At 46.6% G+C, this 277,474-nt stretch overlaps 26 protein-coding genes across 27 annotated transcripts; 15 read left to right on the top strand and 11 right to left on the bottom strand.

Annotated features, from left to right (window-relative positions):
* The first annotated feature begins 58,774 nt into the window (after positions 1-58,774).
* LOC128714883 (uncharacterized) lies at positions 58,775-67,256 on the top strand. The gene is made up of 3 exons (XM_053809768.1): positions 58,775-64,623; positions 65,267-66,437; positions 66,618-67,256. Exons 1-3 carry the CDS (start codon positions 58,844-58,846, stop codon positions 67,254-67,256), a joined length of 7,590 nt encoding a protein of 2,529 aa, XP_053665743.1. The 5' UTR covers positions 58,775-58,843.
* Positions 67,257-72,155: 4,899 nt separating this feature from the next.
* On the top strand, positions 72,156-76,273 carry LOC128709386 (actin-related protein 2). Its single transcript, XM_053804387.1, has 6 exons — positions 72,156-72,203; positions 72,341-72,451; positions 72,741-72,755; positions 74,866-75,441; positions 75,753-76,086; positions 76,155-76,273. Exons 1-6 carry the CDS (start codon positions 72,156-72,158, stop codon positions 76,271-76,273), a joined length of 1,203 nt encoding a protein of 400 aa, XP_053660362.1.
* A 1,466-nt stretch (positions 76,274-77,739) lies between these two features.
* Positions 77,740-81,257, bottom strand: LOC128709397 (protein obstructor-E-like). Its single transcript, XM_053804398.1, has 2 exons — positions 81,197-81,257; positions 77,740-78,371 (listed from the first exon to the last, which is right to left on the bottom strand). Exons 1-2 carry the CDS (start codon positions 81,255-81,257, stop codon positions 77,740-77,742), a joined length of 693 nt encoding a protein of 230 aa, XP_053660373.1.
* Positions 81,258-84,585: 3,328 nt separating this feature from the next.
* Positions 84,586-85,662, bottom strand: LOC128714367 (protein obstructor-E-like). The gene is made up of 5 exons (XM_053809244.1): positions 85,605-85,662; positions 85,255-85,473; positions 84,984-85,190; positions 84,701-84,917; positions 84,586-84,628 (listed from the first exon to the last, which is right to left on the bottom strand). The coding sequence occupies exons 1-5, from the start codon at positions 85,660-85,662 to the stop codon at positions 84,586-84,588; spliced, it is 744 nt and encodes a 247-aa protein (XP_053665219.1).
* A 3,191-nt stretch (positions 85,663-88,853) lies between these two features.
* On the bottom strand, positions 88,854-89,863 carry LOC128718759 (protein obstructor-E-like). The gene is made up of 5 exons (XM_053812381.1): positions 89,803-89,863; positions 89,545-89,739; positions 89,268-89,477; positions 88,981-89,194; positions 88,854-88,893 (listed from the first exon to the last, which is right to left on the bottom strand). Exons 1-5 carry the CDS (start codon positions 89,861-89,863, stop codon positions 88,854-88,856), a joined length of 720 nt encoding a protein of 239 aa, XP_053668356.1.
* Positions 89,864-94,219: 4,356 nt separating this feature from the next.
* Positions 94,220-97,717, bottom strand: LOC128714378 (protein obstructor-E-like). Its single transcript, XM_053809255.1, has 5 exons — positions 97,672-97,717; positions 94,892-95,089; positions 94,614-94,820; positions 94,339-94,552; positions 94,220-94,259 (listed from the first exon to the last, which is right to left on the bottom strand). The coding sequence occupies exons 1-5, from the start codon at positions 97,715-97,717 to the stop codon at positions 94,220-94,222; spliced, it is 705 nt and encodes a 234-aa protein (XP_053665230.1).
* Positions 97,718-100,375: 2,658 nt separating this feature from the next.
* Positions 100,376-105,206, bottom strand: LOC128712329 (dynein axonemal intermediate chain 3). Its single transcript, XM_053807228.1, has 3 exons — positions 105,040-105,206; positions 102,730-104,978; positions 100,376-101,457 (listed from the first exon to the last, which is right to left on the bottom strand). Exons 1-3 carry the CDS (start codon positions 105,204-105,206, stop codon positions 100,376-100,378), a joined length of 3,498 nt encoding a protein of 1,165 aa, XP_053663203.1.
* Positions 105,207-107,640: 2,434 nt separating this feature from the next.
* On the top strand, positions 107,641-117,709 carry LOC128715651 (cytoplasmic dynein 1 intermediate chain). The gene is made up of 10 exons (XM_053810597.1): positions 107,641-107,786; positions 107,855-108,001; positions 108,074-108,198; positions 108,665-108,727; positions 109,415-109,435; positions 112,812-112,859; positions 116,003-116,152; positions 116,220-116,376; positions 116,436-116,808; positions 116,888-117,709. The coding sequence occupies exons 1-10, from the start codon at positions 107,641-107,643 to the stop codon at positions 117,707-117,709; spliced, it is 2,052 nt and encodes a 683-aa protein (XP_053666572.1).
* An 8,016-nt stretch (positions 117,710-125,725) lies between these two features.
* LOC128718205 (uncharacterized) lies at positions 125,726-130,603 on the top strand. Its single transcript, XM_053811876.1, has 8 exons — positions 125,726-126,017; positions 126,116-126,319; positions 126,388-126,507; positions 126,718-126,912; positions 127,762-127,870; positions 127,949-128,208; positions 128,500-128,565; positions 129,714-130,603. The coding sequence occupies exons 1-8, from the start codon at positions 125,726-125,728 to the stop codon at positions 130,601-130,603; spliced, it is 2,136 nt and encodes a 711-aa protein (XP_053667851.1).
* Positions 130,604-132,460: 1,857 nt separating this feature from the next.
* Positions 132,461-134,818, bottom strand: LOC128712107 (trithorax group protein osa-like). The gene is made up of 3 exons (XM_053807006.1): positions 134,795-134,818; positions 134,448-134,699; positions 132,461-134,383 (listed from the first exon to the last, which is right to left on the bottom strand). The coding sequence occupies exons 1-3, from the start codon at positions 134,816-134,818 to the stop codon at positions 132,461-132,463; spliced, it is 2,199 nt and encodes a 732-aa protein (XP_053662981.1).
* Positions 134,819-136,400: 1,582 nt separating this feature from the next.
* On the top strand, positions 136,401-137,562 carry LOC128708340 (NECAP-like protein CG9132). Its single transcript, XM_053803317.1, has 3 exons — positions 136,401-136,889; positions 137,147-137,349; positions 137,490-137,562. Exons 1-3 carry the CDS (start codon positions 136,401-136,403, stop codon positions 137,560-137,562), a joined length of 765 nt encoding a protein of 254 aa, XP_053659292.1.
* Positions 137,563-141,604: 4,042 nt separating this feature from the next.
* Positions 141,605-143,024, top strand: LOC128708182 (uncharacterized protein C6orf136 homolog). Its single transcript, XM_053803146.1, has 6 exons — positions 141,605-141,733; positions 141,900-142,070; positions 142,147-142,307; positions 142,404-142,625; positions 142,754-142,823; positions 142,908-143,024. Exons 1-6 carry the CDS (start codon positions 141,605-141,607, stop codon positions 143,022-143,024), a joined length of 870 nt encoding a protein of 289 aa, XP_053659121.1.
* A 3,789-nt stretch (positions 143,025-146,813) lies between these two features.
* LOC128718748 (stromal interaction molecule homolog) lies at positions 146,814-161,062 on the top strand. Its single transcript, XM_053812370.1, has 9 exons — positions 146,814-147,303; positions 150,641-150,825; positions 150,898-151,246; positions 151,324-151,496; positions 151,568-152,135; positions 152,392-152,439; positions 157,807-158,215; positions 158,649-158,825; positions 160,588-161,062. The coding sequence occupies exons 1-9, from the start codon at positions 146,814-146,816 to the stop codon at positions 161,060-161,062; spliced, it is 2,874 nt and encodes a 957-aa protein (XP_053668345.1).
* Positions 161,063-165,385: 4,323 nt separating this feature from the next.
* Positions 165,386-170,257, bottom strand: LOC128711987 (uncharacterized). The gene is made up of 7 exons (XM_053806883.1): positions 169,871-170,257; positions 169,610-169,804; positions 169,441-169,538; positions 168,916-169,290; positions 166,434-166,811; positions 165,916-166,369; positions 165,386-165,850 (listed from the first exon to the last, which is right to left on the bottom strand). Exons 1-7 carry the CDS (start codon positions 170,255-170,257, stop codon positions 165,386-165,388), a joined length of 2,352 nt encoding a protein of 783 aa, XP_053662858.1.
* Positions 170,258-177,757: 7,500 nt separating this feature from the next.
* Positions 177,758-178,607, top strand: LOC128708999 (pro-resilin-like). The gene is made up of 3 exons (XM_053803985.1): positions 177,758-177,850; positions 178,341-178,421; positions 178,479-178,607. The coding sequence occupies exons 1-3, from the start codon at positions 177,758-177,760 to the stop codon at positions 178,605-178,607; spliced, it is 303 nt and encodes a 100-aa protein (XP_053659960.1).
* An 876-nt stretch (positions 178,608-179,483) lies between these two features.
* Positions 179,484-184,214, bottom strand: LOC128718737 (splicing factor 3B subunit 1-like). Its single transcript, XM_053812361.1, has 7 exons — positions 184,206-184,214; positions 183,957-183,990; positions 183,271-183,545; positions 183,074-183,197; positions 182,929-183,008; positions 182,677-182,847; positions 179,484-182,603 (listed from the first exon to the last, which is right to left on the bottom strand). Exons 1-7 carry the CDS (start codon positions 184,212-184,214, stop codon positions 179,484-179,486), a joined length of 3,813 nt encoding a protein of 1,270 aa, XP_053668336.1.
* A 603-nt stretch (positions 184,215-184,817) lies between these two features.
* Positions 184,818-186,655, bottom strand: LOC128719363 (amidophosphoribosyltransferase-like). Its single transcript, XM_053812990.1, has 3 exons — positions 185,821-186,655; positions 185,388-185,743; positions 184,818-185,312 (listed from the first exon to the last, which is right to left on the bottom strand). Exons 1-3 carry the CDS (start codon positions 186,653-186,655, stop codon positions 184,818-184,820), a joined length of 1,686 nt encoding a protein of 561 aa, XP_053668965.1.
* A 4,799-nt stretch (positions 186,656-191,454) lies between these two features.
* Positions 191,455-192,941, top strand: LOC128707217 (bifunctional phosphoribosylaminoimidazole carboxylase/phosphoribosylaminoimidazole succinocarboxamide synthetase). The gene is made up of 3 exons (XM_053802205.1): positions 191,455-191,473; positions 191,599-192,060; positions 192,139-192,941. Exons 1-3 carry the CDS (start codon positions 191,455-191,457, stop codon positions 192,939-192,941), a joined length of 1,284 nt encoding a protein of 427 aa, XP_053658180.1.
* Positions 192,942-195,586: 2,645 nt separating this feature from the next.
* LOC128710028 (solute carrier family 52, riboflavin transporter, member 3-B) lies at positions 195,587-196,972 on the top strand. The gene is made up of 2 exons (XM_053805072.1): positions 195,587-196,717; positions 196,778-196,972. Exons 1-2 carry the CDS (start codon positions 195,587-195,589, stop codon positions 196,970-196,972), a joined length of 1,326 nt encoding a protein of 441 aa, XP_053661047.1.
* A 1,280-nt stretch (positions 196,973-198,252) lies between these two features.
* On the bottom strand, positions 198,253-199,924 carry LOC128713151 (phenoloxidase-activating enzyme-like). Its single transcript, XM_053808015.1, has 3 exons — positions 199,867-199,924; positions 198,631-199,595; positions 198,253-198,348 (listed from the first exon to the last, which is right to left on the bottom strand). Exons 1-3 carry the CDS (start codon positions 199,922-199,924, stop codon positions 198,253-198,255), a joined length of 1,119 nt encoding a protein of 372 aa, XP_053663990.1.
* A 928-nt stretch (positions 199,925-200,852) lies between these two features.
* Positions 200,853-201,726, top strand: LOC128718715 (uncharacterized). Its single transcript, XM_053812339.1, has 3 exons — positions 200,853-200,982; positions 201,076-201,182; positions 201,502-201,726. Exons 1-3 carry the CDS (start codon positions 200,853-200,855, stop codon positions 201,724-201,726), a joined length of 462 nt encoding a protein of 153 aa, XP_053668314.1.
* A 2,435-nt stretch (positions 201,727-204,161) lies between these two features.
* LOC128710278 (NADP-dependent malic enzyme) lies at positions 204,162-210,659 on the top strand. 2 transcript variants are annotated; one of them, XM_053805327.1, is made up of 3 exons: positions 204,162-204,202; positions 206,028-206,403; positions 209,046-210,659. In XM_053805327.1, exons 1-3 carry the CDS (start codon positions 204,162-204,164, stop codon positions 210,657-210,659), a joined length of 2,031 nt encoding a protein of 676 aa, XP_053661302.1. The 2 variants fall into 2 exon arrangements, with proteins under 2 accessions (XP_053661302.1, XP_053661312.1); XM_053805337.1 differs by lacking the exon at positions 204,162-204,202 and having other exon boundaries at positions 206,387-206,407.
* A 9,465-nt stretch (positions 210,660-220,124) lies between these two features.
* On the bottom strand, positions 220,125-228,656 carry LOC128709239 (uncharacterized). Its single transcript, XM_053804230.1, has 9 exons — positions 228,509-228,656; positions 227,531-227,551; positions 226,063-226,241; positions 225,221-225,869; positions 223,732-224,793; positions 221,680-222,118; positions 221,087-221,605; positions 220,764-221,015; positions 220,125-220,686 (listed from the first exon to the last, which is right to left on the bottom strand). The coding sequence occupies exons 1-9, from the start codon at positions 228,654-228,656 to the stop codon at positions 220,125-220,127; spliced, it is 3,831 nt and encodes a 1,276-aa protein (XP_053660205.1).
* Positions 228,657-231,042: 2,386 nt separating this feature from the next.
* Positions 231,043-235,247, top strand: LOC128709250 (kinesin-associated protein 3). The gene is made up of 8 exons (XM_053804241.1): positions 231,043-231,188; positions 231,557-231,674; positions 231,840-232,209; positions 232,278-233,644; positions 233,710-233,875; positions 233,943-234,286; positions 234,374-234,612; positions 235,208-235,247. The coding sequence occupies exons 1-8, from the start codon at positions 231,043-231,045 to the stop codon at positions 235,245-235,247; spliced, it is 2,790 nt and encodes a 929-aa protein (XP_053660216.1).
* A 6,878-nt stretch (positions 235,248-242,125) lies between these two features.
* Positions 242,126-244,422, top strand: LOC128719175 (uridine phosphorylase 1). Its single transcript, XM_053812801.1, has 6 exons — positions 242,126-242,250; positions 242,529-242,652; positions 242,722-242,859; positions 242,939-243,148; positions 243,836-243,974; positions 244,046-244,422. The coding sequence occupies exons 1-6, from the start codon at positions 242,126-242,128 to the stop codon at positions 244,420-244,422; spliced, it is 1,113 nt and encodes a 370-aa protein (XP_053668776.1).
* Positions 244,423-246,699: 2,277 nt separating this feature from the next.
* Positions 246,700-251,592, top strand: LOC128708537 (transcription initiation factor TFIID subunit 3). Its single transcript, XM_053803518.1, has one exon. The coding sequence runs from the start codon at positions 246,700-246,702 to the stop codon at positions 251,590-251,592; it is 4,893 nt and encodes a 1,630-aa protein (XP_053659493.1).
* The last annotated feature ends 25,882 nt before the right edge of the window (positions 251,593-277,474 follow it).

Here is a 277,474-nt window from a genome sequence, read left to right as displayed (position 1 = left end):
TATATCGCTTTCACCTTGCATCAACTTCGCCAATATAAACGAAAAAAAAAACCCCCCATTACCAGACAGGAAGTCCTGCTGACCCTTATGTCGCACTGGCACCGGTTACCGGAGGGTGGCTAGTGGTGAAACCCTCACCCCGATCGAGCTCGATCAAGTTGCACACCGCAGTACCCCGGGTGCCATCCAGGCACCACCGGCAAATGGGGGAAAGTTCAATGTCCTTGCCAAAGGTGTAGGGTCTGCTAGGTAGGATACGGCCATAGCAACGCTGCGAACTAAAAAAAAGGGAAAATCAACACGCAACCACACCCGCAACTCGAGAATAAACCCTAACGCCAGCGCAGGGAGAGCAGGAAAGCGTGCGGAACAAGGTAGGGCAGGATAGAAACGGAAGAACAAACCAGGAACAGGACCGGAACCGCTAGGGGCAACTCACACGCATGCAGGGTAGAGCCAAAATAAAACAGGGAATGAATCACCTTGCGGCCGATAACGGCAACGTTGAGGTTGAGGCCCATCGCCTTGGTGACCGGTGTCAGGTAACATCAACAGCACTGTTGCGACTGGCGGACTCCTGAACCTCGGGGGGATCCCCGCGCTGGATGCAATATGTCGTGAATACTGCTGGATGTTCTTCCTGCCGGTTCTGTTCATCATTAATTGTTGATTAATTGCAGGGTTGTTTGCCGTGTTAGACGTAGCGACGTTCCTATAGCAACGCGCTTTTAAAACAAAACATCACAAAGCCCAATCCATCCCTGGAGCAACGAGCATCAGAAATCTGTACGCAAGCGTGTTCGGGCCGAGCCGAACGAATGGAGGACATTGAGGATTACGAAATTGGGGAGACTTGGTGCTGTGGCGTACGGAAAGGAAGGGCTAGTCTGGGGGGATGTTTTCCAATGCTGGACTATTGTGGATGCCTACATCTGCACCATCTGCTACCAGCTATATTGAGTGGTTCCAAATACCTCCCAAACGTGACATCTTCAAGGATTTGGTCTAATGTAATGAATTAATGTCGCCAGGGATATGATTTCAATGTGGGTTAGAGTATTGATTAAATTTCTTTCCAGAGCTCACAACTCCACTTCCCGGATGGGATGTCCTGCGTGTACTTGCCGTTCGCACACCAACGAAGGGTGCGGCTTCTGAGATCCAGAGGCAGATCGATTGCGCTAGTGGCGGATAAATGGGGAGTCACTGTGCTGCCAGATAGCCTGTTCCGTTGCGTGTGTTTGATCTAGATGACAAACAGCAATCCACCACCATCCCCTCGGTTTCGGCCCGCCTGTATTATCCTGTATCCAGATCGAACCGTGGCCGAGAGTCGTCTCCCGTTTCGTCTCACCGACGCCACTCCGGTGCGCTGCGTGCCGGTCTGACATTCAAGGTGTGGCCCGTCCGTGGCACGCCACTACTCTCGCGCGCAAATCATAATGATAGGTAGGGTGGAGGGAGGGGAGGGGGGTGGGTTTTCCTCCCCCTTTCTTCCTATATTTTACATTTCCCGAAGAGGTTTCTCTCTGGAGAATAGTTTGTCCTTTTACCACTCCGGTGTGGTGCGGCAACGCGGAAACGGTACGGAATCAAGTAGACGGAGTGGTTACACCATCGCTAGAAAATTGCTTCCACGTAAGGCGAAACCGTTGAAGACGCCACGAGGCCGCTAGGGACGGTGGCTAGTGCAGATCAATACCGCAACGCCCATGAGATGATGCGCGTTTCTAGCGTTCCCTTTCTTTTTCCACCGGCATCGATAGTCACGGTCCGTAAGTGGAATGTAAAATCGCGTCAACATTTACCTTCCCTCGCGGTCGCGTCATCATCTCACCGCAGGCAAACCAACGGTAACGACATTAAACTGGGGATTGAACGTGTACATCCGCTCGAACGCTCTTTATTTGCCTTGGGACGGGTTGTGTGTCGGCTGTTGTGCAGCGGGGAAGGACGGACGGGCGAAAGGAATGCATTAGGAGTGTGGCAGCTGAGTTTTTTAGATAAGAACATTGGTCGCAAAATGGGAGCGCTACAGATCGATCCACTCTCCTGCCTTTGCACAATCTTTTCATACCATTTGCCTTACCATTCGTCGTTTTTTTTTTCAATTCTCCGCACTGTTCTGCTTTTTCATATCTCTTATCTCGTTTTTTTTCTGCTCTTCTGTTTCACCCTCCGAGCCATTTCTCCGTGCGGTGTTGCGGTAACGTCATCTCGTGCGCTATCTGCACTGTTTACTTGTTTGTTTATTTTATTTGATCAGTCGATAATACCGGTACGGTTTTGTAGCCGTTTCCACATCTTCCCAGGAACCGCTCCCAAATTGATTTGAGCTTAACGTTGTGTGGAACACTTTGAGATGAATCCAACTGTGCAGATCGAAGAACACTTTTAGCTGCTCGGAGTGATTCGGATGGTCACGGGGCTGATCAGTCGTAAGTGTCGTACGGATCTTTCAAATATATCTCGAAAGACACTCGCTTCTATTACTGACGGATTTATGACCCAACAGAGTGATACAAAAAAACACACACACTCACACAACTCAGCCACACATTCCTGTCACACGGTAAACATCTCTAAAACCTCACTATCGCACACACCAAGGTACGTGTAGAGATAAAATCGATCCAATGCGTCAATGGTGTTCCAAACTCGGAAGCATCCTCCTGCCGCGACACCGCAGCGACCCAACTGACATCCATCTGCGCTCCACTCTCTCTCTCGCTCTCTCTCACTCTCTATCTCTCGCTCCCAAATCCCGCTCTCGCGCACGGCCTCGCATCGTTATCTTCCGGGCGTCGGGCTGCTAGTCCAAGCGATAAAAGGCACTCTTCTCACCTGCGGGTTAAGTCACGCATCTACGAAGGGTACCGGAGTGTTAATGTTTGTTCGGCTACAAGTCACCCACCGGAACTGGGCGGTACGGGGGGGGGGGGGAAAAAACATACAGCCTCAACCGGGGTTTGTGCTGATTCACTTCCGAATTCTGCTGATGTTTGGTCGCCGAAGCTGTCACGCTGGTGACGGGCCGCACGTTAGTACGCTGATGACTGTGGGCCGATAATTGTACGCGGTAATTTCGGTAGCAGAATGTGCAGAATTGGTATTGATCAGTTATCAGACATACCGTTTTTTTTTTTTTCCTGTCCCACTAATATATTTCCTTCTCCCATTTGCTATTCCCTCGTAAACAGCAAACGTTTTTAACCAACTTCCTGTACCCAAAACATGCTTCCCTTGTATTTGCTCTCTATCTGCGCCGGCTCTTCCCTTCCGCCAACACCTTCCCGCCGTACATCAGCAGATGACCGTGCAGCACCGGGAAGCACCGGATGACTAATCACATCCGAAGGCTTCAAATGTCGCTCCATTATCCAAAAACTGTGCAGGAACAGGCGGAACCAAATAACAACCTAACCAAAAAATAAATAAAATAAACACACACACCAACAAGAAACACTACGTACCACTTCCTTTACATCTTCCTTTCCTGCTAAAAAGCAGTTTGCATTCAATGTATCTCGGGCACGGACCATCAGTCCATCAGGCACACCTTACTGCGGGAGTTGTGACGTGACTTTTTCTCTTTATCTCTCTCTCTCTCTCTCGCTCTATCTGTTCACCTCAACTGTCGGAGATGTGCCGAGTGCGACCTTCTAAAGTTAATCAGTGAATCAACCCACCAGAACGTCCTCGGAACAGTGGAAAAGGTGCGTAAATTGTTCTTCCAGTAAAACACCCCACAAGAATCAACGGGAGAGAGTGGAGGGGGGGGGGGTGGTTGTCGAAAAATTTTCTTGGGTGCGGTTCGAATGTTTGCGAGGAAAACCGTCATCCGCCTGCGGGTGGAAACACATCGGCGCCGTAAGGTAACCTTTCGGATTTTGCTCTGGCGGGTGTTTACACGCAAGGACACACCCGCACATCCCTAAAATCATCGATTACCGGGGGTAACAACAACAAAAAAAAAAAAACCGGTCCATTGCGCATCCTCCTCACGCGTGAAGTTGGCGTGAAGGATGACTTTCCCTTTTGTTTTCCCCCCCTCTTTCCCCCTGCTGGGTTGGATTTACATTGAGCGACTGGTGGTGGGCAACAGATTAGAGGGTCGCTGTGAAAGGTCGGATTCGCCCAAGATAGCACCCAAATGTAGCACCGACCGGCGGGTTCCGGGGCAGAACGTCCACGACAAATTACCGGATATTACGGTGGTAAGTGACTCCTCTCGCTAATGCGACTACATCAGCGGGCACGGGTTCGCTTATTCGCCGTAGTGGGCGCTTCCAGTGGGGTGTGCGCATTGATCTTTGATGCCGTTCCGGTGAGGTGCGAGATGAAGGAGGATGTTATTATCACACCCTGTTTTTTTGTGTTCGCTCCCCCTAAAAGTCAAACCCCATAAAACAGCACACCCGTGGGAATTGGGAAAGGTTAGGCTGCAGAAAGAGCTGAGATGTATTAAATTTTGCGTATCATAGTCCTATCAGGCAAGCCATGGTTGGTTTTGCACCCCATCTAGAAACAAACAAAACAACCCCCGTACATGCTGAATCAGTAGCATCGGCAAGAGGTACGCGCCGGTGTGGCCGCAGCGCACTAGCCATTATCATTTATGACCCCAACAGCCCCGTCCAATAGCTCCCACGGCACGGGACGGACTCGGCCCGATCACATCGCGCCCGAAAGCGAGTCAAGAACACGCCCGTGTCCCGGCTGCCATGGAAGGAGCAAAACTCGTCTCCGGCTGTCATTAACAGAGCTTAACGAATAACCCCGAAAGGTGAGGAGCACGCATGCATATGTGCGAGTGTCAAATGTCAAACTGTGGCTTCCCGCAGCGCGTTTAGCGCACGATTGGTAGCGTGAGCGGGCGAGAGAGAGAGAGAGAGAGAGAGAGAGAGAGAGAGAGAGAGAGAGAGACACAGGTACAGTTTCCCCACACAACTCGAAGCAGCCGAGTCTCATTGCACGCGTCACATTTGCAACATCCTTCATGCATATGCAAAACAGGCCACCGGATGGGAAATTAAAGAGCAAACGTTGACAGTAAAAATGAGCACGATAAAGAAGAAGAAGAAGAAGAGGAAGACTGAAAGGTGGAGGTGGTGAGGGAAGAGTGCAGTCCAGTCGAATCATTACGGGCTCCGGTAAATAAAAAAAACCTCATCAGAATTGTACCACGTTTTGGTTCACTTTTTGGAAGACATTTTCACCCATCCTACCTCAGTATCTCCCCAGAACCTCTGACTCAGAGCCTCTGTTAAGCTTGTGACCGTGCTGGAACTGGATCAAATACGTGCGACTGGCTTTCGAGCTGGAACGGACCACGCGGGTACGGCTACACACCATCTTTACCGCGTTAGACAAACGCCAGTTGCCGGCCAATCGCCGCTGCAAGTGTCAAAGTTCGTCCGTTCGATCGCACAAGACGTGCATTCATTTAAATGAGAAATGAGATCAGACAGAGCGACGGAGGACACGGGCACGGTACGCGGCAGCCAAGCACGCAGTAGCGGAACAGCGTTACGTGATAAAGCACCGTCGAACGTCTATTTGTGAGTGTAATGCTGAAGATACCCGGTGTCTAACGAGTGCGCATTATGGTGCAATGGATGGACACTGCGCAGTGACACACGGAAAGCACAAGTTAGCCACACCTCGCCAAGATAACTGGGCCGGGGGTCATACTCCATTTAGAACCCGGCAGTGTTCTTGTTCTTAATGCAGCGACCCTCTAGGTCATGCATACTCGAAGTCCTCAATACGGGAGCGCAGCCTAGATGAGATATAATGAAGATCAGGTCGTGCAGACAGTTTCCATTGCCATTTACAAAACGCACACACAGACTCCTCTCCTCTTAGTCAGTTCGTCAGCTCCACAATGTCTGTAAAGGAAAGGACTCTTAGATAACACTACACCTGTCTATTGCATATTCAAGAATCAAGGGGTCCTCAATGTTTGACTCACTACTCTTTCGGTAATTTAGATCTGGTCGTAAGAGTATGTTAATATTATCTGACTTCTCTACGTCTTCATCCGCAGAAGAACCTCAAGAGGTCTAGGAGGCCTGCCATGGCTGGTTTTCTTTGACTTTATTTCTACCTGTAGTTGGATAGTCAGTCGGTAGTCGCAGGCGTACGGCCTGCGCAGACCAAAGCATCTTTATTCTGAATGACCTTCTTCCAGAAGTACCTCTGCGATATACAAAGTATCAGTAATACTACGTTTTAGCAGTAGTAGTAAAACTCTTACCGGATAAAAGGTACTTCAAGAGTATTGAGTGACCAGTTTCCTTCAATATCGTAATTGTACAGTTGTATTAAAAAAATAAAACTTCTAAGAAAATTGATTGTCTGATCGGTAATTCTTGAGGACTCTTGAAGACTTGATCCTAACAGCATCCTTTCCCGGTTTACCATCCATCCAAACGCCCGTTTACCTGCACTCTGAAAGGGAGTTGACAGTCTCACAACGCAGCATTTGCCACGCCGGACGGAAAGCCCTGCAACGAAGCAATTAAAAGCCGGGGAGGGCGCAAAACCAACCGAAGTCGTGGATGGACGCGACGGCAAAGACAATAGGTGGCACGGCATCCGGGCAGGACGTCCACGGATCGAGAACCATCTGTGACGATAGCGGTGGGTGATTCTCTTGCCCATCCAACCGACGGAAGGAAGTTCCGTACGTCTTGCACGGTATCGCGAGCACGCGTCTCCTTTGCCGAAAGGTCGCGCCCCAAAGATGAAGGTGCTTGCGGCAGGAAGAGATGAAGGCGATAAAAGAAGAACACACACACACACACACACAGCCTCATGTCTGGCGTGGAAGCATCCAGTTCCACCTACGAACCAACCGTTGCAGTGAGCGCGAACTTTCTAAAGGACGCGCGGCCCCGCATAAAGAAAAAGGGCGCGAAAAGCGCAAGAAAGTGAACGCAAGATAAACGAAGCGTTATAAGGAACCATCGACCCTAACCTTTTTTTTCTTTCCTTTTCTTTATTTCATTACCTATCTGATCTACACTAATTTTACATCTCATCTTCTGCAGCAGCAGGCGCGAAAGACGATCGGGACTTCCTATCCTTCGTTCCGTTGCCTCTCGGGGTCTTTCTCGCACTGTAGCTTACCTTTCTTCTGATCGTTTGTTTTTATTCCCCCTCTGTTTTATTTATTTTTTTTTTATGTTGTGTTACTCTACTGTGGACATGTGTATGCCTGTTTTTTTTTTGGAGTGCTCTTGCCCTATCGTACCTTCTTCGCCTGACCGGAGATCGTGGTGGACGATGCGCGTCGTTAGGCAACGGTCCTTTTTTTTGACCGCGCAGGGAAGCGTGAAGGGGCAGGCGGGAAAGGGTGCGGCGCACATGTGGTCTTGACCTCCGGTGCGTCACTGGTTCGCGAGCAACAGGACGTGGACGAACGCTCAATTGCGTTGGTACGGTTTTTTGGAAAACATATGGCGAAAGCAGGCCGACTTCTGATGGAGTGACGCATCTCCCGCACTATCACGGTAGTTGCGGTAGTAGAATTTCCCACCAATTACCGATGCTTTTAAGGTGCGTGACGTCCAACAGTGACAGAGGACACACCAAACTCGCCTCATCCAAAGTCATCCGATCCGCATCTCGCTATTGCGGGCTCTGCCGTGTAACAGCTGCCCGCGCGTATCTCTCCTGGCGAGTTGCAAACCAACACCAAGACGTCCAGCTGTTTACCTAGGCCGGGAACTTTATCGACTCGATGATTGTAAATTGCGTTGACGGTTCGTTGTTTGGTTTCTGTTTTTTTTCCCCCTTTTTATTGCTGTTATCATTCACACGGGTCCATCAATACGGTCCGGAGATGAGCGAATCGCAGCGTACAAGATAAAGTTCTAGCAAGGCAGGGGAGGCAGCGTGTATTTCTCCACACTTCTTGAGCGCAAGTTGAGTCGACTGTAAACATCACATCGTCCGCTAAACAAACCGTGCCGCGTTTTATACGGATCAGAAGGCTAAAACTGGTTGCCCCCTTGAGAGCTGCCTCCCGGTTTGAGGGTGATAAAAGTCTTGGGTAGTCATGCCGTTCCCATGCCCGGCCACGGGCCCGGTACAAATATTGACACCCGACCCCTGGGCTAGGCATCCCGTGCGCGTTGATAATGTGCTGTCGCTTCCTTGTCGAAGATGACCGTGGACGGAAGATTTCGATCTCCGGCGCAAACAATCACGACTCCGCCACCCGGTATAACCCGCAGCACTCGACCGGCCGGGAGATGGCGCGGAAGATAGGTGCAGGGTAGTATCTTGACGCAGAAAACACGCCACTTCTCGCTGTCTGATAAGCCCCGAGCCTGATGCAAGCAGCGGGCAGTGGAGATTGCTTGGACGTTCCTCGGGAGGACTTCTCGGTGGACACCAACTCTCCGCACGTCAGGATGCCTAACGATTGGACTATCCGACTACGTGATATGAAGAAGTCGCGAGCCTCTACTCGACCATTAAGTCATTCCGCCCAACAAACGGAAGACATTTTGTGCTCGCATTTTCGAACTTCGTCTTCCGTTTTATTGCCCCAGGCGACGATACCGGTGTGTCCGGGGTGTGACTAATCGGTATTTGTGCTCTGCTCTCGTTGTTTGTTCTGCTCTTGCGTCAACGTCAACAAGACGCGCACACACACACAGTTTCCTCCATTAGTGCCTTTTTTTTTTGGACATCATTGGGACATTTTTACTTTCCTTGCTGCGGCAGAGGAAGTTCGCCGGATAAGCGGAGTGCGGTTGGTGGGAAGGTGATCTCCCGAAAAAAAACCAATCTAGAGTGAAGATACCGGTATCCATCCGTCCTGCCGGGCCCTTTTCCGGTCCAATGCACAGCGCCCAATGCATTCGTCGTCTTATCGGGTGGGTTTTTTTACTTTGGGTACGGAAGAACACCGCATGTTTGCCAAATAGTCGTCGCTGCTCGGTGATCACCTCTCCATTTGCCGTTCCGAAACCGAATGTCTTCCCTTGGACATCTTTCTTTCCCTTTTTTGGTCCGGTGGAATGCGCAAAGATATATGACCTTCAGTGTCTCGAAGAGCTAGCAGAAAGTTTACATCTTGGTGTATGTGTGTGCGGTGATGCAAACTGGACGGGGAGGAGTTTGATAAGCGGCGGGAAAACCTTGCACCGTTTCCGTTGGATGACTCCAGTGAAGTACCTCCGGACATTGAAAAAATGCTGCACCCAATGTTTGCCTTTTGGCAGATTCTAAGCACCTCCACTTGGTGGCGCGTAGACACAATACTGGTGAGGTGCTCAGCGGAAGGCCATTTGAGCCTTCTGTTCGGTGCTTAGGCTTCAGGCAGGCAGGTTCAGGGACGGCGAGCTGGCAGCCACCGGGCATTGGTGTTTGGTCCGTGCCGTCGCAGCAGTAAACGGTCGCTTGTTGTGATAATATGCGCCACACCAGACCGGCGATTCTGATGCTCCAAACATCGTGACTGCGACCTTACACCCGGGCGGTGGATGCCGTTCCTGCCGTTTGGGCTTGGGACACCAACAACGAAAAAAAGATGCCATCCAAAGATGGTGACATGCGCGAACGGAGGACGAACCCGCTGGAGGTTCTTGTCATCCAACGTCCGGATGGGCGCACTTTCCGGTCTGTGACTTCGGGACGTGCCTAACAGCAGTGTTCCCCGTGCGCCGCCCGTCGGCGTTCTCATTCTGGATGCGTTGCGCAAAACGAAGAAGGCTGCGCGTAACAACAACGCGCGCGAATTGTTTTGCCAAAACAAGCGGCGGAATGGAATGGTGTGCTGGCTGGGAGATGTTGCTTGTTTTTTCGCTTAACGTGCCTGATCCGCACCGTTTCTTGGGGATCGCAGCGACATCAGAAGGTCTTCGCACGCAGGCTGGCACGGTTGCGCTTGCCCAAACGCTGTGGCAGGTGCCATGGTGGTGATGATGGGCAGTGTTGCCAACTTGCAACCTCCCGGGAATGTTATTTCGTGTTGGTGTCTCTCTCTCTCTCCCACACACACACACGCGCAATTCTTCACTAAAAACTCGTGAGTCAACTCCACCTACACCTGTACAGGTTGCGGGTGCGTTACATCAGCCCGTACGCGACATTGCGACGTGCAGTGTTGGGAGAAATGGTGATGATGATGATGACATCCGCCCTTTCATACCGGCGATCCGATCCTATAGGAGCCGGAGTCCTATACGCCCCAGTCTGCGCATGATTTCTCTCGTCCCCTGTGCCGTAGCCCGAAGCAACCCCGGGGCCGGGCTGGCGTGGAGTTCATTTTATGCAGCAGGCATCACATCAAACGGTCGTTTTCGATCGTGCCATATCGTAAAAGTACGCCCGCTCACACCCGGGTTCGCGCAACTGCGCTGAAACGTGGTCCATTGGGCAGGGACCGATCGACGACGTCCATTTTCGGAGACTGCTTACGGTGTTTTCTTCACACAGCGCGGGGTTTGCCGACACCGACCCAAAACCCGGCAACGACCACGGGGTGAAGGAAGCTGAGGAACGACTCCACGAGGGGTTTTGCCTTTCCGGCAGTGTAGTACACGCACCTGCGTGCCGGCAGCCCCCCGCACTTCCCTCGCTCCGCTTGCCCGGGCCGGCGGACGAGGCGGAATCTCGTCGCCGTCGCACGGATTCATCCTCATCCGCCGCAGATCAGGGCCCGGTGACGGCAGGCGTGAGCGAGAAAGTCGCACCAGCCGGCCGACTTCATTGTGTAAGCGGCTCACGTGTCCCCAGCCTTTTCTGGGCTTCTGGGCCGCCATCATCGCCATCATCATCATCGCACCACAGTTTGGGGAAGCGCAACCCGGCCGCCTTTTTATGTCTTTAGTGCAGCCGATTTCCCTTCGATCGAACAACGAAGCCGACCAAACGACACGGTCAGGATACAGGGTGAAGCAGGGTGGGGAAGAGCCCTGGGGTGGGGTAGGTGGATGGACAGAAATGTACAAAGGGTGTATCGATTTGTGGCTGTGGTGTATTCCTTTTAGCCAAAATCGTTCCCCTACTAAGGGTGAACCTGTTAATGGAAAACAATTCCATCCAGCCAAAGACACAACATTTTTAGCTGATCGATAATCTTATCCAAGACGATCAATTTTCACCTAAACCACACAAAAGAGGAGTTCCAATCAAGTGTTCAAGCAAAAGAAAAGATAAATTTTGATGAACATAAGAATTTCACGTAAAAGTTTTCTATTCTTCAAGGTCTTTTGAGTTGTACAGATCTCGTAGTAGGAGGGTAACACTTACTTTACTTCCATAAACAGCTCTAAGCAATTGGATATTTGACTGTCCAAGTCGAATATCCAGAGATGTCCAAAGTAAATTCATTGGACATACCTCATTTCTTCCTTTATAAACCTTGGTATTATTTCTTTACAGCTTAATAATCATATAGAACAGTTCGGGTTTGATATTAAATTTATCAATATTTGAAAAAAAAAACCTTTAAAAGTTCGGATTAGGAGTGACAGTTCTGTTGAGATTTGTCAAAGTCGAATATGCGAAGTAAATCCAAAGTAAATTCATTTCATTTCTTCTCTTATACACCTTGATTTTATTTCTTTATAGCTTAAAAATAATGTAGAATAGTTTGGGGTTTATTAAATTAAATTAAATTTACCAATATTTGAAAAATGCCTTATAGGTTCTGATGAGATTTGAACTGCGGATGGGACGTGTTGTAGAACAATGCATTACCGACAGCACTATTTCACCGGTAATCACCTGTACCGCTATAACTCAATCAGTTTATTTACCTCACCATCCAAACTTTCTTCTAGCATCAATATGCAAGCAACTCAGCATCATGCAACTCCACTGTACAGTATACATTAAAACATAAAACAATGGAAAGGGCAGGAAAAAGAAAACCGAGCATGAGGTAATCGATCAGCTTCGTGCGGTAGTGACAGTAAAACAATTGAAAGAAGACACACACAAAAACCAAACTCTGGCGTAGATGTGAGCTGTCAATGACCTGATCAAATGCAAGATTGACTCAGGACGCTGCTGCAGACGTCTGGATGTCATTCGTCACCAGCCTGGATCAGCAGCGGGGTGTACGCGGGAAGTGCCCGGGGGAAGGTTTCCGTGCAGGGAATAAAATACGTACGCAGCCGAAGGCAAGTGCCACCGGGCGGCATACTCATTAACTGCCATATCCTTCCGCTGTGTGCCGGTGTGCTTGACGGTCTTCCCGGCCGGACCCGAAGATGCCCGGTGTTACCACCGTCGTTCCAGTGGCTTCCCATTCGCCTTACCTGCATGAAATGATAAACGGACGGTAGGAAGCGAACGAGTGAGAGAAAGTTTCGGTAAGCCACTGGAGGTGATGCCCGGGCCCGGATCCAGGAACGGGCTCCCATGCATCGCTTTCGTGCTGGCGAACACTGCGTGGGACGCGCGGGGAAATTGGTGACGGACCCTGGCCGGAGCACGATGTTGCAGTTTCCGGTGGAAGACGCAACGGAAGAAATGAAGCAGCACTACGACAATGGGACAGTGCCAGCACCTATGCGAGTGAGCGTTCCTCTCGTATACGAATGCTAGAAGAATGTTGTACGGCTTCAGCACTCTCTGGCGGTGTTCTGGGTCTCGGTTGCTTTCAATGCGACTCCGCGTGCGTACGAAGGCTGGAACAGGAAAAAGGAAGCTAGAAGCTGATACCACCATCCCTTCTGTCACTACCCTCCGTATCACCACCAACAAAATAGGGGGTGGAAGGTGTAATAAGGTAGAAGTCATTGCGTCAGGAACTTAGGGGGCCCCCTTCATGAAATGTGCATCCCATACCGAATTTCCTTCAGTGTGTGTGTGTTTTATTTCTGGCCATCTTCACGAGAGACTCGTAACGAAAGGAGAAGTTTATTGACTTTCTTCACGGAACAATTGATTTGGGCTGGTGGTTGGTGTTTCGCCATCTTTTTTTTTTTTGCTGTTGCTAGGTTGTTGATGATCAGTTGCTCATTTTTTTTTAATGCAGCGTGATGAATACACACAGTGTTCATCCCTTTCGCCATCCCTCATATCCCTCCCTCTGGCCCCCTTCCTTGCGGCTAAAGTTATGCTCGGCTTCTCAATATGGTCGATCGATGATTAGGCCGAGTTAAATGCACTTTTAACGCGCCCAAATGTGCATCGACGGCGACGGGTCGGAGGTGCAACAACAACAATAACAAAAAGCGGTTCATCGGCCGTCGAGCAGGGGTGGGTGGGAGGCAACCCTTCCCCGTACAATTTGCACGTGACGATCACGCCAAGAAGCGCTGGTATGAATGAGGAGAGGAAAGGGCCCCGTGTATGGTCGAGGGGAGGGTAGAGATGAAGGTAGTGCAGATTTGCGAAAGAGGCGAAGTTATGCATGCCTGCCTGCATACCTTGAAGGATTCGTGAATGGACGCGAAGGTATAACCACGGGGAGTTAACTAATTGTCTAGTGGACGTAAAACGAGAGCACGGTGCAGGTGCACATCCTCTACGTGCATGCAGTGAAGGGGGTTGCACGGATGGGGAGGGGACGCATTTGAGCAAACTAGGAAGGGTTTGATTGAAGGTGTTAGAAGGTGGGCACGCAAGAGTGAGCGTGAGAGAGGGAGTGAGCGAGGGAGCGCGTGATACCAGAAGACACAAAACAACAGCAACCGAATGCCGAATGGTGCGGATTTTGTGCGAATTATGCCTACCGTCGACTAACCGAAGCGATTGCACCGAGCAAAGCCCGGGTTGGATGCCGCTAGAAGCGTTACTAAATGGGCGCGGGGCGGGAGGGTGGTGGTTTGGTGGGTCGTATACCGTGCATTCGTGCATCGTTGCACGAGCACCCCGTCAGCTTCCCGGGGAGCCAGCAGTTGCAGCATTAGGCAAACGTCCTCTTCCCTTTCGCTCGTCGCGCGTGGACGGCTTTTGCGTGATGCCGCGCGCGCTCTGCAGCAAAAATTGGCCGACGTCGATGCCGGCCGCAAGCAGCCCGCGGACGAGCGAGACCGCTAGATTGATCGAGCAGGGGAAGCAGAAGCACAACAAGAAACAAAAAAAAAAAAGGAAACGTTTTGGCAGGCGTCCGCGTATCCGCGAAGGCCGTCGCCGGGGCCGATTGCCTGGTTGGGCAAATCTTTTGGGCTAGAAATGCGGGGGTGATAGAGGGGAAGGGGTGGAGGGGGAGGGGGGGGGTGAGGGGGGAAGAGACTCGCGGGAGTGGCCAGCACCCCGGAGCAACCGGAGCAGCGAAAGAAGTTTGCCCGTGCTCGCTAACAACTCGAGCGTGCAATATGCGCCCGAAAGCGAAATGCGAATTCACTTTCACTTCGCGGTACAAGACGATATGTGTGTGTGCATTTATTTTTTTTTTTCGTGAGCCCACCGCAGCATTCCGCATTCGCCCCGTACAGCGGTGGGGCACGCATCCGCAAAGCACTGCTATCTGCAGCGCGAATTGCAAAAGTGCATCATCCGATCCGATTCACCGATCGACGGATCGATCACCCGCCTTTTTTTTCTCTCTTTGCAAAAAAAACCCTCCATCTCTTACACCGCTACCACCCGCTTCAACAGAAGCAAAAAAAAACAAGTAAAAGGAAAAGCGAACGCAACAACACGAAACCAGCGCACCGAACATCGAACTGTTGTTAAGGTGGCTAACGATATTAAACGCACACACGCACCCGGTCACACCAGAGCTTTGCGGGTCTCAAGAAAAAAAAACACGATGCAGGCAACAACAGCGAAAATGGCGCGTGATTTCCAACCGATCCGCGAATGCTCCCATCTACCAAGAAGAAGATCTACCTGGTAATTGGAGGATGCTCTTGAGTTGCGTCCATACGCATTGGACTCCACCCGAAACTGTCATCCGGTGGGGAATCTTGCTGACGAGCAGATTTACGGCAGTGTACGGCTGCACACCACCAGTACCATTTAACCTACACAATCAACTGATAGAGTAGCTGTAAGAAGACTAGCAATCTATGCTAAAATCTTCGAAATACTACCTGACAGAGAGCGGGCTAATCGTTTAAGCTAGGGATGGGAAAATTAATTCTTTTTAAGGATTTAAATCCGAGTTAAAGAGTTCGTTTGAAGATGGAACCCTTAAACTCACTCTTCAAGGTTTCAACAATTTCAAAAAAGGAACGGGAGAGGTGGAAGGGGCCAGCTGCGGCCTTCATTTCACAATTTGAATCGTGAGTTAAAGGTAGTCGTGAAGTATTAATTCGGGAGTTTTCTTCGCGAATAATTAATTGGCAAAGAGTTATAAACACTCTTATTGGAGTTTTGAATTAACTCACTTAATAGAAAGATTTAAATTATTCCATCATTCTGAATCATTGTGCACATCACTAGTCCAATCATTCCAATCGGCGTTCGTTAGCAATATCTTCTTGCGGTTTGTTTGTGTGTGTGTGGACCTCAGTTGCACTCGGGCGACCTGTCAACCAAATTTGCTGACGCTCGGACGTTAGTATCGGTTGTGTTAAGTAGGCAGTTTATCGTACTCCTGTTACCACACCTTCGCTATACCACCACACCATACGGGCATCCTCCACACTACCGCACAGTTTCCCAGCAACGCGCGGCAAATGCACACACGTACAAGGCAGGCAGGTAACTTAACGCGCCGTACCTGACGGCGTGTAGTTTCCGGCGCTGGTGATGAGTTTACAGGCGTAGATCTTGAACCTTGGCTGGAATTTAATCACATCATCCAGTTTTTAGTGTGGTGTGGTGGCGACGACCCGGGTTGTGCAAGCCGTGCGTCCTGGTGGTGGTATTGACGATGCATACGTTTTTTTTTTTTGCGCCAAGACAACCGTTTTACACGACCTCCAGAACGCAATGCTTGAGTTGTTGTTTGCTCACCTGCTTCTTATTCTTGTTCCGCCACTGGGTGTTCTTACCGTGCGTCCAATAAAGCGTCTCGCTTACCATTAGCAAATGGAAGAGGCCAGAGTCAGAGGTAATGAATTTTCAATTTCTGTTCGATCAGGCTTGGATTGGAACGGGAAAGGCTGTTTCTAAAGACAGTGAGAGAGTGAGAGGGAAGCACACACACGTATGTGCAGGCTTATTAAATTCAGATCGACCATATCGGTGGTGGTGATGGTCACAACGGTCGCCACTAGGCAACACTCTATCGCGCAGACCTTGCCCCTTTGTGTGGATGTGTGGTGCGCTTCGGGGGCTTTCTGCTCTACGATCTCTGACTTCTTCTCTGACCGGACTTGCCCGCACGTTCGAAGCATCTATGATGAAGTGAACCGTAACGATGCGAGGGTGATCTATGAAGCGTTCGGATGTCCGTTCACCTGCCCGCCGACCATCTGCTATCGGGCGCGGTGTAACCTCGAGACAGACTCCAACACCAAATTCGGTTCACTTCTTGGCAAACAAAAAAGAAGAGCAAAGCCAAATTTGAACGTGCCGTTCAATGGATAGCAACAGCAGACGATTGTTACACCGCCGGTAAAGACCGGTAGCGTCCATACATGGGGCACTCAACACCGGGAGCCGATTACTCTGCGGGAATTGGGCAGCAGACGATAAACGAACCACCACCGGTGACTACGTGACACTGATCCGGCCTGATGCTCGAGCGCAAATCATGCCGAAATGAATTCTTAAATTCCATTCACCACCGCCATGCGTCACCTGCAAACAGGCCACTGTCTCCTCCATGAAGGGGAGTGGAGGGGGGAAGGAAAATCACCACCGGGACAGGATGATGGTGATGGCCGTAGATTTAATGGGCAGCGAATGGGAGGGCGATACCATCCGAACTAATGCGAGATGTGAACCCGTCCGCACGGGATACCGGGTATGCGTATTGTCCCTCCCGCCCCCGAGAAAAACAAAAACAAAACAGAAAACATCCACCCGGTTCCCTACTCTTCTGGTGAATCAGGGTGTTTGTGCATGCCGGTCACGCCCGCACGCTGCCCGCTTTCATGCCATGCCCGGTGTACCTGGTCCGGTGGTCGCGCCATACGGCGTGAAAGTACACCGTGGCCAGGAAACGGCCAGCATAAAGCTAACCTCAAATACGTACCATCCAGCCGTGTCCCCAGCGACCACCCCCTCCACAAGGGGCCTCGCTGGTGTGGAAGAAGGGTGAGGAGGTTGCGCTGAGGACACATAAAACAAGCGAACTTGAAGAAAGCATCAGAAAGACACGGTTTGGAGCGGTGTTCGGTTGGAAGATCACGATCGCGCATCATGGGAAGCGACCGATGATCTGGCCGGTTTCGTATCGTGGGAAGACGTCCACCACCTGCAGGGCGGGAAGAGAAAGGCAGGTGTACAGCGGGAAGGCGGGGTAGGTTCGTCGAAATGCAAGTCGAATCGCATCCGGAGCAGAATTTTTATTTCCAATTCCAAATTCCTTGAACCGAACCGTCCGCAGATAGCGCACCACTGCAGCACATCTTAACGGTCGTCAACCACCGCCATTTTGTGCCGGCCAGCGTAACGACCTAACCCGTTCGATTCCAGCCGGCCAGTGGTCATTTTGCATCTGCAGCGTGCGGCAGGCGGAAGGCATCAACATAATCATATAAAATAGGGCAAAGACACAACCGGGCGCGCAACGCACTTGGAAGAGATATCCCTCAACCCCTTTTCTCATCACAGCGCACACTAGCCCAAGAACAGGACCCGAAACTAGCTGGCTTCCTTTAAATGACGCAAAGGATGCTCTGCTCGCGGCATCTCGAACAGGGGTCGCCCTGCGGAAAAGGTCGTACGCCGATGCCTGCCTTACGCAGGTATAGCTTTCCGGTGATTTGTACACAACAACAACCAAAAAAGTCCCCCGGAATTGGGCCAAAGATCCTGCGCAGGTAGCGCGGACTCGCGCAACCTTTGCCTGCCGTCTTAAAGGCGACCAGTTACCGCTTCCTTCTAATTCTAATTGCGATATAAATAATTGCCGCGTCCCGGCAACCGCGCGCTACGGCCGTTTTCCGGCTGACCCCTGGTCAAGCAATTCGGGGCCTGACCCCTTTTCAGCTTCCTTCCGCTTAATCCGCTGTTCGGTGCCCGGTCCGCGAATGGTCAGAACCCTCGCTGCGTTAAAGTACCGACGGGACGAACTTTGGGAAGCAGTCCACACACACACACACACCCAAAAAAAAAGATACACGGGATTAGATTAGATCACGGAGCACGGACAAGGGACCTGAACGGACCCAGTCCCCAGGGTCAGCCGGAGGTCACCGGTGTCCGTAGTCGGTAGAGTTGTCCGTGGTGATTGAGTGCTGTAAACGACCAAGTTTAAGTACGTGCGTAGCAGACACCCGGGGTCCCGGGGTTGGAAAAGCTGGGAAACAAACTGGAGCAACGGAACTGGCAGGCATCCGCAATGCGATGTCCGAAAATTCAGCGAAAGGTCCGCAAGGTCCGGTCAGGCAATCGCAAGTTTTCCGACCCCTTTTTTTCATAGGGTTGCTGGGTTCCTGAGCGCATTACCATTTGCCGGTACCCAGGGCAGGGCATGTGAAAGTATTTTGTTACGGATGGCTCGAGAAGTTCAAATTAATTTAAATTTTGATTGAATGATCTGTTGCTTGTTCGTCCCCTGTTCTTTTGTTTTGGTTTTTTTTGGAACCCACCCTTTCCCGTTTCCTTTTTTTTTGCAAAGGCGGATCGCCAGCCTGGTAATGGTTGTGGATGTGTTTTAGATGTTGCGGGACGAACGTACGAACTCATCGGGACGCGCGTCCTGGAGAAGAATTTTCAAACGGGAAGACTTCCAGTATTTAGACCATCTCTGCAAGATTGTCCGATCGCGACACCAAGAATTCTGTGAACTCCTCATTGAAGAATTGGAACTCCTCATTGCGCGTCACCGGGCAGCGGTTCGTCGTTCGAAAATGTCTAACTAGATCGAAAGGGGGTTCTTTCACTACCTGCCCGCGTCACTACCTGGCCCGGGACGTTATGCAAATATGCATTTCTTCGCGTACATTAAGACCATTCTTCGATCCCTCGGCTATCTGCAAGGGAACGTCAGGGTGAAGATGAATTTCTCGCTCGGTTCCAAAGGTACCTCGGTTAGGCATAACGAAGGTCTAACGCCCGGACAACAGCTCCTCCGGTCAGCTTGTGCTGGACCTTCAACACGGCTGACCAATCGGAACCAACGCAACTCGGCCAACACACCAAGGCCGGTACCGGTGGTGGATGAGTACGTGTCGGTTTGGAAACGGAACTCCGCATTGGGATTCTGCTACCTGGCGCGAGTTTTCCAAAGTGTAAGCGCGCGCGGAAAAAAGCGGAACCGCACCAAGAGAGAAGAAAAAAAACGTAGGCAAACAGAAGCGTAAAGGAGACATCGACACGGACAACACCAGCGACCGATGGTCAGCAAAACGGGGAAAGCCTGGGAAACAGCTACTCCTCACCGGTACCGTCCACAGCAATCAGCTGATGTCGGGTGGCGCGAAAGAAAAGGGCAAACCGTTGAAAAGGTTGAGAGACCCAACGGAGAATACAAAAAAAAAGGAATGAACAATTGTAAGACAAGAACTGGACCATCGGTGGCGTAACGACGACCAGACCGCCGGTCAGCACTGACGATGGGACGGAGGAGGAAACACCCGGGAAAGGCAAAAACCTCACAGCCGTTACACTTTTTGGCCGTTATTTTATGGATAAATTTAATCTAGAACAGGAGCAGCGCTGACCCCGAGCCTCCCCGGGCATGCCCGTTTGCCGCACCGTGCCGTTGCCCCGGGTGCGTGATGAAGTCGTCCGGACAACGGACTCTTGGTATCAATCAGGAGTTGGGTGTGCGTTGAAGGTACTGACCGGTACTGGCAAGCCGTAAAGACAACAGCTGAAGTTGTTGATGATGGTAATTCGTTTCGCGCGCAATTCCTTGTCGTCACTTTTACTTTCATGGAAGTGCAACTAGAACGGTTGCTCTTTTTTGGTGTTGTTGTCCGGAATTCTATATTTTTTAGTTGCTTAGGTAAAGAAAATGGCGGTATTATTGAGCTGATCTGATTGCGGAGCAAGATGACTCGCTGTGTAGACATTGTTCCGGTGGGTAACGGTCCAAGATATTCAATGTCCCTTTGTTACTCAACCCCACTGGGGGATTCTGAGAAATATCAGCCTGCTGGATGACTACATCTCGATCGAACATGAAGCCTTGATTTTGAGCAGCACAACAGGATCACTAACGCCATTGCCTGTGTGTGCAAACGTTGCACATCCGGAGAACATGAGCTCCCGCTCATGTTCTCCAACACATCCAGAGCTGATAGCGATTGAGTCATTCGGACACGTTTATGCGTCGCTGCAGGCGACAGACGCGACAGCAGTGTCGAGTTTTTGCTGCCACGACTCGTTTGACTCGTTTGCCCGAAAATAAACCCATTCGGGGTGAATCATGTCGCCTCGCAACGGCGCATTAACTGCTCCGGGACAATCTAGAACGGAAACCGCAGTACCCGTTGTGCAAAATGTTTTTTTTTTGGGGAGGGAGGCTTGTGATGAGTTACGCTCGGTCTGTGGACACCTCCAATGTGGACCAGGGATAACTGATACTGGAATGAGCTGTGCGTTGCCGTTCGTTACCCAACCGACTGTTAATCACTTTTTTTTTCGCTGTCGTCTTTTCTCTTTGACAGTTCGGAACACTCCTCCAAGCAGGCGGTATCGGGAACGCAACCGGGGTACTCCTCGGCAGTGGAGTGTTGTCCCTGGTGGGGATCTTTGCCAGTCTGCATCTTGCCCTTGCTCCCCTCCCTTCGCTCGGAAGAGACAGGTTTGGGGAGCTTATACCAACCAGCCACCGGAACAGACAGATATCAAGAATTCGAAACAGAGCCGTTCACGTTATCAGCGATTCTCCCACGGGAAGAGTGCTGGTACGGTCCCACCTACGCCACCTCTCCAGGGCTGTAAATGGGGATCGGGTGCAGAAGAGGACAGGACGAATGTATCGATAGGCGGTTGAATGAGTTACACTAGACAGAGGGTAGAAATAATATGTAACCTCCCCCGGCGCGTCTTGGTCCAATTCGTTGCGATGGCCTAAAAACAGCTGAAGTTCTTGACAGGGGGGAGTCACTGGCTGGTGACAGCGGATAGCAGCGGGTGGGAACAAAAGGAACCCGGGTGGGTTAGAGTGGGCTTATCAAAGCAAATGTTTGCATATAATAAGACATACACCTTCACCTTAATATAGAGCAAGTGTGGAAAGTGCCGGAAAGCACAAGAACGCAGTAAGAAGAGTGCCGAACGAGCGAGAAAAAAAAAACAAGGAATGTAACACAACTTATCTGCGCCGTGTGTGCCTGCGTTGGGACGTCTTCTCTTCTGACGCCTTTGCGCTCTAGGGGGGAAAAAATACCACCACCTGTGTGACGCTCTCCGGCACCGGGGTGCGGTGACATATTGGGTCAACTTCGCAAGTGCAAGAAAGCCGCTCGCAAAGCGACACTTTATCAATTCTAATTCTGTTCCGAACCAGGTGACATTACTCCGGGGGTACAGCCACATTACTGCGGTGGACGGCGTAACGAATGCGGGCGTATGTGAGCGAAGATGGGGCCCTTCCCCAATCAGAACATTGGCTGCATCTAATTAAAGCAGGCAGTAGCAGCACGGTGCCCGGTTCTTGTGCGCTCTTGCGCCCGAGAAGTTTCGCAATGAAAGCGATGATGTGCACGGGGACCGTATCGGTACCGAGCTGTCGTAAACGTCTTGGTGAACGCTCTGGCAGTAACGTACAGGAGGTGTAATCAAAACGAAAGCAGGTCTCCGTGCGCAAAAAGTAGTCTCCGCCGGTAGTGACTCCAACTGTCACTTATCACACATCGCCCCCCACCCACCCCTTTTGCCAGGTAGTTAGCCTCGGTGGGAAACTGTGGGAAGTGTTCTGGCCTTTTTTTCCAATTAGACACACGGTGCGCTTTATCGCAAACAGGTTATTCGGCGACGAGCGTACCACTGCCAAACCGAACGGGTTGGATGGGGTTCTGCCAAGTAAAATGGTAACCTTCTCATTGTGTGCACCTTGTGCTACAAAAAAAGAACCCTATCCATGGATATCGCCTTCTGGGGACACATGCTAGATGAATTCTGACTATATCTTCTTCTTTATCGACACAACAACCTCAAGTGGTCTAAGCCTGCCATTTCTGTAACTTTATTTACCCGTAGCCGGATAGTCCGGCGTACGGAGGTTTGGTCCGGATGGGATTTTGGTCCGGTCCGTTCGTGTGAAGACCGGTGCCGCTACCATAATGCCACCAAGCCGCCCCTGTTTCTGGCTTTATACTGAGTCTAATATGTGAGTCACATACAGTCAAGTCTCTCTACGGTAGTATCTCTCAAAGATAGCAAGACTCCCTAAGATCTTTTGACAGTCCCTTCATTTACAATACCTTTTTTGTCTCCCCAACATCACTTTCTCTAAGCTGCAAATGATATCAGTACACCAATGTCTCTCTAAGGAGGCCTTGTTTTGGGGTTGTCCATTTTTTTTATTCATTTTATAGAGGCTTTGGACCTTCTGGCTGACATTCGCCTCTTTACTTTAACGTATATTACATTTGAGATTAGATTGGTACAATCGTTACCCTAATTATATTTCTTTGTACAAATTTATAGTTTTTAAGAATAGCAAAACATTTCGTTCTTTTTCTTCCTTATTCGCTAAGATTTCTTCGATATTATTTTCTATTTTGTGAATTAGTCTTTCTTCATTGTAGCCTTCACAGTCTGCTAGGATATTCCTCTTGGGGGTTGTCCAATGACAGCTCGTGATGGTTGCGTTTACAGAGTACAGGTTGAAGTCTTTTGCCATACAGAAATAGTGTACCATCCAAAGGTTTTTGTTTCCCAAAGCTGCAAGTCTCTCTAAGCTAGCGGTCCCTTCAGCTTGCAGGTTAGAGAGACTTGACTGTGTATGAGTCTCACATCTATATAAAGTCTCATAGTCTCATATGGCCAGTTGCGGATTGTGGCATCCCTTTTAGAAGGCGTCGTTTGCATGTTGCACGGATCGCGATCACGAGGAAACAAGTTCGGTGACCTAAACGGCTAACATGCACCACTTGTTGTTTCCAGCCGTTGGACTTACCGCGCCGTGCAGCGTAATGTATGCCGTTGATTGCCACCCTGCGTTTGCGGCGCCCTACACAGGGGGAGGCCCTTGGATGTGGTAGCTTTCGGTTTCAACACCAAACGCGAACCGTCGACGGTTTGTAAGGCAGTGGACTCCCTATGCCACCCACCGTTCCCCTCCCCCCTGTGGGCGATCGGCTCAGAAAACTGCGTGCTAAGATTTGCCTTCCACATATCATCCATATTTTCTACATGCATTTATCGCCGCTCGGGGACTCGGAGGATTTTGAAGGGCCGGTGGACCTGGGAGGGAGTTACTTTCGTTTTCTAAAACCCGCTCAACATTCAACGGCCCCTCGCGGTTGGTGCAGTCCACCCTTAGTCTATCGGCCCCACAACAACCAATATGGTCCGTTACCGTTTGCCTTCCTTTGATTGTTTGCGCATGGTAATTAATTTTATTACTTTGCTGCTCACCATCTTTCTCACCACTCCGGTTAGAGTTTCGTGCAGGTGGTAGGCGGTTTTTGAAGGGGGAGGGAGAGGTGCACCCACCAACAATTCATGCTTGATCACGGTGGGCATCCTGGTGCGGGGTGCTGAGCAGCCCAATCGCACAACAAGATGGCCGCGATGGAGGCTTGAAAACTGCCACCTCCAGCAGCCGGCCAGCTCCACAAACCACCGAAACGGTGGTGGGGTCACCTAACGCGAGCAGAAACTGCATGCCATTGCACACTCCGCGGAGGAAGGACTCAACCAAACAAACCTCCCCTCCAATTAAAAAGGGTGATCGGCTTTCGAGAAGTTACCGCCTCTACCAGCGGGCCAGGGCGCACCGCTTTTGGAAAGGCTGCACGTCCTCCTCCCCCACTCCCGAAGCGATCTTCATGCCATGCTCCCGGTCACGGCACCGATTATGATAGATGTGATGGCTGACCATTTGCAAAGGCGAATGAGCGCGATTTACCACGAAACTGCTATGTGCACCGACAAAACAAAAAAGAAAGAAGGTTCATAATAAGGGCATGATAGCGATGGGAGGTGTGCTGGTGGTGAAATACCCGCGCAAATGGGCGAGCCGGGAGTAGCGAGAGCAGCGGAGATTGAGAAATACGAATCGGAGCCTTACGAAGCGAGCAAGGCAGAAGGAAAACAGCTTACCTTTACCAAACGTCACGGGGCATCAGGATGGGAATGTGGGGAGGGTTATTGGTGAGTGGAAAGGGAAAGGGGAAGGAGGAAGCCTACATCGAGAGGCAAAAAAAAAGGTACAGCACAAAAAATCGCGCAAATCAACGCAAAAATTAAAACCGTCGATCGCCCGCCGATCGTGAGGGTGCGAGTGGTGTTGCCCCACCATAGTGCGCCGCACACTCGAAGATGTTGAAGTGGCGCAACAACATAACAACGGTGCCGGGTACAGCAGTGACTGACCGCCAGGAAATGCCACAGTCAGCGCGATGCGAAACGAAATCGAGAGCGGACTCCCCTCCGCTGTCTTCCGCCCCCTGTATCACTATTCCCCGGTATCACTAACACTGGCAGGGTGGCTGGGATTGGAACAAATACGGTTTTTTTTTTTAGGCAAAAGGTCTCCAGGTGCGATTGGCAGCTTCAACACAACACAACACCGGCCTGTTCCAGGCTTGTCATCGAACGGTGATAAAAATGATCCCGAAAACCGCACTGACAGTTGACAGATTGAGGGAGATGGAGCTTGTGTCAATACGCCGCGATGATAGTGGTGTCACCGGCGGGACCGGCCGAGCAGGTGCAGGTGGAACAAGACGAACGAGAAGTTCTCACCGCTCTCGCTTGTCAGTGTGTTCGTTATCGCTTACCTGGGATCGATAGCAGTGATGAGTTCATGTGATGTGATGTGATGTGCGTTCTCTGGCAGCGCAGGGAGAACATTTCCAAGAAGGGGGGGGGTTCTTTTTATCAAATGATTTCATCATGTTTGACGTTCGCCGAAGCCCGGACCGGCGGTCCTTCCACCCGTCCCAAAATTTGCTCCGCATTAGAAGGTGCGGTGAGATACTCGGAATCAGACGAGAGGGGTTGGAATGGGACAGTGCGTGACATATTCACTCATGCCGCATCTAAACGGCCGGTGATTAGAAGATAATGGCATCGATTGGGAGCAAAGCGTTTGAGCACACTGCGTCCCACCTGCCTTTAGCCACCAACGAGCTCCAGGGTGTGCCGGTCGATGTTTATAGCAGTGCATGTATTTGCTCTTCCCTTCATGGCTCCATCTCTGCGCAAGCATCTTTGACGGCTTGAACCTTATCACCCGGTGGGACGCGTACGTGAGGGGCGGTCGCGTCAGTGCGGACCAGAACGCAGTATCGCAACCGAAATCATTACCCACCGCGCCCGTCCGACCCTTTGCTTTGCCACATCCACGTTCCAGGCTCTCCAGAGCGATCCGTCTTTCTCATCATTTCGATACGTTACGCCAGATAAGAAGCTGATGGTGGTCACCGCGCTTACACAGAGCTTGCCAAAGGGGTTACAAACAAGCTTTTGCCGATATCGCACGAGATCGATGGGATGTCCATCACCCGTAAACGCTCATTGGTGTTTGAAACCAACACCCCCCTTCCTCTTCCTCCTTTCTCGTCTTCCACCCCTCTCTTCACCAGTCGCTCTATCTCAGCGTTCCGCCGTGGCATAGTTGACACATTCTCAGGTCCCCTCGAGCATCCCATCATCGGCGATAATGACAGCACCGCATGCGGCGCGTCCATTACACGACGGTTTTCGCCTAGATCCACCACTTCCGGTTGCGTGGCAAACGGTGTCGCGGCACGAAATCTGTGCGATAACGTCGATAAGGTGTGTGACACTGATGACAGCTCCACCTGATGGGTGACGGAATAGGATGAAACCATCACGCGCGACCGATGGATGAATTGATTGCGGATGAGTTTCAAACACGTCCGAGTTTGTTATCATCCCTTCGAGGGTTTCGAAGTCGCTGAGTGCTGTACTTTGCGCCGTGGGAGCTTGCAGGAGTCCTCTCAGTCGCTTAGACGGTCGAGCTCCTTCCAATCTGCCAATCTTCCAGCCTTTCTGACGGACGCCATCAACGCCATCATTCCATCTCAATTTCGGCCAACCACGGCTCCTCTGTTAATGTGGAGGAGCTAAAAGAACTCTACGGGTTGGGTAGTCCTTTGTCATTCTCATGACGTGACCAGCCCACTGGAGTCTGCCGAGTCTAAACCGCAGTCTCTTCAGACAAATACGGGGTTAAAAATCCTTCTGTCAGTGTCAGTCAGTGTCCATGTCTTAAAGTCCATGTCTCAAAGTCCATATCTCAGAGATGTATGTGGGTACTGGACCTATATAGGTTCTATATGGTCCCAGCTTCGTTCGTCGTGGCAGGTGTTTTGAGTGGAGAAGTTCCTCAGTAGCACGACCGGTTGAAGTCTTTATTGAAGAGATTCGTTGGACAACTCAGAATACGTTGTGAAGGATTTCAATATCCACCTAAAATCCCCCGAGAAGTCCAGATCAATTTGTTTTTTCGTTTATTTATAGAGACTTTGAGCATCTGAAAGTACTGAATTCGCCTCTAGTCCACATCAACGACTCCCGGGGTGTAATGATCTGCAGTAAAGATGCTGCACTTGCTGCCATCCGGTGGATGAGCTTGCCCACAATCCTTTATTGCTTCTCTACCTCATCCATTGAACGGATTCTCCCAATTTTTTTTTATGTGGAGGAGCTAAAAAAACTCTACGGGTTGGGTAGTCCGGTGTCATTCTCATGACGTGACCAGCCCACTGGAGTCTGCCGAGTCTAAACCGCAGTCTCTTCAGACAAATACGGGGTTAAAAATCCTTCTGTCAGTGTCAGTCAGTGTCCATGTCTTAAAGTCCATGTCTCAAAGTCCATATCTCAGAGATGTATGTGGGTACTGGACCTATATAGGTTCTATATGGTCCCAGCTTCGTTCGTCGTGGCAGGTGTTTTGAGTGGAGAAGTTCCTCAGTAGCACGACCGGTTGGAGTCTTTATTGAAGGGGTTCGTTGGACAACTCAGAATACGTTGTGAAGGATTTCAATATCCACCTAAAATCCCCCGAGAAGTCCAGATCAATTTGTTTTTTCGTTTATTTATAGAGACTTTGAGCATCTGAAAGTACTGAATTCGCCTCTAGTCCAGATCAACGACTCCCGGGGTGTAATGATCTGCAGTAAAGATGCTGCACTTGCTGCCATCCGGTGGATGAGCCTGCCCACAATCCTTTATTGCTTCTCTACCTCATCCATTGAACGGATTCCTCCAATTTTTTGCTGTTGTCAGCTGAGCACCCGAATTGATTAGGAAGCGAAACGAAAAGCAATAGCACAAGAAGGGAATACCCGAAAGGGGAAAAAAAAAAGACACACAGACGGCAGCTAAAGAGTAAAAGCTGGGGCTTCCTGGCTCGGCTAAGGCTTCCTTTTTCTTTTTTTCGTTAATGTCTCGATGACGTGCGAAGGTGGTGGTAAAAATTAAGGTATTCTTGAAAATAGAAGGTGCATGGGCTGGCGTGTCTGTCTGTGTGTGTGTTGATTCCAGACAGACGGACAGACAGACAGCGCGGCAAAGGCAGGTTAAAAGGTGCTTCCCGTGTGCTTCCTTGCCTCGGTGCCGATCCATCCTGTTCTCTGCCTTTCCTTCGCCCTTCTTCTCCGCTCGCATCCTGCTGCTCTCGTGCAAACGTCAAACACATCGTACGAACCGTACGCATTCGATCAACGCCACCGGTTGTCCGTTCGATTTCCGCTCCGTTTTCGAGTCGGGTGCAACGCGTTTGCCCCCTTTTCGAGCAGCATCGTGCCTTGACCTTGCTTCCCGTTCGGCTATGCCGTGTGTTGTTTCTTGCCTTGCCTTTGCTCTCGATGCGTTCTTCCGCCGCCGTCTGCCCGCTGCCGACGGCGCTGTTGGGAAGCGGATATTAAGGATATCAGTTACGGTGTCAGTTTCCCGTCCCGTCCAGGCCGTACGGATACACACAAAAAAAAAAACCCGGGAACACCATTGCGGTCCACAGGATGTGCATCTTTGTGCAGGTCGCACCGAACGGTACGGTGCAATCTCCGCATGCGTGTGCACAGTCTGCTGCCGTTGTGACGTACAGCCCCGGCCCATTATCTCCCATTAGGGCCGTGGCAGACCGTTGCCGCTCATCAGCATTCGTTAATGACCGACATCGCCCCGGAGACGCTGGCGAGCAAACGGTATCACCGGCCAGGTACTGCCGCCCATTAGCACGCCCAAATGGTGTCGCGCCAGGCGGCCGGATGCTTACGGCACACCGGGGATGTTTCCCGATGTTGACCTCCGTTGGGCAACTGGCCCCATAACGCTAGACCACCTTCCCGCCGCGTTCGTCCGAGCGAATGGCCAGCTGACCGGGCAGCGGCGACTCGGTCACGCGGCAACACCGGACACCGGGTTCTCACGCAGTGGCGCACTCCAGCACGGTGCGAGTTGCGCGTTACGCAAGCGCTGCGCACAACGGTGGCCGGTGGCGTATGTTCCTGGAAGTGCGTAGCATCCATTAACCCGCGGGAAGGAGGGCGAAGAACGGGAACGGTACGGAATGGCCACTTGGGAATGCGGATAGGACCACGAAGGCGCTCCTAGGACCCGCAGCAAGAAGCAATAAACGAAAGGGGAACAGAACGGCCCGTTAACAAGCAGCGTTGCGGCGAAAAGTCAATCTTCATACAAGAACAGGAACGCTAACTCGCTTCTCCCGGTGCTCTCTTCTTCGCCTCGTGGCAGGCGATCGCCAAAAGGAAAGGTGAAACGGAAACAGCTTCGTGCGACGAGATGCAGACAAAAGACTCTGCCTCACATATGTGAACATGCCCGAGTGCGGCGGTAATATACGCCTGACATCAAGCTGACCTTTTTCCTTGGGGGGAGGGGACGAGGGGGAGGGGGGGGGGGGAGTTAGCAGATCTGGAGGCAAAATTCTCCAACATCCAGGAAAGATCTCCAGCAGCCTTGAGGCTGCGTGCGGTTGCTGATTCGGGCTATCAAAAAAACCCGAGTGCAGCGTGTCGTTTTTTGGGGGGTGTGGGGGGGCAATTGCTGGAAGCGTCATCTAGAACGTAAGCGATGTTAACCGGCAGATAAATGGACCCGCTTACACCAAGGGGAAAGAAGCGAGATGGTGCCAACGATAGCGAGATGAAAGGCGGATGATCGAGTGTCACAGGCATACGCCAGAAAAGAGGCGAAATAATGGGGGTTGGGGGGGGGGGGGGGTGACTATTTTGTGTCATAAAAAAAGGTAAATATGAAACACTCGGACGGCCACGGTAGGATGGTGTATCTTGAGATGAACCACCGGTGTGCGGTATGGGGAATTGCAGCTCATCACTATCGGAATAACAAAAGAATTCACACACACACAAACACACACACACACACACTAGTGGCAATAAAACACAAAAAAAAAAAAACAAAACCAGAGCAGCGAAGAAAACAAAAAAGCGCATGTCTCGACAAACCACCCCCCACCAACCCCCCTTTCCCACCCCTTAACCCCCAGATGACCTCAGCAGTGGCCGGTTGGAGCATCGTTCTCTCCACCACGGGGGAACATACGGTAGTTAGTTTGGCGTATGTTGTTTAGTGTCCGGTTACATTTTCCCATAAACCGACCGCACCGAACCGCCGTCGTCCGGTATCTGGCGTGTATGGGGCCCGGGACGTGGAATGCGCCCTGGTATCGGATGCACCCATACGCAGCGGATCCGGCAACGCGACCGGTGCAACCTGCCGTCTCTGCACGGTGTCGGTGATACGATCCACCGCCGCCCGTAATCAGCTGCCCGCCGGCATGTCGAAGAATGCTGGCAATGTTTCGATAGCAGCATGAACGATTGTTGTGTGTTTGTGTGAGGACGAAAATGAAAAACAAAAAAAAAAACACGACACACAACGTCATAACATTACGATGCAACGGATGCTAAGGTCGGTGGGTTTGGTTCTTGCTGTGTTTTTCTTCCGACGGTTCCTTTCCTCCGGGAGCTCGCTGGATCTTTCTTATCTTTCATCGCCGTGCGCATCTATGCCCAGGTCCTTGTGCAGGTGGTTCAAACAAAAAAAAACAAAAAAGTCGACGCTACTTGGAAGGATTCCACTGAACACAAACTGCTGATGGAATTGAATTATTCAATTCCACGCTCTTGCGACGCGGCCGTACGGCGACAATGCCGGAAGTGAGGTTATGTCATCACGTACCAATCTTTCCTACCGCCGGGGCGCGTAGAAGAGGTCGGTACGATCGGTCGGATGCGCTTAGAATTGATGAGAACGTTTGCCCGTCCACACCGTGCGTACCGTGCCGGACCCCCATTCCGGGTCCCTAGGCGGGCATAGTGTGCCACCCACGGTACCACCAGGTACGCCCAGCCGTTTGCACTTTCGGCAGCAAAAACCGTCGATAACCGCCGAGACGGGTCCTGAACCATCCGAGACCCACCAGTCGCCAAGGGTCGACGGCCGGGTGGGTGATGATGTAATTATGATCCCGTAAACGCTTTTGCTCTCCGCACGGGTCCCGGAGGTTCATCCGAAATTCATTCTCGCAGGGATCGATCGCAAATCGAATTCGAGGTGGCGCTCGTTAGAAACGGCAGCACTGGCAGGTGCAGTATTTATGGGTTAATGTGTGGCAAATATTTTACTTCATTACCGTGCCTAAGGGATGAAGGAGGCGACACGAGTCGCCCAGTGCGCTATGGATCTGCCATGCCATGGGCTGAAGAAATCAATCCGAAACGGAGCGCTTGTCTCGTCTGGCCGAGAGAGCCGATCGGTTTACATGGGCTGGCATCAATAAAATAAAATGTTGTTTATAAAGACTTGGAGTCTTCCGAGTGTCTTCGTCTCTGACTGTGAAAAAGCCTCTCGCTAGAGGTCAGTTTCTTGGCGGAATTCTAATAGATTAGTTAGAGAAGTAGAACAAACTGTATGTAATTCGATAGATTGCGGTTGGTAATAAATTGGAATCAAAATGGGGAACTTTTGGAGACTTTTTGTGAAAGAATACTGGCTACTCCCACGATCATTTCAGCTTCCAGCCACATCTGGCGGTTTTTCTTATCCATCTAGACACTCAGTAGACGCTAATAATGTAGAGTCTTTACCCAAACAAACGTTAAAAGTCGAGCTCCTGAGCAATGTTGTAGATTGGTTTCTTATGGGTAGACGTATTAGATTAGTCGAGCGACGGTCAGCATCTTCGATGCATCTTGCTCGCCACTCAATTATCCCTTCGTCTACCCCGGTGCGCCGTCTGTGGATTAGAGAAGGCCGCCTGTCTCCGCATCCCGCACCGTCCCGACGCAACTGCCGCTGTTCATTAGCGTTTTGGATGGAACCGCAAATAGCCACACAAACGGAAAGTCTGAGCTATCTCTCGGAGGACCTTGCAGAATATTGGTGCGTTAACGCGCTTTAGCGTTAAAACACTTTTTAAAGTGTCCCGTTGGCAATAAGCATCATCAGCACCGCTTGGGTATCCTGCGTCCGTTGCCCAAACCATTCACTCGGGCAGACGAGACGAATGAACCCGCGCGGATGAATCACCGAGCCGTGAACAGGCACGATTGGGCACTCGCTCACACTCGATCACTCGCTCTCGCTCCCGTCCGCCGGTTTGCCGCTCGTGCAGCGCAACGAGAGCACGAACGCGGCAAACCGTGTGCGTGCGAGCGGGACGCGTGCAGCCGAACGGTGGCTCGCTCTCCCGACGCGTGCATGCGAGCGCTAGGGCGCAACACATACTCGCAGCGGGCAGCAGCGTTTCGGTGGGCCCCGTCATAACCGTGCAGTCAGTCGTCGAGGCTACAACGAGCTGGACCGAGTGCAGGCGCAACCTCCCGGACGTTGCATCTTGGATGTGATCGTGCGTGTCCTTGGCGAAAGTGCACCGCCAGCGAAGTGGCGTAAACACGTAAGATCAACGACGGTTCGTCGGTGTGGGTTTTTGTGACAGTGTGCGGTGCAAAGGATAATGATAGTTAACGAGTGCGAAAACTGACACGGAAAGCAAGCAATTTGTGGCAGATTCGAAACAATCATGTTGAGTGACATCGTGCCTGTACGGAAATTGTTGCCGGGATTATTTCGTCCACTACCCAGCCAGGCGGTTCACAATCATCCTTCAACGTCAACAACTGCTATCAACCTTGTTCGCTTTTTAATGCTCTCTTCCATTACAAAATTGCACACTTGTGGGCAATTTAACAATGGAAGAATATATCATATGACGCAGAAATATTCCATTCCAAACTGATCGCTTCATTGAAACGATCCTGCTAGTGTGTGTGTGCGTGTGTGTGTGTGTATAGTCGCGCGTGTTTCGGTGTGTAGTAAGCGCAACTGGAAGTATACTACGCACCTAGGCTTAAACCATCAGTGGGAGGACCTCAACAATCAACCCCATTCTTCTCTACCCAACGCACCCCCCCCACATCCACCTATTATTTTACCGTTGTCTTGCGTTCTCAGAAAATTCTCGACCGGAAATCGGTGCGCTAAAAGCGGAAATGCGCTATCGCGTAAGGGCAATAAAATCGTCGATCGCCGTTGATGACGAATCGGCGAGCAATGCACGAATTGTTGGGACCAGATCAGGCACGTGTCATATGCCTGTTTAGCTTTGTTTGCGGGAGTCCAACCAGTTTCCCACTTGTGCGCGCAGACCGCGGACGACGCTGTTCGGTGCTCTCGTCGTGGTGCAGAAAAGGACGAAACCCGGTGCCGTTGTGTGTGTGTTTTTGACGGTGACGGGAAGGAGGTGTGGCTGCGCTACTGCAGCAGATAAAAAAAAGGGTTCGCCGAAGATAGCGGTGAAGTACTGTTCGGGTGCATTTGCAACCGTTGTTCGCCGAAGGTGGACAGCAGCGGCGGCGAGATACGTGAACTTGTGGGCTGGACAACAGCGGCCGGTGTTAGTGGGGTGTGCTTCCGTTAGAAATTCTCCAACATTAGAACCACAGTTTCAATTGTTTTTTTTTTTTCGTATTCTCAATTCCTTCTCTTTTCGGTGTATTTTTTTTTAGATAAAAGCGAATATACGTCAGTGTGCCAGTTGCGAGTTGAAAATGTGCTACGAAAAAGAAACAAAACTGAGAATGTTTAAATGAGTGTTTTTTTGTTGTTGTGTTGTTAAAGCAAGTGTTTTACCTACTACCCAACTTGCCAATAGTAGCACGCGCGCTACCAAACAAAAAAAAAGGTGTCTTGTGGTGGTTTGTGCAAAAGCAAAGCAATTAAACATTCGCGACGTCTGCGACGTCCCTGGTAATCGATAGTTCAGTCCATCCTTTCGCTCTCTCTCTCTTTCTCTCTCTCTCTCCTACTCACTGTCGCTCTCTTTCCTGCCCATTCTCTCCTTTTTCCACGATTCACCAACTCCAGTCCCATTATCTAAGAGTGTTACTAACGGGTCGGGCGGGTAAAGCCGGGGGGATAACTTTAAGCAGAGTGCGCGCCTCAGAAAACATCAACTTGAGATTCGCGACCCCCCCCACCCCCCCCTTAGTGTTTCATGTGTGTGTGTGTGTATGTGTGTTAATAAATCGTTGTTCCGTGGATAGAATATAAGTGTGAAACCGTCGCAACTCCAATCAAACTCATAAAAACTAAACAAAAAAACAAAAAACACTTCACAAGCGTGTGTGTAGCGATTGTTGCGAAAGTGTTTAGGGACAGCACCACATCCACAGGCCCCCCCACCCCCCTCGATGTGGTAATGCGGGAATTCGCCAGATCATCGGCTGCGCAAACAAGAGGTAGGTGGACATTGTACGCTGTTACGATTACACGATACCGTTCGAGCCCCGGAAGGTCGAACTGTCGACAAAATTCCGCGAAAACCTGCAAAACCCGCAAGCGTGTGTGACATATGGGAGTCGTTCCGAGAGATGCACGCTGGCGGAACACTTGCGGTGTTGCTGCCCTGTTTTGCTGTTCCACACAGCGAGCACAAAGGGAATCGATCCGATTGGGGTTGGAAGGGGTGATTTTGGGTTGTAAATACCTCATTAAAAGCACCCTCCTGGTGCACCCCCAGCCAATGTGTGAATTTGATTTGCGTGACTTTGCGGCCCGTTTCTCAATCGTAAAGCATTTTTATTAATCTGATGCAATTAGCGCCGATAAAGACACACACTAGACCGAAACTATGCAACCGTGTGCCGGACAATGCAATCGATTATTGTTAAACTATTTGTATCGCCCCACACCCCCTCCCTCCCCTCCCTTCTTCGCAGCCGGGTATTGGTTGTTGTTTGACCTGTTCACCTTACGATTAGTCATACACGTGTACGTGCCGCTGGCATTAGTCGGCCCTGTTGACGTAGAACCATCCGACGACACTTTCGCGGTACGGGTTTAGAAGTGGACCCACCCCTCCCTCCCCCTCGCCCCACAGCCAAACGCAAGTGTGGCTATTTCTGCTGCATCCGTGAAACTAGGCTCCAGGAGATCAAGATAGATTTCCGTGCTTTGGGGGGGGGGCAGACGACCAACATAGTTCTGTCCATGTGGGGGGGTGGAGGGCGATGAGTCCTTATTTCTGTGGAATATGCGCAGAAATGGTGCGAAGTTACGAGGGGGTTGGGGTGAAAACCTTGCCATTGACACTGTGGAGACACATCCCCCAACGGCCGAGTTCTGCGGAGAGAATTTTCTGATCTCACACACACTCCCTCTCCCTTTCTCTCTCTCGCTTTCTCTTAATCTTCCGAAGTGTTCCGCGATATGCTGCGAGTGTCTATCGCGCACTCTCTCTTGGCTCTCGTGCGGCTTCGTTGCCCGTTCGAACGCTTCACTTGGATGGAGGCGAAAAACACACATCTGCTCTCCCGCTGGATTTCGCTAAGCGCCACCCTTTTCCCAAGTCCTGTAGCCGGTCCTGTTTGCAGCATAATTCGCCTTTGCCGTTGGGCCTTTCGATCTCTCGCATTTGAGGGTTTTACTTGCTGCTTAGCATGGCGAATCGCTGGGGAAAAAGAGTTCGCCGACGAATCATTCTGCTACGGCCACTTGTGTTGCGGGGAACACAATGCTATGTTGAGCGTGCGCAAGGACATGTTGGATTGAGGACAACATTTGAGGAAATAATAAACCTGAGGATAATATTGCTATGATTGAATCTTCACCAACCCGTGAGGGTCTTAACTAGCGATGGGAAATTTAATTCTTTTTCAGGATTTAGAACCAAGATAGAAAGAGAAGAAATGAAGATTTAACTTTTAAACTCACTCTTGAAGATTTCAATACTTCAAGTACGGTCCGCTTCTACCTTCATCAATATGCTGATGTTCTTTGCTTATCTGTTTGGGGTTCTCCTGTGAACGGCGTTGATCGATATTTCGATGACGACGCCAATCTCGTCGTGTTTGATTCGCAAACCTGAGAAAAAAAGGCGTAGAACGCGGAAAGGCATTGTTTAGACTGGAGTGTTCTCTCGTGGTCAAAAGAAAGTTTGTCCACCACCACCCTTAAATCGCGCAGAGTTGCCACACGAGTGAAGCGTTTGTTTTGGAGCAGCCAGAAAATATAGGTTAGACGTTTTTTTTATTTTTAAATTTGTTTTGTTTATTGTTTCGCCAGATTTCTCCTCTCTATCAGGGGGCCATCTTTCACATTTCATTGATCATTCATTGGCAGTACGTCACGAAACGCTGTCAAATGGCATAATCAAGGTGTCATCTCCTCCCCCACCCCCCCATGCTCGATGCAATGCGGCGTAATAGTTGATCCCCTCCCCCCACCCCACCCCTTCTTTCTACCCAAAACAAAAAGTTCGACCAAAATCGGTGTAGTAAGCGGAATGAACAATAAAACCACGGATTATCGAAACGAAAGGTTTCGCTCAACAGACACACTGGAGCGGTAGGGAACAGACATTCCACGCATGCAATTAGGCAATGGCGACGGAAAGAGCGAGCGAGCCCCCCGAGCGCGGTGAGCAAGAGAAGTGCGCTTGATCTTAGCAGGCACCGTAAAGCAGCGCTTAATAAGCGCTTGTTTGTTAGTTGGTGTGCGGGGAGGAGAAAACGCAGGGCTGACCATCGTGTTGTGCCTGCATTGGCTGCTGTGTGGCAGTGAAAGGGGGGGGAGTATGTTGATAAGCAGGGGGAAGTTGGAAGAGGCACCTCGTTGCAAGTACCTTCGCTTCTGCTACCGTTCCGCGTGCATTGGAAATCGAAGCTCACCTTCTTGGCCCCTTTTTCCCTCCAGCTGGCCACGGTTACGGTTTAAATTGCCCATTTCGATGCTCTTACCTTGGCTTCTCTTGTTGGTGGATGGGCGTGAGTGGCAGGGAGCAGAGGGGTCCGGATGCAACCGAATGGTGACAACAGGGAAGCCAGCAGTTCATGTACGGTGCGGGGCGGTCACGTTCTTCACGATTGACAACTTTGCGTGACATTTATTTTCCACACCTCCCTTCATCCCGCACATTACCCGTCATCCACCCGCGTGAGAGTGCCTGGTCGCATGCGAAACGGAAGATGAACGCACAATTACTGACCGTCTCCCGTACATGTAATCAATTGGATTGGTGGGAGATGATGATGATGATGATGGCAGAAATTGACAACAGCGGCGCGGGGGGGTCCCGATCGATCGTATCGATCAGGTAAAAGCAAAGCCTTTCGGTTGCTCTGCTAACGCAACGTGAATAGAGCGGGAGTGAGAGAGCGAGAGAACGAGCGCGTAATAGTAGTGAAGGCGATCGAACGAGCTCCATAAAACCACTACAGCGTCACGCATAGAAATGTCATATCAGCGCAACTTGACAACCTGATGCGAAGTTCAGCATCTTTTGAGGTCTGTTCATGCAGAAACGTCCAACATTGAGGCGAGAAACCTTTGTGCATTGTAATATATTGCAGTCTCATCTTTATAACCTCAAACTTCTAGTTTCAAAATGGTTCCTTTCAATATGGAGATCTAGCATCAAACAAACCAGAGGTGTAGCACTCCTGCGACCATCTTTGTTTGTACGAAGCCGTTCAGCTATCTCCTTCCCGCATGAAACTTTTCAACACTTTCGAAGCTTGGACAATTCCTTTTGATCGGGCATTCTTTGCTCGCGAGCCTTTGAGTACATCGTGTTTCTGGCTGCGGAGTTGTTATTTATTCTGCAGACGAATTCTGATGCGCGAACAGACACCTTCGGCTTCGTAGAAACCAAAGACTCCTTCGCCTGAGATCAGAACGATTGGTCGCGGACGAAGAGATGTGGTAGGCCCTGCGCGCGGGGGCGCAAGGCGTCGCCCAGAGCCGGTGGAGATCGTGGCGGAATTGGATCTTCTTTTCCCCTGAAGTCGTCAAACATCTTCATTCCTCTTTCTCATCGTGTGGGTGTGTGCAAATCGCTTGTTCCATCGCGTCTTTCTGCCACATTCTTTTCGGAGGCTCCACCGTTGTCAGTTGGAGTTGATTGATTTCTTCTCCTTTGTCCTTGTCTCTTCGTTCGGTGCGGCTCGTAAGATATACCTCAAGCGTGCGGGGTCGAAAAACAAGGGCAAGAGGGGCGCAACGATGGGCGGTGTCGCTGTGTGCGCAAATCCGCGTTGATCGTGATTGTTTCCCATTTTGCCCGGCTTTATTCTCCGACGCTTCTTGTGCAGTTCGCATATCCATATCCTTCCCTTCTGTCCCTCCTGTGCGAGACCCCTAGGTTATATCACGCTACGGGACGCTATCTTCATTCTCAGCAGTGGCGCGTAAACAGCAACAACATCCAGCGGGCTTCTCTCGAGATGACTATGAAGTTGTTCCGATCGTTCTTCTTTGCATACGAAGAACGTCTACATTGCCGTGTTAATTGATTTCGATGTATTTGAGCTTTTTCCCTGGATCAATTGTGCTATAAGCAAGGTTCTGGAGCATTTACGTGGATATAAATCTGTGATCTTATAATGGTTTAAAGAAACCAAGTAGTTAATGCGGATTCTGTGAAACAATCAAGTAGATATCGAGCAATTCATGCAAAATCAGGATATTCAAAAAGAATTATCATGACCTCTGAGAACGTTACCAAACCTTGGTAATCAATTTCGAAGAATTATTGAAGAATTTAAGCATTCTTGAAGAATTTATGAACTCTTGAAGAATTCAAGAATTCTTGAAGAATTTAAAAATTCATGAGGAATTGAAGAATTCTTGAAGAATTGAAGAATTCTTGATTAATTGAAGAATTCTTGAGGAATTGAAGAATTCTTGAAGAATTGTAGAATACTAACTCTCAGTTTTAACTTTTGAGGAGCAAGAATTGAACTTCCACATCTATCTCCATCTCGCTATCATATCTCAAATTTGAAGCATAGCTAGTTGAGGTTTTAGCCTCCAAACGCCAAAACTCATGCAACAAAGAGCATATCTTAAAGAGATAGCATCCACAATTCTCGTAATAAAGTCCTTCAAGTTGGGATTTTAGTTTCCAACGGATTCCTTGAGCTTTCATGGACACTCCGTGGCTATGGTACATTCAAAATATTTCCATTGAGATACTTACTATAAGAAATGCAGTGTTTTGGGTCATGTTTTGACACATTCTGGTGGACCTGGGGGGCGATACAGTTCGTCTCGCTTCTCGGTGTGCGTGTTGGCACACCCGGTCCATCAAAAAAAAAAAAAACATCTGGCTCTGTGCGGTCTTTCTCCCCCTTTATCTGGCCTTTCGAGCGTTCTTCCCCCGGCGTGAAAAAGATGTTCACTCACCTTGAGAGATGTATCTTCTCCGTTCGGGACGCAGCCGTTACACGAAGCAAGCGAAAAAGCTCAACCGACAAAGAAGCGAACCTTCGCTGCTGTGTGTGTGTGTTGACTCCACTGTTCAGCTCAAACGGTTGCTCCCGCGATGCGTAAAGCGGGTGATTAATAATAATGATGGAAATTTATTTTATTCCTCTTCCGCGCGGGATATTGCTCTCCCCAGATCGACCCAAGTAGCGACCACGATGTCGTTTTTGGATCGCTTCTTAATGCTATTTCGCCTGCACGTTGTTGTTTCCCCTCCGTCCCTTCACTCCTAGTGGCTAGGGGTCGCTTTCCACATCGCCGCACTCTTCGCATTCGGCGGTTGGCAAAAACAAAAGCGAAAAGAGATGCTTCATTTGTGAGTTCTAGGGTCTCCTGAGGGGCGGTGAAGACGATAGTCGTTGCACATTGATATCGATCGCTCGCAATGTGAGAGGAGTCCTAGTTAGATCTTTGAAATTTTCATGCGCTGGAATGACTTCCCCTGCAGAATAGAATAGGGGGGGGGGGGGGGGGGCTTTGTTTGGGCGGGCGGAGACCAAACTACACTTCAAGTTAGGTAGCATTTCCCTGAGACATACACCAACAGTCCGGGTGATCTGAAGAATTGTGGCCGAAAGGTGTGTGAATGCCTGTGTGTTCTTGACACATCTTCTCGGCCGCCAGTTTATCGTGTCTACTCGATCACCTGCACCCGGTTCCTTCTGCCATGGTACACCTCTCCCCACAATCAACCATCTCTTGCGACAAGGAGAGCTGCCGCAGCAGTGGCCCATCTCTTTATCCCGCGAGGGGCTCCACGGTCCAGTGGGTTTTGCTCGCAGAGCCCTCAAACTCCTTGGTGTTCGGGTTTGTGGAAACAAAAAGGGCGCGCAACTGGAGGTCTTCCCCCGGAGCAATCCAAGGCGAGGGAGGGATGCTCTCGTACATACCAGCATTGAAGACTAGCGAAGAAGAAGAACAAAAACAATAACAACAACAACGTACTAATGGTGAGCAGGCGACGAACGTAATTGAGTGAAAATTCAGGAACCGCGCGCGGCGGTTGCGCGGCTGTACAAGGCGTCAGGCGGTGTTGGGGCAGATGGCTGTTACATTAACGTTGCCTTGCAAACTCATTCCCTGCTCTTTTCCCCATTTTGCTTTCTGTGCTCGGTTCGAGTTTATCGTTGTTTTTTTTTTTGCACACCTTCACATCGTTGGAAAACGATGTAAAAAGGGGCATTCAGGTGGAAAAAAAGCGCCGCCCATCCACACCCACCCCGCGCGCGCTGGCCCGACAAGCTGTAGGAAAATATGATGCACATTTTCCACGTGTTGGGGGGGTAGGTGGAAAAGCGAGAATGAAACTGAAACTGAAAATAGCCGAAGGATGAAAATGAAAACAAAATGCACAAATGAAAATGAAATTTACAACAACAAAAACAAAAGTGGAAAAACAAAACAAACAAAATGAAAAGAAAATGCAACACCTTAACTAGAAAATGACAGTTAAGGGTATGTAAACGCATTATTGGAAATGAAAAGCGTAAAGCGCTGCTTTTAATGATGAAACGTCGAGAGGAAAAAAAAAGAAGTTGGTAACAGAACAAGATAAACATTGAATTATTTTTTTTTTCCGACGGTCGGCCATCACGAATCCGCTGCCTGTAAGAACATCACCCGAGTGTGTGTGTGTTTTTATTTTATTTTCGTAATTTAAATTCTATGTTTCGCCAATTCTCATCACGTCCATATCACCCTTTACCACTCGCCCTCTGCGGCTGCGGCCCTGTAAACATGCTGTTTTGGATGGCAATTGTTGTCGATTTGTGGTTCGACGGCTGATCTCGTTTGCTCGTCTTTTTTGTTGCTCGCCTGGAATCTGTTCTCGCGCATTTTTTGGCCCATTGGAAGTGCCTCCTCCTGCCCATGTCGCACCCCCGGGGAACCGATTTTTTTGTTGTTAGTTGTAGGCTTTTCTTCCCCCCCCCCAAAAGGAAGATGGTAGCGCAGGCAGCGCACACACACGCGCTTCGGTTGACTGAATTTTTCCGTTCGCGTCTTCTTCTCGCGCGCGCTTGTGTGTGTGTGTGTGTGTGCTCCATCAGTCAAACGTGTCCCGTCTCGGTAGGTGCTTCTCTCCCGTAGGAGCAACACACACATTCCCAGTGTTTCATCTCAGGGTAGAAGCTTTTAGAAGCGCCGAGGGGGGGTTGGAGGGGGTGGTGGTGATCGTCCCGGACAGTGATCAGGATCAGGGGCCCCCGATACATAGCGCGACGGAAGCAAGCAGACAAAGGCGAACCAAAAGGTGGTTTGGCGGTTCTTGAGATGGACGGTGCGTCGTTGATCGGGGGTGTGGGGTTGGGTAGAGGCTATTAGAGGGAGGTAGATAAAAAGAGGAAGATGTGCTTGGATGTGTGTGTGCGCGTTTGATTGTCTCGAGTGAGAGCAGATGGGGAAGAAGCCGAGAACGATAATCATGCTGCTGAAGATCAGACAATAATCTTGTCTCTGATTGCTCCGTCTTGTAGTCTGCACATGTGTGTCTGCCTTACCTGCGGTATATTAGGGGTGGGGGTTGGGGGTTGGTTTTTACACACACTCGAAGAGACCATTTTCGAGTGAATCTTCTGATCTCCGCAGACGGAAGAAGGCGGTTGAAAGCGGAAAAGCAATGAAGAGGCGACACGGTTGGCTGCTGACTCTGACTCTGGAAATTAACGCATTCAAGAGGTGAATCTTCAAACCGAGCAAGCTCCCAGAAGTGGGGCGCACCGTTGCGGATGGGGGAAAGGTGGAGGGGGGAATTGATCTGCTGCTGGGTTCACTCGAGGTACATCAATTTGGTTGGCTATTTTTTTTTGTTTGTTTCTTCTTTTCCGTCCATCATCTCTTTGTTCTTTGGAAAATTTTATTCTTCTCCGCCCCCGGTCTGTGTGTGTGTGGTGGCGTTCTCGTCCCAACAGAGGGGGGGCCCTCGTTCAGGTTCAGCTGCTGTTGGGCTACATCAAAGTGGTACTGTTCGGATGAGGAGATATTGCGCTTTTTTTTCCCCTATGTCTCGTGTATGTCCTGCACCGACGCTTGACGACACAAAGGTTTATAAATGGGGAGAGAAAGTTCGTAACCAAACTTACACCCGTGATTGGTGCGTTGTTGTGGCTATTTTTGGACGATTATTTCATTTCCATATCGAAGGAATCGTTGCAGCTTAGCTTCCCTTGCTTTTGCGTCCCGGAGTTGTCTACTGCCGGGGCAATGTGCCGCACACCTGTCAACTCTCTGTGTGTCGCTTCGCTCGGTGGACGCTTCTTTGCGATCAAGCCGGAGAACCGATGGTCTCTCTCTCTCTCTCGCGCGCGCACCGTGCGGCGTCAAGCATCGCCAGACACAACAGCAACGGACAGGTGCAGCATTTTATCTTTCCTGGTGTAAGTTTTGTCGTTCGGAAGAGAAGCGCGAATGATTCTGAAGATGTAGACTTTAGAGTTCCAGGGAATATCTTCATCATCTCCAGTATCAATGAACGCTTCATAAGGTTAGAATGCAGACAAATGAGCTTTGAGAGTGGAGTTCCAAAACTCACGGACATTCTCGGACATCCTCCGGACACCAGCGCTCTCCAGCAGGAGAAGTCATGTTGATTACTTTACATCGTCAATAATATGTTAAGCTGCAGGGCCACGACTGCGTCTCAAACCTCCTCAGTCACTCATTTACCTCAAAAAGTCACTCAAACCCAAAGTTGCCTCTTGAGGTTTCCCTCAATTTCAGTCCAGTGACGACCTTACCGGATTTGACGTTGGCAACACACAGTGTGTGACGAGTAAAATGTTTTTCATGTATTTTTACTTCTTATTTCTACTGTATTTTTGTTTAAATTTTATGGAAAATAAGGTCAACAAAAATTGTGGTTTGTTGTTTAAAAACTAAATCATAATTTTCTTGATCACAGGAGCCATTACAGGAGTATCAATTCAATTATAAAACATGTTGACAACTTTTGTCACACAGTGTTCCAAGAGGTACGTTGCGGAGACATAACAACATCTTACCGTACGCCAAAACATTGTGCTTGAACAATCATAATTACGCATAAAGCATTATTCTTTCGCCATACCATCGGCCAGATACAACAGGGTTTGTTCACATTTAGAGCCTGCTAACTGGTGGGATCTGTCAAAAAAGTCTCCAAAATTTTGGAGACTTTTGTAGATGAGCCAGAAAACTCAATTCACTCAATGTTTAGAGTTTTGAGGGGGAATCCTCATCGCTCGTGGCCGCCCCGCAGCTTGAGAGTGGTGTTCCAAAAACTCACGGACATTCTCGGACATCCTCCGGACATTAGCGCTCTCCAGCAGGAGAAGTCATGTTGATGACTTAATATCGTCAACAATGTGTTAGATTGCCTCATCGTATATAGCAGCTAGAATTGCTCGAGGCAATTCCAACTGGGAGCCGCCCCTATTTTGGGTATCTTCCAGCAGGTGTAGAGCTTCACACCGGAACACACATCTCTGTCTTGTACCGAATGTGACGAAAGTGCTCTTGTGTGTGTCGGGTGGAGCGTCAAAGTCGTGGAATCGGGAGGATGCATTGGAGACATCGACAATCGACGAGCAATTCTTATTACGCTTGCCTTTTTTTTTCTCTCACCTGCCGTCATCAGCGTCGTGACTAGCTGCCGCTCGTCTAAACGATCACGAAGAAAAGAAGAAGACGGAACAAAGGTGTTGTGTACCTCGCCGGTTTCTCCACCGTTTGTCCACCAAATTCTCCACCTAAAACCATATTCGGTACATCATTTCGCGCATCGTTACCTTCTGTGCCCGCCCGCTACCCCGCACCTGCCAGCGCCGCGAGTACCCAATGGATGTTGATGTGATAATGTTTTGACGCCATTTTTGTTTTCTTTGTTGTGTTATTAATTTGGGTGGGTGGGTGATTTCCATACCATTCGGTAGGTACGGGATGATGGGCGAAGGTGTTAAAAACAACCGCGCTCATTTAACGGCTGCTGGATGTGCTAATGTGCGTGTGTGTGTGTCACGACGTGGAGACCACCCTTAATGCGGTGCCGTGTGTCATCTGTCAGAAATACGAAGCCAAAATGCTGCATTTTTTGAAGCACACGCGCGTCGCGTTTGTTCCGGCGCAGCGCGTGACGTGGGGAAGAGTGTCTCGTTGGGATAAGACGAAACATACACGCATCCGCCATTTTGATTCCTGTGCTCCAATTGCGCACACCGAGAGAGGGTGCCTTCTCGCCTCCCCGCACATTTGCCTGCCGTTCCTCGCATCGTCAAATCAGGACGCTATTCCTATGGCTTCTCTGCGCTGCTGTGTGGGTGTGCCTGTAGATGAGAAGCAAAAAGCCATACAAAAGAGGATGAAACGCGTGTGTGTGTTGTGCTCGACAGGGAGAGAAAGTCTCATGCGGCGTGGAAAAAAAAAACCTGTTTTCTTCGCCGATCGATTTTTGTTGTCGCTTCCCATCCATCTCACCATCCAATCTTCCAGCCCCCCCCCCCCCCCCCCCACCGGGGAGGAGTGGGTGAGGCCTTGCTATAGACGGTGCTTTTGCAGCCCAAGAGACGCTTGGAGATGAAGCGTCCTCTCCAATCAAAATGTGTGTGTGTGTTCCCCTGCCCGGCAGTGGGAAAAAAGGAGTTACGAGGTGGTCTTCCCCGGTGCAGAAGCGTCTCTTCTACAGTGATCGATTGACGACTCATATATGTGTTGCGGCAGGGGCCGATGGACCAATCTCAGGCCGCGTGCCGAAGTTAGCTGGCGAATATGCGTGCCCAGAGGGGGCGGGTGTTTGCAAGATGCGTACCGACCGATAAAGATGGCCGGCCTCTCTCGGCGGCGCGCTGATGGCGGACGCTGCGCGAGTGCAACGCCCTCCGTTTTGCCGATGGCGCCCGCCGGGGTGTGTGTGGTTTTTTTTAGAACCTTTTGCTCGGGCTGTTGTTTACGCGCTCAGATTTATCAAACGATATTTCCTGTCCATTTTCCCCCCCGGGTGCGCGCTGATGTTGTGGACGAAACCGAAGCCAATTACTTGAACGGCTCTGCGTTTCATCCACCATTTTCTTTTATTTTTTTCGGCAGTTTTGGTGGTTCGTTTTTTTTTGCGCGCCCGCTCTCCTCCCACTGGAGCTCTTCTGCTGCTGGTAGCGTACCAGGCCTCGCGGCTGCCTCGGCTGCCCGGGTGTTATCGATCCGCGCTTTATGTGTGATGCTTTGTGTGTGGAATAGGCAGCGCTTTTCAGAGCGAGCGCTGCTGCCTCACACACAAGCCCCCCCCCCCCCCCCCCCCCCCTCCGCATCCATCTCGGAGAGGCTTTTGCGAAAAAGCGTGCCCGCTTTCATTCACCCCCCACCACACCCCTTCTAGAAGCGATGTTTTTTTGAAGCAGGAGCAGAGAACAGACCGAAAAAAGAGGCACAAACACACGGCGACGCTCGTCCGGACCCCGGAATGATGATGCGCTCTTTTTTAATGACCTGCGCACAACCGAGCCTTTTCCGGAGCCCTTTTCCGCCCTTGCCCCTTTCCCTTCTCCGCTCGCTATTGTAGGGAATTTGATGGAGGAGGATGGGGGTGGGGGGAGGAGGAGGGATGTTGGGGATGGAGGAAATGTGACGTGCAGAAGATGGAAAGATAGTTGTGTGTTGCCCGGGGAGGGGGGAAAAGGAAGTAGCAAACCATACAGCGCAAGGCACATTTCTCTGTCACCCACCGCGCGCTGGCCCACCTTTACCCACCGCGCCACCGGGAACGCTCCAATCTTTCAGCCCGTAGCGCGTGGATATGTTCTGTGGAGGAGCAACGTCTTCTTTTTTTTCCGTTTTGGTCTTGTACGCCTGTTCGGCCATATTGATCCCTTTTTTTCCCTCCAAACCCCCCCTCTCCCCAGGGTGTGCACAAAGAGCCTCCCGAAGATGGCACGCATTTTCAAATCAATTTCGTGATTTCATTAGCTAAAAGCAGCTTCTTATCGGGGACGGTGGAAACAAATCCATCCAACTCCCCACGACACTGGAAGAAGGTCTATTGGTTGAAAGAAATGTGTCAAAGAAGATAAACAGTGCCGTTTTGTGTCGGTTTTGTGTAAAAAAGTTTAAATCTTTAGCTAGAATGTTCTTACATTAATCTACAAAGCCTTAAAGTTAAGTTGATTTACTTACAGCTTGATGAATGGATGCTTTTGACAGCTGTCAAATATGTGAAGGAAGATAAACAGTTCCATTGGATGTCGGTTTTGTGTGAAAAAGTTTAAATCTTTAGCTAGAATGTTCTTACATTAATCTACAAAGCCTTAAAGTTAAGTTGACTTACTTACAGCTTGATGAATGGATGCTTTTGACAGCTGTCAAATATGTGAAGGAAGATAAACAGTTCCATTGGGTGTCGGTTTTGTGTAAAAAAGTTTAAATCTTTAGCTAGAATGTTCTTACATTAAGCTACAAAGCCTTAAAGTTAAGTTGACTTACTTACAGCTTGATGAATGGATGCTTTTGACAGCTGTCAAAATAATGTTCCAATCCTACCAGTAAAATACAAATATCCCCGTTTTTGTATGTGCAGGGATGCTATAATGCCCCCCCCCCCCCCCCCTCTCATGGTACCACCCGCGGAAACCTTTTTCCACAAGGCAAGACCACCTCACCCCAACATCAACACAGCGCATCACCAAGGATTCCGGTGCTGGGTCGAACTCGGTGTAGAGAAGGCCTCGAGAATTGGGTGGCGATGGTCGACGGTTTTCGAGCGCTCCGGACCTCGGGGGCAGAAGGGTGAAGAACCGAAGCTCAGAACATTGTTGGATGCAGAACGGCCACCCCCCGGCAGGACAGAACGAGACAGAAGCAACGCAAACGTGGCAGGGATATAAATTCTCCGCTGTTGGAGGAAATTCCTCGCATTTCTTGGGTTGTTCTTCCCCAGACCCCGCAGTATCGCTTGTTCCACCTCCACCGGTTGTTTTGTGGGGAGTGAGAAGACTGTCAGGCCCGCGAGAAGAGTTATGGCAAGCAGGAGGGCAGCAACACCGTGCTGTCCCGCTCACACGCTCGCAACTACACTGCCGTGTTTGGGGGGTTCCTTGCATCCTGCGGCAGCCATTTAGTTGTGTGCACGCTGATGCCGCTGCCTGGCAACGGCCGGAGGTTGAGTAGGTGTCCCTCCCCCCCCTACCGCACTCCACCCCTCCCCTTCCGCCATACCGCTTCGGGTTGGGTCAAGTTCGCTTGCTAAGCGTGGTTCGGTGGCAGTTCAGGTCGAGAGCCCTGGAGTTTGGGAGGTTGAGAGAGGGAACAGCAGGTGGAATCGATTTCTCTCCCAGGGGTCTCTGCGGAGCGCTTTTTCATCTGAACGTTCCATCCAACACACAGTGGTGTGAGGGGGGTGATGTAGGTGGGCAAACGGGGGCACGGCAAAGAAGGCCCGGGCGTGGGGAAGCTTCTATAGCGGTTTAATGCTGCCCCCTGGTGCCTTTTGGGAGGGGAAGGGGAAGGAGGATGAACGTGTAAAGGAGAGAGCCACCGTGCTCCGGGTTTTCCGGTGCACAAGGAAACACAAAATGAAGCCCCCCCCCCCTCGCCTTCGTTTTGGGTGGAAGATTTCTGGCACAGAAAATGTGGCCTGTTTCGACCGAAGCGGGGGATAACTCATGACTCACGACTGCACACGCGAACCAAACGGTCCCGAAGCGACGGCTTTATGGGGGTGGTGGGATGAATTATAGATGAAGCGGAAGCCGGAAGAAGGAAGCAGAGGGATACTCCATAATACAGTGTGTGCGGTGTGTTTGGTTGGTGCGCTTGGGAGGTTTTATTTTTGGTACCACGGGAACACTCGTGAGGGAGATCTATTTTCCGAGGGTCGTGAGTCCTGAGTGTCCCCCTCGCTGTTGTGGCAACAGTGGTAAAAACCTGCAGGGATGCAATGTCATCCCCTCTTTCTACATCAACAGTACTTGTGGGCGGGCGGGGTAGGGTAAAGGGGGCCGACAGACATCATGGTCTCCCTTCCAGTGTGTGCGTTATGAGCAGATTGCCGTCGCCATCTTGTTTTCGTTGTGTCGGCGCCACCTGCCGTCGGTTGCTGCTGCTGCTACCAACAACAGGACAGAGCCTCTTTTGCATCTCTTAGCTTGATGATATAATGGGGGGGGGAGGGTGGAGGGTGGAGGGCAAGCGTTAGCAAAGGGAGACTCCCTCACGCCAATCATCGGCCGGAAATGAAGCTCTCCTGCTCTCGCTCCATCGTGTTCTCTCGCTCTCTCTCTCTCTCAATCGCTTCCGGCAGCCTTACGAGCGATTTCTTTTCTGTTAGGGTGAAATTTCCCTACACCCTCCGCCTCCTCACCCCCCCTCACCCACGCACAGTTCCAGGATCAAACCGAACGAGCACGAGGGGGGAGGTGTCTTTGCGTTCTGTTTCTTTGTTCTGTGAAAGTAATTTTCCGGGAAATCTCATGGCGGTCGATGGCGTCGCTACAGTAGAAACACGCACCACACATACATACATGCCCCCCCCTACACGGTTATTGATCGTCTCTCGGGCACCAGGGAAGTCCTCGGGTGGAAGCGAATTTCGCGTGGTGCCATGTAGAATTACTGCTGCGGCCGGTGCGGTGGGAAATCACCTTTACACAACAAGATTTCGTAACGCGAGCACCTGGAATATACGGGATCTTATCCGACGAGCTCAGCAAGGTAGAATTGGTAGGTTTTTTTTTTTTGGGGAGTTATCCAAGTTCTTCGGAAGAGTTCATTAAGGAGGGCAAATATGGAACGGGAGATGGAGCGATCCTAAGACCACCATCAGAGAGTCATCAATATGTTTGTTGGGAGCGAACTCCTGAGTGGGATGTTACTTTGAAAAGTAGCCCAGACACTTAGACATCAATGTTGGGTGTTGGGTGTCATCAAAGATGTTTGTTGGGAGCGAACTCCTGAGCGGGATGTTACTTAGAGGAGTAGCCCAGACACTTAGACATCAATGTTGGGTGTTGTTACATCACAGCCGAGATCCGGCAATAACAGCAAGACAGGATTTTGGAGACTATTTCCAATTCTTGGATGAAGATTTGTGTACATCCCTCAAGAGAATAGCCTTAGCTAGCTAAGATACGGATAACTAGTGGAGAGATCTCATTCTTGTACGTGGAGATATAAGGCTCTTTAGTCTAAACATCAAATCTAAAAAGCCTGCAACAATAGTGGCAAGAAGAGGTTGTAGTATCGTTTGAAGCGAACTCCATCTGCTCGTACTGCAAACATACAAAGACATCCAGGGCACGAGTCGCCTGCACGATATGTGACTGGTTTATTTATTTTGGGCTTCCCAATGTCACTGCTCCACAGTCCTCCCGCTCCAGGTTGAGATACGAGAACGGTTTGTGACTGTTATCCACGTCTTCACCCTCCCCAAACATCAGCTCTGGTATCTGTGTGTGTGCGGTTTTTTGTTGTTGTTGTTACTTCACCTTCAGGAGAGAGAGTTTTACCGTGCCGCGGGTTGGCAATGTAGCACCGAGCGGCATCTAAAATCAATATCGCCCCCAGTGTTGTACTCTGCACGGGGGGGGTTTGTGTGTGTGTGTGGCACCTCTCACGGAGCTGTGCACGCGGTTCATCTTTCCGCCGTATGAGAAGAGTTCGGACAAGCGTGTGACAGCAGCACATTGGGGCCGGTGGGGGGGGGGGGGTTGATGGGAGCGTGGGTGGACGAACTAATCGCATAATTTGATTAGAGTGCACACACACACACACACACACCGTCTGAGAAACGTCGGGATTCCAGGTCTTCTCTCAAGGGGCCGGCAGTTGGGCCCCATAATCGTGCCGACGGGTGGTCACTGCACCGTGGCAGTTGGATGGAAGATGGGCAGCGCCAGAGTCCGTCCTCCGTGCAACATCTACGGGGAAAACAGATCGATAGCGCAGTTGGTAAAGAGGTATCTGTATACAGTGCTATCTTCCATTCTCTTCCGCTCCAACCCATCTTCGCCGGGAAGGACATTCGCTTTAATGGCCTAATGCATAATGTACAGTGGAGTGGATGAATGTATTTTGAACTGCAAGTAAAGACTCTCTGCTCTTATTCTCTTCCTTTTGTCTGATTTCGCCCGTTGGTACGCGCTTGCCGTTCTGTACGTGAAGGTTGTGACTGGGTTAAAGATCCACCGAACCGAACGAAGACTTCACGAGAGGTGTGCGTCTTACCGTGCGGTGGGATGCTACGAGGGTCAGTCGATAATAATAAAAAAAAGTAACTACCAACCAACTGCCGTCTACTGTGATATCTGCCACAGCAGCAACAAAAAGCCATTAAAAAAAAACATCTATAATATATGTGAAACAGAGCGAGAGCGAGAGATAGATATAATAATAGAGAGAGAGAGTGAGAGAGATAACGCGAAGGCAACAAACATCCTTGCCGAGTGGAAAAAGGACAACGAAAATGATTGGGGGATGATGATGATGTGGACGGGGGGTTGGTAAGGGTTTTGGTTGTGTGTGTGTGTGTGTGTGGTGTGAGGGGGTAGTAAAATCCGCCATTTTACGAGAGCGGGGGAGAGATACGGAGATCTGTTTTGCGCAGGACTTGCGACCGTTTGCGAAGTCGGTACAGCACACACAGCAACTCAAACGAGAAAACGTTACGAACCGGGGGAAGGGGGGGAAGGAAGGAGGGGAAGATTTGTCTTCGATTTGCCATTCGAAAAAAGCATGAGAGAGGAGGAGGCTACGTATGGTGCAATGAAAATGCATGAGAAGACCCCGAGTTTATCGCGTTTTTGAATGTCGATATTTTGTGTGCGGTGTGTTTATGGGTTTTGCCCCCAGATGGCGTTGTTTAAGTGTAGCGTAAACAGTAGCGAATGTCTTGGAAAGGATGCAAATGCTCATGTCAAACTTCATCCTAATGTATTGGAGATCTCGTCTTACAAGAGTCGGTTCCACTAACCGATGGTAAATTGGTCCTCTTGGTCTCTCCTCTGACCGATGGTCCTCTTATAGCAACTTCCAAAATAACGATCTGAATGTCTAAATTATTCCTTTCCGAAAAGGAACTATAGAAGCAGCCAAACCTCAATTCGCAGATCGTATCGACACTCTTGAGCGAACCGCCCCGGGCCGTTTCGGGTGCGCCTTTCCCATCCTCACGATCACACCCGATCTTTCGTTCGCTCATCATCTGCTCCCCTGCCCGCCGCACCTTCTGCCCGGGGGGCGACCTTCAGCGTGTGTGTGCCGCTCGTCGGACATGACGTTCCGCCTTTCGCAGGAAGCACCTGGGCTGGTTCAATAATGCGCGAAAGGAAGGAAGTGCGGCGACGGCGCATATAAAATCGTTTGCTTTGGCGCGAGCAACCACCCCCCCCCACCCCCTCCGGGGGTATTCGATGTGTGACGGAACACCTTCGCGGTCCCCCAAAAAGCAGACGTCAAAGGAAAGGTGGGTGGGTGGGGGGAGGGGGAAGCCTGCTATCAACATTCGATGCTGACACGAAAAACACTCAAGGTCTCTCCTCTCGATTCGGCGATCTTTGTCCGTGGTGTTGTCCACGGCAAACCACTCACCCGCGGGGTGGGGACCGGTGACTCATATCGCGTAATTCGAGCTGTACGGCCTCCAATTACTCCAAGGACTGGCTCTCCTTCAGGTCGGAGCAATTCCCCAGGAATTCCATGCTTCATCTCATACAGCCCGCTTTCGTCCGCCGGCAGTGCCAGTGCCAGGCAGGTTTGGAGGTGTATTATAATATGGATCTGGGCATATAATGCTGGGTTCTGTGTCTGTGTGGGTGTGGATTGGTGCATGCAAATGAGGCCGTCTGTCTCTCTGCCCGAGGACTCCAACCGGGTTTGAGGCTATTTGCGCCTGTGGAAGATGAACGAATCAACGACACACGCACACATAGATCCACAGCGAAACATCGCCCTTCTCTCAACCCCCCCCCCCTCTCCTCTTTCCTCCCCCTCCTCAACCACCACCTTTCTCTGTTGGTGGGACGCCAAGCGAAGCACGGGGATTTCGGTTTTCTGTGGTGGTCCCGGACCGTTTCCTTGGTAACGAATCAATAAGATTTCGCCTCGTTGTTGGGCCAGCCGTGCCACGCCGTTTGCTGGCAGGCGCACAAGAGACAGAAGCGAAGCAAAGGAAGGAACAAACAACAACAGAAAAAGCCAGCAGAGAACCCCAAAGCCTTGCCTCTGTGGGGGAAGAGCAACCGACAGAACGTGTAGAGCAAATTGTGGGGATGATTGTTGTGGGCTCTGCTCCTCGCCCTTCACACCCCCCCCCCTCGCCCACTCGCCCCCCGGTCTTTCGGTTTCGATCGAATCCTGCCTCCTATAATTCTCAATCTGTTGTTGAGATGGCTCTCTTTCTCTCCCGTCCACGGCTGTTTATCTTCTTTTCTCTCTTTCACCCTTTCATTTTCCCTTTTCCTTCATCAACCCTTTTGTGTGGCAGCACAATTGTTTAAAAATGGAAAATAACCGACAGTGGCAGCACACCGGCGTCCTTCCTTCCGCGTGATGTGTGTCGTGCACGGTTACGGTTGGGTGATTTTATTCCCTCCCCGCTCCAACGGTTGGGTTCTCCTTCCCCCTTTCCCCACCCCCTCCCCCACCCCATCCCTCGTACAAGGCTCGCGTCTCGCTCTATCCCGCGGTGTGCTTCCTGTTTCCGCGCTCGAGGGAATGGAAACCCCCACATCCCCCACCCCCTCCCCTGCCCTGCTGAGTGTCCTCATCTTTTAGATCATGGCGCGCGGGATACGGCCAGTCCTCTGACGGCGAACCACAGCCACTGTTAGGCAGCGCTCTCCTTGTGTTTGCTGCGCACACGGGACCAAAAAGGAAAATGGTTGCTATATATATACATATATGTATTGCCCGCTCACTGGAAAGATAAAGCCAGTGGTAGAACGGGGACGTAAAGCTGCGTCTTTGCAGGAATGGCAGAGCAAAACATCCCTTTTCGGAAGTTGGTAATGTGGCGGGGGGGAGAGGGGTGATATACCCTAGCAGCAGTTTGTTTCCTTTTGTTGGGCGGGTGTGTTACGTTTGCGCAAGACCACCAGCAAAAGGGATGCTTTGTTCGGTATAAGGTACGGCGGCGGGGGTGAGTGAGGTAGAGGCGGGGATGATTCCTATCTGGTGGAGCTGAAGAAAAAAAAAAACCACACCGCAGCTGCTTAGCATCTTGCCGTTGGGAGCGCCACAACAACGCGGCGACCCTTCCCAATCAGCTCCTTACCGCTCGACGAGCGGCTCTCTCTTTCGCTCTTTCACGCGCTCGCGCCATGTTTGTTGGAGCTGGATGATTGATGATGTTGTGTCTGTGTGTGTTTAGCGCTCAAAAGGGATTTTATTTTCCCGGGCATTACTGGGTGGATGAGACAAAGTTTGTCTCACAAAACACAACCAAAAACCCGCTGGTTTGTAATGTAAATTGTAATGGACGCCGCTAGCGATGGAGAAGCCGAACGTACGATGTTAACGTGTGCGAACCTCCTCGCTTACACCGTACGCATATGGTGGTTTTATGTCTCTGCGTGTGTGTGTGTGTGCGCTTCATCTCGAAACGAGCGAATCCGGGTCGTCGCTGTGCGCTGTTGGAGAAGCCTTTTTGATGCGCAAGCCGAGACCAGCGACAGCCAGCAGCCAATCGTGTGTGACCGACGCGAGCGAGCGAGAGAGAGCGTGCGGGAAAAGGAAAACGGTACCGCTACGAGCAGGGACGCTGCGAAAGATTCCAGAGATGGACAGAGGGAGAAAACCCCTTATTGGTTGTGAGTGTGGAGCCCGTGAGGACATCTTCCTGCAACCTGGCCCCTTTTCGTGCCTCTACACCTATGTGTGTGTGTGTGTGCATGCTTATAAGAAGGGTGCCGCACCCGAGCAAAGAGATAGATCGGAGAAGAGTTGCTCTCACTAGTCAAATAAAAATAAAAAAAAACCAATAAAACCCAGGTGTGTGTGTGTGTTGCGTGGAGTCCGCAATACGACCCAAAGAGGAGAGGCTCTGTGCGGATCCCTGTTCGGAACGCAGTCCGAATGTCTGTGAAAGAAGCACGCGGGCGTTTTTTGTGCTGTGGATGGTGCGCAGCTGTGTGCGGTTCTCTCTTTCCAACCGATGCCGGGAGTGCTGCTGCTGCTCAGGATACGCGCGAACGAGATCGCTCCGACGGTTTGATCTCTCGCACGCTGGGCTCTCTCTCGCTCTCTCCCGTTTGCCACTCTCCAATGCGCTGCTCTGCTGGTTGTGCTGCTGGGAAAACGGTGTACATCCGTCAGCTCCGGTCGCCTTTCGACCTCGGTTCAGTCTGGGAGTCGCGCTTCAGGCGACAGCACACGTGGATGCGTGCGCACGTACGGCGGGTATGCACGGCAGCGCTTAAGCAGCTTCAACGCCGCACCTTGGAGGCGGATCCTTGCCTGGGTTCGCTTTACGCAACCTAGCGATAGAGCGGGACATGGAACGGTGCAAAGTACGAGTGATATTCACTGGACGGTCTTTTGAAGCGTCTCCCGCGGATTGTAACTTCCCTAGCCTTACTAAAAACCTTTGCATTGTGTTGTGATTGTGTGTAAAAGAGTGTTGTTTGTGTGTGTGTGTTGTGATTAGAGTGTCTAGTGCTGTTCAACATCAGTTACTGGGGTTCCTGGGGCGCAAAAGATTCTTCCCATGTGTACGTCCTGTTTTGAATTCCGAATCAGATTAGATCAGAGCAGCCTGAAGTCCAACAGTACGTCACAATATGCGTCATAAGGCACTGTTTGTTTGATGAATCACAATCCTTTGAAAAACCGGAAGAACGAAACCCTACAACAGTGTCGTCTAGGTAGCGTCAGCACTAGTGTCTCACACATTGCTTCTACTTACGCCAGTGATGCTTGGCCAAGCATGAGTGTATCTTTGGGCAAAAGACCTTGCCGACGCATGCCATCCATCAAAAAGGTGTGTTTTGAGCGGTTTCTGATGGTTCTTGGGACAGTGAACACAACACCCCCCTGCGAACATCCTTTCGGTAACTCCAATCAATACAACCATCCATACACCGGCAGGTTTGCTGTGGCCTGGTACCTCCGCTGTCCGCCATTTGCATCATCCACCGATGTATAAATAGGAGGGACCGTGACGGTTTTTGGGCGACTACTATCAAATACATGTGGAGGAAAAAAAATCCCCCTGCAAGAACATAACCTTACCCGTGTGTAAGCTGTATGGTGGGTGGGGGAGGGGGCGTGGGGGGTAGTTTCAACATACGTGTAGTGCTAGTATCGCATCCTGAATGGCTTCCCCCCGGCCTTAGAAACACTCCAAGATCCCCGGGAATTGAGGTTGTGTCGATGTCTGCCACTGCCACAGGAGCTGGCGGACTTGGTTTCCCCCCCCCCCCCCCGGCACCCTCTGTCCCCTTTTCTCCCGTTTCTTGCCCGGGGCTGTATGTGCATATGCGAGAGAGAGAACACAAAATCCCTGGAGAGTACCACCGGGGACCACAAGAGCAACCCAATATGCCTTGAACAATATCCTCCCTTGTGTCCCACACACACAACGTGAATGTGTGTGTGTGTGTTTTTCCGAATCTGAAACGACATATGGATAGCCTCCCGAAGGGGAAGGGGGGGGGGGGAGGAGACAGCATGTCCGCGACCGGAAGTGTTGCCACACATGCACATATACTGTAGGTACAGTAGGGGGGAGTTTGGAGATACACTCGTGTGCGTGAGGAAGGTGGGCAGAGCAGGGGGAAGCAGATCATTGCGTGACGATGATTCATTTTCACTCTCTTTCGTTGGCAGTTTTTTCTTCTTCCTCCTTTTGCTCACGTTTCCTCCACTTTGACACGTTATACGGGGGCAGCCTGTCCCCCCCAAAAACACCCCAAATACCACTGTTGTCCAATGCAATCTGTCGGTTTTCTGTATGCAGTGGAGGCGAGATTCCTAACAAGCATTCAATCGACCAATCTTTCTGGCTCCCAATGTTGTTTTCTAAGGATGCGGGACTTCCAGAACGCCAGTGGAACTCGTGGAGTCGTATGTCTTCACATCCCTCTCCCCCGACACGTTGGGAAGACGTTGGGAGGGGGGGGTGGAGTGGGCTTTAATGGAATTAATTTTTTTCTTCCCACCAGCGTTTCGGCCGTCCTTGCAGCTCTATTATGGGGCTTCTGGGACGAATCGGAGTCGGTCGCCGCGTGGTAGATGCTCGGGGGCATCAGGCAACTCTGTCCGTACGGCCCTTGAAGGAGGTGCGTCTAATTCGCCCTCGGCCCTGTAGGCGCTATCGCGCATTCCTCCTTGAGCCGGACATCGCGTGTGCACTTATCACGAGCTCGGCTTTATCGCAATAGATTCCAAGATTGAACTAACTCTCGCCTCCCCCGCTTCAATCTGTGACTCGGAACTCCACAACACCTCCACGCTAACCCACCCCCTTTTGGGAGGGAAAAATTGAACGTGGTGCTCTGGTGTCATCAACATCAATTTTGGTTGCTGATGCTCATCAATTGTACTCGCCCATCCTCCCCACACCCCCCACCCAAGCAACTCCCTTTTCCGGATCGCGATGAGTGATTACCATCTAAATGAACTTCAAATTTGTATGCGCTTATCGTTATCGGCCGCCGTCTGTACCTCCCCTTTTTGGGGGGAGGGAGGGGTGGTTCGTGTTTTAGAGGGTAAGGTTTTCTTCACCCTTCATCTCAGGGTGGGTTTGTTGCCGGCCCCGCATCTGCTTTTGCTACTGGAGGTTTTTGATAAGAGCGAGGAGAAGATACGTTTTTTTTTTTTTCTGGTGCCCTCCCAGTAGCCGCCCTCCTACCCTAGCCAACCCCCCATTAGCCATGTAGAAATGTTTTCACCCCGTTCAAGCCCAGAAGCTAGTGGGGAGGTGGTGGGTAGGTCGATTGACATTACCCCATCCTGCCATCCTGACTAGCTGGGCACACTGCGTGCGCCATTACAGATCCATCTGGTTCGTTTTCGGTGTGTGTGTGTTGGTGCGCGAAGATGGCGGTCAACATCGACTTTGCAATAGTGTGGTTTGTTGTTGCTGCTTGTGCTATAATTCCCATCGTGGTTTACGATATTTATTTGGCTTCGGTGTGCTCATGTGCAACTTCATCATCATTCGACGGTCGTCAGTCGGGCGTTGCGCGCGCGCCCACCACCCACCACACCTACGCAGCGCGGTGCCGTATGTGTTGGTGCGGTTATACGCGGTGGCCGCCGTTAATCTCCAGTGATTTTCTTCTCTAGGCGTGTACGGATTTCGGTGCGGTTGTCGTTGTTTCCGTCGCAATTTAGCATTGAACGGTCAACACTGGATAGGCTCTGAGGCGGCACACGAATCGATTATTGGATGCACGCACACACACACATCGTCATCATCATCGCCGCTTTACAGCATGCGATAAGACGCACCCGATGGGTGGTGGAGGGGGGGTCTGACCTCCAGGTCGAATGAATGGAGAATGTGACGATTTGGAAAGATCGAAGGTGCCGCGAAGTGTCCAGCACTGGAGGACAAAACCATAAATGGCGCAATGGAGTATTGCTGTTTTGATTCTTTTGAGAAGAGTCATTTAGACGAATCTTTCGTGAGGAGTCATTCTAAAGAAATCTTTAATGATGAATCATTTAAACGAATCTTTTGCGAGGAGTCAATTAAAACGATTTTTTTTGTGAGGAGTCATTCAAACGAATCTTTCGTGAGGAGTCATTCAGACGAATCTTTCGTGAGGAGTGATTCAAATGAATCTTTAATGAGGAATTATTGAAACAAATCTTTAGTGAAGAGTTATTCAAACGAATCTTTCGTGAGGAGTGATTCAAACGAATCTTTAGTGAGGAATCATTCAAACGAATCTTTTACGAGGAATCATTCAAACGAATCTTTCGCGAGGAATCATTCAAATGAATCTTTAGCGAGGAGTCATTCAAAAGAATCTTTTGAGAAGAGTCATTCAGACGAATCTTTAGTGAGGAGTCAATTAAAACGAATCTTTTGTGAGGATAAATTCAAATAAATCTTAAGTGAGGAATCATTCAAACGAATCTTTATTTTTGAGTCATTCAATCGAATCTTTCGTGAAGAGTCATTCAAACGAATCTTTAGTGAGGAGTCGTTCTAAAGAAATCTTTAGTAAAGAGTCATTCAAACGAATCTTTCGCGAGGAGTCAATTAAAACGATTTTTTTTGTGAGGAGTCATTCAAACGAATCTTTCGTGAGGAGTGATTCAAACGAATCTTTCGTGAAGAGTCATTCAAACGAATTTTTAGTGAGGAGTCATTCTAAAGAAATCTTTCGTAAAGAGTCATTCAAACGAATCTTTCGTGAAGAGTCATTCAAACGAATCTTTCGTGAGAAGTGATTCAAACGAATCTTTCGTGAAGAGTCATTCAAACGAATTTTTAGTGAGGAGTCATTCTAAAGAAATCTTTCGTAAAGAGTCATTCAAACGAATCTTTCGTGAAGAGTCATTCAAACGAATCTTTCGTGAGAAGTGATTCAAACGAATCTTTCGTGTGCAATCATTCAAATCGGAAGTCGTTTCTCAAAAGAATCATGAATCCTCAATGGTTCTCCAATCCGCAAAGATTCGGTTCACGTAATCGAATGCAAGCAGTTCCTATAATGCCTTAATTTAAAAAAAAAGATATTATTTCCGAAGCAGAACGAACGAAAATGGTCTTAAAATAATGTTTCACGAGCGATTTATCAATCATTGAGTATTAATGAATCTTGAAAATTCAAGAATCTTTGAGTAGAAAGTTAAGACGATGAGCTCTTCATCTTATTGATGTATTTTTCTTTCTTCTTCTCTTCATTTTTCCTATAATCAGGCATACACCAGGACTGCTAGAAACGTGACCGTGAGCAAAAACGACGGTAGAAGAGCCACTCCCGTGGTGAGAGTGATGGTTGCTTCCACCACCCGCCAGCTGGACGCTCAAAACATGGAAGCTGGCAGTGATAGTGCGGAGGTTACCAGTGGTGCCACAGCATCCGCCGGCACGTCGGACACATATACCCCGGCAGTGGTGAAAGTCGAATCGTCGGACGGAGCAGCAACAGAGTCATCGCTCAGCGAAACCGAGCACACAGCGAACGAGCCGGCGATGGACGCGGACGGGGAGAAGGTAACACATCCGGCGGTGGCACCGTCCCCAGGTGCGGACACGCTGGAACCCGGCAAAACCGCATCCCCGGTAGCAGCGGGCAGCGGGGAGGAGGAGGACGATGCCAACAACACATCGCCGGCCAGCAAGCTGACGCTTCTCCATCGACAGCAGCGGCGCAGCAGTAGCAGCAGCTGCAGCAATCAGAGCCACCGCCAGCAGTCGGCGAACAAGCAACGCAGCGAGTATCTGCACCAGCTGACGGACGACATGCTGCGGCGGAAGACGATGAACAACAACAGCAGCACGGTGCCGAACAACAACAGCAGCACCCGGGGCAAGCGGTCCCTGGAGTCGACGGCGGAGATGCTGCTGCAGCAGCAGCGTCGCCAGGCAGCGGCCGCATCGACCGCAGCCCCGTCGCTCGGCAAGCAGCGTGGCGCGGGTGCCCGCCGACCCGAGGACGACGAGGACGAGGAGGAGCAAACGGTCGTTGGGGCCGAGCCGGGGAAGCGCTACGTCTGCCCCATCTGCGACTGTGTGTCGCCGACGCAGCGCGCCTTCACCGATCACATCCGGCTGCACAATGCCGAGTCGGAGTCGGCGGCGACGGCCGTCGCGTCCGCGAGCTTCTGCTGCAAAATCTGCTCCAAGGTGCTGTCGTCGGCGTCATCGCTCGATCGGCACGTGCTGGTACACACGGGCGAACGGCCGTTCAACTGCAAGTACTGCAGCCTCACGTTCACCACCAACGGGAACATGCATCGGCACATGCGCACCCACAAGTACCCGTCCGGACGTGACAGCTTCGAGAGTGATGCCGGCGGTGGGGGTGGCGCGGGCGTTGGCGGTGGCTCATCGTCCGACGGTAGCGGGGCGGGAGGCAACAAGACTGTCCGTAACAGTGGCCGCACGGGGCACGGTGGCTCAGCGGCCGCCACCAACCGGCATTATCGCAAGAAAAAGGAGGAAGATCCGGAGGAGGACGAAGACGCGGATGAGGAGGACGACTATGGGCAGCCGAAGCGGAAGAAGCGTGCCCTGTACGACCGTGGCGGCGAGCAGGAGGAGGAAGAGCTGGCGATGCTGGAGGAGCAGACGGGCAGCAGCAGACGGCGCCGGCAGAAGGAGCAGGAGCTGCTTATGGGCGTTGACATGGTGGAGGAACACCGTCGACCCGAACCGGACGAGGAGGAAGGGGACTACGAGGAGGAGGAACACCGCGGCAGCAAGCGGAAGGCATCGTTAAGCGAGCGGCCGCAACAGTATCGCAAGGTGCGCACCATCAACAACAACCTGCTGGAGGGTTCGGTGGTCGAGAGCGGGCAACGCTACTGCTGTCCGGTTTGCGTGCGGAACGATTTCGCGAGCATGCTCAGCCTGGAGCAGCACCTGGACCGGGAGCATCCGACCATACCGGCGAAATGCCGGCACTGCGAGATCATGTTCCGCAGCCACAAGGCGCTGAATGCGCACCGGTGCAGCAACAACAACTATCAGAACATAACGCCCGGCTTCAAGGATCTCACGTTTGTCGACTTTTCCAGCGAGAAGTTTCCGCTGATCGCGAAAAACCTGTGCGAGCAGAGCATCCGGACGCCGGTGACGAGCCAAAAGTACGAGTGCACCCGCTGCTACCGGGCATTCCCCTGCTCGAAGACGCTCTCGATGCACGCGGCGGACTGCTGCAGTGGTGGGGCGGTCGGGACGGGCGGGGAGCGGGCAACCGGGGGGCCGCGACGGAAGCGGGCGTCGAGCGAGTCGGATTCGTCGGATGTGTCCGGGTCGGACGGTGGTTCGTGCTACGACGACCGCAGCAACCGACCGTACGATGACGACCGGCATCGGGAGCTGCGCACTCAGCAGCAGCAGCAACACCAGCAGCAGCAGCAGCAACACCACGCACAGCAGGGCCACCTGCGGCGGGAAGATTTCTTCGCCAACCTGGATCTGCAGAACCGGTCCGTCGGCACGTTTTCGGAAGCACCGACCACGCCGTCCTCGCTGGACAAGTCGTTCTCGTCGCCGGTGCCGGTGCTGAAGCAGGAACCGCTCGCCTCGCCGACCGATTCGACTGCCGCGCTGCCGACGTACTACTCCTCCAACATGGCGCTCTATCACGCGCACCAGCAGCAGCAGCAGCACCACCAGCAGATGGTCGACAGCGGTAAGGACCTCGCGGACATTCAGTCCATCATCAATGTCGCATCGTCCGGTGGGTTGTTCGGTCGCCAGCTCGACGGCGGCAGCCACACGCCACTGTCCGGCCTGCTGGACGCCTCGCTCGGCAAGGACGGTGCGGGCAGCGACAGTGGCATGTACGCCCACTCGACCGGGTCGCGGGACGAGCCGGAGGAGGCGCAGGACGCGTTTACGGCCGAGTTTCGGCGCATGAAGCTCCGGGGGCAGTTCCCGTGCCGGATCTGCACCGCCGTGTTTCCGAACCTGCGCGCCCTCAAGGGGCACAACCGTACGCACGTGACGGCGGCCGGACCGGGCCCGTACCAGTGCAACATGTGCCGCTACGTCGTCAGCGACAAGGCGACCCTGATCCGGCACATGCGCACGCACAACGGCGACCGGCCGTACGAGTGCGCGCTGTGCAACTACGCCTTCACGACGAAGGCCAACTGCGAGCGGCATCTGCGGAACCGGCACGGGCGCACGACGCGCGAGGACGTGAAGCGCGCCATCATCTACCACCCGGCGGAGGATTCGTCCTGCGACGATCCGCTGAAGAAGCTGCAGCTGTTCAACACGCCGCCGGCCGACGGGTCGTACACGCCGACGATGCTGGCGACCGCCACGTACCAGGACGAGCAGAGTCTGCCGGAGGCACGCAGCAGCACGCCGCTGCAGTCGCAGGACATGCTGATGCCACAGTTGCCGCTGAGTTTTGTGGCAGCCGCCGCGGCGGCGGGCCAGAACCGCAGCCCCCTGCTGGACACCGGCCTGCTGCTGCAGACACCGCTCGGCGGCGGTGTGGGCAACGGCACGTTCGGCACGGCAGCAGGCGCGGCGAAGATACAGGTGAAGAGCCTCGAGAAGCTGAACCAACTGACACCGCCGAAGGAGGACGACGATGAGGACGATACGCTCGAGGAGGACCAGGACCAGTCGCTCGAGGAGGACCCGCCAATCATCTGCGCCAAGAAGGCCACGTCCGTCGCGCTGGACGGTGGTGCGCTGCGTCCGAAAGGCGGCGGCAAGCACGCGGCGGAGGTGAACAGCAATCCGCTCCCGATCGATTTGAGCATGGACGCGCTTGATCTCAGCAAGAAGTCGACCGCGTTCGGCCGCAAGCCAGCCCCGCTGCTGTCGACCGACGGCGAGGACGAAGACGACGATAGCGAGGGCGTCCCGATGCACCGTCACCATCACCGGGCGGACCTGTTGCTGCCGGTGAATGGTGTCGGCAGCGAACCGCGCTCGATGGTGTCCACGAAGCAGGGCGGGATGGGACCCAAACACCAGCACGCGGCCCCACCGGCGAAGGACAGTGAGGCGGACGAGGAGGCCGAGGCGGCCCATCGGCGGGGCGACCTGCCGAAGCTGTCCAAGGTCAATCTCGCCCAGCAGCAGCAGCAGTTCCAGCTCTTCAACGATACGCTTGCCAAACTCGACCCGATGCACTTCTTCCAGCTGTACCAGCTGTACAACACGCTGCAGCTACCGTCCTTCCCGCTGCACGCCGCCCCCTTCCTGCAGAACCCAATGCTGCCCGGGTCGGCGGCCGCGCTGGGCGCGCTGCCGAACCTGGCGGCGGCGGCCGCCGTAACGGCCGCCGCTACATCCACCGGCGGTCGCAACCACCGCCACCCGTTGCTGGTGAACCCGTTCTATCCACCGCCGGTCACCGACACACCGCCGAACAGCGTCACCAAGGCGGGGGGCGACTGTCTGGCCGGGGACATTGGGACGGCGGCGACGCTTGCCACGCCGAAGCAGCTGCTCACGCCCTCCTCGCCCTCGCCGATGGCCACACCGATCGGGAGCGGTCCCGGGGGTGCGGGTGGTGGAACTGGCGGTTCCAACGGTCAGCTGTCCTCCATGCAGCCGCAGCATCCGACCGGTGGGGGCAGCGGCTCCCCAGTCACCTCGGCCGCGGCACTGGCAGCGGTCGCAGCCGCCGCCGGCGTCGGCAGCTTCGGCGTGTCGCCCCTGTCGGCGGCAGCGGCCGGTGGCCCCGGTTCGTCCGGTGTCGGCCCGGTGAAGATGGTGATCAAAAATGGTGTGCTGATGCCGAAGCAGAAGCAGCGCCGCTACCGCACGGAGCGCCCGTTCGCTTGCGAGCACTGTTCCGCCCGGTTCACGCTGCGCTCCAACATGGAGCGGCACATCAAGCAGCAGCACCCACAGTTCTGGTCCCAACGGCAACGCGGCGGCCACCATCTGATGCGTCGCGGCGGCGGTGGTGGGGGAGGAGGTGGCGGTAGCAACAGCAGCAGCGGCGCGAGTCTGTCCACTGCGAGCAGCTCGGTTGGGTCGCTGGTGACCGCCCTGCAGGGAGCGTTCGGTGCGGTTGGCGGCAACGGCGGAGGCGGTGCCATTTCGGAGCAGGTGAAGTACGCCATCCTAGCGCAGCAGTCCGGCAAAGGTGGTGGAGGGATGGGTGGTGGTGGCAGCAGCGGTCAGGATGGTGCGGCCGCCAGTCACCTGAACCCGCTGCTGCACAACATGATTGTGCAGGGTGCGGCAGGGCACTGGAACCAGCAGCAGCAGCAGCAGCAGCGTCTCAACCACCATTACGGCCAGCAACAGACCCCCGTTATGCCGTCCGGACTCGGTGGAAGGCGCGGCGAAACGGAGGAAGACGACGAAGACGAGTGTCGGGTGGAGCGGCAGTACGACGGGGCAACACCGATATTGAGCCAGCGCTACCGTCGCCGTCGTCGTCGCCTGCAGTCCCACCTCGAGCACGATGGTGAATATCAGCGCCGTGCATTCGACGATGTCGGCAGCAACTACAAGCTGGCGTACGACGAGGCGGATCACCAGACGCCAGCAACGGCCGAGCCGCAAGAGGAAGAGAACGACGAGGAGGAGGAGGAGGAGGAGGAGGACGGAGCACCCGAAGAAGGGCATGATGCACGCGGTGACGAGGATGACGAAGAGGAGGATGATGCGCAGCTCGTGATTGACGAGGAGGAGGAATGTGGCGCACGCGGGGCAAAAATGCCCCACGCCCCGGACACCAAGAATGCTGCGAACGTGGCAGCGTACAGCGAGCCGAAAAGCGACCTCGTCGGTGGTGGTGGTGCGAGTTTGAACCGCATACTGAAGCAGAAGCTGGAAGAGAACCGTTCCAAGGTGGAGCTCGCCGGGGGTGATAAGGTTGGTACGGTGCAGGAGCAGCCGGTGGTGAACGCTGCCCCGCACCAACCGCAATCCTGTAAGCAACCGAAGCAGCAGCACAACCAATCGGTGACCGCTTCCGTCGCGAGAAAGGCGTCGTCTAGCAGCAGCAGCAGTAGCAACAGTAGTCTGATCAATCACGATGAAAGCGGAAGCAGCGATCTGGTGCCCGTGTCCAAGCTGCTGGATAATGCCGTCAGTCCGGCATTGGAGAACTTCTTCAGGTAAGTGGCAATATTCGAGATGACGGAAGACTTGCACGATCACGGGAGGAATTCTGCTGGAGGTCAAGACTATGAAGAGGAAGAGGACGAAATTAAGACTACTTGACAAGACTGGCTATTGCTGAGTCTTTCGCTTCGACGTCTAGACATCCTTGAGATGACGGAAGACTTGCACGATCACGGGAGGAGTTCTGCAGGAGGTCAAGACTATGAAGAGGAAGAGGACGAAATTAAGACTACTTGACAAGACTGGCTATTGCTCAGTCTTTCGCTTCGACGTCTAGACAACCTTGAGATGACGGAAGACTTGCACGATCACGGGAGGAATTCTGCTGGAGGTCAAGACTATGAAGACGAAGACGACGAAATTAAGACTACTTGACAAGACTGGCTATTGCTCAGACTTTCGCTTCGACATCTAGACATCCTTGAGATGACGGAAGACTTGCACGATCCCGGGAGGAATTCTGCTGGAGGTCAAGACTATGAAGTCGAAGAGGGCGAAATTAAGACTACTTGACAAGACTGGCTATTGCTCAGTCTTTCGCTTCGACATCTAGACATCTTTGAGATTAGACCCGTGGGTGCTCTTATTAAGTCTTCGTTGAGGGTTACTAACTGACAATTTTTGTATACTTTGCAGCCGACCGGAGGTACAGGTACCACTGTCCCAGGACCACAGCGATGAGGAGGGCCTGGTGGCGTCCGGGTCCGCTTCGGAGAGCAATAACTCCGGCACGGATGATCCCAACCCATCGGCGGTGGCACTCGCCCATCAGCAGCAGAAGAAGAAATCGGCGTACAGCCTCGCCCCGAATCGTGTCAGCTGCCCCTACTGCCAGCGCATGTTCCCGTGGTCCAGCTCGCTGCGCCGCCACATCCTCACGCATACCGGCCAGAAGCCGTTCAAGTGCTCCCAGTGTACGCTGCTGTTTACCACCAAGTCGAACTGTGACCGGCACCTGCTGCGCAAGCACGGTGACGTGGAGTCGGCCGTCTCGATACCGGTACCGATAGACGATCTGCTCGATCCGAAACCGGAACCGATACCGGTGGCGGTGGCCGAGGCGATGTGCAAGAAGATTTCCGGCAAGGGAACGCGCTCGGCCACGGTTGTTGCCTCGTTGAAGGGACCTGAGCAGCCGCAGCAACAACAGCAGCAGGCTAGTGGCGAAGATGAGGAAGCTCAACCGGAGGTTGCTGCACAGTCGAAGGAGAAGCATTGCGCTGTTGCATCAAAAAACGAGGCAGTTGAGGCACAGCAGGCCGCAACAGTGGATGAGGAGGAGCACGACAAGCTGCACCCAGTGTTCGACAAGAAGAATGGCAATGGGGAGGATGCGGAGATCGAGGAAGAGGAGGACGATCAGGAGGAGGACGACCAGCAGCAGAAGGAGACACGCCATCGACGTTCAGCGCGCCGCCATCACCGCGACGAGGAGAACGGCAATGAGGAGGAACGCCGGCACCGTCGGTTCAATCAGCACGGTGCTGCGGATACGGCGGCGCTGGAGGACGAGGATGGAGAAGGCAAGGAGGGGCTGCTTTCGGCCGGTGGTTTGCCCGATCTTCCCTACAAGTGCCACCTGTGCGATGTTTCGACTGCCGAGCGCGTGTCCTGCCTGGAGCACATCAAGCAAACCCATCCGCAGGAGTTCACGACCCTCATGGCGAAGGTGTCGCTCGAGGCTGCCGCATCGGCTACCGAAAGCGAGGCACACACCGGCTCACCGGACGACGATGAGAGTGGTAACAACAACAACAACAACAACAACAACAACGGTGGCAAGTATCTCGACTATGCCAATCGGAAGGTAGGTCTAAGGTCAGTCCTTAATTAACAGTCGTGGAGGTTAGGTTGGCGGCACGAATGTCCGCACGGCCTGGCTCGCGATCCACTCCAATGGTGCGTGTGCAAGCATCGAACCTTATTAACGTTGCGGTTTGCCTTCTTCTTCTTCTTCCCCACCCCCCCTTACCCCACCAATCCACAGGTTATCTGCGCATTCTGTTTGCGTCGCTTCTGGTCGACGGAAGACCTGAGACGGCACATGCGGACGCACTCCGGCGAGCGACCGTTCCAGTGTGACGTGTGCGATCGCCGATTCACCCTCAAGCACAGCATGCTGCGCCACCGGAAGAAGCACACCGCGGGCGATGGAAACACTTCCCCCGTCTCGTCTTCCTCCTCCACCACCGGTCGGCGGCATATGTCCTCCCGTCGCGCGAACGGTCAGTCGGACGGTCGCAAAGGTAAGGTCAATGGGCACGGTGATGCCAACAGTGGTTCCGATCTTACCGACGACGACGAGTACGAGGACGCGGAGTGCTCCAGCCCACCGTTATCGATCCAGCAGTCAGAGCAACAGCAGCAGAACCACCAAACACCAGCCGAGCGTGGTACCGCAACCACCGACACCACTGCGGAGATCCCAACGGTTCCAGCGTCGGCCGCCATCACCGGTGGAGGGAAGCGTTACAACCAACGCCATCACTACCACCACCACAGCCAACAGCAACAGCACTCGGAGCTGATCGGCAATCTGCTCGGCATCAGCGACCAGGGCATCCTAAGCCGGGTGCTGCTCTCATCCGCCTCCGAAGCTGCCAAGCTGCTCGGTGTGGACAAGTGACGGGACGCGCGTGGCCAAACACCGCACAGCCAACACATACCGGCGAGTGACATTCACTTGCTGGTTTCACACACAAACAACGAACGGCACTGCAACAGGAACGGAACGGCTTAGCACACGGATGTTCCGATTCGTTGGCATTCGTTTTGCTTTCTTTTGTTTCGCGTATGAGAGCTTACAAACGTCGTTGTGTAGGTCGGCAAAAGAACTCAAAGAATGTTGCAATGCTCCCCGGTTACGGTTTGTTACGGGACTATTATTGTAAATATTTTATTTAAATAACAACAAAAACACTCCACAGATAGAATTAAGTCAGAGCAAAATAGCGCGCGAGAAAAAGAGAATGAGAGAGAGAGAGGGAGAGATAGAGTGAGAAAGTGAGGGTTTTTGAAGATTGATCTTTTGTTGGTTTTAAAAAAAATTAAGTTAGAAAATCGGAAAATGCACGCGCATAGCATGCGACATTTTCCAAAAAGCATAATCAAAACTAAATATTACTTATATTTATCCCACAAATACTTAATAATACTTAACGAGAGTAATACTGCGATTGATTTTATTGTAGATAATCATATAAAAAAAAACCCCTCCTTTATATGCTTAGGGACAAGCGAATTCGCCAATTAGAAGAGTGGCACAAGAGGTATATTAGCCTGCCGGTATTTTGGCTTTCCTTTGACTAAACTAATTTAAACTATGTGTAGACCCGGTACTGCACTGCATCTTACAAACGGGAACGTTTTAATGTTTCGCTTTCTCTCTTTTAATTTTCCTTTTTTTCATTGTTGCTTTATTTTAACTAGTGGTTAGTGAATGAATGCTATCGGATTCTTATTTACATTTTATAACAAAAAAACAAGGCAGCAATGCGATGGATGAATTGTGTGGCCAGTGTTTAGAACCGCATGCGGTTTTGCGGAACTTTACACTTCTGAACTGACGAGTTTGATGGATGCACAGGTTAAGCCATAAAAAGGAAAAAAAAAGAAAACACGGAAAGTGTACTGAATGACGCTTGAGTGAGAGTGTCCATTTTAAGTCGATTTTTTGTTTTGTTTTTAATCATGATTCATGTTGTTCAATATTTATTTTCTTTCGTTCCGCTCTTTCTAGGGGGATTATTCGTAAGAGGTTACTCTCGTACTAGCTTAGTGTACTGTACTTTATAGAATTAAAACAAACACACACACTGAACTTACTCCATGAATAATTGCGAATATTGTTAGTGGTAATTAAGAGAGCGCGGAGCATCAGTGTAGTGTAAGTAACGTTCAATTGTTGAGCTCCATGGTAGGCAAACATTGTTCCGTTTTGAGTAACCCTGTGTGTAAATGGTGTTGAGTTATTTTATCCCCGCGCGCATGAAAGCCGGTTAGATGCTCGGTCACTGAACTAAATATGAGCTTCTACTGCTATGCTATCTAAAGTGCCTATAAAACATATGTATATGGGGAGTTCCCCACGCCCAAAAGTCACCGATGTGCGTTAAACATCTTACGTTTCCTATATCAATTTAAAGCCGGCTTTCCCTCTGCCATTTTTAGCTAAAAGTTGATTTTGATAACGGGCGGCAAACATAGCGAAACAGGCGAGAAGTTGATATTGTTCGCGCGTTTTAAAGCAAATGATAATTTTCCTGCTTTCGATTGCATGATTTCAGTTCTGAAAGAGAGAAAAAGGTTGTAGGAAGCAATATAACCCTTTGTTTTAAATGGAGAATATACCGTTGTGAGATGGACAAACTATAAATAGCGCTATAATGTAGATTTTTAGGATAGAGAGCAACCGTTGAACCGATAGAGTTAGCAATTTGGCACTTAAAACACGCATTGTTTATTTTGTCGGTTATGAATTTATTTAATGTGTCTTCAATATAAAATTATCCACACACAGTACTCTCATGCACTAGAAAGCCCTCAGTAGGGAGATAAAACCATGCTATTTTAAGAAGAGGACTAGCGGGGCGCAATAAATTTTTAATGTAAGGCTAAAAAAAAAAAACAGCGTCACCCAACTTCAAACGGAAGAGGAGTAAAGTACATGGAAATAAAAAAGAAAAAGGAAAGATGAAAAGTTCTTTACCTTTCATATGCCAATACGAGCCAATACAAGTAACGAATATAATTAGTGCGGTGGTTGAGGGTGTGTGAACAACAAAAAATACAGCAATACGACCAAAGGTGTTACTGCATTAGTGTGCGAGAGGATAGGTACGGCAAGGACCTCCCTCCTTGGGTGCGTTGGATGAGAGGGGGAGGGAGGATGGTAGAAGTTGGTGGTTAGAGTACGATCAAGATGGCGAGGGCAGTGGGGGTGGTAAGGGCGGGAAGATGAAAGGAAGTACACCCACACACCGCTCCAACTGTCGCTCCTTCTCTCTTCCCCGTAGCAATAGGTTTTTTTTTTTGCAAACGAATGCAATATCTCTTAATCAATATATTCAATTTGATGTGTTTACTATTAAATTTCGTAGTGTGCGTTGGTGTGTACTAAGTGCGTGAAGGTGGTGTCTGTGTAGGGTGCGAGAATAGTAGATGCGATCCATTCTCTCTAGCTAGATGCTGCGTACAGGGCGTCAGAGTGCACAGTAGCAAAACGTGGTAGCTTTTAATTGCAGGAAGGGCTATGTACTAAAGGGTTTTAAACGATTGTTTTACCAACTCTCTCTCTCTCTCTCCTCCTTTAAATTATTCAATATAACAGATTGCCCAAAGATGAAGGTTTTAGTGAGCTTTGCTTTAGAGGATGGGGTGATGATGCCTGGAAACAGACGAGAACACACGTTGGACGAAGAATTCACTGCAAGTGCCATTAAACTTACAAGAACAAACTACGAATGCAAATAAGTTGTAAAAGAAAGCAAACAAACACGCAAATGGGAGAAAGCTCTGTATAATCTGTATCTATATACCATTACGCAATTAATAGATTGGCAACTAGTTGAAAGGAAGAATGCGTACGGAACTCCTCGAAATGGTGTGGTCCATTCCCATTGCTCATTCGGAAACAGTCGCGAGGCAAGGAGTATGATCCGGGATTGATGATTGCAAAAACCCTTGTACAACTTGTATCTCTACCTTAACACTGACATTGTGGTAGTCACATGTAGCTTGTAACATTCACTATAGTCTCGTTAATTTTTTTTGCAAAGAAGGACACTACTATACATGGCAGAGACCAACATCCACACGCAGAGAAAAAAAATGAGAGAGCGGCACCATTCGCTTGTGGGTAGATGTGGGGTGCCTGCTGTGTTGTAATTTAATTTATGTCTTATAAAAATTGTGTTCAAAACGAATCAAGCTAAAAGGAAAACAACAACCCCCTGCACATACCAGAATTGGATCAGAATCGTTGAGGGCAGCGAAAGAGAGCTCGATATAATAATGGCTAACGAAGCAGGGGAGGCGCCCGATGCTAGCATCTCACCTAGTAATGGAGTTAGGACCTTAAGAAGCCGTTGTCGTAGTTCGTGTGGCGAGTAACTTAAAAAAAAGCGACAAATGGTGTGTTGAAGAAATAGGACGATGAAAAAAGCAAGTTTGCAGACAATTACGTACGTACCACACAACCATTATCATATTCATGACGCTATTTATGAACCCCAAAAAACCGAATTAATAAAACATAATCTAAAATCCGATGAGAAAACATATTCAAACTGGTCTGATGTTTATTTCCTGGATGGAAGGAAAATGAATCGGTGGAGAATTCTTGTCAGGGTAAGGTTAATTATTACGTTTGGGATGGGTCGTCCGCTATCATTGTAATCTCATGAAGCAATTCACCGGAGCCTGGCTATTAATAGCGAATATGATATGATTATAAGTTTATCACATTATCATAGCTTGTTAATGAAGCCGCTTTTCCATCGAACTTCCACTCATACTGATAAAAAAATCTTACTGAGCATCCTCCTCTCGAACGCAACAAAGATACTTTCGCCAGCTTTTGACAAACTTTACAATTTGTACTCGTATGTGATAAAAAAACGTTAAAATATTTTTGCTGAAGCATGTGCTCTGTTACCGTTATTTTTGTTTTGAACATTGGAAAAACTCCGTAGAACAGTATTACAGTAGAACAGCTGCTCACTCTACATTACACGCTGAATTCTTTTCCCAAACACTTCAGCTTGCCAATTGTGCGAAGTTTACCAGCAAGGTTTATTTTAAAACATTAAAAATGATTGTGCAGCATTGTTTGCATGATTCCCAGCACATAAATCATAAAAAGTTCATACAATTGCGGAGAAAAACATGAGCGTGTTTACAAATCTGCTATAAACGATCCTATGTGTATCGAAAGAGCAAACCCTGCTAATGCGAATGACAGCTTGCAGTGGGCTGTCACAATTGACAGCCGTCGAAATGACGGATTCAAAATCATTTCGTGCAAGGTTTGTACATGCAAAAACGACAATAAATATAAAAAAATATTAGTTTGAAAATAATCAGGAATGTTCTTAAGCGAATATTTTAATTAAAAAAGCAGAGCTCGATTAACAATGTTTTGTTAGCAAAATTAAGCAATGAGAATGTTTTCCTTGCTAAAAATCAGCATTCTGCCTAGAATCCAAACGACTCGTTCATCTGTTGTCAAATCAATTGTCCAAGATGGCCAACCAACGAAACGGGGCATACTGTGCTATCTCTCTCTTTTTGCCTGTGTGGATTGTGTACTGGGTGGTTTCCCCTGCAGAGTGTGTAGGGCACAAAAAAGTCGAGTGATATTTATCAACGCTATTACTCACTCATAAACCATCCGAGGCTGACTAAGCGGAAAGGAAACACCTTAGTTAGTAAATGTTTTCGTGTAAATTGCGGCAGTAAGTCAGTAGTTTTGCGCACATCTGGTAACTGGCCGTTACGGTAGCAGAATCCACAACCCCAGAACAGGATGGATAGCAAAGGGCGGCACGTCATTGTTTGCGACAACGGAACGGGAGTAAGTCACCTGCCAGTGGGACCATCGCCACCTGCCGTGTGTTATCAGGAGCTGCTCCGATAACTTCCTGTACGGGTGGGGCGTCGACACCGATCTAAGCACATTCCTGACTGTGGGTCTTATTTTCACTATTGCAGTTCGTAAAATGTGGTTACGCCGGCAGCAATTTCCCGGCCTATATTTTCCCGTCGATGGTCGGCAGGCCTATTATCCGGGCGGTGAACAAAATCGGAGACATCGAGGTGAAGGTAAATATTGCCGTATGTCTTTACGTTTTACGTGCGTATGAACCGGGAGGATACTGCCGGAATTCGCCGGACACATCTGTCCTTTGTTGCCACTCGGGGAGAGCTGGGTTCGGGTGCGTTCATGTCGTTGTGATGCGATTCGAACATGGGCCGTGTTTGTTTTTCGGTTCGGTCTCAGTCGGTTTCCCAGCTGCCATCCCGGGGGACAGCTTTCGTATGGGCGTTCGCTGTGCCGGAAAACCGAGGAGGATCCTATCTATTAACACTTTTTATTCTACCCTTTTTGCAGGATTTACACGTTGATGTAAGTCATGTTGATGTAGCGTAATGAGTTGGTTGCGTCCCCGGACAAACATACCTGGAATCAGCAGTCAGTGTGGTTTGTTCCGAGTGGCGGATGTGCGTGTGTGTTTGTTTTTTTTAAATTACGTGTTCCTTTCTTTACCTTTGTTACTTTTTTGTAAAAGCCCGTTCGTATTATTGACTAATTTACACCACAATCCTCTCGCACTAAACGCTCTGCTATGTAACATTCGATAAAACTTCATTTAAGTTTGCCATCATCATCCACCGTTTTGCAATAACAACTCAAGCCCGTTATTTGTGTTGTGCCTGTGAATGCGCGCGTAGTGCCAAAGTCAAGACGGTTGATAAGGATTTCATTTTGATTCGGTACGGTTTGGTCTGGAAGAATACTACACATGCTAGGGTTTCTTGTGATGCTTTAGAAGGTGGTATATCCTTTGCGGTTTATGGCTTTCCTACGTAACGGTTGCCAACCAGAGGATCCAACAGGTAGTGGAAATGCTCGCTACGAGGCAAATACCAACATAATAGTGGGATCACCAGCGGCTCTGCTAATAACTCCTGACGACACACTCGAAAGGAAGATAGCCAGTAGGAATTTTTGGATCTGTATGTGTGGAAGGTCAATGGAAAAGTCGCTACAATAACGAGCTCTAGGAGCTGTATGATAAACTTAGTCAATCAGACTCGCCAGGTGGTTTCCTTCACGTCTGTCATCCACTAAGATGTGTAACAAAACAAGACTAATGCAAGGAAGGCAAATTTAATTATCAAATTAGTTATAACATAAGCAATATATTTAGCTCTTGAACATCTTTAAGTATTACAAATCTTTAGTAAGAGTCTGCAGTAAACACCACGAGTTAACTTTAAGTTCTAATGTGTGGATAACCACCAGGAATGGCGGATGCACTCTGAACACAATGCAGCGTAGGAAATGTTTAGCAAGCGTTGTCTTTGACGAGCCTGTATTTAATCCGTCTCATCAACGCTCTTAACAATCTTTTCTCATCAGTACACCCACTCACGCACAGCTGGCACACATGTTTTGGCATCACTTCATACTTGCTCGTATCGAAATAACATCTTTCTATTCATCAACCCTAACCCTAATTTTCGATCGGTATGGCGGCCGCCTCCCGTACGTGGCACCGTAAAGCGCATCCGGATATATCTTCCCGTTCGCATTCACTACGGCGTACTGATTCGGATTTGTTTTGTTTTGTTTGCGTTTTAAATCTGCAGTCTCATCAGCTAAAAATCAAAAATCAATACTCACTCTTTCTCTTTCATCCCCCACCACGCATTTCTAATCTTTTGCTCGCCAAAATACCAAACACCAATCTAACCTCATCATGATCACTCTACAAAATTTTAAAACCAAAAAAAAAAATCATTTCAAAACCACCAATCACAAATATTCCTTACAATATACGTTGAAAGGAGGTCGAAGCTACCAGCACGTTGCCAGTAAGTATTGTGATGTTTTAGCCTTTTCCCAATCAAACATCAAAGAAGTCATCGGTTTTTACGTTTTTTTTTCCCACCGTTTCGATTAACTACTGATAAGCTCCTCAAATTTGTTTATCCCTAATAGTTGATGGTTTGGCGTTACTTGATGATTAATTTTCTTTCTAGTCGTTTTTTTTTTATTTTATGCGTCACTAGCACAGTGTGTGAGTGTTTTGCCATGTTTGTATTACATCGAGGAAAAGCTGTGTTTTGTTGTCATGTTATGTTTTTACATCATTCCATTACAAGCGCGGCAATAATTTTGATCGTTACTCGCCGTAGGTTTTTGTATTGCCAGTTGGTTTTGTTCGCCCTTTCGTTAGTTGTTTCTCCAAGATGTTTATTCAATTTTGCTAACCGCCTTCGTTTCTTCTACATGTGTTTTTATTTTGTGTTGGCTAATAGTATGCTGTACCGTTCCGTTGTGCTATCCGGAATTAACCTACTGATCCGGACAATGTTGCCAAACGGATGCATTTGCGATTACTACTAGAATAAGGTTTATTTACACATGATTCTGATATTATTTTTTTTCTCTCCCAACTTACAACTATTTTTTTGCACAAATTCGTAACCCACGCCTCGGTCCGTCCCAGGACTTGATGGTGGGTGATGAGGCGTCCCAGCTGCGGTCCCTCCTGGAGGTGTCCTACCCGATGGAGAACGGTGTTGTGCGGAACTGGGAGGACATGTGCCACGTCTGGGACTACACGTTCGGCCCGAAGAAGATGAACATCGAGCCGTCCAACACGAAAATACTGCTCACCGAACCACCGATGAACCCGACCAAAAACCGGGAAAAGATGATCGAGGTGATGTTCGAGAAGTACGGGTTCGATTCGGCGTACATTGCGATCCAGGCCGTGCTGACACTATACGCGCAGGGTTTGATCAGCGGTGTGGTTATCGATTCCGGTGACGGTGTCACGCACATCTGTCCGGTGTATGAGGAGTTTGCGCTGCCGCATCTAACGCGCCGGCTTGATATTGCCGGACGGGACATTACGCGCTACCTTATCAAGCTGCTGTTACTGCGCGGATACGCATTTAACCATTCGGCAGACTTCGAAACGGTGCGCATGATGAAGGAGAAGCTGTGCTACATCGGCTACGATATCGAGATGGAGCAACGGCTTGCCCTGGAAACAACGGTGCTGGTAGAGTCATACACGGTAAGGCACTCAATACTGTGGCTCATTATAGTGTGTTCTAGTGCTGGATAAATCTTGAGACTCTGAACCAGTGTTAGAGCACTCTACAACTCTACAAAGATATTGGACATTCCGACCAGCCTGTTTGAAGTTTGTTCATTGAGGTGAAGCTCCACAGATACATTAAGCTTAATTGAATTCCTCTTCATGTACGAATGATTCTTCTCAAAACATTCACAGCACTAGTTTTGTTCGATCTATAGTATCTATTGTGCACAAGCTGAACTTATATTTTCTAACTCTCTCTCTCTCCACTTTTCTTCACCTCTCAGCTACCAGACGGACGTATGATAAAGGTCGGCGGAGAACGATTCGAGGCACCCGAAGCACTCTTCCAGCCGCATCTGATCAACGTGGAGGGGCAAGGTATCGCCGAGTTGGTGTTCTCCACCATCCAGGCGGCCGATATCGATATGCGGTCGGAGCTGTACAAGCACATCGTACTGTCCGGCGGGTCCACCATGTATCCCGGCCTGCCGTCACGGCTCGAGCGCGAAATCAAGCAGCTCTATCTGGAACGCGTGCTCAAGAACGACATCGACAAGCTGTCCAAGTTTAAGATCCGCATCGAGGATCCACCCCGGCGAAAGGATATGGTGTTCATCGGTAAGTTGTGCGATCTTTCCCATGCTCGGTAACCGTTTCACATTTTATTGCCGTCCCTCCATTTACAGGCGGTGCTGTTCTTGCGGAGGTCACGAAGGATCGGGATGCCTTCTGGATGTCGAAAGCGGAATACCAAGAGCAGGGGCTGAACGTGCTGAAAAAGCTTAGCACTAGAACAAGCAACTAAAGTGTGCCGGTGACTCGTGGAGCGCCCTCGAAAAGCACCAACAAACCATTATGAACAAACAACTATTAGGGGCATGTTTGACCAGCAACAAGCTATTCGCTCAAATGTCCCTAGAACACCAGAAGCAGAATGATTTAAACAAAAAAGAAAAACCCTTTCACGCTGTCGGCAAGCGGGAACTCGGGTACGCTAATTGTGAATTCCAATTAGACCAGCAGTTAGATAAACAATAAGACTATGTTTACTAGCCAAGTGTCTGGGCACACTTTGAGGTTATTATAATGAAGCATTTTTCACTCTCTTTTATAACGATGTAATTTGTAGTATTGTTTCATTCGATGGGGGTTTGCTTTTCGCTCCCCATTTGCATAGAATACCGCTGCGGTGGAACAGCCGCAGCACGCATTTTGTGAATTCCAGTTAGTTTAATCGTGTTAAAAGCGTCAGTATAGTAGCTACAGCGCTTTATTTTAATGAATTTACCCGTATTTTAACCAATTTTGCTTTGTTTTTAGAATGTTATACATCCATTTCTTTCCCGTGCTCGATGCAGAAGTAGAAGAAAAAAAAAAGCCCAAAGCACGTTAGCATATTAAATGTGTTTATGTGTGTAGGTTCTTTTTATTTATTCAAACAATTTGTTAACTCAAAAACTGTTTAATTTTGAATGTTTTTTTTTTCCTTTATGTTTCATATTTTCATGTCTGTGCTCTCAAGAGCTATGTTTAGAGTGCCTTTTTTATTTCCTGTCAGATTCCTTTACTGCATTTGAGTTAAAATTTCCGTGCTAATCGCTAACAAATTTGGAAAGGAAAGGAAGAAAACTAGCTGCCAAAACAACCGCTATTCCAATCGTTCGTTCGTGCGAAATGAAAACCAAATCGATCGTATCAAAAAGCGCTAGCCGAACCAAGCGGCATGTTATCGGTAGATGGAAATGGGAAATTCATTAGAACAACAGGTAGTTAAGAACCCTTTAAAGTTTAAGGTGCAATTACGTGGAAAAACGTACGTCCCTGCCAAAATGAAGTTACGCAGGTGAAGAAAAAAAACCAACCGTGTATAGAAGAAAGATGCTAGTTAAACAAAAGAACGCTAATCAAACGTTAAATGGAGTGAAATGGGCAGGAAAACGGACGCAAGGCAAACGAACAATGCGTTGTAAAGGCGGATTGTGAACCGATCGCGCTTGGAAAATGTAAGAGTAGTTCGACATCCAAAAAAAAAAAAAAGAATAACAACGTATTATTTGTGTAGAGAATAAAAAGTTGCAAGTGAAACGATAAATCAAACGTACACGACGCATCAACAATTATGGAAAGAGCTTGTAGGAGAGAATGAGAAAACAGAGATACAAAACAAAACAACGGAAGGAACCGATTATGTCCGGGTGACCGTCTGGCGCATACAACCTTGCGGTTGCGGGAGGTTGTTTGTTACGCCACGTGCCCCCAGTACGGGATGACCTAGTGGCGGCAGGCATGCGGCACATCCTCCGGGTTTTCGCAGGTGAGTGACTCCTCGTTGAACACCTTGCCCTCGCCGCACGTAATCAGACGCGGATGCCCATCGACGCAGGTGATCAACCGGTGGCAGTCGCCGGGCACCGGGTAACGCGGGTACGGCCAGAAGCGGGCAGCCACCGTGCCGGACGGTACCGACTGTGGGCACTTGAAACCGACGACCGCTTCCGGGTTGCACGAGTCGAGCAGCTGGTCGGGCCAGTTGCAGCCGTGGATGCGATGATCGTACACCAGACCGGGTTCGCACAGCTCCTGGTGCACCTCACCGAACGCACACTTGTGATAGCTGGTGGAACATTCGGCCGCATCCGGATACACGCCGAACAGGTACTCGCAGCCGGGCGTCGACAGCGGCGTCTGGTCGGTGGCGAACTTGCGGCTACCGCAGTCGACCGCCCAGTTGTAGTTGCAGTGGTTGTGGACCGCACCCTTACCATCGAACAGCAGCCCGTTTTCGCACGTTTCGAGCGTGAGCGTACCGTTGGTGCAGAGGAAGAACTGATCACAGTGGTCCGGATGCAGATACGCCTGCTCACCGTACGGTTCCGGGCAGCTCGGAGCCGCGGCCGCTGATGCTGCATGGAAGAACGAAGGGAGTGAGTGAGTATATGAAATCTTACGGGAGAGTAACTATGTATAGATCTCTACGAAGAATGATGTGTTGATTTAAGATTTAATTCTTAACTCACTCCAGATCTAGTGATTTAAATCATTTTTGAGTCATTCAACTACGGAGTGAGTTGCTTTAGGGAATTAACTCTTAACTCACCGGACTAGATTTAATTATGTAAATCATTGGTGAGTCATTCAACACTTGAGTGAGTTGATTTGGGATTTAATGCTTAATGCTTTAATGAGTTTTCCAACTCCTGAAGCGATTTTTGAAAACGAATTCTTCATCTTTATCTTCATCTTCATCTCACTATAAGCGATTTAAATCTTTGGTGAGAGCGTTTAAAAAATCTTTTGAGAAGAGTCATTCATATGCATCTTTAGCGAGGAGTCAATCATATCCGCAATCGACTCCCAAAGGAATCGTGAATTCTTAGAGCAGTGGCCGATGGAATCCCTTGAGACCTTCAGCAAAATGACAGTTGGGCCCCATGTTTGATCCATGACGGACAAGCTCCATGGAGGTCATACATCTTGTACGATTCATGACTCTTTTGGGATTCTTGAATCATTGGAATGGAGATTCAGGTTCATTCAAATTCATGACTCTGAATCCGATTTACCCAACACTAGTAAGGACCTCTTTGAGTGAGATAAAGAATTTTCTGACGAATTCTGATTCACTCACTCCCCCAAGCGAGTTCTAGCAGCTAGAATAAAGAATCAAATGCGTATTGACTTTTTGGCTCTTAACACATTCAAAAGCGTAACGTATTCAACCTGATCCTGTACCTGATGGAACCTCCGTACAGCGCCATCTTGCTCCGACAGCTAAGTAAGGTTAATGGCCACTCTCTCATTGTTCCTTCCCTTATCCATTCCTGTGCATTAATTCGCACTGTTCAACATATCCTAACTTCGAACCACTACACACCAGCAGCAAAAATAGCCGAAAACCTGTTTAATCACCCATTTCGTACGCGAAAGGTGAAAGGCAACGGCACCGTGTCAGTTGGCAACCGATTACGCCATGGTCTGTCACGGATATTCCGACCGGTAAAAGGATTCTGAGCGGCAAACTAACGAGGACAAACGCAATGGAGGAAGAAACTGACGAGACCGCAACGTTTTGTTCCTTTCACGCGCTGCCCGGCGACAATACTGGTCGCAAATCTGCACCAGAACGGTGTGCAGATTAATGACTTCCAAATGGTGTGCTGAAGAAACTGGTTATTGTGTGTGTTTTTTTGTTTTTGGACAGGAGATTGTACGCGCACGGATAGGAATTTTCACAAAAGTTGTTTCGTTTTTGCTCTGTTTTCTTGTTGTTCCCTGCCTGAACCTAGCAAAGTGCTGGTTGGAGTGGTTCCAAGGACTTTGGGATCATTAAAACTTTCTAGAGCATTCTTTTTTTTTTTTGGTGGCTCAGGACCAGACCCGGTGAAAGGATCCGTAGCAATGAACTGTTCCAGAGCTTTGCTTCCTCATCGTGCCCGTGTCGGCGCTGTTACCAGGCTCGCTGTTATATAATCGTGTGTTTCTATATTAGTGTGTTGGCATATTTTTTGTTTGTGTTTTTTTTCTGCAAAACACCCGAAACAAGCTCCCAATGAAAGGTGGGGTGTTTGGGCGGGGGGGTTGGGCGAAGAAAAGGGAGTTGGCAGGAAATGGCACGAGTTGCCAAACGGCATTACGCCACACGGCAAGCCGGCCCGGGGGCCCGTTCGCCACTTAATTGCTCACTCGGTCGGGTGGTTTCCTTCGAATGGGACGAGATCTTCGTCCCACCGCACACAAAGTAACACGTGCACACGTACAGTGCGAGCGTGTAATGCCAGCCAGTTGCCCAAAAAAAAAAAAACTCGAAAGTCCATCAATCTGCCGGTGGGACGGTGAAATCTAAGCCGTGCATGTGAATCGAATCGATGCAAAGCAAGGACAGACACAGCATTCAGCATTCGCTGCCAATGCGCGGTAGTCGAAGGGGAGGGGCGTTATTACCGCTGGCGAGATGCCCGCATCGGCAACAACCGATCGGCCAACGGTCAACGATCGTTTCGCCTGCGCCTGCCTGCAAACAGCAGCAAAAGTGGCGAACAAACAAACCAAATGCGCGACATTGTATGACGGTCGCGCGCCCCTGTCACGGAGCTGCGGCAGGGGTGAAGGAAAGGGTGGCGGACACATGTGTGGGGATGGGGTGGTGAATGGGGACCCGGGCCCCGTGTATGTATACTCCGGATTGCACAATTTTAATTGTAAAGCAATCACGCCTGTAACATTAGCTTACCACAGCGCGTTAGTAGTGCACACTGCGTCTGTTGTATAGGTGGAAAGGAAAGCAACAGCAGCAACACCACAACGTTTGTATGCGGTGGCCCCAAAAAAGGACCGCCAAAGGGACCGGTTAGTAAAAAAGGGCTCGAACGGAAACTGTTCGAGGTCGGTCGGCCGGTGGGGCTGGGGAGGGGCCGGCGGGGTGTGGGGTTGATGGGGTGGGGGGGGGGGTTTTTTGGTGCAGTGTGCGAAGCGAAAGTGCCACCAAATAGCGACCCCTGCAATGCCGCGCAAGCGGGCCGCGCACGGTGTTTAAAACGAAAGACTCACGCGCGCGGCAGCAAGCGACGAACCCGCCCGAGGACGATTTTGTTTTTACTTAGCGAGCCGTTTGATACTGGGTGTGGGTTTGAAGGGATTTTTTTGTTGCTGTTTTGTTACAGTTTTGAAAAGCTTATCCTTCGCCTACGTAAGTCCCGTTTTGTGGTTTTTGATTGTTTGCTTAACTTACCCTGCGCGGCCAGTGCCACCAGGCCGAATAGAGTGCCAAATAGTGCGCCAAACTGCTTCATGGTGACTGGATGAACGGACCACACTGAACTGACACGCGAACACGCTGGAACCGTTTGCCGGGATCGGGGAATGGTTGATTGGCGAGCTTACAAATACAACAACAACAACGAAATCAACAACCGGCCGTTTGATTGAGGAAGTGACCGATCTTTCGAACGTAGACAAAACGGCGCAAGCACTGTCTCCGCTCACTGTATGTGTTAGTGTGTGTGTGTGTAAATACGTGTAACAGTTTTATATGTGTGGGTGGTTGAATTATAACAAAAAAAAGGAAACAAAGATAGAGAGGGAGAGAAAGAGAGCGAGAAAAGAGTAATGAAAACCGCGCACTTTGCAACACGTGAAACACTGTGGGCAACCAGAACAAAACCGAAATCGACCGCGCGGAAGAAGTCTCTACCCTAAAGGGGGGGAAGGGCGGCACACAAAACATGTGCCCAAGATCAGGCCCCCGAAAAATACCGTACCGGTGTGTCTCGAATCCGCTTAACGAATGGTTGACGGTCGGTGCGCAGTATCGCGATCAAGCTGCACTGCCAAGCGAACCGCTCGGTCCGACGGTACGAGCCCCCGTTTAGACCAGGCACTTGGATAGCCACTCCACCCCTTCCCACTGATGAACTGGGAGGGGGGAGGAAGGGAGGGAATAGCGCGTACGCAAAGCGAGAGAGTGGCCGACAACGAAACAAAATCCAACCAGCAAAAAACTAAAAGCGCTCGAAACAAAATCAATGCATGAAACAAGCTCCAAAGCTCCGACGCAATCCGACGTCCGACATGTGTGTGTGTGTGTGGTTGTCGCATGGAGGCGCAAAATAAGCCGAGCTTGCGAAGGCTTCGTTCGTAACCGTACCGCTTCGGGAGTCCCACACCTCCCCCCTCCCCCCTTCTCCCTGCCCCCTGGGTCTTCTAAGGCGCGTTTCGTTTCATTAGCTTTCGGGCCACCACCACCACCACCACCACCAGCACCGATTCCTTTACACCAGTACGGGTCAGGGAGAATGTCCCATAGGAGAGCCACACACGCGGTGCAGAAGGGAAAGGGAATCGCCACCACGGATCAGACTGAGACGGTGATACGGCGACCGAGTCGGTACGGCTGGTGGGGAGCAAACAATTCGACATTCAGGGCGCTTCTGACTATTGAACTAGCGACCCCCCTCCTCACCGTGCCCCACCACCGGTGCCACGGTGTCCAGTTTAAGCATTAGCATTTTGAGAGTGTTTTCCCAACTCTCCTCCCGCGCCTTCTCCCTTCCCTCCACGATCAACCAGCTGCTGATCTGTTTGACATTCTCCACGTTAGATTTTATTGCTAATGCACTGTCGTATTTTTTTTTCCCTTCTCGTTTGTTGTCCTGCTCAAACTGACCACATCTCTATTGCGGATGTATTGGATATATGGGTGACGTGAACTTAAACCAGGAAGCCGTCCGGGATGGTTTAACCTTATCGGATTGTCAGAGAAAAAAGCAATCAAATGCAAACATTGACCACCTTTTCTTTATTACTCCACCGTTACATCAATTTCGCTTGTTTGGTAGTGTTCTTTAGGTGCCAAACGTCATTTCGATGTTGCAGAAGATATTCGAAAGAAGGGACAACCGCTTACTAAGCCACTGGATGACAAATAACTACTTTTAACCTCAAAAAAGCGCTCTAAAACTCCAACACCAACAAAATAAAAACATTAAACGCTGTCAGTTTGACATTTCGTAAATGTCATCGTTAGTAATTTATAGCAAACAGCGTGGGTTTGCTATAAACTTTAAGTAACTTTTTTTTCTTATCGGCACAACGACTTCCAGAGGTCTGTCAGTTCTGGCTCTCTTTGTCTTTAACTATCCGTATAGCTAGATAGTCAGTCCTCTGCGTACGAGGGTATTGGGCTCGGATGGGATTTTGGACCGGTCCTGTCGGGTGCAGATCGGTGCCAGTACCAAATACACCACCGAGCCGCCCCATGAAACCACTAATATGTTTTAATGTTGTTACGCCTAGTGTCTTCTGGAATATTCTAACAAGCTTCCAACCTCACTGCAGATGATCTACAAAATACATTCTTGCTGAAATGGGTTATCAACGGTAGTCATCTTGTATAGCTGCGTAGTATATAGTCAGCCGTATTTGCCAGGCAATTATGCCCGATGACTCACTGCAATACTCGCCCAACACGCACACGGGAGGTGGTAGAACCTTTTTTTTCCCTCCCCCAACCATTCTTCATCCCCACCCTTGAGGTCTGACCGGGCTGCGAAAGGTGATCCGACAGCGGCGTAACCGTTCACCCGATGCAAAACCCCCGCGAGTGAACGGAAATCGAAAGTGTAATAATGTGTTCTCGCGTCTACCAATCGCCACAATTTGCCCCGGGGGGGGGGGTGGGTACCCGTGTATCTCGGTGTATGCATTTTGGCCGGTTGCGTGCACGCTTGCGTGAGTATCTTGCGTTTACCGGGGCGGAGGTGGAGAACGAGGTCCCCGTTGCGTTAGCTAATCAACCGTAGACGCAAAATGCATACCAGGCGCTCTTGCGCGCATATGACAACTTGGAAAGGTTTGCTAGGCTGCCCTTTTTGTATGGTCGAGACGCACGCCCATCGCCCGTCGACATCGACATTATTAGCGCCGTTTTTTTAGAAATAACAGACCCGGTAACTCGTAATGCTTGGTCATGGTGCTGGAAGTAGTACAACCGCACTGAGGTTATGTGCGCATGTCAATGTCTCCCGGGTGGGAGCGAACAAACAAACGGACCAAAAGCCACGCTGCACGCAGGAATACTCCCTTTCCACGACAAACACTGGGCGTTGGTTGCATTAAGTAATCGGGGAAGATCTTTTACCATTTCGATACGTAAGACACAACTGTCAATCAAAGATCTTGCCATCATATAGTGCTGGGCGGTTTTTGCTCCACATATCAAGCAGGCCCCGTTTCTGTTCCAACAAACCCTTCCAATGACACCGTTCTATATAAAAGTGGACTTGTTCCAAAGCAAAAGTACCCCAAACTCGCTATCAACAAACACCACCGCCATAAAACACCAATCCAAGGACGACTTCTGATATTATCGTGCGGTCGAGAAGCTTGCGTGGGCAAAAACCTAACCTAGAACTTGTTTCTTGGCTATAAACTGGGCTCGAAACGGTCGAACCACCCAGTCACCCTCCCAGAACTCATTAAACATGCGAGAAATTGGTTTTAAAAAAACAACAACGACAAACAGTTTCAATTTATTGTACAACTTTCATGTTGCTAGTCTGCTATTAAGATGCACACCGTTGGTGGGACTGCCTCGGAGGTGCCTCGGCTCCATTGCACGCATCACGCGTCCCGGTCCGTCTCGGGACCATTGTACCAATCCTCACTGTCCAACGATAGAGACACAAAAAACCGAATATCTTAGACCTGGTCGCACGCATACCTTGGCGGCACTTACCATCCAGGGACGTTCTCTGGATCGTCGCAGCGTTGGAGATCCTCGTTATAGACCATGCCCTGCTCGCAAGTACCCTGCCGTGGCTCGATACCATTCAGACAGATGTAGAACCGCTGACAGTCGTCCGGATGTGGATAGTTCGGGTGCGTGACGACCTGCCCATTCTTGTCCATCTTGGGAGCGTTCTTCGGACACTGGAAGCCATCGTTGAGTTTCTCTATTGGAGGTGTAACAAAAGGTAACATTATTACCTGCCATCACCCTCATGCAGCGCTTCACGTACTGTTTGCGTTGCTACCGCATCCCTGCCGGTTTGCCATGTCGGGCCAAACGCAGGTACCGGTCGGTTGGTAAAAGTGTAACCCGGCCACACACGTCATCTCCAGCTCGCGCCCGTTCACGCAGTTGAAGAAGATGTTGCAGATCGATGGATCCGGATGCGGGAAGAATCCGTTCTGGCGCGGACACACACCGACCGGTTTCGGGGGCTCTGGAATAGCGAGGTCGTTCAATGTCCAGCGAGACTGGAGCCCGCGTTTCGCTACACTACTCACGCAGTTCCTTCCGGTCCCGGCACTCCACGTTGAACACCTGGTCGCACTTGTTCACCAGCTTGCTGGCGGGATTGAAGACGAGCCCGTCCGGGCAGAGCTTCTCCGACACGCGGCCATCATCACACTCGTAGTACTTGTCGCACTGGTACGGATCCTCAAACTGTCCGTCCGGTTTCGGACAGGTGAACTCGAAGTAATCGTCCGGCTCGTCGGCGGCAGCTGTAAGTTAGAAAGTTAGTCATGCTCTCGCAATGCGTGGTGTCGCCTCCTACGCGTTCCCCCCCCCCCCCTAATTTGCGGATGTCGATTCGTCTAAACCCGGAACGGGTATCGTTTTTATAGCCACTTACAGCAAACGAGCGCTACCGCCAGCAGGAATGGTAGGATGGTGTGAATACGTCTGCTCATGGTGCTAGTGATACTTAGTGTGAAGACTACAGCTATTGAAACGATGATGATGTGTCAGGTACAGGAACTTATTTTCTTTGTAATGAGATTCAAACAGCTGTCTCTTCTATTTCTTCGTTGCTTCTCTCACTTTCTCTTGCTCTCTTTTCTCAGGTCAAACGTCTAAGCCTCGACCTCAGCACAGTCCAGCTCCCGGAGCCCGGATCCCGATCCGAACGTTAGCAGCGCAAGCAGATAACTAGACAGTGCCGATGATGAGACCCGTACTTTTTGTGCTTTGGCGAGATTTGCTTTTGCTCTCGTGCGCGCGTTCGTTGTTCTCCCTTCCCTTCGGCACGGACTGAATTGTCCCAGCCGGTCCGCCATAGCGCATAGATTGGTCCGGTCCGGTCACAGTGCCGCTGCGCAATAAAGCGGATGAGCATGATGGCGGCAGCTCGGACCCCGTACACGCTCTGGACGGTTCCACCGTGTGCGATGCCGTGTATGCGGCATTTCAATCTTATTCAACAGCTAAAAGCAAACCCGCCCTGCCCCCTTCTACGCCCGTGCCAAAGTGTAACAGCTGCCAGGTGACTCCTTCGGGCCAATCGGCTGGAACACCCGCGGACGGTGCTAAGGGGTTTCCACTACCGTAGGAACACAACCATCAACCACATCGATTGGGGCAATTATGTAAACGGTCAGCAGTTTGCCAAACTGGTTTATTTCCTCTTCGCGTGTTCGCGGCGTGGAGGAGCGGCGATTGTTTGTCCTCGCTCCAGATGCCGCCTCAATAATGGGACAACAGCCGCATTGCGTCGGGCTTGCCCGGTCCGGTAGCCTCCCACATGGAAGAAGTAAAAAAAAAATACACAACACACCACTTTCGATGAAGATGCTGGATTGCACTTTCTCTCCAATTTGCTGAGCTGGAGGCTTGAGTTTATGCAATCACACATCAAACCAGATGTGACGCCATAATGTACACAGACCCCGACAGCTGTCGCCACTACCGTGGTGCAGCCCAGGACAGGTAGTTAATGTAGCGGGCCGGACACTGAGACTCCCTTCAGGTTACGGCACTGTCCGCAAGTCCTTTAGTTCTGAAGCTGCACCAACTCATAACAGGAGTACTTAACTATGGAGACTAAACAGCTCATGTTAGTATAACCCAAGACAGATAGTGAATATAGCTGGACACTGAGACTCCCTTCAAGTTACGGCAAGTCCTTTAGCTCTGAAACCATGCCATCTCACTAACAGGAGTACTTAACTATGGAGACTAAACAGCTCATGCTAGTATAACCCAAGACAGGTATTGAATATAGCTGGGCACTGAGACTCTCTTCAGGTTATGGCACTGTCCGCAAGTCCTTTAGCTCTGAAACCATGCCATCTCACTAACAGGAGTACTTAACTATGGAGACTAAACAGCTCATGTTAGTATAGCCCAACACAGGTAGTGAATATAGCTGGAAACTGAGACTCCCTTCAGGTTACGGTACTGTCCGCAAGTCCTTTAGCTCGGAAACTATGCCATCTCAATAACAGGAGTACTTAACTATGGAGACTAAACAGCTCATGTTAGTATAGCCCAACACAGGTAGTGAATATAGCTGGAAACTGAGACTCCCTTCAGGTTACGGTACTGTCCGCAAGTCCTTTAGCTCTGAAACTATGCCATCTCAAAAACCGGAGTACTTAACTATGGAGACTAAACAGCTCATGTTAGTATAGCCCAACACAGGTATTGAATATAGCTGGACACTGAGACTCTCTTCAGGTTACGGCACTGTCCGCAAGTCCTTTAGCTCTGAAACTATGCCATCTTAATAACAGGAGTACTTAACTATGGAGACTAAACAGCTAAATGCTAGTGGCCCCGTTCAATTAAATATCGGTTCCCATATAATCAACTTCAAAAGGTCAGTCATTTCACAAACGCCTCGTGTTTTCGCTTTCGCTAGTAATTCTTGTTTTCTCTTCAATTTTATTTTTCTTATTCCTTATACATCAGGCATTATGTTTTATTCATATAAAGTTGTATCTGGACCGAAGGTCGACTTCTTTCAGACTATTAAGCTGTCCGTCCTACTGGTTTGGGGGGGGGGGGGAGGGTTTGTTGTATTTTTTGTTTTGTCTTTTTCAACTCAACATTTGACTACTTATTGATTCACTTGTTTGAGATTATGCAGATATGCGCACCGGGCAGGAAGCTTGCGCAACAGGGCGCATCACGCACGCGGGAAGGAAGAAACTTACAAAAGCGACAAAAAAGAAACGAGATGCCCAAAGCAAACAAACAAAAAAGAAGCCCCCCGCAGCATGTTTATTGCATTCGTGTTGTGCCATTGTGTCACGCCCAGCGAAGATGCAACAAGATGGGGGAACGACATGGGAGGCAAAGTGCCCGGCGCATGGAAAGTGATATAAAGCACACGAGGCGAGCGTGTAGAGATGATGAAAGTATGGATTTGAGATGTGGAAAGGTTTTGTTTTTTTTTGGCAGCACTACAGGATGTAGGCAGATGCATTAGGTGTGGCAAGAGCAAAGAGAGTTAAAAGTGGGGCAGATGTGCGGGCGAGGAAGAGTTCAGAAGTGAGAATAGAAGAGAGCCAAAGCGAAACGAAAATGAAACAGTATGTTAATCCGAAGCAGGTGGAAGTGATAGAGAAGAGAGTAGATGAAGCAACAGATAGGATAGCGGCCAGAGCCGGTAGGGAAAGAGATGAAACGATAGAGAGAGAGAGACGAGGTCAATAGACTTTCGCGCTGTGGAGAGCACTCAGCTGTCCGATTTGATGTCTTAAGTGCGCGTTAGGTTGATTGAACGTGAGTGATTGATTGATTGATGGTGCACGGCAGGACGTGACCCGACAGCACCCCCCCCCCCCCCCCCGGATTGCACTGCTATACACGAAGCTGGAGTTCGTGCTTTTTTTGTTTTTGTTAATCCGTCACACAAACCGTGTCATGTAACGGTGCGTGGGCTTTCTTGGGAATTGTTTGGAAGTTTCTTCTCCCATACCCGGCAGGCCGGCGGGCGTACCACCCAGCTTGCGGTGCGGTGAGTTAACGGTAAAGTTTGAAGCAGTAAGCAGTCGCCTGGTGTGAGTGGAAAAGGAGCATTGTATCACAAAAGCACTAGTAGCAGCCGTAGCAGCTCACGGCACGACACGAATGAGGGCGCTGTGACCGTACGGGTTGCTCAGTTCCTGGTCGCCTCCTCCTCCTTGTACCAGTCTTTGCTGTGGAGTTTGCGCAAAACAGAAACAAAAAAACCAAGCACAGAGCGTTAGTGGATGCGTTACACCTGCGCGCGGTAGTACACTCACCATTCCGGGACGTTCTCTGGATCATCGCAACGCTGCAGATCTTCGTTGTACACCATCTTTGCGTCGCACTGACCGAGGCGGGGTTCGATGCCGTTCAGACAGTAGTAGAACCGGGAACAGTCAGTCGGATGCGGGTAGTTCGGGTGAGTGATGACCTGTCCGTTCTTGTCGTAGCGCGTCTCCTTCGGACACTGGAAGCCATCGTTAAGCTTCTCTGCAGAGTTAAGCGACATCAACACCGTTAGGGAATCGTTCTGTTGCGACCGCACACACCATCGCATACTCACTGTTGGCATTGCTTCCACAGCCCTCACGAGCTGCCACATCGGGCCACACACAGGTGCCGGACTTCTCGTCAAAGTGGAGTCCGCCAGTACAGCTCATCTCCAGCTCCTCGCCGTTGATGCAGCTGTAGAAGACGTTGCAGATGGACGGATCCGGATGGCTGAAGAATCCGTTCTTGCGCGGACAGTAGTCGCTGGTGCCCTGTGCCGGTTCTGTTGGAGTACATTCACATTAGTGCCGTCGGCGTTTACACACCCGCGTCCTCTGCGCCCAACTTACGCAGCTCGAGCCGATCGCCACAGTCCACGTTGAACGGCTGGTCGCACTTGTTGATCAGCTTGATCGTCGGATCGAAGACGAGACCGTCCGGGCAGAGCTTTTCGGTGGATTCGCCCTCATCGCACACGTAGTACTTGTCGCACTGCACCGCGTCCTCAAACTGGCCACGGTTCTTGGGACACTTGAACTGGGCATCTGCGCAATCATGTGTGCGGTGTTAGACATGGCCGGCTACTGAGGCATGCGACGAGTACTTACCTACAGTCGACGCTATCAGAAGGATCACGACCAGCACACTGCTTCTCGCTGTCACCGCCATCTTGTAACACACGCAGGACGTGGGGTTCGGGTGGAGGGGCAGGAAAGAAAGCAGGATTTGGAGAAGGTGCGTTGGGTAGCAAACAAAACAAAAATGGTGACACCTCGCGGCGATGGTTCACTAGTGCTGACAGGATGATAGTAGCGGCTGGTGACTGTGGCTGCGCTACCAAACGTTCCCGTAGTTACCGATAAACTACGCGACGCCGATGATGCGACTCTCACTTTTGTTAGCAACGCCACCAACTCACGACCGAGACTTCGTTGGACCCGCATGTCTAGGGGAACGGCGAAAGGGAAGGGAGTGCCACCGGGGCGGATCCGGTCCAGCGTAGCTTTGGGGCATGGGTGGGGCGAGGAAGTTACTCGCTGAGTGGTGATGGTTTGGGGGAGTGGTAGGCAGGCAAGGTAGTGTGACACGAAAGACGCGACGGTGGAGAAATAGGAATAAGCTGGTGTTCCTGGGTCACCGTACACGCCGCACCGTCTTTTGGTCCGTCTCTTTCGCACGCCATAAATTGCCCACCGGTTTCGAATCGGGAAAGGTACGGCAAGAGCCCTACTTCACACTTGCCACACTGTTGCCTATGGCACCCCCCCCCCCCCCCCCCCTTCTCCGGCCGTCCACGCCCGCGATAGGCAGCGGCGTGGTAGGGGCAGATCTCACATTGCAAAAGCTCGTACCGAATCGAATTTCAGACTCCGTTGGGCGATGGTAAATCGTGATCGGTTTGGTTTGGTGGGCAGCCAAACATCGCACCCGCCATCCGCCCTCCGTCCAGGGGCGCTGGGTTTGAAAGAAAAAAAAAATCTGGGTGCGACCCGGCGAACGTCAGAAGAATGTGAAATGTGCAGCTCTGTCACGACGCTGGCGAGGTGTGAGATCTTGGTGGATAAAAAAAAAATTGGGAAAACAAATCTAATGTAGCAAGCAGGGCGAAGGCTCTTTAGCCTGTTGGAAGAGGAAGGCGAGGAGATAGGAAATTGGCTTGGGCTGGGAAGCATAGCATAATTTGGAGTTTGCCAACGTGCCACCGCGTTGGGTGTCGACCGTTGTATAAGTAAATTGTGATGTGCTTCGAGCTGCGTGGGCAATTCGCAAAGACGTTCAGCTCTCAGACGCTAACCCTCCTGCTTGTACGCTGCCTGGTTGCGAACATGACAATTTTCCGTTCTCGTTTCTACTTTGCCACTCGGTAATGGGCACTGGCCAACCGTCACAACGCAGGTCTCCACACACACGGTAAATCGGTGCGCTGGCTTCCTGCTTCTCTACCGCCTGTTGCCACGGCCGGTGTACGCCCAGCATAAGGTGACACGGTAGTAGCAGCACGTAAGTAATGCCGTGACGCCGCAGCCGCCTCCGTTACGCTATTGTGTTTTCCTTTTCCTCCTTTCTTTTTTGTTGTTGTGCTGTGACTTGGGTTTTGCTCTCGCAGGCTTTTAGGACCCGTCGCGCCTAATGATTAGATCGAGACCAAAGGCGAGCGTATCTGACCGTGCCTGGGACGGTCCGGCCGTAGCGACGGCAAAACCACAACGAACCCGCTTCCTGGTCACTTACCGTGCATGCCCGCGGGAGAGTTTTGCGAGTGAAATGACAGCCCAACAAACGGGCCCGAAGAAGCAAACGCGATTGTTTGGGACGTTGATGTAGTGAGTGTACGAGCACACGAAAAATTTGTTGACTGGTGCGTGATAGTTGCAACAACCTGCTGCCTGTTAGCCTTGATAACGCTTCCGCCTAATGGTGGGAGAATCGGTTTGTTTGCTGTAGCGGCAATAGAAATACTGTCCTTGCGTTACTTTTAGGCACTTACGGTTTAGACGAGATATCTGAGGAAGAGAGATATCTTTCCTGAGTATCTTTTAAACGATTTGTGTCTGATAAGACAAGAAGAACATAAGCTTTCCTGAGTATCTTTTGAACGATTTATGTCTGATAAGTCAAGAAGAGCATAAGCTTTTTGACAAATTGTGTCCAAAAGACAAGCATTCTTAAGGCAACATATTTATTCTGAAAGGTATTCGGCAGATCACCTCTAAAGAGATCTAAAATTCCGTTGAGAAATTCATATCTTCAAAGCCCGCAAAACCCCCCCAATGGTCGCCAGCACTCTCGCTTTCCTCGCAACCATTTGGACGCTTTCGTTTTCTGGGGCGGGCTCAGGTTACCCATTTCATAATCACCTTCCCAGGCCGGTTTGTAGGTCAAATCCCGCTCCCCGCACCCCAAGGCGCGCCTGTCCGCTGTTATTCAATATCGTCCCGAAAGGGGGCCGGTTCTATCCACGCACGCACGCACCCCATCCCGCTCACGCGCGTACCATTGCTCCCAGTGCGTGCCGAGAGCAAAGCATCCTCAGCGGCTCGATATTGGTTCACTTTCGATTTCGCTAGCCTTCGGTGGGGCCCGGGTGCAAAACGAAGATTCCATCCGTCGGCAAAAGTCGGTCGTCCCGGGACCGGTTTTTCGGTGGGGGGAGGGGGGCGAGGTGCTTTGCTTCGCTGTGTTTACTGTTTTACTTCATTGTTTCAGTTCGATGGATATCAGACAACACGATGAAGTGGCTTTCAAGGGTGACTGCATTATCAGCAGCAGTACACATAATTGTTTGACTTCAATAGGAACGTGAAGAATGCTTCATCTCGCAGTCGCTTTAACCTTAACGTTCCGAAAGCGTAATAATTTGCATGCCTTTTATGATGAAAAATTATCGTCATCAGTTCCTTGCTACATCTGAAGGTTTCATAAATCCTTGAAGAGGGTGGCTTATAATTGAATTAAATTATGTACCTTAAAATATATCACAAACCACATCATTTTAAGTCTCCATAATTCCATGAACTACTTGGGAAGCTGGGAAATAAGCTACTCTGATGACTAGCTCACGAGTTCTGGCTTAAAAACTGTTGTTGAGTTAGCTCGTCGAACCTGATCCACATATCACAAACTAGCGCAGAGTAACTCCCGGATGTTGAGACATGGACTACCAGAAGAATTGAGAAGGTAGAAGAAGGTATCATTAATTCTTGTCATTGTCTACCATTTGTTATCAACCGTCGTATAATCCCTTGAAGATATAAGCATTCCATGTCTTCCAGAGCTGTAGAACTCTTGGCGGCATCTCAAAGCGAACTCTTCATATTAAAATTAAGCCTCTTTGTAGAACCAGCGACAATGTGCCGAAACTAGTTTACAACCCGTTGTGAATTTTTGACTGCTCCGGCTGTCACCCCAAAAGGATAGCTCGTGTTTGCTCAGACAGACAACGTTAACCGATCGATTCCTGTCCGCAATCGTCGTTCCACGTACGGAACCGGTTTGCGACCTCTCACCATCAACAGCCACGTTGCCCGCCGGTGAGCGTTGGGACGGTTAGCACCGTAAATGTGATCCAGTTTCACCATTCGCCAGTGTGCCAGCACGAATCGCGGACACGGTTTCAAGGATGTTGGGGGCCGCGCCTCGTCGACTAGAACCATACCTTTGGTGTGTTTTCCTCCTTTCTCATTCGCTGGCCGGGGCCCCGGGGTCCAAATGTCAAAAAGCGAAGGGAACCTCAACCGGCGCGCCGTCATGCTCATGCCCTTCCACGTGAGCGTGGCAGGGCATTGAAGGGAATGGGGCGCCGCGTTCTAGATGCCTTGGGTAACCCACACATCCTCCTTTCACTTGCCTGTAGCGAGGGTAATTAGCAGGCTCACGTTCCGTGTGGATGCACTGAGATAGGCGCGAACGCGTCTCGAGCACGGCCAGACTACATAAACGACGGGGCCCATACTCTACTAAATGTCATACGGCGTTCCCATACAAACCGGCTTATCTAGCTGACGCTAACCACGCACGCAGTTGAAAGCAGTTTGGCAATTTCTTTTGTGTCACTTGTTTTATTATTTTTTTATTGCTCAATAATAATTGAGAGAAAACGTACAGATCGTACAGTAAAGGGGGTTTTGTTAAACATATTTTAAAACAAAAGTACAAACGTAATGAGTCTTTTCATTGGCGTGCGCTACTACCGAGCACTTTCAGACAAACGGCACCGAACGGTCTGCGACCGTTTCGCCATTTTTGTTATTTTTTTTTGACTTCTTCATGTATTTCTATCTTCTTTTATATCTTAATTACTTGTTTTTGTTCGTTTTTTTTTTTTGTTTGTTAAATTTTTGTATGAATGTGTGCTCTCCTTGAACTCCATCTGTCCAGGCGTCCGGGAAGGTGTCTTCAGTCTGCAAAATTCTTGGTTTTAAGAGGATCTCACCGTCTCGATTGGACGAAAGGGGGGCAGAAAAAAAGGAATTCTTGAAGGATGGGGACCTATAGGGACGGGGAGTTGAACATCGCACGAAGAGCTCAGTTCTTCTTCTCATCACTCTCCTTGTACCAATCCTCGCTGCAATAAAGAATGTCAAATTGGGGATGTTTAGTAGACATAGTCAGCGGTTGTGCAGTACGTCCGGAAGACACCCTACCATCCAGGCACGTTCTCGGGTGCATCGCACCGCTCCGTCTCCTCGTTGTACACCTCGCCAACCTGACAGCCAAGATCGCGCGGTTCCACACCGTTCAGACAGACGTAAAACCGCTGGCAATCGGTCGGATGCGCATACTTCGGGTGAGCCACCACCTGTCCAGCCTCATCCGTTTTCTGCTCCTTCGGGCAGGTGAACCCATCCTTCAGTTTCTCTGATGGGGAGAGACGAAGCGTTAAGACGTACGGAAGGAAGCTGATAATTGATTTGCTTACTGTTAGCGCCCGGATTGCAACCCTGACGGCCGGCATCGTTCGGCCAGACACAGGTGCCCGTATACTCGTCGAAGTGCAGCCCAGCGGTGCAGGTGATCTCGGTCGCCTCGCCCTCAATGCAGTTGTAGAACACGTTACACACGGCCGGATCCGGATGGGCGAAGAAGCCATTCCGACGTGGGCAGAGATTGTTTCCACGCGGCGGTTCTGTGGATGCAAGCGTTCGGCAATGTTTATAAAAATGTTGGAGCTTTAACATATCTGAGGCGGTTACTTACGCAGCTCTACACGGTCCCCGCAGTCAACGTTGAAGGGTTGATCGCACTTGTTGATCTTGCGAATGGTAGGATCAAAGACGAGCCCGTCCGGGCAGAGCCGTTCGGTGGCGCGACCATCAACGCATTCGTAGTACTTGTCGCACTGGAGCGAATCCTCGTACTGGCCGTCCTTTACCGGACACTTGAAGCTTTGTGCATCTGTTAGTTTGGGCGAAAGAATAGAACCGGATCAGCTGTAGTAGATAAAGGCTTAATTTAACCAACTCCTTCAGTAAACAAACCCTCCTATCCAAAGTTTTTCACACAATCTGCTGATTATGCAGGAGCGAAGTTTGAAACGTATGACCAAAGAGGGCGCCACAGTCCGTGATAAGAAAAAGGGTTGCAAACAGCGTTAAAAGCAGTACTACTCCTCACAATTGGAGGAGCTAGAAATATTACCGATAACACATACAAGTTTGCAACCGCCCGGGCGGAGATCTCGCTCACGACACTTTCACGTTCGGCAGGTAAGTTTGGATGAAAATTGGGAGAAATGTAGCAATCCGTCGTAATGGGTACTCGTACTCAGCGCCGTCGTCCAGTGAAAGCGCCCCCAACCGGGTACAATCAGGCCGGTGAAACAAAAAAAACCCATTATACTTAAGCCACCTTACCCGGCAGCACTGTTTGTCAATTTGCCGAGAGTTGCAAACGCGCGTAATGGAGCAATGAACCTGAGATGCAACGCCTCCGCCATTTGCTTGGACAGCGCGCGTTCCAGCTGAGTGCAATGGCTGCCGCATGTGCGCTGTTGTATTGTATCGCCGTTTCGCAAGCGAACAATTGCGTCGTATCGCAACTGCACTAAATCAATATTGGGTATGGATGGATATCATTGTCGGTGCTGGCGAACCAGCAGTAACGCTAAGAACGTACACGGTTGCAGCCGAACCAGCTGAAAGAGTTGAACGTAAACGGCACCATTGTGTTGCAACGGTTTGGCAGCAGGGTTTGGTGTTGTTGTTCCTCTTCAACGTTCTGCTTCTTCAATTGCAAGGGAGCATGATGATCGTGCCATTAGCTCATCGTTGTCGAAAAGCCGGCAGGGTCATCTGTCGTTTACTTCGCCCGCATTCACGGTCGTGCAAGGGAGGGAGGTGGGTGGGGGGGGGGGGGGGGGGGCTTTTGTTTCGGTACGGAAAGATACCGGAGCGTTCGCTACCATGCCTACCGTGGCCATTTTGCCAATTCTCTGCTCGCACGGTTGGCTTCCAAGAACTGGAACACGGTGACGTGGTGTTTGAGTTTGAACAATTGCACGATAAATGATGCTGGCAAGACCATTCAATTGGGTATGCCAAGCAAATGAGAATTGGAAAGATGACAAGAACTTTGAGATGCCTTCTTGAAGGTCTCGTCACCGTACACTGGTACATGATCGTTAAATTTTTTTTTTTTAAAAGTAATGCTTTTTAGTATTTGTTGGTAACCACCCTGTGTTGTAACGCTGTCACTCTCAATGACAGTTACGCACTCATCACTGCAGTAGTAAGAGCGTTGAACAACTTAGGACGTTGATGGAAGAGCGTTGACTGACCTTTTTGAAGAGCGTTTTAATCTATTGTATTGTAATTGAGTTTTTTATGTTATCAAATAAGTCCTAAACCAAACAACACAAATATATTCTTAAAACTTCTCCTTATCTTTTTTGTCCCCGCACGCTTTTCGTTGTGAAAAACCGCGCGAAAGCTTTCAGCGCCAACAGTTGACATTGATCGTGTCGATACTAAACCGAGCCCCCCCCTCGTCTACTACGTACGCAGCCAAAATCGAGCAATACGGAAAGTGGCTGCGTGTGAGGTTCCTGCTGCGGTGCAAGACAAACCGGATCTGTAGGCAGAAACAAACAAACAGAAAAAAAACTGCTGGCAAAACAACAACCAAAACCGGAGCAAATATAATGGCCGTTATATAATTCCCGCACACGATCCGGAGGCACACCGGCAGGTTTTGGTTTGTTGTTGTGGTCCCACCACGTTGCACCTTTTGATCGGATGTGTTCAGTTTTGCAGCCATTTTGTGTGGACTATTTTTTCCACCCTCTTCCCCCGTGCTGGCGTCAATGCAATGCTTTCCGTGCACTGGCGCGGCCCCACCGGGTAGATGTCGGACCCAGGTATTACCGGCATCGCTACTTTCCGTTTATCTATCTCAGTCGGTCGGTTCGTTTCTTTTTTTTCATATTTAACGCTCGGCTCGCCACGCTACCGGTCGATGAGTTACGAAAGTAAAAGTTCCGTTTCGGTTTTCGCCCGATTGTCGCCCGGTGCTTCAATGATCGCGAAGGTGGGGAAGCTCAATAATCGCTTCCTGTCCCGTGCACGATGACATAAGCGTTCCGAAAATAAAGACAATTTTTTTTTACTTTTTTCGCCACGGTGTCACGTGCAGTGCAGTGGCTGATGACGATGCTGCTTTACAATTGAGCATGGTTAACAAGTGGGCAAATTTGTTGCATAACTTGCTACGAGGACAATCTCGCATCTGGTGTTGAAAGTTTGGAAGAATTTCCAGATATCTCGATAACAGAGTGTGGAGACGATTATTGAGGCACTTGGTCTAAGAGTTCCAGGAACATATCTGCTCCGGAAGAATGCCAGAGTTGCATATTTCTTCCAGTGTCTCGAAAAGAGTAGGATCAGATATCTTAACAACCTCAACGCCGCAACCGGAATACGAACGGTCTGCCAGTCCCAAACGAGAAGAATAACTCACCAAGCCAAGGGAAGAATACTTACAGATGCACGCGACTGTTGCCGCAAAAACGATCAGGATGTAGCGCATGGTGAGTCCGACCCCTGGTTGAACGTCGGGTTTGATTGTTGACACGATAGCTGCCTCCGGTTGTTCTTGATGCGTTAAAAGCAAAAATGCTCACTCACTCGCTGTCTTGCGATGGGATGTCCGCAATGTCTGTACTGGCTGACGCTGACGACACGCTGGGTGCACGAGCAACACACACTGGTGGACTGAAAGCCTTCACGCCGTGGCAGCACTTCTCAGGCACTTCCGAGCACTTCAGTAGATTTGAATGGACTATCCAGCGCAGGTGATAATACTCTTATTTTTGATGAATCCCTCTACGCCACTGCCGGTGAGGGAACCAGCCTGCCGATGGGGGGGGGCTCGGAGTGTGGAGAACACAGGGGGCTGCAGGTGATGGACCGCACGGTGGGGCTATGCACGATTGGCAGGCAGGATGTGTTCGGGCCCGTTCGCACCGCTACTCATGGCCGGTCTACCTTATTCGTTCGGCTTTGCAGCGCTTGCGGTTGAGGCTTCCATTTTCGCTTGGGTTTTCTTTCGGTTTCTTTCGTATTCGTAGCTCTCTCTCTCTCTCTCTCTTTCCTTCTCTTTGGCTCACTTTTTTCGCTTTGGTCGATCGATCGAGCCGCACTTGCCGTCATGTCATATTCCGAGCGTGTCCGTAGCCCATTAGGGTGGGAGAAGCAACGGGGGGGGGGGCCCTCCACCATCACTAATGGTGACTTGGGCATCGATGTACGCATTTCGACCGGGGGTCCGTTCGCACACACCTTCCGGTTGAATGCAACCGACACGTCGACGAAGCAGTTCGGAGTCTGCAAAAAAACCAAACCAAACAGACAAGAAGTTACCACAATAAAAATAGCAACATTGACATGCAGGGCTCGTCGCGGCTGCGGTCGCGACAGGTGCGTAATCGCCCAAAACCCGAAGGGCGGCTTCTTACCGCATATGTGTGCGCCCGGCAAAATGGAGCACCATTAAAACCTTTACGGGTACGCCCTGTTCGACGAGCGAAAGGCGCGATGTGGCAAAGTGTCTACCACACGAAACGTCTCCGGTTGACGTTGACGGATTCGAGGCGGGAGTGTGGGCCAGATCTTGCCTGCGAGAATATCCGTCGTAAGGGCACCGGGCCGGGAAAGACTGGGCGACTGGATGAGGCGGCAGATGCATGCTCCAGATTCGTGATCAGTAACCTTGCTCCCAAGCAGTACATCGAACGTTTGCAACTGCAAGTTGGCGTTCAAAACTGAGGAGAGCCCGTTTTAAGATCTAGATTCACTCACAAATCATGAGCTGGACCCTTTTGTGTCGCCAGAAACGAATGCCATGCGAGACCCGGGGGTGGGGAAATGACTACCACAACGATACCGTTGTACCATCAAGTCAAGGCCGTCCCAATTTCGAGGGCAAAGATTCCAAGATGTTTTTACTTCTGGTCCGGATATCTGATTTGTTCGAAGGCAATGTCTGACGACACTCGCATTTTCCGACTTCGCTGTACCTTTGTCACGCGTGACGTATTTGGAACAACCGAATGAGGCGTTACCGTACCCCACACTAGCTATCTGTCTGTGATAAAAGGTCCTTGCCGGTCACTGGGTCTTCCCCACCGTGGGAAAGTAGACGCATCGCCTACTTACTTCGGATTTGATGCAGATTGTTTACACATAGCTCCAAAACCGAAACCATACCTACCCTTGTACAATATGCGTTACGATCGTGCAATGTTGGTGCAAACATGAAGCAACGAGCACAATTTCTCCATCGAGCTAATGGATCTTCAGACGCAGTATGAATTCTTCCCAAACTCGCCACCTGCTGCCCGGCATTGCACACTAAAGTGCGAACGACACCTGGTGTTGTAAGTGCACGGCATGTCAACAAGCAGCAGTCAGCGGCCTATGGCACGTTATGCCCAGACAAACAACACCCCATCAATGCTTGTTCAGCTAATGAGGAATTTGTGTCGGGGTGCGATAGATCTACCGTCAATTAAACGTCGTGTTCACCGGCAGGGGTGTGGTTTGGTATTGCAAGGGGGCGTTATTTTGGCATTTTCTGTTTTGGCAAGGTTGTGAAGCTGTATGCTAATATCGTAACGTATCGTGTCGGGTGTGTTTGCATATTTTTCGGTGGAGTAAGTAAACAACTTCTCATTTTCTTTATGATTAAATTGCTTAACCTTTGCCGGTGCCATTAGCGAGCCCATCTATCATGCGATACGTTCCGCCATGTTGGACTTTCGGGATGCGTTACAGTGCGTTATTTGGATTTTTTATTAGAATAAACAATTGCCTAGCGTATATTTTCGACAGCACTGTACTCCCAACTGTTCTCCAACAACACAGTTGTCCCGTGCTGGTATTGGTGCTGTTTTTGCTTTGTTAAATACCTCCCGCATCGCCGGCCTATCTCCTCATCGGGAATTCTATCGACAGTTCGAATATCCATCTTCGGTCGGTTCGGTTGTCGGCTGCGGTTGCGTCACTGGATGGCACGAAAAGTACCGCTAGGCCGGTTAAAAAAAAAAACAGTTCGAACCTGACTGCTCAACTGTCATGTCATGTCACCGGCGTATCGCGTGTAACGGGATTCGTAAGTCCTCTTGCCTGCCCCCATCGTATTAGGATGGATGAGCTCCGGTTTAGGTACCGTTTTCTACCCCGTGCTCTAACCCTGCAGGTCGGGACTCGGTTTCGGCACGTCGTCAATAAACGTCACCGAGCGGGCACGCTGCAACCCAACGGTGCGTCGCGCCTCCGGGCTCACGTTCGTAACGGTGGTGTCCGCCGCTTCGCCGTTGGCCGGACTGTCCATGCCGCCCTCTCCGCCAGCCGAACCGCGTGCCGTCTGCTTCGCCAGGTACGACTGCAGATGCTCCAGATTGCCGTGGTCGTCCGAAAGCACCAGCTCCCGGCGGGCGCGTCCTTTCGCAACGATGCTGACGACACTGTCCAGCTCGAGTGGTAAGCGGAAGTTACGCAGGACCTCCTTCGCTTCCCAGCTGACGCGCGGATAGTCGCTCAGCTCCTCCCGAAACCGTGCACGGACCGTTTCCCGCAACCGGGCAGCGTCCTCCGCCAGCGACAGCACCGCCCTAGCCCGGGGTTCGCCCGGTTCCAGCGCTGTCTGCACGCGTCGGTAATCTTCGGGGGCGGCCGCAACACTCTCGCCGATAGTCGCCCGCTTCCGCACGTCATACCGGCGACGTTCGCGCTCCGGGTGCATCTGCTTCGCCAGCAGCTCCGGGCTAAGGTGGCGGCGGGCCATCATCGTGCGGATGAGTGCCCGGTAGTAGCGGGACCGCCAACGGCCCTCGAGCCGACGGCTCAGATCGACGCGCTTTTCTGCATCGCGCAGCGCTTTCTTCTTCGCCTCCTCGATCGCCTGCCGGCGCAGGAAGTCGTCGTGCTCCTGCTTTTCCACCTCGAGCCGTTCCGCCAGCTCGCGTGCCTCCCGTTCTGCGCGCAGCTTTTCCTCGATCTGTTCCCGGTTCTGCTCGTAGTAGCGCTGCACCCAGGCGTCCTGATCGTGCTTTCGGGCCAGCTCGGCCCGGATCAGCTGCCGGAAGCGTTTCCGCTCGCTCGGACGCGGTTCGGCAAATGCTGCCGGAATGCTGAGCAGTCGCACGTTGCAGTTTCCGTCGGCCACCGCCAGATGGCGATGGGGCGTGCGGCGATGTTGCTGCTGCGTGATGATCGACAGCACGTTCGCACCGAGGTTCAGCGTCACGCAGGCAGTTGACGTGTGGACTGGAAATGTTTGGGAAGAAAATGGTTAAATCAAGCGAAACACACGCTCACGACGACGTCGATTCTTGCGGATTTTTGTTACCTTCGTTACCTCAACTAAAATCATATGTCGCATCACATTAGCAAGTGTATTGCAATAATAAATGTCTAATTCTACTCGTGCGTGCTCGTTACATCTGTGTGTAAAATTTGCCCTAATTGTGCAATGTGCCGAGGTACGAATTTCACCAAGTCCCAGGTGGAGGACTTTGAAGAAATCCTTGGAAAACTGTGAATATCCCGAATAATAGGGACTGGGAATCCCAAAGGAAAATACTCAAAAGTCTGGCAAGACTTTCGAGAAAGGTCGTGGAAAGGTGTTGGACAATTACAGAAAACTGCTATAAGAATTGCTAGAACGTTGCTATTAAACCCATGGAAGCAAGATACTCGTCTTCAGATACGAATATTCTATGGAAAACGAATGAACATGATTTAAATGAAAAGATAGATGTGTTCGATGTTTGGAATCTCTGAGATGTCTCGAGTAGTCTAAGGCAAACAGAGTCAGATGACTGAAATGGGATGTTTTGGATCGCTGAGATGTCTCGAGTAGTCTGAGGTAAACAGAGTAAGCCAGAACACTGAAATGGGATGTCTGGGTGTCTGAGATGTGTACAGAAGTCTGGAGTAAACGGAGTAAATCAGAACACTGAATTGGGATGTCTGGGTGTCTGAGATGTCTACAGAAGTCTGGAGTAAACGGAGAAAATCAGAACACTGAAATGGGATGTCTGAGGTGTCTAGGATGTCTACTGAAGTCTGGAGTAAACAGAGTAAGTTAGAACACTGAAATCGGATGTCTGGAATGTCTGAGATGTCTACAGAAGTAAACAAAGTAAGTCATAACACTGGAATGGGATGTCTGGGGTGTCTGGGATGTCTAGAGTGGTCTGGGATAAACAGAGTAAGTCAGATCTCTGAAATAGACCCTGGAGTAGTTGGAGTATACCGGAGCACTAGAATTGACTTCGGATATATTCATTTCCAGACCGATTCCTTACAAACAGGTCAGACTGTCCAGAAAGAAAGCCAGAAACGTAAGAGCTCTTGAGATTGTAGTGTTACTAAAAAAAGAGGAGAAAGTCGTGACAGATCAAGGACCCAGTAAAGGACATAGTCATCTAAAAAAGTCATAAAGTCATCTAATTAATAATGAACTCCATCACTACACTGTGCGCATAAAATAGTAAGAAGCAAAAAGGTGTAATTCGCGCAGCACTAGTAGCCTACTTTGCAGATCCCATATCTCCAGGTCGCCGTTCGCCAGTCCGACATAGAACACCGACGGTCGATCGAGACTCCACACGCAGGCGGTCACGGACACCGGTTTCAGGCGCCAGAAGATGGGCGACTGGCGGCAGTCGGCCGTCCAGAGGGCCAGCACGGTACCGCCCGCCGTCAGCAGCACGTCCGGTACGAAGGTGTTGCGTGCGATCGCCACCAGTGGCCCGTTGTGGACCGCCGCAAAGGTGTCCCGGTCGCGCACCGGCTCCTCATTCACGATCGCACCCTGATCGAACTCGTACCCGTCCCATTTGCCCCAGAACAGCCCACCGAGTAGGGTGCCGGCGATGAACGCCTGCTGGCAGATGACTGGCGGCAGCTGGAACGCGCCCGACGGTCCACCGCCCCGTAACGCGATCGGCTGCTCGTCTAGTGCGAGCGTCACGAGCGGCACCTCGCACCGGACGCGAAACGTCGGATGGAGCAGGTGGTTCAGTCGGGCCAGTCCACTGCCGGTCGGTGGTTCGCCGACGGGATCCGCCTCACCGGCGCCCTTATCCTTCTCCTGCGCGTGTGCCGCCAGCGTCGCTGGGACGGACTGGTCGAGGTTCCAGACGGAGACGGTACCGTCCAGTGCGGCCGTCAGCAGGAATCGGCCTGGTCGGTCCTCGGCACTGTTGACGCGCAGCTGCCCGGTGGTGACGCAGTGGTAGTTCTGTGGCAACCAGCGGATCACGGTGATCGGTTTGCGTGCCGACCGGTCGAGGGCGCTGATGACGGCCGGACGCACATGCCACGGTGTTTCCGGTGCCCCGGTGGTACCGTCCGCCAGTGTGCCGGCCTGCCCGCTGGAGCTGGCCGCATGGCCCCGGGCCAGACGGTTCGTTGGGGTGGCATTGCCGAGCAGCAGCTTGATCTCGCTGCGGTACGCTTCCGGCGTTGGATGTTGTCCGTGGTGTTTCGCTTCGCGGCCAACCGCTCGTGGTCCGGTGTGGTCTAGCTGCCCATCCGTCAGCTCCCAGATGGCGAGCTGACCGCTGGACAGACCGCCTACGAGTAATCGCCCGTCGTACGGACAGAAGGACAGTGCCGTCACCTCCCGCGGGGAGTCTAGCCAGAGCTTCGGTACGAGCGATTCTTCGCAGTTCCACGCCAGCACGGGACACTTCTCGAACACAAGCCGATTGACCGCATCCTCCCTACTGGCCGCAGCCACGGTGGCACCGGAGGGTACCGTCCGCATACCCTCCGGCCCGTTCGTTGCCGGTCCCGTTCGCGGTACCGCCATCAGCACGCTTGGAATGTGGTGAACGTAGGCGGCCACGAACGTGCCCGTCAGCTGAGGATGCCACTCGATGGCGGACACATGTCTGTTGGCGCAGGTGGACCGATCCATGAAGCACATCGTTTCCTCCACCACCGGCGTCTCGTACTTGGCGATTGACTTGTGGCGCGAAATGATGGGATAGTCGTTCCGGTACATATCGATCTGGTTGAACTCTAGCGTGTGCAGCAGCTGCTCCACATGATCGCTCGGTGCGACGGGTTGGCTGCCGGCGCCACCGGGACCCACCGCCGCCGTCGACGTCGACGTGACCGTAGCCAGTTTCGGCTCGCCCCCGATCTCGTACAGATACTGCGACCAGGCGTTGGTGGGAAACGTTGGATCGGTCTGCTGGAACTTGTGCACCTTCTGCGGCCGTAGCTGCACACCGAAGTCGATCGACCGGCGCACTATGTTGTGGAAGACGGTTTTCGGCACCAGCTCCACGTAACCGTCCCGTGCGTCCCCAACCATACGCAGCCGAAACCGGTACGAGCCGACGCGCTGCGCCGGATAGATGCTTTGCGACTCCACGTTCACCACGTTCGTGCGCTTCTGCGGTATGAAGTTTTCCACGTCCTGCTCACTGCCACGCGACTGCCATCGACGTGGCTTTTTCCTCATTGCCGCCGCCGCGGACAGACGCTCCACCAGCTCCAAGCGACGGATCAGCTCGCGGGCCTCCCGCGTTTCCCGATTGTCGGTAAAGACGGCGAACAGGTCCTCCTCCTCGGTGCTCTGGTCCGGCAGGTAGCCCACCAGGATGAGCTTCCCGGGTTCCATGTCCTTCAGTTTGTCCTTCAGCTGCCGCTGCACCTTCGTCTTGCCCGGTAGGTGGTCCTCCAGCATCTCCTTCTTGATCTCCTTCCACGGGTGCTCCACGCTGACGGTGGTGCCGATCTCCATGCCGAGCTCAGCCTGCAGGTCGGGGCTGGTCGGGTTTCAAAATGGGTGAGCTCGGGTTTCTCTACAATACCTGGATGCCATCCTACCTGATGACCAAGCGCGAACATTTCGGAAAGTTGTGCAGCTTCTGGCGGGCATCGTTTTCCTCGAACCCGAATATCATCGCCACCTCCTCATCGTCCGGCTCGAAGTTGAGCTTGGAGTAGGTGTCGCTTTTTGCCTCGTTCGAGGTGGATGACTTTAGCTGTGCCATACCTTTGCCTGCCAGTTTTGCGTGTTTCAAGCGCGTAAAACATTAAAATAACCTACACTTCATCTAGCTAAACAACAAACTGCACTGCTAGCAGAACAACAGCGACACAGAGGAAATAACAGGTTCTGAGGCTGAGATTGCATTATGGAACAATATTGAAAACCAATAAACAAGTTACCATGGATAACAGGCAGGAAACGGTTGCGCAATGCATTGCGCAACGGTTGGCATGGTATTTTTCACTCAAAATTGAAATCTTTCATTCCACCAGTTTGCTCCTGTCGGTGGCGTTGCCGGAACAGGCATGTTGTTTGTTTCAGGCTCAAAAACCAACGTCAAGATTTAAATACTTCCAGCATAGAATTATGTTTGGAAAAGCATCAGCATGATTGACCAGATCCGCTCGAAACGTCGACTGAAGTTGTAAGGCTTTAATTAATTTTGAAAAATTTTAGTGTGTCGTCTCTTTGACTGGTTTGAAATCCAAACTGCCGGTTGGGGGGGTATCCGCCAGTAACGGTCACTTTCCGAAATAATGATACCAAGAGAACATCCACGCATGGAGTATGGCAAATTTGATACTAATCCTCCATTTCTGGTCCAAGCGATGATATATACAAACACAAAATGCCTCTCTGCATGTCTCACAACATGCAAGTGCTGTCTCTCTCTCGCGTGTTATCATCGATCATGAACTGGTGGTCTTTTGCTACAGATCGCATACTATCAAACAGTTGCTGAAGGTAGATAAGTCCTTCATCTCTTTCCATTCTTCACTTTTAACAGTACGTAACGTAGCTTCAGCAACACTTGCTTTTGGAGTATAACAACAAAAAACATTGTAATAGATTTATGATGATGATGTTCAAGTGAATATTGTGTTAAAGTTAAGCGAAGTGTACTTTTTTTCGTAAGAACGACTAGGCCGTATCGATTTATTTTGCATCGTAGCCCGATAGTCAGTGCTTGATACGAGTGATTTGGTCCGGTAAGCATTTTCCTCGTTCTTGTCGTGTGAAGACCAATCCGCTAACACCACTACCGGTACCATTTTACATTTTCTTTGTATTTATGATAGTTATTTGCATTGTTTTACTGTAGTTATTCATGATCAAATCTGAAGATTACAATCTAAACAAATAGTTAACCTGTACATTTTATTTTATTTACAGCGCAAGGCTTCAACTTTTTTTATTCATTGTTTTTTTTATTAAAAGGGGTTTCGATACCATTTATTAATATAATTTCAATATGCACTTCATCTCATCAATTGTAAATTTATTCCTTCCTTCGGTTTGAAACGTCAAAATTGTTCCCCGATCATCAAAATATACAATATAAACGTGCTGTGTGTGCGTCACCACCGGGATGTGTTTTTTCCCGTGTCATCCGTTTATCCGTACTGGTATTCCTTTCACGGCATGCCGATGAATGTATTGTGGTTGCGACGTTCTTGTGTAGTGTGGACGTGAAATACGGCGAAAAGAAAAGCGATAATTTCATTCACAGCTCGGGTACTAAAACATATTTTTCCATCTACCACCAGACTCCGGGGACAGTATCGTAAATTGTTGTAGTGAACTAACAATCAACAGACACCATCTGTTCTCTTCGATCCAACAAAATCCATCATCCGTGTAGTCCAACCAACTCACTGTTGGTTCCTCTGCGCAACGCCATTAATGCCCCGAAATAATTTTTTGTGTTCCGTGTGTCCCCGATCGAATCAATCAACGGATGCGTCACTCGTCTTCTATCACCTCCGTGGAATTTTAATAACACGCATCATATCCATTTGTGGCAAAAAGTGTTAACCAATCCCTTAAAAATCCGTAACTTCCCCACACCTGCACGTACTGAGGTGGCAAATCGGCCACCTTCACTGGGTAGCACTAACGGTAGAGAAAGCGAGACACAAGTAGAACTGTTTCGTTCCAATAACTGTAATACTGCGTACGAAGCGCTTGTTACTCCTAACCAAAGCAAACACTTACCAAAGATTGAAAAATCCATACTTATAATTATCTTCTCGGGGTGGAACAGAAAAAGTGAGTCCCAGCAAACATAAACCGAAAGCAAAATTGTCTAATCCCTAATCGCTTCTGGAACGAAAAACTAACGTTTTGCTGTTTTTTTTTATCCGCACGCTTTCTGTAGTACACACAATAATCTATGCTCTATGCTGCTTTAACATCGCCAAAAAAATTAATGACAAAAATGACATCATGCTTTTCCGGACAACACTCTTCTACACTGTGCAGTTGTTTTTCTTGTTGCTGTTTTATATTGGTTTCTTTTTTTCCTCCTTGTAGTTGTGTGCAAATCATTCATCAGTTTTTAACATCATTTTTTATTTGTTTTCTCTTCATCCCACCTCCCGGTTTTGTAGCTGTGAAAGCTGGAGCAATTAGAGCAACTCGCGAAACTTTCCAAGATGGACCGAAAGGCGGAACTGGAGCGGAAGAAGGCCAAACTACAGGCCCTCCGGGAAGAGAAGGATCGCCGGAGGAAGGAAAAAGAGCAGAAAGATTTGGAAGAGGCAGCTGGGAAGCTGGGTCACTCGGAAACTAGCGCACGAAAGTATATATGAACATGACATAATCGTAGCTATCCGCTGAGTAAGTTGTTTTAACCTATTCCCTTTGTAGGGATCTGGATGAGATGCTTTCCTCATTGGGTGTGGCCCCTGTGTCCGAGGTGCTGTCGTCATTGTCGTCAGTCAATTCCGCCACCTCCGATCAATCTACCACCCACACGCCCGATGCCAGCCTGCAGCCAAGCATCAATGGACAAAGGTAGAGTAGAATGTTTCGAAAATATTGTAAATATCGTCAAAATATCTACTCACGGTTTCTCCGTACCGACAGTTATCGCAAAAAGCCGGTCAACCTGTGCCTGGTATCCGTACAGGCCACCAACATTCCCCCAAAGGAGACGGTCGTTTACTCGAAACAAACCCAAACGAACAGTTCCGGTGGTCACGAGCGCGACGGTAAGTGTATTAGAATCCTTTTTCGTGCTTCTATCGGATTGACTCACATCTTGTACACATAAAAAGCATAAACCTTTTCTATACCGTGAATAATGACTCCTAGTCGTAATCTCGTGCCCCCCTTATAGGAGTGTGTGTGTGTGTCTCCGTTTTGACCTGCCGGCACAAAAAACCCACCACAAAAAAACAGTATGAATAATATGATGGAAGACCTTTTACTTCTGTTTGCTAGTCATGCGATAGTGCAAATGCAACGTATCGATCGGTTGACCAGCAAAGAAAAAGGACTCCAAACTCAATCACATTAATTTTGTACAACACTCACCCAATTAATGTAACACCATACGCCGTATTCGTTCTTGTCCCCCTAAAAAAAGCGCTTCGCAAAGCTTTCTAAAACTTACCACTATCCTTCAAACCCGCCACTTCCAGAGGAACATTTATTGAAATAAAATAACAAATACAGTTTTTTCTTGCCATTCCTCACCTCTATCAGGATATATGGAGGATTGGTGGAGACCGCGTAAAGGTAAAGCATGATATCGATGTGTACCAAGAGCATCTATCGTATCAAAAAAAAAACAAAAATATACCGATAAATCCTCTAGCTTGATGCCGAAATGTCAGTACTATACACACTGTTGAACACAAAAGAATTAACAGACAAAGTACAAAAGATCGGTACCGAATTTGTTCGTAAAAACCTACCGCTTTTACGTCCTCAGTTCTTCCTGCTGCTTACTTTGGTTTGCTCATGGTTTATTTTTATTGTTTTGTTTCGTTTCACTGTGTTCTACTCTTCTTATAAGGCAAGGAATTGGCATTAGCTATAGCTTTTTTTTAGTTTGAACTTTATCTATAGTTTAGTAATAATTAGCCATTCATATAGGAAAAGAAGACAAATCGCCCTTTGGCCTTTTCTATAGTACTCTCTGGAACTCCTCTGTCCTCTGTTTAAGTTTTTCTTTAGCTTGTATCGTTCACTGTTACCTGTACTGTTTATGACAGACGCTCAGAGCTCTAGGAGCAATAGCGTAATATATAAAAAAAACGCAACCCATTGCTAGAATGAAACTAACTATTGCTCTCTTTCCCAACCCTTGTTTCCGGTGTGTTTTTGGTGATTTTTTGCGGGAAAAATGGAACTGCACATGTTCCCTGGCCAAATGACAAACCACCACCGCTGAACCGATGGTCACCACGACACGATTTGCAGCCCACGCAACCGATTATTACGGTGAGTAATTCGTTTCAACCTTCCTTCTTTCTAGTCACCTGTTGTATTTTTCTAGTTAATTTTGCATACCAAACAAACATTGGTTTGTGTCGATTTAAACTCCTAACAAATCTGACATCTCATCGCCGCTATTGCATATTCGATTTCCATTTGATGCGTTACCTGGTTTGGTCTTTAGCTTTACTTTAAAAGAAATCAAAGTACTATCCCCTACTGTTTCCCAGAAGTTTTTTCCTCACCTTCAGGTTTAAAGTTTTTTAGTCAAAATAATACATTCGCTTTTGGAGATCATCCAATTATCGATCCAATGTGTCCATGCAATCTGCATGTAATTGTGAGCATTTTGCTCTGCTATATTTATTTCCCTATGTGCTCGTGTAGTTTCCAGGATAAAGTAAAGCTTTTCTGTGGCTGGTTATGTGTTACCGGTCGCCCCACATTTGCTTCTTTGTTGAAGGCATGCGCATATGTTTAGGATGCCCGTCGCAAGCATGGAAAGAATGAGACACCCAGCGAAATGGCTGCTAAAAGTTGAAGCCCAAACAGTTTAATGCATCAAATAGAAAATTTATAAACCGAGTTTTCTTCATCTATTGTTTCTACGAGTAAGCCAATACTTCTTTATTGTTCGGGATAATGAAATATTATCTGGCACAAGACTGATGTAGACTAATAGAGTGTTGTTGTTTTACTCCAGAGCGACATAGATGAGTTAATATTGTTGCCATGTTTTCATCCTTTTAAAACATCTCACAAACTACTAAGTGTTCATCGGTACTCTGCCTCATCCGATCCTGCCAATAGTAACGAATACTTTAATGTTATCTCTCTTCTCATCATTATCATTCTTACGTCCCTTATAAACCGCTGCCTTATAATGTTAGTGATCTGTTTCGTAATTTTTTTTTTATTTAAAAGATATGCTTCATTTACTCCCTTATCTTATGAGAAGAGTTGTTTTTTCAAAGAAAAAAAAAGAAATCTTAAAAAAACACACACACATAAAAGCCCAAATCAACCCTTCGCGCGTTAATACACTTTAGTTTCTCCACCCATTTGTTTCCCCCTTTTTTCTCTCTTTCTTCTATTTATTTCACTTATATCTATTAAGTGTAATTGTTTGTTTGTTTTCGGGAATTATTATTCGTTTAATCGTACCGTTCCTGTTCGTTTCTATATATTGTTTTTTTGTTCTTATATTCATTTCGCTACACCTTTACCATTTCACCACAGAATTGAAACATTAACTTCACATCAGTTGTTGGTGTTTTTTTTCCTATAACTATGAGCCAAGCCAAACCATGGTAGTTTATATTTGTTATCGTTTCTGGTTTCCTTTTCCTGTTTTCTTTACCCATTATGTTATCTGTGCGGAGAAAAAGGCAAATGCATGCAATGAGTATATTTACTTTCCTCTTCCCCTTTTGTTTTTATGTGTACTTGTTGACGAAAGGGCTCCGTTTTTTTGGATAATGTTTTCCTTTTGCAACATTTGTTCGGTTTTTTGTTTGTTATTTCCTCATCTAATCATTACATTATGGCTTTGTATGGACGATAAAGTTTCTACTCGTTTTTACTGATTGAGTGGTCGTGTAGAATTGTTTGGTGAATATTTTAAAAACGCAGTTGCATGTAGTAGCAGCTGTTATTCGCTTCCTAATCAACCACTGCAGATGTGGTGTAATATATACAAAAAAATGTGGATGTTTAATTACAAAAGAAATGCTATAGAAAAGAGTTCCATTCTGTGCTATTAAACTCAACACATTCTTCCCGAACTACTAGCGGCCAGAATGATATAATTTCAGGAACATTCTTAGGATTTTGAAGATAAACTTACAACGGTTTAATCGCTGTTGGATGATGTTCAAGTTGAGTACAAATCTACCGAGATATATCTAGGATAGGAGTGGGAATAATTCCAGATCTATCTCGGCACATTCTAGTTTCGCCTAAGCAGTACCATGCATCCGTTGCAACTTTTCTAGTTTCGCTCGAAAAACCTTGTGCATTGTGACATTTAAAGCTAACATCCCCACGTTTCGAAGTGGCATACCACTCAGCGTGTAGCAATTGTTATCGTCTGTACAAAAGCCATCTTGCTTTCAAACTGATTCACTGATATATCCTCACACTTTAAGTTTTGTGAAAGAACGCAGCCTATCGGCAATTGTTTCGGGGCTGGAGCTGATAATCCCTCTTACGCGTTGTTTACCTCCCCATAGTACAACATACTGCTGGTGTCCACTAGCTCTCTCCAGCATCGTACCATTAGCTTAATCTTGATTTTGATCAATGCATCAAAACATCTCCGGTGCTCATGAATCGTGTGAGGGAGCAATTCATGTGCGCGTTATGTATTTTGCACCACCCATACCACGAAGGCTTTCCGTAGGTGTTCCGTACCATTCCATTTAGTTTATAAAAAGAATTCTGCATTTTAGTCATTTCTTAGTTAGTAGGATACAATTTTTTGTTCTCTTCATATAACCGAAATGTCTCAAAACATCTATCATCTCAGTAGAGCAGTTCCTCCCCGTAGGTGCTGTGTGGAATGTAAGATTAATCTCTCGGTGGAAGTATTCACGGATAAGGATAGCTTTATTGTATAGCTTTTGGTTCGTTTGTTGCGTACACGCTAGGTTTCATCTCTCGGTACATCAAATCTCTCTATATCTATTAAATAATATTAGAATATTAAGGAGAAGTACTTCATCCCGACCCACAAATCCTCCCTTTACTCTTATATCCGTTATCCCAGTAAGTAGTTTCGCTTTCATTTTAACGAAAGACAGCTTTAGCCGCTGATAAAGGTGTTCCCAGGTTTTATCCACGTACAACAGCAGTAGTATAGAATGTCTCGATCCCGTCCATTATCCGTACCAGAATATTTACGCGTGGTGCCAATTCCATCTACATTTTCTTTTTCCCCTTCCTCCCCAACCGCCGCCCACTTCCACCTACACCTCCCGCCCATCCCCGAAACAAACGAGAAACAGAAACGATGTGGCTGCGTTCTTTCGTTATGCTCGCCCAAAAACTTTTCACCCAAAAATAGTATATTAAAGGCGTTATTACCGAATCAATATTCTATCCGCGTTAGCTAAATTCACAATATCCGCGAATGGTCGAATAATAAATCAATATCCAAACACTCGGATAAAAGTTCACGCTTGCATGTGTTCTTCGCTAGGAGAGAGAGGCACATGTGTTTGGTATCTCCTATTACATGCGCTATTAAAACCCTGATGTCATTAAAACACATGTTCTATCCTATTCTTTTTTTAAACCAAACAACAACAACAACAACAAAATCTAAACCATTAAACTTCAGATACCAGCAAAAGTTTAAGTTAGACTTTTTTCCCATTTCAAGATGAATACAATCTTAACCCCGGTTTAGAGTGGGAGGATGAGTTTACAGGTAGGTTTTTGCCATAACAAACAAATTAATCTGCTCTCTTTTGTTTTTGTTTCTCCTTTTTTTTTGGTTACCTCTATTTGCAAATTGCGCAATTTCTTTATACGTTTTTTTTTATTCGTTAGACTTTTTTACTACTCTATAAACGCCACATAGTCGGTTCTATGTTGTTATCATGTTGTTAATAGATTTTCCTTACATTCGGTACTCGTTTCTTTTTGTTGCAAATTTTACACACAATTTACACACAAAACCTACATGCGTAGCCCGGGTTGTTACTACCCCCTCTATCCAGAAGCATTTCCCCAGTGGCTTTGCTTTCTGTTGGTTGTTGTCTTCTCTTGGATTTTTGTTGTTTTTTTTATACGTGATGCGTGCTAGTAATGTAGTGTTTGCTGTGTTTTTTGTGTTGCTGTAAAACTCTTATTACTGCACTGATTTAATTGTAATGTAGCCCTTATTGGTTGTTAGATTGTGCTCGTTTTTTTTTGCACAGGAGTTGGCTGTGTTGAAAGATGTGCGTTTTGATTTTGTTTTCCGCGCCAGTGTTTCCTCGGCAACACTGTGATCACACGACGTATTCCAACGGATGATGAGTAGCCTCACCGTGAACATTCGTGTTTTGTTTCTTTTTTTTTAAATCCATGCTCTCAGACTTGCTCTCTCTTTTTTTCTCTCTCTCTCACTCTTTCTTTACTTCCTGTACTTTGGTGGTGCTATTACACATTTTTAATATCTTTCGTGTCACCTGTTGTAAAACTTCCCTAGTGCCTTTTCTACCGTATGGTGTTGCTGTAACTACGCCTAAAAGTATGCAAAAAGTGTGATTGTTACATATTGCATACTTTCCGGCGTACATACCTTCTACACAATATTGTAGAGATCTGTCGACTGGGGGATGTGGTGTAGTAGTACACCAAAACGCACCTATACACCCATAAAAAACACCCGTGTCCACCTATCTACGTCGCTCCCTTTATGTCCTTTTTTTTGGAAAATTGCAAGCCGAAGCGTCGGTCGTAATTGTGAAGCGATGTGACAATCCACGAACCTTGGGAATGCTGTTCTGGTGTATTGTTTTGTACTCCCACACTAACACAACCTCGAATACACGTAGCGAAATTAATCTGTAATACACGGTAACCATTCATCGACTAACTGCATCTACGTCGATATATAACTCCCCACCTTTTGGAAGGTACTAACGATGATCAGCGTGACTATTATGTAGCTTTGGAATGGGTTCCTGGTGTTATGGATGTTTGACTTCAACAAACTTGGCTAACTCACACACCACCGCAATAATCGCTTTTCCCCTTTGTGTATGTTTAGTCACTATTCGGCACCATTCGCTCATTCTCGCTTGCCATACAAATGGACAGGAAAGTAGTAGTAATGTTTCACAACTCATGGTTTAATCATTGAATCAATGGTTAAGTACAACAAGGACACACATTGCCAAGACGGGAACGTTTGAAATTTCGACTACCATTCTAAGTTATTTACGGGGAGGGGATAATTCCCGATTGTGATGTTAATCTGCACCATCTCTGTGTATTCTCCGTTCAAATTCTAGTTGACATGGCATTGTTCTCTTAACCCTCTATCTGCCATCTTTTCTGTCCGTCTTATACCCTTTATCTCTTCCACTTCTCTTGTCTATTTCAACCCTGTCTTCAATATCCTGCAAAAAGAAAAAAAAGAAAAAAATGGGTGGAGAAATAGTTATCATATGTTAGTACCGTATATTCATACTCGCGATCAATATCTCATAGCTGGAGTGATACTGGCTTATCCATCCCCAGGGGAGTACATGTTGCTCTTTTAAACCTCTGCTAGATACGCGATTCCCATTCGGAATAAGAGAAGCAAATCGTATGCAAGACCATTCAGGGCAATCTATCACCCCTCCTTATATATATATATATATATATATGACTAATGTGTTACTACTGCTGTTACTACTATTACTACTACTACTACTACTACTTCTATCATCTGCAACGCCATCTTATCACCACCATCACCATGTTGCCAGCGTGTTAGCCACACGAGACAAGTTAACGTGTATTAGTGTAGCGCTCGAATGACACCCATATTACGCTGCTGCCATTTTGTTTTCTTACCTTTATTCTCTGTTTATTATATTAATCACACGTCCCAATATCTGCCGTCTCAATCATGTGTAAATAACCGGCAAAACACTACAGCTTGATCGCCTTTCCTCCCACGATTTTTGGGGCTTGAAGATTGAGGTTGCAGTTGCCAGTGTCTTCCATCCCTGCTCGATATGTAATATTCTTAGCCACAGTCGTAATGTGCCAAGCACAATGTTTTGTAGAGATTCTTTTGCCGTGAAAAGGTGTGAACAATCTAGAAATCAATCAGGAAATGTTTATCCAAATCTCTATAAAAGTAAATCAACTCTTCGGAGGAGTGACTATCCAACTATTCGCCGTCTCGCGTCGTTAACTCGTTCAGCACCACCTTACCATTCGTTTCTCATCGATTTACCAAACACTTTCCCTGTGCGTCTTATCTATTTTCATCTGTTTCTTCCTTTTTTCCTCACTATCTTTTCTCCTTTCTATCTTTCTCTTTCGGATTTTTGACACTTGATTCCCTACACTCTGTGTACTTATTATTGCTTTCTTATTAAATGGCAGGCTGTTAAATGGCATCATCTACTAGAGAACATTTGTGTTGTTCAATCACATTCTTATCCACGCGGCAAATAGCGTGTTGGTGCAGCCTGTTTGTACATATGTTCTTATACGATTATCACTATTGAAGTCAATGTGTTTACAAATGCTTTTACTGTAAATTAGTGGTGTTAGTGCAAGGAATGCGACATGAGAATCGAGAATGCCATTAACTGAGTGAAAGCAAGTAATCACACAGAGCGTCCGGGAGTGATGTAGAGAGGTTGGAAGTTAGAGAGAAGAGGTGGGAAAGAGAGAGAGAAAGAGATAGAGAGAGATAAAAAGGGTGTTATGCATGTTTTTTTGTGGCTATACTTTTTGCTCTTACGGTTAGATCTTTAGTTGTTAAGTTGTTTTTATTTATTATACCTGCTGCGTGTCTCAGACGATACTAGATCAGAAACAGTTTTACTCATACAGTGCTTACTTTTGGGGACGGTCAAGGTGACGATGAGGAAAGCTCCCTCACCCATATCGACCATGGGTTCCACTCGAAACTGCCGCCAGGTATTTTGCCCCACGGTCTGCCGACAGTTAAGGAGGTCGCACCGGCCATCACGCCACAGGAGCAAAAGAAGGAAGATCTGAAGGAAGGTAAGCGGAATGTTACACACCCCGTATACAGCTGATCCACTAAGGAGTCTTTTGTTTTTGATTTTAGTGAAAGAACTTTCTGCAGAGCAGAAACAGATGATCATACTCTCGGAGGACTTCCAACGTTTCATCTTGCGCGCGGGCAAGGTAATGGAACGAGCCCTGTCCGAAACGGTGGACATCTACACAGACTACATCGGTGACGGTGAGGCAGACGATATGAAGTAAGTTTTAGCTAGTGTAACCGTACTTTCAGCCTGTTGACTGTATGAATATTCTCCAGCGACGAAAAGTCCCATGCCCGTTTGTCGCTGAACCGGACATTCTACTGCGACCGCTGGTCGAAGAACCGATGCGTGACATCGTTCGACTGGTCGACACACTATCCGGAGTTGATGGTTGCGTCGTACCACAGCAACGAGGAGACACCGAACGAACCAGATGGTGTGGTGGTCGTGTGGAACACCAAGTTCAAGAAGCAAACGCCCGAGGAGGTATTCCACTGTCAGAGTGCCGTCATGTCGACCTGCTTCGCCAAGTTCCACCCGAACCTGATACTCGGCGGTACCTACTCGGGCCAGATTGTGCTGTGGGATAACAGGGTTCAGAAGCGTACACCGATTCACCGAACACCGCTCAGCGCCAACGCCCACACGGTACGGTCTCCCCGCTGACATCTCTTCCTGTGCTTTATGATATTGATATTAATGTGCGTTTCGTTTCACCACCAAACAGCAACCAGTGTACTGTCTGTCGATGGTCGGTACCCAGAACGCGCACAACGTCATCTCGATCAGCTCGGACGGTAAGCTGTGCTCGTGGAGTTTGGACATGCTGTCGCAGCCGCAAGACGTGCTGGAACTGCAGCACCGCCAGTCGAAGGCCATCTCCGTCACCTGCATGGCGTTCCCGCACAACGAGGTGAACAATTTCGTGCTCGGCGGCGAGGACGGATACGTTTACTCGGCCAGCCGTCACGGTAACCGGTCCGGCATTGGCGAAACGTACGAGAAGCATCTTGGTCCGGTGACGGGCATCTCGGCGCACCACAACCAATCGTCGCCCGACTTTGGTCACCTGTTTCTCACCTCCTCGATTGATTGGACGATCAAGCTGTGGAGCCTGAAGGATAACAAACCACTGTACTCATTCGAGGACAACTCGGACTATGTGATGGATGTGGCCTGGTCGCCGATCCATCCCGCACTGTTTGCCGGTGTCGATGGTAGCGGTCGGCTCGATCTATGGAACCTCAACCAGGACACGGAGGTACCGACCGCCTCGATCACGGTGGACGGACAGCCAGCACTGAACCGTGTCAGCTGGACACCATCCGGATTGCACGTGACGGTGGGCGATGAAGCCGGTCGCATCTACGTGTACGATGTGGCGGACAATCTCGCCAACCCGCGCATGGACGAATGGAACAAGCTGAACGCGGTGCTGTACGAGCTGAAGATGAACCAAACGGACGAGTTTGACGAAAAAGACAAAAAGTCACCGGTGCCGCAGAACAATACGTCGCTGACATCGCTTACCAGCACGCCGCTCATATGAAACACGATGATGCGACCGTATTGAGGCGGGCTGGATGAATCCATGATGGCATACATCCACGCGCAACATGTATAATTTATTAACGCATTATTCAAATAAACAAGCAAAGCCGTTGTTACAACTAATATTCCGGCTTGTTCAATATGCGGCGGAAAATAATCGCCATAAAGTCATCTTGTCGCGCTAAAAACAAACAAAACACATATACATTAACATAGGGGTTAAAGAGAAAGGAAACAACTCAATCTGTGCTTATTGCTGTAGTTATTTAAAACATTGATGCTGGAATAGAACCGGTTCAATAAAACGATATATAATTATATATTCTTCCCATTCAGTCTGTAAATCAAACAGTTGTCGCCTTGTTTTACAAATATTTGCATAGGATTGTAAAGAAATTTGTCACCGCGAACGAACGAGTCACATTTAGTGCTAGTTTATAGATAGGGGATGATTAATTATGTCTTCAGTATAATATAATTTATAAGCCTGTTCAATTTATCCACGCCTTAAGGGAAGAAAGGAGAATGCACTGGTAGAAATTGCAAAAAAGCAGACAGCAAACAAGAAGACGGTACATAATGAGGTCAACCCGTCGTCGTCTGCGATGAACAATTTATGTATGATCATGTCATCGCCCACAACCCAGTCATTCCCCACTTTTACAATGCACGGGCCATTACGATCCAAATGAGTCATGTCAGCCTCCGCATAGACCTATACCGAATGGGCTGAATGTGTACGAACAGTTCCACGTACAACGCTTTATTTATGCTTACCAAAATCCCATCCTTGGCTGCACTGTGGAGGCTGCTTCCGTCATCGAAGTGCGAAAAAATGACGCAATTCTTTAATGCTCTGGCAACCAATAAAACGATGAATGACGCCACGTACACATGGGTGGCGCGGGGTGGAGATAGGGGATGGAAATGAAATCGAAGCAAAAAAAAACCTTTCCTCAGTGTCATATGAGCTCATACAATAATGCGCTTTGTAGGAAGAGTGTTGCCCCAGGAAGAATGAAAAGCCCATCGTTCAATGACGACAGACCGTCGTATTGATGAACGTGGAACAGGGAAGAAGCGTCACTGTTGCTCTCACTCTAGCGACACATGATCTTTGGGTTGCGTGTGTGTGTGTGTGTGTGTGGATGTGTGTTTTACGCACAACCACGCTGCCGCATTACTCATCCCGCGAGGCTGGATGTAGACGCGCGATCTGTTAAACCAGTGGTTGGCAAAGTCTGCGGGCAGGATAATAGAGGTGATGATAGAGTTCACACTAATAATACTATTTTATAACGCAGATCTGTGCTTTTTCACCCTTTTGAAAACTCCACGCAAGCTAGCATTACAGTCTTCATTAGGATAACAGTGCTGATGACTAAATAATTTTACCTTTTTCGTTATTAAACTTTATCTCCGATTCGAGTTAGCAGTTATAGGGCTAGCTGGGAGCTTAAACTGTTCTTGGCATTTAGTTGTAAAATTGAACACTCTGGAAAAATATTGATGTTCCAATTATGGGTGTGCTAAACTTTGAAATTTCTGGATATCAGACAACTCGTCCTCGGCTCGTGGCATCATTTGCCCACTCTTATTTCAAGACAGCTAGAATAGGTTCCATAAACCAGCTTAAATATGAATATCGTTGTCTGATCTCTAGGCCATTTGAAGTTCGACAGAACATCATGATAAAGGCATCGTCATTTGATCGTCAAAGCGATAAAGCATGAGCTTTATCTTTAGCTTATATTATGGGAAATGTTTGGTAGATGTTTCCATCTGTTTGCTGGACTGGGGTAACTCATGTTCGAATGGGTGAGTTCTATAAGAGGAAGCAAATAGTAACCGCCCTTTACACGTTTTGTGATATAAAAAGAATTTTATTTTCGCTGTATACTCGCAATTGCTTGCCGGCCCCTGCATTAGACGCGACTCGGGACATTTGTGTTGGTACTGGACGTTGTTGCCTACGCGCGACCGAAACAACACACAATGCCGTCCGTTGCAAGCTAGGGAGAGTGAGAGAGATGGTACGAACAAGCCAACACGATACCGTCTGTGCGACAGCCAAAACACGGCTGCTACGCACGCCATCGTCAGTCTAGTTGGTGCGTTCGTTGGAAGGTAAAACCGATCTCACCGGAGCGTCCAGTCGCGGTTCGCGCTTTACGCAGTGGCAAGTGTGGCATTAAAATAAAAACACAAACAAACGCGTCTCCGGTTCCGGTGCTTCAGTGGTGCTTTATTTTGTCGGTAAGAAGCCGCGCGTAACCTTCGATCGCGCTAATGTGATTGGTGAAACGGTGAAGTTAGTGTATTTTATCGCTTTTTTGTGCCGTTTGTCGTGTGTAACCTGTCGAAACCGATGCGTGGCTAATCTGCATTCGTCTTTTTTGTTCAACTTATTGCACCGCCGCTTATCTGCCGTACAGCGGACACAGGGAGCGATAAGTGAAATTGAATCAATACTTTAATCCTGCCACACACTAATACACCGCCGGTTAAGGGGTGCGTTTTATCTTACTACAAGGGTGCACAACGTACGGTAACACCGTACGGTGCGAGGCTTCTTTTTCCCTCGGTCTTGGGCAGATTTATTCTCCCGCCATTCCACAAAAGTGCACAACCCCTCGAGCAAAGGGACAGATGCAAGCGACGTGCGCATTACAATCGTAAATAGAGCCAAACGCAACTTTCCATTTCGTTTTCGGAGCGTCTTCTGCTTCGGACGCAGCACTTTTGTAAGTGGCCGTGTACAGGACAGGCACGATCGGACGCACGGTCCGGGAGATTTGTTCTTCTCCAATTTCACTGCCCATTTCGGAGGGTGGCGCGAGTTTCAGTGTGGTTCGTTAGTTTTTTTCCCCCCCTTCTTTCTCCAAACTCTGTGAGCCAGAAACAAGAGCGAAGGTGATTTATTTTTAGAGCACATGGTGCACTTTTCCCTGCCGCAATCGAAGCACCAACAACAGCACCCGCCGCCACCATCTGGTTGTCGTTCATTCCACATTGCGATGGAGACCAATTTCAATCAACTCCCACAAACACATACTCTGGGTGCATTTTTAAATAACCGGCTGGACGTAAACACGTACTGCAGTGCATGGAACAGAAGAGCATGTAATTGTGTAGTTATCGCCGGACGAGTTCCGGGAATGCACCGATTACACGCCCCGAAACGTGCCCGTATCGCGGTTTTGGGTTGCAAATGTTTATTGCTCCACATTACGGCTGTGTCCCTGCGTGATGATAAGTTCCGAAGCGCACAGATGCCGGCGAACGGCAACCCAGCGAAAGTGAGATAAAACCAAGGAAGGGAACGGGAAGCACGTTATCGCTTGGAAAACTGATGAAGTCGTACAGCGGAACGGAGCGTACCAGTGCTCAAGTTACAGTGCTTCCCGAGCATGTCAACCCGAGTGCCACCGAAACCAATCAACCAATCAACCGGGGCCTGCGGACCACCGGTTCAATTCCGGCTGGGAAGCATGCTGGTGTGTCATGCACGATGACTACGATCAAACACATGAAGGCATGCGTCACGCCAACGGTGATGGCACCTGTACATTTTAAGGTTTGCCGTGTACTTCAGATCAGAAAACACAAACTGAATGCGTCCCAACAAAACGTTACCAAAAGTTCGCGTATCATAAAAGTGTCAAACTTGCTGCGTCCGTTACGTAGAGCACACCCTTATCGGAGGTGGTTTATGTCGGTAGATGCTTCAAGATATTGCTCAAAGTGGTGTGGACATTAGATATGGGAATACCCACTAAATATGTAAAGAAAAATGTTAAGAATGTTCGAGAATTCTATCTGACGGTTGTCTAATGACTCCCAAGGCATCTTTTAATTGGGTGATTCTGGAATAGTTTGATTTGTAGAGAGATCACCTTCAATTGTCAAGTGCCTTTCGTACTCATCAATATCTTGGCTTAGACTTTATTGTAGAATTGTGGAATTCTAGCACCAGAGTCCATAGATCTAGTTACCTATCTAACTTAAGCTAGTATCTCCAACAGTCTTACCATCTTACTAGGCAATATCTTAACTATTAGAACATCTCTCAGAGATCTAGTAACCTATCCAACTTAAACGAGTATCTTCAGCAGTTTTACCATCTTACTAGACAATATCTGCACTATTGGAGGATTTTACGCTATAACTCCAGCTGACAGTCAAGAAATATCTAGTAACCCATCTAACTTAAGCGAGTATCTCTAGCTGCCTTATCATCTTACTAGGCAATATCTTCCGATCATTAGACGGTAGAATTCCAGCAGCAGAGTCCAGAGAACTAGTAACCCATCCAACTTAAGCGAGTATCCTCAGCAGTCTTACCATCTTACTAGGCAATAGATTGACCTTCCGACCTTTACACAGTAGAATTCAAGTACCAGAGTCCAGAGATCTAGTAACCCATCCAACTTAAGCGAGTATCTCCAGCTGCCTTATCATCTTACTAGGCAATAGATTGACCTTCCGACCATTACACAGTAGAATTCAAGTACCAGAGTCCAGAGATCTAGTAACCCATCCAACTTAAGCGAGTATCCTCAGCAGTTTTACCATCTTACTAGGAAATATCTGGACTATTGGAGCATTATACGGTTTAACTCCAGCTAATAGTCCAGAGATCTAGTAACTCCAACTTAAGCGAGTATCTCCAGCTGCCTTATCATCTTACTACGCAATATCTTGACTATTGGACTATTAGACGGTAGAATTCCAGCACCAGAGTCCAGAGATCTAGTAACCCATCTAACGAGTATCTTCAACAGTCTTACCATCTGCATTCCTCATTGAATTAGCAGAGGCTTCGTTGGATAGCTAAACAAAACATCGTTGCTAATGACTGCAGTAGATCTACAATTCTTTGTAACACAGCTTCATGTCCAACATCAACTCTCACCCTCCCGTTTAAGATCGTACATCTGGGCTGGAGCGGGAGATGGGACGGGATTCGTTTGAACCAACCAATTAACTGCTGAGCACAGTCGGTTTTCCTATTACGTAAACCGATACAATGCGTTACGGTCGGTCGGTATGAGGCTGGGAAAATTATCTAAACACACTCGCCCGCAACCTGCAACCATCATCATCGCGGGATCAATCATTACGCTTACCCCGAACTGGTGGGCATTATGAGGGAAAAACCTCCCACCACCTTTGGGTGCAGGTTGGCATTGGAGCACACTCACCATTGATCGGGCAACCGTAGTCAGGAGTGCAAAAGTCGACCGAACAGCGAGTGGCAGTTAACCGTTCGCCTCCAACCAGGCAATCGGCACACGTACGTAAATTAATCGGAAGAGAAACCACCACGACCACCACCGCACTGGGTACGGCAAGGTCGTCCGGTACGTCCCGTGTGCCTTCGCTGCTGGCTTCGGATAGATTTAAATTCAAATCACCCTTGTTCTGATTGTGCGGTGCCACTATATTGGCAGCTGGGCCGCATTAGAATAACAACCCCCGGCAACCGCGTTTGCCGCGCATATCGTAGCCAAATGTGTCATACAGAGGTGTTGTTGGCGCTGGTGCGGTGTTGTATCTGCGCGGTAGCGATAGTGTACTCGTGTCAGGGACGGGAAGATGATGTCATTCGCAACAAAAACGTACCACTTTGCTGAATCATTATAAAAAAAAAATCCGGAGCATGCGGCCACCTTTGTTGGTACTTGACCAAGCTGCTTGTAGTATTTGAATATTGAATTGAGCGTTCATTAATGTAATGACGCGTGCCTGGGGATTGCTGGTAACGGTGATGGCTTGAGAGATTCGGGACCCAGAGCAATATACACCAGTTCTGCAATGAGGTGGACGAATCGGACTGTGCGGTCTTCAACTCCGTCCCGGCTGCAACTCCGAATGACGCACTCATGTACAACTCCAAAACTGTTGAAAACAAAGGTGAAGGATGGTAGCACGTGCTCATGCTGGATGTCTTCATAAAAACCCTCCCCGGTTCTCCGGAAAGACGCCGTTCTAGATGTCCTTTTAGCGACCGACAGATGCAAACCGGGACAAGAGTTGCTTCCATCCGCAAACCCCTGTCTGTTTACATTCCCTGCAACAGTGTTTATGCATTCGAGTTTTCGAGCATTGCATTCTCACGGATTGCGTCACACTTCGCTGTTGTTGTTGTTTGTAAACAGCGTCGAGCCCGTAAAGTACATAAATAATGTAGGCGATTGCTGGTGCTGTTGGACTGCTAACAGGGGATGGGGGGGGAGGGAAGAGGCCGAAAAAGCAAAAAACCATAACAATGTTATTCCCAACGTCCCGTAGTGATTGCACACAATGGCGCTTTACAGTTGATGCTTCTCGCTCGGCTTAATATGTAATCCATTTCCACAACTTACCACAACAAAAGGTTAAACCTGCATAGGGCTGTAGCTCTTCGGTTGTGTAACGTTTGCTGAATTTCCCCACAAAAAAAAAATTCCAAAAAACCAACAACAAAAAAAGGCTCACAAGCGTGACGGTGACAGAATGCGGGATGTGAAGTTGTTGATAAGGTTCTTTCCCCCCACAACCACAAACCGGAACGGCATAGATAGCGTTATTCGCGTGAGGAAGTATTCGGCAGTTAAAAAGGTTGTTGAGCAGTAGCAAATGTCAGCGGAAATTGAGGCCCCCCCATTAAACGTGCTGGCGTAATTCAGCCGGACAGCTCAGGAAGCTCTGATGACTCACAACCACCGACAGCCGGTGGACAGTGTTGATTCATCCGTATTCCAGCGAAATTCCCACGACCTCCAATGAGCTTCAGAGGGAGCTGCAGTATGATCAAAGCGCGGCCCCTATTGCTGTCAATCGATAATCGATCTGTCATTCCGGAGTTCGGTCGGCTATTCAGTCGACGTGTCTCCAATTTTTTTTTTCGCCATTTAATCGTTTGAACAACGTCAACACCAATACGATAAGGAACAGCTCCGATATCAACTCTGCTGCTATGGGTAGACGTAGAACGTACTCCAATCTGAACCAGAGTTATTGATTTTGGCACGCACACTTTCCCTCTCAGGCCCCGGCCACTGGTTTCCGGTGGCGTAAAAGAAAATGGTGCGTGCGCTGCCAAGTTAATAAGATCTTCGCCTCCCGCCGTCGTAACAGACCTTTCCTCAGATAATCAAACAAACAAAATAAACATTGAAATTGTATCGTCTACGACGGACGTTCTTCCCCTTCCCCACGGGTAGAGCGCACCCACACGCGAATACCCGAAGATATTCGGTGTGGGCGAGGGTTTTTACTGCAACGCGGCGGCAAACCGTAATGGAAAATCTCTGCGCCGGAGTGACTAGAGTGACTTCGCCCCGTAGGTGCGTAGGTGTACCGTATAAAACAAAACCCTTGACCAGCAGCAATATGGTTTTGAGTTGGAATTTCCCTAGAATTCATCGCCGGCGATATTCCAACGCTGTGACGTCCTAGTATCGACCGCGGGTTTGCCGTGCCAGGGTCACGAATATTAAGACATAGCCGCACGCCAAACTTTGGATAATTTATTCCATTCCAAAGTTTGCAACTATTTTCCTCCCGCACGCTGCTTCGCTGCAGGACACCCGTGGTGTTCCGATCCGATAATGATCCGCTAGCGATAGTTCGAATGCGATAGTCATGGGTCGGTAAATTGGAACCAGGAGATGGTACTGTTCGTGACAGGGACACATAAACCGGGTGCGGGCTCACCATCGCGTGGCATTAGTGCGGTATTTCATCGGCTTTTCGGTTTAACGTAGCAAAATTTCACCAGAACCCTCGTTTGGTTTCAGATTTACGATTTGGGGTGGGGTTGGGCAAAAAATGTGGCACAAAGCACCCCCCCCTCCGGTACCAGGTCACGAAAAGCAAGGTTACCTTTTGTGGATCAATGGACGAATGTTGTTGATGTTTGTTTCTGTTTTTTTGTTTCTTGTAGAATACTTCCCCCCTCCAGCACGGTGCTGGTGTATAGACAAAACTTCTAGCAGGCAAACACTTGAAGGAGCCCGCGTACGACATAATGCTGTCCCCGACAGTGAAGCGGATGGAGCGTCCGCCGCCGCCACCGACACCGCCGAAACCGGACCGTCCCCAGCAATCGTTGAAGGTGCAGCAGAACAGCAACGAACCGGGCGTGGCACCAGTTCCTTCCCAAACGCCAGCCGAGGAGCAGGTCGTGATGACTCCGCTCGGCAAGACAAACACATCCACGGTGCTGCTGATCGAGCGGAAGCTAATACAGTCGGTTGGCGAACGGACGCACGTGGCCGGTGGCGACCATCGGGGCATCATCATAAACAAAACTGCCGAAGGTACGTGCAGCGTATTCCACTGCTGCAATTCCTCAACCCCTTTTCCGGGTGTTTTGTTGGACAGAGTAATATTTTCAAACCTTGAACACTGCTTCCAGAGCAATCCAATCGCCAGCGAGAACCAGCCCAACTGAGCCTGGAATTTCGTGTGTTTCTCGTTAGCGCCAACAGTGGTCAGCACTCGCAAGAGTCCCGGCGCATAAAGTTCTGGTTCCGGCCATGGCTCGCCTCGGAGGACGTACAGGCCCAGGTTGCGCAGGACTTTTTCCGCGAGCTGGTCAGCCCGAAAGAGTTCCCGCGGGGTAAGTTCCAATGGTTGGGGATACTCCGGGACAGATCTCACTGACCGATCACCTTCCACCCTCCGCAGACTATGTCGGCTTTATCAAGAAGATTATGAAGCTGCTGCAGAAAGGCTACAATGAAATTCAAGCAGTTGAGATCGAGCTACGGATACTGGAGCAAACGTCAGCCCCACCGTCAAGACCCTGTAAGTAGTGTCACTCTACCGTACACCTCGTAACTTCTTCCTGCATAGTACTCTAGTATGTATCGTGCGACGTGCGATTGGAATCTCTCATTCTTACCGTTTCTTTTTGAAAATTCTTCAAAACCCCAACACCCTTTCCCAAAACAAAATATTTCAAAAACTCCACCGCAACCACCCGCCCCCCTCCTTTCATTCTGGCTCCTGGGTCAGCGCGCCCCGGGCACGTGATCATATGTTACGGCAACTGTCACAAGCTTGACACAAACAATAACGATCGGGATCAGAAAAGTTTCCCCGACTGCGGCGATGGTGACGGTCGGCTCGGTAGCGGTAGCGGCAGCATTCATGTTACGCCCATCAGCCAGCGCAAACGGCAGCAGGATGAGGAGCGAACCGACGACGAAGGTAGCGCTTTCGTTAGCGGCGAAACACTAATGAAGCGTCTCTGGGTCGACATGTACAACCGCGACCACTAATGTAGTGATTTGTGTTGAATTTTGGTTTCTGTTGTCGCATTTTTTTCCTTTTTTGCCTCCCCCTCCCCCATATCTTTCGCCACTAAACCATTCACCGAACAACCAAACCGAAAGAAGTACAAGGAATGCCGCCCGAGATTAACGCTACTAATATTCACTTCTAGCGTGGTCGCATGAATGGCTGCTTAGTGTGTACGAGATATGCCAATTAATATTGTTCTGTTGTCCCGTTTTTTGCCTGTTTCGTTATTTTCTTAATATTCGTTTTTTTATTTATTTATATAACATTCCTTTTACAGTTTATTAATTGCTAGTATACACATTGATTTTTCTTAGCTTGCTATAATGCTATAAAAAGAATCGTGTCGAAATGTCGATGGTAGTGGACCAGATATATCTGATGAGCTTTGCAAAAGAATGTACTTGCTGCAAACCATCTATCTAAGTTCAAAACTAATGAATAAATAAACCAAAACATTCCTTCTGTCTGGTTTCCGCTGTTCTGGTAGTTGCGAGTTAGCATATTAAGCTGATGTTCATAAGATTACTACTAGATACATTCTACTTTAGTATTTGTTTTTCGTACTGTCTCTCCTTCTCTCTCTTTCTGTCTAACTCACATATACCAACTCATCCGTCGTTGGATTGTGTCGTTGTTGTTTTGATTGCTTTTACTGACAATTGTACACTATACGTTGACTACACTCGTATAGCGTCTTCCGAGATCAATTATTCGTCTTATTCACATTCTGTCATTCGGCTTTTTCTCTCTTTCCAGTGTCCTTCGAGGATGAACAGTTTGAAGTTGTTCCGCTGACGCCAGAAAAGATACTTGAACTGATCGAGCAAGCCTACCCGAACCCAATCGCCCCAGAAGATCTAGCCAAGTACGAATAGCAACTCTATTTTGCAAAACCCTCTCTTAAAACCTATCTCACCGCAAACGCTCTCTTTCACTGCCGCAGGGACTATGGATGGGAAGAGGAGGAAGTGCTTGCCATAATGCTGGTGCTGAAGGAGCGTGGTCTCATTAAATCGATGGAGTACAACTCGTTCACCCGCATTCACCATGACGACCAGGCCATCAAAATCGTCAAGCAAATGCCGACGATCGCGTCGAACAAGCAGCCAACGATAGCCATCATTACTGCGCAGTACTGCGAAAAGCTGGCGGTCGACGCCATGCTGGAGAACAAGGAAACGTTCGTGCGCTACACCACCGTAGGTAAGCAGAGCAGCACGGTGAGGCAGACCGGCACACGGTGGCCGTCACGAGCAAGACAACATATTCTTGCATGGCATGCCAATATTCTACAAGCAGTAGAGTACAATATCTCTATATAGATTGTAAGCACCCAGGGTCTTGCGTCATTTCGACACCTACTTCGCTACTCTCAGGTTGTTTCTTTTTGCGTGCATGTTCCACCAAGCCGTACACTAAACAAAAACCGAAAACAATCCTCTCGTTCCTCACATTCTTCGTGACCCATTTTGCTAACTTTTCTTTCAATATCAGGAACTTCCTCCGATAAGCCCACTAACGATGCGGAACGACACAAACACAGAAGAAAGAATCGGTTCGGTAAGACATTCCCACCGGGACGCACTACAAAACTCGTCTGTGCGGCGATGACGAAGCTCCACAGATACACCAACCCGTTCGCATTTGTTTTCGTAGCACACCTGTCCGACGTACTGCATTGTCATTCGTGAAATTTTCACTCTCCTCACTCACCCTAGCACGTCACCTTACGATACGAAGCTTTTGTCGTTGCGTGTGCGTTTTGGTATTGGTTGATTGGTGGTTGGATCGCTTTTAAACACACACATTGCACATTACATTTACCCATTGCATTCGCTAATTGTTTCAGATGTTGATTACTGTTATGTCTGTCATTGCCATCGGGTTTCGGGATTTTTTTGTCTATTGAGGTTTAGTTGCGTTTTACATCTCTACGGTCTCTTCCACAAGAACGAACTACGGCCCTTTGAAAAAGTAAAATGAAATGAATAGAATTTTTCCGCGATTACTTCTTATGATATCGGTTCATGAGTGGTCAAAGAGTGAACAGTGGGCCACATTTGCGGGGAGTGTTCCTCGTATTTCCTCGTGTTCCGACACCTTCAGTTCATTAGTTCTGACACCAAGAAGAATTAGTTCCGACACGTTTCTGATGAAACGAAAAGATGCTGTACTCTCGCGCACTCAATCAGTCAAAGTAGGAGATGTATATGAATGTTTGTCTTCTTGAGAATAAAACACTCTTCTCAAGATCATGAGGTGGATTGGTGCCATTGTTGAAATTAATGAAAGAGATGAAGGATATTGCTGACCATCTCCGACCTGATTTTACTGCTCTCCAATGTTTAATAATACGCTTTACCATTAGTCTGTAGTGGAGGATCGTCTAATATATCTGATGCACTATTGGTTTTCGATATGAAGAAATTAAGAGTTTATACAGAGTCCATTTTGTATATCCGGTAGTAATTCGTGTGATATCTAGAGCTGGTGTACTCACTGCACAAACACTAAATTGAGGATCGTACAGCAAGTTACAACAGTTCGCCGGAATGCCGTACATCGTTGTCTTGTTGGGTGTACTGTAATGATTGCTTCGTGTGTTGGGGGTGAAGGTTATCGATCAACAGCTTCTTGTATAGTCCGGGATACACGGTACCTCCATATCGGCCAACGAACTAACCTTTGTCTCTTCTTCTCCCGTGCAGGTGAGTCTAACGTATATACGCTCGGCAATATAGGTGCGCATCGGATCGTTAGTACCAAGCTGCCGTCGGTTGGTAGCACGCGAGAAGCGATGACAGCAGCGGGCAATACCACGACCCGTCTGCTCGGCACCTTCCAGAAGGTGGATTACGTGTTCATTGTCGGCGTTGCTGGCGGTATCCCGCACTACACCGACTACCGGCGGCACGTACGGCTCGGCGATGTCGTGATCGCATCCGCAATCCAGGAACCGAACCCAACCAACGGCAATCCCCAGAAGCCGTACTGCTACGTGTACAGCGGCGGCCAGACGGAGGTTAAGCGCTACTATCCGACAGACGATGGGCTGCAGGCGATCGCACGCACGATCGTGCAGAACGATGACGGCAAGAAGCCGTGGCTGCAGTACGTACAGGAGGGGCTACAGCAGCTCAGTGGACGGGGCGGTCACGCGGAGCATGACTTTGCCCGTCCGGCACCGAACACGGACAAGCTGTACATGAACATCGGCAACAAGAACGTGATCGAGGTGGCACACCCGATCGCCCAGACGGATGCGGACGGGGATGAAGCGGACGCGGCCGGTGGTCCCGTACCGCACCAGACGCGTCTGCATGCTGGCCCGATCGGATCCGGCTACGATCTGGTACGGTCCGACAGTGCCCGGACAGAGTACGCCCAGACGTACCATCTGCTAGCGACGGACAGCGAGATGAACTCGGTGCTGGACAGCGTGGTCGGCAACTGCCGGGATAGCTTCATCCTGGTGAAGGGTATTGCCGACTACAAGGACGGTACCACGTCACGCAAATGGCAGAACTACGCCTCGCTAGCGGCGGCCGCCGTCATGAAGACGATCGTGTGCGCGATGGACGCACCGACGAACGTGTAGAACGGAACACCGACCACTCCCAAACAGCCCGTAGTGTTCACACGCGCCCATCATCCTATTATAATCAGTAAAAACCATTCGCTCGGCGTGGTAAACAACACAGAAACAAACAAAAATATCTGACCGGGGAAATTCTGCGGCAGTTATTTGCTGCATGCATACAAACGATGCGCTCGCTTAGGTGGTAATGGCGGAAAAGCAAAAGAAAACAAAGAAAAGGAAAAAAAGCACTCAAAAAGGACCAAAAAACGATTCTAGTAAAAAGGGGAAACCATTTTAGCTATTTATAAAATACCAATATAGAGTAATATATTCCTGTATACTGTGCAAGCGGTGCCTAACAATCGATTCCTGTCGTTCGAACCTAAAACATTAGTTCCTACACTGAAAAACGATTTGATGATATCCGAACGGCCGATTGCGATACATACCTTGGTGCTGTTGTGCCATTATGCATTATGCCTTTAAACAATCAAGTTGAAGTCGGTTTTAACCCTATGTACATAACCTCAAGCCGGTTGATTTATTGAATTTATGTTAAATTAATATACAACTTTTTTTTCACAATCATCCGTTTGTTTCCTCTGGGTTGTGTTTGGGTTATTTCGGGAAAACTGTGTATCTTGTTTCCATTTTATATATTTTTTTTGGCATTGAACAATACATGAGATACTGTGACAATGCTCTTGTTGCAAACTAAAGGCAAAGCAAAAACAAATCCATTCGTTCAGTTTAGTTACGAGTTGGATTACATTTTTGTTCTCGCATTAGGGTTTCATCTCTCTCATCCCATTTTACAATGCAAATATTCATACAATTAAAGCATACGTACAATCCGATCGCCGGCTAGTAATAGCTGGATTGTGATTTGTTTATGCACTAGGATAGCGTTATCGTATTATCCCCGAAGCTCAGTGCCAGAAATTTTGCACTGCAAAACCTAACCGCTTGTGTGTCGTTGCACGTGGGTCTGTAGTGCCTATTGTTGTCCACGATTAAAATGCAAAATGGAGTGCTATTAAAATGCCTCTTATAGCCAATAAAACAAATTGAAATCCTTGTTTTTTTTTTGTTACTGTACAAAAGATTAATGACTCCTGCTGTTAGTGGTTTGTTTTTCGTGTAGTCGTGTTAGCCAGCGTTGTCTAGCACTACAGCACTCATGTTTTCTAGACACAATCAACCTAAGTTCATTCGCTGCCATTATTATTTAGCTGTCGTATGATTCATGCACTGTTACTTGTGCAAACGGAACCGATCCTGTTAAGATGGAAACTCTCGCCGACGTTTGCTTACTTATTGTATAATTTTAGACGAGTTATTGAAAAGTATTTGTGGTTCCTACGCCGGGAACTAACATTATCTAAAACTAATCGTAAAAACAGCTTCACAAACTGCAACACCAAGCAGTTGCGGAATCGAGTAGGGTCGGGTCTTGCAGTATAGAATTAGAATTAGGTGATAGTTCTCAGGATCTCTCTCTCTCTCTCTCTTTCTCTCTTCTTGGCGTAACGACCTTCTAAGGGCATGCTAAGGGCCTGCCATTTCTGCATTCTAGACTTAATTTTACCACGTAGCTGGATAGTAAGTCCTTGCTACGGCGGATTGGACTGGATGGGATTTAGGATCTGATCTGAAAGGGAATAATGATGCACAAAAGGGGTTTAATGTCGATTCGAACTCGCGTCTTGTAATCCAGACGTTGAGCAAACAGACACACTCCACGTTACATTTTAATCTTAACACAAATTGAGTTCAATCAATCCGATTAAGCAGATATCGTCAAAACTATTAAAAACTGATAGAGAGATGTATATAGGAAGAAGAACAAATTAAAACATCGAAGCTTTCCCCACTCTACTGTGGTGGCTGACCGTAATATCCGTAGGCACCTTGCGGTGGTGGACCCTGCGGACCGGGTGGCGGCATCTGTGTGTTCGGTGGACGCTGCGGATACTGCGGATATCCAGTTTGGGCGGGCGGATACTGGCCCTGGGGGACGGGCAGCGGTGCATACGACTGCTGGTGGTAGGGTGGATGGGGTGGATAGACACCCGGTCCAGCTGGTCCCGGGGCACCCTGCTGTTGTTGCTGTTGTTGCTGTCCGGGAACAACGGCTCCAGCCGGTTGCTGTTGCTGCTGCTGTTGATAGCTCGAAACCGGTGGTTGACCGTGCTGTTGTTGTTGCTGCTGCTGTTGTTGTTGCTGCTGCTGCTGCGCGTTGGGTGGCTGTGTGTTGTACGAACCGCCAGGGGGCATTGAGCCGGCACCAACCGACACACCACCCGGGTTGGCCGTCGGGTAGGAGGAGGTAGTGGTGGCAGGGATGGCGGACGACGGTACACCTGGACCTCCAGCGGTAACTGCTGTCTGTGGGGGTTGTTGCTGCTGTTGCGGACCCGGATAGGCGGATGGTTGTCCCGCGACTGTACCACCAGCACCTGCTGCACCCGCCTGACCGGCACCTGCGCCAACGCTGGTCGGAATAGGTCCAGCCGTATTCGGTGGACCGGTGCCGGGATAACCCGTGGGGTATTGTGGCTGTTGTGGCATCGGATAGCCAGGAGATTGTGCAGGATAACCGCCTACCTGACCTTGTGGTGGATGACCACCCTGCTGACCGGGACCGGTTGGTTGACCGTATGGACCATTTGGACCGGCAGCAGCAGCGGCTCCCGCGCCGGCACCGGCCCCCGGATAACCGGGATAACCGTGCGGTGGTGGAGGCCCACCGGGTCCACCCTGGGGCGGATACTGCACGGGTGGTTGCCCAGGCGGACCGTAGCCTACGTGTGGTTGTGCATTCGGAGCACCGGGTGGCAGGCCTTGCTGATACGCACCCGGTCCAGCACCACTGCCAGCAGCACCAGCTCCACCTGCACCAGGATGTTGTCCTGCGGCCGCACCCGGATATGGTGAACCCTGTACCGGTGGTACTTGACCACCGGTCGAACCGGCCGGTGGTACACCCGCGTGGTGGTAGCCCTGCGGTGTGCCTGCCTGTGGCGGTCCGTAACCCTGCACCTGGTTCGGTGGACCACCGTACGGGGAATATCCGGTCTGAGCACCGTACGGTGCTTGATTCGGGGGCGGATATCCCGGATAGTGTGAGTGCTGCACGTTGTACGAAGCACGCTGCTGATAACCGGACGTTTGGGGCGGCAATGGCTGGCTAGCCGGTTGCTGCTGCTGTCCACCCGGACCGGGAATGCCCGGTGCACGGATCGCTCCACCCGGGCCAGCATTTTGCTGGTTCACGAGACCTTGCTGCTGCTGCTGCTGTTGCTGGCCACCAACTACAGGTGCGTTCGATGTTGGTGCCATCGGTCCACTAGTACCAGGTGCACGGTATCCACCTTGCTGATTACCACCACCAGCACCACCCATCACTACATTCTGTCCAGGTTGATTTGGCACCTGCGGGACCGCATTCTGTCCGTGACCGGGTCCAACGTTACCCGGTACACCGGCCTGCTGGCCTGGCTGCTGCATACCGCCGGCGGACGGATTCGGTGGTCCGTGTGGGTTGTGCTGTTGCCCTGTGGGCACCACACCGTTGCTCGCGTGCGGCTGACCTTGCTGCTGTTGCTGCTGCTGCGGTTGTTGACCACCCATTCCGACACCCGGTGGCGCTTGGCCGGGTTGCGGGTAACCGGGCATTCCCGGTTGACCAGGGCCCTGGCCCATCATGCTGCCATCGTGTGTTGGCGGTGGAGGTTGCTGTTGTTGCTGCTGTTGTTGTTGCTGTTGTTGCTGAATAGCATGCAGCATTTGCGGTGGCTGTAAAACATTTTGCAAGTGATAGTGTATCTGGTAACTTTGGCAATATAATCGTAACACTTACCGGTAATAACGATGATACGTTCTGCTGCGGATCTGCCAGATTCGCCAAATAGACGAGGTTTCGATGCAATGCCACCTGGTAGGACATGCTTTCGCTCGATTTACCAGCAAACTGAAACTCCTGTATCGTCTGTATTAGGCCCGCATTTTCATCCAATATCTTCTGTATATGCATGGAGCTCGGGGGCGGTCCCTGGCCACGATTTGGTGGATTACCACCACGGCCACCACCCGGATTCGACGCTTGCTGTGACTGTGGGTTACCGAGAATAGGAACAGAACAGGAAGAACAGTTTCGCATCAGTAAGCTTCAATCAATATATTTGCGCTGGCATAAGGTCGACTTACCTGCTGGGAATAGGCGAGCGACATTGTCTTTGTTGTGATTTTTTTCTTTGTTAACACGGTTGTCTAAGGATCTAAGCAAAATTTGATGGTAGGTTGAGAGAAAGCGATCACTTAATCAATGATTTCATCACCAAACACACCGGTAAAATACACGACTTCGACGCGTCTATTCCACAATGCAGCTGCCTAACGCCCGAACAGATTGCAGTGTAATGCAATTGTTCGATCTTAAAACAGGTAATGAAACGTTTCCCATCGGTGAGAACACATTATGAACGTCTTGAAAACTTCACTGCATTTCGAGCAAATTCTACCTGCCGCACGTACAGCTGCAACAATAGAAAACGCTATGACGCCCGCGGGACAGCTTCTTTCTGTTCTTCTTTCCCTCGCGGGTTCGGGAACTGTGATCAAATGGCCGTCCTTGCTGTTGCTGTCAGACGTTTCGTTATGCTCGGTTTACAAGCGCATATATCGAAAATGTTCACACAGTAAGCATATATTTAATATTAATAATCTTATTCTGATTCTGCAACCATTTAAATTTTGTTGCCTCGAAATAGATTCCTAAAATATGTGAAATATTTAATTACTTCTGGTAAAAAAAACATCCAAGCACCTAATTTTGAGCCTAATAATAATAATTAATCAAATATAATAAACAAAATCTTATTCATTATGTATTTAACACAAAAGAACTATTGATTATTTCGTCCAATACCCTTGAATAGAGTTGGGATCAACAACAGGAGTAATTTTTAAAGGGCTGTTGTAAACAACTCTACGCCCACAGCGAGCTTGTCAAGAACAATGGGTAGCTTTGTCTGCAGTGCTGCTCTAATTTCCTCCCAGAAAAAACAGGCACAGTGTGAGAGAAGCCGAATTTCGGTTAAGTTTGAAACTGCCCAGTTATGTGATTGGGGATCTTCCACCTGTCCCGCTGGTTGGGCCACCGATCCACGCCTACACACTGGAGCAAACAACAACATGTCACTGTTGACAGCGTAACTGAATGGACCCCATCTTGCCCTGGAGAGTGGTAGGCTGCTTACGTCATAAAAAGAATCGGATGCACACCACATCGAAAGTGGATACGGTGGCCAACAAAAGCGAGAAGGTACAAGCATCTAATCGTAAGCAACACGAGCGAAAAACGCCTACCGTACGTGGTACGATAGTTACATTGGTTGCGAGCATTCAAAACGGCACGACGGGAAGCTATTTTTAAAAGCACATTCAACTGCAGTCGTACCCCAAAAACTAGGCCACACATAAAGGGTCGCCTTTCTTTCGCTCCTGGCAAAAACACTTGCTGCTGAGATCCGTTCGCACGAAATGTGAATCGTGTCGAGCGCGGGTGAACAATAACAATCCAACAACGCCTTACGTTCTAGTAAAGAAGGAGGAACCAAAAGCACACCCGAATTAAAAAAAAGCTTGACCAACAACAATAGAGCGAAAGAAAGGAAAGAAAAAAATCCTTTGCCTCGTGCTACTTGGCTATATATCCTTTAGAGTCCCCAACGACCACGGCAGTAATAAGTGTGTGAAAAGCACAGAGCGTTTACCACAAGTAAATATAAGCTCTTAAAGGGGGCGTACTGCAATGGGTGAACCAGAGTACGAGAGTGTGGTGCTGGTAAAGCAGGAAGTGTTTGTGTACAAAATACCACCCCGGCAGAGTAACCGCAGCTACCGGGCGGCCGACTGGAACCTGCTTGACCCGATCTGGACCGGGCGGTTGCGAATGGTGGCCAAGGGTCGGTCCCTGTGCGTGAAGCTGGAGGACAAGAGCAACGGCACACTGTTCGCCAACTGTCCGATCGAAAGCTATCCGGGCGTTGCGATCGAGGCGGTGTCGGACAGTTCACGCTACTTCGTGCTGCGCATACAGGATGGCAATGGGCGTACTGCCTTTATTGGGCTCGGGTTCGGCGATAGGTCCGACTCGTTCGATCTGAACGTCGCACTACAGGATCACTTCAAGTGGGTAAAGAACGAGGAAAAGATCGAGAAGGAAAAAGTGGAACCGAAGCAGCAACTCGATCTTGGCTTTAAGGAGGGAGAAACTATTAAGATCAATATGAAGATTACGGTGAGTTGAATAAGCTTCTTGGTAGATTTTCTCCTCGAACCTGCTTCGAAGTATTTGTTTCCATTAATCCCGTAATGTCGCTTCTGAGAGGTAATATAACTCATTAGAACTAATATAATAGAGTTAGCAGTAACGTCATTTGCAGTCGAATTTTAGTAGCAATTACACGAAAAAATAATGACAACGCATTAGTGTTGACCAGCGAAGACATGATCGTACAAAAAATTAACTTTCTTTTGTTGTTGGTCGCTTGATAGAAAAAGGACGGCTCGGAGGCATCGTCTCGACTAACTGGCAAAAAAACGGGTGCGGGTGGTTTGCTTCCCCCACCCCCAGGTGGCAACAAGATCAGCCCACCCCAGGCCGGATCACCCTCCCATCAACAGCTGCCGGCCAGCTCATCGGCCACGGCGGCAACAGCAGGCGGACAGACGGAATGGGGCGAATTTACTTCCGCTGGGTACGTTTCAAATGCGATAAACAACTGTAATGAGTCAGTGTTGGTTTGCTTGTCTTTTATCACACACCACACCAAACACTCTCACTCCCACACAAGGAGATACATGCTGTTTTATCATCATATCCACTGTACCGTTTTAGGGTGCAAAGCACAACGGCCGATGCAGCCGCAGCAACACCGAGCAAAACGAACGCCAACTGGGTACAGTTTTAAGCCTGTCGGTCGGATCGGTCAGCGCAAGGCAAGTCCGCTTTACTTCTGGTAAGAAACGTCACACACATCATCATCATCCTCATTATCATCATTAAGCGTTGAAAACCTGCGGCTATAAAAGAAAAAAAAAACCAAGCATCCCCGAAGACGCGTGCTATATATCTACAAGACGCGCTGCAAGCTGTACTTTAGTTTTCGTGAGGAATATGATATCGAACGTGCGTGATCCTTTACATTTAAATCAACACAAAACACACATATTAACCACACACACAACACACACTAGTGCGAAAACAGAGGAAACAGGGCGAAAGGCACCTATATTAAGCGGCAAAGTATCCTGAAAGGGTGGTAGAATAGTGTTATAGGTATAGTCAAACAGGAGGGGGTGTAAGATCCGTATTAGGGTCGCGAATAGACACATATTATTTGAATATATCCAACACGCGTGCGTGCTGGATGTGGCCAACGCTCAACGGGCAAAGGTATACCACATCCGCGTGACATATATTCACATTCAACACACAGCAACCATGTTATTGATAACGCTTATATACGTATGTATGTATTAGATATGGGTTTGGCAAATGGATATCTAGCTACATATGTATATAATACACATAATCTGTAATAACAAAGCTATATATATACACACATCTACATATATGTACTCGTATGTATAGGGAAAATAATAGAATTCTTTGCGCAGAATAGCGTTAGGTGAAATTGTAATCACGCTGCGTTAAGAATGTCAGCAATAAAATGCGGTCAGGTCAGAAAGGATACCGAAGCATAGCTATATATACACAAACACCCAACACATACTTGGATCGGTAGGTCTTTTGCTGTTCCGGAGCAGAGAAAGGGAAAGGACACAAAACCAGAAAGTAGATACGCATACTTATTGTTGCTATTGAGATATACACACTGACTCCTCCTCCTGCTCCATTCCACTACCCTTCTACAAGCCCTATCCAAAAATCCTCCAACAAAGTAGTAAAAAAAAAACCAAGCAGAAAGTATATGTTATCTAAATATTGTAGTGAGCGACAACAAAATGGAAAGTTGTAGAATTGGTAGATGAAACTAACCACAAAACAAAAAAAGGCCCAGGTATGTCAAAAAAAACCAGGGAGCCCCTCTCAGTGCGTGAATAGATCGTGATTATGTTGAATTGCTGATATTTTCATGCATAGGTTTTAGTTTTATTACACCAGTTGTTGCGTTTAACGAATCTAAGGCATTTTGTTTAACAGTGTATAAGGATGCTTTGCGCATTGTTTGTTGAAGGCAAACATACCGAAAGTCAAATCGATATATTAATACTTACATGTTCACTTTAAGATGATCTTCAATAGTGCAGAATGCAATCATCAATAGAGGCGAAACTCGCACAGAAGATTGTCTGTCTGTACATAATGCTAAAACACACACAAACAGAAATCTAGCTGTGAAATCTCAGCGATTAAATATCAAAATTCAATAACAGGTTATTTAATGTTTACCCACCTCTTTGTGTTTACCATTTAATGTTTACCTCTTTCTTTGTGGTATTATCTGTATTTTCTTTGTATGGGAAATTAGGAAAAATGTTACTCAAAAACAGTTTAAATATTCACTTGGTTTTGGCATACCTGATCTTTACAACGGACGATAGATTAAATGGAGGGGGCGTGAATGCGCAGGACAAGATGGAAGTTAGATTTTAACTGCAGCAAAAGTAAAACAACCCCAACCAGAAGGTTTCCCACAGTGGATAAGGTGGACATTAAGTTAAAAAGGGGAATAGTTCGAAGTAAAGGGAATAAGAAGCGCAAACGTAATGTAACAGACACGGGATTTAAAGATCTGCCAGAATTCGTCGGGGTAAATTTGCATTTTTTGTTGTTGTTTGTCATAGTCGCATGAGCGAGCGAAGAATAATAATGAATAATAATCCACTAATTAGCCCCGGACGTATGGACGGTGGATGGTGTGACTTTGGCATTCCTTAGCATTTGTTTTCTTAGTTTGTTTTGTATTTTTATCACTTTCGTACCCATTTACGACGAGCGATAGGCTATTTGTTAATGTTGCAAATGTAAGCTACGATTATTTAAAAATTGTAATACAAACGTGCGAATGTTTTTAGATTTACGTGATGTTGTGTTTTACCCTCTCATCCAACCCCCTCCCTTCCCTTTCATACCCCTCCCGTGGTGCAAATCCATTCGTTTGTTGCATCATGGCAAAATAATTCTAAGTAGCAAGCGTGGAACAGTAGATAAACTAGGAGAGAAGCGCTATATAAAGGGAAATCGTAGCAGATGAGCTTCTGGGGAGGGGCTGCTGAAAGGTAAAACAAAGAAGATGTGAAATGAAACGAATAAAACAAACGCAGTGTATAGTTGGATCACGGACAAGATAAATGTGTTAAACAAAACAGTAGTTGGAAGGTTGTTATTAAGTTGTGACTGCTAGTGGAATATATTCTTTCGATTCTTTTTTATGTTGGATTCTGTCCAATGTTTGAACCAGCTCAAATATGGATATGAGCATTTTGTTGCAATACAGTAAAACGCTACATGAACAAAGTTGGCCCATTTTTTCTCAAACCTTGCCGAAATATTCTATATTCTGCCGGTTCCTATTTCGTGACAAAGCTAAGCAACAGATCTGCAATCGGTCAATTTCCTCAATCTGTACGTCGTGTTGATTAAGATCCCGTCTATTAAATTGCTTGGCGGTCTGAAAGGTTCTATTCATGAATGCACGGGTAATGACGATCTTATTGTTATCAGTTTAGAAACGCTTTCATGTTATGCTGGTATGCTACCAACTCATTGTAAATGTTTTGGAAATACCATATCGAGAATACATAACACGTAACTTACATTTGCCTTCGCCAGCTGCAGCTCAAAGTGCGGGAAGCTTACGCACAAGAAAACCACGACTGGGGCCTGGCGAAATCATGGTGGTCTTTGATATTGCATCGGATATTTAAGTAGCCGGCAGCAGGTGGCTAGATCGTTTCGTTTGACCGATCATGGTAACCAGGCCGGTGTTCAGTTGAACACATTTAGCACCTGTGAATTAACCGTCATGCGAAACAGAAACACAGCATATCAGTAACGAGGTAAATTAGAAAACGGGCCAAAAAAGACTGGCCTCGAATAAAAAGCAACTTTTTGGATGCGTTTCAATTACCCATCTCAGGCACTAGACTACGCCAATGCGGTTCCTCCTGGTTGATTGATTTTCTGTAATTGGTTATTTTAAATGGCGCAAAACACAACTTGCACCGCAATGATTAATTATCATTTCACTTTAACCATTCGAAGAAGACGCAACCCGTAAAGAGACATTTTTACACACAAACCGAAGCTTCCACACTAGGAATGGCGGTTAAAAGTTTGACAATCAAACGTAAACAAACCAAAGGCCATACAAATTCGAGGTACTGCTCGAATAACAGCATTTTTTTAAACTGCTCGAGAAAAGCTAAGGTTACTACATTTTGGAATTTTCGTTCCCCTACTGTGAAACTTTTCATCCACTCATCTCATGTTTCGGTCATGCCTTGTGATAAATTAAATGCCAAAGTAAGTTGTTTACATTTATATTTTCACGGCTACGCGCTAGTTGATTTCAATGAAATCGTTGAATTGATGATTAAAATTCGAAGAAAATACAAAAATGTACATAAAAAAATGCAACTCTGCTGTAAATAAAAATCCGTCTACGCCGGACCTCGATCTGACATTGACGAACTGTCAAGTAATCAATCTCGCTTCTACACGCACCGGCTGTCTCGTTCATCCGTACCGTCTCTGCCGGGTTTTGATTTTTCCCGGTGTGCACTGGCGTTTGACAATGTAACAGCATTCGCAAGGGCAAAACATTGTACCGAAAATAATATAGGTAGCATGCAGCAAAGGCGTCTCGCGGCGTGTGTTTGCTGAAAGCGTCCGTACTCCGACGAGCTGTTCTTGGTGTCTGGTGAAGGCGCACGATAAGAATACGGAAACTATCCCGCGGGTGTCGTACGCGGCCTGAGTAAATCATGGCCAACTATCTGTGGAGTGTTACGCGGAAAAGTCGCTCTTTGCTGGGTGGAATATTCACACCGCGGTCGTACGGTTCCGAAGTACATCGTTCTGGTGTCGCCGGTGTAGCCACGGTTGCTGCTAATGTAAGTTTCCAAAATAATAAAAAAGAAGAGCAAAAAAGCTAATTTCCCCGTAAAATGCATCTCTCGAGCAAAGTGTTTCGTATATTGCATAATATGGTTTTGTTGTTCGATGTTGTTGATTTTCCCTTTCTTGCGTGCTAACTTCCAAACTCTTTCGCCTATGTAGAACCGATGCAAACCACCAGCTGCTGCACTCTCACATGCATTTGCAGTCGATGCATTTAACGCGGATAGAAACCGTAGTATACTGAGCGAAACAAACGCAACTCTCTACAGCGATCGGTACGAGCGAAGCGACATCCAGTATTGCAGTGACAATATCTCCTCCACAGCTACGGTAAGAACCAACACCAAAAATTATAACCTTGTTGAACAATACAAGTAAATCCCGGTTTTCCATTCACTCCCGTCAGGGCAACCAACCGAAAGAAAATCAACCTTCCGAGGAGCAGTTGCATCGTGTCTATCACGTGCTGTCGCAAACATTACCCAAGCTATTCGTCCAACCGCTCGACTACACCATCTACAGCCCCAACTTAATCTTCGAGAACAACATTCGCGGTACACGGACGGAGTACGGGTTTCGATCTTAATTTCAACTCAAACAGCTGAAACAATACAATTTATTCCGTTGCTTTTCTTTTTTTTATATTTTGGTCGCTATTTCCAGAGGATTGTACCATTACGTGAAGCAAATCGCATTGTTGCGTACCGTCGGCCACCTAAAGTTTGCCTACGTTACATTCGAAGTGCTCAAAATCACCAAACATCCCGAGGATAACACGGTGAAGGTGCGATGGCGCATCCGGGGCATTAGTGCGCTCAAGGTGATGCTGAAATTTTGGAAGTATAAGCTATGGAAATTGAAGGAAATATTCGACGAGCAGGAAGCGTAAGTATTTGGAAAAAAACTCTGAATTCGGAGTTAGCTTCGTGTTGTTCCCCATTATAAGGATTGAAACTTATCCAAAAAATATTCCATATTTTGTATTTATGTTTTGTTTTCAATTCTTTTTTCAGTTGGTATGATGGATTCTCAGTGTTATACGTTGGCCCTGATGGATTGGTGTCTAAGCATGTAGTAGATAAGGTATATCTAACATTCTTTCTCTTTGCTACGAATTTCCGAATGTGTAAAATTTTAATACGCTGTGCTGCTTTGGTTACTTTCTAGATAATGCCGGACGATGATACGGTGAAGGTCCCGCCGAAAACTATCGTTTCACCAAAGTTGGCTTTAATGGTTGGGCTTACGGCAGAAATCTATCCGGTAGTGGGCACAATGAATTGAAATAGCCGTATTGTTTGTGGTCCTGATATTAGCAAAGGTTTACTATTTGAGTTCTTTGCTTTATTGTGGTTGCTGCAAATTGTGTCGTTTTTTGCTGAACGTTTTTTTATATATTATTTTTATAGTGTTGTAAGTTATAAAATGACTGTAGTATCAAGCTTTGTTTTGGGGGAAACAAAGTAATAAAAGTGAAACAGATAGAACAGAAGAAGGTTTGATTTTCTGAACATTTTCGTCTTGCTTGTATGATTGAAAAGCAAACTAAAAGGTGGTATTTTAGGAAAGAAATGTTAAGAAAGCTATTCGCAAGTTAAATTAAAAGTTATAGTATAGTTTGTATGATTCGTTTTGATTACAAGAATTTTAGAAATATTACGAACGAGAAAGTCAGTGCAGGCATTCAAAAAACTAAGCTGTGGATTCACTGCACTTCACTGTCGCGCGTTCCACAGTTTGCATAAAAGCATTTAATGGTGTGTCATACAGGAAACTACGAAAAGTGGAAAATAAAGTATACAATGTTAGGCGATGCTCTGAAATCTGTCGTGCTCTAAACAAACGCAAACTATCTGTCGTGACACGAATCAGTTAGTTTGTTTGCATACATCACGTAAAACATGTCGAGACAACATACTCCAGTTTTTCGTTTGTCGAAAAATTTTAGAGCAGAGCCTAATTGATATAAAACGACAAAATAAAGAAGTTTTATTTTAAGTATTCGTTGTCGTTTGTGTAAAATGATTGGTATAATTATATTAACATACGGTTTATATTTCTGATTTAACTAAAAACTATTCAACTGTTCATGCAAAATATTGGGGTAAATAAAATATTCTAAATATTTTCCTCGCTCATTTGCCACCACTGGCTTTTGAAAGCTCATACTGACAGTTCAAACTGTCAGAATAGCCATATACGGGGAAAAATGTTTTCATACACACAAAAGCTGTATCTATTTCGCTCTTCCTTACCGCAAAGTGTACTCTTGCAAGAGGGCACAGCTTGCATAACCTTGAATCCACATATTTTTCTCCTCTTTTGTATGGCTCAATTTTCCTGTACACTAACTCCGCACACACACACATACAGAAAGACACACAATCATCAGACCCGTTTGGGAATTTGTTTCTCGGTGGCAGGGTCGTTCGCGATTGTTTTGTTTTCCGTCTCGTTTTTGTGTTCAGTTTTGCGGCTGTTTTTCCTGTATGTCCGTGGCCTACCTACGTACATTTTAATACGTTCTTCCGGTACGAAAGCACACACGCACGCGGAAGGGGTAAAAGAATTGCCAACGAGATTTAGCCAAAAAAGTGGAATAGTAGCCCGCGTGTGGTGTGAGGTGACTGGGTAAGTGACGCGTTCCTTTTTTTAGCGTTAGAAAACACATCCAAATTTAAGGGAATCCTTTTGTAAAAGCTGTAGAAAACGGACAATCAAATAGTGCATGCGAAATAAGACGTGTGAGTTAGTTGGAGGTCAGTAGTGGTTAAAGGAACACACATGGTCTAACGCAGTTCCGAACGCCAAACACTGTCCATTTTGTGAGTGTGTGTGTGTATAGCTGTGTATTGTGTATTTTTATCGCGTTTGTCGCCAATGATTCCGTGAGAAGGCTGCGGCTGTCTTGCAATAAGCGAGAATATAGCGAACCCAGTGTCGCTATCATTGCAAACCGATCGGGCCACGGGTGGATAGTGATGAAAACCCCTGTACCCGTGTGCTTAGTGTGCGCGCACTTCGGATAGGCACCATCGCTAAGGTGTTCCGTGTGTGTAGGCAACATTTTTGCCAAGCTTGCCGATCGGGCACACGGCTGTGTCGGATGACGCACACAGAGTAGCGCAACACAATCATCGCGCTCCGGGAAGGAACTGTCGATCGTCAAGGAAAAGCTGGAATCGTCTGCCCCAAAAGTGTAGGTGTTGTGTTCTGTGCTTGTTGGGAGGGTTTTACGGTATTTTGTGTCCCGTGTCGGAATTTCTCTTGGACTGCGCTAGCAACTCGGCAAAAACACTATCGAAACCACCTTGCGTCTGTGTGTAAGTGCGCTTGTATCCGATGACAACGCAGCAGCAGCATCAGCCGCAACAACCAGTGTCGCTCCGGTTTTCCATTGCCCGGTTCAGTGCCATTTTTGCCAACAGACTAGATGCGTGCTGCTTAGCAGGTGCATCATCACACAAAAGTGGGAAATCTCTTCTATTGTTTCTATTCCGATCTGGTGAATATGAGAATGTGTGTGCGCGGTTTGTTGCGACGACTGACAGCGGGTTTGACAGCAGCAGCAGCAACAACATTAGCGAATATGTATTGAAAAAAAAAAACATACATTAACACGCGAAGAGGAATAGTGTGAGCAAGAGATCAAGACACATAGAAAGAGAAAGAAAAGGCAAAAATCACACGATAGAAAAGAACTAGGAGGCAAAAATCGTGAGTAATCAATTCGCGCAACAATTTTTGGTGCCCATTTCGGTGCGTGTGTCTTCTTCTTTTTTTGCCTGGTATGCATATAACCCTCCGCACACAGAACACCCACGGGTTTTTGGGTGTTTTGGGTCGTGATTTTGTTGTGTAGTGAGTGTGCGTGATCCGATTCGGTGCAACCCCAGAAACAGTATATAAAGTTTCCTGCAGAACATAGAGGCGAAAGAATTGTTCCGCAATCAAAGTTCCTTTAAAGCCATTTCATCGTCATCATCCCTTAAAGTTGGGTTCCGGTCGAATTGTAAGAATTTGTTCTTTTAATTTCGTTTCTTCTCTTTTTTCTATCTGTCATGCGTAGCGAACTAGCGCACACGAGCGCATAAAGGCGAAGACCATCACAGAAGGAGAGAGGGACACCGTCGTCGTACCAAGAACGAGTCGTCATATAATGATAGTTTAAACAATATACACACGCACTCACACATACATAAGAACGTAGTAACAAGCACCCTTTTGAGCTAGCAGCTGGAAGGTTGCGAGGTTGTTTTGGGGTTGGTTGGCACGACCGATTCCAATCACAAAACCCTCATCCCCCACCACCACCCATTCCATCACGATCGGCGACCTTCACGTGTTGTCTGTTCGATGCGTATTGTTGCAAACTGTGAGCTGCACTTGCACCTGTCCGTTCCCATCGCGTACGCCACCACCATCATCAACCAGTGATCGGTTCCCGTCTCTCATGGAGAGATTCTCTAATGCTACATCATAATTGCTGCATACCGACATGTGAGTAGAACGGATGGGCAATTAAAACGGCAGCCGGGAAAGCGAGCAATACCTCGGAAAGGTGGTGCCGAGGATCACGGGATCGTTTGCTTGGCATGCTAATGACCGTTTCGATGACTATGTGCTAGCAGTAAGACTGATCGTACTTTGTGTCAAATATTGCGAATCAAGAGTAGTTTTTGTCCGATATGATGTTTGTGGCACAGGTGAACTAGTGTAAAATGTAGGCAACGTCTACTTTAGAGCATGTAAACAGTTTCCGAGCTGTGTTCCAAGTATACCAATCATTACTCTACTTAATTTTGGTAACTTTTCGACGATAATCAGTTTTACCCACCCCATACATGCTCGTGATAGCGATAAAATATTAAAATGCTCTCAGAAATTAGTTCGATGTACGATTTGTCACATACAGCAATGTCGAAATGTGCAAAGACAACAACGATTTCTCCTATAGCTTAATATTTATCCAATAGCTTCCGGTGATTGCTCAACTTTCGATTAGTCACACTTGTTCTGTTCTAAGAAATGTTCATTTAGACAACTAGAAATTCTAACACGTCGATTTCGTACATGTCTTTTGTCCACAATAACCAGCACGAGATGCGATACTTAACAAGGAACTTTAACGCCTTCGCCTGCTGCTGTTCGCTACTGCTCCTACCACTAGGGGGGTTGGCTGACGCAGAAAGAGGCGGTGCTGAAACCCCGGCGAAGGCACCCATCCACCAACATCAGCACCAGCCACAATCAGCCTACCAGCAACCACCGAACAGCAACAACAAACTCCATCAACCAACGGTTGCATCCCACCACCATCAACCTTCCCAGCACCATCCGGATGTACCGCCGGCCCATTACCATCAGCAGGTGCCACCGCCCGCGCCACCACCCTCACCACCACCGTCACCGGTCCCAGAACGGGCCCTGTCCCGTCAGCAACCATCGTCGCTGGCCACCTCACCCCAGCCGTCCGCCCAGCAATCGTCCCGACCGCTCGAAACGCGCAACTCCTACACCGTGCTGAGCCAAGCGATGTCCCAGGCAGTGCACCACGAATTCGGTATGTATCCACTATTGCTGGCTTGTTGTTCGTTGGAGTTTTTCCTTTTTCTTTGTTTCGTTTCATGGTTCAGTTTCCCTGCCTTGTTCCTGTTTTGGGGTTTTTTTTTTAATATTATTGTGGGCGCGGGAGTGTCCAGCGCTTGTGCGGCCTTATCCGTTCCATTTTCAGACTGTCGCAGAAAAGCATGATTGCTTCATCTTCTACCTTCTTATTACTTCCATCTCACCTATAATCATCTGACAAACGTTTCATCCTCTTTCCATCCGGCGAGAAGTACGAAACGCGCCCTAATGGCGACACCTAAATATCATAATTTTACCGTTTTACACACATTTCAGCTTGCTCGCGTTTATTGCAATGTGTCATCAAATTCATCAGAATTATGCAATTCAGAATCTTCGTGTGTAACGAGAAAGGAAAACAGGCGGAGGGGTACAATCTTCATATTTCGCTATAATTTACTCGGTTTGGACTCACTTATGTTAGTCAGTGTGGTTCAATCGTCAATTAATTTACTGTTTGACTTCATTTATCGAACTTGTGTTGAACTTAGATAGATAGAGATAGAGCCAAGAAAGGAGCTTAAAATCCAATTAAATTTAACGTAGCACATACGTGATCACGATTCTCCATACAACCATGAGAGTAGTTCGACGTGCCTTTTAGCTAAGTCCGATAAATGGAGACAAACAATTATGTAAATAAGATATTGATAGGTGAAGCTCTTCCAAGGTGTGTCGGTCACCTTTGTAGTGTTCTTTTTTTTTTACTTTACTTCAACTTTACCTCGATTTTGCCTTAATACATCAATCGTAACTGTGTTAGTAATATTGTAACCAGTACGACAGAGGAAGTATCGTTTAAAGTATTCTGTTAAAGAGATGTGTTGCTTTCGCTAATTGTGCACCTGCTGTATGTAAGCAAACTTTGCGTTGTGTATTCCACACTATCCGGTTGCACGTTTTCTTGTACATTTCTTGAACGTTCAAGAAAGAGCACACAAATTCACGTATTTTGTTTGTTTTTGTATACACTTGATAATAATCATGCTAGCGAAGGGAGGTTCAAATGAAGATTTAGAGTTATAGATAAAAATGGCAACATTTTAGGAGCAATTCTAATATTTTCATTCTCAACTTTCACGTTAACTGTCATACTTGTTTTAATTTATTTCCACCCGTACAAAAACTCATGTATGCGCTTGTGTGTGTTTGCATTTGAAGCCCACAAAAAGGTCAATGAGTGTAACCTCTCAAAACTAATCGTTTACCCTGCTTTACATCATTAGTTTATGTTTCCGGCACATTAAGGGAATTGATTGTACGCGCATTCCTCAATTAGGCGTCCCTCAAGACATTAAGCGTCCCATTAGACCTACCGGGTACGGTGAGCCGTGGCGCCGAAACGGTAGCTAATTTACTCGGGCATATAATCGTGCAGAAATTGTGCACCTATATTAAATTTAGGCCCCGGAACAATGGTTGGTGGCCCACCAACCAGGAAACACAATCCATATGCAAACTGCCTTGCAAATACCACGCTCGCGTACAGGAGCATATTTATCTTGTACATCTTTTATCCGGTTTACGAAGGCGTCGTCGTAAAAGTGTATTTCAAGTTAGTTATATACGGTGGTTTGTTTGTTTGTTTGCGCATGAAGCTACCGCACTTTTCCCTGCTCGATATCTGAAACACGGTTTGACGTGAGCGGGCGTGCTTGTGTCCCTGGTGTATATAAAAAAAAACAGCGGAACCGAGCGGCAGTTTTGATAGCGACACAAGGTACGACTTTAATTAGCCAGTGTTTACCTGGTGTAAACGTCATAAAAGCAAACCAAGATGCTATTATGTGAGAGATATTTAGCGGGTAGCCGGGATGTCTTATCGGATTTGGATATGCACTAGGGCCTAGGGAAGGTAGTCACGTACAAACAAACGATGGCCGCTGATCTCGTCCGGACATATCAAATGACCAATGGGTACAATGTGTGCAGCCAAGGGGATGGAGATCGTTTCGGTTGCGGATCGTTTCATCTTCACGCTCGATGCAAATGTGTCTAGCGTTTCCAGGTTTCGGTCTTTCACATATGTGCAAATTTGTAAGATGAAGTACAATCGGCGACGATCACAATTTAATTTTTCGTATATATTGTTATACAAGCACCTTTTTTAAATTTAAATCACAAAATACTTTCTTGTTCATTGGCACAACAACCTCAAATGCTCTCGGCCTGTCTTTTCTGCCCTTTTTTTGACTTTATTTACTCGTAGTCGGATAGTCAGTCCTTCGTACGGATGATTGACCCGGATGGGATTTTCGATCGGTCCTGTCGTGTGAAGACCGTCGTCGCTACCAATACACCACCGGACCGCCCCACATAAAATACTTTGCTGGGTGTTTTTTGTTAATATAAACAAAATATTTAAATTCTTATTTAAGTCATAGAACTATAACACGTTCAAATTCTGTATGCATTTGAATTTTGCTTATACCAGCACGGAAAACCTTTCTTTCGCAATCCAACCTGGTTCGATGAACTGACGGAAGGAAAATTGTTCATCACCTTGTCCGTTGGCAAACAAGCGTGTATGGTCATGGTCGCCGGTCGATAAGGTTAAATTAAAAACAATTGAAAATAATTGAATATGGCTGGTTCGTAATAAGTCTTTACCTTGTTTTTGTTCGTTTCATTAGTCGCTGTGACGAAGGTTTGATAACTTTATAGCGTAGATGTTAGTGACTGACGACCTTTCACGACATCCTTATGACAATTTATGTATATTTGATATATTTTTAAGCTGTACAATATATTTGATTAACGAATGCAGTTCCATAAGCTACAGATTAACCTTTACAGCTTACTCGCATCGTAAATCTTGTTGTCGGCGGTGAATGTCGTATAACTTACGATATTTGATCCCGGGCACAAACATTCTCAATTAAACTGATAAGATTCCCTCCTGCGATTGTGTGTTTGTTTTTCTTTAATTTGTGTGTGTGTTTGTGTATTATTAACAGCCATAATTTCTTGACCAGTCACACCAGTTTGCCGCTCTTACGTGTATGTGTGCTACATTGTTTGAAGCTTATCATTTTGAAAAATCAAATAAACAAATTTGATGCTACCGTACCTTTTTTTTTTCGTCGTCCACAACCATCACCCAACCGAAAAGCGGGTACTGGTATGCCCCGTCGGATCGTACACACTGTTTGTTCGTGTTGTGTTCCAGTTTGCGCAAACACCCTACTCCCCCCTGTGGCCTGTTCTGTCGACGAAGCGTATCAACAAATGAACCAAAAAGTGGAAACAAAATGACTGACTTAAGTCCTAAGATTTTTTATTTCTCATTTCAGGCACGTACGGTAGTGGGGCGTTGGCCGGTGGGGAGGCCTGCACCATCGACGACATTGACTGTCTGGCGCATCACGACCAACTGGGCATGGAGGCAATCCGATCACTGCATCGGCAGCTCGATGATGATGATAACGGAGACATCGATCTATCTGAATCTGACGACGTAAGTATTCCCTTAAGTAGGAGTAAGTAGGAGCCCTGTGATGCTAATTGTATCCGTTTCTTGTTTTTGTAGTTTTTACGAGAAGAACTGAAGTACGACTCGGGGTACGAGAAGCGACACAAGGCATTCCACTTCAACGACGACATGCACATCTCGGTGAAGGAGCTTTGGGAGGCTTGGTTACGGTCGGAGGTGCACAACTGGACGGTGGATCAAACGACCGAATGGCTGGCGCAAAGCGTCCAGCTGCCACAGTACGTACATTTGTTCCGTCTGCACAAAGTCACCGGGAAGGTATTACCCCGGTTGGCCGTCAACAACATGCACTACGTGAGCAATGTGCTCGGCATCAAGGATCCGATCCACAAGCAAAAGATAGCACTGAAGGCAATGGATGCCGTACTGTTTGGTCCGCCACGGGGTACGTTGCCGATTGGTTGACTGGTAAATTACGTGAATTGAACGTTTTGGTTTCTCTTTGTCGTTGATGCGCAACAGAAACTGGCACGCGGTGGAAAGACTTACTGCTCGTGACGCTGCTGCTGACCGCAATCATAGGCAGCTGGTATGCCTATCATCAGAACAAGAGCGCCAAAATACACATTCGCCGCATGGCGAAGGACGTCGAGGGTTTGCTGAAGGCGGAAGTAGCACTGAAAGAGATGCAGAAGGTAGGCTTTGGGGCTGTAACAATAAACCATCAAATAGGAGCCTTCCTTTTATAAAAATTTAACCTTTTTAGGAACTGGAACAAGCCCGGATCGAGCAGGAAAACGTGGGCAAGGAAAAGATGGACCTCGAACGGAGGCTCCGGGAAGCGCCGACCCTGTCCTCCTCCAGCTCCGATCTGGAGCTGCAGCAGCTGAAGCAAGAGATCGAGGTGCTGCGGTCGGAGCTGAACCGGGCCGAGGTGGAAATACATGACCACTGCTGGACGCCGCCGCAGGGTCTCCAGAGCTGGCTGCAGCTGACGTACGAGCTGGAAAACAAGCACCACATCCGGAAACGCATCATGGCGGAGAAGCAGCTCGAACAGGCGCGAGAAGCGTGCGAAAAGCTGCGGAAGAAACGGTCCAGCCTGGTCGGTGCGTTCGTGTCGACGCACGGCAAAAGCATTGACGATGTCGACCGAAGCATCGTGGAGGCGCGCAACGCACTCAACGACGTGACGAACGATCTGCAGGAGCGGATGCACCGGTGGAAGCAGATCGAAACGATGATCGGGTTTAGCATCGTTAACAACAGCGGTATTGCGCACCTGGAGAACCTGCTCTACAACCGTAACGGTGTCGCTGGCAAAACCTATCGATGTAAGCACACCTTATTTGCGCACTTTTGGTGCCCACTGCATTTTCCAGTATTGCTGTTTTTGTTGTTGTTTTTTTCATTTCCATTCGGACTCGTTTTAACTTTGTAAAAGCGCTTTTAACTGGGATCCTGTCTGTAACATACTTATATTTCCTTTCTTATCCCCTTTTTTTTTTGGTGGGGGCATCCCCATCCGTCTCTCTCTCTCTCTTCTTAACACCAATCATCACGCGTCAACTCCTGTCCCAACTGGCGCAGCACGACTGTCGAGTAGCCAGGACGATCTGGACGATGATTCCGTGCAAGGTAAGCCGATCAGCTTTGACAATTTTTCTATGTTTTCGTCGGAATAACAACACCCGGCCCGGCTCCCCTTCCAAAACAAAAAAAAAAAGAAAAACAAAACAAACAAAGAAATACCATGTTTCCAACGCCAGCACAACGACGCCCATGTGGTGCATTTCCGGCTCTGTGTGTGTGCTGCATCCCGGATGTGTTTCGACGACGGTTTCCGGACGTGTTACTACTTTGTTTTGTCGTGTTATTATTTTCTTCTTTATTAAGTGTTAATTGTACCGCATTTTATAGTGGTGGTTTCTTCGCAGTTTCTTTGTTTCGTATGTTATGGTTTTTGTGTTTTTATTTTCTAATTGAAACCCCTTTCCAAATTGCTCCCGTGTTTTTTCTTTTGTTTTTATTATGTCCTTTTAATGTTGCATTAATGGTACTGTGCCACAACAAAATATGCCTTTTCCTTTCCCACCAACGTTTCCCATCTTCCATTTTGCGTTCCGTCTTTTTTCCCCCACTAAAGGGCAACATAACAGAAAACGATTACATACGTTACAATATACCTGTTAGTATGCCATAATATATTCCTGTTTTATCTGAAGATCGAGCAGTGCAAGAAGAAGCAAAGGCAGAAACACCATTCTAATAGGAATAGCTTGTCTTGAGTATTTATATCAGCGATATTTAGCCGCTTGTACGCGTATGACTTAAGTTGTATGTTTAAAATTTGGAGTTAAAATGCTTAAACTGTGTTTTTTTTTTGTTTCGTTTTGTTTTGGGTTTTGTATTTTTACGTTAAGAGCTGGACGGATACTGACGTTTTGCAACAGTCGCTCTGTGATGTTCCAAAGGCGGGCTAAGATAACCGTAGCGCTAATACGCAGCGAACGAAACGGATTCGATGTAGGAAGCAAAGAAGCGCAAAGAATCATTATTATCATCAGTCATTAATTTATGCTCCTCACACCTGTTCCTGCATCCTTCTTCTTGACCAATCTTCGACCACTTTATACATGTGAGATGGTAGGAGAAGTTTTCTAACTTTTGTGGCCCATTACCATTGTTGACTTAATGCTGCTTGTTTTTAATTTCGTCTGTTTTTCCTTATGCCAAGTTGCTTTTTCCGATTTTATGAATAATAGTCATTTGTTTTTACTTTAAACTTTGCTCCGCTTATTTTGTGATATTTATGTGCTGTAACACGTTCGTGTTTCATGGTACTTGTTTCAACACAATCGTTTGCCGTCCATGCTTTGGGCTACTTAATATTCTCAATCTCGTTTTTTCCCCTTTTTGTTGCTGCTTGGTTGCAAATTTTTATTCCGCAAATACAGCGCATTAATTATTTTTTTTCGATTACTGTACAAATGGTCTTTTTTCCTGTATTAGTAGGAAAACTTTTAATACTCTTCCATTTGTTTTGTGTATTTTTTATCTACTTTCCCAACTGCTATCAAGCTGTATAGTTTTGTGTAACGATTTGGAAAGATTGTTTTAAGAAAGAAAGGATGCTTTTGTACGTTTGTATTACAGTTTATTTATTTTATTTGTATCCCTCCAATAACTATTTTAAATATTTCATACTGGCTAGTATTTCGAACATAAAGCGACACGCTATAGTTTTTTTTTTACGAAATATGGCTTTCAATTGTATTGTTATTGTGATGTGTAATGTGTTTCGTGTGCTTTTGCGAAACCAAAAATGCTAACTTGAGTTTCGTGTTCGAAATACCTTTCCTCATCATTTCTCTACCTATGCCTTTTCCGAGTTGCCGTACAACTTCTCCCTCTCTGTGTCCATTTTTCATTTCCATTTCTCAAAAAACAACAAATTATCGAAATATTAAAAACGAATTAAATTTCGTTTACGTAACGATGTAACACTAAATAGAACTACTTAAGAAGCGTGCTGTTATGCAAGATTGAAAAAGAGAAGAAGAAGAAAAAAACATGAAAAGCGCAAAAACCCAGAAAAGCGGTCGAAAAACATGAGGAAAATGATCGTTATACGCGCTTGCCCCCTTTTTAATGATGAGTCGCTTATGCCGTTACACGTTTAGTTTATGTTTATGTTCTGTTCTGTACCTTCCCTATCGCTATCGTTAGTAACCATCTGCCCGTACTGAGTTTGTCGGTCAAATTCGCATATAGACACCGTAAGCGAAAAGTTATAAATAATAAAACAAACAGGCAAACCAACACGGAATGTTTGTTGATTATTCGTTTACCCATACCTTTAGCGCCCTTATGTTTTTTTTTTGTTAGTACTTCTGTTTATACTTTATTAAATTTTCTCAATTGTTCGTGTGCGTGCGTGTATGTATGTGTGTGCGTGTGTGGGAGTCGGTGTTATGTGTGTATATGGTTCTTGGTTTGACTTCTCTATTTGTGTGGAAAAAGATTCGGAAAGGAGATTAGAACTGCTCATCTTATCTGCTAAATAATTATCAAATGAAAAGAGTACTGCATACATACAGGGGTACCAGACAAATAATTATTTGAAATCAAACACGCAATCTCCTACATGTTGAATGTGTGTAAACCGTATCAAGCAGAGTATGTTATGTGCGTTAGCTTTCGCGTACTGTCGCAACAGGCTCTGTTAACTTCTGTCCTCTTCCATGGAGCTAGTAGATGACAGTTATCAAATATGTTTATAATGTATTTAATACTAATAATACGTTCTAATACGTACCACAAATCGCAATATTTTACTTTTTTAACTAAAACACACAAACACACACACACATCTATACACACAAACACGCGCATAAATGTTCCTGAAAGCTTGCTAACTGTTAGTCAAAATGGCGCGCGCATGATGGAGCCGCGGATGCGTACTGTTTTGGAAACACGTGTCTGTTCGTATCCGTATCCACACCGTATACAGCGTTACAACAGTATTTTGGGGAGGTATGCTCTATAAAAGCCAATGACGTTACCTGTTCCGCAATGAGCCTCAGGAGGTAAGAGTACGAAATTGCAGTAAGAATTAACTTAATCTGTCTCTTCCGGTTTGCTTCTTTCTCTTTGCACACAACCCCACCCTCCTCTACCATCCCTCCTCCTTTCTGCCACATACGTACAAACGCACATGCACATGCAAATGAATCTGTTCACCCCTTTCGCTACAGGGTGTGATGTGCGTGGGTTTGTATATGCGTGTGTGTTTGTGTTGCGTATGTGTAGGGAGCTTTTCGAAGGTGTTATTAAACCTATGAGATACTAACCACATGTGCTTTGTCGGAAATTTAGGGTAATGTTTTGTACCGAACGCCTGCCCTTTTTGCCGTCTTTTGCTTTTTTTGCTTTGTTTGCCTACGCATATTTTTATTGTTACCTAATTCTATCCCCAAAAGCTGTTGCATCTGTTTGGATGGGTGTGAGTGTGAGTCGGTTTGTGTGTGTTTGTGTGTTTGAGTGGCTTTGCTTATTACTAATAAAGCCTGTGGAAGTGTTGGGATATAACTTAAGAACGAAAAGCAGTACGGTTACTATGCTTCATTAGAACTTATGTTAATTGTTATTCTATGTACAGTGTAAGATAACTCTGGGAGAACGTGACCATACATAAACTAAACGTAACAAGCAACTTATCAGAAAAGTGTAAACGATTCATTGGCCACATAACAACGCGCATTCTATAACACTTTCGGTCCTATTTTCGCGCATGTTTCCAATCCCTCGCCCTACTGCCCTATTCTGCTGGGTGTCCGGACTGTGACCACCCCAGGACCAGGGGACCGAGGTGTTGGCACATAACAATATATTTAAAGGAACTAATATTACAAGGAAACCCCGAAAACAAGTCCAGTAGTGAGTTACTCTCCACACAGCCATGTTTATTAGAGGGCCCTCGGTGAGTCAAGTCCCGTGACTATATGACGTGACGTTACCGACTTGGACACACGTTGAAGTCTAAATTGTTCGCTTTAGAAGATAAAAGAACATCAATATGCACACAAATATCCAAATTGCGCTACCTTTACTGAGTCGTGTTCGAAGTCATCGTCGTTTCCTTGAAGGCACGTTTTATGACAGTTTCACAATTTAGCATAGGTATTGTTAATTTAATGATAAATAGATGACCCGGTTTGTAATGCAAATGAGTTACACGCGAGGTGTAATTTAATTACGAGATTATAATCACCGCTATAAATAACTAGCTTTATTAGCGGTACACAAACAGAGGAATGAAATCTGTTTGCACTGAACGGAATTTGTTGCAAGTTGTAGCATATTCGATATTATCGTGTTGATGATTCAGACAACAATTGATTCTAATTATTGACAATAACTTTAATGCTATTATTTCTTGTTCAAAACGAAATTTGTTTCCATTTTCGCTCCAATGTAAATAAATCTGTCGCTAAAGCATATTTTAATACTCACAGCAGGCAAAGGCACTGCGTCTACTTATGGCACACAACAGCCAAGCACATCATTCTTGAGATCATGTACTTCCATACACTCGAAATTTTCGGAGCTTTTTTCATTTTCTTTACATTCACATGACAAGACACAAACCTTAGTCCCTCCCTATTCCCTCCTACAGGCTACCTTTATTTACGTTTTAGTTAAAATACTTTTATTTTACAAATAATGCTTACTTTCGATACAAAACCTATTTTGTTCTGTAATTTCTACCTTTTTGCTTTTTTGTTGTTTTTATTGTGCAAAAAGAATCAAATTATTATATTAAACTTTGATTTTATTTTTACTATGAATTATTATTTTGAATTAAGTTATAGCAAATGCTATACATTTACTAGATTGAAATTTTGTTATAAATAATTTCTGAACAAGTTTCATGTTGCTAAAAAAATAATATCTGAAATGATTAGTTGCCATTCTCATGATAATATCTGATTGAAGGTTAGCTTTGCTAGCGATAAAAAAAAGAGAAACAAACTTTCAGTCTTTAGTTAGTTAACAACATGAAACTGTTAAAAGGACAACAATTTAAATATAAAATATCAAATAGAAAAGTGAAAGGTGCTCAACAGATTCGAACAAAAGTATGGCAACAACAACAAAGTACACAACTGCATTATTAACATTAACCGTTGCAATATTGCCAAATCCGTAGATTGGTTTCATTGTGTGCGATAAGTCGGTGCATCGTATGGTTAAAGTTCGAATGTGTAGCATTATTCCTGTTCACCTGTACTATTTGCTACCTTATCTTTTTATCTACCCCCCCCCCCACATAATTCTGTATTTCGTTTCATTTGTGTTTAATTTCATTTGAATTTTGTTCTCTCTTTTTCTCTTACCACTTTCCACCTGTTTGACCCCACCCTCGTTTCCATTTTGTCCATTGTTCATTTGGATCTCCTTGGTCATATGTACCCATGTCATCTGTAACAACCATCCTGGCAGGATATCTGGAGAGCAATTGTCGCGGTGGTCGGGACGATTCCTCCGCCAGCGATGAAGGTGACCGTGAACGCGACACGGTGACGTTCTTCCTTGGCGGTTGCCCGTCCACTTCCAACTTGCAGATGAGCGCCCTCAACACCCTCAACACCGGCATCATCGCACCGAGTACGGCCGCATCGTACTGCACGTCGGCGACCGGTACACCGACCGGTTACGGTCCAGGGAACACCAGCAGCATTACCAACACGGCCACCAGCAGTAGCGGCAGTTATCCGAGCCTTTCGAACTACTCCGTCCCAGCGCTACCGGTCGGCATCTATCCGGCACTGCCGTCCTCGTCTTCGCTGTATGGGGCGTCAAACAGTGCGGCCTTCCAATCCATCTCCCGCGAACAATCCGTCGGTGACAGGTAAGATCAGATCCCGAATCGTCCAACTCCCCATTCCAAATTCCCCAGTCCAAGCGTTTGTACTCCATCTTCTTTTTTTGTCTATCGACAACTATCATTTCCTTACGTTGATGTACGTATTTTTTTCTTTCTGTTTCTTTTACTTTCATGTGTACGTATTATCGCGCTACCTCTGAACCTGAATTCTGTGTTATCACCTGTCACATCAACACCACTCTGCAAACACGATTTTCTCTCTTTATCACGTTTCGATGCGACAACTTTATCAACGCGACTCGGACGATATGTATCGTGTGTGTTTGCTGCCGTGTCCACAACTAAACTGCAACCTGTTTTATATTGCACGACGATTTTATTCTTACCGCACAACGCATCGCTCTCTCTCTCTATCTCTGTTGTGTTTGTGTGTGTACACTTGCGTTTTGGGGCACAGTGCGCAAAGTTTGCTCGGTGACGAATGTCTGGTGTCGTCGTCATCGCCGGCAACGATTGACCGGTCCACTGTACTGCCACGGGGTAAGAAGGCTCCGGCCAAACTGCCCCAGGTGGTACCGAGTACGGTCGGTAAGGCACCGATGCCACCGCCTCGCAAAACACTATCCTCGCAGAGGTAAGTTATCTTCTCGGGCTGCCATCACACTTAAGCGTATTTTTGCAACATCGTTTTAGATTTACCGTGCAATTCGTTGCATTTGCACTAGAGCTCCCCTTGTACCCAAAAGAAAAAAAACGACACAAACCGTCCCCGACACACTTATTCCTGCAACAGTGTGAAGACAAATTCAAAATGACGCTTGCACAAACAAAACCAGACGTACGGATGATGATGATGAAAAGAAACTAATTTGGACACAAATTCAAAATAGTTATATTGCATGAAGTGGCCAACGCAGGTTATCCAGCTAAGGGGAAATCATGTCAGAGAAAGCCTGCAATGACAGGCAATGACAGGCCTTAAAGTTGTAGTACGACTAAAGAAGCGTGTGGCCTGCTAAGTAATACACGATTCGCTAATTTCCTGATAATGTTTTAAAGTAGAAAACAATTAAGTATGCTAAATAACCTACAGATGAATTCGTTCCTTTCTTAAGCCATTGTCGGTGTTAGAGGTGGAACTCACCATCATCAAAGTACGCTTTTGGGAACCAACGGCAAAGCTTCCAGAAAACAGCACAACATTATTAATCCTACAGTGACCTCTCCCCCAAAGCAAGGCTCATTCATTTTGTTCGCACTATTCCATTTTCTCACACCCGTTCTTTTTTTATTATTTTGTGTACCCGATTTTGTGTATTACGTTTGACATCTCTTTCAGACAGCAAAAGCTTCACGATAAGAGTAGCAGTACTAATAGTAGCAAAAGTGATATAAACGAGTCCCTGCTCGGTGTGCTGTAGGGGTTTAATACAAGGGGATATAATCAACTCCCCAACTCGATGGATAATTTCAAAGAGAAAATGTTTTTGCTCTCGAAATCGAACAATAAACCCCCCCCCCCCCCCGATTAGCATGTCGCGCGCACATTCGAGGCGCGACTTTGCAGATTAGTTAGTTTACAAATAAAATGCAGGCAGACAAAGATAAACAGAAAAAAACCCAAAACCACCACCTCAAGATGTGCACACACAAACTCCTGCCCGGAACGGTGCAAATTATCAACATACGAAAAGATGCGTGCCGTGAGTGTCCTTATCTTACGCATATTGTTTTCTTCTTCTTGTATTTCGTTACGTTACGCTCCTCTGTTAGCTCCACTGCAAAAAAAAATAACTGCTTGTATTAGATGTGTTTTCTCTTTTGTCATATCCTTTCCATTTCGATGCTGTGTGACAAAATGAATGCCTTCCCGTTACTACTGTGTTATTGTTGTTATGCATTTTATTTTTGCTTTGATTTACTTTTGTTATTTCACTGTCAAGCGGCACATTTTTATCATTGTTCCCTGCTGTATAAAGTATTTGTTTCTTCCATTTTTATAAAGGGTGTAAAACAACATAAGTTTATGTTAAAAAAAAAACAAACTTTTCGAATACCTTTTAAAACTCGTTTCGACTGAGAACGGTGTGTTTATTGTTTCTATTCGTGTTAGCTCATTACTTTTGTTATACTTAACCGTTTCTTTTGTTCGATTTTGAGTTGTTTATGTGTTGTTCAGAATTAATTTAATCTACAGGTCGAAATTTAAAACGAAATGTTAATCAATGTTTGATAGGATATGAAAATTTGTTATACATTTATAAACAATTGAAGTGCACTTCAGTGTGCAAACGTAACATTTTCTGAAAACAAACCAAATGAAGTAGTCGAAAATTGTATCCAGAAGTGAAGGCTATCAATTCCTAATCTCGGTTCGTTCGCTTAATTTTTTTTAGCCTCTTTCAAATGGCCCGAGCTGATAGCACGGACCTGGTCACCCTGGAATCCCCAACGGTACCTGTTCCACCGTCAGCTTCAACAGTCTCGACGCCCGCGTCGTTCGCTCCGGTCGGTGCCGCCGGGCCCGTCGGCTACCACCAGCAACTACCGCAGCATCAGCAGTATCTGCAGCACCAGCAACAGCTCCAGCAGCGGTTCGTCGACGGTAAGGTGTCACAGCAGCAGCCGCAGCAGCATCAACAGCACGGGAAGGATGTATTCCAGCCTGCTCGGCGAAACGGAGGCGGCGGCCAAAAGTCTGCGACGATGGCCGTCGGAGACGCAGTCGCTCCCGTTGGTGCCAGCGCCCTGCAACAGCCCGACGATACCGGCTCGACGGACTCGTCCATCTTTGACGAGGACGTTAAGAAGCGCCCCAGGAAGCTGTTTTCTTTCGGGAAGCGCTTTGCCAAGTCGAAGAAACAGCAATAACGATAGTAGAGGCCTCTGCAGCAGCAGCAGCAGCAGCAGCAGCGACGGCAGCAGCGTCAAACACAGCGACACGGGTACGATAACGAACGGGGAAAACCACCAACAACCGGACACGTCGTCCGGTCAGCGACGACGACGACGACAGCGACGACGATGGTCACCACGGCTCGGCGAGCCGACTGTGGGTAGTGACAGCAAACGGTCGACAGTGCCCGTCGACGGACAACATTTGACATAGTACTTCCGTTACTTAGGTTGTAAGGAATATATAGGTTAAGGCTTTACACTTTAAGCGTACACGGCTCTGGGAACATATATTAGAACGAATCATACACACACACATACAAACGGCGATAGCTTACCAAAAAGGAAATGAGAATGTTCGAACGTCACCTTCGCATGCATTCTTTTTCATCACCTGCATACAGACATCTTTGACCAATTGTTGTTTGATTGATTTGACCAATTGATTGTTCTTTTTTTTACGTTTTTAGATGAACTTGAAGCGAAATGGGAGCGCAAAAAAAAACGAACGAAACATGTTTAATTTAATTTTTTGTCTTCACAGAAGCTTCCGGCAGTTGTTTAAGTTGGTTGCCTTTTCTGTATTCTAATTGCTCTGTTCTAAACTGTCCCCCCCACTCCTACCCCTTCCCTATTAGCCCGTCCGTATGTGTGTACGTGTGTATGTGTATGCAGTTATTATTTCTCCTGCACAAAAAAAAACGGGCAGCAGAAGCGTGCAAGGCACGTTTTGCAAATCGATCGGTTGTAGCAATTAATTTAGATAGGCAGAGTTATAGCAATGGGAAATTAAAACGGGGAAATTTTAACCAGTTAGCCAATCGCAGATAAATGCCTGGGAGACGTTGTACACGATTACACCACATGCACGGAACGTAGATAAAAGGAAAAGCAATTATACACATCCACAAAATGCACTCACACAGTAAACTGTTATCTGAAAAGTCTGACAAAACAATTCTAAGTGGTCGCGAGATGACCCACGGGGAAGGAAATTATATACAACAACCCTTCCAAACACAACGCGATGAAGTAGGTGTATATGAATGCGTGAACGAACGAGAGCGAGAAATAGAAGAGAACAGCTATTTGCATGGTAAAAAAAGAGTCAATAATCAACTAGTAGAATATAATAGGAAAACAACAAATTTACATTAAAATAAATATGAAAGGCAAAACATTACAAAAAGATCAAACAAAAAAAGCAAAAAAAAGAGAGAGAGATAAAGAGTGCAATGATCAAAGGTAAACCCGATACAAAATGGTTAAAGTCTTCACAGTAATGCAAGGACACTAGCGAGGATATCGAAAATGGAACTCGAACTCGAAGTGCTCGAATTGTGGTTGTGTTTGCTTTGCTTTTGAACCGCTATGGAGAGCTCTTTGTGTCCATCTTTAGTTTGCCATTATCCATAATTGGTTAATAATCTCCACTTGTCTATGAGCACGGTAATGAACAATTTTAAAGCACACAGAGAGATGAACGCAAACAACACTCCTACTGGAAAAAAAAGCAATCTTGGTCATAAAGAGCACGCAGTTACATGTTTTGTTTTTCGCTTACTAACATAAAGAATAATTCAAAAGATGCTTTTGCTGTGCAATGCGGACAGATAGCATATGGAAAGGGAAGCATTTTGCAAGAGTAAAAGGTATATAAGGTTGATCGGTCCCACGTAAAGATTTGCGCTATACACTGATACCGAATCTCAGAAGATGATTAGGTTTTGTGGGCCGGTAACGCATCTGATCGAGAAAATATCCGAGAACTTTAGTGTAATTTAAACAAAGATCTAAAACACAGTAACAGCTAAAGGGACTTAAGGAATCCAGGTTCGGTAAGGTAATGTGATTTTTTGTAGGGGAAATGATGTCAAAATGCTGACCTCTCTCGAGTTAGCCATGTTATAGATTAATTGCACGAGGACTGTAGACGAGCCGAGCAAAAGTTGGCGGCTGCGGGTCGGAAGAAATGGCGTGATGGATAGCTTATCTATTTATTTATTGCTAAATTGCTTTGGGTTTGATTGTAGCACAGAAACGAAACAAACCAAGCGTTTAAGTGGTGTTTATAATGTCTCCATTTCGTTGCGTTTACGTTGCGCAACAGTTAGTAAGCGTAACAGTTAACGAACGCCGTTCTCACTATAGATGTTGTTTTGTTGTTGTTTGTTTATTTTTTTTACTCTGTACAAACTTCTGCTCACTAAACGCACAGTTATGTTTAAAAACAAGCAATAGCGAATCAGGTTCCTTCTGCGAGAATAAATCGCATCACAACAAGCACGCAACACACCTTAAATGACGTTTCACGTAAACTACACACACAGAAGGACAATACACACAGAATTGATTTACGCACACGCAACTTAGGGATAGCAAGGAAACGGTTTTTTTTGTTTGGTTTTAATTTTCTTTGTGGCAAACATTCCGGCACCATCGATCGGGAAGGTTCGCTGTTTGATTTTGTTTGGCCTGCCAAATACCTGATGAATGGGGTTGGGCGGGGAAGGGTGTGAAGAAAAAGAGGGCACGTGTGGGGAGGAGAGGAGAGAGAAGAAAACACCAAGACACGTAGTTACAGAATGGGAAAACTGTGTGTGTGTGTTATAAAACTGAATCCTGCTTTACTTAACAGAGAAAGAGGGAGAGCGAGAGAAAAGAAAAACGATAAGACGATCGTTTTGCGTGAAATAGGAAGTAGTGCGTAGCAAATTGCCTACGCGACGGGCTTAGAACACGATGGTAAAGCCAGTCGTGTAGGCATATAGAGATAGTTGCGTTAGTTTTTTTTGTTTTGTTTTTTTTTCTATTATTATTTTGGAAAAGATTTTAAATGTTGCCCACAATCCATGGGTGAGCATGGGAAGGAACGGTGTTTAGGCGTTTAGAAAACACTCTGTGAACACGAGCATAAGTTATGTACATATAAATAATGTGAAGGTATTATTATGTATAATGACAATTTAATAGAACGTTTAAAAAATGACACCCAGGGAGAGCAACCTCCGTGGGTGAGGTTGTTGTCCGCGTGTCTGCCCTTAAATCTGCCTTACCTCGCTTTCCTTGCCACGCCCAGGCGTGGTTAGGTGGCGAAGATGAGAGGGGACTTGGAGCTGTTATTTTTGTTTTTTTTTTCATCCGTTTTTTTTCATTTCCTCACCCACCCATCCACTCATCTTCGGTGCGTGTGGGTGTTGTGGGTATGTATGGTACAGGCAAATGAACATTAATCCAAAAGTAATTCAAACAAACACAGAAAGGAAGGATCATAAAGGCGAAGTAAAACGTGTTGTGCCTGTGTGCGAGCCAACAGTACACGCGCAAGAAGGTGTATATATGAAACAAAACAAACAACAAAAAAAAAGGGAAATAGAAAACAGTGTCTCGAAAGCGGAACGATATGTAACTGAGGTGTAATAAAGCGACGTTACGCAGTTACTTAAAGCAGTACAGGAGGACAACTATTCTTTTTAGAAATGTGGCAGTGATGAGCTGTGTAATGTGAAAGAAATATGCAGTAGTAGTTGTAGTGTTGCGCTTAATGAAACTTTTGAAAAGAGTCATTCCAATCAGTCAAAAGATTCATGAATCGCCAAAGCAGATATCTAAGGTAGAATAAGGTAGTATACGCCAACCTAGCATATTCATATGAATCTTCAGTTCAAATAGTCACACAATCATGGGTTAACTCTCAGCAAACTCATCTAACTTCAGGAATCTCAACAAACTTCATTGATCCTCATAGAATCACAAATCATCAAATCATCAAATCTTCGCAATCGATTGGGATCATCTCTTATTTCAGAAGCTAATTCCTTTCCTAGGAGGGATCATGAATCCTGCTAGATTCCTTGGGGGTTTATTAATCTTTGAGAAATTATGATGAGTTAATCCCTTCACCCAACGCGAGCGAATTATATGAGTGATAATGATCCTTTGTTTTTCATGCGAGCGTTACTAGTGCGTTACTTCAGGCGTTGGAAATAAAAGAAGTCGCGAGTGGAGACTTCAACGTCCACGCGACAGCGAACGCGTCTCATTTGCTTTTCACAGCCACAAACAAAAATGAACGTTTGCTACTCGATACTATTATACAATAATAAACATGTTCTGATTTATTACTAGCTTCTTCGTTACACCAAGCGTAACTCGTGTCGGGTTACAAATTACATTTAAAATTCCTAGCAATTGCATCCCTGCCAAGAGAGTACATGTACGCTAGCCATTGCTTCCTCACGCGTGAGTTAAAATAAAATAATTATTTGCAATCGTTTTGATCTGCGTGAGCACGCGGCACTAATATCTCGGCACAGACGCTTGACCTTTCGCGAGCAGAAAGCTGTCGAGCGATACGGATTTGCGTGACCGTACACCGGTTGATGTGTCCGGTGGGGATGGTTCCGGCGCGGGTGTTTGGTGCTGTGCACCGGGGACCGTCGTCCCGCTAGCCGGATCGATACGTTCGCACAAGTTCTTGATGCGCTTCTTGATCGAACGTCGATGGCTGTCGAACCGGCGGCCCAATCCCTCGAGGGCGGTCACCGTCGCCGACCGGGCGGTGTGGGGTGGTTCGGTTGATTGTGGTTTTGGTGTTTGGGTGTGGGTAGAACCGTTCCGGTGCGTTAACCGGCGCCAGGATCCTTGCAGCTGCATACGCTTCAGCTGTCGCCACAGGCTGTGGCTGTGGTGATGGTCGGTTGGGGCAGGCAGAGACGACGAGGAACCCGTCGTAATGGACGGTATGCGCTCGGAAACTTGTATCTACGACGGGAATCGTGAACGGCGGTGTTAAAAAGTGCGATGTGAGGTGGTGAACCGTGACTTACCGGTTCGTAGATGTGCTCATCACCGTACGCTTCGTGGCGCATCGGTAGTGGTTCCTGTGATCCGTTCGTTCCGACGCTGTCCGTCTCCGTGCCACCGGTCGATCGGTGCGTCTCAAACAGATAGTTGACGTCTTCGTAGTCATCGTAGTTGCTGCAGCTACGTGCGGTTACTGGGCGCCGCGCCGTACCGGTGACCAGCTCAACGCCATCGGAAATCTGTGGTAAGGATACGGACACCTTTCGGCCACCGTCGGCCCGATCGTCCGGCTGTCCGGTGTTGGTGTCGAGCGTGCGAGCTAACCGACGGGACCGTTTGGCCCGCACATCCACCACGGCGTAGATCGGTTCCGTCTCCATCAGGGCATTCTGCAATTCAACCGGTATGCCAACCTCCTCGTAAACATGCGAGTTGCAAGATGCTGCATTATCGACCACGTCGCTACTGGACGGTGAGCTGCAAGTATTAAGAATTCGTTACGTTGAAACTATCGCCAGCATGAATTTCGCGGACAACTCACCAGACAGATTTGGACATCGATTCGGCCAGAGTATCAGAATGCTGGGGATGTTTAATACCTTGAGCACTGTCGATGGTTGCTGGCATGCTGGGACGCTCGTTAAACATGCTGTTGATGCGACACACATCCATCGACTGGTGGTGCGATTTGCTCCAAACATCCTGATGCAGTCGAAATATCTGCTGCCTCGGTCGGTCGCGGAGTTCCTCCTTCTGCCGTGCCTCCGCCTTCGGTTCGACCCCTCCATCTTCAACGGCACTCTTGACGCCGGCTCGTCGATCTACCAGTACCGTGCGACCCCTTGCCGTCTGGTCGGCACTGTTGTCCCTCGCACCGATGGGCGTTCGTGTTTCCAGCGGGACGACAGTCTCGGGTCGTCTGTTTCCAATTGTTTGATCAACGGACGTGCACATGCCGTAGCAGCAGTGATGTGGGGGAGGGGGGGGGGGGAACCAACAGAAAGAAGGGATATAAATATAGAATACCCATTTTTTATCCCCGGAGCAACTCCGGAAGTAAATAAACGAGGGCAGTGAAGCGGTGAAGTCGTGCTGCATCTCCAATGCACGGGATGCATACAAAACCGATGGATGCTGCATGTGGAGTCTATTGACGGGTTGATGTATGCAGAAGCAGATGCCGAGCCCAGCAGCATACGATCTCCCCTCGCTCATGGCCGGTTCGCTTGTACGCCATGTATTCCGAAGGGGAAAATGAATGGTACTTGAGCGTGGCTTGTGATGTGATGAGAAACGCGCCCCTATTCAAGTGGAATCTTTGGACTCCTGGTAGATTAGACATGCTGGAGCGGCAAGACGTCAACACGTGGGTGAGGGATAATGTTCTGGTTCTTGCTTTGATTATCCCTAGATTTTGGAACGCAGTAGCTGCTTAGATTATGCAATCGTAAAGGAGAAATCGGATGAACCGTACCCTATACATTAACATCACGACTTAAGGTAACGCTTGGCGTGAAGCAATCACAACAAGAACACAAATCGTTGTTAGCTCACGCAGCATGAAAAACGATAGTGCGGTGGAGTTGCATACTTCCCTGCGATATCTATCCTCTCAAGGTCATAACCAATCCAACAACAACAAAAAAAACCCGGCGAGTTTTGATTGACTGAGCAGCTGAAGCAACACACGGCAAAACACAACCCAAAAGACAGCGCAAACCGGCCGCTTTGTAACAGTTTTGTAAGCATCTAATCTGAAGCTATTTTGAAAACATGAAAACTGAACCCGGATATTGCACGATGGGTATTTGACGGTCAGACAAAGTCCACAATTCTTCATCTACTTGGTGGCAATTTGGAAACTCAAAGATGGGAGTTGAGTGATCTCGTCCAATTCTTCGAATGTCTGAGCAATCCTTACTTTGAGTTAAGGGGTTTTTGTGCCTAAGTTAGGTCTAATAAACTTAAGGTGTTGTAGAGAAAACCTTGTAGTGAAGTATGTAGTAGGTCATAAACCGAAGAATACGAACGTTTAACGTTTAAGATATAACATAATAATTAGAGACATTTCTGAAAAGAGCTCTTATAGCTTGACATTAGCACCAAGCGGTCCACTGTGCAATGGGGATATTACACTGTCTGCAATATCTGTATCGATTATAAAGCATGAGCTTTTTTTAATGCCTCGACACGGTCTGTTTGTTCGCCTGTTCGGTCGGTGTGTTAGCTCAATGCACCTCCCAACCCTCGGTTTTGGACGAGATGGGAAGGGTGCCCTTGAAGAAGCAACGGTCTAGAAACTCACATCCACTTTGTGCGACACGTTCCGGGCACTGTTTTGAAAATCTGAACCATGTCTGAAGGCGCCATTCGTTGCCGGTTTGCATTTTTAGAAGGGTCGCATTGGATAGGAACGGGTGCACTTTAAACATTGGAAGTAAAAACAGAAGACATTACACACGCCCCGTGCCTAACAGTCCCGTGTCTGGCGTGTAGCTCGGCGCACATGCCTATGTTGCCGAGTTCAAACCTTTTTTTTTCTTTTCTTCTAGTGGTTTCTATTTATAAAAGAGCATCTCCCCATGTTGATGTTTTATCGCGGAAGTTGTTTACAGACGACGCGACGGGACTGTTAGTTCCCGTCCTGCATGCTGCTTATGTTTACCGTTGAGACAACGGTTTTACCGAAAACATGTGCAAAACTCCGGTCTCGGTATGGGTATTTCACCCTGCGTGTTTACCAGGTGTAAAATGACTTCGCTATAGAGTGAATGTATAGTCCGGTGGGGTGAGTGATGTCCCAAAGATCGACCGGACTGTGGGTGATAGCTTGTAGTCTTGTCATGCGTGGGAGTAGTCGTGAAATCAGACGTCTTCTGATAGATTGCTCTAATGATTATTCTTCAAATGTTGCATTCTTCAATATCAAAACCTTAAACTATCTCCGAATATCCAACATCTCTCTTTGACATAGATACTTTAAATAAGCAGCAGTAGTATAGTAGTTATTGTTAAGCTCTTACCCATTATCATCGTTCTCGCCGGTGCCGGACAGTTTCGTACCATTATCCCGTGAGTTCGAGAGGCTGTTGGTAGCCATCAATTTCCCTTCGTAAGCGGTACTATCTGGCACCTTCAGTACATTATTGTTGAGATCATCTTTGTCATTCGGTTCTCGGGCGGTTCCGCATGCCCGATGCCGCACAGTCGCTTCCGCGCTGAAGCTGCGCGGTGGCTTAGGTGGTCCGGGACGGTTCGGTGGCTGGGGAGCCCGCTTCTTTAACGCAGCTAGTGCCGGTCCGTTCGACCGGCTAATGACATCCGCAAACGGTTTGCAGTTCGCTGGCAACGAAAACGACGATAGTGGTAGGGTGGAGCGCTGGAAGCTATTATGCAAGCTGGTACGAAACAGTGGAAAGATTGCAAGGGAAACTAATCAGTGTTTGCACATTTTGGGGATTTTTCCCCTTCTGCGTTCGTTCGCCACGGCCATTCGAGATGCTTTCGCGATCACCTCAAAACCCTGTGGTGTTTCCTGTGTGACTTACCTGAAGTTACGGTCAGCACTCATGCCTCCGTTTGCCACGGTTAAACTATCTAGCAGTGCCATTATCCATTCGGAACAGCTACGATGATCATCACAGCGCTGAAAGAATACGGAATTTCTGGTATGTTTTTTTTTGGGCATTGGGACATGAAATCAACTGCGCTACTCACGAATGTATACATAAGCTTCGAGTTCGTTTCGATGGTGAAACGCGGTCCAGTGGTTGGGATAATGACTGTGCCCGGCACCAGATTGATGATGTCCTTAAACGGTGCGAGCTTCTTCTCGTAGTCATCACGCGACGAGTACGACAGCAGTAGTTGATTCTGGAGTATGAAGAATAACTTTCGCCATCCACCCATCCTCTGCACAAAGCAAAAAAGGCAAATGTACAATCGAATCGATAGCGTTATCACAGGTGCAGAGCTTACATTTCTTTTCTTCTTCAAATATCCACACATCTTTACCACGCCGGTGTTGGAGGTGGACGACGATGGCGAATCGGCAGTTGACGCTAGTACTCGTGCCGGGGAGGATTCTTTCACAGTCTTAACCTCTTTGTCATCCATTGCACACAGCGCAGTGGCCACCGACAGTATGGCGGTAGGTGTTGGTGGTGGTAGTGCAACGCTCGGCATACTGTTGTCGTCGTCGTCATCGTTCCCATTGCGTTCCGGTGTGCTCGGAGACGTTGAACTTCCATTGCGATCTGCTACCTGTTGGTGCAGCAGGGTATCGAAGGAAAACATTGCAGGTGGCGACGGTGACGGTGTGCTTACGGCAGACGTTTTAGTTGTCATGAATTTCTTCATTTTCATACCAGGTTGTGGGTAGTAGGGTTTATATTGCTGCCGAGGCAAATATGCATCCGTATCAGCACACCGTCAATAAGCCGGACCTCGTACTATTACTGCAACCAGCTCGTACCACGCGTATCTACGGAGCAAATCAATTAAGGGGGTATGTTAGTGGTTTGAAACAATAGCGCAGGAACTGTGCGTGACAAGTCTCCGCAAGTTAACCAAAACTTAAAAGGGGTCAGCTAGCGGTGAGGTCGTCACCATGCCACAATGGAAAACCTTATCTTGGACCAGCACCAAATATGCCGAAAATACGCGCTGTGTTATTAACAATTCACGAAAACAATCTTCAAAACATCGTCTGTAGCCTCAAACCATGGCAGAAATAGTATAGGCATTACTAAATAGTACATTATTTCATCGTTAGCTTCGCCTAACCATTTAAAGAGCGCGTCTCGCGTCTGTTATGTTTATATGCACGATACATGCACAGCGCGAACAATTTAATTGGTTTTGGTTCGATGCGGTTACCACCACCACCACATGGTACACCCCGTATATCCTCCCAGAAACCCCGGAGGAGGAGGTTTTGCGTGAACGATATTTATGCAATGGACGATTCCCTGGGTCTCCGCCCGTCCGGAGACCCCGTCCTGCGGGGACTTTCAAATGTCCGAAATGGAATGGGCTTTTTTTGGGATCTTTGTTTCTCTCTCCTATTCGCTCGACGCAACCGGGAGTAGTTTCACTTTCGGCGTTATTTGATGGTGTGTACTGGCCAATTGGTTTGCTTTCTACGTGTGATGCAGTAGAACGACAAATGAGATGGAAAGTAGACACGCTGGGCACACTAGACACTACGAAATTGATTAAATGTAGATCAGCACAATTGGAAATTATCCTTCATTTTGCGTATGGCTTCACGAAACGTTCGCCATTTTCTGAGGTACAAGTGTTGGTGTGCAATATGTAACGTAACCGGAATAATGTGTTTCACGTTTACTGAGCACCATACAGAGTGTTTGATAGATTTCGATGCGAAACGTTTTTATTTTTCGTGGAAAATAGTATCATTCGCATCTTTTATGGTCGTTGAAACGCCAGAACATGGTTTTAGTAGCTTGGTAAGTCGTCTACCGGATAGCTACACGTTCAATGTCGTACATTCACCTGCTGTCACTAAACAATGTGCTGTAGATTTATCACATTTCACCATTGCAAGGTAAAATAATTCTCACTTTGCATACCTTCGAGGGGCCACGAACACACACGGGATAAAATGGAACAAATCAGTAATACTTTACCACTCCACACAAGCCCCGGTCCGAAATAAAAATTCTCCTCATTTGCGCTTCATTAACACCTTTTTTCCATAAACACCCCCGACCGTTGATCGATTACTGATCCGCGTATCCCTACGTCTACTCGTTGCTGCAATCGAGGTGACACTGGCGGATTTATTAGCACCTTTAGAACCTGATCCGGCCTAGCTTAAGCGCTATGTGTTCGTAAACACGGTCCATACGTGTAAGTTGGTTTGCGAATAAATACACACGGCGTGTAGGATTCGTCATGTGCCAACGACCACCGGCATTTCATGAAAGCGTATTGTTTTACATCCAAAGGCTCGCAAATGTGGCACCATTTTCGTGTGGGGTGTATGAAAAAATAAACGCACGTAGTTATGAAATAAGTTTCAGTCTGTTTTTTAATTAAAAAAAAACAAACGACGCAATTTAACGCGTTTATAGTACGTTATGGCCAATTTAAAGCCTTTATTATAAATCAAAATATGCAGTGTTCACAGTGATAACAGTTGTATTTAACAACTTATTGAACCAACTTATACTGAAAACATTAAATAAAAATATTTCAAAAATTGCCAAAGTTTTTTGATAGTCTCCCACTCTTCAAGTTTGGCTAACATGAAGGTGGAGATGAAAAATTTCTGAAACTGTTGTGATGATGTTATGGGGGGTTATATACTTGAGGCACTCAAACTTTGTTATCAGTTTTTCGATAGTTTTATTGACCTGCTTTCAGATCTCCATTAGTGCTTCTTCATTTGTACGAGGTAATCGTTATTCGACTAGGTTCAAGTTTCAGGTTCTTTTGGTTTGAACTTTAAGTGCTCATCTATCTTTCTATATCTGTTGAGAGATGGAAGTATTCCACTTCCTACGTTTACTATATTTGGCCGGTAGCTAGTGGCCTTATGTCCAAAGTGCTTCACGAACGTATTTTGATTACGCCCTTGAAAAACAGTAAAGACTTCCAGGCAGCCATAATATTGCATAATATTACCTACAGAAAGCCTATGGAGTTAGGCTAGGCTGACGTTTAATTTATGCTTTAGTAAATTTTAAAGCCTCGACTACCCAGCCCAATTCTACTGCCCTCATGAAGACGAACCATGTCTGATCGTAATAGAGAACAAACTATCTCAAAGCTATCAGCAATAGAGGCATTCACGCTCCTCCAAGAAGGAAGTCTCCAAATAGGATATCATAAGAGCTGTAAGAGTATCTATATCTGAACAATGACAACGATATATGAAGGGCTCTCCTCTACAGTCTTCCACATGCCCCTATATGACTCCTCCGTAGAGCCTCTCTGTGATGAAAATAATTTGAGAGCTTTGCATGTCATCATTACAGCATTAGTTTTGCGTGACCCGTACTCATTATCCCGTGCTCTGCCACGTAATGGGGCGTGTGCTAAAATGGGGTTTGAATGGAGTAGCCTCTGGGGTTCGTCAAAGTCCCACTGACCCCCCGGACGGAAAAAAAAGGGATTTGATTGTGAGCGTTGTGTCATCCATTTGCGGACTCATTTGATTGTGAAGCGTCTGATTGAAGCGTCCGATTCGGCAACATCAGCAAAAGATACATTTCACCCGAACGCATGTCAGCAATGATTGGAAAATAAACGACCCGAAATATCTTGCATTGCATCGAGCGGAATGTGATGGATACCCCCTCTCTCCCTCTTTGCATCATTTGTTCGTCGTGGGGCAGAGCCTTGTCAGCGGCTTTGGGCAACGTGTTTGTTCATCTTACCAGCCCGGACTTCTACATTCGGCAGCAGCCTGGATCATGCGAACGCACACTTCGCGGCACATTAACCCGTACTTCACCAGACACAAAAGAAGAGTTGTAACAGTGCTAGAAAATAACACCTGCTCACCTGACCTGCTCGTCTCTTCTTTATGTATATTTAAACATACACACACACACACACCATGCACCGTAAACAAAACAAAGCGCACAACAACGCCAATGGCATTCAGCAACATTCACAAACGCACAACAGATCGAGAGGGCAAAAACGCCTCCATTTCCCTTTTCTCTGCTATCCACACTCACCTCATCCACACTCGTTTCGCCTCTGTAAGCTGTGATGTGCTAACCGAGTGTATATCACACAACCTAGCACAGCCTTCTACTGCTGCAGCCGGAGGTGTGAGTTCTCGGACGGGCACTGCATAAAGTCGCTTTTGTCTAACGCATCTCGGCACATCATCCGCACATATCGGAACGTACTCGCACACAAAGGATGGCGCAGCAATGTTTCACACACTGGCAGACGGTCCAGTGTTTTCTTTTTCGGCGACACTACTACCCGCGGCGAGCCCAACCGCTGTCGAACGTGACACCTGACCTAACGTTCACAGCACGAGTGAGAGAAAGAATGAGTGTGAGTGAGCGGGCGCACAAAGAGTCCGCGGCTATTCGCGATGCAGCCAAAAACCCTTTCTCAAGCAGCACGCATTCGAGCACGTGCTTGCGCCACGGACCTACGAATCGCACTGGAAGCCGCGCATTACTGCGTGGAAATTGTACCGCGCGAAGCACTCGATCACACGCAACACACACACACAAACACATGCGAGAATTTTTGGGGTAGGGTTGGTGGAAATTTATTTTTTTTTTTGTAGACCAGCACGAGATGGGCTTTCTCTCTTTTTACAGCTCGCTTTTCATGCAGAGATGGCGCGCCTCTAATGTAGCCCGTTTAAGCTGTTGGTTATCCATCCCACTCCACCACGTGGTGGTGCTGTTTTGGGGTGGTCGACTGACGGGTGACATGGTGGCAACCTGTCGCACATGGAAGACAAATACATGTTCGGCAAACAATTTCCCAGCGAGAGTTGGAATGGTAGCTGGGGTGGCGACCGGTGGAATTAGTTGCTCCAATTTTATCTCTTTAATGTCCATACGTCATCCGCTGCAGAAGAGCGACGATCGGCACAGATCACATGTTCAAGCTATTGGTTTGTTTTGAAAGATGACTCGCTTACAGCTAACCTGAGTGCAAACAAACGCACAACTGGAGATCACTTCCTGCTCCCATTGTGACCTCCAGGGCGGGTTTCAGGTGGTGATTCTACAGAAACCGAACCGGATGCACAATCGGTTGAGTGCCATAACGTTCGTGACGATTTGATGTTGTTCTACGCTTGTCTAGTGTACGCTCATGTCAGGTGGCTTTGAAAATGACGATACGGTCACCACGCTGAGGCGACCACAGTTTCTAGCTGGGTGTGCATCTTTCCAAAAGGGGTAAGATACTACCGAACCGTGTCAGGCGCTTGTCTGGCTTGTTGTGTATCACTGCACCCGATGCCTTCTACGTGCCATTTTGTCGCGTTCCCGGCATGGGAAGTTAAACAGGAACACCAGACCAGATGAGGAGCACATTGATGTATGAGCTGCAATTTCTGTTGCCGTCGTCGAAGAATGTATAAACTCATTTCCTTTCCGGTGGGAGGTTACTTTGTTCTAAGACGAAATGTCGGATAAAGCGTATGTGCAATCTCATATTGCAACTAAATTACTAATTTGTAACACTTCTTTCAATGTAGTTGCGGAGATTATTAAGTCCGTGCGTGATGTTGAGCTATTGCAGTGATCATATATCATATTTCAGATGGTTTTGAGAGTACTTGATAGACGGAAAGATATTCGACAAATGGAAAGTAGCTTCTTTGTCCTGAAGCATTCGCTAACTATTGGGTTTTATTCTGGACTATTGCAGTCAACAATATTAGTGCCGTCGAGGATGTTGAGGGTCTTGTTATAGAAAACGTCATATAAGGCATGAGTAACTTGGTGAGTCTTCATGAGTTTTAAGAATTTTGAACTAGACGTCGAGGAGAATTTTGGAGAATTTTGGAGATCAGGCATCTGACAGCAGATACTCAGGACTATGTACTCTGATGTCTCGAAATTATAATACCTTTGTTAGCTTATAGTGCCCGTGAAGACTTCACACTAGCACATCACAGTGTCAAACAGTCAAAGCGTGATAATGAGATGTGTACTAAGGGGTTTTTGAAAGTCTTTATCTTTCACTTCCAAATAGAGATGAGAATAATCACTCTTTTCAATGATTTGAATCGGAGTCAAAGAGTGGGTTTAAAGATTTGAAGCCTTTACTCACTCTTTTGAGATTCATTAAAAAATATTACACTGCATTTATGTTTTTACCACTTTATTATACCACTTTGATTTTATTCATAGCCCGCCAGAGAATCCCCTGTCGTTTCCTGGACGTTTTCTCACTCATCTTCGGTGCTTACAATCCCAAAAGAGTAATGATACTCTTTTACTCACTCTTACAGAGTGATTATAATCCAAAGAGTGATAATACTCTTTTACTCACTCTTACAGAGTGATTATAATCCAAAGATTGATAAAACAGTTTTACTCACTCCTGAGTGAGTTTCTAGTCGGCACAGAGAGTAAGAGTGAGTATAAACGCAAAAAAGTGGTTAAAGGAGTCATAAAAACTCTTCGTGCTGATTTATATTCATTCACTCTCTCGAAGGTTTCAAATCACTCACTCACTCTTACTCAGCGTGCACATCTCTACTTCCAATGTCATATTCAATCTCCCGAGAATATTTGATAAAAAGAAAAACAATAAAACATTCTCCTATGCTTCTATTTGTAAATTGCACAAAAAAGTATTAATTGTTTAGAAACTAAACGGAATGCTGAATAACAGTAGCCCACACATTCCACACCCTAGCAGGAGAGCGCTCGGCAGTTAATCAGCATTACATCCGTAAGCCGAATGTAGTCCCCAAACCAGCGTTGCCCAAACACGAGGAACATCTTATTCGGTGCATCAACATCAGCAATACTCTTGTGCCCTTCATTCAACCGCATCTGTGCGGTGTCAACAAGATGTGGGGATAAGGAGAACACGGTGCACCCAACTGTCATCGTGATCGAGCCGGCATTTACCCGTTTCGCTGTTTTTCTCCCCCCTCATTGATTGGAGTGGCCACGGCATGCTATGGGTCCCAATAAAATGCATTCTTCGCATGCTCGTCGTGGCGTCTTCGTCAGTGTGTTAGTCTCGTTCGTTTTTCCGCTGCTGTTTGTCGTCAAGGTAAGCAATGCTAGCTTCAAATTCGTTCGTCCAACGGTGGCGACGTTTCGCATACTAGAAGTGTGTTTAATTCTATTTAGGGCAGGTATTCAGATCGCACCTTAGGGTGACATTTGTATGCGTTGTGCGCTCCAGCGGTGCGGATATGGTTGATATATATTCAAATTAAGATGATCGTGGGATTGGTTCAATGGGAGCAACGTCTGAAATCAAGACATTATCGTTACACTCACAGCAACTTGACAAGCAAACCTTCCTGATAGATAATTCTGCTCATCAGATAAGATATAAATGACCTTTGATTTAAGTTACTCAAACCGAAGATGCCAGAGTTTTTGGATTGTTTTAGTATGCCGAACAATTATTTTAACACCTTTTCATTATATTCCCATCATGTTTAGTACTAAATTATGAAGTTTATATTGCTAATATGCAAGAAGCTTATGAGTCATAAGCGTAACAACACAACTTTAAATTACTACTCAGAGATTAAACGAAGACAAACGCATTCAAAAGTTCAATAGCAGTCAGTAAAACCAGTCTGAAACAGCAAACATTGAATTGAGTGTAAGTGATGTTCGATTCTTGCACGGTTCTTGGTTCAATTGAAACTACACGATCACCGTAACGCAAGGCAAGAAGCCCAAACGCAGCTACTTTCCAGCAGCCAATTCAATAAAGCAGATTAAATGCCAAAGGTCTCACCAGAGCCGGAATCATCTCCCGGGGACGTCTCGTGCGGCAGAGCCTTCGTGAGAAATTGTCGTGCCGTGGGACCAAACCCCAGTTCTGGGTTGGATGGCAGGCTGGAAAAGAGGATTGGCAGATGCCAGCCGACCAACGGCACGATCGTCCACCCCCTTTGGGTACAGCGTTCGGGAACGGCCATGGGCAGGAAGGTCCTATAAATATCGGATCCGAACCAGCTGCCAGCATCCAGTGCACCCGAGGCATCCGAACGGCTTTGCAACTCCACAAACTCCTCCGAATGCGCGTCCCGTGAGTGACGTGTGGCGTGTACTATCTTGCTGACTGATCTGCATCTGAGTAGCGCACCCGTACCAGCACTACTGTCAAGCTGCTTCTGCTCTACTGATCAACCATCGTTTGCCTGCTATCATGTCGATTAAGCTGCTAGTGTTGGTTGGGGTGCTGCTGTGTGTGTGTGTCGTTCGTCTGGATGCGGCACCGCAAGCGGAGAAGTATGAAGCAGTAAGTAGCAACAGCAGTGGTGTGTGATTAATCTGTATCAGTGTGGGGTAAATCTGAGTGTAAAATTCATGACTTCATGAATGAATCTGTGAACTGAATCTCTGCTTCAAAGAATCATGAATCCTCTAAGGTTCATGAGTCATCCAAGCTCTCCTCCCCTCTTGCTCGTGCCAAAAATGGACCCAATAATCAGCTAAGGTCTCCTGCAAGAGGAGCTGCCAGTGCCCTGCGGATTTATGAATCTGATTTGATTCATGTTTTGAATGACTCCCTACTAAACATTCACATGAATGACTCTTCTCATAAGATTCATTAAGTAAAATACTAATCTGTAGTAGCGTTACACCTGAAGAGGTGTACAACATATCTCATACTACTAATAGACGCTAGCGAGCTCTTGTCGTTCTTCTTAGAGTACGGAATTCCAATACAATACAAGAAAATACTTCCGAGAGCTACATACTACATCCTCAAATTTCCTCCCTCGTAGTACGAATACAAGTACGAAGTGAAGGACCCCGAGAAGCAGCTGTTCTTTGACAAAAACGAAGCAGGAGATACTGCCGGCAAGGTATGTACGACAGGGTGTTGTTGTGCCCAGTGCCTACAGCTGTTTTTTTTCCCACAGGTGACAGGCCGATACTCCGTGTGGCTGCCCGACGGTCGGCTCATGACCATCAAGTACATCGTGGATAAGGAGGGTGGCTTCCAGCCGGAAGTCGACTTCCAGGATAATGCGAACCCACTGTCGGGCTAGTGATGGTCGTTCCCTATTCTCCCGACACTGTCAACCCTCGCCCCTTTGAGCCTCGTGTTTGACGCTTGGAACGGTACTTGGATTCCTGGACCTCAGTCGTTCACGGACAACGGTAGAAGGAAAGGTTATTTAATTTAGGACTGTGAGTCGCTACGTGCACCGTCGTACTGCATCTATAGGATATTGTAAATAAAGTTACCTCCTCAGTCGTTTTGTCTGCAATGTGTAACCAGATTATCTCTAAATTGAAGTACAATCTTTTCCCGAGTTACGCGAATAATGCGTGCCAGAGAAACTTGCGTAACTTGGATTCCCTTCAGAATATCGTTTACAATTAGTATTCGGTGATCGATCTCTTCTTTTCGCATTCCGAAGCATGTAAATAATTGATGTTTTTACGATTATTTCGACAAATTAATGTTGAAATGTAACGAATTTGTGGGAAAAATTGAAAATATGACAAATGAAAACATTATTTTCATAAACAAACGAGCTGTCAAAATGTTGGGATTATTGCGTAACTTGCGAAATGACTGTATAGGTATACCATTAAGTACATCATAAACCGAAAGATAACATCTATCCGATCTTCGTGTGAAAAACTTCCATGGTGTCAGTGTCCGTGCCTGAGTAGTGAATGAAACCAATTTTATTCCTCGATTGCTTGATAGAAATTGTCTTAAAAAACTGCATCGCAAATTGGCTTGATCACAGTGTTGTTGTGTTTGTTTACCGTAGCTTTCGTTCCGAACGTACGGTATCTAACCGATCTGGTGACTGGTTGGTATCATGCCACAACTGAACTGGATCATTATTCAGTGAATGTTATAAATGTCATGTTAGCTACATCAATCAGTACAAAAATCCCTTCTATGCCTATAGATTGTACTCCAGCTCATAGCGAACGTATTGGTTTCGGGGATCGTTCGTGATGCGTGGATAGCCCGCGATCAGTGCATCCTGGGCGCTGATGTACAGGGTGTTATAAATCTTCCAGTACATCTCGCGCACCTTCCGGGACGGGTGGAACAATCCCTGCAGCGTGTACTGCAGTATCTTAATCGGACCGAGCGCTACCCGCAGTCCCTCGATCGCGTCCGTGAACGCCCGCATCATATGGGGCGAGGTTTCGAAGATGTTCGGCCACGCGTAGTTCAGCAGATGGATGAGCGCATCCTCACACCCGAATCCATACACACCGAGCGACAAGTGCTTGATCGCGGTCAAGGCCGTCTGGCGGTGGACGACATCGCGACTCAACAGTGCGTGCTCCAGCAGCGGACAGACGGCGTAGATGTAATCCTTGCCCATCTCGCCGATGTACTCGAACAGGAAGGACAGCGACTTGAGCACACCGTTCTGCACGTTCAGTTCCGGCATGCGATACTCGTTCATGAGCGCGGGCAGCACGGTGAACGGGCGGCACGTTTCCGCCACAACTGCGATGGCGACGGTCGTGCAGAGACGGTTCTGACGCTCCTGCACCTTCAGGTTGTTCAGCAGCGTAGCGACCACATCGTGCGGCCCGATTGTCTTGGCGATGTAGCCGAACGTGTTCACCGTGGCGCGCCGGATCGCCTTCTTGTGCGCCCTCAGCAGCTCGAGCAGCTCGAAGCAGATGCGCAACCACTCGCGGGCCGACACGTACTCTGGCCCACGATCCGCGATGCGGCCCACCAGATCGACACAGTTCTCCTGCACCTTCTCGTGCCGGTTCTTCAGGATGGGTGTCAGCCGGGGCAGCAGATCCTTGATCGGTGGTGTCATGTTCGTCATACCGATCACGTTCACGATTGCCTTCAGCGCGCCCAGAATCGAACCGAGCACCTCCGGGTACTCCTCGCCGAGGTACTCGTACAGCACCACCCCGAGATGGCCCAGCAGCTTCTCCTCCCCGCACGTCTTCATCACCGCGGCAATGCGCGCGATCAGATCGGCGGCCTGCTCACGTACCTTGGTCGATTTGTTGTTCAGCCGCCACAGGATGGTACCGCAGATCTGTGGCAGGTATGGCTTGACGCGCTTGCCCAGCTGGTTCACAACGGTGCCGAACCCGTTCAGCATCACCGCCTCCTCGGTCGTTTGTGACTGGAACGCGTACAGTATGCCGTCGATCAGCTGCGCCTCCAGACGCGAATCGATGTCGGCCGCACCGAGGTTCGCCATAATCTTCTCGATCGTTTCCATCACCATCTTGCGGCACTGTTCGTTCTCGCCCTTCAGGTCGTCCACCACGCGCTCGATGATCTCGGACGCACCGACCTTGTTCGCGATCTCGACGGTCGTGTCGATCAGCTGCCGGTAGTTGCGTCGGTTCGGCGCCGTCCATTGGTTCCAGAAGCGATTGAAGAAGTGCGGCAACAGCTCCTCCTTGATGTACTGCGCCTCGACACCGTCCGTCGCGCAGCACTGCTTCACCACCTGCAGCACAATCTTCTTCATCTCCTCGTCCGGCGATTGGAACTCGCGGATCAGAATGAGCATCATCTCGCGCGTGTAATAGCTCGCGTGCTCCGCATCCATCAGCGGGATCAGATATCCGATGGCTTTCAGGAACGCCGCCAAACCCTTGCTCCGATGCGTCCGGATGCCCTTCCACAGCGGCTTCAGCACCGAATCGAACGATTCGATGCCGTACGGTGTGGCGGCCTCGGCCAGCGCAGACAACGCGAGTGCCGTAATGGTGCGCACCTTCTGTTGCACGTCCACCAATCCGTGTTCGATGAATTCGACCAGCGACTTCAGATGCGGAAGTATCGCACAGCCCATGAGAATGGCTATCTGCTGCACGATCTTGACGCCGGTGTGACGCGCCTGCCACGATTTCTTGCTCTTGCAGACCGCCTTCAGGAACGGCATCAGCGCCGGAATGCCTAGCGCGGACGCAACGACCGCAAATGCACGGGCCGTCGTATTACGCACATACTCGTCGATGCTGTCGATGTCCGGGCACATCGTCGAAATCATCGTAGCCAGCCCGGCCGCTTTTGCCAGGTTGGAAATGATCTCGCGACCTTCCACGCGCGCGTAGTAATCATCGTCGATCAGCAGCGGTTCGATCACGACCAGAATCTTGTGCACGTACGGGCGGACCAAATCCTCCAGCCTGTACAGTATGCGATCGATCACCTTCACCAGCAGATGCCGCTCCTGGTCCTGGAGCGTGGGACTCATCAGCAGCGGCAGGATCTGATTAAACAGTGGTCCCGCACCGAACTCGCGCGCTTTGTCCGAAATCTGGCGCAGTGCCGCCCTGCGCATCGATCCATTACCGTTCTTGATCTTGAGCAAAAGCTTCGCGATTCGGCGCTCCTTCTGCTCCTCCGGACTGAGCGCATCTTCGTCCACCTCGACCAGCAGCTGGTCGAAGTACTGCGCGTCTTCCGGCTTCATGAAGGGCAGATTTCCCTTCGGCTGGTTATCCACGACCTTGGCCGATTTGTGCTGCGTTTGGACGAAAAAGGCGGGCTGTGTGCCAGCATTCGGTGTCGGTGTGGCATTTAGCTCACGGGCTGGCGTCCGAATGGGAATGTAACCGGCTTGCGGAGGCAATACTTTGTACACGGCCGGGAACATTGCATCCAGCTCCTCGTCTGTGAACGGTTTGTTGCGTTCGTCGATGACCTTCTCCCAGCGGTATGCCTGCAGTTGTTCCATCCAAGTGAGATGGCCCGGTGTTGGTGTTGCCATCTTCATTGCCTTCAGCCCGACAGGCGTCGTGCCGTGCGGTGTTAGTGTCATGGCCGACGGAGTTGCATTGGACGGCGTTTCATCCCACCGGGAACGGCGCTTCGAGGCGGGCGTGGTGGCATCGAGCAGCACACCATCGCTGGAGACGCGCTCGGCACGGGGTGTTTCCGCCCACGAGTGGCCGGGTGTTTCACGGTCGGTTTTCGGCGGTTCATCCCACCGATTGCGACGGGTCGACTTCTCTGCGGGTGTCTCGCTGCCTTTATGTCCGGGAGTTTCGTCCCAGCGACGGTCAGCCGGAGTTTTCTGCGAATATTGTGACGCAAAAGGATTGAATAGAATAGCTCGCTTGTGTGATACTACAGAATCACTCTCATACCTCAGCATCCCAGGTTGGAGTCGCCGCTACGGCAAGCTTCTTTAGTGCTACGAATTGCACATCCCAGTGGCCACGCTTCTTCGCTTCAACCGGAGCCGGTTTTGCCACCTGTTCTGTCTTGCTAATCTTCAACGATCCATCCTTGGCCTTTTCTTGGATTTTTTTGCGCAGCTACAAACAAAAAAACGACATACAACGCTCTCAAATTAGTCCCTTGCACTGCAGCAAGGATATCGCCATTCAACAACTTACCTCCGCTTCTTCGCCTTTCAGCGTCTGCTCGCGCATAATTTGCGTATACGAACGAGCTCCAACATCAGACGTTTCACCTCCTGTAATTAGTGAACACAACAAAAAAGACATTGGTTCAATCCTACACGTCCGGCTATGTACGTACCATCTGCAAACGGGTCCACTCGCTCAGGCGAAATGACCAAATGTCTACGCTTTTGACGATATTCATCCTCTTTTTCTGCAACCGTAGGTTTTCGTCGTTCTGCAAACGGATCGTAATCCTCGCCCTGCAAACGTCGTATTTACAAAATTCTTTAGTACCAACAAACTTTCTAAGGCCCCACCGAAGTCACACCATACCTGTGCCATCTCGTTCAGCAGTGCCGTTGGTGCCGTGTAGCCCATTGGACGATTGTTCCGTCCGATGGGCATGCCTTCGTCCTCCTCGTTGTCAGTATCGTCATTTGGAGCGATCGATGTAACATAGCCCTCGAATTTACTGCCGCTCTCACCGCCATCATAAGGTTCGCTATCGAAGTCCCCACTGTCGGCCAAATCTGCCTCCTTCTCCTTTGCCGCTTCCGCGTTCATCTCTTTCTTTTTCGCCTGTAAATCTCGAATGTGAGGTTCTATATCTGTAAAGAAACAAGCGAAGAAGTATTTAGATTAACACTTTCATTACTCTATGCCAAGTCGCAATCCGTAGGCAGGTCTAGAAATAACCTTTTAAACTCGTGTGTCAACGAAACCAAGAAGGACAACGACGCTGTATATTGCAAGTAATTAGTATCTTATTAGTATTGGTAATTGTTAAACCAATAATTCTTCGTAACAGCTCGGCAAATGTTATAATATCACGGACAGGACCATAAGAAGATACCTCGCAGCCTCTTACACACGAGAAACAAATGAATCAAATATGGTTGCTGTGATTTGGTTTGAAATTGTCCTGTCGCAACTTGCACATTCTGAAGCGGTGCCGAAAATTAAAAGAATGCCGGTCGTGGAGCAATGAAAATTATTGACCTTTCCCACGTGTAACTTACCTTCGTGAGTTTGCACAGCGTTTTCCTTTATCCACTAAATACAACACTAAAATATCAAGTACGATTCTGGGAAACCAGACTCAATAAGCCGGAAGCGCCGATTCTACGGTTAGCATTTGACCGGGTGTCGGATTATCCGTGCTGCGTGGAAAAGACGGTTTTCAAGAAAATTCACGTATTTTTGACACCATCGATGACAGTAGAAGGAAAAACCGAACGTTATATAGTAGACGGTTTAAAATTATAAACCTGAACCATCTGATCCACCCGATGTGCATATACCTTGACAGCTGTATAATGACAGCCCAACATACGCCTGAAATCACGGCGCTGTAAATAAAGATTTTTACCGGTTGAGATTGGAAAGAGTTTACATATTCAGTCTTCATTTCTTTCGTTATTTTGGAATTATTGGCCATCACTACAATATGATAATTCTGCTGTGATCCGAATTAGGTTGCTTCATGTAGGATTTCATTGAACTCTCATCCTTATAACTTTTTGTTAATCAGAAACGGACTGAGCAGTAGCTCTCCATGGACATAAACCTGATCGATTTTCTCTCGCTAGAGGGCGCTATAACCATGAAGCAGAAACATCAGTTCTATATCAAAATAAAGAAAAAAAACGTTTATCATAATTGCATTCAGAATACGGTACCCTGAAACCTCTGCAGGACGCAATAAAGTAAGCAATAAATATAGCATAGTAATTTTGCGTGTGACTCATTAAATTAAAGTCTCATTATTTATTGTTCAGCTCAGATCGTACGATTAGATTACGTCACTATGTTCTTACATTGTAAATGCAGGAAAAAAAAATATATATATATAACCACACAAAACAAATAGCATGTGCTCTCTACCAGTCCAGCTCATCCGGTAGCCCGCCCGGGTAGTCGCCGGTCAGACAGGCGGTACAGTGCCCAACCTGTTCCGGTTTCTTTGCAGCCATGTTTAGCTGTACCGCTTTCTTTAAACCTTCCACGCTCAGGTACGCTAAGCTGTCCGCACCGACATACTTTGCCAGCTCCTCCGCGTTCAGCTTGTTCGCGATAAGCTCCTCGCGTGTCGGAATGTTGATGCCCATGTAGCACGGGTAGAGCAGCGGCGGACTCGCTATCCGGATATGGACCTCCAGCGCACCGGCATCGCGCAACAGCTTAATGATCGGACCGATCGTATTGCCCCGCACGATGGAATCGTCAATCAAGACCAACCGTTTGCCGGCTACGTTCTCCGACAGCGCACCAAACTTTTTTGCCACACCGAGCTGCCGAAGTCGTGTCGACGGTTGAATGAACGTACGGCCAACGTATCGGTTTTTGCACAACACCTCCGCAAAGTTGAGATTAGCCTTGGAGAATTGAAAGGAACGGAGAATTATCATGGATGTGGTGATGAGCCGATGCTAACCCGCCGTATACCCTACCTCTCGTGCAAAGCCGTGAGCTGCTGCCGTACCGGACTCCGGCACAGAACTGACAATGTCTGCATCGACACCGGCTTCACGTGCCAGCTGACGGCCACACTGCAAACGCACCGAGTACACCATCTGCCCCTCGAAAATGGAGTCCGACCGGGCGAAGTACACGTACTCGAAGATGCAGAACGCATGGCGCCGATTCTCCGGACAGTCGACAATGTCGATCGTTTTGATGCCGTCGCGCGTTAGCTCCACAATCTCACCGGGTTGTACCTCTCGGACGTACCGGGCACCGATCGACAGGAAGCCGCAGCTCTCACTCGATATCACCCATCCTTCTGCCGGCAGTTTGTCGACCTTTTCTGCAATGTGAAATAACATCAAGGCAACCGCAGGACTAACAGTAGGTATCTTTCGTATTTCGAATCAGGTAACTTACCGTGACGGTACGCGCCGATAGTAAGCGGTACGATCTTGCCAATGCACAATGGCCGATTGCCGTACGGATCGCGCACGCCGTAGATTTTGTCCTTGAGCATGATCACGAGCGAGTAGGAGAGCGGTGCGAGCTGCATCAGATGCTTGATGCGCGCCGGCCAGTCCGGTCCATCCACCTCACCCTCGGGCGGGTTCAAACAGAGCGCCTGCGTGATCAACTCCGAGTCACTGTGCGTCGACAGTCCGACACCGCGAGACAGCACATCCTTCCGCAGGCTCTCACAGTTCACCAGCTCGCCGTTGTGTGCTAGCGCGAGCGCACCATGCGCCGTATGCACCACGAACGGCTGACAGTTGACCTCCTCTGACGCGGCCGACGTCGAATAGCGCGTATGCCCGATGCCGAGATTACCCTTCAGCTTCTTCATCGAGTCGTCCGTGAAGATATTGTTAATCATGCCCATGCCTTTGTGCACGTTAAAGTTTTTCGCACAGTGACCCTCGCTCGTCACGATACCGGCCGACTCCTGGCCGCGGTGCTGTAGCGCCACCAGCCCGAGACAGATGACCTGCGCCACGTCAATCTGCGTCGGCCATTCGCCCGTCGCAATCGCACCGAACACGCCACACTCGTGGGTGAGCCCGCTCAAAACAGCGCCCCGTCCGGCACGCTTCTTCCCCAGACCTAGCGGTGCCGTTTGTTGATGAGGCTGGATCGCAAGATTCTCCATCGCCGATGCTAGTGGTGCACTGCTACTACTCTGACAGCAACTATTGGTAGAGACCGGCTCGTGGACCTGCTCCATTTCCGGGTACTGCTGTGACGTATGTGCCATCTCCATTAATCTTTCTCGCAGTGCTAAAACAAGCATAAGAAGAGAAGCAAATTAAAAAAAACCCTCCGTCATACTACATTAATGAAAGTAAGGGCACGCTTGCTATCGCATTAAATCACTTTCACCGGGCCGGGTATCTCCACTGCACTTTAAAAAGGACGACAAAACACAAACAAGCAGGACAAAGAATTGGCGTCAGCGTACAACCACAACACCCTACTACTGTTTCCGTGGGACCCCGGGGGCATAGAACCTGAAGGCAAAAACACCACTACCCGCCAGTAGGCACCGACTGTTGTTTGTTATTGTTTTGCCCCCTTTGGGTGACCTACTCGAATGCAAGAATCCGCTCACTATCACCAGGCCCGGATACGCGTTACACACGTTTTTCCAGCAGCTTTTACGTCGATGAGCTCAGGCCGTGTGCGCGTTATCAGCGCTAGCAACGAACGTGCGGCGTCGACGGATCCTATCGGGGTCTTAATCGGTTCGATTCACGCTGGAACGTCGCTGAATAGGATGGCGATAAAGCGGTGAGAAAGGGGAAGAGAAGAGTCATACTTATAAACACAAAACATTCCCAACAACACTGTACAGCTTTACCCGGTTCTACTAATGCTGTTTGGTGATAGGTTTAGGCCCTGTACCTATTACTCTGATGATTGTTGCGCTCTCGTGTCTGCTTGCGAATCGATCGAGAATCATCAAGAAATGCTAATTAGAATTTGGATCCTCTCTAGCGTTGTTTATCTACGGAGCACATAGTTCTGGAAGATCTGGCAGTTTGAGATTAATGCCCTCTTTCATTTGCCTATCTGCATCAAAGGATTCATTTACAGTGGAAAGCCGATTAATCGGGAGGACTGATAACCGTCCAATCACGATGTGTACGGATAATCGGAGTTCCTCTGTACTTTTTCGTAAAAACCTCAGAAAATTATCAGACTTTCATACCAGAACGGGCATCCTATACAGCAGAGGTTTTGTAACTCTTCTATCTTTCCCCTAATCTGAACATTCATCTCCAAACACTGCTAACCACTGCTAAGGTTCTAAACAGGTACGTCTACCAATTAACAGTCTAAAGCTAACCTAACTTCTACAATGTCTCTAAAAAGACCTTTGTTTATCTGCACTATAGAAGAGAGAGATAAAAAACAAACCTGAACAAATGGTTCACGTGCACGCTGCGCTCCCGTCAATAGTGCGTAGGATTACTTTGCCGATATGTGTACAAAGGACGGGTTATTTGCTATGGCACTGGACTGGAGGGAGACAGGATGCGAACGGCAAAACGGCAACGCGGAGGGAGGGGAGATACCCAACTGAAGGCCGGAAGATTTTCTGCAATCACTAGAACCACTCACACTCACCTGTGCACGTACCTCCCGGGTATTGGCAAAAACCGTGTGTGGTGACTTTTTGGTGCTATTTGATTGCAGAGCGTGTGCGTGTAGAGTATGTCGTATGCCGTTTCGTTTAAGGCAGGCCTGGCCAACTTGCAACTGGAACGCTCAGGCAACGGGGGCTGAATGTGCAATGGTACACACTTTCGATCGATCAGTACCGGGTACCGGGTTTCGCAACCCAAGACACGGGCACGGAACAGGATGCGGACGTGCGGTGGATGGACGAAGTAGTGGTGGAAAGAGAGGAGTTAAAAGTAGTGTAAAGATTTGTTGAAGATCGAGGCTCTTGATTGTATGCCAGCGGAGGATTCCGCGTGTGCTGTGCGTTCCGTACTGCTCACGTAGCCGTCCGCAATGATCAACCGTGAATAGTAACTGATTTATGATCGTTCCCATAGTCACATTTAATACTTACAGGCACTGGGACCCGGGCGCTGGGTTGCGAAGGCGCGCACGCTTGCACGCGGGCCCTCGAGAGGGTTTTGCTGCTTAGGATGTTGATAGATGCCGCTCGGGGCCTGAGCGAGCGTTTGCTACGTTAGTCTGCGTGCCTTCGTAGCGATCGTCTGCACGTACGTACGATGTGACCCCGCTCACACATGCACTCAACAGCGATCGCTCCATTCGCTTTCTCACTCTGACAACCCGGTTCGTACCGGCTTGCTATTTAGCGTGGTCAGCAGATTCTGCTGCATTCCGCCACAGACTCCAACCAAACCGAAAAAAAACTATTGAAAAAAAATTGCCCAGCGGTGTAGGATAAGCGCGCGATCGAAAGATCCATGCAGACACACCAACACACGCGTGTACGAACGAAACGGGTTGGTTTCACGTGTGTTGTGCGAAGCAAAGTTATCGTCGCGGTGCGTTTTGTAGTGGTGCGGGAAGATGCTCGTGGAGAACCGAAATTCTCCACAGGCTAATGCTCTGCCTTAACGCGGATTGATGACTTGCTGCGAACATAAATCAGGAGATGCTTTATAGATACACACGCATTCATACGCATAATTTGGAAGATTCCTTGAGGGTCGCGCATTACCCTAGTAACACTGATTAGAACGAAAACGTTATTGGTAAAAGAGAGAGAGAGAGAGAGAGAGCAGGAGAAAGAACAAAGATTATAGAATGATTGACAAATTTGGAATTACGACACGAGATGCAACAGTAGGGCCAATAGCAGCTTCTAGACGATGTGGAGACATTATCTGATATCTATCAGGACACTATATTCTGAACAGTTGTTTCATACATTGTGCTAATGTTTCTCAATGTACCTAACATTTTTATCGAAGTTTTGAACTTTACACTCTCGCGTCTTTTTATTTCCGATAACAACAAGACAAGTTTAGCTGACATCAGCTCATGCACGAATGATGAAACATTCTACAACTGGTCTACAAATACTAGAAAAAGAGCAGATTATTAGGGCAAAACATGCATGCAAGTAGGTGGACAACCGCAAAGTTTTGCGTCAAAATAATATGTGTAATCTGATTTATTGGTGCAAAATTGTAATGAAACGTAAATACCCATCAGATGTCCAGCAAGTAAACAAACAAACAACCCCTGGAACATTGGTAAACATTGTTTTCCCCTAAAAGTTGACTCATCTCACATCCTTCCAAACTACCCCGTAACATCCATCAAAGACAATAGGAAAAATATTATTTTCACTTTCGATGCGTTATCAGCCCCATACTTACCGCATCGCTGTATTTAACCGGTCGATCACAACAAATGCTGTTTGTTGCCGAACGGCCCCAATCGTAGCCCACGGTTTCAAGGCTACGCATTGTGGAAGTGCGTAAGCGGGGATGAAAGGGAGATTCGAAATCAAAACGTAAATATTGTTGCTCGAAACAATCTCTTGCGCCTGGCTGCACTTGGCCTGGCGGTAAACAAAAGTACGAAGCAGCCGTCCGTTTGACCTAAAAATCGGGGTAGGCATTCTCTGATTATGTGTATTAGAGATGAAGGATCGGGCCGGGTTGCGGACGGTGAGGGTGAAAGTGATGATTAAGGCTGTTTGGGGTGACCTAAAAACAAGTACAAGGGTCTTAGAGTTTTGAGTTGATATTTCGTGCTTCTAGCACTGACATGCGTCCACTGAGATGTGGACCTTGTCCGTGAGGTGATAGAATCCTCTGACCCACATAATATTTCATATAAATGAAATCTGAATGAATGATTTTCAAGAATTATCTGAGTACTTACTCGGTAGGTTCTGGCACATATACAGAGGTTAGTCAGTCGTATCTTAGTCAAGTGATCCCCTCAGTCAGTCATAAACCAGAGAAGGGCTCCAACAACTCGACGGTAATTAACTCAGTAATAATGAATAATGAGTAATAAAGACTTCCAAGGTGACAACTTGTGAAATAAGAGTAAGAGCTTGCTAGATTGCTGCTAACATGAAGATGAGAATTTGAAAGACGTAAGAACCTTGGACAAATTGGTTTCAGATTAATGAAAGAGTGCATCTATAGACATTATTGAAAATAATCTGGATGATTCCAGCACATTGGCAACTTCTCTCGAAAAATATTCTGTGACTACTCCACAAAAAAAAACATCGATTTCCAGGTCGCGTGCAGTCCACATGTGCTCGGACCTGGATTTGCGGCACGACAACGTGTTAGCGGTTCGGCAGCGAGATTAGTCGCGATTGCTACACTTTCTTAATCACGAAATTAAATCCAACCATCCTTCCGGTGCCCTGGCAACCATGGCAACGTACCGAGACACCTATCGCACCGCGAGGGGAAGAACTTGCTGGACGTGCCTGGCATTGGTACGTCGGAGTCGGAGATTACACACCCGGGACCAGCTTACAAAACAACTTGTTGTTCCCAAAAGCCAACCGCGCGTAGTTGACCCCTGCGGCAAATTGTTTTGATACGGTCATGCAAGGGAATGGAAGAGACGATGGACGTTGCCGGGTCGCCTAGCATTCAATCCGCTCATCTTGTCGTGTGGACGAATGCCGGCAATGGATGCGGAACCCATGTTGACAGCGAAGCGATTTCCGCGCTAATAAAGTCTCACACCAACACTGCCGTGGGTCGGGGCCTGCAAGCGTGATGATCCGCCATCACCACTACACGGCAGATTTGAGCAAAAGCATAGCTGATAACAGGGAGATTCCAGCTACGCGCACCGGTTGGACCAACACTCTACAATCTGCGTGCCAGTGTGTTTGTGAAAGTGCGTTTGGAACGGGTTGCTCCCGGGCGCTCAAACGACGTCGGTATTTAGTGTGGTGAAGCGTTGTATGCTCCCTGTATTTGGTGACTGATCGTGCTTGAGGCAAGTTCACTTCACAGCTCAAGGCCATCGTTTAGAATCTCATCCACAGCCCGGGGCACATATTTTACACTTTCCCCTACCAACATGGCAACCGTTACGGAAGGTAAGTTTTTCCTTTTGCAAGGCTACCATTTTTCGTTTGTTTTGTCTATTATAAACTCCTTTGTTCGGTAATAAACCCTTTCGCTTGCCTACAATCACACGCACACATCCACACACGTGCATCAGTTGGTGGTATCAAGACCGGTAAGCTGCTGATCGAGGGCAAAACCAAGCAGGTGTACGATGTGCCGACCATGCCGGGTTTCTCGATCCTGCTGAACAAGGACCGCATCACGGCCCATAACGGTGTCCGGGCGCATGACCTTGAGGGCAAGGCGAAAATCTCCAATCAAACTAACGCGAAGGTGTTCACACTGCTGAACCAGGCCGGTTTGAAGACCGCGTTCGTGCGCATGATTTCGGACAACGCGTTCCTGGCACGCAAATGCGAGATGGTACCGATCGAGTGGGTGACGCGCCGTCTCGCGACCGGTTCTTATCTGAAGCGCAACCCCGGCGTGAAGGAGGGCTTCCGGTTCGCACCGGCCAAGGTCGAAACGTTCTTCAAGGACGATGCAAACGATGATCCCCAGTGGAGCGAAGAGCAAATTGTGTGTGCTGCCTTCAAGGTGAATGGTGTGACTATTGGTAAGTTAAGAAATTATTATAATTTTTTGTGAGAGTTTGTGATACAAATGCTTTTGCTGGTTGTACACATAAACATAGGTCAGGATGAGGTGGATATTATGCGTCAAACGACCGCACTGGTGTTTGAGGTGCTGGAGCGTGCCTGGGCCACCCGGGACTGTGCGTTGATCGACATGAAGATCGAGTTCGGTGTGGATGCGGAAGGTCAGTTGCTAGTGGCCGATGTGATTGATTCGGACTCGTGGCGTCTGTGGCCGTCCGGCGATAAGCGCCTGATGGTGGATAAGCAAGTGTACCGCAATCTCGCTAACGTCACCGCCGCTGATCTAGACACGGTAAAGCGCAACTTCACCTGGGTGAGCGATCAGCTCGATGGGATGGTTGCGGCCAACAACCATCTGGTCGTTATCTTGATGGGAAGCGCCTCCGACAAGGAACACTGCGAAAAGATTGCAAAGCACTGTACCGCGCTCGGACTCAACACGGAGCTGCGGGTAACGTCGGCACACAAGGGTACGCAAACGACGCTCCACATGGTGAGCGAGTACGAGAGTGTGTTGAGCGAGCTGGTGTTCGTTACCGTCGCCGGCCGTTCGAATGGACTCGGACCGGTGCTGAGCGGCAACACCAACTATCCGGTCATTAACTGTCCGCCAGTCAAGCCGGATAACGTCAACCAGGATGTGTGGTCTAGCCTGAACCTACCGTCCGGACTGGGATGCGTGACGGTTCTCTACCCGGAGGCAGCCGCCCTGCATGCCGCTCAAATTCTCGGCATGAAGAACTTCATGATCTGGAGCAAGCTGCGTGTGAAGCAGCTGGACAACTACTCCAACCTGATTCTGGCGGACAAAAAGATGCGCGGAGTGCGTCAAAACTGAACACATCTTATAACCGACCAAAATGCAAACTCACTCGAGTTCCCAATGCTATTATTGATTTATTGTGCACCGTTAAATTCTATCCTAGAATAAATATCGTATAATGTTTATAATACAACACAACACGTTTTGTCATCGCGGTTAATCACATCTTCGCCTGCCAATCAATGCGGACAACAATCAATTTCAACAAACATGTTTCCTTTTGATAGAGGTGACCTTTAACTTCAATAATCAAATAGTGCTGTTAGAAACCGCCGGAAGATAGAACTATTTAGTTCAAGGACTTTGAACGAGTAACGAGTACCTTCATAATAAGCTCTGTTCGTAACCTTCATCGACAAGACACACGCATCGCTGGAAGGAAAACAAAATTACTGAGATTAACATCAACACATTCGGAACGCTAGGAGTTTATTTGTTAAGTGTTATGCTAGTTATTTAGAATAAAATTTGAGAATAGCAGAAGAAATGTAATAAAAACACAAATATAAATGACTCTATTACGGATACAAATGTTTCGTTTTGTTTTAGTTTTCTTTGGAACTAGGAAAAATATTGTAGTCCGCCTAAAGGTAGGCAAAGGTAAGTGTACGCCTAAAGGTTGGCAATATGATGTACAAACTGTTGTTAGGTTCACCCATGCAGTAGAAAGATAAGGGCTAACTAAGTTAGAGTTTTGGCTCTGTTTGGTTTATTATACACATACTTAGAACATTTTCATGTTATAATCAAATCCTGTGACAAATTGTCCACTAACTTTTAACTGGGAAAATAAAATAATTACTTGAAACATTAAGGAAAATTCATCTATATAAAACATGACGTAGTTAGAAATATCGCGGAAAACTAGTGGAAAATTATAGGAATTTCTTCTTAAGACCATCGTTCTTCATCATTAATTAGACTTAACATTTACAGGCAAAGGTAAGTGTAAGTTTTCATATTACACCAATAATATTCCCAATTCCTACAGAGCTCCCTGTGCAATGGACAATTCCTACAGTGCAATAGCAAAAGTTTAATGATTGTGGAGCTTTCGTCATAAGCATCTGTGATTGGATGCCAACCAGTGTCACAGTGCACAGTGCATACTTAAGGCGCAAGATGAAACGCCCAGAACTTGATCTGAATCGATTGACCTCGAAGTGAACTTGTTACGCTTAACACCATTTTCTTTTTACGAACAAACTACCAGAAACGCACTTGGGCCGTAGCTCGCAAAAACAATGAGCTTACAAAAGTCCAAAACAATTCGTCGCACAGTCTACGGTTTAACTAACACTGTACCTAGCCAGGCGTGAAATATCAAGATTCTGATTGCACTTCCCTTTTACCATGCTATATGTAACTGGCCGGACTAATCCACGCCTATGACGGCCATTACGTCTGCACGCTAACGGAGCAGCCTAATTGTACTGCTTGACACGCAGCGAGTTTCTGTCGAGGCCCTGGTTGTGTTTGTTTAATATTTACCCAAGATTGCCCATATACACCTTACTGACCTGCTGCTGGTACATGGAATATTAGCGCAGATATACTAAAGGTCTCTTACCCTCGTAACAGCGGATGGAAAGTTTGATGTATATCGTTATAATGCTAAGATAGTGATAGTGGTAGATGAACAAAGCAGAGAAAGATGGATGTGTGTGGACACCTTTCCTGTATCTCTCACGTGTGGACACTGTGTACTACGGTAATTGAACTTCATACTCGCACTAACGAAGCACCATCGGTCGTTCCCACAATGTCAGCAGCACGATTGTATTACAATGTGGTGGAAATTAATTGACATTGAATGGCAGTTACCGTGTTTATCTGGTATTTACCTGCGCTTGATAAGATACACCGCGTTACGGAACGGTGTACCAGCGTGTATGCAAGCAAAACCAAAAAAAAAACCGAAACTGTGGTGTAATAATTCATTACTGCCAATAATTAGCATAAGACTTTGTAACACAGTGGCGCAGATACGTCATCACGAAATGAGCCACTACCTAATTGTACTGATACCAATGGTTCCACCGCCCGATTCAAGAACAGTCCTGAACCCCAACAATTCCGCCGGTCGGCATCTGCGTTCGGTACGCAGCACGACGACCCACCGAACCGAAAGCGGTCGCGCATTCGCGAACCGCATATCAGCAACTCGGTAGCATCCTTCGCACTGGGCTGCTAGTTAGAAGAGGCTTTCCCATCGTCACCGTGTACGTCGACCGTCTAGCAGGCGAGCAACAGTTTGGGCCTGTAGAAACTCGGTCTCGCGCATCGTGCGCTGTTCGCGACCGGCGATAAGAATCGCATTGATCGAGCAATTAGTCAGTCATCTGTTGGTACTGCTGAGGTGCGGATATAGACCTGCAGCGGATTGTGCCGCCTATAACTGAGATCTTTACCTTTAGTTTGCGGGTGTTTTTTTTTTGTTATCGATTGATTTGAAGATTGACGCAGATGGGGGCAAGTCGTTGGACATAAAACCTGTAGATACGGTGAAGATTACTCGTCTCCTCTGCCCGTAGCTGTGTTTTGTTGGATGGTTTGTTTACGTAGCATCAAGATTAGTGGAGCCTCGCACAAAGAAACTACGTATAAAGGGCCGACATCTGCCTGGACGTCTGGTAACTCTGAACCACAAAGAGAAAACCATGAGAAGGAAGCTGCACATGCTGTGTGGTGTCAACAGCGAGCGAGCGCTGATCGTGGACCTGCTTGCCATCCTGTTCGGGATCGGTTCCTGGCTCGGCATTAACTCGGTGTACGTTCAGTTGCCGCTGTTGGTCAGCAGCGCACCGGAAGGGTGGAACCTACCCTCGTACCTGGTCGTCATTATACAGCTGGGCAACATCGGCCCGATCCTTTACACCGCCGCGCTACGCCTCAAGTCCTTCCGGGACGCGTACCTCATCGTTGCGCTGCTAGCGGTCGGTTCCGGCGCCGCAATGGCGACCGCCTTCGTGTACGACCGAACGGTGCAGGTGTTCGGTGCGGAACGATCGGTGCCACTCTTCATCACCGTGTTCGCCCTGTCGCTGGTCGGGTGCACCAGCTCGGTACTGTTCATGCCCTATATGGGCCGCTTCAAGGGTATCTATCTCATCACCTACCTGATCGGCGAAGGTTTCAGCGGGTTCGTGCCGAGCATTGTGGCGCTGATCCAGGGCGTAGGTGGCAATGCCGAGTGCCTACCGGTCAACGGTACCGACCCGGCAGAACCACCCCAGTACACGAGCCACACGCCGCCACCACGCTTCAGCACACGGCCGTACTTTATCGTGTCGTCCGTGATACTGGCGATCAGCATGGTGGCGTTTGTACTGCTCGAACGACTGCCCATCTGTCGCCAGGAGTATGCAGCTGTTTCGATCGGAAATGGCAACAACTACGCCTACGAGAAGAGCACACCCAACGATGAGGAATGCCGATCGCAGTCGGAGAAGACGTCCTTGCCCGGCAAGGTTTCACTGGACCGCACCAACTACCTACTGCTGATGGTGCTGATCAGCATCATGTGTCTGTTTGGGAATGGTTTCTTCCCTAGCGTACAGTCGTACTCCTGTCTGCCGTACGGTAATGTAGCCTACCATCTGACGGTGACGCTCAGCAGTATGGCAAACCCGGTCGCTTGTTTCCTAGCGTTCTTCGTCCAGCGAAACTCGACACGCTCGATAGTTGCCCTGTCGGTAGTGTTTGTCCCGTTCGCAGCGTACGCTCTCACTACTGCCATCACGAGCCCCGATCCACCGCTTATGCACAACGTACTGGGAGATATTATGGTGGTGGGTAGAGAGCTAAACACTCCCTGTATATCCACAGCTCATCTTGGCATCTTCTTGCAGGTTGCCTGCTGGACGTTACTGGTTGGTCTAGTGAGCTACATCAGACTAGCCATCACGACACTACTGCGCACCGAAGGCGGACAAACGCTCGTCTGGGTAGGTGTAGCGTCGCAGCTGGGGTCCTTGGTTGGCTCACTACTGTCATTCACGTTGGTCAACTATACCGATACATTCGAGCAATACTATCCATGTTAAGGACTGATATTATTAGGGCGTCACAGCGCATATTTATATGCCCATAACTAATCGTAGCGGTAAGCTGGACTAGCTGTTCTGACGATTCTAGAGCCAGAATGATGCAGAACTCGTGATATTCATAATGCAAAACGGCGTTAAAATGAATGTTTCAAAAAGATTTTGAACGCAACTTTTCTTAAGTGAATAAAACAAACAGTTTAAATATTAAGAAAACGTGGACTTGTGGGTTTATAATATAAAGGCACTGCTGTTACAGGAAACTCGCAGTAGTAGCTCAGTATCATAGCTGCAGTTATCATTTTCAAACAGCCATCATTTCGCTCCTTAGCACTGATAAGCTCGCTTTCAATGTTGGACTTTTTGGGAAGAACTCGCCCCCAGTGTATCCCTTTCTCGAATACTTATACGCAGACGCGTACGAACTACTGAGCTATTTAGACCTGAGGTATATTACATGCATTATATATTTAAAACAATCAAAGCAAAACTAACAATTAGGTAGAATTAAATTGTCAGATTAGAATAAAAATATCAGTAAGAGCTATGTCCATGGTATAATGTTGTTGTGTTCGGTCTAACACACCGAAGATCAGGGTTTTAGCTATACGGCAACAGTAACTCTAACAGACCTGTTTTAGTAGACCATAGACGACGGACAGTAAGAACGTTTTTAATCCAATGAGTTTTGTTCTTGTCGCATGGATTGCTGAATGTTTGGCACAGCGCTGGGCTATCCTTTGATTCGTCTGGAACGTTACAGTGAGACATTTGCTGCTTATCGTCACCCGGAGGTTGTGGCCTATCACCAGCAGCCATCGCAGGTCAGCCGAGAACACGACCCAACATGCGACGAAAGAGGGCAACGATTTGATAGTCGAGTGAAATTCATTTCATGTTCCAGAAGAAAATCACTTTTTGTCTGTGCGCGTGCACAACAGGTTACGTCAGATGACGGGGGGGAAAGTATTCGAGTATTCTTGGACGAGTATTGAATTGATGTCACCGAGCTGGATGTGTTGCTATTGATATGACGAGATTGATAATGCTGCAGAGCGCTTCAGGTGAAGATGCGGTTTTTGTCTCCAGCTAGCAGTCTCATCGCCGAATCCGATCCAGAATTGAGGTAGACAGATGGAAGTTGCTTGGCTCCCTCTACTGCGGATAGATTATTGACAAGATCGTTTACACCTGTGCAATTGCATTACACGTGAATGTCATGCACTATCTACCCACGTTTCGTCAGCAGAGCCGCCGTTATCGTAATCGTCACACTTGGCTCAATCACTGATAGCCTTTATTACTGCTGATATCCATTTGCGTAGTCCACCTACCCGTACGTATGCGCTGGGGATGTCCAGCCCCTCGACGTTGGTCTGTAAAATCGTTCAGAGCAGCATCAGTATATTGAATACTAGCGAAGATTGTCAAATATATAAGTCTACGTAGAAATGGGCAAATACATGCAATAAACTCTTCCGTGATGTTCCCTCCCCTGATATGTCCGTTGCTGCTTCCTGTAGCTTGCTAAGTCATCTATCAGAGATCTCTTTACGAGTCTTTGGACTTATATTGGCTACGGGAGATCGTCAATTAAACGGCTATCAAAGAGATAAGGACTGACCGGAACGGTATGTCCGGTATGTCTATATACGTACCTCGGTGTGGAAGTATGTCCGCAGCCCAAGCACATGATATTTGCTGCGTACGTTAGCCATTGCAGGACCACCGAGCGCGCCGGTGCAATTATCGTTGGCAGATTCCCGCGCACAGAATGTTTTCACCGGCAACTTTGTGCCGTACGGTCGCATCAGCTCGTTGCAGGTGTCTATGGTGATCAGTTCCAGCGGTTGCAGCCGGCTGCGACTCACGCGACCGGTCGACTCCGTACGCCGCTGGCACACGTGTGAGGTTAGCTTGAAGTTCTCGAGCCGGTAGTCTTCCCGGGGCAAACAGATGGGCCGGATGTAGTCGGACACCTGGCGTACGCCCCCATCCGCCAGACGGATCAGTGCGATGTCCTTCTTTTCGTGCAGAAAGACCGTTTCTATTCCGAACCGTTGCGTGCCGTTGGAGCGCTGGGCAGCGGGGCTGGTACGGTTGGCGTTCGTTTGACGACGCGTTGGGATGTCGCCCAACCGGACGCTGGTAACGACCCAGGTGGGATGCGAATTGTGCACACTCGACACGGTTGTGAGCACGTGCTGCCGGTCGATCAGCACACCCTTGCTTAGTGTGCGCTTCACACCGGTGTGCGTTTGTGGTCCGCCATGTTCCAGTACGGCTATCCATGGGAATCCGTTCCCGTCCGGTGCAAGAACTCCACACTCGTCCTCTGTCTGCGACTCTGCGGTGGACTCCGTTACGGGTTGATCGAGATTAGCTGATTGCTGCGTTACACTCTCGCTGTCGGAATGGTTACGGCTCCATGCAAATGATGATGTCGTACCCGGTGATGGATACATGCCCGACTGTGCATCGGTGTCATCTAGTGCCGAAATCAGTCGCTCATTCTTTTGCAGCGTACGGGGATTGAAACGACTTCGAAAAAATACTGGAAAACCACTACCACTGAAGTTGCCATGGTTCACCGTGCGGTCGTCGGTGCAGGTGGCTAGAACGAATTGCCAAATAAGCGAAAGGAGAGGAAGAAAACAAAAGAAACCAAACATCAACCAAGCGCACCACATTGTTACGTTCCGTCGTGGGTGTGTGTAAATAGCTCAGTTCCAGCACGAGCACCACAGCCAAACTAACGTAGCGTTGCTCACAAATACAGGTAACAGGCAGATGGCGATCACCAGCCACGACCTCCAATTAATTTTGTGTTTGTAAATTTCTCCGCATACAATGTCAACGATACACCGTGCTCGCTATTGATCGTTACTAACCTAGCGAAAAGCAAAAACACAGCAGTACGGTAACGTAGCCATCAAGGCGTAGTGCCTGCATCGTTCCCGGCGCTGTTGACGTCGTTCGTCGTATGCGGTATAGCTGGTACTGTGGTCCGAACGGTCCAACTACGTACCTCCTGGTGTTGATAAAGCCGCATTCCGGGACGCGTGATTAGATTCCACGTACAGTTGTCTGCGTGGTGATGGCTTGCCCCCTTACTGGAGCTGACCACTGTGACCTACAAACTTACAGCATCACATCGAACTACTGCTGCACTTTTCCCTTTTTTTTCTTTCATACACCTCGCGAAGATCCACACCTATAGTCTGCATCATTCCTTGGCAGTTGTGCACAAGTAGCATAGATCGGATAGGAGGTATAGTGCGGAGCTGGTGAACAGTTTTACTAAATGTTCTTCGTGAAACAAAAACTAATCGCTTTTTTGCTTTTTTCACAGCTCCACGGATTAAGTTTACGGAGCATCATTCGAGTAATGCTGAGCTTGGGAAAGTAGAGATAGAGTTCTTTTCAAGATTAAAGCGAATCGTGTGGTTAGGTAATCCAGGCAGACATCTCGCCAGCGCGTAAATCAAAGTCCACCAGAGCAAAACGAAACAACAGGCGAGCATGTAGTAACATCCAGACGATTCACTGTCCGAATCGTAAACTATTGCGATCACCCTCGTACCATGTGAGGTTAGGTATAGCATGGGCTGAACTCTAATCGGGTGATGCTTTGTGTTCGGGACGTGTATGCTCCATGTATACTACCTGCACCCGGCATCTGTAGAACGAGCCCCGGTCCGGTGACCTCGTGGTGCTCGGCTGCTTGATAATGCCGTCCTGTCAGCGCCAATCCCTTTGCGCATCCAGCGGCAGTGTTGTGTCTTCTGTCATAACATAACGTGTCTTGCCAGAACGCTCAGCCACAGCTAGATAATTGTAGCTGCACTAGTCGATACGTTCGCTCCATCTCAACGCTGGAATGTTTCGTCAAGTTGTCCGAAAGCCACTCGGGCTGCTGATAGTATTGATTGCATCGGTAACGACGCTACCATCGATACCGAGACCGGAACAGGAACGAATAACGTATCGTGGGTTAATCCTGCCTAGAGGTATTGTGCATTTGCAATCACCTTGAAGGACCTTCGCTATGGTTGGTCGCTCGTTTCCGAAGGTGCTGACGTTTCACGCGTTTCTCATCCTAGATTCCGACCCAAAGGAGGGGAACTGTCTGGCGACGTCTGAGCTGATCTACGTAGAGACGGTGATCGTCGTGAAGGACGACTCGAGTCACATCAATGGAACATTGGAGGTGTGTTAGCGTGGTTGTCCTAGCGTGTACTATCGATTACCCGGGAAGGTTACACCTTAAAGGGTTTTTGTTGCAATACGTGATGCTCACAGTCGCAGTCGGAAGTAGCTCAAGGACTCGCTCTAGTGCTGATGTTCCGTTCCATAGCTCAGTAGCTGCAACGTTTATTGCTAGCTTCTATTACGCATTGCAATTTCCAAAGTGACTCTTCAACACTATGTGGTTGTGGTTGTGTTTATTCCTCTCCTTCCCTGTCAAAAACCCGACATCTGCAAACGGAATTAACCGAGAGTTATTTTGTTTTCTTTCTATTCCACAGATTTCTGTTGGCAACCCGATCAGAATAGATTGCGTACGCATTGTGGCAAAAACAGAGCACGATCGGTCGGCATTGAAGGGGTTCAAACTTTCGGGCACGAACAAGATCGTAATAAGCGTCGCAGAAGAACAACCTTCACAGTCAAATGCTCTCGAGTACTCGGTGTACGTGTATGCTGAGCTGGACAAACCGACAAATAAATATGTCGCCACGAGCGCTTACTGAGCGTTAGAGAATGTGGAAAACTGTTAGATGATTTATATGTTTTGTAACATACAATATTCACAACACATAATAAACCAAGTTTCTTTGGTAATTAAAATTCTGAGTCTGTCTTTAAAAAAAGGTTAAAATAAAATTCTACAGTGAAAAAGTTATACCAAAACCTTAACATTCTACAGACCGACAAGCTTAAAGTTAAATGTTTTTTTCCAAATATTCGTCCGGCCTGTTCCCAATGCTAAGAATATGCTTTTTTTAACAGTAATATCTAGCGCGTCTATTTTACCACAATGATAAAAGATAAACTTGACATAGCTAGAATGTGTATAGCGATCTTCATTTACTGATAATGAAAAATGGAGCATTTATTCCAAACTTCAAAAAGGATTTGGTTTCATGTAACTTAAAACCATAGCTTAAAAGAATCACGACACTTTAGTTACTGATGGATTTCGCAGTAGTAATCGCGAATCTTTTGAGATTCAGACATCTTTGGATACACATGAGTCTTCTTTTTTAAAACCTCAAGAGGTCTAGGCCTGCTATTTCTGGCATTCTTTGACGTTGTCTACCTGGAAGTTGGATAGTCACAGTCCTACGTACAGGGGAGTAGTCCGGATGGGGTATTGGACCGGTCCTGTCGTCTGAAGATCGGTGCCACTATCACATACAACTCTGGACCTATAGACTTATGAGTCTATTAATTCTTAATTTTCTTGAGGTTCTATACCCAACAATCAATATCTACAGTATCTCGTATGTTGTGAAGATCGGCTCCACGAGTCTACCCTATCTCTACTATCTCCTTGAGCGACTCATGAGTTTAGTGATTCTTGAGTTCATGACCATCACCGAATATCTCGTATGTTTCGGTGGTCAGTTTACAGGCTTTGTCCAAAACGTCGTCCCACGGTTTCGATCCGAGGGAACTAGCACAGTGAACCCTTTGCGGTGTACATCAAAACACCCCAGGAACGGTGTAATCTTCCAACAAATCGAACCGAAAACCACAACAAACCACAAACTCTCGTACCCCAACTCGGGGTAAGCCGCGCGTTGGTGTACGCAGCGCATAAGCCGAAGTAGCAGTGAAGACAACTGGCTGAAACATCGCTTGTGCAATGGGTTTTTTTTAACACACATGCGAACGCAACGCGCGCGAAATCCGTTACAGCCGTGACTTTGACCGCGACTTAAAGCACCCAATATTAGCCCTGCCCACTACCCTCCCCTGGCTCTTTTTGACGCGGTCGTGCAAAAAAAAAAACGCACACGCGAAGGGTGGGATGAAGATGATGAAATTATGGAGTCACATTATGATTCAACCCGGGCGAGGGTAGACGGTGAAGAAAAGAAAAAAAACGACGGTGTACATTTTCATCACTTGCTTCCTGCGCTTTTGCAACGATTATGAAATGATTTTGGCGCATCTTGGGCAACGTGGGCCGGGGCGTGAAATAAGTCATTATAATCTAGTGTTACCTGGGGAGTCTTTTTTTTATGTGGGGACGTACTGAGTAATACACTAGACAGAAGTACTTTTTGCTGAGGATAGAAGAAAACAACAAGTCTATCTAGATTACCGAATTTTGGAGCAGGTACCATGCAGATGAACGCATCCTGTGAAGATACGCTGCATAGTTACACTAGTGGCAATAATAATAAGGCTTCGCTAATGAATATTATTCTACACTACCTTTCCCACTTCGCTAGTACGACGGGGTGAGTTTGGGAAGGGTGTGGGGGTGCAAAGGTGTGTTTAACCGCCGTTCGTTCTTTTTCCACAACATTCACACCGCTTACGTAAGTCGGAAGACATGCGAAAGCAAACAAACACGCCAAAGCACCTAGAAGTCGTTCGGTCACCGTCGGTCAAAAAAGGTGAACGTGCAGCTGGTTCGATCTTGGTTCAGGCAAAATGGTTGGGCACACACGAAACAAAAAAAAAATAGGCTACAGAGAGCAAGAGGTGATTAGATGCATAAGAGAGCGAGAGGTAGAAAGGTAGCAAAAAAAAAAAAAACAGCACACAGAGATCGACTCCACGCCAGTAGCCTAACCGATCACTAACGCCGTACATGATGGTGTTGATGATGATGATGATGGGGTGCACATTCCACCCGACGCCCTACGGCACACCTACGGGAGCGTGGAAATGTTTTCACTTTGCTTATCATCTGCCCGCTGGCCGGCTCGATCTTGCCAATAATCAGCTGATTTTAAGTATCGTTCCAATAAATTAGGAACGAAACGTGCGATCCGGCACAGTGTACTGGAACCGCTGGTCGGGAAAAGATTTCGCCGATAGTTTGGCGTCTTTGCTAGTGAGCGTGTGTTTGTGCGGGGCTTGGTGTACCAGTCGGTCGGACGGTGTGTGCAATCGTAGATCGGAATTCCTTTCGCCGCTATTCAATATATAAAGAAAAACAGACCCTGCCATGGCAACAACGGTGTTCAACGGCTACTCAATAATGCAAAGGTAGGTTAATGGTAGAATGGTACCGTCTATTACCATGCCGGCATTTGCCGTTCAAATGTCAGATCTTGGTTGCCGATGCCTACTGGAAATGGGTTTTCGAATTGTCGACGTGCTGGTAAAGGGCTTTTTTGTGTTGGTGGCGGGGTGGACTATTCGTCAGTTTGGTGCACAGCAGTGAAAACGGTGGAAAAGTGGGAAAATGAATGACGCGAATGGAACAACAACAAAACCCCAGCACTGCCCAGCTGGCGGATTACATCGTCTACCGTAGCGAGCACGGATTGCGCACCAACCCGCTGCGAGGGTGGGTTTTGATAGTAGTAGCGGTAGGGGTTGGGGTAGACGGGGATAGTAAAAGCTTGCCCAAAAAAATTGCACAACCATCCACACAACCTTCCGGCAAGCACTGTAATGCAGCGCGGTGAAGAAGCAAACAAGACGGCAGATACCGGCTGAGAAAGAGATAAACGGAGAAAACCGACAGCCACGCTAGAGAAGGAGGATAGTATTGATCGAAAGATCACGCCATGTAAAGATGAATGAACGTGATTGCCAATTTGAATAGGAAATTGTACAAATTCATTCAAAATGTAACGAATAACCGCGAAGCTGAATATCAAGTGCTGTCTGTTTGACGTCGGCAAACGACACACACACATATTGCTTACAACCCAACAATTCTCAACGGGCATGTTTTTTTTTTATCGCTGGGTAAAATTGCGTAAGCCACATCAAGTGCCAACTGTCGAACGCTTGCAAAGCGGAAAACCAAACAAAACCCAACGCTTGTGCATGGCAAACGCGACTGATAACGGATGTGCACGATTTGTCGTATGCTTCCACTGGCCAAACTGATCTAAAATGACTAGTCACGGTATCCGTCTCGTATGTGTGCGACCCTTTTTTGTTGCCGTTGTTCCCGCTTTTGTTCATTAGCCATTCGAGCGCGTTCCCAGCTGTCCCGCGGGTTCCCCGGGATCGTGCGCGCGAATGAAAGCGCATGAAGGGCGAGCGAAACAACAACACCCGAATGTTTGCGCACCTAGCACGCGTGTTTGGCTTCGATCATCTGATGCCGTATCGTGATGGTGTGCGTGGTGTGTACACTGAAGGGTTGTGTGGGGCATTTGCGTGTGCGTCTCTCGCATTTTGCGAATGTATGGTGCTATCGGCCGATAATAACTACAGCAAGCAAACACCACTGCACATGAGCATATGGCGCTATGGTGGAGCAATAGAAAAAACAGCGTTGCTTCAGGGTGCTATCCACTAGGTTGGACGATATTTTAAAAATAACTCTTAAATCGGGGATCGAATTGTTGGAATGCATTTTTCTCGTTTTGATTTAATCGAGGGTTGGATTTTTTTTCCTCGTTAGAACGGAAATCTTGTACAAATAATATATTCTTATAGGCGTCTGTTATCAATTTATCACAAGTTAAAGAAAATGTTTTGCATGCTACTTTTTTTCGTGAACTTTGCACACAAAAAAAAAAATACAAAAAAGTGAAAAAAATATGTATGAAGTGTAGCACTAGCACTAAAAATACTCTTGAACCATCGTTTTGTATCATTTAAAACAAGCTGGGTTCTTTAGTTTGAAAAATAAAGCTTTCCAAAATTAAGTATGAAAGCGTTTGAAATTTGGATACTTAATAAAGGGTTGCATGCCACTAGCTATTGCCAGGGTAGGGTAATTAAATGCTGAAAATTTAATATATTTTTAATATACAATAATTTAAGGCAAATCTTCATTGAAACCAATAAATTTATATCTTAATTTCCGTTTTTTTATCGCCCACTTTACGTCTACGTGTATCTGCAGCAGTAGATGTCAGCCTGAAATGGATAGCAAAGCGAAGCAGGCGAAGGAAAAACCGAACACATCGAGTCGACACCGCGTAGTAGGTAATGAGCTGCAAAGCGTGAAACAACAACAGTCCCAGCGACAGCAGGAGCCTTCCCGTGTGCCGGACCGCGCCGAAGCAAACGTAGTGCCGACACAGCCGCAACCAGGAGCCATCATCGGTGACACCAGCAGCAGCAGCAACCGGACAGCAGGACCAACCCCAGCAACCAACAGCACCATGAGCGCATCGTTCAACCGTGACCGTCTTGGGCAGTGGCCCGCCGGATCAGACGGCGAAATTGCGGGTTCAATCGCTGGCTTCGATCGGCTCCGCAATGGAAAGTTCAATAAGGTACGTACAGGTGGTGCGCCTGCGCCGGAGCGAGACAAAACATGCCGTTTATTGCCAGTGCGTTTATTGCTGTATGTGTGGTCAGTGCTGTACACAATAAAGGAAGCAGTGCGAGCTTCCCAATTCCCTGCCCTTCCCCAATGTTTGCGTTACCGCTTGCGCGCACCTAAAACGAACATTGGCGATTGCATCTGTCGCGAAATCGTGCCGTGTCATCGTGCCTTCACGTTTGTTTGATATCCAATGAATTTGTTGATACGAGCGGAACTAATTAGGAGAGGTTCTTCTATCCCGTGGATAAAAGGCCTCCACCAAGTAGCATCTTCACAGTGTATCCTTTCTGGTGTAGCCGCGTCCAAAAACCCCGTCCGAATGGGGCACCCGACCGCGTCGGTGACCTTTCCGCGCAGTTAAAGGTCATAACAATGATCAAACCCCGCTCGAGATGGATTGTTTTATCGTTCGCCGCATGTTATGGTCACGATTCGCCCCAAATAGCTTGCAAAAACACCACCCTCCCTTCCCATCTTCTACCTCCCCCCCCACGACCATGCTCCGCGATATTTTTCCATCTGACCTGAAAGTCACAGACGACGGTCGAGTCGATGGTGCCCGCAACGCCTTTCGTGAGGCCCACCGGACGCCACACGGTCGTCTGTCTGTCTCCCACTCTTGTGCGATAGAACGCCATCATCTCCCCGCCCAAGAATCCACATCGTCCTTTATTTGTCCGTTCGGTAGGGTTCAATCATGAGCAGGCAGACGGTTGTCTTGAGTGTGCGTTTTTTTTATTGTTTCTAGCCGCAGGCAGAATTTCCAGGGACCGGAGGGAGAAGCGCGCTTGTATGACGCAAATAGCAAAGATATTACGCTACAGATTCTCCAAAATGGTCGGATAGATGTGCAAGCACCATGCGAAAAACACTCTACTCATCGATTAAATCATCTTAAAGTGAGCATTGATGGAATGAAGTAAAAACGCTCAAGAACAGCAAACGAGCTGTGTGAGGTCAGGTTTGTCAAACTAGAAACAGTCACTTTCAAAAGCGTAGACTTCACCGTTTCCCCGAATGTCTTCGAACGTTCGATGCTTTCCGTCCTATTAACTCCCCTTGCCTGGGTGATGACGAAATGACACACTGTATAGTTGCAATCGCGTCCAAAACGATGAATCATTGACAAATCCAAAGCTACACACGGCATGCCCTTGGTTCACTAGAGCAGCACAAACGCACACCGATCACACATCGACACACGCTAGGCGCAGGTGCTGAACAGCTGATCCTACGCATTCCACATCACGTGTATCTCCGTGCGGAATTTTGTGGCCGCACAGCATCGCGCAATCCGCGCTCAGGGCGCCAAACTCGTAACAACCGTGGAGAAGGCCCCATGCTGGCATTGAGCGGATCTGTTGCACCGCTGCTATTTCGCATAGCCCGGACGATGACAGGGCTAAACAGTGACGTTGCGCTTGGGTTAGTTTGGTGGAACTTTTGGGTGGGTTTCCCAGGCGGGAAAGCACCCAACATCGAAGCGAATGCCTGGGATGACGCCATGACGACAGGTTGCTCATGATTTCTCTTCCCAGCAGGAATTTTCTAAACCACTCCCGCATAGATACTACGCTACGCTCTTCAATAGCATGCTTTTTTTTAATCTAATCGATACGATCCTCCTATTATTTGCTTTCTGAGGGTGCATTATCTATGCACAGAGCGTCTCTGGCGTGGGAAAAAGAAATGTTTAATGCCAATGTGACAACTGAATGGGCACGCTGAAGAATCGCTGTGCATATGTAATCTTCAATCACTGCTTTAGTTTTGCGATAGCAAAAAATGAGCAAAGGTGAGCTTTTCTTCTTGACTTCTAAGCTGCCTTCTTCTTTATCAGCACAACAACCTCAAGAGGTCTAATACCTGTCATTTCTGGCTTTCTGTGACTTTATTTACTCGTAGCTGGATTAGTCAGCCCGATTGATCCGGATGGGATTTTGGTCCGTTCCGGTCGTGTAAATACCGGCGCCGCTGCCATCATGTCGCCTCCTAGGTGGACTATTCATCTGAATATATAGCAGCAAATGTTATGAACTTCACTACACTCCAATACTTCAATCAATTTTTGATTTCTATCAATCAAATATTGGCTGCTGTTAAGTTCTAGAAGAACTGTGTATAGAATACGTGATAGGAGCTCTGAAGTTTTCGAGAAATCCTGGGCAATTTTTGTTGTCCAAGAACTAGAGTTCTTGAGGTTGCTGTGCCGATAAGGCAGAAGATCTTCAAGAAATCGCAAAGAAGAAATGGGTTTCTTTGAACATGCCGGCTGTATAATTTCGTATAAGCGACTTGGTGTTCCAAGTTCTTTCTCAACTGGGGAGAACTAGGAGCTAAGGCTATTCATCACGATCACAATATGAGTAGTCTCCAAACTCCAAAAAAACATTGGATGACGATTATTACATAAATTAATCCGATTAGAGGTGAAATAGAATGACCTCCGCTTATAGAATGTCTGGAGCATGATGTTGGAGAATGGTGTTGTGTGGGGAACTCTAAGCTACACGGATGATTTGGTGAACGGTCGTGACCTCGGTTGGCAGAGCACTCGTCTAAAGCTTTCCATTTCCCTTCCCCTTGCAGGGTCTGTCCTTCAGCATCGAGGAACGACAGGTGCTGGGTATTCACGGACTGATGCCGGCGGTTGTCCGGACGGAGGAGGAGCAGGTGCAGCACTCCATGGAGCTGCTAAAGCATTACACCGATCCGCTGAACAAGTACATCTACCTGATGGGTCTGCTGGATCGTAATGAGCGTCTGTTCTACCGCGTGCTAGCGTCCAACATCGGCGAAATGATGCCGCTCGTGTACACGCCGACGGTCGGGCTGGCCTGCCAGAAGTACAGCCTGATCTACCAGCAGCCGAAGGGCATGTACATCACGATCAACGACAAGGGCCACGTGTACGAGGTGCTGAAGAACTGGCCGGAAAGCGATGTCCGCGCGATTGTGGTGACGGACGGCGAGCGAATTCTTGGGTTGGGCGATCTCGGTGCGAACGGTATGGGCATCCCAGTGGGTAAGCTTGCCCTCTACACGGCACTCGCCGGTATCAAGCCGAGCCAATGTCTGCCGGTGACGCTGGATGTCGGAACCAACACGCAGAGCATCCTGGACGATCCACTATATGTCGGGTTGCGGCATCGTCGCGTAACTGGACCCTCGTACGACGAGTTCGTGCAGGAGTTTATGGAGGCGGCCGTCCGCCGGTTCGGCCGCAACTGTCTGATCCAGTTCGAGGACTTTGCCAACTCGAATGCGTTCCGGTTTCTCGACCAGTACCGACACGACTACTGTACGTTCAACGACGACATCCAGGGTACGGCCTCGGTTGCCGTTGCCGGTCTGCTCGCCTCGCTGCGCATCACCCGCACGAAGCTGGCGGAGAACCGCGTCCTGTTCCAGGGTGCCGGTGAGGCAGCGCTCGGCATTGCCGAACTCTGCGTGATGGCAATGAAGCGGGACGGGCTGAGCGAGGAGGAAGCGCGCCAACGCATCTGGCTCGTCGACAGCAAGGGGCTGATCGTGAAGAACCGTCCGGCGGGCGGAATCAGCGGCCATAAGCATCACTTTGCGCACGAGCACGCGCCGGTCGACACGCTGGTGGAAGCGGTCCACGAGCTGAAGCCAACCATCCTGATCGGAGCGGCCGCCATTGCCGGTGCGTTTACGCCGGAAGTGTTGCGCACGATGGCGGTCAACAACGAGCGGCCCGTCATTTTCGCACTGTCGAATCCGACGAGCAAAGCGGAATGTACCGCCGAGCAGGCGTACGAGCACACGGACGGTCGGGCTGTGTTTGCGTCCGGCTCACCGTTCGCACCGGTTACGTTCGGCGATCGGACGTTCTACCCCGGCCAGGGTAACAACTCGTACATCTTTCCCGGTGTGGCGCTGGGGGTGCTGTGTGCCGGTGCGTCCACCATACCGGAGGAAATTTTCCTACTGTCCGCGCAGCGGTTGGCCGAAATCGTCACGGATGCGGATCTCGACCGGGGCAGTCTGTATCCGCCGCTGGAAAACATCCAGGACTGTTCGATCAAAATCGCCACCCACATCATGGACTATGCGTACGCGGAAGGGTTGGCCTGCACGAAACCGGAACCGGACGATAAGGAAGCGTTCGTGCGCGCACAGATGTACGACGCGAGCTACAGATCGGCCGTCCCGTCGGTGTACACCTGGCCGAAGCTGTAAAGCCGGATGCTGATGTATGCTGCTATCTACAAAATTATTCCCCCCACCTTCCCCATCCTCCTCCTCATACCCTCAACCCGTTGTATCCCCTTGTTTGTAATGATTGCCTTCTTTTTCATGGTTTTGATTGTTTTATCTGTGGCGGTGGTAGATCGTTTTCGTTAGACGAATCCCATACTATTAATGTTTCGTTATGTTTGTTTGTAAATGTTTTGTTTGTTTGATTTTTGTGTGCGTTGTTGCTTTTTAACTTTTTGTAAGCTTTACTTGCACATTGAACCCACTCAAGGCATTAGCGTGTATAACACCGGTGCCTGTTGACTTCAAGGTGAAGAGGAAAAAAAAGTAGAGGGGTGAAAACATGCACACAGAAACCCACTCCCCTAAGGCAGCCGAAAAAGCTGTTAAAACTCAACAATAAATTAAGCACTATTGATGTGGTGGTAAGCGATTTAAGGTTTAAACAGGAAACGTTATAGCATCTACTTCGTGGCCTCGTTTTACTCGTACTGTTTCTCGGTGGAAAGTGTTGCGCGCTTGTTATTGTTCTCGTACATCGCAAAACAAAATACAAAAGTGAAGCCAAAAAAAAAAATAATCAAATTAATGTCCAAAAACCCTGTACAACACCATTTCACCTTCCCTATCTCACCCACAAACCGTTCCCTACCCCTTGCTCTATATACAAAACTGTGTCTCGTAAATGTTTATCGAAGTGAAAGTGATAATAAAATGTGTAAATTATATGGCTAAGAATGTTTGTTACGTACATACCCGTCCCCCCCCCCCCCTGGCCCCCTAAAACTCTTCCCCTTGTTCCGTTGTATATATCCAACCCGAACCGGTTCCGGTCGCTCTGCTTCCAATGTTGCATGCTCTCGTTCTTGTTGTGTTTATTTCCCGCTTAGTCAACTACAAAAAAGAAAACAACAGCACCCGATGTTTTACGTCCGGTGCGTACGGTACTGTGTGCTTGATTAATTATGTTTTGATCTAGACGAACTTGAACTTGAAGGCGTTGAAGGTGAACGGTTCTGTCTCGGGCATGTGTAATAGGTCACATTCCATGTTTCCGGTGTAGGGAAACACACCGTCTACGGTTAGGATTTAATTCAGTAACCAGGAAATAATGAGTAATGTTATGATTTTAAAAAGGTATTGGCTGAGGTAGCAATGTAAATGCGAATAAAAATAATTTATTTTGCTATTTTGCTTTTTTATATGTGAGGTATTTAAGTTCAATTTTTTGTTAGTTATTTATCGCTTGAAGTTAATAGTTACAGGAAAACTTTAATGTTAATTTATGTATCCTGAAAGAAAAAATTTTCATGGAAAACACGCTCTATATCCTGAATGAAACTGTCCGGAAATACTATCAGTGATACTTTTCAAAATCCTTTTGAGATTGGCTAAACTAATTCGGGGAAACTGCTGCTACGCTACTACAAAACTTCGTGTAAAACTCAGGAAACCCCCCTGGATATACTATAGACAGTAGTAACCTTGATAGGGGTTTCCTACTTGGCAAGAGGAAAAACGACTGGAAGATTGCTAAAGGACCGTCGTTAAAGAACCCTGTAAAAAGACACCCCGTGGCCAACCCAATGAAAAAGGGCTTTAAACATCGTTTGGAAAACTCCTGGAAGTAGAAACACCCCGGAAGTGCGTTGAAAATCCAAAGAAAATCTCGGGAAAAAACTGTTGGAAAATGGTGATTAAATTATTAGTAAGTAAATTAGTGTTATTTTTCCACGAATTCGTGCCAATTGGAAGGAATTTGCCTAAATCAACCGGAATTTCAACGAATGATACAGGGTTCCCATGGCCAATCGGTCACCGTAAATACGTTATTTGGCCGTTTCGCTTACATTTGATTCTGGTCTATCAAATTGGCTCCAGAGAAGGGTCCACAAGCTGTTTTCATGAAACAATTGTTGTGATTTCTTTTGAAATTGTCAAAATTATATTTTTAAAGTTTAGAATTACAAAATACACCACAAGCATGCTAAAAGTAACTGGCGTATTGTACGATGGCCAATTGGCTGTGTGAACCTTATGAAGAGTTGAAACCACAGAGAAGCTCATTTTACATCCGATGTGAGGCAAAGGTCTATGAAGCATGTTTTTAAAATCTTCGATCTGTTCTAAATAATAAATCCAAATATCAATCTCAACACATTCTTAAAAGATAACGCACACCACACCGTTGATATATAATTTTCTCAGAAACGTTGCTATATTTTATTTCATAACCATTTTACAATTGTGAGAATTGACTTTTTTTTAAAAAGCTTGTGATCAAACTGTTTTCGATTTTAGTACAAGTGATCGGGGTTTTGTTTATTCGTGGTTCAATAATGTCGCGGAGATGTAATGTCGCAAAATTGATCTATGTTTTCATTTTTTTTTTGTATTTTGGTTTTGTGTGTGTTTTTCGGATTCGGAAAACTAACTGCTGATTCGTTTAATCGTTGTGGTACGAGTTAAGAAGGTTTTGCTGAAATGGGTTAATATTTTCTTACTAGCGTTTTCTTGTTTTGCGTTAAGTGGGCCCCCCCTCCCCCTCCCTCCATCTCCCTCCCTTCATTTTTTACCGTTCCATCCACGTGTTTGACGCTATTGTCTAACGTCTTTAAGGATTTTTCACTTGTTTCGTGTTACAAGTATGTCGCAAACACTCGGAACAGTCGAGGGAAGGGCAGGGAGGAAATTGCCCATTTTGTTTTTATTCCTCTCCGGGTAATGAAGGCGGGATATACCATACGTATTTGGAGCTATTATTAGTTTCGCGTGTGGGTGGCAAGATTTATGAGCAAGTGGGTGAAAAATATACATAGCTGTTATGTGTATGTATATTAACTCTCCTATCAGCAGCGATATTTCATCGTGACAACGAGAAAAATGGGTATTAATATAAGGTTGCTTTTTTTGTTAGGAAGAAAAATGTTCTCGGTTTTGCGAGAGGTTGTTTCTTTGCTTTGTGTTTTCGTTTTTCTTTTATTATTGTTTTCGGGTTTTGCTAAAACAAAAAGAAAACAAAACCCCCGCTACTATTCGCTTCCAGAAACGCAACGCAGTTTAATAAGTGGAAACAAACGAAAGACAAAACAAAACGCAAAAGCGACCAAATGTTAAACATTTGCTAGCATTTAATCATTGCCTATACATTTAAACTTGTTATTGCTGTGTCACATGTGTTCCGCTAGCTCACACTAGTAAGGCTTAACAGGGGAAATTATTTTTTTTCTTTTAACCCATTCCGCTGGGAAGGTACAAACTGTACGCATTATGACGCAAAATGCAAACAATCGAATAAACAAAATAGTTTTAATAAATTGCTTTTGACATGACATGAAAAAAAAACAATCGAAAAATTCAACAATCTTATCGGGCATACACCACGGCCTAAGCACGGAACGGTTCAGTAGACTATTGCACGGTGTAGCGTGAATGTGGTAGACCTGTTTGTAGGCTAGTAGTGTAGTATTAGTTAGTAGTAGTAGTAGCAGTAAGATGATAATGATACTAAATAATGGCTACGCGTGCTCTCTCGCTGTAGCACTCGGATATACATGGTGGTTTGGAGAAGACCGGATTTGGGAAGAGGAGAGTAAGAGGGGCAGGTGTGTGTGAGTGTGGGTTATGATTAAAAGCATCCTGTCAACCGTTATCAAAAACAGAACTCTAACTGACAGTTAGGCCTTAGCATACTTGAATTGATGAAAATTGTTTGACATTATTTGCTTTGTTAGTATTCGTTTGTTTTGTCTTGTTCCTATTTGCCGAACGTGCACACCATCCAACCCCCTTTTGGGAGGGGTCAGCGGCCGTGCGCTTAACTAGAATTCAATCCTCTCCAATATTTACAGCTGGGGCTCCTGTGTTCTTCTTACTTTTCATTTATTGTAGGATTTCTTTTTCTTCTTTATTTTGTTTTTATTATCACTGCTTGCGCGGCACCACCAAATGATAGTTCGTTGCATTTTTCTTTTTTTGTTTTATTTTGTTTTGTTTTTTTTTTGTTCACATGAGGGACCTTTACTTTGTTTGTTTGTTTGCTTGACTGATACTTACAACTCTATTTAAGATGCACATAGATGGTGTTCACTGTAAAACGGCACTGATATTGTTTATCTTGATGCTAATTAATGTACCTGAGCGCTATTGCCCTTTTGTTTCCTTTTTTCCACTATTTCTTTTCATTTTCTCGCTTGCGGATCTTGCGTGTGTTTCAAACGGGTTTCTTTTTTTTTATTACTTTTTGGGCTTTCTAGAAAGGCGTCAAATAAATGTTTTATTTTGTTTTGTTTATGGTATCGGAATAATACTTGCAATAGATGTAGCAACCTCATAGTGGGAAAATCTAGACTAAAGGTTAAATAAAAAAAAACTCGTTTTTTGCGTACAAACTAATACTTTTTAAATTAATGTAACTAATGAAACGCCAATTTACCGTCACACCCAATGACACTTAAATAAACAGAAATACAAAAAAAAAACATCACAAAACAGAATATACACTAAAATCGCAAATGAAGAACGAACGCAATACTAAAGCCAAAACCGTAAAGTGTAGTACAATAATGTTACTTGTACTCCCAACTCTTTTCTTTTTTGCAATCCTTAAAAATAAAGCTCAACGTACTGTCAACCACCAATTGATGATCCACCTGCTCCAACCAATAGCCAAAAATTACGTAAATCACTTTATCTTCTCGCTTTCGCTTCGCTTCTCTAATTACACCCTCCTTTATTGCGTTTTTTGAATACAACTGTTTTCTTTTTCTTCTTCTCCCGATTAGCAAATGAACAATCGTCAGGGCCGTCCAACAGTGGTATACTGAACGAACCCAAAATTGGAGAAGTTTGCAAACCAACGAAATTTCAACCAATATATTTGAGCATCAGTTTGTTTTATTTATTGCTTCTCGTTATTGCATACGTTCGTGCACAGGATGCAATGTCGGCTTCATTTTATTAAACGTCTACAAACTTTATTTTTCTTCGCGAGGAGAGAGAGAGAGAGAAGTATTGTTCAAATCAAGAACAAGCAATAATTTACTTTTCTATCCTAATTGCGTATGTGTGTGTATGTGTGTAATAGAGTGTGTTTATTTGCGTTTATTACTTTAATGTTTTCTCTTTTCACAAATGTTTCACAACTGTCGAAGCAAACAAACACAAACACCACACACAAACACACCACCTCAACTGTACAACAATTTTGCTTTTTTGTAGTTTTCAAACACTTGGTTTCGTTTTTCGTATTCTTCCAACAAACAAATGGCCAACAAATGTATCATTATTGCTAACAAAACTGTCAATATTTAGGTTGTGCCAGGGGGTGAGGTCCTCATCACAAAACCAAGCAAATATACGCACCCACACAAACATCGTGATACAGGGTACAGGCTTGCCCACAGACGGAAGGTTTTGTATGCGGTTTGTTAGTTATTAAAATGATTTTTTAAAACAGGTATTTTATACAGGTAATTAATTTCCTGGTGTTATAATCCGCTAAATAATTGGCGCAACTACAAAGCCCAAACACAAAACCCGCCTGTACAAAACACTCCACACACAACGTTTCACGGCGAATTACTTGTGTGTAAGTCCGCCCCCATTTTTCTTTTCTTTTTGTTTTGCATTCCACCGTTCACAATCAAAATCTAAACGCACAACCATTTACAAACACAATTGTTTGCCTTTTTGCTTTCCAAAACCTGCAAAAACAAATTCAATGTATGTCACACACCGTTCAAATACAAATTGGCCAAATTCAAAATACTACTAAACTTACTAAATAGTGAGAAGTTTTCAACCACCTGCTTCGTTCGTGTGTGTGTGTGTGTTTTTTTTTTATATTGTTTTTCGCACACAACACGCTTCTCACGCATCACAATATTTGCCTTTTTGTTTGCAGTCTATCGATAATAATTTAAAGAACGAAAAAACTAAAAAGAAAACGCTTACTAGCCAAAAATCAATACGTATGTTAATATGCACATTTTAGTTTACCGCCGTTGCGAGATTTTACAGTTGCCGTAACCGTATGCTTTAGCTATCTTTAGTCCAATAAATTCGTCGTTAAACTAATTAAGTAATGCCGAGCCCGATGCCGTTCTCTGTGTTGCACAATATGCCCTTCTCAATTTTATAAACCGTAATATGTCAAAATGGACGTTGTGTTAAGTGAGTAATAGTTGGGAGAGTTGAAATTAATTCGCGCCTATTGTGTGCTGCTCTCCGTTTCGATAACATGTTTTCGATTTTCCACTTGCTTTTTTCTAGCGCATCGGGATCGATATGTAAAAGGTGCTTCACACCAACGACGTATGCGGGAATGGCTGCGGTCGCGTTAAAAAGACTTTCGGTACCAATTCGAATCCCTTCCTGCTTGCGCATTTGGTAAATGTGTGTGTGTGTGTGTGTGTGTGCTTCGACTAATTCGTACCAAATTTTCCCATTTCATTTACAATCGTGTGTCAATGGTTATGACGGAACCGCAAGTTTATCAATCGATCATTAATGCAAACATGTGCTGGCGGTTTACCCTTTTCGTAACGCGTTCCATCTCGCATTGCAATAATGTGCAGCCAATGCTGCTAAATTGGGGTTTACCAAAGCCGAAACAAACAAACAAAAAATTGAATGAATAAAAAAGGGACTAGTATTGAAAACTTATCGTAACCGTAACTTACGCTAAAAATACGTATTTTTGTTATTTCCTGTGTTAACGAATACAAACGGTTGCATCACATAATGTTGGTTTGCTTGTTTGATTTTTGTTTTGCACCTCGCGATAGTATGAGTATAATATTGTTTTCTTTTGTTTTTTTTTTTAACAGCATTAGTCCTGTTTATGCGTCACGGATGAGAAGGGGAGGTTGGAAAATCTAGAGCCAGGGGGGGTATATTTCAGGGCTGAAGATCAAATGGTTTTAGAACGCTTCATGAAATGTGTGCGCGGTATTTCTTAATTGACATCAAAACCATCTCCCCCCTTCCCCTCACACACACACATTATATGCGCAATCTTAGCTTTTCCTTTATACATGTGTGTAAAAGGATTAGAATGGAATCAAGAGTGTGGGGTGGCAGGGGGAGTGGGAGATAACTAGAGTAAATTCGTTCAAATGCAACAACATATTTTGCAATCCATAATTTCAAACGCAATTAGTATCACCTATCTCTAGCTAATTACAACCAAAAAACACAGTTTAGTTTTGTATGTGTGTGCATGTGAGAGTATAAGACAGGGGTAGAGAGAGTATGTGTCCTTCGGTTGGCACTGTATGGCCTCATGTTGGTTAATTAAGAATGCAAATAATTTCCTATCCAGCTACGGGTAAATGAAGTCACAGAAAGCCAGAAATGGAAGGCCTAAACCTCTTGAGGTTGTTGTGCCGATAAAGAAGAAGAAGAAGAAGAAGTATCTAACAATGTTCCAAATAAAAAAAAACGGATAAAAACAGGCCCCTATTGTCCATCTATTCTGGCCCCAATCGAATAAAATCATTCGCAAATATGGCTTGGTTAGCAGGTGGTGTTAATTTTTTCCTAGCAATAATGATGCTACTAATAATTATCGTAATTATCGTCGAATTAATATTGTAGTTCTTACATGTTTATGCAATAGTGCCCCCTTTGCGGACGCTATATGGGGATTCGTGTAAAATTCTTGTTACGAAATCACAATATGGTAATTAATTTGTAGCCTAGCAAATATACGTCAGTCGGGGCGTGTGCCTGTTTCGAACGACGAAAATCCATTCGACGTCCAACTCCAAGTAGACGTTGGAATGGTTGGGCGTCGAATGGATTTTCATCGTGCGAAGCAGGCACTCAACCCGATTGTGTCTTCTATCGCAGCACTTTCTTCTGCTCCTTTGTTTTAAATCAACAGCATATAACCTACGGCTTAATGTATCATAAACACGTTTCCATTCCTCCCAGCAGTTCGTTAAACATTCTATCAACGCGAGGAAAAAATTCTATCTATCGCTACTATCATATTAAATATTTGTGTACGTGTAGGGGGGAGAGAGGAAGGGGGCATAAGGATCGCTGCACCATATTGTTTATCGATAGCTTTGCTTACGGTAAATAAAGCTGATGAGTAGTACCACCATATTGCAACCCGATGCCGGGGTTCCGGCAAAACCGAATTACGATCTTATAATGAGAAGAGTAAACGATATTATACGATCGCTAAAATAGTACAAATTTTAATGTTGCCTGACAAACAAATGTCACGTGTTGTTGCTGCTAGCATTTGTAAATTGTTTACGGTATACACACACACGCGTACGTACGTGTCAGAAAGTATTCTAAATTTGCCATAAATCTCCATCCACCAACCATCTCTCCCAATTTACACATCCTACCGCGTGTGCCGGGTAGTGCAATATTCTCACAACACACCATCAAGAACCAAACACAAGTCATTTTCTGTTGCAAAATCAACTCAACTTACGTAAATCGTTCCATGATTAAAAAAGTAATCAATAACTAAACTAAAAGCTTCTAACAACTAACAGCTTGGCATTGTTTAAGCTGTATGGCTATAAATAGTCTAAATTATTCTCACGATAAATTCGATTAAATATTACATAAAAACAAAACGAATGTGGCGTTTAAAACAAAACACTTGAGATCGTTAGTAATAATGTGCGCTCCGGAGCTGACGCACGACCCCGGGAGCCGGATCCGACGTCGTTAGTTAAAAAAAATGTAAATAAATAAAGTAAAATCTTAGAAGTTATAGGTTCCCTATTTGACACCGCGATCACTACCGGGATAGCAAACGATCTAGAGTTGGCAACACGTAAAATGACGTTAAAATGGGAAACTCACTACGTTGTACCCATACCGAAAAACGCACTACTATCTCGAATAATATGTAAAGAGAAGCTACAACCAGTCTCATAGTATTTTGCATGCCCCTCCCCCCCGCTATGAACTTTACAGGCGCGTGCGCAATCAGTATGCAAACTGCAATTAATATTTTACACAATCTATGGTACTGTTTCTTCAACACTAAGTCCCTAGTGTTACATACCACTTGAATGGTAAGGAAAACAAATCATGCACACACACGAGTGTAGTAACAAAAGGAAATAAAAACTTCCAAAATAAATAGTAAAAAAAATGAACCCTAAATGAGATAAAAACCCATTTTGCAGTTACTTCTATTCCCCTAAAACCCCCTAGCTTCCTTCCTATTACTAAAACGTTCACACACACACACGCCAATGCTCAGGCCCCTGTCAACTACACTATAAATCGAAAGATTTCGAAACATAAAACAAACAAACAAACGAACAAGTGAAACTAGCGTCGCTTAAACTAACTACCTGAAAAACTGCTAGAATTGTTATTACGCTCTACGGAAGTGTTGCTGCTAGCACTATCGATATACCCTATCGTCGCGTAGTTGCGCTTGCTGGCGAACTTGACATGATGTCATTTGGTGCTGTTACCGATGGAAGAAACGTTACCTACGGTGGTGCCGGTAGTATTCGCATCGTTCGGCATTGGCACTGTTTGGGGTTGGTTAGCGTACGGCAGCTGTTCCGCGTCCTTCGCCACGATCAGCGTGAACTGATCCTGCTCGATCGGCTTCTTCAGCCATTCACCCAGATCCTCCTTGCTGAACGCGGCAAACAGTTCGCGCTTTGCCTGCTGATACTCCGCGACGGACGTTTTCGTCTCGAAGTAGGTCGGTTTCACCTCGCGGCACGGTATACCGGGCAGTCTTGCGATCACGGTCGAGTACCGCTGATAGAACGATTGCTTCGACAGTCGGGACATTTTGTTCGTGTTCGTATTGTTGTTGATCAGCTTGCCGGTGAACGAGTTCACAATCTCCACCTCGGTACCGTTCGTGATCCAGTTAATACTAAAGTTGGGTGGTTTGGTTTGATTGCGCGATTCGGCGGACGTCATCAGCGCAAGCTTCGGCTTGTTCAAACGATACGGCGGCGGAAGCCCTTGTATGGCACTCTCAATCCTTCCACAAATAGCTCTTAAATTTGTAATATTTGGAACATAAAATACATTAATACAAGACCGGTGGCCTTTCGCCAGGTAATTCACACTCACCGGTACATGTGCGCCGGATGCAGCAGACTGCCCAGTACGATCGAATGCAGATAGATTGGCTCAATGATGGACGCAAGCAACGAACCTTGCAAACCGAGCACATTCCATCGAGAAATTTTGTCCGAACACGACATGGTCAGCAGGCGCTGTCCCTGCAGCACACCGTCCCATGTTTGTATGCCGTCACTGCTCTTCACCGGTATGGTACCTTCACCCGACTCAACCTTGGTGCGGAGTTGTCCGCGCGCTTTCCTAATATACGCGCAATACAATATAAGCGTTACCACATAGTACAACAGGATTGGACTGGAGAAGATAATTACCGATTTGGATGCTTATCTACATCCATGCTATCGTTTTCATGTGGACTAAAAACACGTGCATCACCGCACGGTGCTGTGTTGATGTACAGATGGAAATAAATGCCCTCCTTCAGCGTATACAGGTTCGAACCGTCGCCGGGTTTGTTAAAAATGATTTCTTGACGAGTCTGCCGATCCGTGCCGGCAGCCGGTTCCGTTTCATGGCCGGCCACCGTATCCGGAATCGATGGTTCCAGCTCCACCACCGCACCAACCGCTTGCTGGCAAAGCAAATCGAGCTGGCTGTAGAAAAAATCCATCAAACCGCGCCTCGCGATAATTTCGGCATGCGAATCGTTGATAACCGAACCGGTAACGCTCATGTGTTCGCCGCTAACGCACTTGGTGCCGGTTGCCAGCGAAATTACCCGTGCCGTTTTCACGTCGTACCCGTGGGTCATGACGAACCCGGCCAGCACCTTGCGTCGGCTGTACACGTCGCTACCCTTCATCACCTCGTTGAACTTTTCGATCACCAATCTACGGTGAAAGGTGGTGGTATTTAGGTTAAACCGTTTGACCGATCGAGTTAAAGGGGTTATGCGTATACTCACTTGCCCACCGCATCCGCGAACGTTTGTGGCAGTTCAAAATTTTTGTTCTGCGTGAAGCTGTTATCACCGTTCAGTGCGACACCGCTCGGTCCACCGATCGAACCGTTGCTGGTGCCGGCCGATATCAAACCAAACTTGGACTGCTGCAGCGGGCTGAATGAGATGTTACAGATCGAGGCGAGTGCCGCCTTGGCCGCAGCATTCTTTGCCATCTTCTTCGACGGTCCGGTACCTTCGAAACGCTGATTATCGTTTACCGTAACGACGACGGTGAATTTCGAATGCTGAAGACCGTCGGACGAAACACACTCGAAATGCGCATCGGTAAAGAGTTCGTGCAACAGCATCACCGGTCCTTTCTCCGGTTGCGGTTTGGGGTGATGGCCGGATGCGACATTCCCGCTGTTGCGCAGCGTGGTACCGGATGACACTTTCAGCTCTACACGCCCACAGTCCACGGGATGGTCGGAACGGAATGATGCGCACCCAGATGAACGCACGCAAGCGTATGAAGGGTGAGCGAAGGAAACAAACAAACAAACAAAAAACAATAGAACGAGAGCGTAAGAGAAACAGATTTTATGACACCGTACTGCACAACAGATTGGTTACCGTCCCACGGACACATCGACACATAGAACGAAATGAAGTAAAGGAAAAGTGTACGGCGGAAAAGGAATCTACTACGGCAAACACTATCAGCACGATAACAAAACAAACAGGTGTTCGGTAAGATACTTAAAATGGTAAGGGACATTGTTTTTTTTTAAACGAGTGGTCACAAAATCATGGCGATACAGGGGTGGGTTTTAACTATCAGTACGGAATGTTTAACCACCCGAGGGTAAGGTATATTTATACAGCAGCAGTAGTTGAAATGAATCTGTTAAGTTGAATACTTTTCCAAGAAAGATACTGCTTTTTGTTTGTGTCTGCCCCACGAAAGTTTTACATTAAATCAATCCATCAATCAATCAATCAAAACAATTCTACTATTTGTCATTTTTGACACGGATAATCTAACCACCGGTTAATTAGACCCAGATACTGCACGGTTGAACCTTTGATTAATGCAGGGTTTTTAACCATACAAGAGCCCCCGGCTAAACATTTTTCGTAATTTCACTGCAATTTCAATTATAATTATGCTCCCATTGCATGATAGAGAAAACGCTTAAAAACATGTTTTAATTATACAACATTACCAGTTAATAATGTATCATAATATTTGTTGATAAAACAAGATAAAGTACAGCAGCTCCCCGATTTACGCAAATGTTTGCGACCGAACGCTTTAGCGTATATCGAATTTCTTTAGAAACATCGTTTATACTTCATGTCGAAGAGTTGCAATATAGACATGTATAAGGGGTCACTAAAGGTTTCGCAATAAAATGTTGTGGAACTAATAAGAATTCGCATGTTTATCATGTTTTTTACAAAATTAACTTGAAAGTTATCTATTTGCTTAATTTTTTAATGGCGTATCCAAGTTTTTAAAACTCCCGTTTGCAGACTTCCTTTGATTACCTTTGAGCTGTCATTTTTTCAACACATCGCGTATTGCAATATCGCGTATAGCGAGTATGGAGTACGGGAGCTGCTGTATTCAAAACAACCTTTAGATTTTAGCATACGAAACTAGCATTACATGACACATGTGGGTTCTTTTTTTGTCAACAATTCAATCAAATTCAATTCAACTATGCATCTTAGCGGTGGTGAGAGGTGTGGGGGTGGTGGAGAGGGTTGATTATTACATTAGAAAAATATATACCGCTCCACTATATATCGGTGCAATAAGGGAGCATAAACAACAGAAGAAGAAAACCGAAAAACAATTGGCGAACCACTGCTGCACACACAGAATGGGGAACAGGGTAGATAAAACAGAACTAAAACAAACAAACAAAAAAACAACAAGGCGCTTTAATCACAGGTACATGGATAAAGAAAGTATAAAACTGCACAGATGGCGAATATACATGAAAATGCACACAAAACAGAAACGGAAAACGATAAAAAAGAGGATATTTTCAATTGAATACTTGCTTTCGAAACGCTTCTTCCATGCTAGAGCCTTTTCATTGGTATTTTTAAATAAGTTTAAGCTTTGTTGAATTTTTTCAACCACTTGCCGATGACCGTTTTGTGCGTAGGGAGTCAGGTTGGGCGGGATGGCGGCAGTGTTCGGGAAGGGATAGCTAACCGTGTTGGAGCTGGGACAATCGCGTATGTAACCCTTGTCACCAGGCGCGTGGGTCGTGATAACGGAGGTGGGCGAGGTTACGATCACAATGGCGGCAGCGGGATTGCTACCGTTCGCAATAGCGCTGGTGGCGGCAGGGATGCCAACAACGCCGGTGCTGCTAGTGTTGGTGGTGGTGCCACCACCGCCACCGGCAACACCACCGATCGGTATGTGACGACCCACCAGCCCATCCTTTGCGATCGCTTTTTTCGAGTTCAGCTTGGTGGTGGTGGTGCTGGACGCGCTCGTAAGATCGTTACGCACCAGGGATAGGTAGGAGTTGATGGGTGTGTCAAAGTTGCCGAACTTGTTAAAATAGTTGTTATGGCAGGATGGTTGCTTCTTCGAGCCGTTTAGCATAAACGAATCGTACTGCAGGTAGTTGACGAAGCGATGAAAATCGCCCGCCGCCGACAGTGGACAGCTTGACGCGAGCGCGGCCGATTTAGCGTTCTTCGCCTTCAGCTTCTTGAACGTACCGGCCGCCTCGTGTGGTTTTGCGTCCCGCTGGTCGGGCTTGGTGCAAAGGGTTTTCGCTAGCAACGGTTCGCTCGGTGACATAACGTAGCCGGCCAGCGGCAGCATTAGGATGGTGGCAGTACTGTTAGTGGCATTGGAGGTGTTGCTGTGGGTGGAATCGGTAACGCTCGCGCTACTGTTGTTGGTGGGTGGTGGCTGTTTCGGTATGATGACCGGGGCGGGGGTAAGGGAGGAGGAGATGGAGGATGGTACCAGGGGGATGATGGCAGCGGTGGAAGTTTTGAGGGTGGTACCGGTGGAAGCGGTGACAGTAGTGGTACCGCCAGTACTAACGCTGATATACTGTTCGTAACTGTCGTTGTAAGTGGTTCCAGTAGCTGCAACTGAAGGACGATACAGCATATCGATGAACAGAACATTAGATTCGGTGAATGGATCAATGAGGTTAAACGCACACACTTACACACACACGCACACGCACACACTCACACACGGACGTGTCGGGGAATGGGTGGAACGATGAGAAGGAAAAAGGAGAGTAGTAGAAGGTGTTTAAAATAGTTTCATGTTAAACAAAAGAAGAAAACAAAGTGTATCAAACCAAACTTGTATTATTACAAAACTGCAACTACAACGATTTGCTCTTGACAAATATGGTTAACAGTTTTCGAAAGAAAATGGGAAACATAGCCTATCCATGAAAGGAGGAAAAACATCATGTTGTGAAAAAAGAAGGATCGGAAGATGATGAGGGAGGGTGGGAGAAGGAAACGGAAAGGATATTAAATTGTAGTATAATAGTACAATTACTGTTGGTTACGATACTGGATGCCGCTGCTGGGGCTGTTCGAATGGGCGCATTAACGCTGCCGATGGCCGACGTGGCTGCTCCACCCGCTGCTGTACCTGCCGCCAGCATCTCCACCGCTGGTTTCCGCTCAGCGTCGGCAACGGAATGTACGCTGCCGGTAGCGATCGCGTCCTTTCGCTGCCAGTTGTTGCCGTTTGCCGGTACCACGACATCCTTGCTTTTGGTGTTGGTGTTCGCATGTACCGTGTTGTTACCGCTGAAGTCTAACTGGCGGTTGGCAATAGGCTTGTTGATGTTGCTAATGCTATTGCCGCTATGGATGTATGGGCTTTTGCCGCTATTGTTGTTATGGTTGCTGTTGTTGTTGTTATTGTGTAGCGAGTTGTTTGAATTGACCGTAGAGTTTTCAGGCACAGATTTACCACCGGCGGACACGAGCTTTTCCTGCATGCCGGACACGGTATCCGGAAAGATGTTATTTTCGATCATCGGATCATCGCTGGTAAAGTCCACGTTTTGCAGCGGTTCGATCGGTGTTAGTGTGGCGCCATCTTTGAACTGTATAAAGCTGCGCAAAGCGGATGCAGCGGCAGCGACGCGGGCCAACTTTTTGCTCGGCCCGGTTCCGACAAACTTCTGACCGTCAACCTGTAACAATTAGGTGGTGTTGTGGTGTTGTCAGATACAGTTTTGTTTTGGGGGGGTGGGTGGTGGGTTGAGGGGGTTTATTTTTGTTAGCGGAAACGGAAATTGGTACAGAAAACAGAAAATGACAGCAACACCAAAACCAACGCAGTGTTTGTCTGTGTGCCGCACTCGTTTTGTTTTTTTTTATGCTTACCACTACCGATATTGTGAAGAGCGGGGCATGGACCGGCCCGGTCTGAGATTCTACTTTGTACACCAGGTTGCGCTTTAGTTCGTTGAGTACCGCCACCGTGTTCTTGGTTTGTGGCACCTGCTCCAACCGGGACTCGCTAGAATTTGATGTGTGCTGCAGTTTGCGCCGTTTCCGCATCGCTTAAATTAAACACAAAATCAGAATTAAAACCACTTGCACCTAAACGTTTCTCCTGAAAGCAATTTTTGAAATTCCATTGATCAGGGTGCTAAATACACGGCTGGAAGGTTTAAGTTTAGACTCCTACGTTTATAAGGCTCAGTAGGTTATTTATTCCGTATTCAGAGAGTACCTATTGTTTTTATTCGTTTTGTTATCTAGTCTCTTTTTTCATCCTCTACTTTTCTGTGTGTGAGTTATATCTTCTTTGTGTTTTTTCTGTCTTCCTTTTCCATCGTTTCCATTTTTATTTCATTCTTTTTGAGGAATTTTCCTGCATGTTATTTTTTATTTCCTTTCCGTTTTTATTTTTCCATCTCTCTTTTATTAAAGAGGCAAATGTCAGCTGATTGGCACAAAAACTATATAAAATGAATTAAAAAAAAAATCTCTCTTTTATTTTTTTTGGAAAGCGATGTCTTTCTTGTCTTCTGATATTTCTAGCCTTCGAATGCTAGTTGTCGTCCTGTATTTGGTACGTTGCACATTGTGCACTTTCCCGATTCTATTACTTTCAGTGATAGAGACCGGTGAGTATCTTGTTTGCTGTTTTTACTTCTTGAGGGTGATGTCTACTTCTTTCTCCCAAGGATTCATTTCGAACTCTGATGAAAATGTTCTAAATTTTTCCTCTTTTTTGTTCGCTTTTTTTGTACCTTTCCTTGGTTTCTTTCATCCATTTTTTTTCTCCATGTTCCATGTATGCATTTATAAGCCTGATTTTGTTATTTATAGTGATTTCCGCTTCCGCTCCTTATTTCGCAAGCTGATCGTCTGTCTCGTTTCCAGCTATTCCCACAAAAGCTGGGATCCACCATATTTCTGCTTTTATCCTTTCGCCTATTTTTATTATGTTATATATTTTTTCTTCTACGTATTCTTGATCTTTGCCTCTTTATTATTTCGCAGCTAGGCTAGCTAGACTATCCGTGTATATTATTGTTTTTTTCTCTTTCCAATAGAGTTATCACATCTAATGCCTTTTCTATTGCTATTATTTCTATATTCCTTTATTCCTTATTTCATAGCTCTGATACCATCTCATACTATCTTTTTGTATGTATAGCACTACTCCCTGTTTATCTTCTATTATGCTTCCGTCTGTAAATTCCTTCCAGTTGTGTAAATGCACCATTAACAACGCGAAACTAAACAATTAACAAAAAAACAAAACAATTACAACGACAAACAACACTCAACTTTACGTAAACATGTGTTTACTGTGTGATACAGTTTAACAAACTCTTACCTGGAGACATCCCATTACCAACTATAAATTCGCAAACAGGAGCAAGAAAAAGCACAAGGAAATCGAAAATCAATATTTCATATTTGTAAAGAAAGTTCGTTTTTTTATATTATGCGAAAGGGATGAAACGCAATTGTTGTAAACATTTGAAATGTGAGATGTAAAGAAATTGAGTTCTACTACCCCTGCCATTGGAGGATATCGCGGTCTGCTGCTCAACCTATTTCGGTTGAAGTGAGCAAACGCGAAATTGAAAAATTAAAAACAAACTACCACAACCTAACTGCCATCTCACCTCCACCAACCACTACTCCTTCCCCGCCAACAGGATATTCCAATACATATTTTCCCGCTGCAAATAGATTGATGCGGTATACTCATAAATCGCGTTTTTATCGGTAGCTTGTTATAATGCTGCAATAAAGTATCCAACATCAACCGTTCAAACACAAAATTTCAATAGTTGCTAAGGTAATATTAAACACCGTCGTGCTGAAAACAACTGGGACCCACCGGGTGGTTGGGATTCAGTGGCGTGGGTGGCATGTGATTGGAGGGGGAGGGGCTGAAATGGAAACGGTAGTAGTACTAAACCTTTAATTAATATATTATCTTGCGGACTCCGTTTTGCGGGTCAAATAAGGCAACTAGAACCCGTCTAGCGCAGTAGATGGATGAGGGATGTAGACGGCGGATGGGTGGGTGGGTGAATGAATGATGCCGCGTGATTGCTGCAAAAGGTCAAGAGTTGGCGGAACATAATAGAAGAAGGGAGTAATGAGGGGTGGCGGAGAGAAGAAGAAACTAAAATCAAGCGACACCGTTACGGTAGGATTTTAGCTATGTTAATAGCTATTGATGTTGTTTTTTTTTTGTTTGTACTAAGGGGGAATTGGATGGTCGCGCTTTTGTGACGATCGTCTAGAAAATCCCTTCCATTATACCAACTACTACGCAAACATACACACGGTCAATTACCTGTCGAAGATTTGCGCTTCGTTCCACGTCTGGGCGATGTGTTCAGCATTGCGGACGAAGGATAGCTAGTGTTGTTTATATCGTTGATCGCATTGTTATTGCTTATGTTGAGTTTGTTGTTGGTGTTGGTTGTTGCGCTGCTATTCATGTTGCCGTGAGGTTAGCTTTTTGTTGTTGTGTTGTGCGGAAGTCGAGCCTTTTCGGTAGTTGATTTTTATACAAACTTCCTACGGTGCAACACAGGCAACGTTCGTTTCGGAGGTGATGCTAAGGGATAAGAAGGGTTAACACGCGTAAGTTGCGATTAATAACTATAGAACGGTTTGCTTGATCACAATTTTTCACACTCTCGGGGCCATAATCTGACGGATGTTCTCAGGTGTTTCCCCGAACAGCGCGACCGGGAGGAAAAAGTACACAAGCACACACATACACACATACGCACACATACACCCACCTACACACACACACATACATGGGGGAGGTACACATTTCCCATAACAGCACTACTTCTTATGCTCTTAGAAATATGTCCCTCGGAGAGGATAATATTTCACACGAACTATTTCCACTAACAACTACAAAAAAAAAAACACCTTCCCGTGTGTACGCTTTGCATAGAGGCGAGAGCGTTAGCGCTTGCGCATCACAATATTTGTACGCATTAGTTGTGTACTTGGATCAGAATGCAGTCACTTATGGATTGGTATGATGTATATATATATGGCACAAACTAAAAAAAAAACTCCTACACGGGTCCGTTTCTGTCAAGGCGCGAGATCGTTCCGTCCTGCAAGGAATTGGACTTGGTGTTTAGAATACACAGAGAACACAGAGCAAAGCAAAAGACCAACCTGCTCGAACGATGCAAAGCATTGTATTGGTTCGATACAAAGCCCCATGCCTACAAGCGCAGCAAGAAAAGCACCCGAACGACGATAAAAAAGCGAGAAGGCAACATCTTCTGCAATGCTTCTTCATCTCCTTCGCTCCTCTTTTTTTGCACTGGAAGTTGCGCTATGATACGGTGTTCCGGAAAATGAAGCATACTAAGCCGTTTCTCGGTGAAGGCAATGCTTGGGAGATTCGGGCTAATGGAAAATTCCTTCACCGTATGACGCAAAGGGACAACCTAACCGGTTCAGGGGGAAAGAAAATTAAACGACAAAAAAACTGAACACTCCCTCTCTTTGAGGGAGCCGATAACCTATTTTACTGCAACATTAATTTCACTATTAATACGTAACTATAGCAATACCAGAGTGTGTCGTCATTTTGGGCCCAACCAATTCCACCAAATTTGTTTGATTGCAGTTCGAAAAACAGATCCAACCTAACAATAACCGCAACACTGAAGGATTCTGCTTTACATTACACACTATTTGCAAATGCGACCACCTCCATTCTGCCACCAACCTTTTCACATTTTTTTCTCCTCGTTGCGTGTGCCGTAGAGCTTTAAGCTAGCATTTATTCTGCCCTACGTTCGCCACTAAGTTCACCGCACAACCCGTGAATAGCTGTGTCTTTTCCTGTTACCAACTTTTCACACTGTATGGCCGGTTTCGACAAAAAAAATTGCTTCCACACACTGGAATTCCGTGCGCTGTTTGAGTGGTTGGAGGAAAATAAATCACATCGGCACAGACGCGCTGCGTCCCGTTTTTGACAGACCGCTTTTGTGTAGGTATGTGTGTGTGCGAGCGCGTCACGAGAAGCGATTGACGTTTGAGTTCCCTCTGCAAAGCGGTGCACAGATTCGAGCTGATCTACTCGACTGTGCTGTTTGAGGTTTCTTCAAACGTTTTGTAACAGGAATAACTCATTTAAGCACTTGACTGTAGGTTTGGCTACAGTAGTTTGAAAGGAGTTAATTTTAGAAGTCAATAAATGAAATAAAAGGATTTTATAGTTCGTAAAAGTTTTTCGCAGTATAGTTTATACCAGTCCATTGTATATCATAGAATAACTGCGTTCTTATTCGTATTTTCCACAAGCAATAGGCTAGAATGGTGAAATGGATTAGAAACAAGCTTAATAATCCCATCATAAAGTGAAAAAACTACCAAAAACCATGTTTAATTGCAAAACTAATGTCTTGAATGAAGAGGTTAGATCATCAACTCTCGCTTCTGTGCAGCCATATTGGAAGATGGTTGAAATCAATTTAAAAATGGTTGCAACTTCACTCCAGCTACGATCCTTCGCAATATTACATTTTAATTCCACAATTCGATCGGAACAATTGATTGCTTCAAAGAAATCATTCAATGTAGTGTTTGGTTGAAACATTGTTTTATGACCAGTTGATATTTAAACGTGTACGCTTATTCCAACAGAATATTGAAGGAAATTTATACCTTGCCCTGCATGTAATGTCAGATGCGAACGTGTAAACAAGCCGTAAGCGATGCCATATCAACGACGCATTTCGTTTCATCCGTGCCGTCTGAATTTTTCTTCCATTCCCGAACGACCCGGATAAACGAAGCGTTGCAGTAAACTTCGCAGGAAAAGTGATAGTTGTGCGTTGTATGCTGTTAGCCAACTTTTTGCATTTGCTAGCGGGATTAGCGTTGTTCTTTTTTACAGTTCATTACATTTATTACATCGTAACAGCACTGTATCGGTTTTCTGCTAGCGCACAGATGCAATCGGAAGATGCGAAATACATCAAAAAGTGAGTAGGCAACGGTGAAACTCCTCTAAACAAAAGTCCCGTTTACGCAGGTGGATTGTAAATGTCGCAAAATGGTGTTGTACCGAGTGGTTTGCGATTATCGATTTTTCCAAACCGTCTGGGCTTATATGTTGGAAACACTTAGGAGTTGGTCTTTCGGTCTCAACAGGCTACGATTTATGTACAAAATGCAATATTTGAATGACACTTTCATTTATTAAAAACATTGTCAAATCAAACAGACTTTAGTGTCATTGAAACGAAAATAGAAAAAGAATCAGCGAACGTTAAGCAACACACCGATTTGAACAAATGTTCATATATGTTGGGACTAAAGAGTAAAATTTGTTCTATTTATTTTACCACAGACGATGGAAGGGGGGAACTGTCGAACCTCACCCCACCGAAAAAGCGCTTATTGTGAATTACAAGCTGGAAGCTGCTGTCTTCGGTGACCCTGGAGATCCAATGTTGGAGGACAAAAAGGTAGGCACATCCGGAAGTGAGTTGAATGGGATGCTTAAGATCTTACATTAATTTGTTTTTTTTTTCCGAAAATCGAAAAATTATTCTACTAAAGAAAAATTTACTTTCCACACTTCCATTAATACATTCGCGTATGGATTTACCTTTTGCTTAATTTTGTTTTAGGACTGTCAACGGATCATACGGCTAAAGTCATTAAATTCAAAAACAGATCCCGCTGTACTCGCGCGAGAAGTGGTAGAAAAGTGTGACCTAATCCACAAATCTCAGCTCTGCGACATTGAGCAAATTATCTACTACTTGAAGAATCGCAAAGTGGTGGAAACACCTGTCGTCGGCACTGGACACCAACGGTCCGTTTCGCGTATTTCCGATAAACCTAGCTCCACCATAGATACGGAAAAGGCTTCAATCAGAAATGTTGACGATTATATCGAGTTGCTTTACGAGGATTTGGCTGAGAAGGTGAAGGGTTCCCGGCTGATACTGCAGCTAGCGCGTGATCCAGATAACTTGGAAGAATTGGAAAAGAATGGTATGTAATCGAGAAGCAATTCTGCGGACAGATAACAAATGGTTAATAACGCGTTTTCTTTTTTTTAGAAGCGGTACTCAGTGCGCTTTCTCGCGTGCTACGCGAAGACTGGCGACGCTCGCTGGACCTTTCGACCAACATCATTTACATCTTCTTTTGCTTTTCTACCTACACCAACTTCCATTCCGTCATAGTGAATTATAAGATTGGTTCGCTCTGCATGGATGTGATCGATTACGAGTTGCGCCGATACGATCAGATGAAGCATGATATTGATGCGCGCAAAAGCATGTCCGCAAGCTTCAGCAATGGTAATGTGAAGGAAAAGGATATTGAAACCGTCGGTGTGAAGAGTAGCAACGAACAGCTGGATACAATTATCGACCAAGAAAAGCCAAAAGAGATGGAACCACCCAGAAGACGTATACCGGAACTGAAGCAACGCCCAAAATCGGGCAACTGGAGCAGCAATCTAAGTGGAAGTGGCATCAGTTTGAATAGCCCGCTTACAAAAGCACACTCGATGAATAACAGCTACCACGAGCAGCTGACAAATGAATCTAGTCCTACCAACCATGGTTTCGCCAGTCCAATCGCTAGCTCAAACTCGACCGAGTCGATGAACGCTACCGGAAGCGTACCGCACACACCCGGCTCGGCTGGAACGGACATGGCCGTGTCCGAAAAACCCGATCCGCGCAAACTAAAAGACGACTACGATAAGATCAACAAACAGTTCAAACTCTTTGTCCGCAAGCAGGAACAGTTGCTGCGTGTTGCTTTCTACTTGCTGCTCAACATAGCCGAAAACGTAAAGCTGGAGGAAAAGATGCGCAAGAAAAACATTGTGAAAATGCTACTGACCGCACTGGAGCGACAAAATTTTGACCTGCTCGTGCTGGTTGTTACTTTCCTGAAGAAGCTTTCCATCGTGCTGGACAACAAGGAGGAAATGTATGAACTTAACATCGTGGAAAAGCTACCACGGTTGCTTCAATCCCAGAAGGATCTCGTGCAGATGACGCTGAAACTGCTGTTTAATTTATCGTTTGATGCACGCTTGCGGGCGAAAATGATACGCGTCGGACTGCTGCCGAAGCTCGTCACCTTTCTCAGCGACGATAAACATCACGGTATAGTGACGAAGATTCTGTACCACATGAGCCTGGACGATAAGGTGAAGTCCATGTTTACGTACACCGACTGTGTGCCGGTGGTCGTCGACATGCTGCTGCTGAATCTGAACCAAAAGTCTGACCCGGATCTTATCGCGCTTGGCATCAATTTGGCCTTGAACCGGCGCAACGCGGCAATGATGATCGAAAACAATCGCCTGCACAGTCTGATGTCGCGTGCATTTAAATGTCAGGATACGCTGATTATGAAGATGATACGAAACATTTCACTACATGATACGCTGCGGCCGCACTTTGTGGTTGGTGGTTACAACTGCAATGTTATAAAAAAATTGTTTTAATTGATAAACCCTTTTCTTCATAGGATTTTGTGGGCGATCTCGCTAAAATTTTAACCGAGTGTGATGAAGAAGAATTTTCCGTCGAGTGTCTTGGTATTCTGGGCAACTTAGCGCTAGCTGATTTAGATTATTCACAAATTATTCATAACTTCAACCTTATACCACTTATTCGCAATATGCTTGTACCAGGTAAGCGAAAAAAAAGGCACTAAAAGAGAAAATCAACTAAAAATAACTTTCCTTTTCTTGTGGCTAGGTAAATACAAGGATGATCTGGTTTTAGAGATGGTTGTTTTTATTGGCACGTGCGCACTGGATGAATCGTGCGCTATGCTCTTATGCAAAGCGGATGTTATTCTATCCCTAATCGAGCTGCTAAAGGCCAAACAGGAAGACGATGAGATGGTACTGCAGATAGTGTTCGTGTTTCAGCAGGTATTGCGCCACGAAAGCACACGCTGCTACATGATCAAGGACACGGAATCGCCGGCCTATCTGATCGATCTGATGCACGACAAAAACGAAGAAATACGACGTGTTTGTGACGTGTGCCTCGACATTATTGCAATCACTGACAGTGAATGGGCATCGAGAATAACGGTAAGGAACTAAGCCCGACAAACGGGCTAGTAGGTGGTGTACGTGTGTCTGTGTGTGTGCTTACGTTAACATTAACTCCCTTTGCAGCTTGAAAAGTTTCGTAACCATAACAGCCAGTGGCTTAGTATGGTGGACTCACAAGAAACGGCTGACGACATTCAAACGTACGGTCCGATTGAGGACGATGAGGCCGATCTGCCCACCTACCTTACGTCCGAATATCTCGATCAGCTTTACCTGCTGGGCGGTGACACGAACGACGAGAATGATTGCAACAAACATCGCTCTGGTTCTTCAATGTCTAATTACAGTCGTCCCGTCAGTCGGTAAGTGTATTTTTTTTTCTTCAGTTATTGTGTGTTGTAAGCATTTTTGAAGTATTAATAGTATCAAATCAAATTTGTTTATATCGAATGAGGATTTTTAGTCTTTTTAAACTAACTTTGCGGTATAAATATTTGCCGTACGTGTGTAGGCGTCGTGCCAATCGCGCCAGTTTTGTTGTCAAATGATAGGGCAATCAAAAGATCTTTTGTTTCATTTCATCTGAAAGTGATTTTAATCGCTCGAATCCTTCGCTCCAGTTTTGGCCTAACATTGAATGTGGATGATAAACGGCAATAGGGGTTTTTTTATTGGATTCCTATCAAAGCATTGTATTGCTTGTTTAAGAATCTTTTTTTTTGTGTGGGTGTTGATCTCATGATATGTAGATCATCTGTATCTTCATAGGGCATATTCCTTAATGAACTCCCAGTTGGGGATTGTCTTGACAAGTCGCATTGTTTTTTTTATTGATTTAAAAAGTCGAATTTCAGATTTTATTTTGTTGTACCAATACCAAGTATTTAAACGCTTTTACTTTCTCGCAACTCAATAATCAATTCTAAAACTGTGCAAAACTTTTCCTTCCCATTACAGCTATAGCCGTGATCTAGAAGATATGGAAATTATTCATTAAAAATGGGTGTTTTTACTCCGGGACTTAAAAGAGAAGTGTGCGTAAAAATAGACAAACAGGATAGCAAAAAATCGTTACCCTCTTAGTAAACGAATGCAATAGCACCGCCTAAGCACCGTTTCTTGCATATGAAGCTAAATTCTGCCTTTTGAATTTTCCAACAGGTACTCCCACGCTGCCAGAGTGAAAACAAAAAAAAAAAACACACACACAGGCGGATAACTGTGCGGAGTTTGTTATATTGAAATGAGCGGAATTCAATAGTGTGTAGGTTGTTTGGGAATGAGATGCTTGGCTTGGTGTGTGTGTGTGTGCTTAGTCATTTACATTAATGTGCCTACCAGTAATCAGAATCGTGAGTGCATATCCGCGGAGAAAGGGAAACGCAAGAAGCGGCAAGAAGCTTAATTAGGAATAGATGTTTTTCTTTATTATTTTCTTGTTTTTTTGTTGATACTGCAAAAAAAACACAGGTGGTAACGGTTTGTTTAGCAAAACAGTGTAACAAAAGTATTATATATAATTATATTTTTGCTTAGCGGCAACGGTGTGATTAGCGGTGTGTGATTTCAATATATATATTAATAACATAGTTTTCAAAACGCAACAATTAACACTACTAGTAGAGAAAGCGAAAAAGGTCGATTGCGTTTCGTTTTTTCCATAAATAAAATGCCTCTCTTCGGATACAACAAATGGTCTCTTCGACACTTTTTTTACTGTTTATATGAGAGAATCTTTTTTTTCACACGTATAAACTATAAATTTCATTTTAAAAATCGTTGTTGCGTAGCTGGGGGCACGGTCCGGTTTTTTTTATCTCGAAACGAGCTACATTTCACATCAATGCGATAGCTACTGTACTTTACGACCGTTTTCTCGCAGTACTTGCACATGTGCGTGAAAGGGCCTTAATAATAACGTTCGGGTTTACATAAATCAATTTTCTGTAGGCGTCTGGTATGACCGATTTTTATCAGCAGATTGGCTTAATTTTATCGTTCCGATAACTTACTTGAAAGTCAAACCAATATTTATCACAACAGGTCTAGTGACATAACATTAACGCATACCTCTTATCTTGTTTATGCACTGAGGAAGTACACTAAACGACAGGAAAAGTAGGACAGAGCTCAATTCATACATATTTCGGTTCTGTAATTTTACTAAATTTTTGTGTAACTAGGCGATGAATTGTTACATGGAAAATATTGAGAAAATTAAATGTTTTTTTAAACAAAACTAAATATTAATATTTTTTATAGAGATGTATTGCTGTACCTACCCAAAGTGGCAATTGTAAGCAAAATAAATAACATTAAATTGTATATTATACATTTAATATTAAATATAATATAATTATATATTTCAATTTCTATTTTAGGTATGTAATACTTGAGTGAGCAAATAATTATACTCGACAACTCCAAACCCCGGAACATGTTGGACACAATTAATTCACGACGACTGGATAAACAATGCCAAATGTACTCAGTAATTACTGGCAACTTACCCACAAAGATTCGTCAGTGGGTGCATGCGGAGATTAGAAATGACAAAAACATGAGAACAATAGTAGAAAGCAATTTCACGGCAAGTTTCACCGGCATACACAGACACACATATTCGTTGCTAAGGATACGGATCAAAGACATGTCTCCTGTTGAGGCTTCCCCACGAAATGGGCAGTAAGAGACACACGCCATACTATATCATCTAGCCGTTCTGAGTTAGAGTGAAAAAAGTCAGCTTCTATGAGACTATGACGTGTTAGCCTATTGCTCGGATAGTTCTCTTTGTCCGATGTTATTGAATGATTTCCTGTTTACATTAGACAGTATTGTGATTGTGGCATGCTCCATCCAGGGCTGTTTGGTTTGACCTCGTCTCCTGGGTCCGGGTTGTTGATTCTACAACCAGCAAATGCTATTTATCACCGCAGAATAATTACCCGATAACTGCAACTGACGCATCGCACATATTCATACTTAATATAAATTATTACCAATGCAGAGTATAAGAAAACCATTCACATACGCCGGACATTAGGTGCATCAGTTTATGGGCAGTAATTTAAAGAGGAAATATATTTTGCCCTGCCCGATGTCTACACGGTTTACTGTTGATGTCCACGGATTTTTTTTCAAATTCTTGCACCTCTAAGTGAATGTCTTATCTTCCTTGGGAAGCGTGAGCGCATCTGTGACCTTTCGCGTGTTATACAACGGAGATAAGTAATGTTTATAAATATTGCGGTGAACGATCTTCATTAGACAACGTTTTGAAGTACGTCAACAGCGCGGGACGCTCTTTATAACTCTTGCTATTAATCATGTGTTATTGATTTAGTATTATTAAACAAACTTTATTAATTATCAATATCGTTACGAATGGATTTTCCACTATTCTTGGACTATAAATATTATGGTGTGTAGTCACTAAGCATTGGTTCATATGAGAATGGTGTCAGATATAAACTTGAAGGTCAGATGTTACTTTAGACAACTGTACACCAAATTGCGGATTTTGAATTGCTTGTACTATGTACAACCTTACTGCGCCATTGAACAGTACCTGGCACGTACTACTAAAAGTGATTCATGTGTGCAAGTGTACTTATCGACGTAATATTACTATTAACCCTCATTGCGTCAGTCGCCAGACGAATTCTTGATGAACTGTCTTGAACTTTTAATGACTAGAGCCGCTCAATCCAGGCTCCAGATGTCTATTACCAAAGACGGTTATGACGTATTAGAAATATGTAATATCTCCCTGAGCCAGATTCATTTTCCTCCGCAAACAGGCGATAATTCAGGGTTCTTTCTTCATTTCTAAAATACTGTCTCTATCTGCAATACTCTCGTCTCAGCCAGTCGTTTGTTTTTTTTTTTTGGAAGGTTATCAGTAGCGTGTAAATATTTCATCTACGCGATAATTTTCCTACCATGCCGAAGAAAACCCCTAAAAAACCACATGACCCACACCGGGCCTTCAACGAACCGCGATGGCACGAGTCGGCGCAGTGTGAAACTGTCACGAATAATGGCGCTCGGTGCAGGCGTTCTGTGTAAAATGTAGTACAACAGGCATTTGGAGTAAATCGCGTTGGCAATCGTCCTTCGGTTTGTAACACGATCTCGCATCATCCAACCTACCCTCACCCCGGTATAATGTAGGTTTTTTTTTCTGGTGTAAATGTGTTTTCTTGTTGTGTCGTTAGGCAACGGATAGACGCATTTGGATCGACTTGTTAAAGTATTTTGTTCGTTGATTCGGAAAATCACATTCGGAAAATTAGTAGTTCAAACAGCTATACCAACATGTAAATGAAATTCGCATACGTTTGTGTTTGTTTATTGTTTGTCCCTATGGGGATGTGGCGTGTCCTCTGTGAATCAGATCAGTAATTGTTGAATACCTTCATCGCTAGGCAGAGAAGCAAGATGAATAGAAAAAGTTATTCGCTAATGCTCTATAGAGGGCTCTAGGCTTCAGTATTACTCCACTGCAAGTAATCTATCTGTTCTTATCGGCCAGATTGAGGTTTGTCCGCCAATCTGTCGAAATTTCCTGTTCTTTGTCGTCCCTTTTTTATACAACAAAAAGCGAACAAATGGAAAAAAAAACAGTACGACACACACTCCCATCAACTCGCACGCACGATCCTGTGTACGAGGGGCAAACGCCGAATAAGTTTCGAGCATCGCTCGGTTCCAGCTTCGGGCCTGGCAAAGTAATGTGCACCAACACCACCGTTTGGTTTGTCCGAATTTGATTTGGTTGTCCTGGCTTTGGGTGCTTCATATTCAGGTGGCTATGCAACGTTCCTTCAGTCTTTGTGCTTTCGTTACTTAGAGTAGGTTGTCTTAGAGGGTGCAAACTCCGACAAACTGATAGTCATGCACGTCTCGAATTAGCAGACTATTAGGTTCGGAAACAACTTCAACAAACTTTCCCTCCCCCCACGGTGATATTTACCAATCTGTATGTCAGTATTGTTAAACGCTGTACTGTGTGGTATCTCTCTTTGCTGAGGTTTAGGATCTCTAAGTAAGTAATAGCCTTGTACAACCTCTCCGTGCCTGGGGCTTTGTTTCGGTCGTTCTGGGTAATGTGTTGTGAATGATAGCGTGCTTAAAACATACAATTTTTTTTATTAAATTACTCTTTCACACTGAAACTCTCTAAAACAAAGAGTATTAGATGTGAAATATTGTGTCTTAGGTGTGAAATTTGAGTAACAAGACGAAAAAAAGTGTACGGAAAGGTATAGGAGAGTAACATTACACCGCGTGTTCTGAGAAAATCGATAACTAGCGTGTACTTAACTTTAACACATACCACCACAGTAAAGAGTCACACCATGCGTGTGTATAGATATTTATTGTTTTGTAAATTGCTTTCCCTTCGGAACACTTCTTTTCGCTCACTCTGTAGGATGTGTGTTTGTGTGTGGGTGTCCGTCTAGCCTACTACATTATCCGCCACAACTCAATAGTTTCGAGGGACGACCAATTCTTTACTTGTTTGATCTGTGCGATTGGAACGTAGCGCAACAGATATTCTGCATGAACGAATATACAAGTTGATTTGGTATTAGTAGACCAAGTTCTTTCCGGTTTTTATACTCCTATATCTGAAATAATTATGACAGAAGCTTAAAGTGACTCGGATTTCTGAGGAATTATCAAGTCTCTGTAAAATGTTTGTAATCTTTGTATGTAGAGAAGCTACCAAGATGACTTATATATATATATATATATATCTTTGCTATTGATATTATTTCTAATGACGAATTTTTGTAATACATTTTAGCATTCAACACTATCCTGCAAGTATTTCTAATCGTTCGGTGTAACTAAGCTAGCACGATGTCTTGGATCTATCGCTCATCCGTGTCGGAAGATGAAGAAAGAGACGAGTAAGTACGTTTGTATGACAAAAACTACTGATTTGCTGGAATTCCATAAAAAAATTGTTGCTATCTCTTGACGGACACGGTGTGTACACCTCTACGTCGCAGGGGCTTGGCTGCTTACATAACAACTCTCGGTTGGCCGATAGGCTCATCAATGCATGGAAGGTCCTTTGTTTCCTTTTCTTTTCTTGTCTTTTTTTGTTATATGGGTGTTTAATCTATTCGCCACCTTGACACGGCTGATAATTGCGAGTTTTGCTAGTAAAATTGACTATAATTATGTACTGATAAATGCGCTATTAACTAGACACGTAAAAAACTGGCTTAACCGTTTTGTTGTTGTTGGTTGTTTTAATACTATCCGGTAGCATTCTCGTTGCCGTTGCGATTATGGTGCATTTCTTTTTTTTGCGCAATGCTGCCTTTTCAACAAGTTCCACTAGTCCTTATCATGCCGGTTTTTGTGTATATTTATTCTAGAGCGCCTGGAAGTTCCACTGTTTTGTCTCAACTGTAGTATAAATACCCGTCGTAAATAAATCAATATGTTATATATACATATAATATAGATTTACTAGATATCAAACAATCGGTTCGAATCAGCTCCCCCGGAAGAAGTTTTGAAAAATACAGTAAGGCAATAAGAATAACACCGCAAACATTCCTAAGCTGTGTTTATTTGGCTGTATGATAATTTTAATTTACTGTGCAATAAGTTTAAAAAGAAAAAAAAAGAAATATTTTATCGAAATTGTACACCTTTTCGTTAGTTTCGTAAAGTAAAATAAAAACAAAACCATCTAACGCGTTGCGTCCGACATTGTGTCAGGCACGCTGTATTTGTTTACATACGGTGTGTCAACCGTCCGTGGTAGCGGTATCAAGGGAATCAAACTAAAACTATTGATTAAGCCTAGACCCGGGGAGGGCAGAGTCACGCTTCGACGCTGTATCTAGAGCGTATTGTCGGGTTTTTTTTGCTATAAAATAGAGGGTGTCCGGTGCATGCCATTCATTAGTTCTTTCGCATTGCTCAACCGAACCTAGCAGGCGGTCGCACCCACCCCGAAAAGTGCAGTCCCTAGCGCGCTCTTGTGTCGTTGGTGTTGTTCGCTCTCGACGTGTTTTCGATTAGAAGTTCCACTGCCGTCTTGTGGTGATTGAAGCGCGTGTGTTTTTGTTGGGATTTGCAAAGGCGAGGGTTTTGAAAGTGGTAGTGTTTGATAAAATAAACCTGATGCTGGCATTTCCGCTTTTGCTTCTAGAGTTCTGGCATCGCTTTTTCCAACAGCTAAATAGTTTGCGAAACGTGATGCGCGCGTCCGTCTGAACAGCGTCCGGTGTGCGCTTGACTCAAGGCAGCGAAACACAGGCAAAGAGAAGAAATGACAGAGACGGGGCGAGATGCCGCGTGTTTAGATACCGGAATACGTGTCTTTTGGTGGTAGCAAAGCAAGCCATTCGTGTTTTTGAGCTTGTAAAACCGGTGTGGCGTTTCATAGACCAGTTGTTTCGCGGTTAGTTCGGTTGTCTGTTATTTGGTTAGCTCCGTTTTTTTTCTAACAAGAATTAGGGATAGATACTCTTATTGTTACAAGGGAGCACCAAGCTAAGGCGTGTGGGTTAGTTCAGCATCTTTTCGATCGAATAACGTACGAAGAACATGCGGCAGTACAAGTGGCATTCTTGGATAAATATTTCGCAAAAAGAAACAATTCTTTCTTCTACAACATAGTGTTGGATACAAAGTGGATTTAATTATACGACAGTTTAATTCTATTTGTTTAATCGAGGAGATAAAAATTCAAATTAAGCAGTTGACAAACTCTGTGTTCCACGCGCTCTATTTTGCAAACTCGTCAAGTTTTTTCTTTTATTTCTATCGGGTTCGGTTTGGGATCTTTAATTTATTGTTCCAAGAACTTTAGCTTTTATTAGCATAAAATTTGAATCGAAGATGGCTCACCAAGGAGATCAGAAGCGTGACAAGGAGAATAGTTTGAAGGCGAAGCGCGATAAAAATGATACCAACAATACAGAAGAAGTTGATGAAGATAATACCGACATGGCACGTTTGACCAGGTAATTATGTTGATGGCGGTAGCAAAAAGCGGTAGCCAACAATCGTTCGTTCAATCAACCGAGAGACAGATCAACCAATCAATCAATCGCTTGTCTCAACCAAGACCCGCTTAGGGTTTGTGTACACGAGGTTCCTTTTCGCTGTAGTGATATTGGATATTAGACAATCATCGATAGATAAAGGAGATTTAGCTCATATCAATAATTTTCTTATCACTTTATAGAAATTTCTAACAAACGTGCACGCTTATTTGAATGTGAATTTTTCACTCTTGTAGATACAACGATGGTTCGGTTAAGCTGCGCAATCCCAACATTGAACTCATGGATCAAGATATCCTGTACCATCTGGCGCTTGGTAGCGGTAGCCATGATCTGCACGAAATGTTTGGCGATGTGAAGGTATCAACTTTTCGTTGGTGATGAAAAAAAACATCTCTTACTAATGTTCTTTAATTTTTTTTCTTTCAGTTTGTCTGCATGGGTGGAACACCGAAGCGTATGGAAACGTTTGCTCACTTTATTATGGAAGAAATCGGTTACAAACTTCCCGCTGGTACTCAGCTGCAAGATATCAGTGCATTTTCCTATCGCTACTCCATGTACAAGGTACGGATTGGGTTTTTGCCTCGACGCGCTCGTCATCAGTGACGCATGTGTAATTATCACATGCTTTTTTTTATTCTAGGTTGGGCCTGTACTCTCCATTAGCCATGGTATGGGGGTACCTTCTGTAGGTATCCTTCTCCATGAGCTTATTAAGCTGATGTACCACGCCAAGGTAAAGGATCCGATCTTTGTGCGCATTGGTACATGCGGCGGTATCGGTGTGGAAGGTGGCACTGTCGTCATTACGGAAGACGCATACGATGGTTTGCTTCGAAACAGCTACGAGTTGGTAAGTGTGTCCGATATTAGTTGTTATTATTGTATGTGAAGCTGGAACAGAAGTTAGCATCAGGGTAGTTCAGGGTGCGTTAATGAAGCAAACACGTTCAACTTCATGGATGTTGAATTTTCTTTTTCTATTCTTCACATAATTCGGTACGGTGATGTATCTGTAACAAAGCAAGTTTAAACAGGGAAGTGTTCGAGTGTCACAAAAGAAGAACTCTTGACAAGATTGACCGCCTTTAGGTCGCGTCTGTATTGATTGCTAACTAAAGCTTTTGTTTCTGTACATCTCATGAGGTAGTCGTTCTGTACATCTACGTGCGTTCGACATAATATGGGACAATCTGTCATAATAAAGCTGATATTCTCATGAATTGCATTGAATTAACTCACTGTTCTCGCTAAATGTTTAAGCTGGAAATCCAAGTAGCTAAATTCAATATAATTTTAATTTCAATCATATCCATTTTACTATTGGTGGCGCACAATTTGAAAGCGTATTGTAATTTATCGATCAGCACGATTTTATCTTCAACCTGTTGAGATGGAGATAACCTGCAAAGCGATGATAAATATACACGACATGTGGCATTCAAGTTTCAAACGAATTTGTTTACACAGCTTGTTGGTTGAAGTTACATTTTGTTTCTATCTATTATGAATTATTCTTTTCTTTTCACTATACTTTTAGGCTATTCTTGGAAAAATAGTTCATCGTCCGGCAATTTTGGACAAACGACTGGTGCGGGAACTGAAGTCACTAGCCACACACGATGATCCATATGAGACGATTACTGGCAAAACGATGTGCACCTACGACTTCTACGAAGGTAATACATCCTCTCCGTAGACACGTGCGCCAAGTAACGTTTCAAAAACTGTTTCATACATCCATTTTTAGGTCAAGGCAGATTGGATGGTGCATTCTGCGAGTTTACAGAAACGGACAAAATGACATATTTGGAAAAATTGCGCGACTTCGGCGTGGTGAACATCGAGATGGAGTGTACCATATTTGCCGCACTTACTCATTACGCCGGTATCAAGGCGGCGATCATATGCGTCACGCTGCTGGACAGACTGAAGGGTGACCAAGTGATGGCCCCGAAGGAGGTAATGAACGAATGGCAACAACGACCACAGATATTAGTTTCCCGGTTAATTAAGAAGCACCTCGCCCAGATGGGCCACCTAAAGTCGCTCGCCTCGACACCGTCGTCCATCAAGTCGCCGCGCCGATTTAAGCTGGTGCAGCAGGAATCGGAAGCGCACGAGTAAGCCTGCTCAATAATCTGCGCAGTGAGCGCCCTCATTTTGCCACGTTTGTGTTTTACATTTACAAACTAGATATTTCAATAATCATGCATCTAATTAGTGCATATCCGTAACATTAAAGCGTTAAAAGACAAATAAATTTAGCAACTTAAACAAAAGTCCTAACAAAGCAAAGAAAAGGAGAAGTTGAGGAGAGAAACACCTAACACACAGACAGACATTCAGAAAAGCATTATAAATATGGTGACAGTGCCTGCGTATGATTAGGTGCCAATAGTGCGGTCGCCACGTCTAAAGCAACTAATTTACCAGTGCTGCTAATATTTAAGCGTTCAATTTTACGACTCAAGCGAATGCTTACATATAGAGTGAACAGTATAGATGTATGGCTTGTGTATAGAATTGCGTTAGACACACCGGTACACTTAAATAGTAAAACAGCATACCAGAGATAATCGTTAAGAAGGGACTTACTAAAACAACGCTGCCGTATAATTGCCGTGAAATATGGAACTCGTTATTGCATCTAATGCATTGAAACGTTTGATATTCCAGTACAATTAAACCATAATACTAAACCTTCTTAAACTAAACGTTGTGAAGCATTATGTTTTAGTGCTTTTATGATTATCATCATAATTTGTTTTGCCAAACCCGAAGCTCACCCTGCGAAACCAAAAACGGAATACTTACATTAGTTTGATGCTTGTAAAAAAAAAAACTCTGTGTAAAGGTGTTAATTATCTCCCAAGTGCAAATCACGTTCCAATCCTTGCCCGCGTACATTAGCGATTGTAAGCATTAAGCCTAATTTGAAAGCTGATTTTGTTGAATATTGTGTGTTTCCCAATATCTCCTAACGTGTGAAGCATTAAAAATAATCACGTTGAACGCATATGGCGCAGATTTAGCAAATCTTCATTAAATGATTCTTGTAAGGGAATTCTTAAATGAAACGATTGCATATCGGTTGTCAAAGAATCGAGGAGCAAATGTGAGGTATCAACAACCAAACGCTGCAACCTAACTGAAACTTTGAAATATGCCTAACTATACAAGTACAGACGTACAAATTCCATCATTGTGTAAGCATACACGTAACCATTTCTTGATGTATGAAGGCAATATAGAATAGTGTCCAGAAGTTAGACATTCACGGAACCACGGAACGAATACCATCAATAATTACATGACCATCTACTTACGAACGTTACAACAAAGAATGTTAAGCTGTACGAAAGAAACGGAACTGTTTTTGTTATGTTTCATGCCGTATTTAGACGTAATGACAGCGAATATAGAACAATAAAAAACGCTCTCGAATTACAATGCATTAAACCAAAAATCAAGAATGTTTCAAGACATGACCAGCCTACCGGACTCTCGTTATGCGATAGGGAGTACGCTAGTTACCCCTCAATGACTGTTTGATGTTTTGATTTCTCGATCTCTGAAATTGCGCAAAGGATTTAATTTCAGAATTATTTGGGTTATAGAAATTATGGACGGGCACATTTATTGGTTAGTTGGCAAATACGAACACGTTGCATTCGAAATAACAGTAACCGCATTGAAACTTTTCACTATGTTGAAATCTTTCATTTCAATGCAGAAAACATCATCCAGCAGCTTTCAAGCTGAACAAATGGCACTTGGAGGCAGTATAGAAAAATTATACTTAGGCCAGGAATATACATTATCATGTCTTTTAGCTACGCTTTATGTCGTGTTGTTCATTGGATGAAAAACCAATTTTTTACATAATTTTTCATTCCGTTCAATACATTGACAGGTGGCAGCCATCTTAAGTTGTGCGGTATTGTGGCAGCGTTGTACGGTTCAGTGACATATATGTCAAATCCACCTGTGCGCACGGCGCGTATAAACAGCAAAGATCGACATGTATGTGTGCAGTGAGTATTTGTTTGGTTGGTGTGTGTGTATTTTTAGGTCAGAGTAGTGGCATCATATTTAGCAAAGGTGGTGAAAAATATCTGCAAGCAAAGTGTAAAGAATTTTGCTTAAAAGGTAAAAAACATTGTGTCTAGTGCATGGAGGTACAAGTAGTGGAAAAATAGAAGATAATCAGCAATATGAAGCTGATTTTTTATCAAGTGACAGTTAGGCGTTGCTGATCTAGTTTCAGTTTTCAGTTTCGCTTATTATTGTGTATATTATTGTGACTAGAAGGAATTAAAAACTATCGTAAGTACAGTGTCTAAAACAACAGCATTAGCGTCCACAATGAAATGACTCATTGTTGCCCTTCCGTTACAGATCATGTCTCAGGAGTACGCACAGCATGTACTTAAGGTGGCCGTAGCACAAATATGCCGAACGATCGGGTGGCATTCAACTCATGCCTCGACAATGGACCTGCTGATTGATGTAACGCAGCATTTTCTACGCGAAATATCGCGTATCATGCACCGGTATTGTGAACTGTACAACCGTACTGAGGCTAACTTGGACGATCTTGCCCTCGCGTACAAGGAGATTGGTATTAATTTGGACGAGCTGATGGAGTACGTACAGTTTGTCGATCCAATTCCACTGACGCTGGAGGTTCCCCGTTTTCCGTTGCCAAAGGAGTCCAACCTGAATTTTTTGAAGCCAGGAAGCAGGGAGGTGTTAACGCGCCCGGTGCACATACCGGAGTACATGCCTCCGCTTATGTTCGAAACCGAAGAGGACGGCACCGAACGAACTGGAAACGATGATGAGAGGCGAGCCGCGTTTGGTGAAGCAAAAAGTTTGCTGAACAGTGCGGCAATCGCGATCGCCACCGTAGCTGCGACAATATCGTCCGATGCGAGAGCGATAACGGATGGTGGTTGCAGTGGGATTGGTGTCGCCAAGGGACCGGTATCGAGCATTGAGGAAGTAAATAGTACGGGTGAAGGGGTAGATGATGGTTCTAACTTACCCCATGCTGTTATCAATGAAGAGGTGGAAATACCGATGCAAACAATTGAGGTAAAGGAACAATCAACTGGCGCCGTTGGTGGCGATGAGGAATCCGTCACAGCAAGCAAGCTGTCGAGCGAAAACGCAGTTAAGGAGAAACCGGCGCAGATCGACGACACGGTGGCTGGTGGGTCGAAAAGCGCTATTCCAACGGAAGAGGGACGTCCGACACGAGAGATCAGCAGCGTCATAATGACAACATCTGGGTTCATTTCACCAGCACGCGAAGGTAAACTGCCCGAGTCACGCATCCCCATCATCCCAGAGGAACGACCGATCCAACAACCGACACCGGTTGTTTCAACCGTACCGGCACTTTCCGCTACCCACCACCTGGCTTTACCGACCGGTGCGGCCATGGCCGGTGCACCATCGCTTGCCGGTTCTGCTCCTGTTTCTTCAGCGGCCCTGCTCGCTTCGGCGGCTGGTAGCTATTTTCCCAAACCTAACGCACCCGATGGTACGCTAGGTGTTGGTGTGCCGCCAGGCACACCGGGCAGTGTTGGCCTGGGTGTACCGTCCGATCCATCCCAACCACCAACGAAACTCACCGGTGAAAAATCAACCAAAAAGGTGAAAAAGAAACCAGTCGATCGGGAGAAGAAGAAGGCGGAAAAGGGGTTGGGAAATGCGGCACGTAAACAGGACAAACACGCTACTGGTGAAAAGAGCACAATGGTGAAACAACACAACACACTGGATGCTACCATTGAACATGTGGTAAAGGAGGAAACGGATTTTACCACACCATTACCACCGGATGCGTTACTGCCTGGAAGGGTTGCGGATAATATTGGTATAGGAAGCAATCCGTTCATTAAAAATAGTTCCTTCAAGCCGGGATGGAATGAAGCGTTGAACGCGATGGAAATTATACCGGGTGCCGGTTTGGTAGCAACGAACGTATCCGGTAAACCGGCAAAACCCGCCAAGGTAAAGGTGGTGAAGGAAAAGGCGGTAAAAAAGCGCAAGTCAGCCGCACCGAAACCGGTGCCCGTCCCAGGGGAAATGTTAATCGACGATCCAGCGCTTCTGAACCGACAGTTGCCAATACCAAACTTCCTACCATTCCCAACGCCAAAGCCAAAGAAAGCACCGAAATCATCGAAAAAAGCGGCTAACCAGCGTGGTCAGTTCGATGCGGTGGATCAGCCACCGCCGCTGATTGGACCGCTCGGACTCGGTACATCGGTGGGTAATTCGACGCTGGTTGGTCCGATGAGTGTTGGCTCGTTGCCACCTGTAAAGCCGGACCACCTGTTCGGTATGATGCCAAACGCTGGCATTGGTTCGCCCACAACGGCAGCTTTATCATTGCCGCTGAAAAAGCCCCCGATCGGTCCATTCAAGCAGGACGAGCACGAAGCTCAGCAGGTGGGCACCCCCAATCCGCTTGTCGATCAGGCAGCACAGCTAAATCTGCTCCAGAAAATGCATCCCAGTCTGGAAATAACCGCCTCGCCGAGTATCGCGTCGCAGGAAGTGCACGAAAAGCCGCTAACACCGGGACGGATGATATTTGACGGGAAGGGCATGAAACCGGACACAACGAGCGATCGGGATGTGATCGTGATTGATGACGATAAATCACCACCGCACGTTTCGAGTCTGCCAGCTACAATGACAACACCCACCAACAAGAAGCAACGTAAACAAGCGGCACACACTAACGTACCGGGTGGGGTGGTTGGCATGCACGGACAAACCTTCGGGCTGGGATCGGTTGGTGGTGCAGGTGCGTACGATGGCGAATACCGTCCGGATGATCCGCTCAATTATTCACCCCTTTCGAATGCTCCGAAAACACCCGACATTCGGCTCCACTCGTCCTCCTCCTCGACGCCTTCGTGGATGAACGAGTCGCCGCGTCTGGCAACACCGAAGAAAGGCACCAGTAATCTGTTTTCCGAGCTGTCCTCCAAAACGCTTACGGAATGTATGGCACAGAATCGGACACCGGAAGCGCTCAAACCGACACCGTTGGCCGTCGATGGTGGCAAGAAACCGAAGCGACCGAAACAAAAACCGAAAACAGATGCTAAGCTGGGCAAGTTGGCCGACGGTAACAAAAAATTGGAACAGGAGAGTCAAAAGTTCGGCAACCTGCCCAGCCAAAACCCGTTTGCGTTGTATCCCGGTTCGATGAATCCGTTCGCACCGGATGCGAGTGTGTACAGCAAGTTTTTGAATCAATCACTGCAAGCGGTCGCGGGTATGCGCAATCCGATGCCGTTCGGCATGTTTCCGCTACCATCCGGTCCTGGGCTGATTCCGGACAATCCGCTCTTTCCGCGAATGCCACCGACGTACCCCGGACAACATAGGCCAGGGTTTCAGATGCCACCGAACCCGTTCGTACTACCCGGCATGAATCCGATGAATCTACTTCGCATGCCGACCCTCGCCAATCGGTTGCCGGGCATGGCCGGTATGGGAGGTCCCAGTGGAAGTCAACGAGATTTCCTAGACGAACCGCTCGATCCGGAAACGAAGCTTGCCCAGACGCCACTCGACCTCCAGAAGTCGACCTGCAATGTAGCACCGCTCGTACCGCCATCGCTTTTCCAAAGCGCCACCGAAAGCATGACGCTGAGCGGTGGGGCAAACGAGTTGCTCAACTTGTCCGTAAAGTCGACCGCGTCACCGGGCATCGGTCGGGATACGATTGTGACATCGCAAACGATGTCCACCAAGAAGGACACCGCAGCGGTGACGGTGTCCAGCGGTGCTGGTAATAACAGTAGCATTAGCTCGCAGTCTATCTTCGGTTCGACGTCAAGCGTTATGTCGACCGTGAAGGAAGGAAAACCCGAACCGGTGCGGGAATCGTACAAGGAGGATCAGGTTGTTATACTGCCGGCGGCAAGTGTACTGCCCGGTGCTAGTCCACCGCAGCGTTCCAGCATGCTGGTGGTCGATGTGGATGATTCCGACGGTAGCCAATCGACGGCAGGTGGCAAGAGTAAGGATGGTAAGCGCAAGCAAAAAGAACACAAAAAGGATCGCAAGCTGAAGGACGGTAAGATAAAGAAGAAGAAGGACAAAAAGGATAAGAGCAAAAGTAAAGATCGCGATCGGGAGCAGCTCAAGGAACTAACCGCTGGTACAGCAACCTCACCCGGCGTTATGACGATGGGTATGATCGGTGCGGAAGAGGCACTGATGGAGCAGCTACGCAAAGAGCGCAAGGAAAAGAAGGAAAAGCGAAAAGAAAAGGTAAAGAAGGAAAAGCGTAAGGAAAAGGAGCGTTTGGGAGCGATCGGTAGCGGTGGTTCGCCAGGCGGTATCGGGCAGCCTTCCGTTGGACCGTCGGCTAGTGCTACCGGTGAGACCGTGCCCAAACTGATGCTCAAGCTCGGTGGTTCCAACGCAACGCAATCTCCCCGTTCGGAAACGCCAGATAAAGCGTACATGGAGCAGTTGCTGCTCGGGGCCGCCTCCATGGTCGATCCGAAGCGGGACGGATCGCCGGAACTTGCGCGCATATCGGCACTCGTAACGCGCCCACCGAAGCTAAAGGGAAGCATTGGTACGACCGTTGCTGGCAAGAGCAAAAAGGATGATGCGGGTAAGAATATTCCACTCGGATCGCCCTTACCACCAAACACCGGTACAGAGCAGCTGAAACTACAACCATCCATGGACACGGATGAAACGTTCGCCGCTTTGAAGCAATCGGTAAAGGTGAACTTTTCGACGAGTACGGTCGGCAGCACGGCTAGTGCGCTCGTGAATTATGCCACCACCGATGACAGTAGTACCGGTGCGGCCGGTACCTCAACTAGCCGTGGCTCCAAAGTAGCTCGCCTTGCGGACAACGCAGCAGACGTTGGGGTGAAGCCGTTTACCGGTGGGGAAGCACCGAAAAAGGCGATGAAAGAATCGAAGGGTTCGAAATCGGTTCACCATCACCATCATCATCATGCGGCGGCGGAAACGTACACCACGCCCGTCCACATGACGGACGTGGACGGGAATACGGTGTGGATCTGTCCGGCGTGCGGTCGGGTAGATGATGGCACACCGATGATTGGTTGCGATGGTTGTGACGCCTGGTACCATTGGGTGTGCGTCGGCATACAGGTACCGCCGGACGATAATGAAGACTGGTACTGTCGGGTGTGCATCGCCAAGAAGCAGGACACGCAAGCGGACGAGAAGCAGCGCAAGCGTAAAAAGAAGGATAAGAAAACATCGAAAGATTAAGCCTCTGCAGCACTGCAACCAGCAATGTGAGTTTTTGTTTTGTTATTTTATTTATATTTATCAACAATCTTGAAATTTGCTCTTAATTGTATTCATTCCTTTTGTAGCAACCGTACCGTAAACAAAACCGTACCGTTTTGGTCAATGAAGCAAGAAGGTTGAAGTTTGTTGGATAGTTTACCCTTTAAGAAATTTACTTTTAAAAAATTTAGCGCAACTGTTCCATGTAAAATATTGTATGGCAGTATCATTCAATTTCCAGTCTGGTACCACGAACCATATTGTACGTAAATTCAATACAGATAAATAATAAATACAGATAAATTCCCCGTCGTGTAACATTTTAAAAACGATTTTTCAGTGTTTATGTTGTTAATGTAATGTAAATTGTGTTATTTATAGTGACGACTTGCCGAGGTCATATTTGCCATAGGGCTTATTATTAGTTTTTCTTTTGCATTTTGTTATTAACACGTTTAGGTTCTTTACATTGAATTCTAATTGAAATAGTAATGAAAAAAAAAAATTGTATATGAGTGCATGAAATAAAACCGTTCGATAATGGTACAGGGATGGTTGCCTACCTGCTACAACTATTCCGGATAAAAACAGTGCATCAGCAGAAGAATTTAACGAACTAAACAAATTTGTACAGTCTCCACCCGACTTACGCAGTTGCGAGAAACGGTGATTAAAAAGAAAAATACATTTTGATTTTCCCTCCCTTAGTGGCACTACAACCTCAAGAGGTCTAGAATTGTCGAAATAAATTGTAGAATATCGTTATAACGATATATTAAAGGAACGTCGAGGATTTTTAAGCAGACATGCCAGGCAAAGGACCTTCAAATCGTAAAGATTAGAAGGAAAAGCGTATTTGCATGAGGGATGAGTTAGAAAATATTTTATGTGTGATGTATTGAAGAAAATGTGTAAGTGTAAAGAGACAATCCGCGTCGATTGGCATTATATGTATTTTTACGTTAGAATGAAATTATAATAATCGAACAATTAACGATACGTATGAAATATCGATGGTGTCTAATTGTAGCTTCGCCATGCAAAAAGAACAAAAACAGCTGTTAATTGTACTGCTTCTACAAACAAAAACTTGTCAAATCGATAAAAAAAACGATGAAAACACGATACGTCTAACAAAAGGCAAGAAATAAAATCCTTTCTAAACAGTTCGGGTTTTGTGTATGTATAGTTTGTTTTAGGGGTGTCAATATGAAACCACATTATTATTTGACATTATTTTACAAAGTATTCCGTTTGAAATATCTCATTTTATATAGAAAAAACTATGATTATACAGTCAGAGAAACTTGTGTGTTCGAAAGCATTTTGCCTTGTTCTGTAACAAATTTGCAATTTGCAAGTAAAAGTAAGTAAGAGAAATTAAATGTTAAAGAAAGCAGATCACAAAACTGATGTGTGTGTGTGTCGTGATGGTGCGGGCAAAAAGGGCTACTTATTTATTGTTTTATCCTTTACTGGCGTACAATGCATCCGCGACACACCGTTATCCACCCGTTGACACACACGCCATCATGTTTACGATTGCAAACCATGATTTTTTTAAAACCTGAGTGACCCTTTCCAATGCAAAATGTTTCGCCGATCAGGAAAATGTTCATGCATAACATATTTGCCCGCAATGTATGATTGCGTGCGCGGATGTGCATATATCCGTACGGTGCGGGTGGTCGTTACGTTGCGACAATTTTTCCGCTAGGACTGTACATTAATTTATTTACACTCGATGACAATTATTTAAATTGCTTTGGTTTTGGTGCGTTGTACCGAGCGGGTTAAACCAATAGTGGAGAGTGCGAGAGAGAGAGAGAGAGAGAGAGTGAAAAAAAACGGAGGAATGAGTGTAAATTTGCCGTCCCTTCCCGGCACGTAACTCGCAACCGATGACCAAGCGCAAAAATGTATGCTCGTTCATCCGAAGTTATACACCATGTGGCAACATAATTTAGCACTGTATCTGAGCGGTGAGAAAAACAGCCAGAACAAACAGGACGATTTTCGTTTGTTGCTCTGGTTTTTCCTTTAATTAGCAGTGGTTTTTATTGATGGGTACATGTTGCTTTATATTCTTCAGCTATCGTTCAATTTAATTGTACAGATAAACTAGTTCATTTGGATTAAAAAAATAATAACATAACATAAATATCATAACAACATAATAATAACATAACAATAAATAAATAATAACTTTTAATAACATAAATATAATAAATAACTAATAAGGATAAAAGCTCACGAAAGAGAAATCTATTTTACCCACAAATGTTATCTCTGAAGAAAGATGGGACTATTTGCGAAATATGATCATTTTAAAATATTTTACAACAAATCTATTTGGTGCATAGCTTACAAAACGCGTAGCATTTGTTGTTTTGGGCCATGATGGATCTATCAATCGTGTGGGGTAATTTTTGGCCCAATGTGCAACGCGTTGCATACCTTCTGGCGCAATCACCGTCGGAAGGACCAATCGAACGGGTATTCAAATTCGTAATAAGCACGATTGAGCTAGTTTTCAAACAACTTCAAAATTATAATACGTAAAATATTACAGTGTTTGTTAATAACAAAATTACATAAAGAAGGTTTTGTTATCACATAAATTATGTATAACAAAAAATAAATTCAGCAAAACAAAACAAAAATAAATTCAGCAAACAGGGAGAAAATAAAACAAACAAAGCCTTCAAATAATATTGACAAAATAGATACGGAAAAAGAGAAGGTAAAAACGTCGCCTTTAGAGAGGAAACATGAAAACGAGAGCGAATGTAAGAGAGACCATAAGACAAGGATTATGGAAGTAATTTACTTACGCTAAGAATCATAAATCCCCACTGCACTCGACCTTCCCGAAAAAGAACCGACCCATTGCCCCATCCCCTTCCCTTCCTTCTCTTCCCTCCCCTTCCTTCCCCTCCCTTCCCACGCATAGTTCTACTGAGATTGAAATAAAGTTGTTTTGGAGTGGCCCATAACGCGATTTGTGCCCACATCAAGATTCCATTAAGGGGCAGACGTGTTCCACTGTGTAAATTAGAGTTTTGCCTGGTCGTGGTTTTATTTCGCTTTCCCGGTTTCACGTGCCACCATCACTGTGGTCCCACGGCAACGGGGCACGTCGGGAGGCGCACGCGAAAGATGGACCACATCTTATTGGCTCACGATTTGATCACGTACTGTTTGCACGAGTCACGTGTTCATCATCCACCGGTTGCCCTCATCATTGGGCGCGCAACCGTAGCCGTCGTCCGTCGATCGACGCGGGACGGCACGCGGGATGGAAGTCGCCGGGAAAAATCGCAACGTTATCGCCCCATAAATACTGTCTGCTGGTCCGTTGGGCCATTACTAATCGGTGTAAGGTGATGCATCCCGGGTGGCGTGAACACCAATGCCAAGAAAGATAGATAAATATAAGCGAGAGGGTGAAAGAAACGGCTGTGGAGAAAGTGTAACAGGAGGGATGGCAAAAAGGATGCCAAGGTGGTAGGAAAATTCGTGTTGCAACACGTGCGCGTCATGCGCTTCGCTATCGGCTTGCGGGCGTCCGTGTGTAACACGTTAACCATTTTTAAATTGATTTTCCCATCTCGAACGAACACTCTCCCCCCCTCCCCCCGCAACCGTCAACTGTGATTGCTTGATTGTAACAGCAGCATTACACACATATTACATTTAATTGGCTTTTTCCTTCCTGTTCCTGGTTGCAGTGCGGGAAAATTATCCATATCGCATTTGGCAACTGCAACCATTTTGCCGGCATGTGTTTTAGCAATTACACGCTTCATCACATTCCCGACTGGCTCCATAACTTGTTACGTTTGGTTGGCATGTTGCTTTAGCGGTTCGGTGTAATTTCTACCCATCGCAGTGTTTGTTTAATACATATCTAAATGAACTTCTATCAAAATTTGCTATATGTTTAATTTACATCCACAATTTGTGCACAATATTCAAGAATTATGTACCAAGCGTTCGATTGGCGCTGAAAGTGACCTCTTGTAATGATAATTGCATACTAACAGGCGTTGTAAATTGACCGTTCGCGCTTGTTCTTCGTCGAATAATAAACCTTATGTTGCTATTTATTGAAAACGGCCTGTCTGTTTATTTTGAGTATGAATTCATCTGGTAAGTATTAAATTAAGAATAACGTAATTAATACAGCAAAGTGGAAGTAAAGTACCAGAATAAACGCATAAAAATGCTTAGTAGACCTAGTGTGAAAATTTAATACACATAATATCGTATTATTGTTACATTTAAAAAAAAATCAGATCTCCATTTCAAATACATGCAATTATTTTGTTATTAATTTATTATGTTTAAAGCACTTGAATTAACTCTTTGTGGCGTTGTGCTAAATTTTTAGTACCCGCACCTAAAATTGTCACCCATTTATAGCACTTGCCGTGAACATTATTCAATGTTGGTCAAACGACAACTGGATAATCGAAATGTTTACATAATCCTATAAGTTTAACGTAAATCGTGTAAAAACTAAACTAAAAAAACACTACTAAAACATTTAGCATAACGGTCAAAGAGTTAAGTCAAATAGGGACCCTTGGTGATGCGGATTGCATATTTACAGGCGCTGTTCGTCGCTCATTGCAGTGCGTGTTTATTTTTCCTTGTTTTATTGTCAATTTAAGATAGCGTTTAAATTATTTTATTCGTATAGCATACCTTTTTACAGGCAAAATGTTAAAATTTGCAATGAAGTAAATAAAAATTATATGCTTTTCTATAAAAGTTTGGTAAACTTCATCTAAAAAAAGAAAACTATAAAACCTTCATATTTGTGCAGTATTCTATGCAAAATTACTACGCAATGTGAAAATATAAAGTATAAAGTACAATATAAAAATGAGGCAAAATTATTGAACTGAATTAAAATTGCAGAATTGAAAAATTGCAACACCTTGAAAATCTCCTCACAAGCCACTTTTCCACCTATTTTGGAATAAAGATGCGTATCGGGATAATCTAAAATGTTCTCATGTTCGCGTTCAAACAGGCGAAGGATAAAACAGGGCGTAGGTGGCAGACAGGGGAATGAGGCGGGAAACAATATTTTCATAATATTTTGGAATTCCCTCGTGGCGGCGTTCCCCAATATGCCCACTGTCAAATTTAGCCCAAAGTGAAAGATAAACACATAGTGACAGGACCCTCTGGTGCACCAACGGTTCACCGTGCATACGGGCCCGTCTGATTTCTCGGGTCACGTGCGCGTTTCCGTAATGTTGTTCGAAATAATTTTTCACACGAATGATTTGATCCGAATGACACACCGTGTTTGGTCTGGAAAATGCAAGGAGGGGATTCACACTCGACGCGGGACGGCAATCGATCAGGGTTTTTCGTACTTGTTTGCTGCCGAGCATTCCTTTTTACCGACCCTCGACTGTTGGGAGATTATCCTTCGAAAACAAACGCTAGAAATTATGCAACAGTTTGCAACGTTCAACAATTTCTGGTTAAAGTTTTTGATTGAAGTATGCAAAATCACGTCGTGTTTTTTTTTTTAATAAATGTGTACAATAAACTTACTTCTCTTCATTAGTCTTGGCTAATTGTGACCAGTCTTGAAACTCGCAATAAAATCCATTTTCCTGAACGAAAACACAGCAAAGAGGCATCTTCCGACTACCAGCCACCAAATATCACCCACCCACCGTGCACACCCCTAACCCACCCAAAAAGGACAGCGGGCGGCACGTGCAAATCTATCAAAGTGGCAGATTTAAATTAGCTGAAATTGAAAAGTAAACATCCAGCATTAGGCAAGTTTGGAATGCGTTGAATGCGATACACGGCCCGGTTTGCCACACTTCATCAATCGCTTGGCTGGAAACATTATGGCAGCGAGAGTTGTGTGAGTGACGGTGGCTGTGAGTATTCGGGGCGGGGGATCTGAAGAAAAAGGATGGAGAAAATTAAGCACACGCAATGAGTTTGTGTGCATGTTATCGTTATAGTATTTGCTAGACAATTCTGATTGAAAACTAACCTGAAGCGTCCACCCGGAATCGGCGTTGTCAAATTGGCCGGCACGTGCACCGTACCAGGCACCGAACGGGTGTTGGACCGCAGGGTAACGGCGAGCACAAAAACAAAGGGGTGTCTGTCAGCCGACCGGACGACAATATGAAAAGCAACAACGCCGGCTAATCCGGGATGACAGAGAATGCTTCCGTTTTTTTGTTTTTGTTTTACGGCCACCCGTACCAGGGGCGGCGGAGACAGGTAGAAAAATAAGAAAGTAATCAGCGCGCCCGGGCGCACTGCCGGCTGTTGTTGCTGATAGATTTGTTCGCTTAACAGTGATGACAGGGCGGACTGTGCATTATTTGGTGTCGTGAACACGCTTGAAGACGAGTTTGGGCGTGTGCGTGTGGGGAGGCGAGTGGCGAGAGAAGGTTGGACGGTTTTAAAGCACGGTGCACAGTGTCGAGTGGAGCTTATATGGGGGTTTTGATTGTGTGCTGTTGCGGATCGCTAGGTAGTGGAAGTGGTAAGTGCGCAGCATCTCGTGACCCGCGCATCATCAGTTCGATTCTCGCTTTTACCAATAACGTTGAACTGCTTTAAGCTACTTTACTTTAATGCTGATGTACGGAGAGAAGGGAGCATATTTGGAATTTTAGATTGAAAAACATATTAAGCGAATCCTTTGAATAGAAATATTTATAAAACAATGACTATTCTTTATATTTTCAATACACGATTTGGTGATGTTGTTTGTAAGTGTGCTAAGACTACTAGTAGAATGTTGTTTAACCGATTGCAGATTCACAAGGTATTGAATAATTCTTGCTGACTTATATCTTCAAGGTGTTGTCCTATCAAACATGAATAAATTAAGTTCTGTTCTATGTTTTTAGCGGTGATATTTCATCTGCTTCTTTCCTTATTGGCACAACAAAACCTCAAGGGCAGAGATGGGCGGCTAGGGCAGGCTAGGCAGGCAGGGTTATTCCCATTTACCACTCTTTTTCTTCTTCGTAAGAACGGCCCTTGCTACGGGGGATTGGTTCGGATGGGATTTTGGTCCAGTCCGTTCGTGTGAAGACCGGTGCCGCTACCATCATGCCACCGGGTCGTCCCTCCATCTATAACTTTAATAGTAATAGACAATAGACGTACGAAGCTCTAGAGCCGGTAGTCTGTAGGCTAAGAAATCTTACACCTCTTTCGGGTACTTCAGATCTCTGTTTCATATATTCTTTTTTAATTTCTTGGAGATCCAGAGTTCTTCAATAGTTCAATAGTCTTTGGCAACACTAACCGGAAACAGATATCACAATTTCAAGGCATTTTTAATTATTTTCCGAAAAATCTTGAAGCAGTACTTAAAGATTAGCATTAACAGTGGAATTCCATCTTATTGACTCGTATTGAATGACTCCAGTTGGCCAGAATTATCATATATTTTTTGAATTAGAGGCATATTGAGTCTTTCCAACAAAAGAAACAGCCGTAGCGCTTTCACGCTTGTTTTTCTCACATCAGGACCAATATCAAATCCCATACGGACCACTCATGGGTAAAGAAAGACCAAGGACCCTTAGGAATCGCTAACCGAAAATTCCGAAGTCCGGGTGTTAGTGTTCGTTAGACAACAAGTTGCGCAATCTCAATAATCTCTGCTATACATGCTAACAAAAAGTGTGTATAGTTTCGTTTAATATACATTTACAGTGCATGAATTATACAGTGCGTGCTATAAGCATATGATCACTAATTTGTGGAGAATATTAAAAATATGTAGAAATATAGTAAGAGAACAGATAGATAATAGAAGCAGAAGAGAATAAAGAATAAACGTAATCGATACAGAAGTTGAAGGACCACATCCTAAGCTAGCAATAGATCTTCAATGTCAAAATAAATTCATAACAACAAATATCAAACTTAGCACAACAAGGAACGCTACAATGGTTTGTTGATACAAACGTAAATATTGCGCACAAAGTTTATTTACCTTGCATGCAGCGAAACAGAACAAAACGCGCTAGGAACGTAACGTAAAATACGTCTAAACACAACGATAAAGCCGCATCCTAAGAGGCGTGACTGGCAAAATCTACCCAAAAAAAAAAAAACAGAAAAAGAAAAGAAAAGGTCGATCTCTTTCGCTGCGTAATTGTTGTGGCACACAGAAGCTAATAAAAACCGAACAAACAGCGGCATGGACAAACATGGCAATCGGCCCCCTGCCTTTGTTAGCGGGCTGTAAATGAGTGCACCCAGAGATTTATCAAAACGGATCGAAAACCGGGCCCGATGACCAACTTCCGCCGCCGTGCGGTTTGGCAGGACGCTGCCGTTCCGTGCGCGACGCGACGCTCCGGCAGCCTGTCAAAGTGCACAAAGCGACAGCAAAAGGGAGGGACGATCGATTACGCGTGTTTGGCCCCTAAATGTAGGCCTCGCGCAAACACAAAAGACCCCGGGAACGGTGCCGTACGCACAATGGCACAAAGCAAATCCACCTATGCGCCGGTAAGTCGATTCGAATGAACAAATGGCACCGGAGTGGTGGTGTTGCAGTTGCAGGAGTGTGTTTATGCGCGGCTGACAGAGGGACAAAGGAAGCTCGTGTGTGTATGAGAGAGAGAGAGAGAGAGGGAAAGAAAAGAAAAAAAGGAGCATCATTTATCATCAGCCACAACGATAAACAAACAAATAGGAACGAACAATTGTGGAATGTGTGTGGATTTCCAGCGCTCTGCCAGGGTGGTGGGACTCTTCTGCTACCGAACGGTCGGAAACCCACAGGGCGGAGTGCGAAAGGTGCCTTATGTGGGCAAAGGGTGTAAAGGTGTGAGGTAGAAAGGAAAGGTTAGCATCATAAATAATGACTTTTATGATCGCAAACTACCATAAGAGTCAAATAAATTAATATATATACATGTATGTATGTATATATACACAACCACAACCAACACAGGGCAGGCTCTGTTCAGGTCGAAATCATCATCGATGGACAGCGGGCCGCACGGTGGCGTCGCCGGCCGCAAAAGCGAAGATAAAATGATAATGTGCCAGATCCAGTCCTAAGTTAGTCGTGATTCGGTTGAAAGAAGTTTGTGATGGATGTTAAGAAACGGGTGCTTTTAAAACAGACGCCTGGCGCTAACTCTCCATGCGCGCGGGTTGTTGTAATTTTAAAGTTGTTCGTTTAAATGATCGCGCAGAGGTAGAAGGTGAAAGTGATAAGGCTTGTAACATAAAAATCTGCTGCGAATTGCAAACTCATTTGCATAAAAATCGATTCAAGGTACGGAGCGAATTGGACTTTGATGAGAAACCATTTCTACTTCTTAACTTAATAATTTGGGCTTAAAGTTTAAAACGAACTTCAAAATGTATTGAAAAATACTATTTTCTTTGAGGTTTTGCTAACATTTGGTAAAATTCTTTTAGGTACATGATGACATAACTTTATTTGCACGTTAATCGTTATTAAATTGTCCACAGTCAGGTATTCGGTGGTGGAATTGGATTGCAAAATGATTTTGAAAATAAATGTAAGTCCTGGACATCGTAAACGACCTCACTAAACGAAAATCATATTAAGATGCTCTCTGATTATTGTTACAAAATGTGTCTCCTTACAATGTTTTAATGAAAAATATAACACTTGGAACATAACTTGCACAGTACAGAACAGTACTGAATGAAGTCCTCAGAACATGGAGGATCGTCCTTGATTTGTCCATTTAACAAATTTAATACATATTTTAAAATTAGTGTAATTTTGATATCAGCATCAAATTTTTCATACAATTAATTAATTCTTAAATTCAAGAATTTGATAAATAGTTATAATGTTGCTATCCTGCAAATAAGAAATAGTTGAAGAATACTGTGTTAAAATAAAATAATAATCGTTAATAAAAACAATCAAAAAAATCATATTTCTTATATACCAATACTAAAACTAAAATTGATTGCTAATATCCATACTGTTCCCTTCAGCTTAAAAAACGCTCATAATCACTAATGGTTATCCTTTTCTATCATCTAAAATGCACTGCTTTTGTTGGACGTTTGTTCTCCACTTCGTAGACCCGCCTCATACCACAATCGGTAGCTTATGGCTTAATGATACATCCGATCTGGGTCAAAATCTCGGTCTAGCTCAGGTCGACGCCTCTTCCCCAGAAAAAAACCCGCTTCACGGATCCAAATGGGTTAAATTTCAATTCGCCAAAAAAGTATTAGACGGCGGGACAATCATCAAGTAAGTAAGTCGTCTAACACAAACCATTTAAAATAATAAATAAGACGTTTTATTATAAACATTAATTTATTGCAAAACTTTATTTATTGGAACCATAAAATTTGGTAAGTACTCCCGACCTTATTGATTAGGTTTTACATTAGTTTGAGGTACCTCTATTAACCATTTTTTTATTAAGCTTGGATCACGCAATAAGTGACTGTTTAGTGTCCTGTACGTGAGTCTTAATATCTTAATAATTTCAGAAATTTGTATAATGTTTTAATATTTGTTGGAATTTGTACTATTGGACTGAATCTGAAGAAGTCATACATCGGTCATACTACGGTTTAATTAACCTCCAAAAATAATCTGCTTCAATCAGATGAAATTTATTAGTCTAAATTACTAACAACCAAATATTTGTTTCGAAATATTATTGAGTGACTGAACTAGACAAACTTTTTTTTTTAAAACGATAATTGGTAAATTTTTAAATAACTTTTTTAATTAATTTTTATTGTGTACAATTCAATAAGGCACATCACATTAAAATGTAGACAGAAATCCAATATAAAATCGAATTCACAGTTTAGTAGACTTTTATGTATATTTTGTGTTTTAAATCAATTTATCATCAAATTAATAGTGATTTAATTTATAACATTGCTAAATAAATTTAATTTGTAACTGCGAAAAATAAAATGTAACGTTTTAAATTTAAACTCAAGGTAGCAAATCGGGACTTAAACGTTCCTTTTATTGCTGGTTGTGGGCATCTTCGAGTTGGCAAGTTCGTAAAGTAAATGTCGCTACAAACTAGCAAATTGTACACAATCTAATGGGTAATCGTAGCTCGCAACTACTGTACCTTTACATCCGACACGCATACATTCTAGTTCAACAAGAAAGAAGGAACGAAAAAACAAAACAACAACAGGAAAACACACACTGTTTGCACTGGCAGATCTGTCTTGAGTGGTGCTTCTATCGATCAAATTTGTATTGCCATTCTTTACGGCGTTCGTTTCCTTTTTGTTTTTATTCCTGCCTACCCAAGCACCGGGAGTCCGTATACACAAAACGTCTCTAGCGCAGCCAGTGTAGTGAGAGAGTTCATGGAAGAGCTATAATTTGATATGCACCCCGCCTTTCCGAACGTGCGGGAAAATAAGTGTCCTCCCACGCTTTTCCCTCTGCATCCCTCCCCCACACGCACACACACACACCTCATCCGCGCGTACACACATGCAATTACTGGCCACCGAGAAGCCGAACCGCCAGGATCTATATATATCATGGACGCACAGATTATGTCGCGGCTCCATAATCAGTATACACAGCGGTCCGAAACCCTCCTTCGCACCGGCGGGGCGGAGCTAACGTAGCACACATATGGCGCCTCCTTTCGGCGTGCGTAGCTACGCCCATGCTCCATTTTTTTTGTGTTGTTCGTTCGCCCGGTGCTGGTTGATGTTTTTCCTGCCGTTTCGATGCTCGTTTCTTTTGTTTTGGCTTCGTTTTGTTTTTGCTTTCGTTTGTTTTCGGTGCGTTACATTATGCTTAACAGTTCCCAATCTGTTTTGCATGTTTTGCTTTATTATTTGGCCGTTTTTCGTTTCATTCTTACTTGCACTGCGGCCTTTTGCTTGTTGTTGTGAGTGCAATTTCTCTGTGCTTTAAATGTTTTGTCAAATGCGGTGTTGTTTCTTATATTTTTGGACTTGATTTTATAGAGAATTTGCTTTTCCCTGCGTTAAGCGAGTATATGAATTTGTGTGTTGAAAGTATTGAAACCACAAAAAAATCCATAACAATGAACAGAAATTCCATTTCAATCTGCCGTGTTTTTTTATGTTGTTTTGTTGTTTCCTCACGCCCGGAAAATTGCTTTCCCGCTCATCTGTGCTACGTGAAGTGCTGTAAATGCCACGGCAAGTGATTGGAACGGCTCACGTGGGTTCAGCGTGGCTAAGTAAATCAAAACTCTATCCGCATCCAATGTTTTTTTTTTTTATATCTTCTGCACACCATTTGCCACTTGACGGAAGCACGAATGCGCACCGTTTCGGATGGCAAAGTGTGCCACCCAGCAAGTATGTGGGAGAATGGAAAGTGGGAAAAAGGGGGCAAATGGATAATGTGCTTTGCGGGGCTTTAATGTGAAAAAAAAAAAAATCCAAAGCGAAGAAAAAAAAAATGGGGGCCAAAGTAATGTCATGTTTTGCAAAGGTGAAATAAGATTTCTATTTTATATAAAAAAAAAATCTCAATATCCTTTTAAATTTAACAAAATAAAAATTTGCTTGATTTTTTATTTAAAAAAAACACTAGTAATTTAAAGTTCAATTATTTAACTTGAATAAATATTTACTTTATTAAAGACAAATAAAAATGTCACCGTCACAAATAATATTTCCTCAATAGGATAGGATTGTACGCAAATCCCTGCATGTGTCTTGATACATGATAAATGTACTAAAATATAAATATAAGCACATCGCATATCTGTTCAATGGAGCCCTATTTCTCTTCGGCACATTCTACCGTTCATGCTCGTTCAACACAAGGGAAACCGTGCGTGTAACGAATGTAGTCAGTGTGAATAAAAACCCCGGTGGGTTTGAAGTTTTTTTTTTCCTCGTGTTGTTGATGTTGGGGGTGGGTAAATTATTGAGCATAACTAACCTACACTTCGAAGGGTTTTCCGTTCCCTGCTCCCAAACACTTCCCCAAAAACACAGGCGTGTGACCACGTGCAGTTGCCGATTTTCGCATCTAGTTCGCCGACCGGGTGCCACAACATGTCGCGTGCCTTAAGCATCTTAAGCAGTACGCGCGCGCGCGCATGTGTGTGTGTGTGCGCGTTTGTGTCTATATGTTCAACATCTTTATCTGTCTGGTGGAGGATCTGGTAGGCCGTTTGTGTGGACCAAGGAGAAAATATGGAGGAAAAAAAGGAAACGAAAGCTGTGTAAGGAAATGCCCCCAAAAACCCGAAAGCGCATAAACTATGCCCGCGAAAGGAAGATCAAACTAACGTCAAAACAACGCCGGCCAGGTCCTCGTAACCCCTTGTGTGGATGTGGAGATGGTGAAGAGGGGTGAAGTGGTTGTGGGGGGGATGCTCTCGAGTAAGAAATGTAAGGCTACACACACACACAATCAGCTCGGAACCATGCTTTTCCTTTAAAGAATGATGGAGGGAGGTGGAGGTGGAAAATCGCAGCAGCAAAGAGGGGAAAACACAGGATGTGAAAAAAGGGGAGAAAAAAGCGAACCAGAATGCTGTGGAAAAGCGCAAGTACACACCGAAACGGCAGGCAAGAGTATTGGGTTTGCGTTTGTTTTTCTCCCAGCTGCAGATGGGGGCGTTGTTTACGTTTGCCGCGGCTGCGAACCGAAATGGACCAATTGCAGCGCACCGCTCGGACGCAACACACGCGCGCGAAAGAGAACGAGAGCGTCGTTGAAACGGTGCGAAGAGCACGCTAGCGTTCACTCCGTTGCCCTCTGCTGCACGGTTCATCGGTTTCGCTTTCTCTCTTTTCCGCATTGCGTGCGCTCGCAACGCACCGTTGCCGATTGAGCGTGCCGCGTTGGTGGATGCGCGAGCGAGAGCGTCCCGGCCGCGTGTGAGCGAAACGGCAAAGCAGTGCCGCACAGCCGTTGGCCCGGTAAACCGTGTGGCGGCATGGTCGCGTTACGCAGCCACAGCCACAGTATCATCATCTCCTTCCTGGTGCGCTGCCATTGGAGGGGTTTACTGCGCTCGGTGCCTGCGGTTGTCTCTACGGCGACCATACACATGCACCCGATACAATTCGTCCCGTTTTTCGGTCGGTCTCGTCGGTGCTTGATCTATCGTTACGCTTCATACGTGTCGACGTACGGCCAGCCGGAGACCGCTGCTTACGAGCGCTTTTTGGAAGCGAGCGCCCAAAGCTACTTTTAAAGTCAACCAACGCTAGTCACAACCCAGTGTCAACCGTGCGTGTTGCGGTGCGGTGCTGTGTGTGTTTTTTATTTTGTCGCGCTGCGTACATTGCTGCCCGCGGTCTGGTGGCGGTTTTTTACGTTCAGCACGGTGATTAAGTGGAGTTTTCGTAAATACCGGTAGCTGGTTGCTAATGCAGCTGGTGGAAGCGCACCGTCGAAGCAGGAATAGCGCGTAAAACGGGCCAGGAAAAGTAAAGAATATAACCAAAACAAAAAAAAAACAGTATTACGTTGGAGTTAAGTGGTTTAGCGATGTGCGCGCTCGAATTAAGCGCTTATTAAGCCGCTGGAACTGGTAGTAAAACAACAAAAACACAGCGAAAACCATGCCCAACGTAAATAATGTTGGCAAGGTAAATTCGTAAACGTAAAAGTCGTGTTATCCGTGCGAAAAAATCCCATCCGCAGACGAGCAGAGGTACGGAAATGTTCAAAATATACAATCTAAATAGTTTTTGCTTGGAAAACAGTGCAATTCTTTCGAAAGTGTGCTACAGAATAAAAAACAAACAAACTAAACTAAAACTACAACCGAAAACAGGTGTGACACGCGTTTGCCACCGGATAATCGAGCTCATCACAAAAGAAAACAACAACGATCAATATTCAAATCCCAAAGGAAAAAAAAATTGTGAACTGCCGAACATATTGGATTAATAGCTAGCCTTTTAACACAAGAATTGTGTCAACGAAAACATTTTTGAACAGCAAAGAAAATTCCAAGTGAAAATAGAAAACAGAATCTTGTTTATACATAAACCTTGGTTCAAGAAGATTTGTGGAAAATAAACACTATAATAATAGAAGCCCGAATAGTGTGCATAATCCAGTGTGCCCACTGTTTAGTCCGCTCCAAGAATATTAAACTTTTTATAAAACAATCTAACTTAAATTATATTAAATATGCTGGAGCTCCAAAGTCTAAACCCCTCTAGCTAATTTAACGTTTTTCCAGGTACTTACATATGCATGTAGTGTATTGAAAAGCAAAATCAAGCAAGCTCATTTCACGAACTCCAACGTCAACGGGGGGGGGTTTTTTCCCGACCACCCAACCAATACGCCGTTTTATTAGTGATGTACGCGTGTTTAGTACCCGATATCGTGCAGTAGTGCAGCGTGTTTTTCCGTTCCGCTCTCCAGTGGCAGGAAGCTGTAGAAGTGTCGCCAACTGAATACAGTGCCATCGCTCGCCAACAGTGCTACGGGTCGCGTTTGCCTTTCTTTGCTAACGGTAAAGTTTTTTCTTTCGGCTGTTTTTATTTTTATTTTTCCCAAAAAAAAGAATATAATTTCCAAAATGAAAACCTTTAGCCCGTTCCTGCGCTACCGAGCATCGGTTTGAGGTTGTGTTTGAATGTGCATAATTTGTGTCCCGCGGGGGAAAAGAATATATTTCCAAGTATCGATATACATGTATCAATCATAAGAGAGAGAGAGAGCGATCGTAAAGTTCAAGCGAAACATCACGTATCGGTACACAGCCACAGCGGTGGTGTTTTAGTGGAAACGTCGATAGCGCGGTTCGTTACGCCCAACACAAGGTGAGCAGCTACTATCTAACAATCAATCCAATTATCCGAATCAATTCCGGCGGTTCCTATTTTTAAATCCAACAAGCCGCATGTAGATGAGTGCTTATCGGCAAACCACTTCAATCAACTGGCCACCAGCGGCAAGCACTAGAAACGTACAGGTAAACCGCAGGATTACAGGACCATTCCTTCCAGTTTCTTCGGGCATTTTCCTTTTATGAGCGAAGTTTTGAAGTGGTACCAATATTGCTTAAATTAAATGACGATAATTGCATTGTAAAAACCCGACGAATTGCACTACCAACTCTAAGTCATAATTGAGGTATGAAAAAGTAGCTAACAGGTACAGCAGATAATAAATTTTAAAGTATAATTTATGTTTTTTCAAACTTTAATTAGTCAACTCTTTAATTTAAAATAATTTATGAACGAAAGCCACAGAACCAATTGTGTGATCGCAGTGTGGATGATACTGCAGATTGCACGAGAAGAATAAAAGGTCGAATCAGAGCGAACTGGTTAGCGACGCTACGATGGCATCATCGGTAAACGCGCGACTTTTGCACATCTACCGTCGCTAGTTCAAGCCTTGAATTTGACCGCTATGAGGTTTACAAGAGCCTCTCTTTTTATATGCCTACGCCCGCGTGTTTGTTCCGATGTTCGACTTCGTTGTCTCTGTCAACATATTGTATTAATACTTTAATAGTTAAAATTTACAAGGATTATATATGATTCAATAATTGAATTATAATTCAATAATTGAATTCAAGAGAAAAAGAGCATATTTGTCATGTGATTCAGTTCCTTATTCATTATCTTATTTCGATTCCTGACTCAGAATATAGGGCTATTTGTTTACCTTCTCTTGCACAGGTATTCTCTGAGATACACGATATCTGATTTGATTTGAATTTTGATTAAATTTTGTTATTTTTTATATGAAAAGTTTACATATGCAGCGATTCGCTTTTTGCGATCCTCCACCTTCGGGATTTTTAGATTCATAACGTGAAATTATTTTATTTTCTGCCAAAATGACTCCATCTGCTTCGGCGAATAGCTTGATCAAACACTAATTCCAAATCAGTCAGTCAAAACGTCACGCGGTACTTACTCATGCGGCACAAAGTATTGCTTTATAGTATAAAAAAAAAAAACAGAATAATGCGACAGCGAACGGTTGTTGAATGTCAACGGGATCCGGGGTTTGTCTGCATGGGAGCCGAGCGCATTCTATCCGTAATCAGGTAGCTAGGTTATTTCTTATCTCTAGCGCTGAAACCACCACGCGTTGTGTGTGCCTACTGGCGCCCGGTGTACTCATCTCTCAAACCTTTCTTCACCGTCTCCACCTTCGCCCCACACGGGCCCGTCCCCTGCCCACCCCTGAGGTGCATCTCTGCTGGTGCAGTCTGGTCCGCGCTGCATATGACGGAACAGCGTACCACCACGGTTCGTGTCGGGTTGGTCGAGAAAATACAAATAATGTAAAGATCTCAGGGGCTAATGTTTGATAACAAAACCCGTGTATCAATATTTGCTCACTCTTCTTCCGATACCCGGGTGAAATAATATGTGCAACGGAGGTGGTGAAAGGGGTGCAGAAGCGGCAAAAAAAACGGGGAGATCGTTCTTGGTGTTCTTGGTAAGGGCGAGAACGAAAACAACAAGCAGTTGCAAGGGTAGTGGAGTTTAACAAGAAAGGTTAAATACCTACGAAAACAAAACAAGCACGTAGTGATGTTAAGGGTTGTGTTGCTAGCTTGATGTGATTGTATGTTGGTGTTACTTTCACGTTTCCAGAATTACTCTTACGAGTTAATAGCTTTTACTGCGGATGTAAAGTAGTACCTCAGAAATTCTTAGGAGTTCACTAGTGATGGGAAATCCTGAGTAGATTGGTGACTCCGAAGTCCAAAAACAACCCGGACCTGAATCCGGTGTTGCGGATACTCCAATGTCTATTCTGAAATAGAAGTGAAGTAGATGTTCAGGAGTTCTAATGAGTGCAACTAGTGCTGGGAATTCCCTAGTGGATGCACAATTCCTGAAAAACTGGAGCGTCATCTCCAAGAATGAACTGGAGTAGAGTTCGACGCATTATTCCGCTGTCGACTATTGGTGTTTGATAACTATTTGGAGTTCGTCGATGCCTGAAAAATCTCAGACGTTGATTCTCGGAGATCGTTGAGTATGATAATCCATCGAATAGTCTTTGATATTGGTGTGGTTTTGGTTATTGAAAAGACATAACTGATATGATATACCATCTGAACAATACTCCCGCAAGCAGGACTTTGAATATCAACTTCAGTGATTGAAAGAAGATAAGAAGACCCAGAGAAGAGGATGTCCTCTAGACCTCAGATATAGTAGTACCACAAGGAGAGCAATCTGTATATAATGAAATATATATTTGTCACTAAGATAATGAATAGATTATGAAGACTTTAACAAGGGACATAAGATATCTCTTATAATTAAGGATAGTCTTTCCGGTGTACGAAACCGAATGAATATTGAAAAACATTTAACAGTTAATACAACTATTCAGTGTATGTTGGGATTTCAAATAGATGTTTTTTTCTCCAGAATTTGTTTTGGGTTTCTAAACTACATGGGAAAAAAACGCCCCAGATGACACTGGGTCTCTTTAGACTATAGACATCACGATCAAAGAGCTAGTACATCGATCTCGGTAACTGCAAGCAATAAACTTTCGTTCACTTTCCTTTACACTGTGTGTACACCTTGTTCTCTCCCTCCCTCTTTTTTTGAACACACACACTCGGTTCCGTGCCTCTAAACCGAACGCTTCTCGACTAGCAGCAAATCTGGAGCGCCATACGCGTCTCCATTATCTAGATTTAGTCGATCCGTCGGCAGTCGGTTAACTTTGTGCGACATCGCAGCCAACGCGACGTATCTTGGACTCGTGTGTGTGTTTTTTTTTTTGCTATGGAAAAAAACTATAAACACATACACGTACACATGCACGCATAGTGTCAGATACGTACAAGCGCGTGTGATAAGATAAGCGATGTATGCAGTACGTAAGTGAACCCGCGTGTTTGTTGTCATACCTGATGTCGTTCGGTGCTTTTTTTTTCTTAATGTTTGGAAGTAGCTTGTTGTTTTTTTTTTTGTGTTATTTGTGCTACCGGTTGGCTAACGTTGGCCTAACAACTGTGTGACGTGCGCGACCTGTGATGATCCGCTGCAACCTAGTGCAACGAACATTGGAACCACTCACGCATCGTTTGCGACTCAGGAGGCAGGATTTGGCGAAAGTGTTGTGCCGCTAGTGTGTGCTAATTCGTTTAGGTTAGTTCAGTGCTATCAACACACCTTCACACGTCTGCGACGGTGTCATCCGTCTCCATTCCTTACGGTCTATTTGCACCGGGCGCAAGGCAATGGACGAAACGGTACACCGAGCGCAAGATGTGCGCTGTTTGAGTTGTTTACGGACACGTCAATTCGAGTGAGTGACCCGAAAGCAAATGGGCAAAACACTTGCAGCTGCGGTCACACCTAAAGGCTGGTACTTTATTTTTAAGAACCGGCGGTGATATTCGTACTGCAGACGTACGCAATCACGCTTTAAGACGTGACCTACCAGGCCGCTGACAGCCGCAGAGTAACAAATAGAAGGAGCAAAACAAAAAGACGGGGAGGCTTTTTTAAATTAATTTCAATGACGGTGTGATGAACTTTCCTCCATTTTTCATGAGGATTATTGGACATGGTTCGCCAAAGTGGAGTTTAGCAATGTAATAATGTGGCTTTAGTGTCTTTAGTACATGTATTCGTCATTAGATACAAAAATATTATGATCCACAGATATCTAGTGCGAGAATTAATCTGAATTGATTAAAGCTGATTACAACCGGGGAACAGTGAGCTAGTGTATTCGTACTATGAATATCTAGAATTATTCAGGTTTACTAAATTCTACAACTGACGAGCATGAAGTCTTCAACATTCGTTCTTTAAAATCAGTTTCATTTAAGTATAGAGATAGATGACTCCACTACGAGTATGAGATTATTTTTCTTAGGATATTGGAATTTGACATATCTCTAGTATAATTCCTCAATGTAATATCCCCAAGGATCTTCAGGCATTTCCGTATACCTTGAGAAAGATTCAGAGTGCTCTAAAAACTTTAAAAAAACATACACTGAGTGAGAGGCACCTACTGGAGTTTTGTGAAAAACTATCATAATTATTAAAATTAGATTGAGGAACGAGAGAAGATACTTTAGACTTCAGATCAACAATTGACCAGGTAGTCTTCAAACATTTTAAATGGTTAAATAGAATGGACTAAACTTTAAAAGTCAATTATTTGCTGCATCAATCCAACTTTAAAACAGTTTTAACAAGTATTGATGGAATAAATGGAAAGACCACGTGATGAAACTTTGATGTCAGTCGGTCTACAGGAATTTGAGAACTTCCGGATATTGGATATTGGTTGTTTTGGGAAAAACTCGACACATTAACCTGGAAATGTGGGATTTTTCATGGATATAAGTTTAGTTCTTTTGCTTGCAACTTCGTTATTAATCGGTGTTGGGTTTTTTCTTAAAGCCTTGAGACATTATAGTAGAAGTCACTCGTTTTTGGATATCTCTTCTTAAGTATACGTCTTAAACAAACTTAATACTTGGATGTATATTTCTATAGCAATCTATTTGCTGTATAAAATGATGTGCAATACTTGTTTGGTCAGGACAAAAAACAACACCGTCGGCCAATGTCTAATAACTCAATGCCTTGGACGAGGCTATCTCACTGTTGTGATTCTGACACTCCGCTTGTTGGGAGTTGTGCCAGTAAAAAAAAGCGACATAAATAATACACATTTTGGATGGCTTAAAAAATCGCTACGCTCTTTATAAGATGCTACATAAAACGGAGCAATTTCTCAAAGCATGTAACGATTTACACTTCTTTTCTGGGTGCAATAATCTAGCCCATCGCCGGAACAGCCCGCTAAGCGAGGCTTGGGGCCTCGCAAAAATAATAACAAAAAAACAGCCTCAAATAAAATAAAGAAAGAATCCGTCAAACTTTGCCCCCGGCGTAAAGTAAAATTTATTTCATTACCATGACTGTTCCCATCGTCCCCAAAAAAACCAAAACCGGACGGGCGGGAAAACACGGAACATAATTGCCCACCAAAATGGGCAACAAAAGTTCCACCGACGTGCTGGTGGCAAAGGCGCGACCGAGCGAAGCCAAGATAAAACAGCCACCGAGCCAACGATGGTTGAAGATCTCGAAATTGCCCTCTCGGGCCCGTGTGCAAGGAACGCTTCATCGAGCGTGCGGTTTGAAGCAGTTGATTGAACGTCGTCCTTGGAACTGTCGACATACATCTAACGACGTGGAACTCCGCCCTATAACTCAGCCCAGAAGCACAACCCAATGGTGGCAAAAACCCGCACACAGGCTCTTTGCAAAAATTTTATCGTTTTTTACCACTTTCCGTACGATGGCCGGGCGAGTGCGCCCGGGAAGAATGCCCTTTTCGCTATCTCCAGTGTGTATCGCCCACTTTCGCCCCCGGGGGTGGCTGACGGTCGGCCGGGTTAGCAATGTCGGGCGGCAGCAGCACGGACAGATGTGGCGAGTCGGTACGGCCTTACCGAACTCAGCAGCTCAGAAAATTTGTGCCCCGGGCAGGACTTGGCGGCTCAACTTTACTCCTCCATATGTCATTCATAAATACCCTCGTAACACATGCACATCCGTGTAAGACAGTGTGCCGGGCACCAGGGTGCCAGGGTGCGGAGGGAAATAAAAACAGATCATAACCATAAACTATATCCTATCAACTTTATAAGCCATATTTTTGACTCGTTTTACTTTGGCGAACGTGTACCGTGGTAGTTGCTGCCGGTGCTGGTGCCCGCCGTAGGGTTGCAGAGCGGCAGCCCATTCCCCCTTTTGCCAGCCACGCACGGATGGTGTCTGTTCATCCTCCGCCGGTTTTATGCACGGGCATTGTTCGTCTTCTTGCAGGCAATTTTTCGTACCGCACGGTCCGTACGGAGCGGTTTTGCTACTGTTGGCCGTGTTCCAGGACATTAGACATCGCAAGGGAAAGCGAGAAAAGACAACGATATGGCGTGTTGGGAACCACAGGCCGGCGTAAGGGACGGGGGCACGGTGCTTGTTCGGATACACTATAACATTCTTCCTGAGCGCTTCCAGCCGTTAATAATCTTCTTTATTATTGCGATTGTACTAACCCTCAATATTCAAGATGGTAGGATAGATAGGTAATTCATAAGCTCTCCGTACGCTGTACCTAAACAATTCCAACTTGAGATTACGAGTGTAATATGTGGCCGGTGCCGGTGTTTTCCGTCTATGACCTCCGGAGAACCTGTGCTTTAATCAGCCTGGCGCGTACGGACTCTTTCGTTTGCGTACTTTACTACCTTGCGGAGTACGTGTTCTGGCAGCTGTATGTGATGCTACTTGGCACTAATTTTCTTCGAGTGTGTAATATTAACGTTTAACCAACGGAGAGTAACACCAACTACCATTCTTCTAAACCTCCAGAGTAGAGGTTGACTTGCGGGAGTTTTAATTCTTGGAATTCCAAGACTGTACCAGCGTCATCCCTAGCCAAGGCTCAGCGTTAGTGTATTTTGACTGTTTCAAGTTTGACACATCTCTCATGTTGACGCTTTAAAGTATTTTAGTACATTCAGAAGAATTCCAGGAAGTTATTGAAGACTCATAAGCATAAGTTGCATCTCCAAATAAGTGTGTTTATCCATTGGCCACTGCAAATTGTTTGCTTTATTCCTATTTGTTCGTATTATGTTGGTTTGTTAACATTTCCAATGTTTGTATTTCGGGGGGTAAGCAGAGCGCTCTGATATAGAGTTGGGGCAGCTTCGAAATCAAAATGAAGTATTTATTGATTTTACAAACTTTGGAGTTCTTAAAAGAAGTTTTTTTTTCCCGGCGGATATTATTAGTGAGTTAAGTTGGGAAAGAGTTTTAAGAAGTTGAGTGTAAAAAATAATTTAAAAAAAGCACATATACCAAGTGATGAGTGTTTAGTGTTTTGGAGAGTCCAGTGGTAGAACCCTACAAATGTTTCAATTTAATTGGGACCTTACAATTGTTCTATCGTGAAAGAAGTAAGGGATTGTTGATAAGTTTGAGCGTGTATCGTATGTTTTGATGTGTTTTGCAACAAAAAACAAACCAAAAATAAAAGATTGCCAGCTCGATCCCGTGTGTCAATCGTTTTAAACTTCATTTAAAATTAACCCCCCTACTCGTCCAGTGCGCTCCAACACAGAATGTATCGAAAAATAGATCTCAAAGTGGCCGTAAAAAGACACAGATCACCCTTAGTGAAATGAAGTTCGTTCCAGTTGGGCAACGCACCACAAATGTCACAAACAAGCCACAAACCAACAAAAAAAAAGCACTGTACATCCACACAAGTTGACATCTTCACTCGGTTTTTGCAGTTCAAATGGTACTATTTTTTCCTTTTGTCTCTAGTGTGTAGGGGAAAAAAGGGAAACTAAACCGATCAGTGTAGATAGAATTTATGTACTGAAACATTATTCTGTGTGTGTGTGTGTGGTCGCGTAAGTGTATCCTATAAGGATAGCAAGAAATGCGGGAAGATGAACCTGCCAGTGGAGACGCCCGGTTATCTGTAACGGAACCATCAAAGCGATCTGCCATGTGCGCCCCTCACAGTGCAATGGAAGAAAAAATACTATTTTTCCAGTGAATTTTCGAATGTTTATTGTTAAACCTTCCCCTCGTACCGAGCGGTCGCCCATGTTCAACCTGCGGGTACGGGACCGGGCTGGAGCGAAGTAATCCATTTTATTCGCTATTTCTGTATTCTTGAACCGCACACGGAATAAAACGATAACAAACGAAAGGGGAGAAGGGTGGAACACCCCCACAACACACACACACACACATACAGAAAGATAGAGAAGAAAACAAAATCATGCCACTAAACCCTGAGACAGAGCATTCGTTCTACCCTTGCTTGAGCTTGAACGAAAGCATAATGCACATCCAATTATCTTTTTGTTCAATCAACTGGGCTCAAGAGTGGTTGGGTCCTTGCTGTGTCTTACCGTCTTTGCGGATGCGGTGCGCTAAGATCGAGCGGTAGGGGAAGGAAACAACCCCCCGAAAAGAAACACAACAGCCAGGGCAGACGATGTGTACCGCTGTGTGTGTGTGTGTGTGTGGTTTGGCCGCCCGGCCACCGGTCCGTTGAGGCTGCTGCTCAATCTGCGCTTGAAGCACAGTACCCAGCGTCCATATTGTTAATATAGTTAGCTTGCGGACCATTGTTTACTACAATGGGCCAGTAAACTGTCGTTGAAGCCCTTACCGCTGGATGTGTAAAGCGTACGTACACATGTGCCGCTATAAATACACACCATTCAAATGAAGCAACTATTTATAGCAAAGTTTACTCTGTGTGTGTGTGTGTGTGTTTTTTTTTGCCGTTGTTAGGATATTCAAATAATTTGTACCTTTTGCTGGTAGCGCCATCACAAACACACGGCCAACAAAATGGCAACGTATGCCGAGATGTCTTACTTCCATTCGCTACATTTTGAAATACATTTTATATAAGTAAAATCACCCCAACAAAAAACACCCTCACCGTGCGGGTGGGGAAACGGGATCCTTAACGTTCCATTCCATTTGCAATGAAAATTTAGCATCCCAAAATGAAGGGAAACCCAAATGAAAATGGGGTAGAATCCACTCACTTTTACCGACGCAGAATGTGTATCCGTGTGTGCGTGCAAGGAGGGAGAGACAGGGAGAGAGAGAGGGAGGGAGCGATGACGAGGGCGGAAACATCAGGGAGGGAGTCATGGGTGGGGACGACAAGACGTGTGACTGGCATTTGACATTTGGGGAAATCCTTATTCACTTCAAACGAATTTCAGATCCACCAATTCCGCACATGGCACCGCCATTGGTTTGCGCTGTGCAAAGAGCAGGGGGGTATGGGTTTTCCGAACCGAGCGATGCCCTTTACCCTCCGGTTTCGGTTCAATGGCGGGTGTATTTTGGAAGGGTTCGCCCAAAACTCGAGGGCGCAAGCATAAAGGGCACCCGAGTTCACTCCTTCCCGTCGGGAGGGGGGACAGAAAAAAAACCACCCCCATTTTCCCACCACCCTACTCCCCATTCACGGGGAAAAGCAAAAAGGATGCGCTGTCAATGGAATTAAGATTGTTGGTTGATATTTTTCGAATTTCATCCGACAAACTTATTTCGGTTTCTGGCCGCCCAATCTTGCCCCCTCCCCCTACCCCACCACCAACACCCTTCCACTGGATGCTCTTTTCGGGATGCTCACCTTTCCCGGCATGGCGTTGCGAGTTTCGGGCCCTTCCATCCACTTCCCTACCACCCGGAAAACTCCCTACCACCCCATTCGCCTAGATTACGGGAGGGGGCCATGATTTTCTTTTGGGACTTGGGGTTTTTTTTTCGTGTTATACTGCTTATTTTGGAGGTTTTGCTGGGTAAAGGATTCCGGTTTTTTTTTGCTCGAGGGAGGGAGTTTATGCGCGCACGTACTGCAGCACCATCGGCCCAGGTAGCGTGCGGCTGGTCCGCGTCAATTTATGCCCGATCGAATCGTTCGGCTTGTGCCCTTTTTTTTACCCCGGTCCAAACGCCCGAACGAGCCGGGAAAAACTAGCCCCGGGACGCGGTCAAGGCATATTAAATTATTTTTAATTAACGTTAATCCCCAACCATTCATTGACGTTTTGAAAATAAGCGAGAAAATGGAGAAGAAGATAAGAAAAAACAAGGCGGGAAAAATGGAACAAAAAAAGAAACGCGCCACGCAACACCGATGCCACGCACTAATGGAGTGAAGACGGTTGCACGGGGGTGGATTGCAGATACAAACCACCCCCCCCTTCCCTCCTCGCGTTCCCTTCTTCCGTAAAGCCGTGCGATAGCAGTACGCAAACGCACAAAGCGGAAGATAATGTTGGCACAAAGATTTTTGGGGCTTCGCTGT

The sequence above is a fragment of the Anopheles marshallii genome, chromosome X (assembly GCF_943734725.1).
Source record: "Anopheles marshallii chromosome X, idAnoMarsDA_429_01, whole genome shotgun sequence".
Classification (NCBI taxonomy): Eukaryota; Metazoa; Arthropoda; class Insecta; order Diptera; family Culicidae; genus Anopheles; species Anopheles marshallii.
Note: the sequence above shows the minus strand (reverse complement) of the source record. Positions and strands in the feature narration are given on the sequence as shown.

Excerpts from the sequence above, each read along its gene's own strand:
- LOC128712329 (XM_053807228.1), bottom strand. The coding sequence starts at position 105,206 with ATGGCACAGCTAAAGTCATCCACCTCGAACGAGGCAAAAAGCGACACC. Across the intron at positions 104,979-105,039 it reads TGTTCGCGCTTGGTCATCAG|CCCCGACCTGCAGGCTGAGC; the intron begins GTAGGATGGCAT and ends AAACCCGACCAG. Across the intron at positions 101,458-102,729 it reads GGAGATATGGGATCTGCAAA|TCCACACGTCAACTGCCTGC; the intron begins GTAGGCTACTAG and ends AAACATTTCCAG.
- LOC128707217 (XM_053802205.1), top strand. Across the intron at positions 192,061-192,138 it reads GGTGAATGGTGTGACTATTG|GTCAGGATGAGGTGGATATT; the intron begins GTAAGTTAAGAA and ends ACATAAACATAG.
- LOC128713151 (XM_053808015.1), bottom strand. The coding sequence starts at position 199,924 with ATGCAGGCACTACGCCTTGATGGCTACGTTACCGTACTGCTGTGTTTT. Across the intron at positions 199,596-199,866 it reads GCTGTGTTTTTGCTTTTCGC|TCGTTCTAGCCACCTGCACC; the intron begins TAGGTTAGTAAC and ends TTATTTGGCAAT. Across the intron at positions 198,349-198,630 it reads GGACATACTTCCACACCGAG|ACCAACGTCGAGGGGCTGGA; the intron begins GTACGTATATAG and ends ACGATTTTACAG.
- LOC128709239 (XM_053804230.1), bottom strand. The coding sequence starts at position 228,656 with ATGAATAGCAGCGCAACAACCAACACCAACAACAAACTCAACATAAGC. Across the intron at positions 227,552-228,508 it reads GAAGCGCAAATCTTCGACAG|TTGGTAATGGGATGTCTCCA; the intron begins GTAATTGACCGT and ends GCGAATTTATAG. Across the intron at positions 222,119-223,731 it reads ATGGAAGAAGCGTTTCGAAA|AGCTGAAAGTGTCATCCGGT; the intron begins GCAAGTATTCAA and ends GTGGGCGTGTAG.
- LOC128710028 (XM_053805072.1), top strand. The coding sequence starts at position 195,587 with ATGAGAAGGAAGCTGCACATGCTGTGTGGTGTCAACAGCGAGCGAGCG. Across the intron at positions 196,718-196,777 it reads TACTGGGAGATATTATGGTG|GTTGCCTGCTGGACGTTACT; the intron begins GTGGGTAGAGAG and ends ATCTTCTTGCAG.
- LOC128718205 (XM_053811876.1), top strand. The coding sequence starts at position 125,726 with ATGCTGTCCCCGACAGTGAAGCGGATGGAGCGTCCGCCGCCGCCACCG. Across the intron at positions 128,209-128,499 it reads CGTGCGCTACACCACCGTAG|GAACTTCCTCCGATAAGCCC; the intron begins GTAAGCAGAGCA and ends TTTCAATATCAG. Across the intron at positions 128,566-129,713 it reads CAGAAGAAAGAATCGGTTCG|GTGAGTCTAACGTATATACG; the intron begins GTAAGACATTCC and ends TCTCCCGTGCAG.
- LOC128709397 (XM_053804398.1), bottom strand. The coding sequence starts at position 81,257 with ATGAAGCAGTTTGGCGCACTATTTGGCACTCTATTCGGCCTGGTGGCA. Across the intron at positions 78,372-81,196 it reads GGTGGCACTGGCCGCGCAGG|CATCAGCGGCCGCGGCTCCG; the intron begins GTAAGTTAAGCA and ends TCTTCCATGCAG.
- LOC128708182 (XM_053803146.1), top strand. The coding sequence starts at position 141,605 with ATGGCCAACTATCTGTGGAGTGTTACGCGGAAAAGTCGCTCTTTGCTG. Across the intron at positions 142,071-142,146 it reads ATATCTCCTCCACAGCTACG|GGCAACCAACCGAAAGAAAA; the intron begins GTAAGAACCAAC and ends CACTCCCGTCAG. Across the intron at positions 142,824-142,907 it reads CTAAGCATGTAGTAGATAAG|ATAATGCCGGACGATGATAC; the intron begins GTATATCTAACA and ends GTTACTTTCTAG.
- LOC128718748 (XM_053812370.1), top strand. The coding sequence starts at position 146,814 with ATGTCTTTTGTCCACAATAACCAGCACGAGATGCGATACTTAACAAGG. Across the intron at positions 152,440-157,806 it reads GGACGATGATTCCGTGCAAG|GATATCTGGAGAGCAATTGT; the intron begins GTAAGCCGATCA and ends CCATCCTGGCAG. Across the intron at positions 158,216-158,648 it reads GAACAATCCGTCGGTGACAG|TGCGCAAAGTTTGCTCGGTG; the intron begins GTAAGATCAGAT and ends TTTGGGGCACAG.
- LOC128708999 (XM_053803985.1), top strand. The coding sequence starts at position 177,758 with ATGTCGATTAAGCTGCTAGTGTTGGTTGGGGTGCTGCTGTGTGTGTGT. Across the intron at positions 177,851-178,340 it reads AAGCGGAGAAGTATGAAGCA|TACGAATACAAGTACGAAGT; the intron begins GTAAGTAGCAAC and ends CCTCCCTCGTAG. Across the intron at positions 178,422-178,478 it reads CAGGAGATACTGCCGGCAAG|GTGACAGGCCGATACTCCGT; the intron begins GTATGTACGACA and ends TTTTTCCCACAG.
- LOC128710278 (XM_053805327.1), top strand. The coding sequence starts at position 204,162 with ATGGCAACAACGGTGTTCAACGGCTACTCAATAATGCAAAG. Across the intron at positions 204,203-206,027 it reads GGCTACTCAATAATGCAAAG|CAGTAGATGTCAGCCTGAAA; the intron begins GTAGGTTAATGG and ends GTGTATCTGCAG. Across the intron at positions 206,404-209,045 it reads GCAATGGAAAGTTCAATAAG|GGTCTGTCCTTCAGCATCGA; the intron begins GTACGTACAGGT and ends TTCCCCTTGCAG.
- LOC128718715 (XM_053812339.1), top strand. The coding sequence starts at position 200,853 with ATGTTTCGTCAAGTTGTCCGAAAGCCACTCGGGCTGCTGATAGTATTG. Across the intron at positions 200,983-201,075 it reads TGGGTTAATCCTGCCTAGAG|ATTCCGACCCAAAGGAGGGG; the intron begins GTATTGTGCATT and ends TTCTCATCCTAG. Across the intron at positions 201,183-201,501 it reads ACATCAATGGAACATTGGAG|ATTTCTGTTGGCAACCCGAT; the intron begins GTGTGTTAGCGT and ends TCTATTCCACAG.
- LOC128718737 (XM_053812361.1), bottom strand. Across the intron at positions 183,546-183,956 it reads CGCTGTGCAAACTCACGAAG|ATATAGAACCTCACATTCGA; the intron begins GTAAGTTACACG and ends GTTTCTTTACAG. Across the intron at positions 182,848-182,928 it reads TGAAAGGCGAAGAAGCGGAG|CTGCGCAAAAAAATCCAAGA; the intron begins GTAAGTTGTTGA and ends TTTTGTTTGTAG.
- LOC128718759 (XM_053812381.1), bottom strand. The coding sequence starts at position 89,863 with ATGGCGGTGACAGCGAGAAGCAGTGTGCTGGTCGTGATCCTTCTGATA. Across the intron at positions 89,740-89,802 it reads TCTGATAGCGTCGACTGTAG|ATGCCCAGTTCAAGTGTCCC; the intron begins GTAAGTACTCGT and ends ATGATTGCGCAG. Across the intron at positions 89,478-89,544 it reads TGGCGATCGGCTCGAGCTGC|AACCGGCACAGGGCACCAGC; the intron begins GTAAGTTGGGCG and ends GTACTCCAACAG.
- LOC128715651 (XM_053810597.1), top strand. The coding sequence starts at position 107,641 with ATGGACCGAAAGGCGGAACTGGAGCGGAAGAAGGCCAAACTACAGGCC. Across the intron at positions 109,436-112,811 it reads CCACGCAACCGATTATTACG|ATGAATACAATCTTAACCCC; the intron begins GTGAGTAATTCG and ends TCCCATTTCAAG. Across the intron at positions 112,860-116,002 it reads GTGGGAGGATGAGTTTACAG|GTGACGATGAGGAAAGCTCC; the intron begins GTAGGTTTTTGC and ends GGGACGGTCAAG.
- LOC128714883 (XM_053809768.1), top strand. The coding sequence starts at position 58,844 with ATGGTTGCTTCCACCACCCGCCAGCTGGACGCTCAAAACATGGAAGCT. Across the intron at positions 64,624-65,266 it reads GCATTGGAGAACTTCTTCAG|CCGACCGGAGGTACAGGTAC; the intron begins GTAAGTGGCAAT and ends TATACTTTGCAG. Across the intron at positions 66,438-66,617 it reads TCGACTATGCCAATCGGAAG|GTTATCTGCGCATTCTGTTT; the intron begins GTAGGTCTAAGG and ends ACCAATCCACAG.
- LOC128719363 (XM_053812990.1), bottom strand. The coding sequence starts at position 186,655 with ATGGCACATACGTCACAGCAGTACCCGGAAATGGAGCAGGTCCACGAG. Across the intron at positions 185,744-185,820 it reads TATCGGCGCGTACCGTCACG|AAAAGGTCGACAAACTGCCG; the intron begins GTAAGTTACCTG and ends TTCACATTGCAG. Across the intron at positions 185,313-185,387 it reads CTCACGGCTTTGCACGAGAG|GCTAATCTCAACTTTGCGGA; the intron begins GTAGGGTATACG and ends CAATTCTCCAAG.
- LOC128708537 (XM_053803518.1), top strand. The coding sequence starts at position 246,700 with ATGTCTCAGGAGTACGCACAGCATGTACTTAAGGTGGCCGTAGCACAA.
- LOC128709250 (XM_053804241.1), top strand. The coding sequence starts at position 231,043 with ATGCTGTTAGCCAACTTTTTGCATTTGCTAGCGGGATTAGCGTTGTTC. Across the intron at positions 231,675-231,839 it reads CAATGTTGGAGGACAAAAAG|GACTGTCAACGGATCATACG; the intron begins GTAGGCACATCC and ends ATTTTGTTTTAG. Across the intron at positions 234,613-235,207 it reads TACAGTCGTCCCGTCAGTCG|CTATAGCCGTGATCTAGAAG; the intron begins GTAAGTGTATTT and ends TTCCCATTACAG.
- LOC128711987 (XM_053806883.1), bottom strand. The coding sequence starts at position 170,257 with ATGAAAATGAAGAAATTCATGACAACTAAAACGTCTGCCGTAAGCACA. Across the intron at positions 169,291-169,440 it reads AGTGCTGACCGTAACTTCAG|CTTGCATAATAGCTTCCAGC; the intron begins GTAAGTCACACA and ends GTTTCGTACCAG. Across the intron at positions 166,370-166,433 it reads TCGATGTCCAAATCTGTCTG|CTCACCGTCCAGTAGCGACG; the intron begins GTGAGTTGTCCG and ends TAATACTTGCAG.
- LOC128719175 (XM_053812801.1), top strand. The coding sequence starts at position 242,126 with ATGGCTCACCAAGGAGATCAGAAGCGTGACAAGGAGAATAGTTTGAAG. Across the intron at positions 242,251-242,528 it reads GACATGGCACGTTTGACCAG|ATACAACGATGGTTCGGTTA; the intron begins GTAATTATGTTG and ends TCACTCTTGTAG. Across the intron at positions 242,653-242,721 it reads AAATGTTTGGCGATGTGAAG|TTTGTCTGCATGGGTGGAAC; the intron begins GTATCAACTTTT and ends TTTTTCTTTCAG.
- LOC128709386 (XM_053804387.1), top strand. The coding sequence starts at position 72,156 with ATGGATAGCAAAGGGCGGCACGTCATTGTTTGCGACAACGGAACGGGA. Across the intron at positions 72,204-72,340 it reads TTTGCGACAACGGAACGGGA|TTCGTAAAATGTGGTTACGC; the intron begins GTAAGTCACCTG and ends TCACTATTGCAG. Across the intron at positions 75,442-75,752 it reads TGCTGGTAGAGTCATACACG|CTACCAGACGGACGTATGAT; the intron begins GTAAGGCACTCA and ends TTCACCTCTCAG.
- LOC128712107 (XM_053807006.1), bottom strand. The coding sequence starts at position 134,818 with ATGTCGCTCGCCTATTCCCAGCAG. Across the intron at positions 134,700-134,794 it reads CGCTCGCCTATTCCCAGCAG|TCACAGCAAGCGTCGAATCC; the intron begins GTAAGTCGACCT and ends GGTAACCCACAG. Across the intron at positions 134,384-134,447 it reads ACGTATCATCGTTATTACCG|CCACCGCAAATGCTGCATGC; the intron begins GTAAGTGTTACG and ends AATGTTTTACAG.
- LOC128708340 (XM_053803317.1), top strand. The coding sequence starts at position 136,401 with ATGGGTGAACCAGAGTACGAGAGTGTGGTGCTGGTAAAGCAGGAAGTG. Across the intron at positions 136,890-137,146 it reads AGATCAATATGAAGATTACG|AAAAAGGACGGCTCGGAGGC; the intron begins GTGAGTTGAATA and ends GTCGCTTGATAG. Across the intron at positions 137,350-137,489 it reads GGCGAATTTACTTCCGCTGG|GGTGCAAAGCACAACGGCCG; the intron begins GTACGTTTCAAA and ends GTACCGTTTTAG.
- LOC128714378 (XM_053809255.1), bottom strand. The coding sequence starts at position 97,717 with ATGCGCTACATCCTGATCGTTTTTGCGGCAACAGTCGCGTGCATCT. Across the intron at positions 94,821-94,891 it reads CGGGGACCGTGTAGAGCTGC|AACCGCCGCGTGGAAACAAT; the intron begins GTAAGTAACCGC and ends TTGCATCCACAG. Across the intron at positions 94,553-94,613 it reads TTGCAATCCGGGCGCTAACA|AGAAACTGAAGGATGGGTTC; the intron begins GTAAGCAAATCA and ends TCTCCCCATCAG.
- LOC128714367 (XM_053809244.1), bottom strand. The coding sequence starts at position 85,662 with ATGAGCAGACGTATTCACACCATCCTACCATTCCTGCTGGCGGTAGCG. Across the intron at positions 85,474-85,604 it reads GGCGGTAGCGCTCGTTTGCT|CTGCCGCCGACGAGCCGGAC; the intron begins GTAAGTGGCTAT and ends TCTAACTTACAG. Across the intron at positions 85,191-85,254 it reads CCGGGACCGGAAGGAACTGC|AGCCCCCGAAACCGGTCGGT; the intron begins GTGAGTAGTGTA and ends TCGCTATTCCAG.